General features: G+C 36.9%; 11 protein-coding genes and 1 long non-coding RNA gene across 17 annotated transcripts; 6 read left to right on the forward strand and 6 right to left on the reverse strand.

Annotated features, from left to right (window-relative positions):
- The first annotated feature begins 12,807 nt into the window (after positions 1 to 12,807).
- LOC138327407 (protein sll1483-like) lies at positions 12,808 to 16,020 on the forward strand. Its single transcript, XM_069273473.1, has 2 exons — positions 12,808 to 13,092; positions 15,779 to 16,020. Exons 1-2 carry the CDS (start codon positions 12,939 to 12,941, stop codon positions 16,003 to 16,005), a joined length of 381 nt encoding a protein of 126 aa, XP_069129574.1. The 5' UTR covers positions 12,808 to 12,938; the 3' UTR covers positions 16,006 to 16,020.
- Positions 16,021 to 31,442: 15,422 nt separating this feature from the next.
- Positions 31,443 to 57,331, forward strand: LOC138327408 (protocadherin-9-like). 4 transcript variants are annotated; one of them, XM_069273474.1, is made up of 7 exons: positions 31,443 to 31,613; positions 43,926 to 44,039; positions 47,750 to 50,506; positions 51,756 to 51,845; positions 53,126 to 53,246; positions 53,460 to 54,306; positions 56,126 to 57,331. In XM_069273474.1, exons 3-6 carry the CDS (start codon positions 47,828 to 47,830, stop codon positions 53,768 to 53,770), a joined length of 3,201 nt encoding a protein of 1,066 aa, XP_069129575.1. In that variant the 5' UTR covers positions 31,443 to 31,613; positions 43,926 to 44,039; positions 47,750 to 47,827; the 3' UTR covers positions 53,771 to 54,306; positions 56,126 to 57,331. The 4 variants fall into 4 exon arrangements, with proteins under 4 accessions (XP_069129575.1, XP_069129577.1, XP_069129576.1 ...); XM_069273476.1 differs by lacking the exon at positions 31,443 to 31,613 and adding an exon at positions 36,715 to 36,813; XM_069273475.1 differs by lacking the exon at positions 31,443 to 31,613 and adding an exon at positions 40,434 to 40,608.
- A 4,078-nt stretch (positions 57,332 to 61,409) lies between these two features.
- Positions 61,410 to 67,960, forward strand: LOC138327409 (paramyosin-like). Its single transcript, XM_069273478.1, has 9 exons — positions 61,410 to 61,560; positions 63,196 to 63,494; positions 63,836 to 63,946; positions 64,345 to 64,439; positions 64,671 to 64,794; positions 65,474 to 65,559; positions 65,766 to 66,043; positions 66,396 to 66,679; positions 67,325 to 67,960. The coding sequence occupies exons 2-9, from the start codon at positions 63,212 to 63,214 to the stop codon at positions 67,507 to 67,509; spliced, it is 1,446 nt and encodes a 481-aa protein (XP_069129579.1). The 5' UTR covers positions 61,410 to 61,560; positions 63,196 to 63,211; the 3' UTR covers positions 67,510 to 67,960.
- Positions 67,961 to 75,167: 7,207 nt separating this feature from the next.
- On the reverse strand, positions 75,168 to 76,736 carry LOC138327414 (uncharacterized). The gene is made up of 2 exons (XR_011209044.1): positions 76,638 to 76,736; positions 75,168 to 75,709 (listed from the first exon to the last, which is right to left on the reverse strand). It is a non-coding gene; the product is annotated as an uncharacterized lncRNA (long non-coding RNA).
- LOC138327411 (Na(+)/citrate cotransporter-like) lies at positions 76,330 to 113,238 on the forward strand. The gene is made up of 14 exons (XM_069273480.1): positions 76,330 to 76,520; positions 77,412 to 77,561; positions 77,977 to 78,092; positions 97,096 to 97,247; positions 105,016 to 105,115; positions 106,719 to 106,895; positions 107,258 to 107,377; positions 108,153 to 108,239; positions 108,586 to 108,690; positions 109,110 to 109,189; positions 109,623 to 109,735; positions 110,760 to 110,921; positions 111,760 to 111,897; positions 112,541 to 113,238. The coding sequence occupies exons 1-14, from the start codon at positions 76,422 to 76,424 to the stop codon at positions 112,724 to 112,726; spliced, it is 1,785 nt and encodes a 594-aa protein (XP_069129581.1). The 5' UTR covers positions 76,330 to 76,421; the 3' UTR covers positions 112,727 to 113,238.
- Positions 113,239 to 115,111: 1,873 nt separating this feature from the next.
- On the forward strand, positions 115,112 to 126,929 carry LOC138327410 (uncharacterized). Its single transcript, XM_069273479.1, has 5 exons — positions 115,112 to 115,256; positions 118,408 to 119,653; positions 119,931 to 120,527; positions 121,010 to 121,765; positions 122,037 to 126,929. Exons 2-5 carry the CDS (start codon positions 118,411 to 118,413, stop codon positions 122,816 to 122,818), a joined length of 3,378 nt encoding a protein of 1,125 aa, XP_069129580.1. The 5' UTR covers positions 115,112 to 115,256; positions 118,408 to 118,410; the 3' UTR covers positions 122,819 to 126,929.
- Positions 126,930 to 128,312: 1,383 nt separating this feature from the next.
- LOC138327413 (uncharacterized) lies at positions 128,313 to 131,270 on the reverse strand. The gene is made up of 3 exons (XM_069273483.1): positions 130,733 to 131,270; positions 129,845 to 130,034; positions 128,313 to 128,507 (listed from the first exon to the last, which is right to left on the reverse strand). The coding sequence occupies exons 1-3, from the start codon at positions 130,785 to 130,787 to the stop codon at positions 128,426 to 128,428; spliced, it is 327 nt and encodes a 108-aa protein (XP_069129584.1). The 5' UTR covers positions 130,788 to 131,270; the 3' UTR covers positions 128,313 to 128,425.
- A 1,587-nt stretch (positions 131,271 to 132,857) lies between these two features.
- Positions 132,858 to 155,479, reverse strand: LOC138327412 (uncharacterized). The gene is made up of 4 exons (XM_069273482.1): positions 155,241 to 155,479; positions 147,718 to 147,913; positions 137,727 to 137,851; positions 132,858 to 135,547 (listed from the first exon to the last, which is right to left on the reverse strand). Exons 1-4 carry the CDS (start codon positions 155,290 to 155,292, stop codon positions 135,450 to 135,452), a joined length of 471 nt encoding a protein of 156 aa, XP_069129583.1. The 5' UTR covers positions 155,293 to 155,479; the 3' UTR covers positions 132,858 to 135,449.
- Positions 155,480 to 156,276: 797 nt separating this feature from the next.
- Positions 156,277 to 170,852, reverse strand: LOC138327415 (uncharacterized). The gene is made up of 5 exons (XM_069273484.1): positions 170,755 to 170,852; positions 170,625 to 170,724; positions 162,249 to 162,444; positions 161,488 to 161,606; positions 156,277 to 159,199 (listed from the first exon to the last, which is right to left on the reverse strand). The coding sequence occupies exons 2-5, from the start codon at positions 170,677 to 170,679 to the stop codon at positions 159,132 to 159,134; spliced, it is 438 nt and encodes a 145-aa protein (XP_069129585.1). The 5' UTR covers positions 170,680 to 170,724; positions 170,755 to 170,852; the 3' UTR covers positions 156,277 to 159,131.
- Positions 170,853 to 175,938: 5,086 nt separating this feature from the next.
- LOC138327416 (uncharacterized) lies at positions 175,939 to 183,161 on the reverse strand. Its single transcript, XM_069273485.1, has 2 exons — positions 182,923 to 183,161; positions 175,939 to 176,821 (listed from the first exon to the last, which is right to left on the reverse strand). Exon 2 carries the CDS (start codon positions 176,818 to 176,820, stop codon positions 176,113 to 176,115), a length of 708 nt encoding a protein of 235 aa, XP_069129586.1. The 5' UTR covers position 176,821; positions 182,923 to 183,161; the 3' UTR covers positions 175,939 to 176,112.
- Positions 183,162 to 195,705: 12,544 nt separating this feature from the next.
- On the forward strand, positions 195,706 to 238,254 carry LOC138327417 (glutamyl-tRNA(Gln) amidotransferase subunit B, mitochondrial-like). 3 transcript variants are annotated; one of them, XM_069273487.1, is made up of 13 exons: positions 195,706 to 195,863; positions 198,550 to 198,694; positions 202,597 to 202,710; positions 203,846 to 204,050; positions 208,668 to 208,790; positions 209,184 to 209,297; positions 212,990 to 213,053; positions 214,203 to 214,223; positions 230,107 to 230,341; positions 233,637 to 233,770; positions 236,482 to 236,560; positions 237,025 to 237,171; positions 237,916 to 238,254. In XM_069273487.1, exons 1-13 carry the CDS (start codon positions 195,763 to 195,765, stop codon positions 238,045 to 238,047), a joined length of 1,614 nt encoding a protein of 537 aa, XP_069129588.1. In that variant the 5' UTR covers positions 195,706 to 195,762; the 3' UTR covers positions 238,048 to 238,254. The 3 variants fall into 3 exon arrangements, with proteins under 3 accessions (XP_069129588.1, XP_069129589.1, XP_069129587.1); XM_069273488.1 differs by lacking the exon at positions 214,203 to 214,223 and adding an exon at positions 220,932 to 220,952; XM_069273486.1 differs by lacking the exon at positions 214,203 to 214,223 and having other exon boundaries at positions 212,990 to 213,074.
- Positions 238,255 to 271,904: 33,650 nt separating this feature from the next.
- Positions 271,905 to 272,788, reverse strand: LOC138326831 (G-protein coupled receptor moody-like). Its single transcript, XM_069272832.1, has one exon. The coding sequence runs from the start codon at positions 272,786 to 272,788 to the stop codon at positions 272,156 to 272,158; it is 633 nt and encodes a 210-aa protein (XP_069128933.1). The 3' UTR covers positions 271,905 to 272,155.
- Between the last annotated feature and the right edge of the window lie 1,593 nt (positions 272,789 to 274,381).

Genomic DNA, 274,381 nt, shown 5'->3' on the forward strand with positions numbered 1-274,381 from the left:
TAATTTTACATATAGCAATACAGGCGATTTGAACAGCAACATACACAGACACATATGTGAAAATGTGATCATGTGAACACATTGTTAGTTATACACGACCACTAGTCACTATCGTTTAAACGTGGTAGTGCTCGTTGCGCAGATTGCACAGCTCGTGTAAGACGGCTTAACGGCCTTCACTGCAAGTAACAGGACCTGTTAAAGTATTGTTCAGCCTTCATCGTACTACAATGATATAGGATCAATCAAAGCGTCGTACACCATGTGTGATCAAGAGAACCAGAAGTGATCGTCACGTGTACGATATGGAGTGTTTATCAAGAGGTAATAAACATCTGCAAAAAACCCTAGAATTCATAATAACATGCGTCAATCCTTTCAATATATTGCATATATTGATATATTAATAAAGAACAAGTATATGACTAAAAACAAATTATCATAGTGTCACTATATACTAGCTTTTTTATTATTATAGGGATATGACGCATATACATACTGACAAATCATATACACATTACTTTAAAATTATCCGTGATATTGAGATCCAAATTGCATAAAGGTATTGCTTTCTAATCTTATAAAAAAGGCATTTCCTTATTTAGAAAAAATAAAAACGAAACAGTAGATTGTAATATACAGAATTAGCCTTTTTCAGTAATTTGAAAACTTTTTTTATTATATTTTTAGGGATACCTTGTGATAGGTAAAGCATACTCATGACCTAGTTCGATATCAACACTTTATTTTATTTAAATATCTCAAACAAAAGTATGAAACCCAAATTTAATCACCCTTAACTAACTATATTACATGCATGTTAATTACAAAAAAATGAATAAACATTTACAATATAATACCAAACTTTGTTCATTCATATAGTACCATTGAACAAAAACTTTTCATTTTTAGGCTTAATAACAATAATGTTTGCAATGGAAACAAAAACAGCAAAATAAACAAACACAAAACACTGGTAATCTGTAAATATGTATCACACACTGTATTACACATGTGTACTGTTTCTTTTAAAGCGTGGTAGGCGCGCGCGTTGCCTCAGACCGTCAAGCGCTAACGTCATGCCTCACAAAAACGGTCCACCGCCACGAAACACAAAAACAAGTATTGTCAACCTTGCGTGTCGAAACATGTGTTCAATATCTACAGTCCGTGTACTGTTAGGAAATATGTTAATTTGTTCGAGCTACAGTCCGTGTGCTATCATAGAATATGCTAATTGTTTCGAGCTAGATTCCGTGTGCTGCTGTCAGCGAGCGTGTTAATTGGTTCGAGCTGCATTCCCGTCGTAGTGCTGTCAGGGAATGTCGTGTAATGTGGATATCGAGCTACAGCTCCGGGGCTATCAGGGAATATGTTAATTGGTTCGAGCTACAGTTCGTGTTCTGTCGGGGAATATGTTAATTGGTTCGAGCTACAGTCCGTGTTCTGTCAGGGAATATGTTAATTGGTTGGATCTATAGTCCAAGTGCTGTCAGGGAATGTGATAATTGGTTAGAGCTATAGTGTGTTAATTGGTTCGAGCTGCAGTCCGTGTGCTGTCAGGAAATGTGTTAATTGGTTCGAGCTACAGTCCGTGTGCTGTTAGGGAATATGTTTATTAGAATATGCTACCTCTTTCGAGCTACAGTCCGTGTGTTGTCAGGGAATGTGTTAATTGGTTCGAGCTAAGGTTCGTGAGCTGTCAGGAAATATGTTTATTGGTTCGAGTAACAGTCCGTGTACAGTCAGGGAATATGTTAATTGGTTCGAGCTACAGTCCGTTTGCTGTCAGGGAATGTGTTAATTGGTTCGAGCTGCAGTCCGTGTGCTGTCAGGGAATATGTTAATTGGTTCGAGCTTCAGTCCGTGTGCTGTCAGGGAATATGGTAATTGGTTCGAGCTACAGTCCGTGTGCTATCGTAGACCGTGTGCTGCCAGGAAATGTGTTAATTGGTTCGAGCTACAGTCCGTGTGCTGTTCGGAAATGTGTTGACTGGTTCGAGCTGAAGTCAGTGTGTTGTCAGGGAATATGTTAATTTGTTCGAGCTCCATTCCGTGTGCTGTCAGGGAATGTGTTAATTGGTTCGAGCTACAGTCCGTGTATTGTCAGGAAATATGTTAATTTTTTCGCGCTATGGTCAGTGTGCTGTCAGGGTATATGCTAATTGTTTCGAGCTAGATTCCGTGTGCTGTCAGCGAGCGTGTTAATTGGTTCGAGCTGCATTCCGTGTGCTGTCAGAGAATATGTTAATTGGTACGAGCTACCGTCCGTTTATTGTCAAGGAATATGTTAATTGGTTCGCGATACAGTCCGTGTGCTATCATAGAATATGCTAATTGGTTCGAGATGGCCCGTGTGCTGTCAGGGAATGTGTTAATTGGTACGAGTAAAAGTCCGTGTACAGTCAGGGAATGTGTTAATTGGTTCGAGCTACAGTCCGTTTGCTGTCAGGGAATGTGTTAATTGGTTCGAGCTGCAGTCCGTGTGCTGTCAGGGAATATGTTAATTGGTTCGAGCTTCAGTCCGTGTGCTGTCAGGGAATATGGTAATTGGTTCGAGCTACAGTCCGTGTGCTATCATAGACCGTGTGCTACCAGGTGGTTGCTGCCAGGAAATGTGTTAATTGGTTCGAGCTACAGTGTCCGTGTGCTATCATAGAATATGCTAATTGGTTCGAGATGGCCCGTGTGCTGTCAGAGAATGTGTTAATGGTACGAGCTGCAGTCCGTGTGCTGTCAGGGAATATGTTAATTTCGAGATTCGTGCTGTCAGGGAATCCTTCCGTGTGCTGTCAGGGAATGTGTTAATTGGTTCGAGCTACAGTCCGTGTGCTGTCATAGAATATGTTAATTGGTTCGAGCTATCCCGTGTGCTGTCAGAGAATGTGTTAATTGGTTAGAGATACCGTCCGTTGCTATCAAGAGATACAGTCCGTGTGCTGTCATAGAATATTGGTTCGAGGAATTGTGTTCGTTAATTGGCCCGTGTGCAGTCAGAATATGTTAATTGGTTCGAGCTACAGTCCGTTTGCTCAGGGAATGTGTTTAATTCGTACGAGCTGCAGTCCGTGTGCTGTCAGGGAATGTGTTAATTGGTTCGAGCTACAGTCCGTTTGCTGTCAGTCATATGGAATCCGTGTGTTAATTGGTTCGAGCTACAGTCAGTGTGCTGTCAGGGAATATGTGTAATTGGGTTCGAGATACCGTCCGTGTGCTATCATAGAATATGCTACCTCTTTCGAGCTGCAGTCCGTGTGTTGTCAGAGAATGTGTTAATTGGTTCAGATCTAAGGTTCGAGCTGATTCCGTGGCGTGTGCTGTCAGGGAATGTGTTAATGTGTTAATTGGTTACGAGCTACAGTCCGTTTATTGTCAAGGAATTCGAGTAAGTCAGTCCGTGTACATTCAGGGAATGTGTTAAATGGTTAAGCTTGGTGCTGTCAGAGCTTGGTTCAGCTATAGTCCGTTGTGCTGTCAGCGAGCGTGTGCTAATTGGTTCGAGCTGCAGTCCGTGTGCTGTCAGGGAATGTGTTAATTGGTTCGAGCTAAGGTTCGAGCTGTCAGGAGTCTGTTTAATGTGCAGTGTCAGGGATATGTTAATTGGTTCGAGCTACAGTCCGTGTGTCTAATCGTAGACCGTGTGCTGTCAGGAAATGTGTTAATTGGTTCGAGCTACAGTCCCGTGTGCTGTCCGGAAAATGTGTTGACTGGTTCGAGCTGCAGTCATGTGTTGTTAGGGAATATGTTAATTGGTTCGAGCTTCAGTCTGTGTGCTGTCAGGGAATATGGTTAATTGGTTCGAGCTACAGTCCGTGTGTTTAATTGCTGCTTCGAGCTACAGTCCGACCGTGTGCTGTCAGGGAATGTGTTAATTGGTTTAATTGAGCTACAGTCCGTGTATTGTCAGGAAATATGTTAATTTGATCGAGCTACAGTCAGTGTGCTGTCAGGGTATATGTTAATTGGTTCGAGCTGCAGTCCATGTGCTGTCAGGGAATGTGTTAATTGGTTCGAGCTGCAGTCCGTGTGCTGTCAGGGAATATGTTAATTGGTTCGAGCTACAGTCCGTGTGCTATCATAGAATATGCTAATTGTTTCGAGCTAGATTCCGTGTGCTGTCAGCGAGCGTGTTAATTGGTTCGAGCTGCATTCCGTGTGCTGTCAGGGAATGTGTTAATTGGTACGAGCTACAGTCCGTTTATTGTCAAGGAATATGTTAATTGGTTCGAGATACAGTCCGTGTGCTATCATAGAATATGTTAATTGGTTCGAGATGGCCCGTGTGCTGTCAGGGAATGTGTTAAATGGTACGAGCTGCAGTCCGTGTGCTGTCAGGGAATGTGTTAATTGGTTCGAGCTACAGATCCAGTGAGCTGTCAGGGAATATGTTAATTAGGTTTTCGAGACTGCTCAGTCCATGTGCTGTCAGGGAATGTGATAATTGGTTCGAGCTACAGTCAGTGTATTGTCAGGAACAATGTAGTTAATTTGTCGAGCATACAGTACTCGCTGATGTTGTCAGGGTATATTCGTTAAATTAGGCTTAATGTGTTGCTATATCACCCCAGTCCTTGTGATTGTTCAGAGAAATAGTGATATAATTGCGATCGAGCTACCTGTCCAGGTGTGTTGTCATGGTAGATGTTTTATTGGTTCGAGCTGCCAGGTTCGAGTGCTGTCATGGGAATGTGTTATTTGGTTCCGAGCCTGCATAGTCCGTGTGCTGTCATGGAATTGTTCAATTAGAGTTCGAGCTGTATTCCGATCGTGCTCTATCATCGAATACGCTAATTGTTTCGATTGGCTCGACTGAGCGTGCATTCCGTGTGCTGTCAGCGAGCGTGTTAGATCTCGTTCAGGATGCTTTTGTTAGTGCTGTATAGGGAATGTAGTTAATTGTTGATTCGACGGCCGACACTCACGTGCGGCTATCATGGAGAACTATGCTAATTGTTTCGAGCTAGACTGTCCTTGATGCTAAGTCAGCTGAGTCGCGATGCTTTATTTGTTACGGAGCTGCTATCTTCCGTTTTGTGCTGTCCAGGGAATGTGACATTATTGGTACTGTGGCTACTAGTTCGTTTATTGCGCAAGGAACATGTTTAAGAGAGGTATCGCGATTGATTACAGTCCATGATTTGTGCTCGTAGTCATGAGAATATCATTAATTGCGTGTCGAGGTAAAGCCCGGTGTGCTGTGCAGCCCGGAATGTGTTAATGTGGTACGAGCTGAGCACGTCCGCGTTGAATGTTCAGAGACTCCGTGTGCTGTCACGGAGAATAGTGTTAATTGGTCGCGAGCGACAGTATGTCTAGCTGTCAGAGTAGTGTAGTTTTAATTGGTTCTGAGCTACAGTACGTGTGCTAGAGTCAGGGATGACCTGTGTTAATTGGTTCGAGCTTGCAGTCCGTGTGACTTGTCAATGAATGTACGTGAATTGGTTCGAGCTACAGTCCGTGTCCTGTCGGGGGAATCTGCCTCGGAAAAAAGTGCTTATGAAGTAGAGAAAGAAATAAGATCAAAAATTTAGTCGCCATTTACATCACATGCAATGGGGTGACAGTCAGGTACAATTGCATGCATGATACACCCTGACTTCGAATGGGTAATTATGTTGTGGAACAAAAACCCTTTCAATGACTAGAGCTCCGCTAATGATGCTCATGACGACACTCATAGTAATTATTCTTTAGGGACCGTGTCACAGGTCGAACGAATAGATGGAATATTAATTGAATTTTTATTAAGAGAGATATTTCAGCCTAGGAATCCCTTATTAAAACAGGACGTGGATTACTTAGTTGAGCAACAACGAGCTAACAGGTTCAGTATGTGGCCAGTTTCGAGAGGTGTCATTGTCTATACAATCAGGTCTAGGGTATTGTCGAAGTGGTGTTCCCAGATCTCGCTGACCAGACTTAGATCTAGGGCCTGTCGAAATTGTGATTGTGTATCCCCAATCAGATCTAGGGCCAGTCGAAGTGGTGTTGTCTCCCAAATCCGATCTAGGGCCGTTTGAACTAGAAATGTCTCCCCAATCCGATCTAGGGCCTGTCGAAGTGGTGTTGTCTCACCAATCAGATCTACGGTCCTGTCGAAGTGGTGGCGTTGTTTCCCCAAAATCAGATCTAGGGCCTGTCGAAAAATGGTCTGTTGTTCTCCCCAATCAGATACTAGGGCCTGTAGATAGTGGTGTTGTCTCCACAGACATCAGATCTAGGGCCTGTAGAAGTGGTGTTGTCACACCCAATCAGAATCTAGGGCCTGTCGAAGTGAGTGGTGCTCCCCAATCAGATCTTTGTCGAAGTTCTCCCCAATCAGATCTAGGGCCTGTCGAAATGGTGTTGTCTCCCCCAATCATATCTAGGGGCCTGTAGAAATAGGTGTTGTCTCTTCCCAATCAGATCTAGGGCCTGCCCCCCCCCTCCCCCCCAGAAGTGGTGTTGTCTCACCTAATCAAGATCTAGGGTCCTGTCGAATGTGGTGTTTTGTCTCACCTCAAGCAGTATCTATGGCCCTGTCGAAGTGTGTCCTGTTTTCTCCCCAAATCAGATCTAGGGCCTGTAGAAGTGGTGTTTGTCTCCCAGACAATCAGACCTAGGGCCTGTCCGAAGTGGTGTGTTGTCTCACCAATCAGAATCTAGGTCTGTCGAAGAGGGCCCGTTGTCTCCCCAATCAGATTCTAGGGCCTGCTCGAAGTGGTGTTGTCTCCCCAATCAGATCTAGGGCCTGTAGAAGATGGTGGGGTGTGTCATCCATAATCAGGATCTAGGGCCTGTCGAAGTGGTGTATGTCTCACCAATCAGATCAAAAGTGAGGGCCTGTTGAAGTAATGTTGTCCTCCCCCAATCATATCTAGGCACTGTCGAAGTAGTTGCGTTGTTGTCTGACCCAAATCAGATCCTAGTAGGCCTGAGTCGAAGTGGTGTTGTCTCCCCCAATCAGATCTAGGTGAATGCCTTGTCGAAGTGTGGTGTTGTCTCACACAATCAAGATCCTAGGGCCTGTCGAAATGGTGTGTTGTCCTTCACCAATCAGACCGATGGGTCTGTCAAAGTGGTGTTGTCCTCCAACCAATCAGATCTAGGGCCTCTGTTCGAAGTGGTGTTGTCTCCCCAATCAGACGTTCTAGGGCCAGTCTGTTTCGAATTGGTGTTGTCTCTCCCAATCAGATCTAGGGCCTGTCGACGCCGGTGGGGTTGAGTCGCTCACCAATCAGATCTAGGGAGGGCCTGGTCGAAGTGTGGTCCCGGTTGTCCTCCCCAATCAGATCCTTAGGGCCTGTCGAAATGGTGTATGTCTCCCCAATCAGATCCTAGGGCCTGTAGAAGTGGGTGTTGTCATCACCAATCAGATCTAGAGTTCACCCAGTCGAAGTGGGTGTTGTCTCACCAAGATACAAATCCTAGGGCCTTGGTCGCGACGTGGTGTTGATCTGGTCTCCTCAAGTCAGATCTAGGGCCTGTCGAAGTAGTGTTGTCTCCCCAATCGTGCGATTAGCTAGGGCCTAGTAGAAGTGGGCGCTAGTCTCCCCAATTCAGATCAAGGGCCAGTCGAAGTGGTGTCATGTCCCACTCACGTCCGCAAATCTAAAGGGGCTGTCGATAGTAGTGTCTGTCTCCCCTGTATCAGATCTAGGGCCTGTACGAAGGAGTGTTGGTCTCACCAATCAGATCATAAGTTGCCATGTGAGAAGTGGTGGTTCGTCTCCCCAATCTCAGATCTTGGGTCTAAGCCTGTCGAAGTGGTTTTGATTCTCCCGCAATCAAGAGTCTTAGGGGCCAGTCCGAAGTGGGTGTTGTCTCCCCAATCAGATCTACTGGCCATTGTCGAAGTGCGTGGTTGTCCTCCCCAATCAGATGTATGGGCTGTCGCAAATGGTGTTGTCTCCCCAATCAGTCGACCTGTAGAAGTGGCTGGGGTCTCCTGTACCCCAATCGTGTCCTAGGGTACTGTAGAAGTCCGTTCGTCTCAATCCGATGTAGGGCCTGTCGAAACTGGTGATGTCCACCCCTCAATCAGATTTAGGGCCTGTCGAAGTGGTGTTGTCTCCCCAATCTGTGATCTAGAGCCTGTCACGAAGTGGTGTTGTCTCCTCAGTCAAGATCTAGTCCTGTTCAACATGTAGTGTTTGTCTACGCCTAATTCATATCTAGGGCCTGTCAAAATGGTGTTGTCTGCTCAATCAGATCTAGGGCCTGTACGAAGTGTGTCGTTGTCACCTCAGTCCCTGGGATATCGATCTTTAGGGGCCGATCAGTCTAAAGCCTCTGTTCGGTGTAGTGTTCCTCACCCAATCAGTATCTAGGGCGCATCGAAGTGAGAGTGGTTGTCCTCCACCATCAGAGTCATAGGGGCCTGTCGAATGTGGATAATTGTCCTCCCCAATCAGGTCCTAGGGCCTGCTCGAAATGGTGTTGTTCCCCAATCAGTCTAGGGCCTGTAGAAGTGGTGTTGTCTCACCAATCAGTCCTAGGAAGTGGCATGTAGACCTGTTACCCCAATCAGAACTAGATCTTGTCGAAAGTTGGTGGATTGTACACCCCAATCCAGGTCCTAGCCTCTGTCGAAGTTGGTGTTGTTCTCTACCAAATCAGATGTAGGGCCTGACGTAGAAGTGGTAGTTGTCACCTCCAATCAGGGATTTAGGGCCTGGCGAATGTGGTGTTGTGTCACACCCCAATCAGATCTAGAGCCTGTCGAAGTAAGTGTTTGTTCTCAACGCGAATCAGTCCTGGGGAGCCCAGTCGAAGGCTGTTGTCTCCCAAATCAGATCAGAAGGGCCTGTGGAAGTGGTGTTGTTCTTCCAATACAGAATTCTAGGGACTGTCGAAGTGGTGTTGTCTTCCCAATCAGATCTAGGGCCTGGTGAGAAGTGGTGTTGTCTCCCCAATCAGCTCTAGGGACCTGTCGAAATGATGTTGTCATACCAATCAGTCCCCTAGAGCCAGCACGCGAAATGATGTAGTCACCCCAATCATGTCACAGAGGGCCTGTAAGAATGTGGGTGTTTGACTCCCCCAATCAGTCGCAAGATCTTGTAGATGTGGTGTGTAAGTCCTCCCCAATCAAATACTAGATCTTGTCGAGAAGTGGTGTTTTCACACCAATCACGATGTAGTGGCCTGACGAAGTGGTGTTTTACACCCCAATCAGATTGTTAGGTCCTGTCGGCGAAGTTGGTGGTTGGTCACCGAGTCCAGATCAGAAATATGGAGCCGGTCGAAGAAGTGATGTTGTCTCCACCATTCATCTCAAAGGCCAGTCGAAGTGCTGTAAGGCTCCCCCCTTCAGTCTCTAGGGCCCTATGGAAGTGGTGGGGTGTTCCATTGACTCTAGGGCCATTTCCGAAGTGGCCTGTATGTCTCCGGCCAATCAGATTCGTAGGATGCCTGTTTGAAAGTCGTGTGGATGACTTGCCAAAATAGTTATCTAGGTGGCCTGATCGAAGGTAGAGTTGTCACCACAAGTCAGGATCTAGAGAGCCAGTTGAAGTTATGTTTTCTCCTCCCCAATCAGATCTAGGGCCTGTCGAAGGTAGTGAATGATCTCCCCAAACATGAACTAAGCCGAGTGGTCGAGAGTTAAGTGTTTTGTCTCACCAATCAGGAGAGAACAATGGAGGCCCTGTCGAAGTGGTGTTGTCTCCCCCAATCAGATCTAGGGCCTGTCGAAGTGGTGTGTTGTCTCCCCAATCAGATCTAGGGCCTGTCGAAGTGGTGTTGTCTCCCCAATCAGATCTAGGGCCTGTCGAAGTGGTGTTGTCTCACCAATCAGATCTAGGGCCTGTCGAAGTAGTGTTGTCTCCCCAATCAGATCTAGGGCCTGTCGAAGTGGTGTTGTCTCCCCAATCAGATCTAGGGCCTGTCGAAGTGGTGTTGTCTCCCCAATCAGATCTAGGGCCTGTCGAAGTGGTGTTGTCTCCCCAATCAGATCTAGGGCCTGTCGAAGTGGTGTTGTCTCCCCAATCAGATCTAGGGCCTGTCGAAGTGGTGTTGTCTCCCAATCAGAATTATCTAGGGCCTGTCGAAGTGGGTGTGCTGTCTCACAAATCAGATCTAGGGCCTGTCGAAGTGGTGTTGTCTCCCCAATCAGATCTAGGGCCTGTCGAAGTGGTGTTGTTGTCTGTCGAAGTGGGTGTTGTCTCACCAATCAGATCTAGGGCCTGTCGAAGTGGTGTTGTCTCCCCAATCAGATCTAGGGCCTGTCGAAGTGGTGTTGTCTCCCCAATCAGATCTAGGGCCTGTCGAAGTGGTGTTGTCTCCCCAATCAGATCTAGGGCCTGTCGAAGTGGTGTTGTCTCCCCAATCAGATCTAGGGCCTGTCGAAGTGGTGTTGTCTCCCCAATCAGTCCTAGGGCCTGTCTGTTGTCTCCCCAAATCAGATCTAGGGCCTGTGAAGTGGTGTTGTCTCCCCAATCAGATCTAGGGCCTGTCGAAGTGGTGTTGTCTCCCCAATCAGATCTAGGGCCTGTCGAAGTGGTGTTGTCTCCCCCAATCAGATCTAGGGCCTGTCGAAAGTGGTGTGTTGTCTCTAGGGCCAAAGTCTCCCCCAGATCTAGGCCTGTCGAAGTGGTGTTGTCTCCCCAATCAGATCAGGGGCCTGTCTGGTGTTGTCTCCCCAATCAGGGGCCTGTCGAAGTGGTGTTGTCTCCCCAATCAGATCTAGGGCCTGTCGAAGTGGTGTTGTGAGTCAGATCTAGGGCCTGTCGAAGTGGTGTTGTCTCCCCAATCAGATCTAGGGCCTGTCGAAGTGGTGTTGTCTCCCCAATCAGATCTAGGGCCTGTCGAAGTGGTGTTGTCTCCCCAATCAGATCTAGGGCCTGTCGAAGTGGTGTTGTCTCCCCAATCAGATCCTAGGGCCTGTCCTAGGGCCTCCTGTGGTGGTGTTGTCTCCCCAATCAGATCTAGGGCCTGTCGAAGTGGTGTTGTCTCCCCAATCAGATCCTAGGGCCTGTCGAAGTGGTGTTGTCTCCCAATCAGTCTAGGGCCTGTCGAAGTGGTGTTGTCTCCCCAATCAGATCCTAGGGACCTGTCGAAGTGGTGTTGTCTCCCCAATCAGATCTAGGGCCTGTCGAAGTGGTGTTGTCTCCCCAATCAGATCTAGGGCCTGTCGAAGTGGTGTTGTCTCCCCAATCAGATCTAGGGCCTGTCGAAGTGGTGTTGTCTCCCCAATCAGATCTAGGGCCTGTCGAAGTGGTGTTGTCTCCCCAATCAGATCTAGGGCCTGTCGAAGTGGTGTTGTCTCCCCAATCAGATCTAGGGCCTGTCGAAGTGGTGTTGTCTCCCCAATCAGATCTAGGGCCTGTCGAAGTGGTGTTGTCTCCCCAATCAGTCCTAGGGCCTGTCGAAGTGGTGTTGTCTCCCCAATCAGATCTAGGGCCTGTCGAAGTGGTGTTGTCTCCCCAATCAGATCTAGGTGTCGAAGTGGTGTTGTCCTCTAGTCGAAGTGGTGTTGTCTCCCCCAATCAGATCCTAGGGCCTGTCGAAGTGGTGTTTTCTCCCCAATCAGATCTAGGGCCTGACGAAGTGGTGTTGTCTCCCCAATCAGATCTAGGGCCTGTCGAAGTGGTGTTGTCTCACCAATCAGATCAGTCGAAGTGGTGTTGTCTCCCCATTCAGTCCTAGGGCCTGTCGAAGTGGTGTTGTTCTCTCCAATCAGATCTAGGGCCTGTCGAAGTGGTGTTGTCTCCCCAAATCAGATCTAGGGCCTGTCGAAGTGGTGTTGTCTCCCCAATCAGATCTAGGGCCTTCGAAGTGGTGTTGTCTCTCCTAGGGCCTGTCGACAAAATCAGATCTAGGGCCTGTTGAAGTGATGTTTGTCTCCCCCAATCAGATCTGGGGCCCCAATCAGTCGAAGTGTCGTTGTCTCCCAAGATCTAGGGCCTCTCCCCAATCAGATCTAGGGCCAGTCGAAGTAGTGTTGTCTCCCCAATCAGTCCTGGGGCCTGTCGAAGTGGTGTTGTCTCCACAATCAGATCCAGGGCCAGTCGAAGTGGTGTTATCTCCCCAATCAGATCTAGGGCCTGTCGAGGTGGTGTTGTCTCCCCAATCAGTCCTAGAGCCTGTCGAAGTGGTTTTGTCTCCCCAATCAGCTCGTATAGTTTGTCGTCTTTTTCCAGTATGAGTAATCTAGTGTGATAAACGGGTGTCTTCAGTGACATTACAGATGCGATAGAACAATAATCATTTCTGAAACGTGACCTCTGATCTGAAGTGTGCACCACTTTAGTTAATAGAACATGAAATAAGAAGATTGTTGCATGCGTAGTCATTCAGGGCGAACCTTACCGTTCTTGCCTGCACCGATTCATAATTGTTATGTTATACTTTGGATCCAAAACTGACACAGTGTAAAGTAAATGATTGCAAATTCTTTTGTAAAAAGTAAAACCCTAATATTTCGTCTGTCTACATTTCCCTATAGAATTCTTCAACTGGCCCGAAACTAATTTCTTTTAGGCCCATTACTATTTTGTAATAATTCACTAACAAACTGTGTAGCTTAACTTATTGTGACAGTGTTACATGAATGACAATAAAGTTTATTGTAATGGATGACATACACTTTTTTATGTCAAGGACATTATGACATAATCTTGATAACATTTGTCGGAAATTAAAAAATGAAAAAAAGATTATACAATTATGTAAACAGACTATATCTATAACTTGGCGATAAAAGGATAAACAGTCAATAGATACAAGAATTTGGAAGTAAATTCCTATATTTGGTACGTATACACTTCCTCAGAGTTTATCAGACTGCCAGCCGTATATAAGCACACTAAACTAAACTGATCGAATATTTCATAATAACGACACCTGGGTTTTCTCACCAATCGGCCATTAAGGTGTACAACGTTGACTGTAACAGACGTCAAAGCCCTTTTGTAGCACCAGACCTTGTACGGAAGCAGTCCCTCAGTGGTATCAACATGAAGGTCCTACTCTTAGTCCTGTCCCAACTGGCCATTGGACTCTGTGCTGAAAACAGGACTTTGTTCCAGTATATACAGGGTAACAGCGAATTTAGTATCTTAGAGGGACTTCTGAACCAAGCCCAACTCAGTGGAGCACTGGACAGCCCTGGTAAGATATTTATATGTCATGTGTATGATTTTACAGAACAGCATGTCCAAAAAGGATCTACAGTATATAAAAACTAGGATGGTCTTCTGAACCTTGTAATGTCTGTCGTTCCCTTTATCCATCTGACATCAGTCATACTAACATTTAACACACGTACATATTGGGAAAATGTATCACATTTTAGAGATGATATTCACCAAAAATAAAAGGGTGAAATGGCGTAAAGGAGTTTTATCACTTTGGGCCTTTTTCCGGACACTTAGTGATAAGCAAAATATTTTGTATGCTACTTTAGGGTCAGTTGTATACTTTATGCTATTCAGAACATCCGATTTTTTCTGGTAATTTCAGAGGTCAAAGAAAGAAAAAAACATGATGTTGTTAAATAAATATAATGGAAACAATGTATGCAGTTTTTGCTAGAAAATCCGTGCTTTGTAAATTTCAGTTCTGAAAACAGTCAAGAGTGACCTTGTTAAGTATTTATTCTATTTAACATTAAAACTAAATTTGATATGACTGGCAACTTTCATTTTATAACGATTTTCTAGATTGAGACTGCGTGTGGATCTTGAATTGATATTATTACGTCGTCCTAGGGTCAAATGGGTTGGGTGACGGGGAGTATCGGTTGTAATCTTAAGCTTAGCACCTTGTGGTTTTGCCATGTTTAAAGCAGGTGCTTAAGTTAATTGAGTTTGTGTAATGAGAGTAACACCTACAGATAGGTGTACCTGTTGCATCATTGCGTAAAGGGCGACTTCATTTGTGATTTTAATCTCGCGGCTTGGACTTTCATTTTTTCAATCCTTTGTTCATTTAATATAGATTGATTAGCACTAAATTTGGCATGATCTGCTCAAGGGAATAACATTTTTAGGGTCACATGGGTTTGGTGACGGGGAAATTTAGGTCATATTTAAAAACGGCAATGCCATCGTCTGTCAACTAATTATTTTCTGAATTTTCCTTGTTAAATACAGTTTATTTAAGATTTGTTTTGCGTAAAAATCTCAAACAACACCTACACTGCATGTAGAATGTTAAAAGTGTGCCTGCTTTCTTAATACACGATCGAAACAGGCGTCTCGAATACAGTAGCTGCAACAGGATTTAACAACACCATTGACATTATAATGTGTTATTAGGTCAGTGTGATCTTTTTAATCGATTGTTTATCTGCTTTGCGAGCTGAAATTCACAAAAATGAATCATACTGGTCAATTTATGATTTGTAGCCAAAAACTGCAAAAATGTCATTCCTTCACTAATACATTACTTTTAATTATGTGGAACTTAAAACGTCAATTCTTACCCTCTGACCTCTGAAATTACATTGAACCCAGAAACAATTGTTCTGAAAAGTATACAATATACCGCTGACCCTAAGGTATCTCCATCCAAAATATCTTGCTGCTCACCGAGTGGCCGTAAAAAGACCCAAAGTGATACCCTTCTTTTAACGTGCAATTTCATAAAATTCAAACATATTGTTAACATATGTCTAAAAGATAGTAAAAAACATAAAAACAAACTTCATGGATTGTTATAAATTGTTCATCAAATAAGTTCAGTGAAATTTGTGTTAACAAACTCCGAAAACTGGTATGGTCGAATTGACGCAGTGCTCAACTGTGCATATTGTAACATCCATATTGTGTCAAATATCTATCGATACGAAAATAGTAAGAACAACAATATATTAAACGTGCCTGTGTGTTAACGTCTTATCTTATAGGTCACGTCTATGTTACGAAATCTGGCATAGTTGAACGTCTTGACCCTTGACCGAAAGATATGCCATTTCGTGTAGCTATGACCATTTCCCAATACCGGCGATAAAGGCTCTTCCCCAATTATCCATCGACAAGACGTTATATGTCGAAATAAAAAAATCAAAACAAAATTAACATTATATAGAACCATAGATAGAAACAACAACACTAAATAGCGCAGGCATCATTCCATGTATTTTTCCATCGATACCTAAATATCCAACATAGTTAAAACACTAATATGCTGTAAGAAGTTGACAATCACTTGTTCCAAGTTATATTTGATTGTTGACTAGATAGGTGAATACTTGTATCATTATTAGGTTCTTTATGAAAGAACTTAAATTAATTCATTTATTTTGCCATGGTAATGTTGCAATTTATGTTTTCTTACACAATTTGAAAAGAACGTTATCAAAAGTTTCTGAATATACATGGGTGGTTTATCAAACATATTGACGCAAGAGGGTGACAATCATTTTACAACAAGCTGTTGAATAAGCTCAGTGAACTCCATTAATTATTCTTTGGAATAAAGGGACTAAATGAATCCTATGTTTAAATCATAAGGGGGTTAAATGCTTATGAATGTAGTGCATTCTTAGCAAAGCCATGTTTGTTATTTTCACTCACGCTTTCGTGTGTAATATTTGTCGGTGTCACTGTTTCTGAAATAATTCAATAGTTTATCATTCATATGATTTCGGAAACGTTGCCATAATGCTGAAGGAAGAAAAGCTTTTGACATTTTGCTCGAAAGGGTAATTCTCTTCTTCATCTCCACTAACAATACATTTCTTTGGGTATGTCTACAAGTATACAACTATATGTATATCCCAATTGTTTTATTCAATTAATAGAAGAATACATAAAGATGATAATTGTTGTACTACATCCCTGACCATGTGTAGGTACACTCACCATATTTGCCCCGACCAATGATGCCTTCAACAAACTTACTCCGGGCCTTCTCAGTAACTTACAAGGGGTGGACACCACAGCTCTTACCAACCTTCTCCTATACCACGTCACCAACGGCATCCTGATCGCCCCTCTTCTTACTAATGGAATGAGCGTTACCGCCCTCAATAATAGAACATTCACCATCAACAAATATCCCAATGGGGTTTGTTTCTAATGTTCATTTTTCCTAATAATTAAAACATCAATATGCTTTTGACTACAAAATTGAAAGTTCTAAACAATAATTATCTACATTTATCCTCCAATTTGTTAAGCGGTTTTGATGCACAGAGATCTGAGAATTAATTACAGTATTGTGAACCCACCAGAGTGCCCTAAGACCATTTTCAGAGGTATAGATTTAATAACGATAAGAATCATACTCTACATAGTACTATATACGAGAAGGGTGGAAAGCTTCTAGGCTCAAAATTTCTAACCCTCCTACTTTTGGCGGCTATAAACACATTTCTAGCAAATCTTCATAAAAACGGTTACTTCGGTTGGAAAGAGCGATAATTGTCCTTTCAAAATTATCCTACACATCTATACAAAGAGACTTTTTATAGCCAGCACGAAGGCCTCGCTTATGCATAATAAATCGGCAAAATACACTATATATTACTAATAATAGGCGACTGTTAAACATTTGTGCAAATAGGGCTTCAATCTTCTTAGTAAAGGCACTTTGTATAGATGTGTAGGATGATTTTAAGGATGTATGAGGTTTCAGACCCTTTGAAGTCTCGTTTCGACATAGATAAAAGAAGTTATGAGATTTTCAAATACAATTGATATATATCTGTAGCAAGTTGCCAGTTGCAAAATTTGTCAGAAAACTACATTTCTATTCTTAGTAGATTTTATCATACAGGGATTTTAAGAAATGGCCCATTTGGCGGCCATTTTGAAAATGTGTCTTTTTTTTTCCCTTTCAGTGGAGTGTTATGGTTATGGTATGGCTAGAGGGATGATTATGTAATAAGGTCGTAAGTTTTGTCATATCCTCTCATCCAAGCGAGTAAAACTGAACACTAATTCCCTTCCCCCCGTTGCCCGCTACAGGAACCAAAGTTTTACCATTTCTTACTTAAATTGTTTTTTCTTAAATCATCAATGTACCAGGATTTTTTGCTGTATCGAGCGAATTTTTGCGGTTAATCATTACTAGGTTCGTAGTAATTTAAAACTTGAGCATTAATGTTTGAAATGAAACATTTTGTCACTTTATTTTAACATTTAATGGTTATTTGAGCACTTTTGGGTTTTTTTTACTCTAAAATATTGAAAAATAACAAATATTTAAATGAGGCAAAAAAAGTAAGAAAACAGACCCCCTACTTCTCTGCCTGATTTAGAAAAAAACAACTTTTCCTATTGATATGCAAAATATTGAAAAAAAAGTTTAATACCACAACTTTTTCTATAAAAGGGTTAAATTTGGCAGAAATGACCGAAAATGGTGTATATTGTATCTCAAAACTAAGGGGTAGGGGTAGCATATGCTGTTTTTATAAGACAAAATATGAGTCTTATAGATCGGTCAACAAGATGGCCGCCAGGTAGCCATCTTGGATTTTGATAGTTAAAGTTTGTTACCGCTATTTCTCAGAAAGCACTGAAGGGATCTTTCTCAAATTTCATATGTAGGTTCCCCTAGGACCCCAGTTGTGCATATTGCATTTTGGGACTGATGCGATCGGTCAACAAGATGGGCCGACCGGTGGCCATCTTGGATTTTGATAGATAAAGTTTGTTACGCTATTTCTCAGAAAGCACTGAAGGGATCTTTCTCAAATTTCATATGTAGGTTCCCCTAGGACCCTAGTTGTGCATATTGCATTTTGGGACTGATCGGTCAACAAGATGGCTGACCAGCCGCCATCTTGGATTTTGATAGTTAAAGTTTGTTACGGCTAATTCTCAGAAAGTACTGAAGGGATCTTTCTCAAATTTCATATAGGTAGGTTCCCCTAGGACCCTTGTAGTGCATATTGCATTTTGGGACTGATCGGTCAACAAGATGGCCGGCCAGGTAGCCATCTTGGATTTTGATAGTTAAAGTTTGTTACCGCTATTTCTCAGAAAGCACTGAAGGGATCTTTCTCATATTTCATATGTAGGTTCCCCTAGGACCTCAGTTGTGCATATTGCATTTTGGGACTGATCGGTCAACAAGATGGCCGACCGGTGGCCATCTTGGATTTTGATAGATAAAGTTTGTTACCGCTATTTCTCAGAAAGTATTGAAGGGATTGTTCTCAAATTTCATATGTAGGTTCCTCTATGACCCTAGTTCTGCATATTACATTTTGGGACTGATCGGTCAACAAGATGGCCGACCAGCAGCCATCTTGGATTTTGATAGTTTAAGTTTGTTACTGCTATTTCTCAGAAAGTATTGAAGGGATTGTTCTCAAATTTCATATGTAGGTTCCCCTAGGACCCTAGTTCTGCCTATTGCATTTTGCGACCACCATCTTGGATTTTGATAGTTTAAAGTTTTGAAAAGCAGAAAAAAGAAGTGTAAGTTTGAAAAGCAGAGAAAAGATCCCTCTTTCATTTGTCAGACATAGATCAATCTTTGGTGGGCGCCAAGATCCCTCTGGGATCTCTTGTTACATTGTACAGTGTACCTTTTGGGTCTCTTATGATGATACACTGACTGTATGTGCAGTCAGTCGGACTTACAGGAGAAATTCTCGATATTTGTTTTAGTCAGAAAACTATTATACAATGTAATTGTAACAATTATAAATACTTGACATATTAAATGTGGTAATAAAATTAACCGCTGTGTAACAAAAATGTTATTTTGAATGCCAAAACAGATAACAGATTTAACATTATATGCAATACATGCACATGTTTGTAATTCAGATGCTGAAGTTAATATAATGTTAAAAATCTAATTCTACCTGTATTGATGTTATCATTATGAGTACTTCTTTAGAATTTTGCAAAGAATCTTATATTTTAAAGTCCAAAGTTAAGCCCCCTCCATCGCGCACCGTTTTTGACATTATCTATATGTTGTTGGATTGACAGATCCTCCATAGATGTTTACAGAGGCAGATGTTCTCAGTGCAAGATGATAATCTCAAGTGTTTCAAAAATTAAAAAAATTTTAATATTGGAAAAACTTTGAATTCCTCCGGCTGTACATATTGTATGTTTGCCTCCCACCTGTGTATCTGTGGTATTGTTACAGTGTAATCTCTAACATTCCTATACATCTGCTTACACTCGCCTTCCATAGTCAAGGTTCATTTTTCGGCCAAATAAGTCCTCACGCAGAACATATTGACTGGAAAAATAAGGCGATATTAATTCTGGGGTTTGAAAACAGATTGGATGCAGATTGACATCTACAAAGCTAGAACCTAGCTACATGACGGGCTAGGCTTGCTGCATAATATAGCGGTCTTGTACATTCTGACAGACCCTCAGAGCTTAAGGACTGAAATGTTTACTCAACACAGAACTTGTGTTTATCTTTGGGATTCCGTTTCCATTGGTACCTGTACTAGGGCAGCTGAAGAAGCCGGGTCGATGTTTATTCATCCTTTGACTTTAAGGTGTATTGTCTTGATGTCTTGATCCCGTTTCAGAACCACCAGCATTTTGCACAGATCTTTTATTTTCTAATGTTTACACAAGGTTTAAATCTGGATACAGGAATTTGTTTTCTGTCAGATCCATAAAAAGATGATTAAATGACGATTTTCCGCCCACTGACTGGCTCCCTTAACCTCCAGACGCCATCAAATGATCGTTGGACATATTGTTTACCTTTTTTATTTCACACAGTGCTTGACCATTCAGGTGTGTTTGTATATCGGCTCAATTTAGATATCATGTGGTCAGTCTGATAGATAAAAGATAATGAAAAAGGAATGACTCTCTAAAGGTCATCAGTAGTGAGAGTCAAGATGACCAGTACTGACCATTAGAACATGTGGTCAATCGACTCTGGGCAAGCGTTTCACATTCCTGTAATTACCATATTGCTCTTTGATGGACATTGTAGTCCAATTGATTTTTATTTCATGAGCCTGCGTGGCTGGATACTGGTCTTTATCCAAGACTGCTGTATCGACTGCGGCTATACAGGAAACAAATCTAATGTAAACGAGGAAGTGTTCTGATGACCACTAATTATAACAAGAAGATCTTAATTGATGTTTGTTTGACTGTAAGCAATATCCCATATTATTCTATTTTCATAATTGAGTGCAAGTCTTTGTGGAAAAAATGAATATTCTTATAAACTCAGATGTATTTTGGTTTTGATTATTTTTACATGCAAAACATGGGAAGCTTTGATTGCAATAGGTAGAGTACTTGTCTTTCTTTGAATGACTGAAAAATATGAAATCTTGAAACATTTGGTATTGTTACAAATATCAATATCATCTGTTTAGTATAAAAATATTCACTGGTCACAATTTTTTTTTCATTTCCTAAAACTTAAAAAAATAAGAATGCAAGAATCACAGTCATACGGAGTGAGTATGCAAATTTTTATAAGATTCAACAGATTGAAATTCTTTTGACTAGTTACATTGGGAAATTGAATGCAGTTGTAGGTTTCGCTTTGAATGCAGGATGATTCACTACGTGTTACATAAAAACATCTGAAGTTGATTAAAGGTATTAAATTCCATTATGTATAAGGATAACCTAAGGAATGTGTTCTGGACATTGCAATATACAAGGTATACGAAATGACCTTGAACTTCCTGGTGACCTTGAAACTTAGAAGGGAAAGTTGATAATGTTTTAGGAGATATTAAATTTAAATTGCTGCTATAAGAAATAAAAAAGAAATGAAGGAATGTAATGTATTATACTGCATCTTCACGTCTGATTTGTGTAGAGTTTTTGTAGGCCAACCTGACAGATTTAGTCCCCCATATATAAAAGGTTTGTGCCTATAGAGGACCAAGGTTACAGTCCTCGGTGATCGCCTTAGATCGTAATCCTTTATTGTCCTGATTTATATCTCCGCTGATGGATGGCAGGTTATATACGGACGATAGATAGAGAAAGGAGAGGAAGTCAAAAAAATAAAAATTGTTATAGACAGGTGCAGAGGAGCCTGTATAATCAGATTTAGGTCACTTTTCTAACCACATCCAAATTGTTCTGGAAAATGTGCAACATTAAAGGAATAAAACGCATACTTTTGGAGATTCTTAGATGGTGTTGTAGATTCTGTCTTCAAGCTTTCAATCAGCATTAATTTTGTTACTTAGAGATTATTGTTTTCAATCATGCTTGTTTTGTAATGATTTGTTTATCTACCTATACTTATGTAACAGAAAAGAATAACATATAATGGCCGTTGCAGTCTGGGGTTCGAACATACGGAAACTAAGGGCCAGATTCTCTAGCTCTGGTCAGCCTGCTACTGCTGGTAGACAATTCTGCAATAGTAACAATAAATATGATTTAAAGTCAGGAAAATCATTCTTTTTTAATGGAGTTATTGGTATTACAGGTGTTAATTTAACAGGTGTTATGTTTTACCTTGACAATCAGTACTGATCACCTATAGGCTTATTGACATCTAATTTATCTCCACATATCAAAGGTTAATGACTGTGGACAGGTGAATATAAATCACAGGCTCCTTACCTGTGGGTACAGCCCTAATTTGTCTCAACATTAACATATACTGCATGGGAATAATTACAGGTAACACATCAAACATGTGTCGATGTAAATATTAACGAACTTGACGTAAAGTTTCAGGTAACAGATTGAATGTATTTACATACATAGGATTCTTGAATTTATTACGAATCATTCCGTTTTAATTACGCCAAATTCACACCATGTAGCTAGCTCATACATCACTTGCTAACTAGGAAACACTATCCTATCTTTATGATATGTATTATTCATGGCCAGATCTGTAATTAGCTACTTTGGAATTCACTTCCTATAGGACAACAGTATAATTATAGGCGTCCTGTAAGACCTACTCAACACCATACTTTTTTATTGCCACACCTCTTATCTTCTCTGACTATTAAATATCAGGGTAGAAGTGCATGTTAACTACTCCAAGGGGAGGTATTGTCCGGGTAAGGTTAAAACTATACACAATGATTTTATTTAAACTTTCATAATCTGTTTGATAGTTTTTGACTTCAGGAAAAGCTTTATTTAACAATTAAAGGATTTTTAGATTGCATTTATTGGAGATAAATAGAATAGCGCCCGTTTGTCAATGTAATTTTTCCCCGCGAACTAACATGGTGTCAGTAAACAGGGCTCCCATTGATGTATATATAGATATTACTTCACCAAGTCTTTAGCTGCATTTATTGACTCATTATGTAGATCATGATTATCATTAGAGTTATACAAGTCTCTGTGGCAAAATGTAAATATTTTTTTTGTTAATACAGTTCTATAACAATAAATCCAAGTCTTGATAATGTGGAAGTTAGAGAACACCTAAGGAAAACCAGCCTGATTCAGCATCGACACACCAGGGACTCAATCCCTGGTAATCTAATGGTAAAAGATACTTCATTTATTTATTTATTTATAGACTAATACATTACCAGCTGGGTCATGACTGCATCAGTTTGACAATCCTTAATTAATCCAGTAATATACTGATGAAGCTGTGTCACATGACTACATGAGTTTGACAATCCTAAATTAATCCTGTAATTACTGATGAAGCTGTGTCACATGACTGTATCAGTTTGACAATCCTAAATTAACCCAGTAATTACTGATGAAGCTGTGTCACATGACTGCATCAATTTGACAATCCTAAATTAACCCAGTAATTACTGATGAAGCTGTGTCACATGACTACATCAGTTTGACAATCCTAAATTGAATCCAATAATTACTGATGAAGCTGTGTCACATGACTGCATCAATTTGACAATCCTAAATTAACCCAGTAATTACTGATGAAGCTGTGTCACATGACTGCATCAATTTGACAATCCTAAATTAACCCAGTAATTACTGATGAAGCTGTGTCACATGACTGCATCAATTTGACAATCCTAAATTAACCCAGTAATTACTGATGAAGCTGTGTCACATGACTGTATCAGTTTGACAATCCTAAATGAATCCAATAATTACTGATGAAGCTATGTCACATGACTGCATCAGTTTGACAATCCTAAATTAACCCAGTAATTACTGATGAAGCTGTGTCACAATACTACATCAGTTTGACCATCCTAAATGAATCCAGTAATTACTGATGAAGCTGTGTCACATGACTTCATCAGTTTGAAAATCCTAAATAAATCCAGTAATTACTGATGAAGCTGTGTCACATGACTACATCAGTTTGACAATCCTAAATTAATCCAATAATTACTGATGAAGCAGTGTCACATGACTGTATCAGTTTGACAATCCTAAATTAATCCAGTAATTACTGATGAAGCTGTGTCACATGACTGTATCAGTTTGACAATCCTAAATTAATCCAGTAATTACTGATGAAGCTGTGTCACATGACTGTATCAGTTTGACAATCCTAAATTAAATTACTGATGAAGCTGTGTCACATGACTGTATCAGTTTGACAATCCTAAATTAATCCCAGTAATTACTTATGAAGCTGTGTCACATGACTGTATCAGTTTGACAATCCTAAATTAATCCTGTAATTACTGATGAAGCTGTGTCACATGACTGTATCAGTTTGACAATCCTAAATTAATCCAGTAATTACTGATGAAGCTGTGTCACATGACTGTATCAGTTTGACAATCCTAAATTAATCCTGTAATTACTTATGAAGCTGTGTCACATGACTGTATCAGTTTGACAATCCTAAATTAATCCAGTAATTACTGATGAAGCTGTATCACATGACTACATCAGTTTGACAATCCTAAATTAATCCTGTAATTACTGATGAAGCTGTGTCACATGACTGTTTCAGTTTGACAATCCGAAATTAATCCTGTAATTACTGATGAAGCTGTGTCACATGACTGTATCAGTTTGACAATCCTAAATTAATCCAGTAATTACTGATGAAGCTGTGTCACATGACTGTATCAGTTTGACAATCCTAAATTAATCCAGTAATTACTGATGAAGCTGTGTCACATGACTGTATCAGTTTGACAATCCTAAATTAATCCAGTAATTACTGATGAAGCAGTGTCACATGACTACATCAGTTTGACAATCCTAAATTAATCCAGTAATTACTGATGAAGCTGTGTCACATGACTGTATCAGTTTGACAATCCTAGATTAATCCAGTAATTACTGATGAAGCTGTGTCACATGACTGTATCAGTTTGACAATTCTAGATTAATCCAGTAATTACTGATGAAGCTGTGTCACATGACTGTATCAGTTTGACAATCCGAAATTAATCCAGTAATTACTGATGAAGCTGTGTCACATGACTGTATCAGTTTGACAATCCTAAATTAATCCAGTAATTACTGATGAGAACTTGTATCAGGTCAGCATCAAGATGCAACACATTACCAAAACATAGAAATAATAGGGGAAAAAAACCCAATATATACACATATTCTAAATCTTTTCCCCAACAGCCTAATTGGGCTTTCACAGGTAACATATTGCATTATTGCTTGTATGACAGTTGACAAAATCTGGATATGGGTTCTGTGGATGGAAAAAAATTACCTCCTCAGCCTGGTTGATTTTAAAGAATACTATGTATCATTCCTCTGTTCCCTTGTATAATTGTATCATCCTCAAGTTGACCTAATTTCATATCTTGGATTTTTTTTGTAATATACTAGATTTGTAACATAATAACAAATATTTTATAATGCCATATTGTCTTAATTACTACATATTTGATCGTTTAGGTTCGTTCCAAGCCAAATTTTATTAGAACCTACTAATTACAGCTTGAGATGAGGTGACAGGAATAAGAATTGGTAACGATGTGTATCTATTTGTAGAGATAATTATATCTATAATCACAATAAACTTCTCATTACTGTTACAAACACACGATTTATCTGCTTTCCCTCTGAAATAAACACATAAAAGCTACATAACATTAGGCCCAGTAACATTTATTGTCCAGTGACAGTCACAAGAATAACATACAATAATAAACTTTGATATAAGGATGGCTGAATCACAGAGTGACAAGACACTTTGTAAAATTTGATAAATCCATGATGTTCCAACTGACGAAGGGTCAGCGATGCGGCCATGATTTGTCCGCTGACGACTGACACTGTCATTTGACATCCCTGGGGTCAGCAGACGGCCTGACCCCCTCCGAGTTGATACAAGTCCCTGTCCTTGTGAGTGGATCCCCCGGGCAAGGGAAGTCGTAACAACTTCAACAGTTGTTTTATTTCTGCAGCAGTAAACATTGAGTCAGAGGATATCATCATCTGTATCATCACATACACCTGTAGGCTTTAACTCGTCTGACACGTCCGCTAATTAATTATCTCGTTACCTTTGTCAGGTGTACTCAGGTAAAACACATTCATTGTACCACCTTGGTTAGTAGTGTTACAGCCCTCTAAATTAGCGAGACGCTCCCTCATCTTCAGACTGTTATCTTTATGCTGTCTAGAAGATCCACGGTTCTGAGAGAAGATTGAGATATATCAGACTGTATGTAAATGTCATCTGGAGGAGTTGTATCAACATTTGGGATTATTACAAAGTTTTTGAAGTTTTCTGAAATATCCTTGATAAAAAACAGGAAGATAATTATGTAAGTAATACTAGATTAATTTGAGTACGCCATGTATAAACATATCATTGTTAGTAATATACCAGCCTCATCACCTATCCGTTATTTCATTATATGTATATATGTATTTGAATGATGATCGAGCTACACGTATGTATGTGATAATCATAATTTTATTCCATGCAATATTTGTGTTATATCTAAGTCTTTTTTACTTATTTATAGTACTTTAATTTCAACTTTTTAACAATAAAGAAACAATATTGTTTGTGTGAAATGATGTATATTGCAACAGTTAACTGACATTTAAAAGATTACTGCTATAAACCATTCTGGCATGTAAAAAAAAAAACAAAAAGTGAAAATATTGACAAATCTTAACACACTAAGATGTTACAGGAATAACCATCAATATATATATATATAAAATCTTCTGTAATCTGTTGTATTCTTTATTGATCAATGAGACTACAACATACCTGGTATTTCATGATGACATTTTAATTAAATCAATTGAAATTTTTCAGCAATTTATGTAGGTCCAGAACACTAATTTTCAAATTTTAATGAGTCCCAGTACAAAAAATTTAGAGGGTTCTCAAAATTTTCATCAGTCCCATTGGAAATTCATGAGTTCAGGACTCATCTAATCGAGTCCCGTAAATTACTGCATTTTCAAGACAGTCCAATCTAAAAATAGATATGAAGATGTACTGAATTGATAATTTATCTAATCTTCCATTTTTTTCATTTTAAACTTCATCTGCAGTTTTACAAATCAATTTTATCCTGTGTGAGTTTACCTTCATTCTGACCTGTACCAGAGAGAGTTGAGGACATATGGACATGATCTTAATTGTCAGTCCATTTGGTTTCCGTGTGAGTGAGTCGGATGTGTGTCCGACCCAATCCTATCACCGGATTATGATTTGTAGACCCATCTGTATCATACACCCTCGTGATTTTCAGCACTAAGTCACAGCCTAATACAATCACTAATTTAACGCTTCACGGTTTTTTGACATTTTTCTTACAATGCCTTTCATGTAATTTGTAGTTTTTCTACTCGAAATGAACTTTTTTCAAGTGGCCTTTACTTCAAATCAACAAAAATTTCACATACATGTTGATTTTCTCTGACAAAACTCTGTTCTAGGTGACTTGGTGATGAAGTATATATAGTTATTGACTGGGCTTGTTTATGATGTATACGTTTGTGTATACCCGGTTTTAGTACAGGTATACGCCGGTAAAGTGGATCACCGTATGGAATGGCATGTACATGAACAAATAATATGGAAATTAGCAGGAAATGTATGCTCCTCATTGTACAAAAACATAATCCCTGAAAGAAAAGATTTTTCAATGGGCACCCTGATTAATGGTAAAATTGAAAGCGATAAATTCAAATTACAAGAATATGAAAAGAATCTTTGGACATTGGACATCATAATGCAGCTATATTGTCACAATTTTATGAATAATTTATCATATTTGGAATAATCTCACCACAAGCCCGCACTCAACATCTGAAATGATACAGAAGGAAAAGAAATCGCCACCATGTCATTGTTTACACAGTCGCTATGACGACCCAGTAGCTTTTGTGTCTCTCTTGATTAAAATGGCCGACCCTATTCATTAAGCAGTGTGTGTCGGAAACAAAGAAATAGACGAACCGGATTATTATTTAGATTAAAAATGATCGAGGTCAATATCAAGTGTTGACATGGGTGATGAACTGGCATGAAAATTCAGAAAACTCCTATAGGAGCCATTTTACTGGATTGGACGTGACAAATGTATCAGGGGGTGACTGTAAGATGTTGGTGATACGAGTGGAGATAGAGTATTAATTGTGGTGAATGTGGTAAAATGTTGTCATCTCATGGTTTACGACGGGGTATTTATTATAGGGGATATGGTAAAGTGACTAGAGTCTCATCGTTAGGTTGTCAGAAAGGGAGATAATTTGATATTGTGGTTATTTTATTAGGCTGGTATGATGTTTTATAGTATCTCATGCTGTTTGCATATATATATGATCATTTCAATATCAAATTGAGCATCAGAAGTTTTCTTTATATCAGTGGTAAAATAAGTGTGAATAGAAGAAAAAAATCTTTAATTATATATATGTATGAGATGCTGCTGAATTCACTGTTACTAGTAGCCTGTACTACAATGTATCAGTTGAGATCATAGAGTTGTTTGTTTTCTAATTCTGTTATACATTTGGTAACAAGGAATATAGGAAAATACAATGATTACATCAGGAGGATATAAGGGACCCTTGACAACCTCCTGGCACAACTCCTGCTGGTTGTTCTCCCTTATATGTAAGTAAGGGAGCGATGCTCACCCATTGGAGAAGAGATATCCAGGATTTTATTTGTAAAGCCATTATTAGTTCAACTTTGTTTGTGTAAACATTTTAAAAAGCTACTAATTTATAACATTCACTACCAATTTAAGCAAAGAAAAACCCTAATTTACTAAATTGATTTCAATCAGAATTGTTGCCTTTCATGTCGGTGAACTAAGATAAATCGCTGAAGCATGGAGGGGTGACAATCCTACCTGTCGCCCTAGCCTCTTCGTCCAGTTTGGTTTATGCTGGTAGCCGGTAGTTAGGGCGGGTCTAATGTTTCTTTTTTTCTGACGCTGACATGTTTATATTCCTCTGATAAAATTTTAGTGGCGAGTTAGCACTGTGGTGTTATTCATGTTTTTGCTGTATTATTTGTCTCATTTTACACAGAATCAATTTTAACCAAATTATAAAAAAACAGCCAAGGTTAGCTCCCTATGGAGTCTGGTCTTAGAGCGAGCGGTAGGGTAGATGTTCGAGGATTTAACTTCAAAATATAGCCAACTCGTAACAATACAGGCCCATATTAGTACCTGGCCTGCTGGTGGTTTAGCTTTCTCCTAAATTATGATGGAGTTTCCAGATAAGAAACACTCTCTCTCAGCGTTTGATGAACCTTGGACAGAAATCGGGGTGTCACAATACCAACATTTGCACGCTAATTTCACGATTTAAAATCTTAATTAAGTGAAAAATCTGATAACGTCAATCTCCGTCCCAACACACACAGGTTGCGACCACGACTCTCGGATAGTTTGTATGGCGGACACAGCGTGTTACCTGGTGGTGAGGTTAAGTCTACTGTCAGAGGTATCAAGTTTGACTGTGATGACAACTCGACCAGGATACTTGACGTCTGCTCGGGATCATTGTACAACCAAACTTCTTTAATCGGGTTCAGATATTTCAGACGCTTTTGTTTGAGAACAAAAATTGTCAAAATATATTTGTATACTAATCATTTGTATCTTAACCGGGAGTGACTGTGTGATGAGTGGCGGGTTCTGATTATCGTATATATACAAAGATTTGTGGTCATTACAATATTATATTACAAAGGACTCACCACTTATACCTTAGACTAGCAATGTAAACACGTACCGATTCCTCCCGACTCAAGTGGACTCGTGAAGAAAAAGATTCTTAAATTTCCTTATTTTCTGATTAACAAAAAACTGTATCATTCTTTTGTTGTCCCCTTTCTACTTCTGAAATTGTTTCTATCAAATTTTAATTCATACACAGATTCATTTTCTGAGGATTTCTTTGGGTCTTTTGTTAGTTGTGACATTTCCTTCGTCTCTGTCAGTTTTCGGTGGTCTATTGAATGGGTGCCCTGCCACTTTGCTGACTGTTTGTGGTACCAGTGTCGGACCCTGCGGCAGCGTTGCTATTACCACTCAGTACACAACCCCGCCCATTCGTATACTTGCCTCTTCTTCTGTCGAGTTTTGAATTTCAGAATGGTGTCTTTTTACTCTCTCTCTTTGGACTTCAAATATTTTGGTGTCAATTATCCGCATCTTATTTGCCACAATGACTCACTGTTGTACAAAAGATTATTTTCTTTTATCGGCATTTGATTAAAATTGCTTAAATAGTGTCCTCTCTTTCATGGTATTTGTTAATTTGAGTTCTGGTGTCGAGACAGTTAAATGTTTGGTTTATGTACAGTGTTCAGTACAGGTTTCTCGGGTAGCTTGACATGCAGTAAAATATTAGTAAGGTAAGAATATGTACTGTCTGTTTCAGATGTCAGACAAAGCTATTGTTAAGATAGATAACATACCAGTCTCTAGACTTCTGTAGACAAAGAATTTCTGATGAATATTGTCAATATGCACACTCAGGTATTTGATTAGTCTAAGAGATGTTCTGAGTATTTAATTTTGTTTAAAGAGATGTTTTGAGAATTTAATTTTGTTAAGGATTAAATTCAAACAAAGACTTAAATCAAAATTGATTTTATTGCAAGAGAGTTTTGCAAGTATATAGGATCTCAGCAATGTCATAATGACAAAAATGATCAATTTTTTTTTTATGAAACAACATTGGACAAAATTATGAGCAATAATTTTCTTTTCAAGTTAAATCAAATTTTGTATAATCAGTTTTGATATTAACATCAAAAGTGAAGAATTTGCACTTTATTTTAAAATGTTTCTTTTTCACATGAAATATGCAATTAACGATCAGTGGTATTCAAACAGATGTTGTAGAAATTTTGATTCAAAACAATTTTTGGAAATTTTTTGAAAAGGAATTTGGTGACTATTGATTGACAACTGTGTGATAGTGATGACGAAGACGTTCCCTGCTAGGTAATGGTCGGTCCAGACACGGTAAAACGGACGATACCCACTGTTAAATGGGTGACTTGTCCCCATGTCACGGAGGTTGACACACTGTCGCCACTGGACCACGACATACTATAGCTCTAGCTTTACGGCTTTCTCCCCAGGATACAGCTAATTACGGTGAGGACAAAGTTTTTTCTTAAATCAGACAGGCTTAAGTAGTCAAAAACCTTTCAATACGGAGTTGATCTTGGTTTTGAAAAAGGAAATACCAGGACTGTTATGTTAACTGGCTCTAACTAGTAGGCCTTCTGGCAAATACACACAAACCATTCACATGAGGATGTTAAATGGCCAATTGGTGGTCACTAACAACAGTCAAAGCTTCATTATAGGTGTGGAGCCAAGTCTATAATGGCAGGTATATCAACCCTAATACTGTCTTAATACACATGACAAAGCATTCCTCAGAAAACACACTAACTGGTCTGTTAACAAAATGTTTGAAATGTTTTCATTTGAACAAATGAGGAGTCATTAAAATGAAAGTCATGCTAAATACATGCAAAGTGAAGATGGATGTGAATGAAAAGGAGATAAAAGGGGTTAACGGAAAATTGTTTGTTAAAAAAGGGTCGATGAGGATAGGTGGTGTGAACGTGGTAGGCTGAACAAAAGTTGATGGATCGGAGTTGATTATCCTGTATAGGGCAGATGAAGAGTTACAGGAAATGTACAAATAAAGAAAGTGTCTGTGAGGGCATGATGTATCAAGTCTTCATTGTTAGAAACAAAAAAGGAAAAAATAAAAACATTAACAGGATCAGAACTTATTTAGGTAACAGATTAGAGGAAGTGATGAATTTTTTACCAGTTGATACATACGCCATGGAGTCTGATGTTAGTTGTTACAGTTCCAACCTAAGGGTGTTTTGACGGCACTATTCATGTATTTTCTGAGTCAATATTCCTGTGATAGGTGAGAGATCATTGTGACCGTGGGTGCTCGGCTGGGAAGGGTATTGTCATAGCCCTTTGTGGGGTAGAGATGTAACTCTACTGTCCCTGATTTGGGGGTAATTGGGTAGAAGAATTGTAGCCCGAGGCTGTCAAATCCTCGCGCGGGTGGTGCACCCATCATCACACACCATACAATCAACCCCTATAGTAAGGACTGTTGTGATTGGCCAGGCTGGTGAACTTCAGCTCCGATATCCAGCCCGCCGATTGACGATTCACTGAGCATATCTGTAGCATGACGTATATTTCGCATGGTAGTGATAACTGGTGCACGTCTTTTGGAAAATATCGGTGCTTGTTACTATATAACTGTCTGTGTGTAAACTTTAATGGAGCTGTCTTATTAACATTTTCACTCCTCTATGGGATTTGGCTGAACAGAATTCTGGTGAGTTTTATACTCTTACATTTCTAATAAGTCTGTTATCAGTCGTGATGATGGAGTCGGAACATAGAACAATACCTGTACCAGACAGTAATGTATTAGACTATTACAGGTAATGTTAGTTACTCCGTCAAGGTGTATTTGTTATAACCATAAAAAGTACTAAATATATAATACACACATCCTACTATAAATATTACAATGACTGTAATATATCCCATTTGATATGATAGCAATGAATGGATCGAGGTTAAGTTATTTCAAAGGAAAAGATAATTAATTTAAGGAATTTTATTTTTGTAAAAGTTTTATACACAGTAACTTTCATACATTTCATCTTTAATAGGTTTCCATAGAAAAAGACTTTGTTGGCAATGATTAGGAATCAATCAACATCATATAAAATGTTATTAATATACAAGTTCATGTATTATTTATGAACATATGTAAAGCTATAATTACATCAATCTTCTTTTATGTAAATCATATTTTTTTGTGAGGACAAATTTATTGAATTATAAGAAGAAAGTACTGCATTAAATTAAACCAGTATATTTTATCAATATTTATAAAAAAAAAGGTTTTACCTTGTTATTATTATTTGTAAATAGTTAGATTACATGATGATAAGCAAAATATATAATGACTTCAAATTGCATTTACAACAGAGAAAGTAGAAAAAAATGTATTGAGATAAATTTTTAAAAAAAGTCTTTAATGTCGAAAGTTGTTTATGAGCGTGAAAGAGAGCTTTAGAGACTATAATTTTATTTTAATATTTTACTGATATTCTTTGATACTTTTGAAAATTAAAGTTATCTGATTTTTAGAAATTGGATAAACAGTTTTCTTGAAAAATTGCTACATTATTAGATTGATGACTTCTAATGAAATTGAATATTAATGTCATAAATAAAATATTACGTTCAAAGAGAGATAAAATTTCAGTCACTTTCAAGTAATTTTATAACAGTGTATTAATTCCATCATATGTCACAGGTGCTTCAGGTGCTGAAAAAAAATGTTGTTTAAATCTTCTCGTTTTAAATATTTTACAGTAGCTGTGTAGAAAAGGAAAATAAATTTATTAATAAAGTTGTATTTAAATTTGATTAAAAATATATATTTATAGATAATCATAAAAAGTTGTTTCTAAATAATGATCTTATTTCAAAAGTCAAACATTTGTGATACTGAAACTGTAGTTTATCTATTTAGAGAATCACTCAAAGTGTGTGACACTTGTAGCTATTTATTTCATTATCGGACAATCCCCTAAAATTGTTACTTCAGGATTAAAGTATAAGTTAGATCATATAACTCAATCAAAGAGTTCTTTCACGAGTTTGTAAAACTTTAAGTGAATGGTACATTATATATAAAATGTAATAGAACTCTCCTCTCTGTGTCAACACAAAAAAGTAGCTTTGTAAGAAGACGGAGTCTTGGTTGTTGCCGGAGGTGAACGATACTTGTATGACTAAATTAAGGTTTGTTTTTTATCATCCTTGATCTGTGTGTGAATCTAAGGTCCTCGTATCTTTTTACCTGATCAGGTTTACAGGACAACAATGATTCCAGGTGTATAAATCTCGTCAACAGGTAGCTGGTTACCTTTCCACTGGAATTATTTTGTTGCTCACACAAATCGTTGCGTGCTGACCCCGCATTAAATGTAAAGTTTTGGTCAAGTTCTGGTCACTCAAGTATGAGAATTAATTGGTATCAATTTCAATAGAAGTCTGAAATCCTTAATCAGACTCAATTGACTTTAGAGTTTTAAACGCACCGAAATGACACATAAGGTTTCCAGATGCTCAGATAAGGCCACAAGATTAGGACTTTAATGATTTTTATACTTTTATACAAATTTAGGTTGACTTGTCATCTTTTTCTTTAAAGTATATCAGGTTTTGAAGTGTCTTTTATATATGGTGACCCTGAAGTATTGTGTCAAACCTTTAAAGGAATCTACAAGGAAACTGATAAGAGTCTGTCACAATCATGGATTAGTCCCGCCATTCTCAAAAAACAAACGAAACATAAAAATCACAATATAGAAAAGTAACTGACATAATTATTTCCAGTGTTATTTTAAATGTCAAACTTTTGGAAAATAATTTTCATATGTAATTGAAAAAATTAAAATTAAAAAAACTTGACATGAAGCCATTCCGACAGTCCAACATTTAAAAACAAACATTCAGCAGATGACTCTTCTGATTGGAGGAACCAACCCGTCGTGTGGTCTTACTTTTCCATTAAATATATGAAAAGAAAGTGAATAGTCACGCAGTACACTATAAAGTTTTAATGAACATGCTACTGATAATTATCACTATCTGAAGTAGATCTGTCTATTCAATGATAAATTTTGACATGTTGACAAGCTTTCCACCAATTAGGAATAATGTCTTGCTCCAGTGAGCGACACTCTCGATTTTCCTTATCCCATTCTTCCACTCAGTACTAACAAAGCTGAACCCTTCTCACATAAAAACACAATAAATTGAAGCAATGTAAAAATTCGCCCTAATGCTTTAATAATGAGCGCCTGAAATGTTTACAGCTATAAATGGATTCGTATGGAACTGATTCTATTCAGCACGCTGTCAGCCATTTTTCGCCAGTCATAAATTTGATATGATATGACAGGTAGAGATGCATTACGATATTAGTACTTAACGTGCTCATGAGCACGAGTTTCCAATCGACCTTCCAAAGTCTCCTCCCCCATTGATGGAGGTACCTTTTACAGTGTATCGAGTCGGAGTGTCACCAAGTTCGTACATTTTTTACCTGTAGGAAAGTGCTGACAGACAGAGCGCCATTCAGGGTTTTGTGTTTTGTGTGATATGATCAAGTATGGGGCTGATACAGAAATATCTTGACAGATTTATCAATATCTATTGAAATCAGGTAGAATATGATCTACATGTAAGGCTGACCCATCCTGAACCCTAATATTGACATGTAGAATCGACACTAGGTGGGTTAGATACGTTGGGGTGTCTGGTCAAGTAATTCTTGACTGGAATGCATCTTTGTTTGTCTTTAAGCTTTATCTTAACTGACTCACTGAGATGTTATTTGTTACTTTAAATAAAATATAATTTACTATTTTATGAAAAATTAATTATAATGATTATGACATTATTCAGCTTCCAAAAGAAAGCAAATAATTAGTTGATAAAAGTTTCAAAATTGCTTTTGTACAATTTTTAACCATTTTTCCTGTAATAAGCATAAGGTATTTTTTCAAATAAAATTGATAATTTTATTCAAGAAAGAAACCACATGTATGTATTACATATGATAAGTACACATTGACAAAAGTAGTTTAATAAATATGGTTTTTAAAGATGCTCCACCACCGACAAATAGTATTTTTTCACTATCAAAAACAGGAGCAGACGATTTAGTATTTTTCTTCAGTTACAAAAATTACAATTTTACACCATTACCACCATTGAAAAGTTTGAGCTTCTAATTCTACATCAAGTTAAAAATATGAAAAATAATTAATTGCATCCCGAAAAAATTCTGACGCACTATATCCTATATGGAATGAAGTACTTATTGCGCATGCACCAAAGGCAAAATGAAAATATATATATTATTTTTGTGTTAATTAGACATACATACACACGATTGAACACCAATTATTGTTCAAATAATGAATATCATTCATGCTCTGTCGGCGATGGAGCATCTTTAAACAAATTTTAATTTATGTGTGTGAATATTGAGTTATTCACTTATAATATATGTTCATTATCTTTAATGAGGTTATTGCCGAATTTAAAGATACATGTGCATATATGGTATTAATAAGAATATATATTTTTCAATTATAACATAATTTAGAAATTTTTATTATTTTGATATCTGATGATTTTCAATCATGAGCTTAAAAGACAACAATTTAAAATGAAAAAAATGAACAACAAAATGTAATAATGTTATGATGATATTTCCTGCTGGATTAAAGGGACAATTCAGTCTAAGATAACACTAAAAAATTTGTATATATATCAGATAAAACAAGTTCTAATGGAAATTAGATCAGTCAGTTTCGTGGAATTTGTCAATGTTTTACGTTATATGTTTCATAAGAAATGTAGAACAATACATTTATGCTATATTTTGCTTATTGGTTATGTAAAAGAATTTGCCTGAGTGAATTGTCTCTTTAAATCAAGTTAAATAAATCAGGATTAAATCTTTTTCATTCAGTTTGGTTCAGTAATATCTAGCTACAGATTTACTGTTAGACTATAAAGTTGTTAGATGAGATCATAAAGATTAGGCTATTTAATAAGTAAACAAGTTTATGGTGCTAGAGAGGTACACAATAGATAGTAAACCTGTCTATTGTGTGGCTGGATTAATTGTTATCCAGGTAAAAAACATACAGGTATAACAATCACAGGCAATAAAAGTGTAAAACAGATCTTCTGATGGTATTGATTACAAATATTGAAAAAGAAAATAAGTTTACAACTGGGGCCCTACACAAAAAGGATTCTAATTCCACTTAATCCTTGTCCGGACAAATTGGATTATGTAGGATTAGGGACATCAAAAACATCAAAGTGAGACTTATATTTCCTAGGGACATTTTCACTCCTACGGTCAAGTAGCTGACCAGTTCGGACATGGTGGCAGCACTGAACAGAACTGTTCCTAGATCTTAGAGATAGTTGTAGATAGATAACTGACCAAAGCTACATAGACAAACTAATTCTTCTATTGTCTGTTTTAACACACATTGTATAAGTAAGCTGGACAATAGTTTTGACCAGTGATGACCAAACTACAGGTAATTCTATCGGTCAATTGACTTTGATATGGGTCTCTAGCATTGTGGTGCTAAGACCGTTTTCTCCAGGGCATGTTAGGGATGACTATATAGATAAAGGGATGACTACACAACTGACCATTCAGTCTTTACTTAGGTAACTAAGTCTCACAGGAAATCAAAAGTGAAATTGACCAGTAATTAATTAATGACCAGGTGTGCGTACCTGTCTGGCTGTTTATATATAAAATAGACTGACCACCAGTTTTATGAGTTAACGGTCTGGTACTTTAATGTGTTGGGACCTATTCCTGGGGAGTTTACTGCAGTCTATCAGCGGATGTACTCCAGTGTTCATTGAATTCTCATATCTTTGGATTATAAATCATATCTGCTATTAAGGTGAGTTTTACAATCCATGCATTTCAAATTACCATATGTAAGATTTTTTTTGATATTCTAAATATTTTAACTTTTTTGTTTAAAATAAATAAAAAATGAAATGCTTAAATAGATCAGTAACAGGTTGGGTTTTTTTTTAAAGAAGTTAAGGGAATTATATTTGTAGTATAAATTAGAAGTAATTACTGCCAAATTGAAGACATATTAATTAGCTATGAATCAATCAGTTTTTTTAGGAAAAAAGTTAAGGTAATTAATACAAATTAGAAGAGTTATTACTGCCAAATTGAAGACATTTTAATTAGTTATGCAACTAAAAAAATAATTAGGTTAAAAAATTTAAAAAGATCAGTTGATTAGAATATAAATGAATGGCATCAGTTCCTCACCTGAGATATATGACATGTAAGAGTGACATTACGGTGTATTTTTGATATTCTGTTCTATTATTTTCTTTTTATATTGTAAATCATAGTGAGTTTCTAGTCCAGGATATATTCTTCACATTTTTGATATGGAGGAAATGCATGAATCGTAGGATGAAAATCTCAATAGCACTTAATACCTGAGATAATTAGCTGGTGTAATCTTTAATTATATTGTCAGTTATAAGTCTGATTTATAGGTATGTAATGACAATAGTCTGAAAAAATAACAAATTAAACACATATAACAGGTCTATATGTGTCTACATGGCCCGGGGATGGGGGTACCGCTATGTTTATTTTGTAGGTAACTCTACATTAGTATAGGATAACAACAAACCTATCTTAAGTATATAGTAATTTGTATGTAACAAGGGTTGTGTGAGGTAAATGGGTGGTAGGTAATGTGGGCCGGGGAACATTTATTTCTGGGTTATAGGAGCCTCTAGATTAATGTTCGTAGTGGGTTAGCTGTAACACCTTCAGCCAGTATTTTGTCATTAATGGGCAATAATGGTCAGGTATGATTTATGTGTTACTGGTCAGTTCCTTTGACCAATGTCCAGTCAGGGTACCATTAGGCCAGCAGGACACTGGACATCACTTACACTGCTTCACTGACCCCATTATGCTTGACCACTAGCCCTGTAATTGTATGACGTCACATACCAAACATAGTGTACTAATGTCCAATTTGTTCTGAAAATATCCTAATACAAGTTATGTGGTTTCATTGGACTGAATTCAGACATCTTAACAGCATTGCTAGGTTTCATTTCGCTTCACCTCCAATCATTGGATATCTTGACGATCATTGGAATATCTTGATGATTACTTTACAACACCTTAACTAAACCACATCTTTTCATTTTTGTGGTAGAGACTCGCAAGGACGAAGGACACATTTTATGTTTTTGTGGTATAGATTTATAACTGTAGAAATGACACAACTGATCAACGTGTTTGTGATATTGGATTTATATAACAAGTTGGATGGAAGGTAATTTTTTTTTTAATATCTTTTTCGCAATTAAAATTTGAATATATACTTTTTCTAAAATGATTATGACATAAATTAATGTATTTTGCAGCTGACAGAATGCCATAGACATAAATTTATCAGTATCAACAATTCGGTAATTTTGCGACTGAGATCTTCCCGTTTATAAAACTGCCATTAAATTCTGCCGAAGTTACTAAAAAGTAGTAAACACATGTCCTTCATCTCAATGTACAATTATCATTTACGATATAACTGTAGAGTCATTTTATTCAAAAAGCAATGAAAAACACCATTTATATGACAAATCTAAATCATGCTCTTTATCATCAAAATAGAAATCACATTATCATTTAAAACCTATTTATTATATGTTAATCTATGAGGCGTATGTTATGTGCCATATATCGTAATGTGGCATTACGGTTTTATTTTGGTACGAGTTGGTAAAATATATCTCTTGGCTTTTATATTCACTACACCATCAAAGGACACTATACCTTTATAGACTGACCCAAGATCTTTTTTATATGGGAAATGAATTTTGAATTGCAATAGTATATTAAAATTATTTTAAATGTTTGGGGTATATTCACTTCTTGCTTATTGATGTGAAATATCAGGTATATAAAGTGAGAGGTACGTCACCTGTAACTAAGCATGAACCGTATGTTTCTCAGGAGTTTAATATTAGTGTGACATTGTACACTGGTACTAAGAACAGCAGAGTTTTGTGTGATGTAGATGGACCAGTAGATATAATATATTAGTTACAGCTACACCTATGTAACAAAAATCTCATTTTGTAATATCAGCAGAAAGCCAGTTTTGACAAAGCTAGAAACAGTTGCATGTTGATGGTATTTAGTTTAGATATGTGTGGCGATAAGTCCACTCATCTTACACCTACAAATGGGACATGTCAGGCTTTTCTTCAGGAAAACTTGGGAAAGTGAAACATGTTATTAACATTTGAGCTGGACAAAATCTGATTTATAAAGTATCAATCTCATAAGTTTTATAGAATTTAGACAACGCCTTATTCTTATGTTACATAATTATTTTATGAAATAAAGTTTTCTTAGATTCATAAAAAAAAATTCGACAAAGGTATATTCTTCTGTTGATAGAAATGATGAAGTGTGTTTTGTAAAGCTGAAGTCAAAGTTCAGTAAATATTTTACAAGCTGACAAACAGCCCTCATACTGTTGCTGAATTACTCTTTATCCACTTGATATTGCCTCATGTTTTTTATTCACCTGACCCCGCCTCCTAAATTGATACAAAAATGGACCTCACTTTTCTGTTTTTAACCTTTTGGGGTAATTTTAGTATAGAATATAAATCTTATAAAAACAAATTGTGATGTTTGAGTTGATAAGACTATAGGATTACTCCAGAGTTTATTGTTGGTCCCTGAATAGACACAATGGGGGCTGTTTCAGATTAAACTTTCCATCTCTCCCTGGTGACAATGGCTCCAATATACTATCAGAATTTCACTTTACAATTTAATGGCTAGATAATGATAATTTACAGGTTTATAAAAACACCTCACACATTATTTAGGGTATCTTGTCACCTGTTCCCTGTGTGTGGAAAAAAACATAGATAGATTAAAACAAGTTGACATGCAAGGTTAAAATTAGATTTTTGGCATCTTTGTTGAACACAAAAAAATGTGTCAACTTTATTCATACCTAAGGAATTTCTGTTATTTTTTATTTCTGTGTAAGTGATTGAAGTAATTAAGAATATATTTCGCTGTCGATTAAGATTAACAGATAAAAGTGTAACATATTTTATAAAAAAACATGTCAATCGAGGGTAATTGTTTTAGACATGCGTTACCTGTCGGTGGTCGATTGCTGTGGACATGCGACTAGAACATTTAATGCAGAGATTTCTATGATTTTAACCGTCTCTTTCACACGATTTACAATTGAAACAAATTAGTTATTGTAATGGTCGTACTTAGGTTTCGTAAAGTCAGATGGGTTTTTAAATGATTCACTCATGTAGAGCAACAGATCAGAGGTGTATGTTAAAGTCGCGCTACCATGCTTGTAAACTTATCTCACCAAAACTTAATGTTCTCTCACCCGTGTCAACCCCAAACCCACAAAATACTGGACCTTTTCATTTCCTCTACATGCGAACCAAGGTTTAAAACATGGCCTATAAGGGAGTTGTTGATCAGTCGGGAGTATACAACTGGGGGATGTGCAGTGTCTATATACAATATATAAAATCAGTGATGGACCTATATTGATTATAATTTGGATGTTATTTTGGTATATAACATAACCATAACAGCCTCCGAAATGTTTCAACACATACAATATATCCTAGATGACACTTTGGAAATTGTAAGTTTAATTGTTTTATTTCTTTCTTCTAAAGCTTAGTTAATTATATGATAATATATATGTAATTAGCTTCTTCATCAGTAAATAAATTTGAACTAATTAAATAGATAATTGTATGTAATATTTTAATGGTATTGCTATATATATATATATATTAAATTGCAATACTTGTCTGTGATCTCATTTCACAGGATAATTTTTGTTTTCTAAATTTTACAACGTATCATTTTTCCGTCACTCCCTTACAAAATTAGTTTGCGTGAGTATAGTTATCCAGTTTTAGCCCCTTGTATATATGTTTAGAGTATTTCTAGACATGTTACTTGTCAAGGCTGGAGACCTTTGCAGTCACCACTTATCATATTGGTGACCCTTGAAATTTCTTTTACCAATTATAAAAAGACTTAAACATGACCTTTATATACAAAACAATGTCATTTATAAAAGTATAAGTGGCATTGATATCGCACCATGAAATAACATCCTTTAATTTTTCATTTGCTAGCCACTTGAGCAATTTTAGATATTTGATTTAGTGTATCTTTTATAAGGACAAGTGGACAAATTCTTGGATCAATATTGACGTTATTGAATACTGAATCGTCTACAAGTCTTTGTCGGTTAGATGCTTGAGATCTAGGAATGGAAGTGTGTGGTTAATCTGTGTGTACAGGAAGGTCAGTGCCACCCAGATGTGTGGAGTAGATATCTCTAAAAATTCCTTTTATCTCATTTTTTTTTTTTTTTTTACTTTCTATGAAAAGCTTAAAATTCTTGATAGAAATATCTGCATTTATCCTAAAATTATCAATACAAAAGGTGAATGTAAAAATTTCAATCCATTCATTCAATATTTAAAGGCAATTACTGGTAGATGTAAATTATTCAATATTTGAAAGGAATTAATGCCTTCAAAATTTAAAGGTATTCACCATAACTGAAATCTGCTACATTTAAATCTCCAGTAGCTGAAAGAGTTTTCAAGGATTTTGAAATTGTCTGTCATGCTTTCTACAATCTTGATAACTTTAAAGGCTATATACACTTAAACTCAACCCTGATGTTCATGAAATGTGATAAGGAGAAATGATAGGATTTCCTACAAAGATCAAAAACATGACAGGAAATTGATATGGTTCATTTTTTTGAAGTTCCTAAATCATTGACCTATTGCAGCCTTCAGTGAAGAGAAAACAAGTTTAATGACATATTGAGACAATGAAGAGACAAGATTATATATATTTTTTGAAGAGAGTAAACATCTATCATTTGCTATTTTAAAAATAAAATACAGTAAGTAATATAACTAGAAAGTAATATCAAGAGGGGAAGATCCGTATGGTATTACAGACATGAAAAGGACAACAAACAAATGGAGTTTAATACAAGTACATTTAATTTTGATCAAATATGTCCTTACATAAAAGAATTCTGATTTTTTTAGCTTCCTAAATGGTGTCACAGTTGGATTACCTCCCCTTGATTTCTGTATCTTTTTGTCACTCACTTTTCACTGTTGCGTTTCTAACTAAACACCTGAGTGTTAGTTTACCTTGTGTCAACATTTCTACCTCTAATGCTGAGCTCTTTAACAAACATGGCTCATTTTATCTGATGGCCAACTTCCTTCTGTTATACAATCAGTGTTAAGACTGACCATAGCTTGACCACATGGGACCAGTGTTAAGGGGGTGGTCTATTGTCCATCATCCTGTGGGCCGGGGTTAGAAGCTGGTGGACTATTGTTACAATGCCAGCTGAAGATGTTGGCTCTACAATCTGGCACCTGTCAGTTTTGTACCTGTACAAATTTAAACAAGATTTTAACTGTAAACATTAAATCCTCTGATATTGTTACAACTTTTGTCAGTCAGATTGACTGAAGTATCTGCTTACAGTCCTTATGTAATACCAATAAATCTTGAGGTTTCTTTGAAAAATCTACGGCAACTTTTATAAATCTTCAGCAAAATTGATCAAATCCTTGAGTATCTGAAAATTATCGCTGGTCATTACAAATGGCATCTTATGAGTATGTGAAATTTAATGGTGTTTTATACATTAACCAGTTTATTAATGTGACAGTAATTGGATATGAATATTAATTAGTGTATAATCACTGCCCTGTATTGTTTGTTGTTAGCTTTACTCACACTGTGTTTACTCTATACATTGTAACAGTAATTAGATTGTCTCCCCAACAATATACCCCGTACCATTGTTTTGTTGGTGGTCATCCTGATACACTACACACAAATAACATACTAGACTTTAATAAGCCTTATACAAATGTATTCTTTAATCATGTATACATCTGAAATGTTGTTCCTGATCTTCTGCTTCAGAAATTAATACTATAAGCATACAAATGTGATATATATTTGATTACAAGTGGTTTGTTAATACCAATATCAAAAGGTATCAATATTATGACAAATCATCACCAGGTTTATTAATTAAATCCAGGTAGCATTAATTATCGTTAGTTTAACATTATCCAGTCTTGTGTCTGTCCCATGATGTAACCTACATCTGATAAACATTTCAACATTGAACTGCAGTTCAGTCATTGATGACCTTGATCTTTTTGTTGTAAAAATGTTCCATTAATGTTACAAATACTTTCTCAATTATTTCTCTTAATGATAATCCAATTACACCCTCTATGATATGATAACCCTGTTATAGTTCACACATTGTAATTTAATAAGGATGTTTACCATTTCTAATTAACTTCCCTAGACATTATAAAAACACTGACCCTAATTAGATCACCCCCGGGGGTGGTAAGTCATCCTTACATCTGTTTGAATGGAGGTGTAGGGGAAACTTGTCCAGATTTGTTAGGGCAGCTCTGATTGGCTGAGCCACGTTGCTAATTGGTCAACAATTGGTCCAAATTTGTAGGTGCTAAACTGGAGTGTTGGGCTGAACACCTCTGGGCCATTACAGGTAGAAATAGATTATCATTGGAGAACCATTTGTCTGCCTTTGGGGGGAATATAATTAAATTATAACCTGACTTTTTTCTCACATTACAACAAATACAAGTCCTTATAAATGGAGTTTGCTTGGCAAACATGTTGAGTTTGAAGGTGAGGGCCTAAGTATACAGACATAGTATTAGTGGGCTTTTCTTCACTTTTGTGTTGTGTTAGACCCCACTTAGATAATATTTGTACTAGAAATGTGACAGAAGCAACAGTTTTAAGTAAGTGTCCAGCTTGTGTATACTTACCACCAGCAGGCCATACTTATACCAACATTTACCCAGAATCAATGGACTGTGAACACTGTTTGTTTTTCCTATTTTACAGACTCTAACACTGTAGATTGGAGTGATTCCTCAGTGAGTTGTAAACCTCAGACCAGGAAACATTTAACAGAGGCGTGGAATTGTGGATTTTAACTTCTCCTTTCATTAATGAACAGTAAGTAGCTGATACGTAGTATTTAGGTGTATTAGTGGGAGTCTGTGAAATATTACCTCACTTAAAGTACAGAAAAAGGCAATGTTACCCAATTAACATCAGGTTATATATGTTAATGGCAATTTTGATTGATACAGTTATTTAACTTGGATAGGAAGTATATTTAATGTTCTTTTTTTATGTCAAATAAGCTCTTGTGAAAATTATATAATCATAATTACATCATAGAATTTATTTGAAAATAAATGATTACACTAGAAGCTTTTAAAAAAAAAAAGAAATGAAAGAAATTTTCATTTAATTTCATTTTTATTTATTCATTTTTTCTAATTTTAAGTCCTCTTTAATTTGGTATCTATCTATCTATCTATCTATCTATCTATCTATCTATCTATCTATCTATGCATTGTTTTGGTATCTATCTAATCTATCTATCTATCTATCTATCTATCTATCTCTTGCCTTGCATTGTTTTGGTATACACTAACCTCCCCCTGTTGTTTTAGTATACATTGTTTTTACTACACTACACACCGGTCACCGTGTCCTCTCCACGGCTATAATCCTGAAGTTGACATTTCTAACATCCCACAACATACCAAACACCTTGTAACTGACGGGCGATTTGATAAATAATTAGAGTTGTTTACATCACTAGTCCTTACTCTCGCTCTACTGGACCATTATCAGAGTGGGACCTACCCAGGGTGACGGGTTGTCACGGTTACTACACCGTTGTAGTCCTATCATTCTCGTTTTATCTACGTCCGAACATTAAACCTCCTTCAAATTTCCTTGTTTTCATTTTTCAAAGGAATAGGAGAGTGATAAGAATGAATGGTCATCAGAAAAGCCTACATGACCTCTACGGTCATCGGAAAAGCTTGTGTGACCTCCGGGGTCATTTCCAGGATTTCACAGATTACGTATTGTTTCAATAACTTTGATAGTGTACCGTAGACAGATTACAGTGGGTCTACACAAATATTTAGTCTGTGGTATAATGTCTTAAGGAGAATTTGTATACAAAATCTCCACTGAGCCTTACTGTCCATCCCAAATTTAATTAAATATTAATTTAAAATGTCTCTAACTTTCCATCCTAATAACATGTACAATCATGCATCTGTTTTAAAAATAAAATAACGGACTGTATTTGTTGATAATCTATTTCATCTTAATTAACATTATATGCAAATAAGAAACTTTAAATCACTAAAAATAAAGTATAGATATAGCAGTAAATTAAGTTAGGGATGAGAGATTTTGACTGGATCGTATCACGCTTATTTTATTTTTCATGTTTTAACGTACTCCATGCTTGAGTTACACTAAAAACACTTTTGATCTAATCATTTTTATTTAAGTTTACCTTTAATATAAAGCCCTTTCGATCTGATTCCAATATACACGTAATTAAAGTTAATGTGCATTATTGTTTACTATTTTTAGCGTTTTTGTCATTTCTGAAATATTTGTCATGAAATGAAATTGAACATGGTAAAAAGTTTTCTGTAAACGAATCTGCATTAATTTCATTTAATAATTACATGTAATACATTTTTGTATAAATAAGACTTTCTCACTACAATATACAGTATGTTGAAAAAGTGTATGAAATTTTCAATTGATACAATGTACCCTGGTACTAATGTCCAAACCTTAGTCTATTTAACAATTTGATGCATTAACGTAAAAATAAGTCTATCGGGAAAAAAAGTATACTTTATGAAATTTTAAAATTTTCCAGTCTTGAGTCCATTTGAAATTTCCAGACTTTATCCTACATAATTAAAATGTCCAGGTTTTAGTCAGTGTGAAATGTTGGCATTCTGATAAAACTGCTGACTGTACTAGAAACAATATGCAGCCTACCTGATTATGTTTTTATTGTATATAAAATGTTTAGGTTTATAGACAGAAGGAGATATTAGTGTCACTCTATATAAGACATTTGGCCAGTTCCTGTTCTCACCTGACAGGTAGACTTCCAGGTGGTCATTGTCTGATTTATTAATTAGCGGCTGTAATACTGACAAGGTGGCCATCGTTCATGTCCCATTAATGGTGTAGAGGTGACAAATTACTGTCTTTGTTTCTGGCCCTAACACTCTCTATAAAATGGCTGAGCACGGCGGACAGATGGACATTACATGATCAGGACAAAGTGTATATCTAATATACATACAGCAAACTATATGTAAATGTATGCAGCCACTCTTTTGATCGAATGGTCAGTTATTTAGGTACACACTTAGGCCAATGGTCAGAGATGAAGTATTTACATTATGAGGAACCCATGGTCACGGCTCGCTGTTGAAGCAGCCATCGAAACGTTTATGATATGGAATTTTATTGATTTATTAACTAGTAGGTGTTTGATTAAACATTTCCGTAATCAAGAGTGGGTCATTTAGATGCTAGATGGCAGGGATTTACACCTGCTAACGAGTACACCTGAGTCTCCAATGGCATTGTTACCTGTTGTGTACCTACCTAAGTAAGGGTCATTAACATCGATACATTGAACACACAAGTTTGTGGTCTGTACATACACTACTTCCACTACTCGTATTTTGGAACACTCGTACTCTTCATTTTATCATCAAGTTTTCTTTGTTTCTTTTAGCGTAACTCTATCTTTAGCTGAGGGCTTGACACATTTTTGTCGGCATATTGAGGAATTAGGGAAGTCAATCCCAGTTTTCATCCCCTAATCCCTAACTAGCAATATTGCAATAGGTTTATTGAAAGTAGGATCTCATTAAGAACACAATGTAAAGTCAGAATCCAGGGTCTCTAGGCTCCACGGGTAGTGGACGGTGGCCGTAGTGGCCGTGGGTGGACGGGACAAGATAGCCTCACACCTGATGGGGTCCACTTAGTCATTATACTGCCAAATGTGTGCTACCTTACACAGGTAAATCTTACCCCGTCCAGGTGAGCTGTCAGTCAGTGAAGGAGATGGGCACAGGTAGGCTGTTAGTGCAGGTAGGAAACAAGTGGAGGAAAGGCATGTTAACGAAAGTGTTAGTATCGTGTATATAATGGGGGTTGATTTATTATATTTAACACTATTTTTATATACAAATAAGATTTTTTTTAAATTAATTGTTAAAATAAAAGAAATTTTTATTTCATTTCATATCATTTTGTTGGTTTTTAAGATTAAAATTTTAGTGACATATATACTACATGTACATTCATAGTCCACACCAAGGTCTAAATAATTAATCTAACATGGAGAAGAAATAACATGTTCTACATTTACTTTTATTGTACTACTGGGGTTTATATAATGCCAATACAGTTCATCAGTTTAGCTTAATTGATTTCTGTGTCAGCATCGTGATGGATTTTTGGTTTTATTTGTTATTAAGACAAGTTTCCCAGCCTAGCTAGCACTTTCACTTTTAATGCAGGATTATGTTTCCATTTCTATGCAACTCTTCATGAATAGGAGGTAGAAAAATCTATACCACCACAATTCCTTAATGTGTGCAGATTGAGCCCTTTAATCCCCATTTGCTCTTCGCTGTATTAACACAAGTATCCAGCGAGATTCTCCACGATCAACATATCATACTTCCCCCTCCTCTGGGTACAGGTGTGACAGCTAATCAGCTTTAGGTGTTAAGTAGTACCAAACACACTTGATGATAGATATTAATACATATTAAAACTAAACTATGTTTATTTTTTATTTTCAGGCAAAATATGAGGAGATGATATTCAGAAAAACTTGACTGAAATAATTAAAGTTTTTGGATATAGTGAACAGCAACAAGATGAAGCCTGTTTTAGTATTTCTTTCGCTGACGGGATTATTTTGTGGGACTCAAGCTGTGATAAGGTTCACAATTGCCGAGGAACTGCCAACGTCAACTTTAGTGGGAAACATTGCAGACAAAAGTGGATTGAAGACTAATTACACGACGGAGGAGTTTAACAGCATTCGTTATAAGTTTTTGGATCAAAGTATCATGCAGACACGGTTTACGATAAATGACGTATCAGGGAACTTGTCTACGTCGGTGGTACTGGACAGGGAGTCTATCTGTGGGTACAAGGAAGTGTGTATCCTGGCTTTCGACGTTGCGGCCTACTCCAACATGATCACCCTGTTTGAGATCTTATCTGTGGAAGTGGAACTAACGGATGAGAATGACAATATCCCCACATTCCCGGAGAGTAACGTTACCTTCCATATGTTGGAATCATCTGTAATCGGCTCTACCATTTCGTTAGATTATGCAACCGACCTCGATTCAACTCGTCTCAACTCCATCAAATCGTATGAAATTGTACCAGCAGATTTCGGTGTGTTTGGTCTAAACGTGACAACAAAGCCCGATGGAGGATTTCAGTTACGACTTGTGTTATTACAGTATCTAGACAGAGAAACCACTAATCACTACCAGTTTTATGTAATCGCAAAAGATGGAGGAGTTAAACAAAACATCGGGACAATGACAGTAAACATCGAAGTGACAGACTACAACGACCACTCCCCGGAGTTTGTACAGCCGCTCTACAATGTTACTGTGGCTGAGGGTGTGGCTATACATACATCTATTCTGAAACTGTCGGCTACAGACGAGGACATCGGAGACAATGCCAGGATTAGCTACGGATTTAGCGCTCGACAATCTGATCTAGATATCATCACCAGTTTGTTTGAAATAGAACCTGACACAGGAGTTTTGAAAGTCATTGGAGATTTGGTATACGAGACTGGGAAAGTTCACAAGTTTTACGTAGAAGCTAGTGATCATGGTGAGCAGCCTCGCGTTACCCAGACAACCGTCTACATTACGATATTAGACATAGGTAACAACCCTCCTACTGTGAGTATCAACTTCCTGTCCTCAGGAAATGCTGGTTTGGTCAATGTGTCTGAGTCCGCAAATCTGAAAACGGTTATAGCACATGTAAATGTGATAGATACAGATTCAGGGTCTAATGGTAGGGTAGACTGTACCATTTCTGGTCATGACTTTGAACTTTCAACTGTAGGGGACAAAGGTTATATAGTGCGAGTGAACCGTACTCTGGATCGGGAGACGAGAGAAGTACAGAACATCTCTATCGTGTGTCGGGATCACGGATCTCCAGTTCTCAGCTCCTCACTTAACTTCCTGGTCAGGATCCTAGATGAGAATGATAACGCGCCTGTATTTAATCAGGACACATACTTTGCATTCGTTGAGGAAAACAGTAAAATTGGTGCCATGATAAAACAAGTTGGTGCCACGGACATTGACGTGGGACGGAATGCTGTCGTGTATTACTACCTCACGGATGATGCTCAGGGACGGTTCGCCATCAACTCTAACTCTGGTGTGATCACAACCTACACACAATTTGACCGTGAGCAGAGGAATCACTACGAGTTTACAGTACTGGCCGTGGATAGTGGTAACCCTCCAATGACTGGCTCAGCCACTGTCGTCCTCACAGTAACTGACATCAATGATAACTACCCAACATTTGATGGAGCCTCATTCCAGTTTTTCGTACAGGAGAATCTAGCTGTAGATGCTTATGTTGGGACACTTAGTGCTAATGATGATGATGAAGGGGTCAATCAAGAGGTCATTTTCTCCATTTCTCCTTCATACGCCAATCAGGTTCCATTTTATGTCATGCCAGATGGAGCAATAAAAACAAACATTCGTCTTGACCGTGAGACGGAATCTTTCTACTCATTTGAAGTTGAAGTCACAGACAAAGGTTCACCTCCTCTGAGTACAGCTACCAATGTTGTCATACATGTCACTGACGACAATGACCAGGCTCCTGTCATCCAATTCCCAAACAAGGGCAATAACTCTGTGTCAGTTTCCTTCCTGGTCCCTGTCGGTACTACCATCACCAAAGTATTAGCTTATGACCTGGATGAGGAAGGTCCGAACAGCAGACTGACCTATTCTATTAGATCAGGGAATCACCGTGACATTTTCGCCATTGGTCAGACCTCTGGTAACATCTACCTAAAGAGAGCATACTCCCTGGAGAGTGATGAGACATTTTTACTGGAAATTTCAGTAAAAGATAATGCACCGCATCCCAAGGAAACAGTCCACCAACTAGAAATAATACTCAAATACTCTAACGAATCCACTAGTTCTCTTGTAACAACGACTGGAAATACAAATGTGATCATCTCTATCGTCGTAATCGCATTCACATTTGTTATATCAGCCGCCATCATCACTACTATCTGCATCTTACGACGCCATGATAAAAAACTAGAAATGAAACATTCGGAGAAAATGTTTGACAAACCTGAAGTTACAGCAGACAATAAAACAAAAACATGTGATTTAACTTACAACGTGAAGGATGTGCTGGACACGCCAAAGAAAAAGAAAAAGGAAGTGAGTTTTTCTCTGGATGAGGCGTATGGTAGTATGCAGCACGACTACACTGGTACAACAGAATTAAACATTGCTGACCCACTAGAGGTGAGTACAAGTAAAGAAGGTAGTATCACCTAAATATTTCATAATGGAATTAGCCATAACATAAAAAAAAGATGATTAAAATCTTAAAATACAGTTTGAACAAAAAATATCAATAAAGAAAAAAAATATGAAAAAAACAATCAAACAAAAGCTAACTTAGTCTAGTAAAATAAGGTAGAAAAAATGGAAAATATTGATAATGAGGTGAAAATGGTATAAAGCTGTTATATTAATAATCCGAAATAAAAGGCCAAAATAAATTCAAAGTAAAATCCAAAATCATCTCTATGGATTATATTATCAGCCACTATTGGGCCTTCTTCAGTCCAAAATACCAAGTATTCAACCGATGTGGAACTTTTTATAAACCAATTAGTGTCATGAGCAAAATATTGATTTTTCTCCGAAGTACAATAATTGGTAGATTTTCAGAGGAAAAAAAAGTGATTTTCTATGTTATCTGTAATTTCTGTAGATACCCGACTTGTCTTTGTGATATTTGATCTGACCCTTACATCACCCAGTAGCCCACTCTATCTAGTGTTGTTATTAGATTATAGACAAACACTTTCTGTAACAAAGATAGAGAGCCCTATTTATCTAGACAATGAGTCGGGTTAAATGTTGATGTTGCATCATAAACAGAATCTGTGTCCATCTCTTTAGTAAATTTACTCAGCAAATATGATAGTCTTTGACGGTACCGCATGTATCAGTCACTACAAAGGCGACTTTTGTTTACATGATCACCCGCACGTTTATACAAGATAAGGGAAATAATCCGGCCCTCAATAGGAGTGAACACACCGGGAGTCGAGATAAGTGTGTGGTGACTATTGTTACTATATCACATATTATCATAACCGAATAATCCATACACCAATCAATTCCTAGGTAAATCTCAACTGTAAGTCGATGGAATATTTCTGGGATGTGTCAGAATGTCAAGTTAGGCAGAAATATGATAAATAATGGAAATAAATCTATAAACGACACTTTAAAACATTTTCAAATGATTTATTTGAATAAGATAACATAGAAAGCTCTTGTTATATTAGAATTTTCTGAATATACATTTAAAAAACTTTTTTTTTTCTTTTTTTTACAACCAAATCATTATTCATAAAATTTCATTTGAAAAGCCTATGAAAATGACATATCAAATAAAAAAAAATCTCATACTACTTTCTGATCTATTTTATTGCAAGAAAATAGAAGTATATTGCACTTGTTCTTTCTTATTTTTCAGGATGGTATGTACCCGAACCAGTCTAATAAACAGATACAAAATCTACACCTACACAAGCTCCACCTACAAGCTCATGATAAACACGACCAGGTGAGTATTTAAAAAATCAATATAATCTCAAAATGTTGAAAAAAAATTCATCTAAATTATTTAAAGTATTTATCTAATTGCAAATAAAATTCAGCCCTACAGCCAAAATCTTGCTGCTAACAACTTATTTATTATCGATTATTAAATCAGCAAAAATCAGAAAAAAAAGTTTCTTCACACAAAAATGAATATATTCAATGAGTTTTTCCCTTGTAAATTAATTTTTATGCTATTGGTTTCACGATATTTAATCGTGTTTGAATACCTATGATGATAACGTCCTTGAGTTGGTGACTGGGTAGGTTACGATCTGACAGCTAACATCAGTGTCAGTCGCGATGTAGCGTAATGTCGTCCGTAATTTCTATTGGTATTCTGACATTTCAAAACATGGTCGAAACCTTGTTTTATTTCTTGGTAATTGACATAAATGGCTTCTAAGCTCGTGTAATTACCACCACTGTGAAATTGATTTTTGAATACTGCTTTGAATTTGAAAATAAATTTAAAATGTCCGAAGATAATTGTGACACAGAAATAACAGAGGCCATGTTGGTGTGTCAGCGAGAGGTACAGGATATTCATTCATGGTCGGCGGTCAGGTAGTCACTGGCCCACATTAGTGTTGTTACTACGACACATAAAGGACTGATTTATAATGTTCTAGGCCGCATTCCTTTTATTATTTTTGGAGAATTAATGGAGGTAAAATTGACTTGTAAGTCCCATTCATACACAACCATGTTTGTCCAAGCCTGGTGGGTGGGTTTAAAGGCTACTGTTGATGAAAATAAAAAAGGAACAACATTCCTGCAGAGAGATTTATCACAGTTTTAGAATTCAGCCACTGTTTGGTTTAATTACGTTTTTTAATCGTGAAGTATCGTCCTGTCCAGGTAATGTGTTATGTATGACTACAGGTGTGAACTAGGCCGTGACTTCAGCAGCTGGCTCACACAACGCTCAGATAAAAACTGTATCATGCCGAGACTACATCAATATTCTGTATATCGCGTTTCCTGATCTAGTGACCACTGGTCAGCTGACATAGCAGGGGGTCTCGTACCAGTGGAATTAAATCTGTCATAGGCGTTCCTTCTAATTTAGTTCAAACAAAATATATAATGCTCGTAAAATAAAAGATGTGTAAATTTTGATTGAAAAATTGAAGACTGCTGAAAATTTTGAAAGGAAAATAAATCAGTGTATGAGATTCCAATAAAATGTAAATTGTAGCTGGGTTCCGGGTGATATTTAATATTTTGTTGTTTTCTTTTCAGAAAAACATTATGGCGCAGCCTTTGTTTGACAACTTGAGTGATACATCTGGTGAAACAGCGAACTCAGATAGTGGTCGGGGAGGAAGTGATGTTGATCTATCATGTCAAATGAGCATGCAAGGTACTGCTTAAATAAATATGTTATCTTGTTACTCAAGTTTGTCTTGTAGATTTTCATTGGTAGTTTACCGATAACTAAGTATTATTTCAATAAATTTACCATTTGATTTTGAATCAATGATCATTCTGATAAATATCTATGAAGTTGATCTATTGTGACAGTAGTTGTTTTAAACTGATTTTAAAGATAACACATTTTTCTTGAATGTTTCAGATGAACTAAAAACCTTCACATTCAACTATTTCAACAAGAAACCAAAGTCATCTACACCATCAACTTTATCGAATGTATCACAGCCATCAGTTCACAACAAGAACAGATCTCATCGAGGCAGTGACAGCTCCGGCCATTATGGACAGAAACATTATAATGGCTCGGTGGACGTTTTCCATACGGGGTCAGATTTCCCAAAAGATAAAACAGACTCTAGAGTTAAGAATTCTGTGGAAAACTTCACCAAAGACAATCCAAAGAAAAGTAGTCACAGATCCAAATCTGAGAAATGGTTCCCTTCGTATGTATGAAATGTGTTTTGTGATTATATAACTACAGACAGATGGAAGTCCCTTCTTACTAAATACTGATCTCAACGGATGACCTCACATTACCAGATTCCTGGATGTTGATGTAGGGTGAGAAAGTGCTCTGTTACTCCCCAAGTGTGTAGAGACTGAGGGATACAACTTGAGATTTACCTGTGAACATTAATCAAAAAACAATATGTGATATAGACTATACAAGTATGTATATGTTTTGCCTGCCAAACGTCCTTTTTCACTTGACACACATTGTATTCATTTCCTGACAGTAGTTAGCAAATCTGTGGATCTGAGCGTTCTACAACACTAACAGTGATGGATCAGAAATAGTAGCCAACATCATATGCCCATCCTTGGAATGGAGATACAAGTCCCCTCCTGCCAAACGAAGACTTGCCTTCCACAAAACTACAGCAGGATGTACCAGAAGGTTTAAAACCTTCACAGATGACCAGCCTCGACTGCATCCTTAAGGGGATGGAATCTCCTTATGTATAAAAGTGATTCAGATTATCTACAATGTAAGTTTCTCTGTTATTGTAGCATAATGATTATAAAGTCTGTGTAAAAAGAACACTTCTTTTTATACCACTAGTCAGTTACATTAGAATAACATTAAATTAATACAGATGAATATTACACTTTTTCATTGATTTATTAGATTGTTAGCAAAGTATCTTACCAAGATCTGATATGGTATCAATTTTACACTATAATTAGAAATTTTTATAAAGAGGGGAAACAACTCTTACACAAATTTGGCTCGGTTTGTAAGATTGTAGCATACAACCTTAACTTTTACATTTTATTAATATTGATATTTTTTTCATAACCTGAACTAGGACTTAAAGATGCTCCACCGCCGACAGAGCATAAATGATATTCATCATTTGAACAATAATTGGTGTTTAATTGTGCAAATATATGTCTATTTAACACAAAAAATCATATAAAATGACTGATTTCGCCTTTGGTGCATGCGCAATCAGTACTTCATTCTATATAGGATATAGTGCCGTGGAATTTTTTCGGGATGCAATTAATTATTTTTTCATATTTTTAACTTGAAGTCAAATTAAAAGCTCAAACTTTTCAGTGGTGGTAACGGTGTAAAGTAAGTAACTTTTGTAACTTAAGAAAAATACTAAATCGTCTGCTCCTGTTTTTGATAGTGAAAAAATACCATTTGTCAGCGGTGGAGCATCTTTAAATACCTGGAGTTAGATATAGATGATTTTTTTTTCTAAATTTTTCATAAGTTTTAAAAACAATTGCATATATGGAGAACTATCACAGTTCAGTCTCACTCTTGGTTCCACTCCTTATGAAATTAGCATCTATAGTCTAAAGGTATTCAAGGGGAAAACGCAAACTGGTGTGAAATCTTGATATGTCTGTTAAAGTATGACAGATGTTGTCATATACTATTGTAACCATTGTATTCCGTAACAATATCTAGTGGCTACAATCTCACGTTGTCAGACTTACTCAATGCCGCGTTATTTACTGACGGTAAACAATCTCCAAAATCACCAAACGAAATATTTTCCGCAGCATTCACAAGGTAATTTGTCAGTGAAAAGATCTTGTTCAAATCTTTACTTGACTTTTTCAATAAGTACAAATGGCAGGGAAAGGAAGTTGGCCCTGGAATGTGTGTTAAAATGGCTGGACTTTGTTGACTCCTCAAACGGTTATTTAAACATTCATTTTAGGAGGAATTTGTTGACTCGTGATCGTTGGTTGGTTATTTAAATATCTATTTTATATGTTTGGTCTTTAATGTACCTACCAGATGTTGGGGATACAGAGCGTTTAGAAACTTTTCCGTTGTTAACTGTTTAAATACACGTTGATCAACATTTTAGCCTGGTCCAATACACACAGCCCTGGTGGCTACCATCCGGTGTGTGGCTTCAATGCTATGTCTATTTACCGAAGCCCGTGTGTCAAGAAAAATATTGTGCTAGCTTATCAATAAGTTACAATTTGAACAATTTTCACCAAAAGTACAATTAACTTGTCATACAACAGAATTAATGGTTACTTTGCTTCGCTCTGTCAATAAATGAAATAGATAATTACCGCTATCAAAGATTCCCAAGTGTTATTTCGTTACAACATTGAATTGGAAATATAACGGACATAAAACATGGCTGGTTTCCCACAACCTATGTATGTACAGCACATCATACCTTTATAATATTGTAATCAAAATGTATCTCATTTATTAATCTATACATATCTGCATTTATCAAATAAATTATCATAATTAATACAAAATAATTGTATAGGTTTCTTGATTAAATTTTTATAGGGATATTTTTTCATATGTTTCAGGATTGAGAAGGAAGAATGATCCAGAATTCTCCTTGGACATGAGACTACTAGTACTTGGTGCATTGACTCAAATCTAGTGTGAATCAACTGGACGGTTACATGTTGAGCTAAAGGACAGTTATTGGGAACTGGTACTTGACAATGAAAGGAGGAACTGGCAGATAGAATTATACATATGACTTGAATGATTCCGATAAGGAATGAGAGAGTTTTCAGTTAGAACTCTGTCACTCTGGTATATGATAAGAACTCTGTCACTCTGGTATATGATACCTATGATATAACACTTTGTAATGGTGCTAAATACTGTATTGAATGTCCCCTTACACTTACATACACAGGGCTATCAGCAGCTCAATTCTGGTTTATTAATAAGGAAACAATAGGTACTATACAATGCAACCTCTTTGCATTTTCAAGATTAAAAGAGGGAAAAGAAATAAAGATATTTGTTTAAAAAAGGAGTTCTGGAGAGAACTTACATAGGCCTTTTTAGCTGCTTTTTTATTGTTTTTTAATTTTATTGAAATTATATATTGATTTTTGATGCTAATTTTCAAGGTTATTAAAATAAATTTTGTTGGAATTGAAATGAAGTAAACCAGACATGATATGCCCTGATGATATTAATATTATTGTTTATGTGATGTTCTGTTTACAAATCAATTAGTACAATATTACCTAATTGTCAACATTACAAGACTACTACTATTTCACTTTCTAATTCTTTGTATAAAACATTTCAAATGTACATCCGTGGCAACTATTTTGTGTCTTTTAAATGAAAATCAAACTAGATATTCTAGCATTATGTATATATACATGTACACTGTATTCCAAATTAAACTATGCATACTCCACAGTTGGATATTTCACATAAATTTCTTTTTACTCTTTCCTTTCATTCTTTTTCATACTGAGCTAAATGAGATATTATTAGGACCGTGTTACAATTAGAATTGTCATTTCTTTAAAATAATTTTGTTATATGATTTTCCCACAAAAATCTTTTTAATTGTGATTTCATTGTTGGTGTTGAATGTACATTTTTTGTATTTATTTAATGATAAAACGAGAATTGGTACCAGCTGAAAGTTGGTGCTGTTTTATACATAGATCACTGTGTATGGTTGTTATGTGAAATTGATGTTGTTGTTATAACAAGCATGTTCGTTTCATGTTGACAGTAATAAAACTGGAAATCTACATCAGTATTGAGTTGTTTGTTATACCAAGATGTGTGTTTTACTCTGGTTCATTCTGAATAAGGTTTTTTCATAAACCTTCAGAGATTAAAATGAAAGTAGAATTTAGAAAAAAAACACAATTTGTGAAATATGCTTTCAGAGAAATTCAATAGAAAACAAAAGTTAAATTGAAGCAAAAGTTGATATTTGTTAATTCCATAACATTTATTCTAAACTTTATTTCGACATTTAAAAAAATAGTAATTCAGGTTAAAATAGTTTCATTTGAAAGCATGAAATAATTAAAGATGCTCCACCGCCGACGGAGCATCAATGGCATTCATCATTAGAACAATAATTGATGCTTAATCTTGTATATATATGTCTAATTAACACAAAAACTAATATCAGATAATTTATTTTGCCTTTAGTGCATGCGCAATCAGTACTTCATTTCATATAGGATATAGTGCCACAGATTTTTTTCAGGATGCAATTAATTATTTTTTATATTTTCAACTTGAAGTTAAATTAGATGCTCAAACTTTTCAATGGTGATAATGGTGTAAAGGAGGTAACTTTTGTAACTGAAGAAAAATACTAAATCGTCTGCTTCTGTTTTTGATAGTGAAAAAATACCTTTTGTCAGCTGTGGAGCATCTTTAAAGATCAAAAAACACATAAAGATTTAATACAATGCTATAATTTCTGAATTACCTTGATCAATTGCAATTAAATCAACATTAAAAATGCTCCACCGCTGACATGGTATTTCTACTCTATCAAAAACAGGAGCAGACGAATTAGTATTTTTCTTCAGTTACAAAAGTTTCTTACTTTACACCATAACTACCATTTAAAAGTTTGAGCTTCTTATTTTATGAAAGATAAAACTATTAAAAAATAATTAATTACATCCCCAACAAAATCTGTGGCACTAAGCCCTATATGGAATTAAGTACTGAATGTGCATGCAACAAAAGCAAAATAAATTATTTTATTTGCTTTTGTGTTAAGTACACACGTATAAACACGATTATACAACAGTTATTGTTCAAATGAAGTATCGTTTATGCTCTGTCAGCGGTGAAGCATTTTTTACAAGTTTAATTTCATTGCACAGTCAATTATTTCTTTTGATAAACACATCATCAGATAGGTGACATTCTTTTATTTCTTAATGAATCTATCAATAATTCAATATTTGATATTTTCAAAATTAGATTTAAAATCGTATGAAAATTGGAGTAAGTTTCAAATCTTGGCTTTAGAACTGAGAATACAGCTGTTGATGTTCATTCTTTTGTGTCATTTGGTATTAAAAAAAGTTCGGTTAATGAGCTTGTTCAAAGAAAATTAACTTATATATTCTTGGCCAAGAAGCCTGATACTGATGCTGAGAGACACACACTACTGATGTTGGGAGACACACACTACTGATGTTGGGAGACACACACTACTGATGTTGGGAGACACACACTACTGATGTTGGGAGACACACACTACTGATGTTGGGAGACACACACTACTGATGTTGGGAGACACACACTACTGATGTTGGGAGACACACACTACTGATGTTGGGAGACACACACAGAGACACACACTACTGATGTTGGGAGACACACACTACTGATGCTGAGAGACACACACTACTGATGTTGGGAGACACACACTACTGATGTTGGGAGACACACACTACTGATGTTGGGAGACACACACTACTGATGTTGGGAGACACACGCCAAATACAGCTGTGACAATCATGTCCTGTAACATGTTGTAATCACATCTACATGTCAACAAATACTGCCCTACATGTGCACGTGTTGGTTATTCCGGACAAAGCGATTTTTTTAATTGTGTTGCATGGATTGATACTGATATTTCATTAAAAGCTATTTACTATACATCCTTATGAACCATTGTTGAACAGTGTGCATAATTTCTAAACGATTTATTTGTTAATTAAATTTTAATTGAATGGACATCTTTTATAAAAATTTGAATGGAAATGGGAAGTGATTTACAATATTTTAATTGTGTATATGATTCAGAACTGTTTTGTGAACTAAAGGAAGATAAGAAATTGTGGATCAAATATGAAATTTTGAATGATATACGAATAAGTTTGTCGAGAGGGATACCATATTTTCGCAATTTTGATAATAACGTGATGCTTGAGTACATTGTAATTTATACTTGTAATGTTAAAATGATATACAACTTTTTATTATAATAAACTTCTCAATTGAATTTCGAGGTTATAATTAGCAAGCATCGACTACATATATATACATGTATATTGATTCGTGACTTACTGGTAATTTCTGGTCCGATTACATTTACTTGTAAAAGACATTGATTTGATACATCGAATAGTTTTGTTTGAGATGTCGGCGATGGAATTTTATCAATATCGTTTTCACCTTAACTTTGGTTGTTAGCGTTATCATCAACTATGTAGCCTTATAGGCAGCGCCATACAAGAATCTCGACTGATCATGGTTTGGAAAATCTCGAGAAATCTACCAAAAAATATATTAAGGAGATAGTAATCATCAAAAGCAATAAATGAAAATAAATAATTTATTTACCGTTATCGTCAGCCCCGAGCAAACATAATATTAGTCGACTGATCATTAGTGACATGGCCTTGAATGGCGAATTTGGGAATTTATCTTTGGAAAAAAGAAAATCGCTTTATCAAGTTATTCTCGCGAGGGTACAGGACAGAGGGTAAAAGTGTCATGGCTTATCTGGTATAGTCGGGGGATCAATGGCTGGCCGATTTGACGAGGAAATTATGGAAATTGTGTATCAAGTATTGACCGAGGAAAATGGAGCGAAACATAACGACCATCTAAACACCCTAAAACTCCGATCAAAGTTTAATATGAAATTGATTTATAACCGCACGCTGGTTTAACAAAGGTATAAGGCTTTTCGGCAAGGTGAAGGTAATTGTTGGTCTCAAAAACATATATCTGTGTCTCGTTGACTGCAGGGGACATAGGATGTATGATTATGACATATTACAGTCTTTGTGGCATGAACAATTTGTTCGTGTTTACATATATTGTCCATTGCACCGTAATAGAAAATTTCATGTAATAATCAGAAATATGTAGGCCTATTTATCTGACAGATTTGGCAGATCTTAGCTAGCACGTTAATGGTAACGCTAATTCTTGAAGAGCAAAATACCGTAACTTTAGAATTAACTGATTTAGTATATCGCATCATAAATTCACCATGAAGCATTAAGTATTCTACATCACTAGATGTTCATGTGTTTAGAAAACTGAAAGGAAAATATGAACAAATAGACAACTTCAATGAGAACACGTACGCATTCGGAGGAAAAAAATGGAATAAATAATCAGTTGCGTCATAAAGAAAAGGTTTTGACCAGAACTATAATCGGGGAGAAGATAAACTGCGCTGACTAGCAACTTTAGAGCGCAAACACGTTTTTAAAAATACAGGTATACATAATATTGCCAAGTAAAAATTGAGTCAAACTGATTCCGACCGACGTACATATATATTATCCATATATATGTGTTACAAAAATTGAGAATGTAAATAAGAGAACTTGGAAATTTAGAATAATGTACGGATGCTCTAACGATTGAACTACCTACTTTTCTCAAAGTCTTCGCTTGTCCAAATCCCTACATATGCAAACTTGATAAACATTTATGCAATACGCTTTATAGATTATAACATGGAAAATGTACTGTAAATACATTATTTTGTAGATAGCTAGAAATATTTACGATTAATAGCTATTATGCAGCGAAATTAACTAAAAGTAGACCGAGAAAAACCTAAATTTTACTTCGATAGTAATTATTTTTATTAGTTTTCATACTAAATCCGACTCTCTGATTGGCAGATTATTTTCCTTCATTTACCATAAAAATAAAATTTGCAAACTGATATTTAAAAGTTGAAGTTAAAAAATAGTAACATCAATGCTTAATTTGTAAATAAATCTTTAGAAATTGTTCGTCGAAAGCTTTTGTAATATCTGATCGTTTTTGAGCGCCAAACACAGGAATGCTGTTAATACGTCACATATTTATGACGTCATAATGCACAACGTCAAGTTGAACGAATTCAAGATTCATTTGCATGTTCTGATCAAAATGTAAAGATTTTGTTTATTTTGGGAGGTATTCTGGCTGACCTGTGAAGACGCATCCTAAGCCAAGCGAGCTAACTCTTACTAGTCGCCAAGGCGTAAGTTTTCAATGCAAATCACTCATCACATTGTAATTCTGTATTCTGCATGAATTTGGCGGGCAAATATGTTCAACAGTATTTTGGCGGGCACTCGCGTAAGGTAAACAGATTGTTTTTGGTTGTCTGAAAGTATTTTGTTTCTTGGGATAATTCTAATGTAAACGTCAATTTTAGTCTGTATTTCTGTATAGCAAATCTCACTCTGGTTCCATGTCATGCTGAACGAGTTATCCCACGTTATGTGAAAGACTGTATGTACCTTCTTCTTTAGTTAATCGCCATCCGTCAATATTGTGACGATTATAGGCGATTCGGCACAGTGGTATGGGAAGGGGGTTATATACAGTACATTATATACCATATCAGAAAAGTGGAAATAACGTGAATGTTCTCCATTGGATCCATTGCTTTTTCATATTTTTTATATTTGTTATTTTGAAGTTTGCTATCTGATAGCAAAGATATTACTGTCAGTTAACATAAATGTTCTGTGGTTTATTTTGATAGTATCCTGCATATTATCGTCAATATTGGTTGCAAAGATACCATCTTGGTGAAAAGATGAAAACCAAAATTACGTTAAAAAAGATTTTAGTGTATAAAATGCAGTTTGAACACAGACAAAAATATTTTTTTTATACCAAAAGAAAATTAAGAATGTTTTTACCAGGTAAGATTTCTTTGTTATTGAATGTCAAACCCCAATGTATTAAAAATTACAAAAATGTGAAAAAGCACTGGATTCAATGGGAAATAACGTTGTTTTCATACTTTTGGTCGATAAGGTACTGTACCAACATCCATAATCATATCTTACTTAGAAATGACTCCACAGGAAAGAATTACAAAGACCAAAGAACAAAATGTAATATTTCATAAGAGTATAGACAATATTAGCAAGTTTCATGTTGATGGTACACACGTACCATACAAAACGTGTTACCAGTTGTATTGCAAAATCTACTTGAACCTTTGCGATATTGAAAGCTCTTCCCCATACACTGCCCAAGATAACGAACACCATTTCCAAATACTACATTTGTATGTCTAGCAAACTTGGATTGAAGGTCACACAATTATATATCTAGTTCGAATGATTCTCATGTTATATCCGCCCAGTACAACTGTAACAGGAGAGGAGAAAATGTAGCGGCCAGACCGGGATTCGAACCCGGGACCCTCAGAATACTAGCCGAGTGCTCTACCGACTGAGCTACCTGGTCACCGATGATCGACCCAGTCCAATCCCGCTACACTCCTCCCTCCTTTCTCGAAGTCTTCGCCCTCGAAGACACACGAGACCCTTCCAAACACCACCACCGTGGGTTATGTAGTTGGGCGCCAATTTTGTAACAGGAGAGGAGAAAATGTAGCGGCCAGACAGGGATTCGAACCCGGGACCCTCAGATGTACTAGCCGAGTGCTCTACCGACTGAGCTACCTGGTCACTGATGATCGACCCAGTCCAATCCCGCTACACAACTGTCTTTGCGATTGAACAACGGAACAAGGTTTGTATGGTCGTGGGTTCGAATCCCGGTCTTTTGTATATGTTCTATCACAGAACGTAAAATGTGTATGGTAACATTCAATCGCCGACCTCAAAAGATATTCCCAATTTTTGCCTTGTAGCATACCTCTAGTTGTCATGGCGTCCCAAGAGATCGAGGACGATTTGGATGCTCCTAGCGAGGTCATTATGGACCTCCGTGGTAAAATCGAAAACCTACGGGAGGTTAACCTAGACCTAAACGCTAACTTAGAAAAACGCCGAACTGGTCTGAAGGAAGCCGGTAACAAGATCCAACAGATGTCCAGGAACATGCAGCAATTCCATACAACCTTGGCAGCCATTGACAAACAGATGGAGGACAACAGAAGTCGCTTGCGTGACCTTGACCGCATGCACAAGGAGCTACAGCAGGAAAAGAGTAAATGATTTTAAAACATACTGACAATTTGATACAGGAAATGGTAGTAACGTTAAAGAAATGTATTTTTTCGCATTGAACAGCAAATCATCATAATGCAATTTATATGGTATTCATTTACATGTAACATGTTTCCGGCAGAAACGTAATACTTGGTACATGTACATGTAACAACTCACAATCATTTCTTTTAAAATGATATGGTGAAGAATGTCCGTCTTGGTTTAAATGCAATAAAAGTTTTCCAGTCCTCCCTTTTTAAGCACACCCAATGATGTTATCTGAGATAGCGTGTGTGGGTATACATGTAATTATCTAAGTAATTTCCATTTCTCCTTCAGGTGACATCAACACAGAGTTGCGATTTCTGTCGTCAGAGGATGCTTGGGCAGAACTCAACTCTGGTCAACAGTATGATGAGGAGGATTTGGAACAGGAGAAACGTTTTACTGGTAACAATTAGGGTCAAGGTCATTATGTTTAACCATCGTCCGAATTGCATGAACAAATCAGGTTACGGGTTCAATGTGATTATTCTAGATCACGGTGTCATACCTGTTATACAGGATTATGTTATCAAGGTCAAAGTCACCAATCTAGACCACGAGGACAAGGTTGTTTTGTTTCAGAGCATGGAACCGTATTGATTCTTCTCACAAAGATGATGCTGGGTTCTCTGTGAATCCATCAGGCCCGCTAACGAGACATAACCTCATCCATGAAGGCAAAGTTGACTACGGAATTTGTGGACAGTGTAATTACTATCTTGTTTACTCACAAAAATGATCAAATAAATATAACCATACACGTTTTGTCACAAGAATGATAAGTAACATTTTTTGTTCGTCAGATTGGGCACGGAGTGACCTTTCCTCTAAGCTGAATGACCTTGACCTTGCGAAGAAACGATACGCGGACAAGGTGGCAGAGAATAAAAAGGAGTGGGTTAGTATTAACCTGGTTCATTTCGTGTTTATTATACTGGCAATCCGAGATATTGCAAAAGCAAATAACCAAACACGTCTTTAATTGAATTATTTATGCATTTCGTTTGTTGTATGGTGGTAAGATTTTTTCGATATCTTTTAAATAAATACAATTTACAAGAAGGTCACAGATCTGGCCAAATCATTTGATTTGTTATTGAAGTTTATACCAGTTTATAATATTGACTAGGAAATGTACAAGGAGGATGTATGGAAAAGTCAAATGGAGGCCAAGACCTACCTTGACGATATCAACGAGGTCAATGAACAGGTAGTCTCACGCTTCAAAAGTCTACTGAAATACGGCGGCCAAGGTATGAGAAAATGTTACCAGTAAACAGAGGGACTAAACTGTCTGGAGACCTATAGTAAAGATTGGTTTATTGTTATCTAATAAAGAAAGAGAATATCAATGAACTAAGGATTATATAATTACATTTTTTGTATGTCATCAACACTCAACATTAACATTTTCCAATGACCAACGACTTCTTCACGTAGTTTGATTCTAAAGCCATGATAAAGTAAAGGTATTGTATAGATCTGTTGTAATGATTTTGTGTCTATACAAGTATAATTCAGATCTGTTGTAATGATTCTGTGTCTATACAGGTATTGTATAGATGTAGATCTGTTGTAATGATTCTGTGTCTATACAGGTATTATTCAGATCTGTTGTAATGATTCTGTGTCTATACAGGTGTTTTATAGATCTGTTGTAATGATTCTGTGTCTATACAGGTATTGTATAGATCTGTTGTAATGATTCTGTGTCTATACAGGTATTGTATAGATCTGTTGTAATGATTTTGTGTCTATACAGGTATTGTATAGATGTAGATGTCTTGTAATGATTTTGTGTCTATACAGGTATTATTCAGATCTGTTGTAATGATTTTGTGTCTATACAGGTGTTTTATAGATCTGTTGTAATGATTTTGTGTCTATACAGGTATTGTATAGATCTGTTGTAATGATTTTGTGTCTATACAGGTTTAGAGGAGACAGACAGAGAGAGTATCAACGACACTATCAGGTCCATTGGGATCGAGTCGGCGATCCGCGCAGAATCCGATAAGGTTTGTACCGATCATTTGTTCTTGGAAAGTTGCAGACTTCTTTACTCAATTACTCTGTACAATTAACATTCTTCTAACAGAATGCATCTTTGTAGACAACTGCCAATAGGATATTTGATTCCGTGACTATGCAATGCCTGATCTCTAAAGAAAGGTACTCGTACTCAAAGGAGGTCTTTTGTAGATATAATGATTCCTTATTTCAGTGTATGGAAACTCAGATGGTCAGCTGGGACATCGAAGAGGAAATCGGACAACTGTTGAGGCACAGAGAACAAATGTGGGAACAGAACTCAGCCCTGATGGAGGATATTTGTGCCTTGCAGTCTCGGAATCAAAGGGAGACAATCATACCTCTAAAGCGTTCAGACAAACACACAGACCTGCCTAACAGGGACCTAGCTCACCAAAGACGTCCGAGCAGTGCCGAGGAGAGTGAGGAGAACGTACCGGAACATGTCGGAGGGGGCATTTCACTCCACAAGTATGTTGGTCTTCTGAAGAGTCATCATTTAACATCAATGATAGGGGGTTGTTCATATAATTTGTCTATAAATCCGTAGATTTAAATGATTATCTTAGCAAGAAAATATTTGCATCACAGAAATTACGACTGCTTTTGTCTGACAGGGATTGGTTAGTAAATAACACAGGGAAGAAATGTAAGGCCAATATGAAAGGGGGATCGCCGGAATCAGTGGTCGCTAATGAGAGGTTTGTCTGAATTCGAATCCTCACCATAGTTTTACGCGTGATTGCTGCGTATCCAATTGGACCTTGCACCAAACACATGAATCTGGTCTTCAAATTAGTTTAGTGGAATCTTTGTATTCAAGGTGCACAAAACTTACCGACCTCTCCCGCCTGTATAAGGAGCCGGAGATAATTCAGCCGAACAGTGACGAGGTTTCGACAGTCCAGGATACACCAGTGGACGCTGGAAGTGGCCAGCTGGAGCTTGGTTCGGCTTCTGGAGGTCATGACCTTCCCTCCTGTGACCCTCCCCCACAGAAGGATTCAGAGAGTGATGAAAACGAACCGGAACCAGAAGTTGAGGAGAGAGCAGAACAGTCACAGCCGTCACTTAGGTCCCGGCATCCTCAACATTTGGAAAATACACGTAGGTCTTCGTATTGGTGTTAGGATAACAATATCATGCTCTACACTGTAATACAACGTATTTAACTCGAATACTGCCAGTCTTTGCTGAATGCCTTTGTACGGGGTCTGCAACACTTTCCTCCTTTCTTATATTCTTTGTCTCCGCGTTGTTAATTTCGTCCTACGATGCGGTATACTAGTTCACGTATCCTATATTTATACTAGGTAGGGTGACCACGTGTCTGGATCCTTACTCTACCTTCTTGCGTTTGAACCAAGACGTACTTCCGTGGTTTCAGTTTCTGGATGGCGTAAAGGCATGACCAATATCCATCGTTTCGGTTGTGTTCGGCTATCTCGCTGCTTAAAAGTTCACAAGATAAGATTTTTTATAAGATGTCTTTAAGCTCCTTTGCACTTTTCTAATGCCGCGAGTAAAACAAAAAGTGTACGTTTGATATGCGGGTGTAACTGACGTGGTCAAAAATTGACGCGATTGGTTACATGTATGCGTATTCTTTGCCTCGCCAGCAGAGCAAACCTGTGTATAGTTAGATAACGGAAGCGTTCGAAATTGAGTAGTGATAATTTTATCAGTCGTTCTCAACGTAATTTTGTTCTATGTTTAATTTTAATTTGTTTTGCCCTCTTGTTCATAACACAGTAATGTCGGACCTCATGGTGTCAAAGATTCGAGGACGGGCACAAGGGTCAAATCCACAGACTGGTCACAAAGACGCGGAGACGGTGGGCGGACACAACCTTCACGGCCTACAGGCGACAGCACGTCGGCCATCCGCCTTCGCCTTTACTCCTGTGCAGAAGAACAGCCGTCAGAAACGGAATTAACGCGCGTCATCGTAAACTTACAATAAAATATAGATTGGTATCTGTTTTTGTGCACACTGTCACATACTATATACTAGTACTTGAAGTACCAACGTGTTTTATATTGCATTAGCGTAATTAGTATAACAAATAAAACAGCAGGATCAAACGGGCCTGTATAGTTCACCTGAAACAGATGCTTCACTTCGTTATCATTTGTGTGGTCTCATCCTGATCCACCCTCCGTCAGTACTGACGGAGTGTAACGAAGGGAGGTAAATTTGATAGACCGGAATGGTGCTGTCTCGAAGGTCTTCCATTTCACCAGAACCTTTCTGATGTTTAAACCCTTGTGTGCATGTCAATATATTTTGTAACTAAGTGTTGGGGAATCCGTGTTGGTGTTTCGACATGTAAGTTTAACGTAAAGCACAACAGTAGAATGTCACCTACGAGGATAAACTGTATACATTGTATAATTTGTTGTGCAAAGTTTTCTTTTTTTTGTGAGCAAAAAAAAAACGCCTTTTCACTATATAAATAGCATGCAATGTTTTATGTAAATATATAGGTAATAAATATTCAAATGCTTGACTACCATGTAATTAACATTTATGGTGATCACAAAGGGATTGCTCTACCTGTCAAATTAAAGGAAGGTCTTTTCTTTGCTCTCTTATTTCCTATCTCTTCCTTTGAAACATTTTGTTAACATGGGAACTGCATTTAAGTATAAGTTACATTTCCAACTCAAGATGGCTTCCTTTCAGCCATTTTGTTTACCAATTATTCTCTCTCAATGGAATACAAATGTATACAACAACAAACATCAAATTAAGAATACAAATGACAACTACTAGTAGTCAACCATTACTTTTGTTTTATTCCAAAATGGAATGATTATATAAATAAGCACCAAGGAAACACTACATTTGTACATGGAAAGTTTGAGAAAGATCTCTTTTTGAAAGTACAGTAACAGTAATGGTTTTAAGTAGTCCATGGAGGGATGGATGATGGGGTAGCTAACATCTAATGAAGAGTGCTATAAATTAAACAAGTTTGATTCAATATATCAGAAATTTATTATACATCTGGGAAAAAAACATGGTACACTTATAAGTCAACCTGTGATTAAATTTCACAATGAGCTAAAAAAGAAAATTTGTAAAAGTATCTGATGGACGGAATAGATTTATTATTACAAAGAAGAAAAGTAAGTAATTTATTTATAGTCTCGTCTATCAAAGTTACTTCCCTTTGTATCATGCTGTCAGCACTGTCACAGTGAAATGAACAGAAGTAAGTGTAATAAATCTGAATATAACACCTGACTTGTACCAAAATAAATTCTCAACAGGTAAACATTTACTCCACATCTTGAAAGAAATATCCTGTTAATCAGCTATTAACAAAAAATATTGATTTAAATTTAACAAAGAATGAAAGCTATAACCATGCAGCTATTTAATAACTTCTTTTAACAAGGGGAGATAACTTGAAATAGGATCAATGATTTATGTGTTCCTTTTCTAAAAGTCTCAAATGATATTTGGCTCATTACCTATGAAATATTGTCTGATCCAAATATCATTTACAGTTCAATGATGAATTTCTAACGTTGATAGAGCAATATTTGAACAATAATTGGTGTTTAATTGTGTCTATATATATATGTGTCTAATGAACAAAACAAAAATATATATAATAATTCAGTTTGCTTTGGGTGCATGCACAATCAGTACTTCACTCCATATAGGACAAATATATAAAGTGCCACAGAACTTTTTCGGGATGTAATTAATTTATATTTATTTTAAAGTAAAATTAGAAGCTCAAACTTTTCAAAAAGGTGATATTGGTTTTTAATAAGTAACTTTTGTAACTGAAGAAAAAAATTATTCACTGCTCATGCTAGAGGCGGTTGAAAATCTTTAACATAAGTGGGGCTTATTTTTGGTGTTTTTTTGTCCTCAAGTCTTATTTTCTGATTTTCAGATTTGGTGATACCACATAAATCTGCAGTCAAACTCATTATTTTATAAGATTTTCATTTGACAATCTTGATACATTAATAATTTCTTATACTACAGGTCTATATTGCAGTTATCCATCATAACTTAATCATTCACTTTGACAAAATATACATGGCATCATTTGACTTTTAAATGTGTCAAGGTCATATATTTGGACAAGTTACAATAAGCTCCTTATTAAGATGGCCACAATCAGACTAGAGCTAACAGCAAGTGTATTTAACAGATTCATCTAACATGCTTGGATTCAAAGACATTGCCAATACAGTGTACATAATATAAATATATATCTGAAGCCTGGCATTTGCTCCGAGGTAAAAGATAAGAAGTTCTTTGTATTATTGCAATTTAAGGGAAATTTAATGGAACTGATTATAATAAGTAAATTAATTTAGTGACCTTGAGGGAAGCCTGATTATCCTTTAACAGATGTTGGTCTTTGAGCCGATAGGTGATAATGAATTTGCTGTTTGTAGAGTTTCAACATTACACACATAATATCATCCATTTGAACAAGCCTGATTATCCTTTAACAGATGTTGGTCTTTGAGCCGATAGGTGATAATGAATATGCTGTTTGTAGAGTTTCGACATTACATATATTCCAGGTGACTTATATGAACAAATAAAGGTCACAGTCATGTCATTTACTGTACAGTAACACCTTCTTCTCAACATACAGACTCCAAAATCTTATCTATACTAGGTCTCAATAATTATTTCAATAACCCCCCCCCATTTACTGAATTTTGTTAACTCTCCAATCAAGATCTCTTAATTTCTCTTCATTTTACTCTGTCAATATATTCTGTCTTTACAAATTACATATGTATTCTGTCTTTACAAATTACATATGTATTCTGTCTTTACAAATTACATATGTATTCTGTCTTTACAAATTACATATATATTCTGTCTTTACAAATTACATATGTATTCTGTCTTTACAAATTACATATGTATTCTGTCTTTACAAATTACATATGTATTCTGTCTTTACAAATTACATATGTATTCTGTCTTTACAAATTACATATGTACCTCCCTCTCAGAGAAGGTATTGATATGATGTCATTACTTTATGAGCAAAACTTGCATTGTTTTTTCTCAATATGATATTAGCTTATTATCAAAGGATTTCCAAATAAAAATCTAGCCACAAGCTAAGGGCAGATAACTCAGTCTCTTTGATATGCAAAAACAGAATTCAATAATTATATAAGGTCATTAAATTTAAGTTGTATAAACAACGTTGCTGTACTGAACTGAGGAGAAATTTGTTTACCTTCAGAGTAGTGGATAGTTGGAACAATTTACCAGAAATAGTCGTGAACGCTGAAACCACAAAAGACTTCGAAATCCTCTTAGATAACCACTTAAAGGACAACATTTATAATAATTATTGATATATGTATATATATGAGCTAACAAATACCTGTACCATTGACATAATTGTAATATATATTTTGATGTTTTATGATATGGATATAGGGGCTTCTAACCTACGTCCATTAACTTCAATTAAATTCAATTAAATTAAATTAAGCTCAGTCAACTACGATTGCTGAGAATGAATGAATAACAAATAGCTGACTTGAGTGCTAAGAATGAATGGAAAACAAATATGTACCACACATATTTAAGAAAACTTTTCTTGCCCTTTGGGCTGGCATAAGAAATTATAAAACCAATAAGCATAATACAAAACACAAAAACATCAACCATACTAAAAAGAGCACCTTGGAAGTTAGGCACGGGTTTCTACATTTAAACACGTAAAAAAAAGGACACTTTAAATATATTTTTACACTTTAAAATAACATGAGTATTCTGTAAGGAGTGGCATTTTACAAATACTTTTAAGGACCAATATACATATGTATCCATAGAACAATATAAGAATTATGTATATAATAATAGGCATCAAAGGGTGATTCTGGATAATATGTTATAGATTTTTTTAGATTATGTTTATCAACTAAAAATTATGCAACAGTAGTCATAGTTACATTTGACTAATAGTGCAATATAATATAGATAATGAACTGAGTATATATATATATATAAACACAGAGCCTAATTTTTATTAAAAAAAAAGTTACATGTTAACTACTCTTACTAACTGGATAATATCTGAACGTACATACATGTATTTATATATCAAAGTTCTGCAGTCTTGTTGCAGTATCACTGTTTATCACACCAATTACATTTCAGATTAAGCAATCTCAACTACAATGGTTGCAGGTAGCTCATTTAAATACATGCACTTTAACATTAATTATCTTACATGAATATTACCAGTGGTTTTGAAGTAAAATTCTATAATTCACAAGTTTCCATAACCTGGTCTGGATAGGTTCTGCATAAAAAGTAGAAAAAAAATAAAATAAAAATGATGCAAATGAAAAATAGACTTGACAAAATTAGAGTGGAATAAGGTTAGTAATTACATCGTATAAGGCCACTGATTGTTGGATTTACGACCCCGTCTTTGACTCTCAATTATCATTTTATGTTTTTTCCGATAATGCCTGGTTAGATCTTTCTGAAGCCCAAATAAAGCTGGACATTTTAAACACTGAAATCTTTTAAAATGCACACGGTGGACATGGTCATCTACTTTCTTTTTTGTGTCTGCTTTGTAGTCACATGACGAACAAAGAAACATTGGGATGACATTGACCGACGTCATAACAGATGGAGGGACGCTGGCTCCATCACCTTGCCATCTATCTGCAGGAGCAGAGTCGGTGTGAGGCACTAGGAGAGGTGGTGAGGCACATTGGATATCTGATGAACAAACTTGATGTGGCTGGATTGTTATCGTTCTGGAGTTTGAACCTGCAGTCTTTGCTGCATCAAGGAGCCCACTAGATTGAATGATACTATTATCTGGTGACTTTCTGCTGGGACCTCTTTCACTAGTTTTAGTTACCTCACACTGCTCTTGTTTTATGGTGGCTGTTTCACTACTGTTAGTTGATATTTTGTATACTTGACTATCACTGCTGCATGATTCCATAGTTGGCTCATCAGAATTTTCATAATCAAAAGGTTCCACTTTGATAACCCTAGATATCTGATCACCACCACTATTCATTTCAGCACTTTTTTCTGTAGTACGATTTTCCTGATTATCTGTTGATAGTTCACTGATACTCTGTCCTCCAGTAACTATGGACGCCTGGTTCACTATGGTGTAGAATGGCAGTGACTGGTTTTTTAGTTCCCTCTGTGGTTTTTTGTAGACTCTACATGACCTTAGGGACTTGTAATGGTGTTGTAGTTCTTTCTGAAGTCCAAATCCTTTGTTACAACTTCTACATTTCCATGGTTTCAAATGCACACGCACCTTATGATGATGAAGGCTGCGACTACACTGTGCGACATAGTTACACTCTGAACATGTGAGTGGTTCCCCTTGAAACTGATTTGTAGTCTTATCTAACTTTGTATCTGATACATAGCTATCATCTACATATATACCATTTACAACACTTTTCTCGGATGTTGTGTGTGTTAAATCATTATTATGAATTCCAGGGGAATGCCAAGGAGATGAATTGTTCTCACAAATATTGTTAATATTGTCTCGGACATCCTTGTTACCTTCAGAATCACTCTCTACTTCAGTTAATGTAATAACATGTACATCTCTGTAACACATTTCCTGGGAGTCATCCGCGTCCCCATGATGTTGTTCTTCAGAATGAACATGTCTATCTTCACGATGGATTTCCTCCTCATTGTTGTCTTTATCACTGTTGTCTGATGATGGAGTCGACTGTGTCCCATGTTCTCCTCTTTGAAGGAACATGGACTTTGTGTATTGCACATTTGGCTTTTTAAAGTTTTCTGATGCCTGTGAAACACCACCTGTGTCAAACTCATTTACAACGTTGTGGTAGAGAACTAGGCCTGACAATAGATCATGAACCGTTTTCATCGTCTGCCAGTTTCCTGCCAGTCTTGGTTGACGCCCTTGGACGAATACAGCGCCGGTCATGTCACATACCTTTTGTATCACATTCACTGTGGAGAAGGGAAACGAGCGTGAGCAGAGCTCTTGGAACTCGGGCGTTATATCCGCGTATATGTGAGTAAAAATTGCAGCCATTGTTTTTCATTAAGTGTGGTACAGTTAAAGTCAAAACTTACATACTTGATATTGCAAGAAACTTGTAATGCACTCGGTTTAATACTTCAAAACACGACGATGAGGGATGCTGACAGCATTGACGATCTGACAGCTCTACTAGAAAAGATTTCCAATCAAGGGAGAAAACTCTTGATAGCCTGGTTCGGGCACGTTTCCTTTATATACATGTACACAAAAAAAAAAAAGGAAAAAATGATAATAAAAAATTAAGTAATTGTTTTAATATTAATTTCTATTATTTATCTTTAATAAGGACATATGAAAATCAAAAGATAATTATAATATTTACTACAGTATGCTTACATGTAAAACTTCAGGAAGTTATTGGCCAACATCACAAACCAGTTATCAAATCGAACGAATACTCCTGTATAATTATTTGTAAATCGAATAACAAAATATTTGCCTTCAAATGGATTTTTTTTACATACATGTAAATAGTTTCTTCTTCTTCTTCTTATGATGATGATGATGATAACTGGTCATCATTTTAATTATGGACAACTTTACCTCGATATTCTAGAGGTTACTATCACTGACGTTGTATCTACCCCTGGATTACAAATATGTACATATATGTCATATTAAAACTAAAGACTGAAGGGATTTTGTAATAAACAGGCATGCTTCAGGCAGGGTAATTTTAGAAAATATGTAATACAACATTGTCATTGATATGTGATATATAGTATTAAAGGCCCGCTACCTTTCCGAAACGGTTTTTGATTTTTAAAATGGAAATGTAAAACGAGATTAATAATTTTGTCGAGTGGCAAAAGTTATTAACTTAACGTTAATACTACACTTATTATCACTTCCTAAACAATTTAATTAAAATAAATAAAATGTTAATTTTCATAACGCGGGTCGTCTTATGTTTTCCCCGTCGTCCTAAATACCGCGCGGTAGTTGACTATCACTGCGGCAGACGGTAAAACAGCGAAATATTTTTATCATATATTACGCAGGAAATTTTGCATATGTTTGGTGTTGTAACCTCATCTTAGGCCATCGGTATATATTTTCTGAGGTAATTAATGTTTTTAAGAAATCTTTATATTTTGCTCCGGAAAGGTAGTGGGCCTTTAAAAATCAAAAGAAAAGTAATCACTGTGATGAGAAAATGAGAATAAAACACAGTATCAGGTATGCAATGTATGTATGTATGTACATGTATGTATGTATGTATGTATATATGTGTGTATGTAAGGGTGAGTGTATGTGAGGGTGTATGTACTTATGAATGTATGTATGGATTACTTCTGTCTGTATGTATGTATATATACAGTGTTTATTGCATGTTTGCTTGCATGTAAACGTATAATTGATAAGTGTGTACTGTATGCATTTGTTAAAAGTGTATATTGTATATTGTGTCGGTGTATATGTTGAAGAAGAATAGAAAAAAAATCAGTTTAAAAAAAGAAAATTTGCTGTTAGCTGGTGGTTAAGTGATTCTCTGCTGCTCAGAGTGAAAAAAAAAAAAAAAAAAAAAAAAAAAAAACTGAAGGCTATGTGTTCGAAAAAATATGTACAGGTAGATTGGTCTTTTGGTGTTCATTAAAAGAATAGAATATCAGTACACTGTGATTGACTGTTGCTTTTAAGTTGGGCGTCGTTCTCCCTTTAATCTTCAGAGGAAGTTTCTGATGACCCTTGATTGATCACGTTTGTTCTCCTGAATTGCCGCTCTTCATTTTTGTTATGCTTTAGACCAAGAGTAGATATAACGACAGTGATAGTAACCCTTAGAATAATGAGGATGTGGAAAACTTAATAGAAACTTAATCCATCGCGTGGACTAACAATATATGACATTACATATTACTTTTAGAGTTTTTAAACACGTTGGTCAGAAACGTCTTTTGACAAATATTCACTACAGTAATTTCTACAAGATCCACTGGACATGATTCCTCCACATCTGGGATACAGTAGTACGAAAGGTGCTGACTCGCTACAGCCATGGATCATCCACCCATACAGATATTTCAGGAGCCAATCTTCGATAATACACGATAATCTATGACAGACAAAATACAAGATAAACAAAGGTAAGATAATCACAACAATATCGATTTGACTTGTATAAGTATATTGGTGAATCTGGATTTTTTATGGGATTTTTTTTATCTCATTGAAGAGAAATGAATTTCAAAATTTTGTATACTCGGGATTTTGTGTTGCTAGCTGTTGAGGTAAGTATAGTCACCTGTATTTACATAAAATGTAGTTATTCTTAGACTTACAGACATAAAATGATGTCGTCTTCAGACTAAACAGTATAGTAGGTCAGGTTCGGTTCAAGTACTCGTATCTCGTGTATTGTTTTTGAAATGGGTGAAATATGTTGTTACAAAAATGTATAAAAACTAACAATTAACAACTCACAATTCTGTTTCGGTTTTTTTTTCTCCATATAAATAAACAAATACAAAAAATTATCAAACGTTAACTGTTTGTTATGACAATTTAGTTAAAACACTTGCTATACAAACATAGTATTGCCATGTCTATCCGATTGTTCCCTTTAGTGCTTCCATACATATGTATCTACAAGCTTAAGGTGTTAGGTAACACGTGAAAATGCTATATATTCATTATAGGATACGTGACATAGCATACTATCTTTTCGTGTGTAGATTGACGTTTCAATATGTGTATATTGTCCACATCTATATATATAACTTTAGATTATTTTTCGCAAGTTTTTACATCTGTTTTCGCGGTACACGATGTGGTTGGCAGGATTTGTACGTGATAACAAACCTTTGTTTCTGTTTTTGATCCCACCCGTATTACTACTGCCGCTGGTGATTATAGGAAACTCACAGGTAAGTCACCTCTACGGTTACTATATATAGAAAATATATGCTAACCTTTACCGTATATAGAATGTATTGGTAAGTCAACCATAAAAATAAAAAATAAATTAATAATAAAAATCTTACCTAAGCCAACCGTAACCGTATTGAAATTTGACAGTCATGATGATCCATATATGTAATGGAGCCTGATCAGGTAGTCAATCATCCACAGGAAGCAGGTTCCCTTTGTTTCTGTTTTTGATCCCACCCGTATTACTACTGCCGCTGGTGATTATAGGAAACTCACAGGTAAGTCACTTCTACGGTTACTATATATAGAAAATATATGCTAACCTTTACCGTATATAGAATGTATTGGTAAGTCAACCATAAAAATAAAAAATAAATTAATAATAAAAATCTTACCTAAGCCAACCGTAACCGTATTGAAATTTGACAGTCATGATGATCCATATATGTAATGGAGCCTGATCAGGTAGTCAACCATCCACAGGAAGCAGGTTCATATTCAAGCTTTGCACTTAATTCTTTTGATCCATTCCATTTTTTGTCATTCGATGCATGTGGTTAATATTTTTCGTGATCTCCATTCCATTTAGCGATTAAAACGTCCAACGTATTTAGTGATTCGTACGACAGAAGTTCTTTTCTGTCACTCAAAATTCACTGAAAATTGTAACTTAACACAGTGTTTATCTATTCTATATAAAATTATGTTTGCTCGATCTCGTCAATGAAGTTAAAACGCGCATTACCGAGGAACACCTAGTTCCTGCACTTTTCCGGATTCAAGGCATGAATCTAGGTCTTTTGGTATGTGCTTTTTATTTGCTCAATTTATTTGATGTTGTTTACGTTTGTAAGATTTTCTGTCAACTTTACATTATACATTTCCAGCAATCCAACTGTGCATACGGTTTGATACTAATGGCATTTTACTGGACTACAGAGGCACTTCCGGTGTCGATTACTGCTTTACTTCCGGTCGCTTTGTTTCCGATCATGGGTGTGGGCAAAGTCGCGCCAATTGCTTCAAAATACTTCAATGTAAGTGGATTCTCAATAACTGTAAAACAATCTTTTTAAAAACACTTTAAAATGTTTAGTGTTCAGATTCCATGGCAATTTAGTTTAAACGGCGACAGCTAAAATTTCGTGTTAAATATGAGTTCCTGTAATACTCTGGATAGACAAAAGTCTTTAAATTATAACAGCCATGCACAAAATATACCATAATATAACATCAAGTAGTCATGCTAGACTAGCAGAGTCTACACTGTACGCACGTCTTATCATGTGCCAGAGGAAAATGTTACAATGGTCTTGATAACAAACCTTATGGATTTTGGTCATTAACTAGTAGAGCAGTGTAGTGTCGTCCTGTCTATTTAAAGTTTTGGTCGATTTAAAGTTGTTGATGTTTTCCTTTGTAACGTGTGGAATTTTATATGGTATGCTGTAGCCTACCATCTTTAATCTGATCGGAGCATTAACGGTTGCCATAGCGATAGAAAGATGGGGTGTCCATAAGAGATTTGCGCTACGTTTCCTCTTGGTGTTTGGGACGACACCTTCGTGGTAAGGTAATCTACGTAAAGGTTTGCACACATTCCTATAGAGTAGGCCGACACTACACAGTCCTATAGAGTAGGCCGACACTACACAGTCCTAGAGAGTAGGCTGGCACAACACAATCCTATAGAGTAGGACGGCACTACACAGTCCTATAGAGTAGGCCGACACTACACAGTTCTAGAGAGTAGACCGCACTACACAATCCTATAGAGTAGGCCGACACCACACAGTCCTATAGAGTAGGCCGGCACTACACAGTCCTAGAGAGTAGGCTGGCACAACACAATCCTATAGAGTAGGACGGCACTACACAGTCCTATAGAGTAGGCCGGCACTACACAGTCCTAGAGAGTAGACCGCACTACACAATCCTATAGAGTAGGCCGACACCACACAGTCCTATAGAGTAGGCCGGCACTACACAATCCTATAGAGTAGGCCGTCACCACACAGTCCTAGAGAGTAGGCTGGCACAACACAGTCCTATAGAGTAGGCCGACACTACACATTCCTATAGAGTAGGCCGACACTACACAGTCCTACAGAGTAGGCTGGCATAACACAGTCCTATAGAGAGTAGAGGCCTACAGCTAGAGGCCTACACTACACAATTCTATAGAGTAGGCCGGCACTACACAGTCCTATAGAGTAGGCCGACACTACACAGTCCTATAGAGTAGGCCGGCACAACACAGTCCTATAAAGTAGGACGACACTACACAGTCCTATTGAGTAGGCCGTCACCACACAGTCCTAGAGAGTAGGCTGGCACAACACAGTCCTATAGAGTAGGCCGACACTACACAGTCCTATAGAGTAGGCCGTCACCACACAGTCCTAAAGAGTAGGCCGGCACAACACAGTCCTATAGAGTACATGTAGGCCGACACTACACATTCCTATAGAGTAGGCCCACACTACACAGTCCTATACAGTAGGCCCACACTACACAGTCCTATACAGTAGGCCGACACAACACAGACCTATAGAGTAGGCCGACACTACACATTCCTATAGAGTAGGCCGACACTACACAGTCCTATAGAGTAGCTAGAGGCCCACACTACACAGTTCTATAGAGTAGGCCGACACTACACAGTCCTAGAGAGTAGGCCGGCAATACACAGTCCTATAGAGTAGGCCGGCACTACACAGTCCTATAGAGTAGGCCGTCATCACACAGTCCTAGAGAGTAGGTCGGCACTACACAGTCCTATAGAGTAGGCCGACACTACACAGTCCTATATAGTAGGCCGACACTACACAGTCCTATAGAGTAGGCCCACACTACACAGATTTATAGAGTAGTCCGTCACCACACAGTCCTATAGAGTAGGCCGGCACTACACAGTCCTATAGAGTAGGCCGGCACTACACAGTCCTATAGAGTAGGCCGACACTACACAGTCCTATAGAGTAGGCTGGCACAACACAGTCCTATAGAGTAGCTAGAGGCCCACACTACACAGTTCTATAGAGTAGACCGGTGTAACGTTGAAAATGGACCTCCGTTAATAATTGATCTCGGGTCAGTTTTCAACGTTGATAACGGACCCCGAATGCCGTTGAAAATTGAACATGCCGTTGAAAATTGACAGTGTCTAGGGTCAATTCTCAACTGCAGGTCTGTTGAAAAATGATTGTTGAAAAATGACCTTGGCAAACTATCAACGGATGGTCTGTTGAAATATGACCCTAGTACATTCACATATATAACTGTTGCACCAACATAATTCTCGAATTCTATTATCGCCATTCCTAATATAAGCCCCACTTCTGTGCTGGTATTTAAATTACGTATTCACCTCGATTTGAATTGAATTTTGGTATTGTTATCTTCGTAACAAATACCTCATTTAAATATTTTAGGTGCTTGTATGTTTATTATGGAGAAAACGGCACTACAAAACTTTCATTTTTTCTATAGTCATTTTGTTCGTCCGTGTAGATAATGTTAATTTAATTGTTCTCAGACTGAGGAATTGCTATATAACACTGAGGTTACGTAGTAAATAAAAAGAAATTGTTGTTATCAACTGCATGCAAAGTTTGTACTATGTGGTGTTCACTTCCGAGTACCAGTGGATAGTGTTACAAAACTATAATTATGGGATATTATTAATTTGTTTCTTAATGATTTTTTATGATTAAATTTTCGACGATTTTACGTTTGTCAGATATTCAGTAATTGTTAATATATATTTATTCCCTGCAATACAAGAATGCATGTATTATATATCTGCGTATGGATCAGTTATGTTGTGTTCTGCGTATGGTTGTGTTGTGTTGTGATATTGTGTTGTTATGTTGTGTGGTGTTGTGTGATGTGTTGTTATTTGTGGCTGTGTCATGTTATTGTGTTGTGTGTCATTGGTGTGTTGTTGTGTGCTGTTTGGCTGTGTGTTGTGTTGTTGTTCCCACAGGGACCTGGCACGAAAATTTTTAACCAATAGTATACATATTTATATTATAGTATCTTATATATTATAGTACTATAATGTATATATGTATACTATTGGTTAGAAATTTTCGTGACAAGTCCCTGTGGTTGTTCCGTGTTTGTACAATATTTTGATTAGAGTTATTCCCCTTGATTTCCGGAAGTATATAATGATTCTTTAATTAATTAATGACTAATAAATGGGTAGGGCTGGAGTGTTGATGATAGTTTCTAAATTTACAGTTACATGTAGGAAAGATATATTAGCAAATGGAAAGTTGATTAAAGTTGAAATATATTAAGTATTTAATTATTGAAATTCTGTATACCAGGAATAATTTACTGATTCTAAGTTAAGTAGCTCAGAATGATTGTCAATGGGGAGCACGATGTTAGAGGCGAATCTCTGCCTCGGCAAGGTTCTGTCGTGATAATGTGTACTTTGTACACGAGGAACTGACTGTCATAGTGAAGCAGCCTCTTTACTTAGACCTGTGGTATTGAAGATACAGGGTGCTCAAGGTGATTCAGTTGTTGTATTTACCAGGTGTAAATGAATCGGATCATGGTTGTTAACATGTGATTATGAGTCAAGTAGACTAGCCATTTATTTGTATATATTGTTGGCAGTATTTAGTTTGTTGTGTTTAACAGTGCCTGGGTCCAAGATAGAACTTGGTAACGGACCGTACTACAGTTGTAGTTGCAGTACAGAGTAGCAACAGGCATAGTCGGTCACGCGACCGTTACAATGTTGTTACGTGATGTTTTTGTGATGTAATGTTAGGTGGTGTTGTATTGTTGTTGTGTTGTGTGTTGTGGTGTGGTTGTGTCGTGTGTTGTTGTGTGATGTTTTATTGTGATTTTGTGTTGTGTTATGTTGTGTGATGTTGTCGTGTGTTGTGTTATGTTTTACTGTGTTGTTTTGAGGTGGTGTTATATTGTTGCTGCGTGGTTGTGTGTTGTGGTTATGTTGTGTTATGTGTTGTTGTTATGTTGTGTTGTGTTGTGAGGTGTGTTGTGTTTTTGTAGTGTTGTGTGTTGTTGTTGGGTGGTGTTGTGTTGTTGTTGCGTGTTTGTGTGATGTGTATTTGTGTTATGTTGTGTGATGTGCTGTTGTGTGATGTGCTGTTGTGTAATGTTGTGTTGTGTGATGTTGTGTTGTGTAGTGTTGTTGATTGTTGTTGTGTTGTTGTTGTATTGTTGTTGCGTGGTTGTGTGTTGTGGTGTGGTTGTGATGTGTGTTGTTGTGTTGTGTGATGTTGTGTCGTGTTGTTGTGTAATGTTGTCTTGTGATGTGTGTAGTGTGATGTTGTGTTTAGTGTGATACGTTGTTGTGTTGTGTGATGTTATGTTGTGTGGTGTTGTGTTGTGTGGTGTTGTGTTATTTTGTTGTGTTTTGCTGTGTGGTTTGATGTGGTGTTGTGTGGCGTTGTGTTGTGTAGTGTTGTTGGTGTGTTGCTGTGCTGTGTGGTTTCGTGGTGTTGTGGTGTTGTGTTGTGTTGTTGTGTAAAAACGAGTTCTTATGGGATCACTTTTCAACTGGGTCTATTTTCAACGGGTCGGTCTAAAAAGTGCGCTGAAAATTCAGTTTTGAACGGTTTTCGGGGTCATTTTTCAAGGTCAGTTTTCAACGGGGGTCCATTTTCAACGTTACACCGACACTACAAAGTACCTACTCATATGGCGTTTTGATATTCAAATATTTCATAAATATTTCCCATTAGCACAGCAGACACATCGAAGTGTCAACATCTTTCCAGAATGCATTCGCCACATTCAACATGGTTTGTAACCAATAATACATTGCTTTAGAAATATACGTGATACTAAAGCATAAAACAGGTTGATTTCTGTACTGATGTGTTTCCAAACACACCATTTATTATACCAAACCCAGTTTATACGTCTGTGTTAGCTCATTTTATTTAAGTTTGTATATCTGATTTTTATATGTTAATACTTGGTTTTATGTTGTACATCTTACCTAACTACATTTAGGTTAATACTGGGTTTTATGTTGCCCATTCTGACCTTTCTAGGTTAATACTGGGTTTTATGTTGTCCACCTGACATTTCTAGGTTAATACTGGGTTTTATGTTGTCCACCTGACCTTTCTAGGTTAATACTGGGTTTTATGTTGTCCACCTGACATTTCTAGGTTAATACTGGGTTTTATGTTGTCCACCTGACATTTCTAGGTTAATACTGGGTTTTATGTTGTCCACCTGACATTTCTAGGTTAATACTGGGTTTTATGTTGTCCACCTGACATTTCTAGGTTAATACTGGGTTTTATGTTGTCCACCTGACATTTCTAGGTTAATACTGGGTTTTATGTTGTCCACCTGACATTTCTAGGTTAATACTGGGTTTTATGTTGTCCATGTTGTCCATCTCTGTAATTTCTAGGTTAATACTGGGTTTTATGTTGTCCATCTGACCTTTCTAGGTTAATACTGGGTTTTATGTTGTCCACCTGACATTTCTAGGTTAATACTGGGTTTTATGTTGTCCATCTCTGTAATTTCTAGGTTAATACTGGGTTTTATGTTGTCCACCTGACATTTCTAGGTTAATACTGGGTTTCATTTTGTCCATGTTGTCCAATCTGACCTTTCTAGGTTAATACTGGGTTTTATGTTGTCCACCTGACATTTCTAGGTTAATACTGGGTTTTATGTTGTCCACCTGACATTTCTAGGTTAATACTGGGTTTTATGTTGTCCACCTGTAATTTCTAGGTTAATACTGGGTTTTATTTTGTCCATCTCTGTAATTTCAATGTTAATACTAGGTTTTATGTTGTCCACCTGACATTTCTAGGTTAATACTGGGTTTTATGTTGTCCATTTCTAGTATACTGGGTTTTAATTTCTGAATGTTAATACTGGGTTTTATGTTGTCCACCTGACATTTCTAGGTTAATACTGGGTTTTATGTTGTCCACCTGACATTTCTAGGTTAATACTGGGTTTTATGTTGTCCACCTGACATTTCTAGGTTAATACTGGGTTTTATGTTGTCCACCTGACATTTCTAGGTTAATACTGGGTTTTATGTTGTCCATCTCTGTAATTTCTAGGTTTATACTGGGTTTTATGTTGTCCACCTGACATTTCTAGGTTAATACTGGGTTTTATGTTGTCCACCTGACATTTCTAGGTTAATACTGGGTTTTATGTTGTCCATCTCTGTAATTTCTAGGTTAATACTGGGTTTTATGTTGTCCACCTGACATTTCTAGGTTAATACTGGGTTTTATGTTGTCCACCTGACATTTCTAGGTTAATACTGGGTTTTATGTTGTCCATCTCTGTAATTTCTAGGTTAATACTGGGTTTTATGTTGTCCACCTGACATTTCTAGGTTAATACTGGGTTTTATGTTGTCCACCTGACATTTCTAGGTTAATACTGGGTTTTATGTTGTCCATCTGACATTTCTAGGTTAATACTGGGTTTTATGTTGTCCACCTGACATTTCTAGGTTAATACTGGGTTTTATGTTGTCCATCTCTGTAATTTCTAGGTTAATACTGGGTTTTATGTTGTCCACCTGACATTTCTAGGTTAATACTGGGTTTTATGTTGTCCACCTGACATTTCTAGGTTAATACTGGGTTTTATGTTGTCCACCTGACATTTCTAGGTTAATACTGGGTTTTATGTTGTCCACCTGACATTTCTAGGTTAATACTGGGTTTTATGTTGTCCACCTGACATTTCTAGGTTAATACTGGGTTTTATGTTGTCCACCTGACATTTCTAGGTAATACTGGGTTTTAGTTGTCCACTGAATTTCTAGGTTAATACTGGGTTTTATGTTGTCCACCTGACATTTCTAGGTTAATACTGGGTTTTATGTTGTCCATATCTGACCTTTCTAGGTTAATACTGGGTTTTATGTTGTCCACCTGACATTTCTAGGTTAATACTGGGTTTTATGTTGTCCACCTGACATTTCTAGTTAATACTGGGTTTTATGTTGTCCACTCTGTAATTTCTAGGTTAATACTGGGTTTTATGTTGTCCACCTGACATTTCTAGGTTAATACTGGGTTTTATGTTGTCCACCTGACATTTCTAGGTTAATACTGGGTTTTATGTTGTCCACCTGACATTTCTAGGTTAATACTGGGTTTTATGTTGTCCACCTGACATTTCTAGGTTAATACTGGGTTTTATGTTGTCCACCTGACATTTCTAGGTTAATATCTGGTTAATACTGGGTTTTATGTTGTCCACCTGACATTTCTAGGTTAATACTGGGTTTTATGTTGTCCACCTGACATTTCTAGGTTAATACTGGGTTTTATGTTGTCCATCTCTGTAATTTCTAGGTTAATACTGGGTTTTATGTTGTCCTCCTGTAATTTCTAGGTTAATACTGGGTTTTATGTTGTCCATCTCTGTAATTTCTAGGTTAATACTGGGTTTTATGTTGTCCACCTGACATTTCTAGTTATAATTTTCTAGGTTAATACTGGGTTTTATGTTGTCCACCTGTCTTTTTCTAGGTTTAATACTGGGTTTTATGTTGTCCACCTGACATTTCTAGGTTAATATGGGTTTTATGTTGTCCACCTGACATTTCTAGGTTAATACTGGGTTTTATGTTGTCCATCTCTGTACATTTCTAGGTTAATACTGGGTTTTATGTTGTCCACCTGACATTTCTAGGTTAATACTGGGTTTTATGTTGTCCACCTGACATTTCTAGGTTAATACTGGGTTTTATGTTGTCCATCTCTGACATTTCTAGGTTAATACTGGGTTTTATGTTGTCCATCTCTGTAATTTCTAGGTTAATACTGGGTTTTATGTTGTCCACCTGACATTTCTAGGTTAATACTGGGTTTTATGTTGTCCACCTGACATTTCTAGGTTAATACTGGGTTTTATGTTGTCCACCTGACATTTCTAGGTTAATACTGGGTTTTATGTTGTCCACCTGACATTTCTAGGTTAATACTGGGTTTTATGTTGTCCATCTCTGTAATTTCTAGGTTAATACTGGGTTTTATGTTGTCCACCTGACATTTCTAGGTTAATACTGGGTTTTATGTTGTCCACCTGACATTTCTAGGTTAATACTGGGTTTTATGTTGTCCATCTCTGACATTTCTAGGTTAATACTGGGTTTTATGTTGTCCATCTCTGACATTTCTAGGTTAATACTGGGTTTTATGTTGTCCACCTGACATTTCTAGGTTAATACTGGGTTTTATGTTGTCCACCTGACATTTCTAGGTTAATACTGGGTTTTATGTTGTCCACCTGACATTTCTAGGTTAATACTGGGTTTTATGTTGTCCACCTGTCCAATCTGACATTTCTAGGTTAATACTGGGTTTTATGTTGTCCATCTCTGTAATTTCTAGGTTAATACTGGGTTTTATGTTGTCCATCTCTGTAATTTCTAGGTTAATACTGGGTTTTATGTTGTCCATCTCTGTAATTTCTAGGTTAATACTGGGTTTTATGTTGTCCACCTGACATTTCTAGGTTAATACTGGGTTTTATGTTGTCCACCTGACATTTCTAGGTTAATACTGGGTTTTATGTTGTCCACCTGACATTTCTAGGTTAATACTGGGTTTTATGTTGTCCATCTGACATTTCTAGGTTAATACTGGGTTTTATGTTGTCCACCTGACATTTCTAGGTTAATACTGGGTTTTATGTTGTCCATCTCTGTAATTTCTAGGTTAATACTGGGTTTTATGTTGTCCATCTCTGTAATTTCTAGGTTAATACTGGGTTTTATGTTGTCCACCTGACATTTCTAGGTTAATACTGGGTTTTATGTTGTCCACCTGACATTTCTAGGTTAATACTGGGTTTTATGTTGTCCAATCTGTCATTTCTAGGTTAATACTGGGTTTCATTTTGTCCATGTTGTCCAATCTGACCTTTCTAGGTTAATACTGGGTTTTATGTTGTCCACCTGACATTTCTAGGTTAATACTGGGTTTTATGTTGTCCACCTGACATTTCTAGGTTAATACTGGGTTTTATGTTGTCCACCTGACATTTCTAGGTTAATACTGGGTTTTATGTTGTCCACCTGACATTTCTAGGTTAATACTGGGGTTTATGTTGTCCACCTGACATTTCTAGGTTAATACTGGGTTTTATGTTGTCCATCTCTTACATTTCTAGGTTTGACATTTCTAGGTTAATACTGGGTTTTATGTTGTCCACCTGACATTTCTAGGTTAATACTGGGTTTTATGTTGTCCACCTGACATTTCTAGGTTAATACTGGGTTTTATGTTGTCCACCTGACATTTCTAGGTTAATACTGGGTTTTATGTTGTCCACCTGACATTTCTAGGTTAATACTGGGTTTTATGTTGTCCACCTGACATTTCTAGGTTAATACTGGGTTTTATGTTGTCCATCTCTGTAATTTCTAGGTTAATACCACCTGACATTTCTAGGTTAATACTGGGTTTTATGTTGTCCACCTGACATTTCTAGGTTAATACTGGGTTTTATGTTGTCCACCTGACATTTCTAGGTTAATACTGGGTTTTATGTTGTCCACTCTGACTTTCTAGGTTTAATACTGGGTTTTATGTTGTCCACCTGACATTTCTAGGTTAATACTGGGTTTTATGTTGTCCACCTGACATTTCTAGGTTAATACTGGGTTTTATGTTGTCCACCTGACATTTCTAGGTTAATACTGGGTTTTATGTTGTCCACTCTGTAATTTCTAGGTTAATACTGGGTTTTATGTTGTCCACCTGTCATTTCTAGGTTAATACTGGGTTTTATGTTGTCCACCTGACATTTCTAGGTTAATACTGGGTTTTATGTTGTCCATCTCTGTAATTTCTAGGTTAATACTGGGTTTTATGTTGTCCACTCTGAATTTCTAGGTTAATACTGGGTTTTATGTTGTCCACCTGACATTTCTAGGTTAATACTGGGTTTTATGTTGTCCACCTGACATTTCTAGGTTAATACTGGGTTTTATGTTGTCCATCTCTGTAATTTCTAGGTTAATACTGGGTTTTATGTTGTCCATCTCTGACATTTCTAGGTTAATACTGGGTTTTATGTTGTCCACCTGACATTTCTAGGTTAATACTGGGTTTTATGTTGTCCATCTCTGTAATTTCTAGGTTAATACTGGGTTTTATGTTGTCCACCTGACATTTCTAGGTTAATACTGGGTTTTATGTTGTCCACCTGACATTTCTAGGTTAATACTGGGTTTTATGTTGTCCACCTGACATTTCTAGGTTAATACTGGGTTTTATGTTGTCCACCTGACATTTCTAGGTTAATACTGGGTTTTATGTTGTCCATCTCTGTAATTTCTAGGTTAATACTGGGTTTTATGTTGTCCATCTCTGACATTTCTAGGTTAATACTGGGTTTTATGTTGTCCACCTGACATTTCTAGGTTAATACTGGGTTTTATGTTGTCCACCTGACATTTCTAGGTTAATACTGGGTTTTATGTTGTCCATCTCTGTAATTTCTAGGTTAATACTGGGTTTTATGTTGTCCATCTCTGTAATTTCTAGGTTAATACTGGGTTTTATGTTGTCCATTCTGTAATTTCTAGGTTAATACTGGGTTTTATGTTGTCCACCTGACATTTCTAGGTTAATACTGGGTTTTATGTTGTCCACCTGACATTTCTAGGTTAATACTGGGTTTTATGTTGTCCACCTGACATTTCTAGGTTAATACTGGGTTTTATGTTGTCCATCTGACATTTCTAGGTTAATACTGGGTTTTATGTTGTCCACCTGACATTTCTAGGTTAATACTGGGTTTTATGTTGTCCACCTGACATTTCTAGGTTAATACTGGGTTTTATGTTGTCCACCTGACATTTCTAGGTTAATACTGGGTTTTATGTTGTCCATCTCTGTAATTTCTAGGTTAATACTGGGTTTTATGTTGTCCACCTGACATTTCTAGGTTAATACTGGGTTTTATGTTGTCCACCTGACATTTCTAGGTTAATACTGGGTTTTATGTTGTCCACCTGACATTTCTAGGTTAATACTGGGTTTTATGTTGTCCACCTGTCATTTCTAGGTTAATACTGGGTTTTATGTTGTCCATCTCTGTCCATTTCTAGGTTAATACTGGGTTTTATGTTGTCCACCTGACATTTCTAGGTTAATACTGGGTTTTATGTTGTCCACCTGACATTTCTAGGTTAATACTGGGTTTTTTATGTTGTCCACTCTGAATTTCTAGGTTAATACTGGGTTTTATGTTGTCCACTCTGACATTTCTAGGTTAATACTGGGTTTTATGTTGTCCACCTGACATTTCTAGGTTAATACTGGGTTTTATGTTGTCCACCTGACATTTCTAGGTTAATACTGGGTTTTATGTTGTCCACCTGACATTTCTAGGTTAATACTGGGTTTTATGTTGTCCACCTGACATTTCTAGGTTAATACTGGGTTTTATGTTGTCCACCTGTCATTTCTAGGTTAATACTGGGTTTTATGTTGTCCATCTCTGACATTTCTAGGTTAATACTGGGTTTTATGTTGTCCATCTCTGTAATTTCTAGGTTAATACTGGGTTTTATGTTGTCCATCTCTGTAATTTCTAGGTTAATACTGGGTTTTATGTTGTCCACCTGACCTTTCTAGGTTAATACTGGGTTTTATGTTGTCCATCTGACATTTCTAGGTTAATACTGGGTTTTATGTTGTCCATCTCTGTAATTTCTAGGTTAATACTGGGTTTTATGTTGTCCATCTCTGTAATTTCTAGGTTAATACTGGGTTTTATGTTGTCCATCTCTGACATTTCTAGGTTAATACTGGGTTTTATGTTGTCACCTGACATTTCTAGGTTAATACTGGGTTTTATGTTGTCCATCTCTGAATTTCTAGGTTAATACTGGGTTTTATGTTGTCCTTCTGAATTTCTAGGTTAATACTGGGTTTTATGTTGTCCACCTGACATTTCTAGGTTAATACTGGGTTTTATGTTGTCCACCTGACATTTCTAGGTTAATACTGGGTTTTATGTTGTCCACCTGACATTTCTAGGTTAATACTGGGTTTTATGTTGTCCACCTGACATTTCTAGGTTAATACTGGGTTTTATGTTGTCCATCTCTGACATTTCTAGGTTAATACTGGGTTTTATGTTGTCCATATTGTCCAATCTGACATTTCTAGGTTAATACTGGGTTTTATGTTGTCCACCTGACATTTCTAGGTTAATACTGGGTTTTATGTTGTCCACTCTGACATTTCTAGGTTAATACTGGGTTTTATGTTGTCCACCTGTCATTTCTAGGTTAATACTGGGTTTTATGTTGTCCACCTGTCATTTCTAGGTTAATACTGGGTTTCATTTTGTCCATGTTGTCCATTCTGACCTTTCTAGGTTAATACTGGGTTTTATGTTGTCCACCTGACATTTCTAGGTTAATACTGGGTTTTATGTTGTCCACCTGACATTTCTAGGTTAATACTGGGTTTTTATGTTGTCCACCTGACATTTTCTAGGTTAATACTGGGTTTTATGTTGTCCACCTGACATTTCTAGGTTAATACTGGTTTTATGTTGTCCACCTGACATTTCTAGGTTAATACTGGGTTTTATGTTGTCCACCTGACATTTCTAGGTTAATACTGGGTTTTATGTTGTCCACCTGACATTTCTAGGTTAATACTGGGTTTTATGTTGTCCATTCTGACATTTCTAGGTTAATACTGGGTTTTATGTTGTCCACCTGACATTTCTAGGTTAATACTGGGTTTTATGTTGTCCACTCTGACATTTCTAGGTTAATACTGGGTTTTTATGTTGTCCACCTGTCCATTTCTAGGTTAATTTCTAGGTTAATACTGGGTTTTATGTTGTCCATTCTGACCTTTCTAGGTTAATACTGGGTTTTATGTTGTCCACCTGTAATTTCTAGGTTAATACTGGGTTTTATGTTGTCCACCTGACATTTCTAGGTTAATACTGGGTTTTATGTTGTCCACCTGACATTTCTAGGTTAATACTGGGTTTTATGTTGTCCACCTGACATTTCTAGGTTAATACTGGGTTTTATGTTGTCCATCTGACATTTCTAGGTTAATACTGGGTTTTATGTTGTCCACCTGACATTTCTAGGTTAATACTGGGTTTTATGTTGTCCATCTCTGACATTTCTAGGTTAATACTGGGTTTTATGTTGTCCACCTGACATTTCTAGGTTAATACTGGGTTTTATGTTGTCCATCTCTGTAATTTCTAGGTTAATACTGGGTTTTATGTTGTCCACCTGACATTTCTAGGTTAATACTGGGTTTTATGTTGTCCACCTGACATTTCTAGGTTAATACTGGGTTTTATGTTGTCCATCTGACATTTCTAGGTTAATACTGGGTTTTATGTTGTCCACCTGACATTTCTAGGTTAATACTGGGTTTTATGTTGTCCATCTCTGTAATTTCTAGGTTAATACTGGGTTTTATGTTGTCCACCTGACATTTCTAGGTTAATACTGGGTTTTATGTTGTCCATCTCTGTAATTTCTAGGTTAATACTGGGTTTTATGTTGTCCATCTCTGTAATTTCTAGGTTAATACTGGGTTTTATGTTGTCCACCTGACATTTCTAGGTTAATACTGGGTTTTATGTTGTCCACCTGACATTTCTAGGTTAATACTGGGTTTTATGTTGTCCACCTGACATTTCTAGGTTAATACTGGGTTTTATGTTGTCCACCTGACATTTCTAGGTTAATACTGGGTTTTATGTTGTCCACCTGACATTTCTAGGTTAATACTGGTTTTATGTTGTCCATTCTGACCTTTCTAGGTTAATACTGGGTTTTATGTTGTCCACCTGACATTTCTAGGTTAATACTGGGTTTTATGTTGTCCACCTGACATTTCTAGGTTAATACTGGGTTTTATGTTGTCCACCTGACATTTCTAGGTTAATACTGGGTTTTATGTTGTCCACCTGACATTTCTAGGTTAATACTGGGTTTTATGTTGTCCACCTGACATTTCTAGGTTAATACTGGGTTTTATGTTGTCCATCTCTGAATTTCTAGGTTAATACTGGGTTTTATGTTGTCCACCTGACATTTCTAGGTTAATACTGGGTTTTATGTTGTCCACCTGACATTTCTAGGTTAATACTGGGTTTTATGTTGTCCACTGACATTTCTAGGTTAATACTGGGTTTTATGTTGTCCATCTCTGTAATTTCTAGGTTAATACTGGGTTTTATGTTGTCCATCTCTGTAATTTCTAGGTTAATACTGGGTTTTATGTTGTCCATCTCTGACATTTCTAGGTTAATACTGGGTTTTATGTTGTCCATCTCTGTAATTTCTAGGTTAATACTGGGTTTTATGTTGTCCACCTGACATTTCTAGGTTAATACTGGGTTTTATGTTGTCCACCTGACATTTCTAGGTTAATACTGGGTTTTATGTTGTCCACCTGACATTTCTAGGTTAATACTGGGTTTTATGTTGTCCACCTGACATTTCTAGGTTAATACTGGGTTTCATTTTGTCCATGTTGTCCAATCTGACCTTTCTAGGTTAATACTGGGTTTTATGTTGTCCACCTGACATTTCTAGGTTAATACTGGGTTTTATGTTGTCCATCTGTAATTTCTAGGTTAATACTGGGTTTTATGTTGTCCACCTGACATTTCTAGGTTAATACTGGGTTTTATGTTGTCCACCTGACATTTCTAGGTTAATACTGGGTTTTATGTTGTCCACCTGACATTTCTAGGTTAATACTGGGTTTTATGTTGTCCACCTGACCATTTCTAGGTTAATACTGGGTTTTATGTTGTCCACCTGACATTTCTAGGTTAATACTGGGTTTTATGTTGTCCACCTGACATTTCTAGGTTAATACTGGGTTTTATGTTGTCCATCTCTGTAATTTTCTAGGTTAATACTGGGTTTTATGTTGTCCATCTCTGACATTTCTAGGTTAATACTGGGTTTTATGTTGTCCACCTGACATTTCTAGGTTAATACTGGGTTTTATGTTGTCCCCTCTGTAATTTCTAGGTTAATACTGGGTTTTATGTTGTCCACCTGACATTTCTAGGTTAATACTGGGTTTTATGTTGTCCATCTCTGTACATTTCTAGGTTAATACTGGGTTTTATGTTGTCCATCTCTGTACATTTCTAGGTTAATACTGGGTTTTATGTTGTCCCTCTGTAATTTCTAGGTTAATACTGGGTTTTATGTTGTCCACCTGACATTTCTAGGTTAATACTGGGTTTTATGTTGTCCATCTCTGTAATTTCTAGGTTAATACTGGGTTTTATGTTGTCCACCTGACATTTCTAGGTTAATACTGGGTTTTATGTTGTCCACCTGACATTTCTAGGTTAATACTGGGTTTTATGTTGTCCATCTCTGTAATTTCTAGGTTAATACTGGGTTTTTGTCCATGTTGTCCAATCTGACATTTCTAGGTTAATACTGGGTTTTATGTTGTCCACCTGACATTTCTAGGTTAATACTGGGTTTTATGTTGTCCACCTGACATTTCTAGGTTAATACTGGGTTTTATGTTGTCCATCTCTGTAATTTCTAGGTTAATACTGGGTTTTATGTTGTCCACCTGACATTTCTAGGTTAATACTGGGTTTTATGTTGTCCATCTCTGTAATTTCTAGGTTAATACTGGGTTTTATGTTGTCCACCTGACATTTCTAGGTTAATACTGGGTTTTATGTTGTCCACCTGACATTTCTAGGTTAATACTGGGTTTTATGTTGTCCACCTGACATTTCTAGGTTAATACTGGGTTTTATGTTGTCCATCTCTGTAATTTCTAGGTTAATACTGGGTTTTATGTTGTCCATCTCTGTAATTTCTAGGTTAATACTGGGTTTTATGTTGTCCATCTCTGTAATTTCTAGGTTAATACTGGGTTTTATGTTGTCCACCTGACATTTCTAGGTTAATACTGGGTTTTATGTTGTCCATCTCTGTAATTTCTAGGTTAATACTGGGTTTTATGTTGTCCACCTGACATTTCTAGGTTAATACTGGGTTTTATGTTGTCCACCTGACATTTCTAGGTTAATACTGGGTTTTATGTTGTCCATCTCTGTAATTTCTAGGTTAATACTGGGTTTTATGTTGTCCACCTGACATTTCTAGGTTAATACTGGGTTTTATGTTGTCCACTGACATTTCTAGGTTAATACTGGGTTTTATGTTGTCCACCTGACATTTCTAGGTTAATACTGGGTTTTATGTTGTCCATCTCTGTAATTTCTAGGTTAATACTGGGTTTTATGTTGTCCTCCTGACATTTCTAGGTTAATACTGGGTTTTATGTTGTCCATCTCTGAATTTCTAGGTTAATACTGGGTTTTATGTTGTCCATTCTGACATTTCTAGGTTAATACTGGGTTTTATGTTGTCCACCTGACATTTCTAGGTTAATACTGGGTTTTATGTTGTCCACCTGACATTTCTAGGTTAATACTGGGTTTTATGTTGTCCATCTGACATTTCTAGGTTAATACTGGGTTTTATGTTGTCCATCTGACATTTCTAGGTTAATACTGGGTTTTATGTTGTCCACCTGACATTTCTAGGTTAATACTGGGTTTTATGTTGTCCACCTGACATTTCTAGGTTAATACTGGGTTTTATGTTGTCCATTCTGACATTTCTAGGTTAATACTGGGTTTTATGTTGTCCACCTGACATTTCTAGGTTAATACTGGGTTTTATGTTGTCCACCTGACATTTCTAGGTTAATACTGGGTTTTATGTTGTCCATCTCTGTAATTTCTAGGTTAATACTGGGTTTTATGTTGTCCATCTCTGTAATTTCTAGGTTAATACTGGGTTTTATGTTGTCCACCTGACATTTCTAGGTTAATACTGGGTTTTATGTTGTCCACCTGACATTTCTAGGTTAATACTGGGTTTTATGTTGTCCACCTGACATTTCTAGGTTAATACTGGGTTTTATGTTGTCCACACTCTGTAATTTTCTAGGTTAATACTGGGTTTTATGTTGTCCACTCTGACATTTCTAGGTTAATACTGGGTTTTATGTTGTCCACCTGTCATTTCTAGGTTAATACTGGGTTTTATGTTGTCCACCTGTCATTTCTAGGTTAATACTGGGTTTTATGTTGTCCACCTGACATTTCTAGGTTAATACTGGGTTTTATGTTGTCCATCTCTGACATTTCTAGGTTAATACTGGGTTTTATGTTGTCCACCTGACATTTCTAGGTTAATACTGGGTTTTATGTTGTCCACCTGACATTTCTAGGTTAATACTGGGTTTTATGTTGTCCATCTCTGTAATTTCTAGGTTAATACTGGGTTTTATGTTGTCCATCTCTGTAATTTCTAGGTTAATACTGGGTTTTATGTTGTCCACCTGACATTTCTAGGTTAATACTGGGTTTTATGTTGTCCACCTGACATTTCTAGGTTAATACTGGGTTTTATGTTGTCCATCTCTGTAATTTCTAGGTTAATACTGGGTTTTATGTTGTCCACCTGACATTTCTAGGTTAATACTGGGTTTTATGTTGTCCATCTCTGTAATTTCTAGGTTAATACTGGGTTTTATGTTGTCCACCTGACATTTCTAGGTTAATACTGGGTTTTATGTTGTCCACCTGACATTTCTAGGTTAATACTGGGTTTTATGTTGTCCACCTGACATTTCTAGGTTAATACTGGTTTTATGTTGTCCACCTGTCATTTCTAGGTTAATACTGGGTTTTATGTTGTCCACCTGACATTTCTAGGTTAATACTGGGTTTTATGTTGTCCACCTGACATTTCTAGGTTTAATACTGGGTTTTATGTTGTCCACCTGACATTTCTAGGTTAATACTGGGTTTTATGTTGTCCACCTGACATTTCTAGGTTAATACTGGGTTTTATGTTGTCCACCTGACATTTCTAGGTTAATACTGGGTTTTATGTTGTCCATCTGACATTTCTAGGTTAATACTGGGTTTTATGTTGTCCACCTGACATTTCTAGGTTAATACTGGGTTTTATGTTGTCCATCTCTGTAATTTCTAGGTTAATACTGGGTTTTATGTTGTCCACCTGACATTTCTAGGTTAATACTGGGTTTTATGTTGTCCACCTGACATTTCTAGGTTAATACTGGGTTTTATGTTGTCCATCTCTGTAATTTCTAGGTTAATACTGGGTTTTTTATGTTGTCCATCTCTGACATTTCTAGGTTAATACTGGGTTTTATGTTGTCCACCTGACATTTCTAGGTTAATACTGGGTTTTATGTTGTCCACCTGACATTTCTAGGTTAATACTGGGTTTTATGTTGTCCACCTGACATTTCTAGGTTAATACTGGGTTTTATGTTGTCCATCTCTGTAATTTCTAGGTTAATACTGGGTTTTATGTTGTCCATCTCTGTAATTTCTAGGTTAATACTGGGTTTTATGTTGTCCATCTCTGTAATTTCTAGGTTAATACTGGGTTTTATGTTGTCCACCTGACATTTCTAGGTTAATACTGGGTTTTATGTTGTCCATCTCTGTAATTTCTAGGTTAATACTGGGTTTTATGTTGTCCATCTCTGTACATTTTATGTTAATACTGGGTTTTATGTTGTCCATCTCTGTAATTTCTAGGTTAATACTGGGTTTTATGTTGTCCACCTGACATTTCTAGGTTAATACTGGGTTTTATGTTGTCCCTCTCTGTACATTTCTAGGTTAATACTGGGTTTTATGTTGTCCACCTGAATTTCTAGGTTAATACTGGGTTTTATGTTGTCCATTCTGACATTTCTAGGTTAATACTGGGGTTTTACCTGATTTGTCCATTTCTATTTCTAGGTTAATACTGGGTTTTATGTTGTCCATCTCTGTAATTTCTAGGTTAATACTGGGTTTTATGTTGTCCATCTCTGAATTTCTAGGTTAATACTGGGTTTTATGTTGTCCACCTGACATTTCTAGGTTAATACTGGGTTTTATGTTGTCCACTCTGACATTTCTAGGTTAATACTGGGTTTTATGTTGTCCACCTGACATTTCTAGGTTAATACTGGGTTTTATGTTGTCCACCTGACATTTCTAGGTTAATACTGGGTTTTATGTTGTCCACCTGACATTTCTAGGTTAATACTGGGTTTTATGTTGTCCACCTGACATTTCTAGGTTAATACTGGGTTTTATGTTGTCCATCTCTGTAATTTCTAGGTTAATACTGGGTTTTATGTTGTCCACCTGACATTTCTAGGTTAATACTGGGTTTTATGTTGTCCACCTGACATTTCTAGGTTAATACTGGGTTTTATGTTGTCCATCTCTGTAATTTCTAGGTTAATACTGGGTTTTATGTTGTCCACCTGACATTTCTAGGTTAATACTGGGTTTTATGTTGTCCACCTGACATTTCTAGGTTAATACTGGGTTTTATGTTGTCCATCTGACCTTGCTAGGTTAATACTGGGTTTATGTTGTCCATCTGACCTTGCTAGGTTAATACTGGGTTTATGTTGTCCATCTGACCTTGCTAGGTTAATACTGGGTTTTATGTTGTCCACCTGTCCTTTCTAGGCTAATACTGGGGTTTATGTTGTCCACGTTCACACTGTCTATGTGGCTACTGAACATCCCCACCACCGCCATGATGGTCCCGATAGCCCAGGCTGTCCTCACAAAGCTGCTGGCCCCAGAGTTCTCACAACAAACCGCCGACAAACTCTCAGGTAAGTCAGAAACGGTCTGAAAATAATTTTGATATGTCTGTCTTGCATACGCTGTAATGCTTTCTTTCCTAATTTATGATTTAATTTATGTAATTTGCGATTTATTTTTTATACGAGACAGACGGTACATGTGCTTAAAGACAAGGGACCAAGGTGATTAGACTTATCCCTGTTTAGAAACCGCCATTTGCATGACAAGATAAAAAGTACTCGATGCTTATGAATCTGGTCAAACAAGTGCTCCTTGTTTATGCTACAAATGTACATGTTTTGCATACTCTAGTAAACATTGGTATGGTTATTTGGCGAAAGAAATATGTACTGAACCCTATGGGCGTGCTAAGCTGAAATATACATTTTTGGCATAGTTTGCCACATTTTACAAACAACACAGTAATCCACCAGTCAACAGTAATACTTAAAGTAAGGCCCGATACATATAAACTTTTATATCAACAAAGTTATCTTCAGGTACATTTTCAAATTAGATCTTTACCTTTGCGAATTTGTTGACAAACCGAGCCAAGGAAATCATCGGTCTATGGTGGCCCGTTAGTAAACATCGCACTCTAGCCCTACCAACTTAGGTCGACAATGCGATATCGCGACAACGCGACGGCGACAGATCGATATTATCTCCGTCGAGTCGTCGAGCGTCGCCGTCGATTTGTCGAGAGCCGCTGTCGAGTTGTCGACCATCACGTAAAGTGCGGACATGCGTAAGGACATGCGTATTGAACACAAGCGTCTAACTGATCTAATGGTTTGTCTCGGTTATGGAAAATAATCCAGACCCTACCTCACAGGGACAAGCGCATTACCGAAGGCCAAACGTGATACGGTGTCAAAGGAGACGTTAGGAAGAAAAGGGTTAGTTAGAAGAACATAAATGATTAGATCCTTAATTTGGTCACCATTTATAATATGAACGGATCACTGCTGATATCGTGTGACATGATATCATACATGTGTATTGAGTGGATCACTGTCTAAGATGGAGTGTGGCAAATTATTAAACCGTGCCATATTTATAATAAAATTTCAACAGTATAAATGTAAGATTGATGGTTGGTTTATGTTTTATAATGTGGTCATTAACTCCTACACTACGCGTCTCAGTGGCGGCCAGATCACACAACTACTGAAGACTCCGTGAACATTCCACAGAACAATATCACCTCTAAGTCACAAAGGGATTCCATCAATAGACTGATATCTTAAATCAGCGTCTATCGAATTGTTTAGACGCGAATGACCTGTTAGCTGAGGAACAGGCAGGATTTTGGAAAACAGATGTGGACTTGAACATCAGTATATTTTGTACTCAATTTTAAATACCAGGAAAATTCCTTAGGAAACAACTCACTTTTGTATGTTTTTTTGACATAAAAATTCATTCGATAGTGTAAGACGTGGTTTTCTATGTGTTAAAATGGAACACGTTATTATCCATGGCAACAAATTAAACGCCGTCTTCATAAAATCTTGGTATCGAAATATTCATTCAAGTTTAAGCAACATTAGAAAAATGACAGGTGTATACGGGCCAACACAGCAGGGACAAGAGCAAAGCAAAATTTGACACAAAAAAGGAATTGTACAACACACAAAAACGACCGCTTTTGTGGTTGCTGACAACGTTTTTGTGTGAAACTACTGTCAAAACTATGGTGCGTTAGTGTATATTGACAAGGCGTGGGCCATCGTAGATATGGGATGGAATTCTAGTGAAGTTAATAAAATAACAGAAGTCTGTAGACTGTACTTACGTATCAAAAACTGTGATAATGGCAGCAGGTTAATGCAGGCTATCCATAAATGGTCATTTAATACATGTAATAGAAAGTCGTGGGTTTTGAATTTGAAAGATGAGAAAAAAATATTTTATCCTCAAACGCACCAACACAAAAATGTACATAAAATATCAGAAATGTTCTTTGTATGAGAGATGATGACAAATGGCAACTGTCGTTATGGAATGACACCAAACATACTTGTACGTATGAATCTGTTACAAGAGTTTCCGGTTTACCGAGAACGTTATCCATTTTTTAATTGTGACATAGGTATATTAGACATTGCTTCTTTTATTAATATGTATTGAATCCTCTCCAATGTCCGATCTGTAGGTCACCATTACATTGACCAGGACAATATCACATGCACTAAATTGTTTATGTTCTTATAATCATTTCATCCTGTTTAAAGTCTTCCAAAAAATGAAAAGCAAAGATCACACAACAACACAAGACTCATATCACTCCCATACATGGACTGTTAACATTTTTTGATATTGATCTTCAAATCAATATTCTAAGGAGTGCAATTAAAGTTCAGTTTCTTCTTCAACTCTGCCATTCAACATGAACAGTTTCGTCTATTGCATATTCATGAGTCTTAGATAATGAAATATGACTTCCATAATGACTCTCTCTTGATGAAGATAATGTCACTGATGTGGCACTTCACAGAAGAAATGGAAAATTTAATACAAACAGAATGGGGCTATAACTGCTATTTCAATTCCTTTAAATCAAATGCTAGGGGTACAGCTATATTGATAAATAATAATTTTGATGTAAAGGTAATTAAGGAGAAAAAGGATTTAACAGGTAATTTTTTAGCTTTAGATTTAGAAATTGAAGGGAAAAAAACCACTTTAATTACTTTGTATGGTCCAAATTCAGACACACCTTCATTTTATGATAAAATAGAAGAAACTGTTTCTGAATTTAATAATGAGTATTGTCTGATTTGTGGTGATTTTAACCTGGTGCTCGACCCTGGCATAGATTATGACAAAAACTATAAACATGTGAATAACCCAAAGGCTCGTGACAAGATCATAGAAATTATAGATAATTTTGATTTAGTTGATGTCTTTAGAGATCAACATCCAGATACTGTAAGATATACATGGCGGAAATGTAGACCCATAAAACAAGCCAGATTAGATTTCTTTTTAGTTTCAACAAATTTACTTCCAAGTGTTTGTAATTCAGGCATAGAGTCGGGTTATAGATCTGATCATTCCTTCCCAACTATTACATTGAAATTTAATGAATTTAAAAAAGGTAGAGGTCTGTGGAAATTTAATAACTCTTTGTTACACGACCAAAATTTTCTTGATACCATAAATAAAACTATTAAAGAAATAAAAACTCAATACTGTCTTCCTGTATACAATCTAGATATGACCGATACTATTCCGGATTCAGAGTTACGATTAGTAATAGATGATCAATTATTTTTGGAAACCCTATTATTGGAAATGAGAGGAAAAACAATCTCTTACTCATCATTTATTAAAAAGCAAAGTAGGTTAAGGGAAAAAGATCTCATGAACGAAATTCAGCATTTAGAAAATCAGACTGATATAGATGTAGAAAAGTTGAGTCAGAAAAAAAAAAATTTAGAGGACATTCGAATACATAAGATTAAAGGGAGTATAATAAGGGCAAAGGCTTTATGGATTGATGAAGGTGAAAAGCCAACACATTATTTTTGCAATTTAGAAAATAGGAACTTCACGTCAAAAACAATTCCAAAATTACAACGGGATAATGGAGAAATAATCACAAAACAAGGGGATATTTTAAATGAGGTCAAATCTTTTTATGAACAGCTATATGGGATAGAAAGTGATATCAGGGACATTAACTTAAATGAGTTTCTAGAAAACTATGAAGTCCCTAAATTAAACCGAGAAGAGGCAAATAGTTTAGAAGGTTTGTTAACTTTAAAAGAAGCTGCTAAAACACTTAAAAACATGAAAAATAATAAGAGCCCTGGGTCAGATGGATTTACTTCAGAATTTTTTAAATGTTTTTGGAAGCAACTAGGAAATTTTATTGTACGGTCTATTAATTTTGGTTTTTTAAATGGTCAATTATCAGTTACCCAACGTCAGGGCATAATTACTTGCATACCTAAGGCAAATAAATCAAAATATTTCATAAAAAAATTGGAGACCAATCTCTCTTTTGAATATTGTTTATAAAATTGCCTCTGGTTCAATAGCTTGTAGACTTAAATCAATTTTAGATAAATTAATAAACTCGGATCAGACAGGTTTTCAATCAGGACGCTACCTAGGGGAAAATACTCGCCTTGTATACGATATTATGCATTATACTGAGGAAAATAATATACCAGGAATGTTGTTACTAATTGATTTTGAAAAAGCGTTTGACTCGGTCTCTTGGAAGTTTATTGATGAAGTGTTTAACTATTTTAACTTTGGTAATGATTTTAGGAAATGGGTCAAGATATTGCATGCTAACACCAATTCTGCTATAAATCAGGGGGGGAAATTTGTCACCTTTTTTTGATATAAGACGTGGTTGTCGTCAAGGTGACCCAATTGCCCCATATATATTTATTCTTTGTGTAGAGATATTGGCTATACGTCTTAGAAATAATAGTAATATAAATGGTATAAATGTTAATAACTACCCCCTTCTGAATTCACAATATGCTGATGACACGTCATTAATATTAGATGGAACAGAGAAATCACTGAAGGGTGCGGTTGATGAACTGAATATTTTTGCAAAGGTTTCTGGTTTAAAAGTTAATAAGGGTAAAACTCAAGTAGTTTGGATAGGTAGCAAGAAATATAGTAGTGATGTCTTTCTACCAGATCTGAATTTTAAGTGGGGAGTGGATAAGTTTACACTACTCGGAATTGATTTTCATGTAGATTTGCATAAAATTCCTAAAATGAATTTCGATAAAAAGTTAATTAAACTTAAAGCTATAATTAACAGTTGGAGTAAAAGAAAGCTTACTCCAATAGGGAAAGTCAGTATAATCAAATCATTATTGATATCACAGTTGAATCATCTATTTATTTCTTTACCAAATCCTGAGGATAAATTTATTAAAGAGCTAAACTCCATTCTTTTTTCTTTTTTATGGAATGGCAAAACTGACAAAGTGAAGAGAAATATAATTATTCAGAACTATATAGATGGTGGCCTTAAAATGTTCCATTTGGTATCATTTATCGAATCTTTAAAAATTGGATGGGTAAGAAGGATTTTCAGTTCAGAAGGGAAATGGCTATGCATTTTAAAAACTTGGTTAAATCCTCATATTTTGGCAAACTGTGGTTGTGAATACATAAAACAAATTCAAGCTCACAATAGTAATGTTTTTTGGAATGACGTTTTTAATGCATGGTACAAACTCAGGTTAAAGGAAGAACCGTACAAGAATAACAATTGTTCTTTGCTGAAAGCACCTTTGTGGTATAATAAGAATATAGTTGTTGGTAAAAAAAAAACTGTGTTTTTTCGAAACTGGTTTAATAATGGTATTACGATAATAAATGATTTAATTAAGGATAAAAAAAACTTGCTCCTTTTACTCTTTCGGAGAATTTTGTGAGTTACATGGTAATGTTACAAACTATCTTCAGTTTCATGGAATATTAAGAAGTATTAAAAATTACCTTAAAAATCATCATATTCCAAACAGTGTTTTACCATACCCAATTATACCTACAGATCTTGAAATTATTTTGAAAAGGAAGAAAGGTTCTCAAGACTTTTATAAAGTGCTTATTACATCTATACAGAAAAACACCAGTATATCTGCTCAGAGTAAGTGGGGAACTATTTTTGACTTCAATAATGATACATGGAAAAAGATATATTCTCTTCCATTCAAGGTAACTCTCAATACTAAATTCCAATGGTTTCAATTTCGGAATAAACCATCATATTTTATCAACTAACTCTTTTATTTACAAGATTGGTCTCACAAAAATAACCCACATTGTACTTTTTTGCATTATAGAAAGGGAGACAATTATCCATATTTTATGGGAATGTAATGAGGTTCAAAATTTTCTGACAAGCTTTGAAGATTTACTAGAAGTTCTTTTTATTCCCTTTGCCGTAAATAAACAAGCAATGATATTTGGGCTATTTGAACCTACAGGGCTGTATAACAGAATTGACAATGAAATTATTCTTCTTATTAAACACTACATATATAGAACCAGATGCTTACATGGTTCATTAAATGTTATGGTTTTGGTTAATTTGATTCAAGATTACTATAAAGTACAGAGACACATTGCTTACAGTAAAGGGGAGTATTTTCACGCAAAATTTGTTAACGAATGGAAAAAGTGGATAAAACTTGTTGAACTTGACTAAATTAACTCGGTCATGCTATACACATATTTAAAATTACATGTACATACATCATTAATATCAGTTAAGCTTTTCTACTTGCATAATTATATAAGTAATGAGCCATAATATCTGAAAGTCTGACCTCTCTCCTCTCTTCCTTCTTTCTCTCTCTCTCTCTCCCTCTCTCTCTCTCTCTCTCTCTTCCCCCTGTCTCTCTCTCATTGTGTGTGTCTTTTATATGTGTGTGTTTTGTACATGTGTGTGTGTGTGTGTGGGTGTGTGTCAAGTATGTCCACTTGCCAGTATTTTGTAAGTAAATCTCGATGTGTCAGAGACTTAGTTTTTTTTTTTAGTTTTTTTTTATCACATTTAAAAGTGTAATGATTAGGGCATGCTAATAATGAAAATATATATTGAAGTCATGTTGAAATGTAATGTTATGGTAGTATGCTTGTAGGGTGATAGATGATAAGGATGAATAATGTAATTGTGTTGATGATAAGTACAGAAATGATACAGTGATTTTATGATGAAGGATGATGTGTTTGTTGACCAGGATGATAATCCTATTGATATCATATTGAATGATGATGTAAGTGTATATGATGATTATAAATATTATAAGGTTGATGACTCATGATGATAATATTATATTCATGTCATGTTGAATGAGGATGTGAGTGGGTTGATTGTGTATGATTATCTTGGACGAGTTAATAATATATTGGTAGATGTATGCTTAATTAATGACGATGTGAGTATGATTGATGATCATTGATGAGCCTGTGGGATGTGAATGTGATGGTCAATTTTTGAGGATGTTTATAATACATAAAGATGGCAATATATTGAAATTATGCTGAATATGATGTGAGGAGGTGTGTATGATGTGAGTGAGATAACCATGTATCTGTATATGAAAAATCTTCGAAAATAAAATAAATATAAAAAAAAAAAAATGTTACTGATGTGGTGATGCCATCCGCCGTGTAGTGTAGATATAAACACTATCCTGTCATTATCCTGGAGTTATTGATCAACACCAATATTCCTGGACGCACTTTCCTTGCATGAAGAGTTCTGGTCGCTCCTGTAACATGGTGTCTCGCATCCAAGGCAACAGTAATCCTATAATCCACTCTTTTTCTGACTCAGGTAACGTCACCTCATGCTTCTTTATTTTGTTGTATAACACTTCGGCTCCACCACTGAATTCGAGCACGACTCGAGGTGCCATGCCGCTTCTTGTTGATGTGGTGGTCATGCAATCCATCTTAACATATGTAGATGATTTACATTATGTACTGATTAACGTTATCCATACATCTCTAACATAAGATTTCGCGCATGGGCCGCTCTCTATTAAAGATAGTTTCGCTAGATCAGTTGGACGCATATGTTCAATACGCACGTTCTCACTTCATACAACGCTCGACAATGCGACAACTCGACGGCACTCGACAACTCGACGGCACTCAACAACTCGACGCCGACTCTCGACATCTCGACGATGATCATTTCACTCTGTCGCCGTCGAATTGTCGCTTAGTTGACAAGGCGAGATAACGATATTACTACATGTATATGGCAGCAAAGAGCCACCCTATCTCTACATGTTTTAGGTACCACTGCTGAGATTACACCCATGGATGGTGCCGTTGAAGTTATCGATATGTTACGTGTAGAGATCAACCAGGAAAGGGTGACTGACAGTACCACCACGTAGGTATCTCTATAGTTTAGTTAAGACGATGGCTGACAGTACCGCCACGTAGGTATCTCTATAGTTTAGTTAAGACGATGGCTGACAGTACCACCACGTAGGTATCTCTATAGTTTAGTTAAGACGATGGCTGACGGCACCGCCACGTAGGTATCTCTATAGTTTAGTTAAGACGATGGCTGATAGTACCACCACGTAGGTATCTCTATAGTTTAGTTAAGACGATGGCTGACAGTACCACCACGTAGGTATCTCTATAGTTTAGTTAAGACGATGGCTGACAGTACCACCACGTAGGTATCTCTATAGTTTAGTTAAGACGATGGCTGACAGTACCACCACGTAGGTATCTCTATAGTTTAGTTAAGACGATGGCTGACAGTACCACCACGTAGGTATCTCTATAGTTTAGTTAAGACGATGGCTGACAGTCACCACATAGGTATCTCTATAGTTTAGTTAAGACGATGGCTGACAGTACCACCACGTGTGTATCTCTATAGTTTAGTTAAGACGATGGCTGACAGTACCACCACGTGTGTATCTCTATAGTTTAGTTAAGACGATGGCTGACAGTACCACCACGTGTGTATCTCTATAGTTTAGTTAAGACGATGGCTGACAGTACCACCACGTAGGTATTTCCATAGTTTAGTTAAGACGATGGCTGACAGCACCGCCACGTAGGTATCTCTATAGTTTATTTAAGACGATGGCTGACAGTACCACCACGTAGGTATCTCTATAGTTTAGTTAAGACGATGGCTGACAGTACCGCCACGTAGGTATCTCTATAGTTTAGTTAAGACGATGGCTGACAGTACCGCCACGTAGGTATCTCTATAGTTTAGTTAAGACGATGGCTGACAGTACCGCCACGTAGGTATCTCTATAGTTTAGTTAAGACGATGGCTGACAGTACCACCACGTGTGTATCTCTATAGTTTAGTTAAGACGATGGCTGACAGTACCGCCACGTAGGTATTTCTATAGTTTAGTCATTGGTATTCCTAATGACACATCAAACACGAACTAGGGATCGCTATTCCTCTCCTTTCTGTTTTGTTTTTCGTTCATTCTAGATCTGTTGTCCACTTTATTGTCACCACGTTAGCCATTTAACTTCTGGTTTGCAGTAAACGACCAAGCCATATTTACCTCTTAGAGAAGTATAACTAGTATTAGTGTGTTAAATTCTTATATGGAGATCTTTGTTAGATATCTTTACAGGCCAGAAGATCGCTATATTTACACGTATTTGTGATACGTAGATAGTTTGTCTACATACAATTTAAGATAGATTTTACAAATGCTAACCTTTGTTGGTCTGCTGAAGGAGGTAGACCATATGTGTCTCAGTCGTTAACGTGCTGAAAGTGTGATGTTTTGTTCTGCAAATGTTATGTTCTTCTCTTCTAATTATTTATCAAACATCAAGTCATTTCCCCAAATATTCCAAAATAGTAGAGCAGAAGAGGAAATCAATGTATTCCTAAATAACGATGCTATTGGAAAGACTTACCAAAACATTAAGAATATTGTTGTACATGAAGGCATTTTGGTGGATTATGAAGGATGTAGAGTATCATTCCGTTGATATAGAGTTGTGAGGCCGACGTCTGCTGAAGCTGAAGAGTTTAATTACGAGGCCCTGGACCCGGAATCTCAGCGGATCTGTAAAGCTACCATGTTAGGTGTGTGTTACGCCGCTAACTGTGGTGGGATCGCTGTTCTCACAGGGACAGCCCCTAATCTCGTCATGAAGGCTCATGCTGATATGTAAGTTCTATAGAAATCAACAAGTGTTACAATGATATTGTATAATCCCTGTATCTTAGTGGAGACATAACTTGTTCACTTTCGAACTGAAAACCTAATCTCAGGGCACAGTTAAATTGCTCCTGTGAGTTTTATTAGTAATAATAAATTAAAAAAATTAAAAATGGAATGTATCAATAATAACTAAAACACCGACCAAGTAGTTGTTACTTCACATTGCTATTCAGCGTTATATACGAGAAGCAACAAAGATGGTATACAAATCTACTTGTTTCTATATATTTATAAGGTTTATTTTGCCTTATCTAACAAATGGATGGCCAGTTAAGGATAACGTTTGCTTCTTGTTTAATTTGACCTAGGATATCGGATGGCCAGTCGGGGATAACGTTTGCCTCTTGGTTTATCTTCTCCTTTCCCGTGGCGTTGATCAGTGTCCTTCTGGCCTGGCTGTGTCTGCAAGTCGTCTTCCTGGGACCACGGTAAGTGACGTCACCAGCGTCTTGTTGTCAATTATTTCAGCGTCCAGTGCCATTGTTAAATATGCTCCACCGCCGATGAATGGTATTTTTTTCTCAATCAAAAACAGGAGCAGGTATTTTTCTTCAGTTACAAAAGTTTCTTACATAGCACCATAACCGCCATTGAAAAACTCTAATTATACTTCAAGAGGAAAATATTAAAGATAATTAATTGCATCCCGAAAGAAAATCCGTTGTGCTATGTCCTATGGAATGATGTACTGATCTTCGTGCACCAAAAGCAAAATAAATAATGTTATAATAGTTTTTGTGTCAATTTCATAACAACATCAATTATTGATCAAATCGATGAGTATCGTTTATGTTCTGTCTGCGGTGGAGTCTGGATGTAGATGACTTATTTAGTTCTCTCTGTAAGCCGTGAGTGTCTTTAATCATTGTACTGATTTCTATCATCAGATCCCTTTTTCGACCAAGTGTTTAGTTCTCTCTGTAAGCCGTGAGTGTCTTTAATCATTGTACTGATTTCTATCATCAGATCCCTTTATCGACCAAGTGTTTAGTTCTCTCTGTAAGCCGTGAGTGTCTTTAATCATTGTACTGATTTCTATCATCAGATCCCTTTATCGACCAAGTGTTTAGTTCTCTCTGTAAGCCGTGAGTGACTTTAATCATTGTACTGATTTCTATCATCAGATCCCTTTATCGACCAAGTGTTTAGTTCTCTCTGGAAGCCGTGAGAGACTTTAATCATTGCACTGATTTCTATCATCAGATCCATTTTTCGACCAAGTGCCGCAGTTAATAGCAAGAAGGCGAAACAGTGTCTACGAGAACAATACCAACAACTCGGTAAACTAAGGTACTGTTTCTAACAAATCACACGCTAACTGAAAACTTGAATGAATAGTTGATCCAAGTGTCAAGGCGATGCCGATATCATTTGATCAATTTGCCGTCCTGTTTGATATTGCTTAAAAATTCTGTGCCATCAAATGTTTTAGTTTAATTGGAGCTACATTGTATGTTAAGACGCATATGATCGCATATTATGCCACAATAACAGATTTATGATATAGGCGTTATTTTCATCAGAAAGTATGAATGTTTTATGTTATTTGCTTTTGTAAAACACACGGCAGATAAACTACATTGGTGTCTTCTGTCAAGTGGTACATTGAGGAGGTGTTATTTTGATTTAAATTTAGCTTTGCGGAGAAAGCTGTGCTGGCACACCTGGTCGCTCTGGTCTTAGCCTGGTTTACAATAGACCCAGGGTTTGTCCCAGGATGGGGATCACTTTTCCGTAAAGGGTAAGGCTGCTTTGTTGCTTGTGTTTAACATCCTGTTGACAGCGTATGCCATTTAAGGACGTTGTCCTCTGTAGGCAGTACTTGAATGTGTGAATTTCTGCATGTTTTTGTAGGCTGTAGTATAATCGTATTGTGCCTCTCCTCGGTAGTAACAACTCTTGACATTTTATAATGATATCTGACTGAGTCATGTCGTTAGATAGCGCACTCCACCGATTCACATTAAACCAACAACGGACTAACCAGTCTAAAGCCTTTCTCACAACAGCAACCGCACAACTCAAGGACAAAAGTGAGGCGGTGTCAAGAGAGACGTTAGGAATTACACATTTCATGTCAAAATAAGATTTAAAAATACATAATCATGTAATTGTTTTAAAATTCTTAATTAGGTCAGGCCTTATATTGTCTGATACTAGGTATATGGGCGGTGCAGTCCCCTCCATATTAATTGCCAGTCTCCTGTTTGTATTTCCGAGTTCGAGGAGAAGAAACAGAGGTAAGTATTCCGTCATTGTGAATATGATATCAATTATCATTGGGTGAAGGGTATTGGTTGTTAATTTGTTTACAAAATATACGCCGTTTTCGTTGTCGTTACATTCACGAACACCGCCATGTTACCATGGAAACCTCTCCAATAAGACACATACAATACTGTAAACGCGAATATTTCTGTGACTGCTTCATTTCACAAAAAGTTAATTGTTGACGTCATGTTTTTTCGTTGAACGTCATTCTCAACCGAAGCTGCAACAAGTTTAAGATTGCGTAGAGTGATTTAATGAAATACCGGGCCGATGACATTTTGGTTGTTATTGGAAGACACGGAAAGAAGAAGCGCTAAAAATACGGAAAACATTCATGGGAAGTACAACTGTTGATTGATAAGGCATGGAACAACTGTGTTATGTTTTAATTTTTATTGACAGACATTGACCCATCACGCAGAACCCTACTAGACTGGGACACTTTGAATCGGAAGTTCCCCTGGGGAGTAACGCTCCTCATGGGTGGCGGGTTCGCCCTCGCGCATACCTGTAAGGTGCGATATTATCTGAAGTTTGAGGTTTTAAAAATAAATTGAGTTATTATCATGCCATATTTGGTAGATCAGACGTCCATTTACATCCAAGAAGGCAGTTATAATGTTCGCGTTGTTAAAAGACAAAGATAAACAATGTATACGACAAAATTTTCAATTTGAAATTCTTTTGTTTTTATTATGTAAGAACCTTCTACCTACACTAGCGAAGGGAATTCGGTACGATACTCTCCCCGAAACCCTTAGCAGATCTCACGTCAAAACTGAAGTCCCTGATTTGCGCCCACTTCCATTTAAATAATAAGCAAACGATGAAAAATTCGTATCATTGTTCTATGAATTGGGAAAATAGTAGCGCTTTGAAAATCATGTATCCGACAGATTTGAAATACCGAGTAATAACAAGTTTTTGAGTTGTTTGTTTACTACTTAGGACATCGTTTTGTTTTGTTTTTTTCTTTCATGCTTCAATGCCAATTTTGGCACGAGATCGGTGTTTATCTTTGCATAATATGTTCAGCTTTGTGAAGCAGAAACCACGTACGTACTTGTATGCATGTATTTAACTTTCCTATCTGTTTGGAGTGCAACATATCCAAGAACTTCAATTAGCTGGTCTAAAATATTTGAAAATTGATGAAATATACATGTAGTAGATAAAATTTCGCTGTTGTTGACAGACATGATATGCCTCATTAAGGTCACTGCCAACACTTCGGTTGAGTTTTGTTGACATAAAAAACGCGTTTTCATTAAACGTCTGAAACCTGCCGCCGCATCTAATCAGAATTTGAAAGCAGAAGAGTCAGGTTTGACGTGAGATCTGTCAAGGGTTTTAAGGATAGTGTCGTACTGAATATCCTTGGCTAGCAACATTGAGAACCTGCATGGTTTTTTTTGTAATTGGGAGCGGGTTGACCGCTGACTATTCTTAGTCCTAATTGTTCTGTCCTTCGTGTGACTTTTAATATATTTATATGTATAACCTGAGTTCACCAACAAATCGACAAAATCTGACTTTCAGGAATCCGGCCTGTCGCTGTGGCTGGCCAATCAGATGACCGGTTTGGTTGGAGTCCCTAACTGGGCGCTAGTATCTATAGTCTGTCTGATGGTCTCCCTTTGTACAGAAGTGGCTGGCAATACCGCCATCTGTAGCATCTTCATGCCTATTTTGTCTGACCTGGTAACTTTTAATAACTTATTTTCGGATGAACGATGAGAGAAAATGTCCTTATATCAGGTTAACATATTATGTTTGTTTCAGTCTTTCAATTTCTATAAATGTCATTACTGTTACTTAACCATACAATCTGATTTAGATTCTATTGACTTAACAATATCTAGAGTTGAAATTGTACGCTTATAAGAACATTTTCCATCTGTACCTGCTTTATTTGTCATTGCACTATTATATCATTTGAAATTTGGAATAGCAAAAACGTATAAGTTCAGTCAGAAATCAAGAGTTGGTGGAAAGGAAATATAGGCATCTATCAACATATATTTCCAAACACCCGTTCTCCAGAGCAAGCAAATATACAATTTACAAATTCGGCCTCATAGCATCCGCTATGTAAAATCTATCTTAAACTTCTTGATTTAAAAAATTATATGAAATCGACCTTGAAGCAAAATCAAGTTTTACACAGCTGTTTTTGTCTTGTTTTATTAAGCCATACGATAAAGAGCAAAGATATTTCTCTTTCTTTTGTTGGACACTGTTTGGACATTATCTGTGTCCTTTTCAGAAATCAATATATTCTACAACTCTTAGACCCATATAATATATAAACAGTCTCTGTTTCAACAATACATATCCTTCTAACAAATCTATATACAGCCTAACGCCAAAAGACAAATCGTATAGTCAAAAACGAAGACAGTGTCTGTGACTTACTATCAACCTCCCTACACTTTATAGGAATAAACCCATACACATATGGTTCATACTGACAGATTGGAGTTTGAAAACAAAAGAGTTATGCACCAGTAATGTTAACTACCTACTATATTATATACAGGGTAATGCTGTAGGAACCAACCCCGTGTTCTTCATGCTGCCCGCCGCCATCACCACTTCGTTTGCGTTCATGTTACCTGTTGCTACTCCGCCCAACACCATCGCCTTCTCCTATGGTTACCTCCGGATCATAGATATGGTATGTATGTAATTACAATGTACTAACGAAAATAAGTAAATAGTGATCATGAAAAAAAAAGAAATTAAAACTATATTACCTTTAAAAAGCAGTCAATCGAAAACAGTTAGCAAAGATTATATTTGGGCTTATGATCGCCATTTTGCCCATATCAAAGGACTGCATGAGACCCGGAGACATTATGTGAATTTCTGTTTTTGAAAAATTCAATCTAATGATACTCGATTAAGTGTACTACAGATGAATGTTGTTTTTTCAAACAATTTACAGCGAACTCCTCTCCGTGTAACTTGCATTCATTGCTTGACGTCTATGAAAAACAATGTACGTCTGTATTTTGTCTATGACTTCATCAACCTAAAAATATTGAGAATAGTGTTTATAGTTAAGCTTTAGGGAACTCATTCGGGTACTAGTTATGCATAAATTTCTGTGATTTCACTTAATTTTACAATAAATGAAAGGAGTTGTGGTGCGTTAATATCTTATCCAAATAACCAAAAGAAATAAGTGTAACATATGAAATTATATTAAAAAAGATGTTCAACAAAACGGAAATACCTGAAAACATGAATCGCAGAAGATATCCCGGGTATGTCTTTGACATATGAACTAAACTGGCATGTACTGTTTATCCCCACAGGTTAAGGTCGGCTGGTTGATTAATCTGTTGTGCGTGACAGTTGTTTCCATAGCAGTCAATACATTGGGAATGGCTTACTTCCACTTCGATGTTCTTCCAGAATGGGCAAAATTGGCGGAAATAACGTCGCAAAACTTGACCTCTACCATCTATAGTATAGTTAACAGAACAACACCGGCTTTTTAGGACAACGAACATTTTAACATCCTGTAAATTTACTATGCTGATCAACTGTAGTGAAATGGTGTCCACATATCACTTGGTCTGGTCGTATTTGATATAGACTATAATTTAAGCCTCCGCGTACGTATTAAACCGTATGAATGTACAAATGCGAGGCAGTGCGCCATTAAATCCCACAGCGAATGGACACTTTATTATATGAATTGACGGAATTGTAATAAACTGTGTTACTTTAAGGTGATTTTAATCCTGATCTTTTGCCTGATGCCATCAAACAGAGATTTTTTGATAATTCACAGGTTATTATTTTGATGTCTGTTGTGGCTTTTGTATGTACACTGCCAATAAATGATACATTATGTATTGCCCCAAACAGACCACTAAACGGATAGGTATATTCTAGACCATCACAGGGACGTCCCACATCATTTATATAATGCTGAAAAATAACAAATGTTATAATGGGACCACTGACCTCCTAAACATTATAAGATAGAATACATGTAGTTGTTTTCTTCTTTTGACTGCAAGAAAAAGTTTGTAATACTATTTTAGGTCATCTGACCCGAAGGGTCAGGATGACCTATAGCCATCATGCTTCGTCCGTCGGCGTGCGCCGTGCGCCGTCCGCCGTCCGTAAACTTTTCACATTTCAATCTTCTTCTCAAGTTTGACCAATGGGATTGAGCTGAAACTTACCTGAAATGATCCTAAGATGGTCCCGAAAAAGTGTTCTTATTTTTCGGGTCGATCCGAAATCCAAAATGGCCGCCACAGCCGCCATCTTGAAAACACATTTTGAACTTCTTCTCAAGTTCTACCGGTGCGATTTGGCTGAAACTTGCATGAAATGATCCTGACATGGTCCCGACAAAGTGTTGTTATTTTTCGGGTCGATCCGAAATCCAAAATGGCCGCCACAGCCGCCATATTGAAAATACATTTTGAAATTCTTCTCAAGTTCTACCGGTGTGATTTGGCTGAAACTTGCATGAAATGATCCTGAAATGGTCCCGACAAAGTGTTCTTATTTTTCGGGTCGATTCGAAATCCAAGATGGCCGCCACAGCCGCCATCTTGAAAACACATTTTGAACTTCTTCTCAAGTTCTACCGGTGTGATTTGGCTGAAACTTGCATGAAATGATCCTGAAATGGTCCCGACAAAGTGTTCTTATTTTTCGGGTCGATCCGAAATCCAAGATGGCCGCCACAGCCGCCGTCTTGAAAACACAATTTGAACTTCTTCTCAAGTTCTACCGGTGCGATTTGGCTGAAACTTGCATGAAATGATCCTGACATGGTCCCGACAAAGTGTTGTTATTTTTCGGGTCGATCCGAAATCCAAAATGGCCGCCACAGCCGCCATATTGAAAATACATTTTGAAATTCCTCTCAAGTTCTACCGGTGTGATTTGGCTGAAACTTGCATGAAATGATCCTGATATGGTCCCGACAAAGTGTTGTTATTTTTCGGGTCGATCCGAAATCCAAGATGGCCGCCACAGCCGCCACCTTGAAAACACATTTTGAACTTTTTCTCAAATTCTACTGGTGCGATTTGGCTGAAACTTGCCTGAAATGATCCTGACATGGTCCCGACAAAGTGTTGATATTTTTCGGGTCGATCCGAAATCCAAGATGGCCGACACAGCCGCCATCTTGAAAATACATTTTGAACTTCTTCTCAAGTTCTACCGGTGCGATTTGGCTGAAACTTGCATGAAATGATCCTGACATGGTCCTGACAAAGTGTTGTTACATCTCTGGTTTATCCCAAATCGAAGATGGCTACCATTACATGATATCTAATTAATTTCCTATATGATTATTGCCAAGGTAATCAGATGACCGTTAAGGCCCTTGGGCCTCTTGTTGTATGAAGCGTTGGATACGTTGATAGAAAACAAATCGCTAGAGCTAGGGGATTGTAACATATATACTGCTATTCTGAATGAATAGATGAAGTTGACTGTGTGTAATTAGCCTATTTGACTGTGTGTAATAAGACTATTTTTTTAGGAATTCAAAACAATGGCTATGTTATTTCTGCAAACAGTCATACTCATCAATTAGTCAGTATGAAAGATAATTAGCTTTAGACTGACATGCTTGTGTGAAAAAAGCTATCTTTGATTCACAACAGTTAAAATATCAGACACACCACCAACTGTTTAATTTCTTTTTCAGTGATAATATGGCATCCTGTTTCCAAAATCTATAAGCAGGACTTTTGCTTTTAAAGAATCGATACACTTGGTTAATATACAATAGTTTTAAATATAATGTTAAAAAGTTTAAAATACCCGGGGTATAAATAATTATCCCTTCAATGAATATGTCAAAAATGAAAATGCAACATTTGTGTTGTGCTACGATTGAATGACACATCTCGTATAATGGGAGATAACTCTCACAATATTAATGTGAATAACAAAAAATACGGAAGTAAACAGTTGTACGTCCTTGATGTTTCACGGAGACGGCCGTATGTTTAGGACAGGAGAGGAAATAGGACAAGCTGTAATACGGTGGTAAGTGTGACGCCGTTCACGTCTTATAACAGTTACGGACATTTGTATAAAGCTTAGGGACATAATGGCTGTACAATCTGCTCTACTGTACATAGGTATAGGCGTCATTTGTTAATGATAATAATACAACATTTGTGGATGAACTCATACCTTATTAATACCGTTTTAGGCATTCATTGTCACACACACACTGTTTTACTGGTGATCGATGTCATGTAATCATTTCAATCATGGCTATTTATTTGGTCGTCCTACGTTTGACCTCATTTTTAAAATCTTCAATTCGGTTGATGGGAATACAGTAGGCCGACAAAAAGATAAAAACATTACTTCAGGGGCTCACAGTTTTAAGATGAACATCATATTACTTATTGGACGGGCAAATATGCAATATTCCTTGTCACACTAACTTGACATCGGACAAGAACTATTCTACTTTCGTTTTACCTATATATAGTATACGTAATAAAACAAAACTAAAGAGAACGGAAATTCCAATTAATGTCTGTGGGAACACATTCTGTATGGTTGCCAGGGGTTACCACCACTATCGCCATATCTAACGAGATATAACAAGAGTGATAGTAACCCCTGGAGAACCGAGAATGGTGGGAAATTTACTCTTTGATAGTAGCATACTGTCACGGACAAAGAATACGATGCATTTTTTTGTTATGACCGACGAGACAAGTAAACTTGTAATCACTTCAATGTTTCTCTTTTATCTACTTATCTACTTATAATTAAGACTGCTCGATAAAACGAAAATAAAAATATGATACAAATTATTAAGCAGAGTTTGTAGTCATGTCATAGATGAAAATACTGCATTATAAATATGAACATGATTTGATCAAGCTCTGTTTTGTAGTTTAAGGGACAAAAATAGTTTTATTAAAGATGCTCCACCGCCGACAAATGATATTTTTTTTCACTATCAAAAACAGGAGAAGACGATTTAGTATTTTTCTTCAGTTACAAAAGTTACTTACTTTACACCATTACCAACATTGAAAAGTTTGAGCTTCTAATTTTACTTCAAGTTAAAAATATGAAAAATAATTAATTGCATCCCGAAAAAATTCCGTTGCACTATATCCTATATGGAATGAAGTACTGATTGCGCATGCACCAACGGCAAAATAAAGCATTTTATATTATTTTTTGTGTTAATTAGACATATATATATATATATATATATACAATAATACACCAATTATTGTTCAAATAATGAATATCATATATGCTCTGTCGGCGGTGGAGCATCTTTAAGCAAACTCAACAAATATTTTATTTTCTACTAATTGTTCAGGATTTGTGTTATATAATCAATATGAAACCGTAATCTCAAGAGATAGACTTCATGCATATAAACTATGTTAACTGGTTTTCTATCATTTGTTTACACACAACACACATAATCGGATTATCTAGCTAGGCTGAAGCGTGTCATCGTCGATCTTTTGTTTACTAATCAGTGTAATACAATCATACACTATTGAAGCACACACGTTGTTTTATACAATTAACGTCACAGCCTTCCTTGTCAGCACACCAAACGATATGCACAAGGATTTCGTGTTGGACAATATATACGCAAACAGACACATAAATACAAGTCCGATTATTCGGTAACGGAATTTTATAACCACTTAACAGACTTCCGACCGAGTAATCGGTTAACCGTTGACAGCCTTGAAAAATACACACGTATCGCATGTCTTAGAAAAATGTACAAGATACAAGACATTTTCTCTAGTGTTGTATACTCTGTCTTTTCATATTACAGTTTTAGCAGCAGATAACTCTGCAATATATATGCTAATACAGAATATGTAAGAAGTTAAGATTAGCGCTGTAGGGCTATTTCATGACAAATAGTTGTAAAATTAACAGAAAACCTAGCCAGTTAGAATTCTAGCTCGATTTAAACATATGTGATTGAGTAGAAATAAAAAAAGTAATCCAATCCAGGCGTTAAGTGATTGGGATTCCCTTTCATAGCATGCTCTGTAAGCACACCACTGTAAGATATAGATTTGTTTTAAATCGCATACGCATAAACCACACATAAGAAAAATATATTACAGGTTAGAAAACAGAAATTCTAAATTGGATAAAATTAATAGAGATTACATTGTTAGGCCCTAGTATCTAAGAATACAAGTTTTATTTTGGTGCTCAACACGAAAAGCCGAGATGACGAGGCTTTGCCGAGTCATGATGACGAGGCTTTGCCGAGTCATCTCGGCTTTCCGTGTCGAGCACCAAAATAAAACTTGTATTGTAAGATACTAACCATGTATTCTGTTTATCCTGCAACCATTTTGACATTCGACACGAAAGTAAATTGCCAGTCATTTACTTGGTTTCGCTCGTCTTTGACGCGAAGGAAAAGATTCATTCATTAAACCGAATGAGAGTGTGTTACTCCTTTTTACTTCCGTGGGAAATATATAAGCGCACATGCAAACAGTACCAGTGATTCCATTCAGTGCGTAATATCACTGAAATAATATAAAAATACTCAAAAGACATCAAAGAATTACTTTACAATACATACCTTTGATATTAACCAAGAAAAAGACGACACCGCCATACGAGATTTTCGATATCGTAAAAATGAAGTCATTCCGTTGAATGTGACGTCACTTTTTAGCGGGACTGAATGACGTTTCATTCATTGTAAGGTTAAAGATCGGGGTCAAGTTAGAAAATGTTCCGTCAGATGTGGAACAAGTTCACGTGATCGTATTGCCGAATAAAGCACAAGTTTATCCGGCAGTAGCTATCCGTCAATATGTGCGGCAGTTGCAGGATAAAATGAGATATATAGAAACAATATAACGAGAAGCGAAAGACCTAAAATATAGTCGAAAATATGTTACAATGTAAACTACATTATGTAGATATGTATATATTTGTAAAAACGGAGTATTAGCAAAATTTTGATAGACTTTACAACATGAGATCAGTCTTCGTGTTGGTCATATCAACACTAAATATAGCACCTTGATAACTTAACTTTTGATTTCCCCGATGACAGTAGAATAAAAAAAACTTGAATATATAACATTATCATGACAACTGTTTTAAACAATTTGAAAGATTTTCAGAACAAGATGAAATGAGTAATTATTTGCCTTTCCAGATAATGGATTTGGGTTCAGCGCTGTTTCAGAAGTTGGAGGAGAAAGGCCTTGACGCACAGGACGTTGATGATGGAGAGGATGACTTCTACAAAATCATGTCTGTTGTATTGTTTGAGGATGCAAAGCAATATTCCAGATGCAGGGAAAGAATTTGTGACTTTCAAAGGGAACCTGAAAACATGCATTATTTCCAACTTTTTCTACCGAGACCCAACTCTGATACAAACACCAAGACAATGGAACAAGCCTTTCTAGATGACTTGGGTAAAAGTAGATTGAGTGGTACATCACCTACTGCCCGTGAAATATATGCTGCATGTGAACTGATCGGCAGACCCATAGAGGCCTTGGTGTGTGACTTCGGTGATGCCGAATCTGATCCACCGAGGCTCGAATGGAGGTTGTTTATCCCGGTCCTTAGTAGGGTAACGTCACAAATAACACGGAACTTCAGTCTGTTGATTGTGATTAACAAGACCAAGATAATATTTCACTCATTCAAAACCAAACCGGAGGAACGTGAACGATCACCAACTAATGATTTTGCTAATCAAAATACAGGAACCGTTTACAGACGGGATTCAGACACGATTAGCCTGCAAAGTTTAGAAGGATCCCAGAGTCCACCGTCAACTATTCCTAGGCGTTGTTTCGGCAGAAAGTTTGCTAACGAACTATTCATGTCTCCTATTCCCGTGGAAGATGGGATCCGCTGTGATGCCAGTGTATGGAAGCCAGGTACGGATGATAACACGTTTTATCGTTGTCTTAGCCGTGAAATGTATGGCGTACCTGACCAATGGAAACGTGTGAAATACCTTATATGTGCATTGGAAGAAGAAGAAGACAGCGTGAATGTCTTCGCAACGTTTATAACAGACAAAGATTCTGGCCAAGAGAACGCCATTAAGGACCATATTTCTAAAGTCAAAAGTGAAGGGAGCAAACCGACGAAAGCCGAGATATACGCTGCTGCTAGTCTTTTACATGCTTATGTGTATATCCAAAGCTTTATAAATGGCGCAAACACCTGGGAAATATATCCACCAATCAGAAACATGCTCCAGAACGTAGAACCAATGGATTCCTTTGTTGCGCTGAGGTGTGAAAATCTGACGGAGACCTACTCCATCGACCGGACCTTTGACACAGGTGGTCATAATCTGAGGGAGAAAGCACCGAGGGCTGCTGGTAACCTGTCTACGATTAGAGAACAGATAGCCTGCATATCACGTAATATGTTGGGTACGTATTATAGAAATATGGGAATAGTAATTCATCTCTATTTCAGGTGAGACAAATGTTGTTAGTTGTTTGCAAACAACTATTATATTAAACTCTTTTTAAGTAAACAATTAGTATGTTACTTAGATACTGTTTTTGTTTTCATTCCATTTTACATGCATAATTAATGTAATTATAATCAGTTGATTTGCATTAAATATCAGACAGTTCCTGTTATAGTAGTGAATGAGTGTGTTGCTATAAGTTTATACTGACTTATATTCCTAACGTATTACAGCCAGGAATGAGCCATGTTGCGAGGAACACAAACACTTTTCACATTACGATGATTCAGATTGGGAGCGACCCGCTACGACAAGAAAGAATCCATTCTCAGATCCTCCGTGGAACACACGGCAGATATTAAAACTTCTCCGATCAGAAGGTCGGGAACTGGAGAAGATAGAAACCTACGGCTCCTCTTTGTTCAGATGCATCAGCAAAGAGATCTTTGGCACAGAGGAGGAATATGAACGTGTCAAATCAAAGATTTCTGACACCTTAGGATCCAGTAACCAGGAAGATGGGTTTCCATCTCTTTTAAGTATGAGTGAAGAGGAACAGGGGAGGATTATCCAGGCACTAGCGAATTGGTTACGTGTTTCTATATACGTCTTCACGAAGACGGGTGGAACTAGCAACGTTAGATACCAATGGCGCTCTTACCATCCGACACGATCTGAACAAGCGATCGATTCTATCCACACTCTTGGTTGCCGATATTACATCACACTGTTCTATGACGTACGAGGCAGGAAATTCGACAGAGTTATCCCAATCAGTGGCTGTAATTGTCAAATCATGTCGCCAACCCCTCTCTTCGCCGAGACATACGGTAAGTATTTATGTTACCGCACATATATATTCATTGTAGGACAACACTATTCTTCTATTTAGGATGATTATTTTTCTGTACATGTTGACATACAACTTATTACGTGTTCATGTAAAATATTTTGTTTTAGACAAGATTCAGGATGAACAATATTTTTAATGTGGGGCGAAAGATATATGTTTTATATTAGCAAGAAATAATTTTAATGTAGGATGAGACGAAAAAGATGTTTTATGTAGGGTGTTTTTTTTCTTTTAAGTGGTCACATAAAACTAATTACGTGCTCTCGTCTTGCATAAAACTCATTTTTCCCTTTGCATAAAAACATTCCTTGCCTTGCATACAAAATCATCTTACATAAAAAATTGTTATACATTTAAAAACAACATTTCATGACACCTCTGTGCGGCCGAATTTTCACATTAGTTTTTTCATTTTTTTTCCGTCCATATTCTACTTTTAAGACCACCATTATGTTGTAGGCGACATTCAACATCCCGGTATAGTAAACATTGCCAAAGGTGATCGCCATACGACCATGAAGCGACGACTTCCGTTACAGTTTAAGGATGAAGAATTTATATGTGAGGTCAGGAGGCCTTTGATTGCACGTCAGTTCTCAGAAAGCTACAGTGTGCTGCACGAGCGTCAAGACATGGCCAGTCGTTTTATCGACTCCGTGTTCCAGGATTCCAATGCCTTTTATAGATGCCTCAGCAAGGAGCTGTTTGGAACCCAGGACAAATACGAATTGATCCGTAAATGTCTATTAGATGTCATAGAGGAAACCCGACCGGAACTGGAATATGACTTGAAGGTGTTGGCTTCGTCTTTGGGAACATCAGTTATGACAGTGGATGATTTGAAACAAAGAGTCCTGGACATGCAGAATGTAGAAAGAGAAGAAATTTATCTCGCCAGTGTTGCATTTGCAACTTCAATATTTGTTTTAGGACAGGATGGTGCGCAGAATATAAACAATTTTACATGGAAGCACTTTTCCTGGGTTGCAATGAAGAAAACTGCCGAGAAGCTTAACTGTGACAGCCGTAGCGAAGCGACATGCCCGTCAGGCGGCAGATATTATGTTTCTCTATTCCAGAATTTGGCAGGACATTATGATCGAGTTGTCCCCAAATATGAGTTGTGTAACTGTGCATTGGGACTCCCCGATATTGTAGAAAGAGGCTCTCTCGATCTCGGTCAAATCAGAGTCGAGATGTCCAACATGAGCATTGGTAAGCATGAATTTTCTTTAGTCGTTATGTACTGCTTACAAACATATCCTGTCATCATGAAAGTCTCACTAACTTGCTTATTTACAATATTTTGGCTTCACACTTGATTTATTACGATGTATTCTTTATAAGTGGTTTTACTCTCATCGAGATATCTTTCATCATGTATCGAATTCTTTTATAATTATCTTGGTTTGAGCGATTTTCAATTTTAAATATGATACTTTGTCATATATCTAATTTTCACGTGCTACTCAACTTTTACCTACAGAGGCGAGGAGTGTGTTGGTAACCAGAAACGTAGATAAGTGTCTAACGAAGCTCAGGATATCACTGAACACGTGGCTACAGGTGAGTGAGGAAACAGAACTTTTATGTCACCAGATCGTTGCCGAGCTGGAAAATCGACGGCACGGGGTTAATATTGCCACCATAGTGGGCGGGTCGACAGGACTAGTAGGGGCGGGGCTAGCTGTTGCTGGGGTGATAGCCGCGCCATTCACAGGAGGACTGTCACTTGGACTGACAATAGCAGGAGCTGCAGTTGGGGGAGTAGGAGGAGCTACCATGGCGGGGTCAAAAATAACGGAAGTTGTCCTGGGAAGTAGGGCGACTGACGTGCTTAAGGTCAAACAGACTTTACTTAAAACTAAATCAGAAAATCTTCAGTCTATAATAGCCGAGTTCACAGAGAGCGTGAGAACAATGGAGATTGACTTAAAAGAACTTCTACGTGACGATAACCTACAGGCAGTAGATTCCGCCATCTTCTCCACAATAAGTACGCTTGTCCGAGCCCTCCACCATCTTTACATCATCCCAATGACCGTTCTGAGAGTATCGTTCCAGGGTGTAGCCGTGATCTCCGCTATCCTCATTCCCCTAGCGGTCCTGGTAGACGTCGGCTCTATCGCACACGCGGGCTGGAACCTTTCCAAAAAGTCGAGGACATCAGTATCGGAGGACCTACGTCGTATCGCCGTCCTTCTGAGGTCCTGTAGGCTACAACTGGACACATGGGCATATGGAAACGAGGACAGAGACGATCGTTGAGGAAGGTGTGTTTGGTAGTTTGAAGTCGAGTCCTACCGAGAAGTTTTATAAAGTAGAGGGTGATAAATAGGCTGTATCATCCTACTTAAAGCTGACAATGCAAGCTAAAAAATACATTTGAGAATAAAAAAAAAAATATTTTTTTTTTCAAAATTCGGTTCTGAGACAACCCCTTGCGTTTCTAAGGACGGGCAGTCGCCATTTTGTTTTAACTCTGCTTGGATACAACACCGGGTACCGACCCCTATATAAAGCGCGTGAACCACACACACGTGCAATCAGTCGAACGCTTGCTGTTCAAGGTGTAACATTACTAACACATGACCGGCTCTAGGTCTTCTGCACTATATACCCAAGACGTAATGATAATAAAATGGTTAGTACTTTCAATGTTTTCTCAAATAAAGTTTCTAAGAACCATATAAAGATATATACAGTTAAATTAAAAGTAATGAATGAATTCATACTTTCTTTCCACGTGCGAGATCCATTTTGATTATAACGTAAACAAACCCGGAAATTCTAATAGGAGATAACACTGTCAAACTAAATATAAATACTGCACTCACCTGACAAGGTTTCATTGAAGTAATAATGTCAGCTACATCCCAAAATATGTCAAATACGAGCTAATAAAACACTTCAACATATTAGATATTACACGCACATGTACACGTGTGTGCCTTTGGTAGTTTACATATGGAAGCGTCACTTGTTCGGGACAGGTGGTCACGTGCAAGTGGCCAGTCGAGTACACCGGGTACGATAGCATACGTGGAGATATGTGGACGGATTATTATCAGGATTTTTATTCACTTGTGTGGAAAGTTAAATTTGTGAAACATCTAAATGACAGCTTAGAAGAGTTGACATGTTTGCTTGCTAAAACCAGCCCTACACACATTTACAGGTAAGGGGTTTTGTTTATGTATTAGTAGGTGATACACAGTGGACAAGGTGTATATGTACATGACTGAGCGCACGTGTGTCGATTCACGCGCTTTATATAGGGGTCGGCAGGCGTCTCGTATCCAAGCAGAGTTCAAACAAAATGGCGTCTACCCGTCCTTAGAAACGCAATGGGCTGTCTCAGAAACAAATTGTGAAAAAAGGAAATTTCTTTATTTTTTTTAATCTCAAATGTACAATTTTTAACTTGCATTGTCAGCTTTAAGTACTTTAAAGTTACACTATGAATCATTAAAAGACAGTGAAATGGCCTTAAATGATATATACGTAGATACAAATGTATATTATTTTCATACTTTAAATTAAGTATAAACTTTTTATCTAAGTATTCTTCACAAATGAAACAAAAACATTTATTTTCTCGAGAAGATAAGATTAAATCTACTATTCTGTTGTTGAAGTGACGAGTAAGAACCAAATTTTCGTTTGGTTCCTATATTATTATTACTATGACATCTTAGTATAAACTAACCAATCGTTCGTTTTAACACATTAGAATTAAAGGTGTAAGTACCCAGTTATCATTCCAATCTGTCTTATACTGTTTGTCTAATAGACACTTATGACAATATACGCCTATTCAATGATGAGATTTATAATTCAACGCCGATTCAATGATGTAATTTTTAGGTCACCTGACCATAGGTCATGGTGACCTATTGCGAAAGTCTTTTGTCCGTCGTCGTGCGTCGTGCGTCGTCCGTCGTTCGACGTCCGTTAACATTTCCTTGTGAACGCGATAACTTGAGTAAATATCAATCGAGCTTAATGAAACTGTGTATGTAGACTAACATTGGAAAGATCTCAGACGAGTTCGAAAATCAGCATGATTTGACAGTAATTTACGAAGTTATTGCCCTTTGCACTAATAATTCCTATTGGACCTTGTGAACGCGATAACTTGCCTAAATATAAACCGAGCTTAGTGAAACTTTTTATGTAGACTAACATTGATTGATCTTGGACAAGTTCGAAAATCAACCTGATTCGATTGTAACTTACGGAGTTATTGCCCTTTACAATAATACTTGAATCTTGTGAACATGATAACTTGAGTATATTTGCACCGAGGTTGATGAAACTTTCTATGTAGAATAACATTGGGAAAATCTCAAATAAGTTAAACAAGATAAGCCTGATTCTACTCTAACTTTTTTACGGAGTTATAGCCCTTTGCAATAATAATAATTGAACCTTGTGAACACAGTAAGTAAGTAAATATGCACCAAGCTTAATGAAACTTTGTATGTAGACCTATTGGATGTATGTTCCTATTTCATGAACAAAAGACAACAGTAAATTACATAACTAATTTGAATCAAATATCAGGTGACCGTTAAGGCCCATGGGCCTCTTGTTATTCTAAGTATAACTGTCTTGCATAATTCGTTATATTTAAAAACTTATTATATTTTGCAACTTTTCTAGTTATTTATAATCAAAATCTCTCTATTTGTACTTATTTTATTTATTGTTTTTATTTGTAATACAGCTTTCTTTTTAGAAGCAAATGAATACATAGTGTAAGTCATATCATATTTAAAATCCCCTGTAATATTCCTCAATACTCGAAGAAATTAAAGTCAATAATGATATAACTATATAAATCGAATTTAAACTGAACTTGAACTGTTATGATACACCAAAGCCGTTTGAATAAAAAGGAAGGGGATTAAGATAAACGTTTAAGTAAATTACAATCCCTGTTTTCTATCATTTATGTAATTGTTGATTGATGGGGCTTGATGTCCTTGTTTCGGTTGTAACCGAGCTTAAGATATTTATCTATTTAATAATAATGGCAATAATATCTATTATTTGAATTCATTACGGAACTCTCATTCTATATGACAATAATACAGAGTTAATTGCCCTGGCAGTTATGTATTAATTGTTACCTGACGTTTTTGAAAGCAACGTCATATTTTTCAGTGAAAATAAAGTAATATTTGCTCTCAAAATAATGACGTTACAATTAATACCTACCAGCCAGGTATAGTGTAGATAACTCTGTAATATGCAAAGACAGAATATTTCTATCTTGGTTGTTAGGGACTGACAATGTCAGACTCAGGTCATCAGTATATATGTTACATAGTATATACTTTTATTATCATATATCAACTACCTTACATTATATCCATTGTTGTATTTATTTGTTATATGTTATCGTTAATTTTAAACATTTTATTGCTGATTGTCGTTAATTAATCTGTGCAGCAACATTATTTTTTAACAGTGTTTATCAAGTTTCTTTTTAAGGTTTCGATGTTGAATTAATTTATGTTAAACTTGTAAAAATGTTTACTACATTGTTGTATCCCCTGTTCTACATTCTTATTGAATGGTTCTATTGATTAATAATTGTTAAGTCGTGTCATAAATATCGTAGAAAACATAATTTCACTATTATTACCTTACAGGTAAAAGATGTGTGCTTTATATACCTGCAAATCTATGCTTGTAATAGAAAATAAGCAAAATGACAGTATAATTGTCACAGTGATATAAATACTGATATAAATACTGTCTGTATCTTTTATGATATTTTAAATCGTCATTTTGAAAAAAAAAGTTTTGAAGCTTGCTGTTCATGTTTTCAATTTCTTTAGCTGTTGTTTAGTTTTGCATTGTTTTTCTTTTCCATTAAAAGCTCAATATGCATTGTAGTTGTCCATCTCGTTATTCAGATGATAGTGGTCCATCTCGTTATTCAGATGATAGTGGTCCATCTCGTTATTCAGATGATAGTGGTCCATCTCGTTATTCAGATGATAGTGGTCCATCTCGTTATTCAGATGATAGTGGTCCATCTCGTTATTCAGATGATAGTGGTCCATCTCGTTATTCAGATGATAGTGGTCCATCTCGTTATTCAGATGATAGTGGTCCATCTCGTTATTCAGATTATAGTGGTCCATCTCGTAATTCACATTGTATATCGTTGGTCAAAACTTTTTCCACACGTGATCGTCTATTGGAAAAGTTTATCACAACTTTATGAACAAATATATGTGTAATAACCCCTATGTGTATCGGGGATGACTCCTTTTCATGGTGATGGCATAATCTAGTTTAAAGTTTTTGTTAAAATATTTTATTTAGTTTGCCAAAAATCTTTATTAAAAATAGTTTTACTGTTTGTTGAAATAGTGTTTTTGTCTGTTTTTATTAACTGCATTCGTTCCTTCAAAAATAAGTAGAACTGCTATATAAAAAAACCCTCATCGACACGGATAAAATTGTCATGAAAAAAGAATCAATCTTTATCATTTTACATTTTCGTTCAAGTATTTCCTACATTGTTTTCTCTGGTTTTCCTGATTCAGTGCTTCTAGATCGTCCTATAGATACCGTAAACGTCACTCATTCCTATTTCTTGTTTATGTAACAACAGTCTTATCTTTTACTCTAGCGAGAATATTTGAAATGGTTTACTACACCCTTATGTTGTGAAGGGACGAAGAGGTTTTCAAGAGCTGTCAGAACAATTGTCGTGTATGCAGTGGTCTCGACCAACGAACACAACATAACCACATGTATATCAGGTTGTAAACTGGTTCCTTCTTTAAGCAAATATTTTATGCAGTATGATTTGGAATAGAAACTGTGTTACTACAGAAATGGATTACTGACACAATTGTTGGTTATCTGATTATTTTGTCGTTGCTTTCGTATGATCATATTCCGTAGGTTAACTGATCATTTTGTCTTTGCTATCTTATGATCAAATTCTGTTGGTTATCTGATTATTTTGTCTTTGCTATCTTCTGATCATATTCTGTTGATTATCTGATTATTTTGTCTTTACTATCTTATGATCATATTCTGTTTGTTATCTGATTATTTTGTCGTTGCTTTCGTATGATCATATTCTGTAGGTTAACTGATCATTTTGTCTTTGCTATCTTATGATCAAATTCTGTTGGTTATCTGATTATTTTGTCTTGCTCTCTTATGATCATATTCTGTTGGATATCTGATTATTTTGTCTTTGCTATCTTCTGATCATATTCTTTTAGGTATCTGAGTTTTTGTTTTTGGTATCTGATGATTTTGTCTGCTATCTTCTGATCATATACTGTTGATTATCTTATTGTTTTGTCTTTGCCATCTTTTGATCATGTTCGGTTTGCTATCTGATTACTTTGTCTATACTATCTTATGATCATATTCTGTTGGTTATCTGATTATTTTGTCTTTGCTATCTTATGCCCATATCCTGATTGATATCTTATACTGTAAACAACTTTCTTTCGTGAATTTCACAATCCAAATAAATTGGAAGTTTGTTTTCGCGAATTGAAATCGTCTATATCCTCTCACAATTAAATTCTTGCGATTTTTAATCAACGAAAATTAATCTTCGCGAAAAGGTTTTGAAATGGAATTCACGAAATTTAGTAGCCGCAAAAGAAAAGTGGTTTTCAATACTAGACAACGGTGTAATCATTCGTTAAAATATTGTTTGTATTTTAAGTATTCCAAATGATATTCTTTTGAAAATAAAGACCACAAAATGATATAGAAAACAAACATTTATATTATCTTTGAAACATTGCTGTGGACATACTAAATGACATAAACATAAACTGGTCTGGTTATTATCTATCTCCTGGCGTTTTCTTGTCCTTACGGCTAACAGCACATACAACAACAGCACACGCCACAGCCAATCAGCAGCCCGATAATCACCAGGGCCACAATGATTGGTACCCATCTGTACAAAGTGAAAGTGAGGCCATGACTAAATACATAACGGGGACTACACATGTCACTGGCAATATTTATTAATTAAAATAGGTGTAGGAACAGAGCCTCTGCCCTCCCTCCCAAATAGTTCCCGAATTTGACGCCTGTTTAAATAGTTTCCGAATTCGATGCCTGTTCGACTAGTTCCCGAATTCGACGCCTGTTTGAATAGTTCCCGAATTCGACGCCTGTTTTAATAGTTCCCGAATTCGACGCCTGTTTGAATAGTTCCCGGATTTCACGCATTTTTGAATAGTTCCTGAATTTGACGTCTGTTTGAATAGTTTCTTAATTTGACGCCTGCTTGAATAGTTTCCTAATTTGACGCCTGTTCGAATAGTTTCCGAATTTGACGCCTTTTCGAATAGTTCCAGAAATAGACACATGTTTGGATAGGTAATTTTTATCAGTGTTCTGTAGCTTCCTTTTAATATAACCACATCATTACTCGGCACTGTTATTATTTTGGATTACATCCGATGTATTTTCACAATTTCCGGTCAGGTCAGTCTTTTTATTAGCATTGTATGCATTAATTGATAACCACGGTTGTAGTGTGACATGAAGGGTTATTCACTAGAAGGTGTAATATTCAGGCTTTGCTCGAGAGAAATATTCCATCTGAAGATAAATAAACCTTTATTTCACAGCAAATGGGGACATCAATTTTTTCCGAAAATATTGGGTAATTCGTTATTTCTTTGGTTAATATTTTTGTGATAAGAAAAAGTGCCGTTCTACGCTTTGTCCGACATCGTACAGTCAGAAGAGGAGATAACCCTGAAAGATGGGCGATCACAATAGGGGCACGTGCCAAATGGAGATACTATATTTATTTCCCTCGAGGGAATCTTTTCCCCATCATGTGATATGTTTCAACTAATCACAGACACTGTTATAAACATTAGGTATAATAATAAGCTTTACAGTTATTTTACTAATACATTTTTATATTCAGTAGAGACTGTTTACGCTCAAAAAGCTCGTAACTTCAGAAACTATGAATGCTTCTATGATCAAAATTACATATGACATTCTTACCTAGAATATCTGACAATGGCGTTTATCGGGAATGGCGTTTCAGTGGCTGGCGTTCCACACAAAAAAAGTCGAGATGACTCTTCGAAAAAATTCAAGATCTTTACACTTATCCTCGACTACATTTTCAAACCATTGAAATACGCCTGTAAATAGTTGATTTGAAATAAAGATGAATAAAGTGAGAATGGTAAAATAAGAAAACTACTAAAAAATAAGGCATTCAATCACATAAAAATACTATGTGAGTGAAATTGTTTAACTTACATGTGTCGTGTGAACCAGTTAGCACAGAAAGTAGATCTGTCCCGATCCGGCGCGCGGAAGAACCAGTTGTTACAACAGCTATAAACGTTACCATGGAAACAACAGTAGTTGTCACACCAACGCTCATTCATCACATTTCCCATGATTCCATAACGAGTCCGACAACATTCGCCACTCTCTGTAACTTTCACTGACAAAGAAAGTAAATAGGAGTAGCATCAGGTAATAATGATTGGTGTTTATTTACACCAAGGTTAGATATATATCGAAAAAAAACTTCAGTTGATAGTTCATTAGAAATTGATAAAATTCGAACAAGTTGCGTACTTTAGGTTAAATGTTAAGCTTTTTGAGTGTTAATGACTTAATTGAAGATATTTAACTAAATTATCACATATGGTCACATTCTAATACTGTTTGTAGGTATATTACTATACACTTTAATAGATATGTAGATATAATGTTCTTACGCGTCAATAGAATATGTTATAACCCTAACATTGCTGGTCAAAACGTATCTACAAAATACACGAAACGGGGGATCTAAGTAAAACGTGTAGATCTCCCAGTAACATACTATCCTTTTTTATCTTTTGATCATTCGATAATCACAACGTTTGTCTAATAGCACTTCAAAATCTTGTTTTTCTTCATTTCTACATAGAATGCCATATTAGGCGTGGAATCTATATAGCTAGAGTATCAATTAATTTTGTCAAGAATATGTTCTTTTGAAATAATCTGTATAGTATTACATATCATACTCACAAAACACCTGGGGGATTGATATGTATTTCTTGCTAGGGAGAGAGTGCCCCTTCTTGAATACGAAGTCAGGATTACCACTTCTTCACCATTGTTTGAACCCTAGTTAAGCCCTAGACTCACCTAAAACACACAGGATGATCAGACACCAGACAACAGAAAACTTTCCTCCGACCATGTTTAACGTCCATGTATCCTCAATACTGTTGTGTTGTGGTCAGTCACTCTGGGTGTGGAGCATGGAGGGTCAGAGGTCACATTTACACTCATTTCTCATCTCACCAACTCCGTTTGATGTGTTGCCCTGACGACCTCCTGCGGGGTGGTAACGCATGTGTATGTAGCCAGGTAAGGGGCATGTTACCAGAGGGTGCAATGTGATTACATGTGACAAGTCTATTATACACCTACACCTATCGTACATATCATGCTGGTGGATCTTAATACCGCCGATTAATACAGACACCACGTAGACGTAAACAGAATGTATATGTTGTTCATACCTAAGACGTTACACACCTCCAGGTCCCAGTGAAGTCCCATGAAATAAAGGCACAAAATGCATGTATCATTTAATGATGACACATCCCTGACAAATAATAAATACTACATGTAACTTTTACAACAATGATAGGAATGCCAATAGCTACATAATTTACACATTTCCAATTCTTGAAACGCTTCTTATTTACTTTTGTTGTTTTCTAAAAGATGGAAAAAAACGGAATACATTTTGTTGATAATACAAAGACTCACATGGACCCCACCATCCTAGTCATTCCTGATTATTTTTTTTCTACTTTCAAGGTGCTAATATATTTTATGTTTCCATCTTATATTATGATAATAAGATAAGATTCCGAATGTGGATGACGGCGTCACTTATTCGCGGTTTTATACGGGGGTAGTTACTGTCGATATTTGCATCCCCTTTTAAGCTTGTTTCTTTAATACATGTGCAGGGGCGTAGGAAGCGGGGTGCAGGGGGGCAACTGCCCCCCCCCGTTCCCCAGGACGGGGGGGGGGCAAACATGTCTTTTTGCCCCCCATTTTCGCCGACTGAAATGTTCTAAAAATGCATATTTGAAAGAAAAATGTGTTATCCTGCACATTTTTCGTTCTTCATTCTAAAAAAATTTTCCGCTGCGCGGCGCATTTCCTAAAACGTTCAACCACATAATGTTCAAACTTTTAATAGCAGAAATTCAATACACATGAACTACACTGAAAATGTCCATTAAGGGATTCTACGTACTACATTTGTATTTCAAAAAATGTCTCTTAAAAGATTATACTTTGCTTATATGTCTTAGCAAGACAATTAATTCATTATCATTTTGAGTTCAGATCGAGCAGGGTTGCACAATGATATAACGACACAATTATCACAATTATCATTTCTAAATGCATGTTACTTTAAATCGAAAAATTACCATGGTAAGAACGCTTTAAAATTATTAAAATACATCGTAAAACTCATCTCAGCCATTCTAAATCGTAATTTTTTTTCTCGGGGGAGACCCCCGGACCCCCCAAACACCAAAATCTCGCGCCTTCGGGCGCTCATAAATTCATCCAAATGCATCGTAAAACTCATCTTAGCCATTCTAAATCGTAATATTTTTTCCCGGGGGAGACCCCCGAACCCCCCAAACACCAAAATCTCGCGCTCGCAAAATTATCAAAATACATTGTAAAACTCACCTCAGCCATTCTAAATCGTAATATTTTTCCCGGGGTCGACCCCCAGACCCCAAAATCTCGCGCCTTCGGCGCTCACACGCTAATTTGGCCAATTTGCGTATTCGTTAATTTCCTTTTAGCGACCCCACTGTCAATAAATGTGTACAAGGATTATATTTAATGATATATAAAAAAAAGTATATAAAAAGTATATATGGTTGTGTGTTGAATTAATCTCCTCCTGTAGGTGCGGCGGGGGGGAGGGGGTTACAAAATATTGAGGACCTTTGCCCCCCCATTACGTTTCATCTTCCTACGCCACTGATGTGTATAAACTAACCAAGCCTATTATAGGCGATGACCGACATCAAAATCGTGATCATTATATTGTTCAAAAGGCCACTTCTTTTTATGATCGAATCATAGATATTTATTGATAGAAGTACTAAATATTAACAGCTTAAAATGATTAATCGATTTCGGCAATAGTCTGCTAAAACCTCGTTATAAAAGAAGTTGTCCACCCTAGTCCAGACTAGGAAATGACTTTCAACAAATAACAAAATTTAATATGTGTACAAAGTGTGATTTATTAATATTTAATCAAACAAAATCAAAAAGTAATGATATTCAAGAAGAAAAAGAAAGTTCCGATCATAAGCAAAATCCCATCGCATAATAAAACTAAAATGAACTTAAGACAAATGCAATTAGTAGACTGGCACGAGTATGTATGATTGTTAAGTAACTAACTTAATCGTCATTTTCAAATAAGTAATTCAATTCAATAATCAGTTAAATGTTGCTTTTAAATATCAGCAGAATGTGTGTTCTTTGATTGAGATTATATTACAATAATCAATTCCATGATTGTTTTACGCAAGTATTGCAGGAATCTGAATACATACGCTTTGTAACATTATGCATTGTATAAGATAGCTTTTCTTGAGATTCTAGTGCAGAGATTAACTTTTAATATTGAGCGATTCTTTTTTCTAAAATATACAAAATATGTTATATTACGTGGGTTCAATTTTCGTGGTTATGTTTTCGTTAGTATTTTATTAGTTGGTTATCTAACACGGCATAGCTAATATAGTGAATAGAATGATTTCTTTAAGGTAATATTTTCTTATATTTAAAGTTAATATTGTTGATTTTAAACTGTTCGTTGTCGATTGCAACCAAAAGATACAAATACAAAGTGTGACATAATATAACCAAATATGAATAACATAGACAGTGAGCCTTGTATATAATGTTACATAAATGAATCATACAGTTTTATACAACACATAAAACAACCAAGCATACATATACGATGATAAATGCATTAATCGAAGCGAAATTAGTCGGTAATTTATTAAGGGATCTATACTGTTTGTGTCCATAATACCTTACAAACATCAAAATTATACTACATGTTGTACATTGATACTCTTAGTATGTGAGTAATTTTCGACAAACATGTCCGGTATCATTGTCAGTCAATCGTACTATCATAGGATCTGTCTCCATTTGTCCTCTTTTTACAAATGTTGAGATACTTTTCTTTGTTTTCTGACACATGGGAAAATGGAGGGAGTACGCAGCCTATGATATCACACGGGTGCATAGCTCGAACAATTGCAGCCTTATATTAAGTGTTTTGAATTCTTTGTTATTATTTGAGATTTTTTCTGGGAACAATTTAATTTTACGTTCTTACTAAACATAAAAAGGAAATATTGATACATTTGATCGATCTTCCAAAGCACGAACTTATGTTTTATTTTCTTTGTTGTTACCTTAATTTTAGTGATTTTGATTTTGCACTAATTGTGTGCTGTATGTTACTTATTTAACATATATATTTTGTTGTGGCGTACCATCTATCATCATATTTTAAGAAAAGAATCAATATAGGCTGTAACTGTTATCTAATCCTTTTGGCCATCACATCTGGCAAGTGTTGAAATGAAAAATGAAGCATTGCGATTTCCTTTGTTTAAATTCAAGTTTTCCCTAAAATTTGTTTGTGTTGAAATATGTACGGTACAGTATTTTTAGTAAACATTGATACGGATATTTCCTATGGATGAGGTACATACAGTATAAAACCTTTATAATAGAGATTGCATTTAGAACTTTTTAACATAATTACATGTTTCGAGAAAATATGTTTGCTCCAATAATACATATGCTTGTTTCTATAATACCTAAAATAATTGTCCAAACCATAAATTTCTTATTATTATTACATCTCACAATATTATCAATAAAACATGTATGTAAAATGCATAATAATCATTTATTGTCAATGCACACAAATATATATACATATAAACATGTACGTTTAATACAAAAATTTCATAACCATCATACAGTGATTTCGCGAAGTAATTTTTTAATATTGAAAAAAGTGATTTCAGTAAAACCTGATTCGAAAAATAGTAAGAATGGAGTGCCACGAGATTCCTTTGTTTAAATTTTAAACCTGTGATAACATCTATTGTAAAGGAAAACATGTAGGTCATCTAACAAACAAAACAAAATTCCGTATCAAGGGACACCAAGTAAGGTAACTATGATAGACCAGAGTAACAAATAACATATCATATCAAACTACGATAATCATGGAATACCTCACACGTTTTACATCAACATCATTGGGAAAACAAAATAATTACGAAATCCTACTCATAAGAAATTTGATTAAAATAAAACTTACACAAGAAAAATAAGGATTTATTGATCCCGAAACTTGATAAAACGATATGATGTTATTCCTAATCTACATATCTAAAAGGAAACTAATAATAGTTTGCGTTGTTTAATACACCATTGTATATCAAACACATCATACGACTAATTTTTCAACAGGTGTAAAACCTGAATATCTTTGATCTATCAAAATACGTTATATCAAAATACGTAATACTTACTGTTCTTCAATGTGATCAAGGGTAGTCATGCTTGACATTTACCTTTATTTTCATCCAATTTTCACAAATCTTCAATCAGTATATCAGAAAGAATTACATAATCTTACACCAAAATGATAATGTCTGTCTATTAAACTAGTACAAACTAGATTATTATTATTATTAGGTTTTAGATGTTTAATGCGTGCCTTTTGTGGTGGAGCACGCGAGATTTCACCTCACTGACCAGGGCTTTACTGGTCGTAGCCCGAGTTGAATGGATTGGCGTGACTGCTGGACTGGTCATTTGGAAGCGGCACTGGTTGTTGTTGTTGGGTGACAACCAGCAAACCTGTTAATAAACAATAAAACACAGATAATAAAATAATAAAAATCAACAGTATGATTGGTTTCCTTTGACGCATGCAAATGTAAAAAATGAGGAATCGAAATACAACAATAATAAGGTAGATCAATGATATAAACCTAATATCAAACCATCATTTTGTCTATGGATGAATTTTCACAAAAAACAATGGAATGGAATTTCCTTCATTTCAACCAGTCCCACATTTGAACATTTCAATAAATAATGATATTCGTCCCAAATAAAGTTATTAAACTGATAAGCAGTTTATTAAACTTGCTATGTTGCCTTTCCACACTAAGCCATCTTCAAGTTTATATGATAATTTTATATTTGAGCATATTAATTGACAAAACACAAGTTTTTTTCAGAATGGAGAGTAAGGTAAGGTTTTAGTTCTAACTCTTAATTCAAATGTACCGTAAAAATATCTCCTTAAACATTTTCGATTTCTGAGATTCGGTTTTGCAAAAATTGGTCAACAAGTTCGCCAGGTTAGTACAATATATTAACATGTGGATTTGTCGGACTATATATATGACCAATCAATATTTTTGACAAATGAATGAGATATCTACAGCAGAGTATCATTTCCACAATAACTGATGAAACCGTCTTCCTTGAAAAATTCCTCGCTAGTACATAAAGTAAAGCAAATACAACGCAGTAGAAACAGAAGAAAGAAATAAAATGAATTTCCAAAATAAAAATATATAAACTATTACAATGACTTTGATATCAATTATTTCAAGAATATTTAACTGATATAAATTATTTCAAGAATATTTAACTGATAAAATTCCTACACAATATAAATGATTTAAAAAAAAAGAAAACAGAAGTATTTTATCTCTTCTATCCTCTTGTGTTGCACATACACTTATTTAGGTAAATCCGTGCACACACGAGGGCAACCTTATTAGTTATATTGCCTATTTTTTTAACCTCAGATCTGTTTTCACCAATCATTTAAAAACAATATTTTATTATGCACAGAAAGAACCTCTGATTAGTTTACTTTATAACTCTTGGGTCTATAAGCCGTAGATACATGTAGTATTATCATTAACAGAGATTATAAGCCGTAGATACATGTAGTATTATCATTAACAGAGATTATAAGCCGTAGATACATGTAGTATTATCATTAGCAGAGATTATAAGCCGTAGATACATGTAGTATTATCATTAACAGAGATTATGTAATTTAGATAGAGGAGTCACCAGCTGTGTGCATAGATTGTGTGTATACACTGACAATGGTAGTCAGAGAGTACTGACCTAGATGGAGACGTGTATCACAGTATGTGTATTCAACCTATCAGGAGGCAGTCTTCCCATGACTGCTTTACATGTAATGCAGTAATTGAAAGACAACTTTCTGATTTTATTCTAGGAATATTATTTAATGATTGTGAAATTTATGAATGGAAGTTTATGAATGAAATGGTTCAAGAGGTTACCACTAAATGTCATGGTAGGGCAAGTCATACGCATAAATTGATAGTTATAACAATAGCGCTACGCGTTGTATCAGAAGTGGAAGTTTCTGCTCTTTGGACGAGTGGTTCGCCAGTTGTCAGTATAATGTGACCGGATGGGATGTGTTGCTTGGTGACTTGTTTGTGGCATGTTTCATTCACAAAAATATAGCACTATATATAGGAAAAGAGTTCCACCATACAAGAAGACACAACACGAATATAGAAGTCTCCCACAACACACCCTAGCACTTCATACACTCAACACACCGAACACATGGGGAGCCATCCTGGCTGTTAATTTAATCAAACAAACAAACAACTCATTACAGAAAACAAACTTTTATGAAAAAACATGTATTTCATTATAAAACCATTGCCATGGCCCACCATAAATTTTAACACGTTAAGTTTCTAGCTGAATTAAACCCCACACAATGTTTCCCAGCCGAACGGATGTGAGTGGGGAAAGATCATTTATTTGACCAACCGAACTCATGTATATCAGTGGCCTTTAGTATATATAGATATTCATTCATTTAAATCACATCATTTCAATAATAAAGAGACTTACACATATATTTGAATTATCAACAATCTGCTCAAAATATAATATTAAAACTTATTTATATCATATTATCAAATATTAACAGTGTCTAATTTATATTAATTTCATAGCCTACCTTGAGGTGGTGCTACAACGGTCCCAGAACTTCTATTACGGCATGCGCAGCAGGCACAGCAGCAACACACACAGCAAGTGATGAGGCTTGCAACAATACCCAGTACAACTAATAACGGGACGTACCTACAACACAACAAACTATCCTACTATAGCCAGTACAACCAATAACGGGACGTACCTACAACACAACAAGGACATAGTCATTCAGATCCCCTGCCAACGGAGATATCAAAGCTGAAGTAAGTTTGATTAAGGAGACTTATGTGTATGGAAAAAAAACAGGAAAAAGGAAGTTGAGCTAAAGAAAGATGGAGTATCATTCAAGTAGAGCGGGGCTGCAATTGTTGAATCAGGTATACAGCCTTGACATTTATATTAGACTATATACACAAAGATGGGTGGAGTTTTGCAAAGTAACATTTACCATTTACCATAATATTTTCAACAATGTTTCCATGGTAACGGAAAAAGTGCAAAAAATGAAAACCTAAAAATAGCAAAAGGTACTACTAGACCATAAAAAGAATGTGTCTATGAAGTTTCGTGGAAATATCTCTGCCGGTTTTAAAGTTATGCTCCAGAAATGAACCTGCTACAAAAATATAATATTTTCAGCAATGTTTCTATGGTTACAGAAAAAAGCACAAAAAGTGAAAACCTAAAAATAGAAAAAGGCACTACTAGACCATAAGAACAATGTGTCTATGAAGTTTCGTGGAAATATCTCTTCTGGTTTTAGAGTTGTGCTCCGGAAACGATTCTTCCACAAAAATCTGCCATTTTCAGCAATGTTTCCATGGTTACAGAAAAAAAGTATAAAAAGTGAAAACCTTAAAATAGCAAAAGGCACTACTAGACCATAAGACCAATGTGTCTATGAAGTTTCGTGGAAATATCTCTACTGGTTTTAGAGTTACGCTCAGGAAACCATACGTACGTACGGACGGACGGACGGAACCCATTTGTATATCCCCCGCCAACTTCGTTGGGCGGGGAATAACAAACTATTCTACTATAGCCAGGACAACAAATAACGGGACGTACCTACAACACAACAAACTATCCTACTATAGTCAGAACAACCAATAACGGGACGTACCTACAACACAACAAACTATCCTACTATAGCCAGTACAACCAATAACGGAGGACGTACCTACAACACAACAAACTATCCTACTATAGCCAGAACAACCAATAACGGGACATACTACAACACAACAAACTATCCTACTATAGCAGAACAACCAATAACGGGACGTACCTACAACACAACAAACTATCCTACTATAGTCAGAACAACCAATAACGGGACGTACCTACAACACAACAAACTATCCTACTATAGCAGAACAACCAATAACGGGACGTACCTACAACACAACAAACTATCCTACTATAGACAGAACAACCAATAACGGGACGACTACCACAACACAACAAACTATCCTACTATAGTCAGAACAACCAATAACGGGACGTACCTACAACACAACAAACTATCCTACTATAGTCAGAACAACCAATAACGGGACGTACCTACAACACAACAAACTATCCTACTATAGCCAGAACAACCAATAACGGGACGTACCTACAACACAACAAACTATCCTACTATAGTAAAACAACCAATAATGGGACATACCTACAACACAACAAACTACCCTACTATAGCCAGAACAACCAATAACGGGACGTACCTACAACACAACAAACTATCCCTACTATAGTCAGAACAACCAATAACGGGACGTACCTACAACACAACAAACTATCCTACTATAGCCAGAACAACCAATAACGGGACGTACCTACAACACAACAAACTATCCTACTATAGCCAGAACAACCAATAACGGAGACGTACCTACAACACAACAAACTATCCTACTATAGCCAGAACAACCAATAACGGGACGTACCTACAACACAACAAACTATCCTACTATAGTCAGAACAACCAATAACGGGACGTACCTACAACACAACAAACTATCCTACTATAGTCAGAACAACCAATAACGGGACGTACCTACAACACAACAAACTATCCTACTATAGCCAGAACAACCAATAACGGGACGTACCTACAACACAACAAACTATCCTACTACTATAGTCAGAACAACCAATAACGGGACGTACCTACAACACAACAAACTATCCTACTATAGCAAGAACAACCAATAACGGGACGTACCTACAACACAACAAACTATCCTACTATAGCAGAACAACCAATAACGGGACGTACCTACAACACAACAAACTATCCTACTATAGTCAGAACAACCAATAACGGGACGTACCTACAACACAACAAACTATCCTACTATAGTCAGAACAACCAATAACGGGACGTACTACTAAAACAAACAAACTACCTACTATAGTCAGAACAACCAATAACGGACGTACCTACAACACAACAAACTATCCTACTATAGTCAGAACAACCAATAACGGGACGTACCTACAACACAACAAACTATCCTACTATAGTCAGAACAACCAATAACGGGACATACCTATACAACACAACAAACTATCCTACTATAGTCAGAACAACCAATAACGGGACGTACCTACAACACAACAAACTATCCTACTATAGACAGAACAACCAATAACGGGACGTACCTACAACACAACAAACTATCCTACTATAGACAGAACAACCAATAACGGGACGTACCTACAACACAACAAACTATCCTACTATAGTCAGAACAACCAATAACGGGACATACCTACAACACAACAAACTATCCTACTATAGTCAGAACAACCAATAACGGGACGTACCTACAACACAACAAACTATCCTACTATAGTCATAACGCATACCTACAACACAATAACAGGACAAACGACGTACCTACAACACAACAAACTATCCTACTATAGACAGAACAACCAATAACGGGACATACCTACAACACAACAAACTATCCTACTATAGTCAGAACAACCAATAACGGGACGTACCTACAACACAACAAACTATCCTACTATAGTCAGAACAACCAATAACGGGACGTACCTACAACACAACAAACTATCCTACTACTATAGTCAGAACAACCAATAACGGGACGTACCTACAACACAACAAACTATCCTACTATAGACAGAACAACCAATAACGGGACGTACCTACAACACAACAAACTATCCTACTATAGTCAGAACAACCAATAACGGGACGTACCTACAACACAACAAACTATCCTACTATAGTCAGAACAACCAATAACGGGACGTACCTACAACACAACAAACTATCCTACTATAGTCAGAACAACCAATAACGGGACGTACCTACAACACAACAAACTATCCTACTATAGCCAGAACAACCAATAACAGGACGTACCTACAACACAACAAACTATCCTACTATAGACAGAACAACCAATAACGGGACGTACCTACAACACAACAAACTATCCTACTATAGTAGCCAGAACAACCAATAACGGGACGTACCTACAACACAACAAACTATCCTACTATAGACAGAACAACCAATAACGGGACGTACCTACAACACAACAAACTATCCTACTATAGTCAAAACAACCAATAACGGGACGTACCTACAACACAACAAACTATCCTACTATAGTCAGAACAACCAATAACGGGACGTACCTACAACACAACAAACTATCCTACTATAGTCAGAACAACCAATAACGGGACGTACCTACAACACAACAAACTATCCTACTATAGACAGAACAACCAATAACGGGACGTACCTACAACACAACAAACTATCCTACTATAGACAGAACAACCAATAACGGGACGTACCTACAACACAACAAACTATCCTACTATAGTCAGAACAACCAATAACGGGACGTACCTACAACACAACAAACTATCCTACTATAGTCAGAACAACCAATAACGGGACGTACCTACAACACAACAAACTATCCTACTATAGTCAGAACAACCAATAACGGGACGTACCTACAACACAACAAACTATCCTACTATAGTCAGAACAACCAATAACGGGACGTACCTACAACACAACAAACTATCCTACTATAGTCAGAACAACCAATAACGGGACGTACCTACAACACAACAAACTATCCTACTATAGTCATAACAACCAATAACGGGACGTACCTACAACACAACAAACTATCCTACTATAGACAGAACAACCAATAACGGGACATACCTACAACACAACAAACTATCCTACTATAGTCAGAACAACCAATAACGGGACGTACCTACAACACAACAAACTATCCTACTATAGTCAGAACAACCAATAACGGGACGTACCTACAACACAACAAACTATCCTACTATAGTCAGAACAACCAATAACGGGACGTACCTACAACACAACAAACTATCCTACTATAGTCAGAACAACCAATAACGGGACGTACCTACAACACAACAAACTATCCTACTATAGTCATAACAACCAATAACGGGACGTACCTACAACACAACAAACTATCCTACTATAGTCAGAACAACCAATAACGGGACGTACCTACAACACAACAAACTAACCTACTATAGTCATAACAACCAATAACGGGACGTACCTACAACACAACAAACTATCCTACTATAGTCAGAACAACCAATAACGGGACGTACCTACAACACAACAAACTATCCTACTATAGTCAGAACAACCAATAACGGGACGTACCTACAACACAACAAACTATCCTACTATAGTCATAACAACCAATAACGGGACGTACCTACAACACAACAAACTATCCTACTATAGTCATAACAACCAATAACGGGACGTACCTACAACACAACAAACTATCCTACTATAGTCAGAACAACCAATAACGGGACGTACCTACAACACAACAAACTATCCTACTATAGCCAGAACAACCAATAACGGGACGTACCTACAACACAACAAACTATCCTACTATAGTCAGAACAACCAATAACGGGACGTACCTACAACACAACAAACTATCCTACTATAGTCAGAACAACCAATAACGGGACGTACCTACAACACAACAAACTATCCTACTATAGTCAGAACAACCAATAACGGGACATACCTACAACACAACAAACTATCCTACTATAGTCAGAACAACCAATAACGGGACGTACCTACAACACAACAAACTATCCTACTATAGTCAGAACAACCAATAACGGGACGTACCTACAACACAACAAACTATCCTACTATAGTCAGAACAACCAATAACGGGACGTACCTACAACACAACAAACTATCCTACTATAGTCAGAACAACCAATAACGGGACGTACCTACAACACAACAAACTATCCTACTATAGACAGAACAACCAATAACGGGACGTACCTACAACACAACAAACTATCCTACTATAGTCAGAACAACCAATAACGGGACGTACTACAACACAACAAACTATCCTACTATAGTCAGAACAACCAATAACGGGACGTACCTACAACACAACAAACTATCCTACTATAGTCAGAACAACCAATAACGGGACGTACCTACAACACAACAAACTATCCTACTATAGTCAGAACAACCAATAACGGGACGTACCTACAACACAACAAACTATCCTACTATAGTAACAAACAACCAATAACGGGACGTACCTACAACACAACAAACTATCCTACTATAGTCAGAACAACCAATAACGGGACGTACCTACAACACAACAAACTATCCTACTATAGTCAGAACAACCAATAACGGGACGTACCTACAACACAACAAACTATCCTACTATAGTCAGAACAACCAATAACGGGACGTACCTACAACACAACAAACTATCCTACTATAGTCAGAACAACCAATAACGGGACGTACCTACAACACAACAAACTATCCTACTATAGTCAGAACAACCAATAACGGGACGTACCTACAACACAACAAACTATCCTACTATAGTCAGAACAACCAATAACGGGACGTACCTACAACACAACAAACTATCCTACTATAGTCAGAACAACCAATAACGGGACGTACCTACAACACAACAAACTATCCTACTATAGTCAGAACAACCAATAACGGGACGTACCTACAACACAACAAACTATCCTACTATAGTCAAACAACCAATAACGGGACGTACCTACAACACAACAAACTATCCTACTATAGTCAGAACAACCAATAACGGACGTACCTACAACACAACAAACTACCCTACTATAGACCAGAACAACCAATAACGGGACGTACCTACAACACAACAAACTATCCTACTATAGTCAGAACAACCAATAACGGGACGTACCTACAACACAACAAACTATCCTACTATAGTCCAGAACAACCAATAACGGGACGTACCTACAACACAACAAACTATCCTACTATAGTCAGAACAACCAATAACGGGACGTACCTACAACACAACAAACTATCCTACTATAGACAGTACAACCAATAACGGGACGTACCTACAACACAACAAACTATCCTACTATAGTCAGAACAACCAATAACAGGACGTACCTACAACACAACAAACTATCCTACTATAGTCAGAACAACCAATAACGGGACGTACCTACAACACAACAAACTATCCTACTATAGTCCAGAACAACCAATAACGGACGTACCTACAACACAACAAACTATCCTACTATAGTCAGAACAACCAATAACGGGACGTACCTACAACACAACAAACTATCCTACTATAGTCAGAACAACCAATAACGGGACGTACCTACAACACAACAAACTATCCTACTATAGTCAGAACAACCAATAACGGGACGTACCTACAACACAACAAACTATCCTACTATAGTCAGAACAACCAATAACGGGACGTACCTACAACACAAACAAACTATCCTACTATAGACAGAACAACCAATAACGGACGTACCTACAACACAACAAACTATCCTACTATAGTCAGAACAACCAATAACGGGACGTACCTACAACACAACAAACTATCCTACTATAGTCAGAACAACCAATAACGGGACGTACCTACAACACAACAAACTATCCTACTATAGCCAGTACAACAAATAACGGGACGTACCTACAACACAACAAACTATCCTACTATAGTCAGAACAACCAATAACGGGACGTACCTACAACACAACAAACTATCCTACTATAGCCAGAACAACCAATAACGGGACGTACCTACAACACAACAAACTATCCTACTATAGTCAGAACAACCAATAACGGGGACATACCTACAACACAACAAACTATCCTACTATAGTCAGAACAACCAATAACGGGACGTACCTACAACACAACAAACTATCCTACTATAGACAGAACAACCAATAACGGGACGTACCTACAACACAACAAACTATCCTACTATAGTCAGAACAACCAATAACAGGACGTACCTACAACACAACAAACTATCCTACTATAGTCAGAACAACCAATAACGGGACGTACCTACAACACAACAAACTATCCTACTATAGCCAGAACAACCAATAACGGGACGTACCTACAACACAACAAACTATCCTACTATAGTCAGAACAACCAATAACGGGACGTACCTACAACACAACAAACTATCCTACTATAGTCAGAACAACCAATAACGGGACGTACCTACAACACAACAAACTATCCTACTATAGTCAGAACAACCAATAACGGGACATACCTACAACACAACAAACTATCCTACTATAGCCAGAACAACCAATAACGGGACGTACCTACAACACAACAAACTACCCTACTATAGTCAGAACAACCAATAACGGACGTACCTACAACACAACAAACTATCCTACAATAGTCAGAACAACCAATAACTACCTACAACACAACAAACTATCCTACTATAGCCAAACAACCAATAACGGGACTACCTACAACACAACAAACTACCCTACTATAGCCAGAACAACCAATAACGGGACGTACCTACAACACAACAAACTATCCTACTATAGTCAGAACAACCAATAACGGGACGTACCTACAACACAACAAACTATCCTACTATAGTCAGAACAACCAATAACGGACGTACCTACAACACAACAAACTATCCTACTATAGTCAGAACAACCAATAACGGGACGTACCTACAACACAACAAACTACCCTACTATAGCCAGAACAACCAATAACGGGACGTACCTACAACACAACAAACTATCCTACTATAGTCAGAACAACCAATAACGGGACGTACCTACAACACAACAAACTATCCTACTATAGTCAGAACAACCAATAACGGGACGTACCTACAACACAACAAACTATCCTACTATAGTCAGAACAACCAATAACGGGACGTACCTACAACACAACAAACTATCCTACTATAGTCAGAACAACCAATAACGGGACGTACCTACAACACAACAAACTATCCTACTATAGAACAGAACAACCAATAACGGGACGTACCTACAACACAACAAACTATCCTACTAACAGAACAACCAATAACGGGACGTACCTACAACACAACAAACTATCCTACTATAGTCAGAACAACCAATAACGGGACGTACCTACAACACAACAAACTATCCTACTATAGCCAGAACAACCAATAACGGGACGTACCTACAACACAACAAACTATCCTACTATAGTCAGAACAACCAATAACGGACGTAACCTACAACACAACAAACTATCCTACTATAGTCAGAACAACCAATAACAGGACGTACCTACAACACAACAAACTATCCTACTATAGTCCCAGAACAACCAATAACGGGACGTACCTACAACACAACAAACTATCCTACTATAGTCAGAACAACCAATAACGGGACTTACCTACAACACAACAAACTATCCTAACTATAACAGAACACCAATAACCGGGACATATACAACAGAACTACAACACAACAAACTATCCTATAGTCAGAACAACCAATAACGGACGTACCTACAACACAACACACTATCTACAATAGCCAGAACAACCATAACGGGACGTACCTACAACACAACAAACTATCCTACTATAGCAGAACAACCAATAACGGGTACTACCTACAACACAACAAACTATTCTACAATAGCCAGAAAAACCAATAACGGGACGTACCTACAACACTAACCACAACAAAATCTATAGCCAGAACACAATAAGGACATACCTACACACACAACACTACTATCCTCCAATAGCCAGAACAACCAATAACGGGACGTACCTACAACACAACAAACTATCCTACTATAGCCAGAACAACCAATATAACGGACGTACGACCTACAACCAACAAACTATTCCTACTATAGACAGTACAACCAATAACGGGACGTACCTACAACACAACAAACTATCCTACTATAGACAGAAAAACCAATAACGGGACGTACCTACAACACAACAAACTATCCTACTATAGACAGTACAACCAATAACGGGACATAGCTACAACACAACAAACTATTATACAATAGTCAGAACAACCAAGGGCAAATGTACCGAACATGCATGTCTTTGACATAACATACATGCAGCTTCAGGTCAATGTAATGGTAATGCACCGCAATATAGCTTGTATTTTAAAAAGAAACGAAAGTGGAAATTGAGAGTAAACTGATATTAAATTGTACAAATACATTTAGTAAGGCAATGGAAATCTTGTATGTTTTCATACTGTAATGAAGTATAAAATAGCACTTTGTTCGCGTGTTACCCGTCTTTATGCTCGCGTTACACTGACCCGAATTAGATACAGGAAATGAAAAAGTTCCATATTCGTATGTCCATCGGATGTCGATATCCGGACAATGTGACGCGTTCTGCAAGTTAACGTTCAAGTTCTTTATTACGGTCAGCCATTTGGCTTACAATCATAATAAACATAAAACATGTATTTCGTGTGAGAAACACAATCAAGCACAAACTCTCTAAACTCACATTTACTTATCACCTTGTATTTAGTGTAAAGGATATTGGTATTGTACACATTAACTTTTTGTCTCTCACCAGTGATCTGCAAACCAGGCGGCACAGAAGTCCATCCTCATATCCGCGGGTGCCCTCATAATGATGTTATTACAGCAGTCGTACTTGATCAAATTGAAGCAGCAGTAGTTGTCACACCATTTCTGGTCGTTAGAAACTTCATTGCCGATAATGTTATAGTGTGCTCGGCAGCACTCGCCTCCCTCGCCGAGCCTCACTGTAATAAAGACATTGGTTAGTGAATAATGCTTAACGTTCTACCAACAGCTAGCGTCTTATTTGAAGGCCCTGTTGACTCTACGTTTACCGAATGTGTAGGGACATTGTGGTATGGTCTGCATAAGTATCACTTACTGGAAATCTAAAGAAATATTTCCGGAAGTATGCTCGGCCAGCGAATGCTGAAAAGAAGGCGGTCTTAGGAAGGCGTTTTATATGAAGAAAAAGATTAATAGAAAAGATACGATCTCAGCCCATTGTGCGCTTAAGTAAAAGGGGGAGAGGGCACAAAAATGGGTAAAAGCTCAAAAGGTGTGGTCATTTTATATTTTATTTTTACAAAACATTGTAAACAGTAGATACAAAAAGAGTGTTATTTTGAAAAGAAATAGTTTGATGTATCAAATGATAATAATTTTGATGTGTAAGTGTAGAACAAGTAACACCATAGTCATTGTGGAAACTGGTATATGAAATAAAATAAATAATTAGACTATAATTTCTCCTTATTGCGATACTAATACTAGTGGTGATTGATTACATTATTTATCAAAGTGCCTTTTTTCATTTGACAGAATATTATATAGGTACAAAAAATGTACGACGAGGTACTATCATACGAATGTTGTAAATAATTAAGTATGTCTCTCTATATACTGTTATTTGTAAACAGAAATAGACGCACGAGTATAAAGACTCATATAATAACGAGAAGTAGTATCCAAAAAGATAGATACACATACAAGATATCCAAAATACAGGGTACCATATAATAACTCCAGAAATCCAATATAGACGCATACGAGATACAGGGCCTATATATAGAATATAGCTAAGTTATCCAAAATAGACATACAAGATACAGGGCCATATATAATAACTAAATATCCAAACTAGACATACAAGATACAGGGCCATATAATAACTAAATATCCAAAATAGACGTACGAGATACAGGGCCATATATAATAACTAAATATCCAAAATAGACATAGAAGATACAGGGCCATATAAATAACAAAAGTACACTTAGAAGATAAATATATAATAACCAAGTATCCAAAATGGACAAACGAGATACAGGGCCATATAATAACCAAATATCCAAAATAGACATACGAGATACAGGGCCATATAATAACCAAGTATCCAAAATAGACGTACGATACAGGGCCATATAATAACCAAGTATCCAAAATAGACATACGAGATACAGGCCATATAAATAACCAAGTATCCAAAATAGACAAACGAGATACAGGGCCATATAATAACCAAATATCCAAAATAGACATACGAGATACCAGGGCCATATAATAACTAAGTATCCAAAATAGACAAACGAGATACATGGCCCATATAATACCAAATATCCAAAATAGACAAACGAGATACATGGCCATATAATAACCAAGTATCCAAAAGACAACCGAGATACATGGGCCATATAATAACCAAGTATCCAAAATAGACAGTACGAAGATACATAGGGCCATATAAAACCAAGTATCCCAAAATAGACGTATAAGATACCAGGCCATAAATAACAATATCCAAAATAGACATACAGATATATCAGGGCCATTCGATACATAATAATAACCAATATTCCAAAATAGACATACGAAGATACAGGGTTTTCCATATAATAACTAAGATATCCAAAATAGACATTAACGAAAATACATGTGCCGTATATATCTATTATATCCAAAATATACAATTACGAGATACAGGGCCATATAATAATAACAAAAAATTATTCCAAAATAGACAATACGAGATAAAAGTTCAAAGCCAGAATAAGAACCGGGTATCCCCATATACAGCGAATACCATACAGATACAACCATATAATAACCAAATAATCCAAAATAGATTTAATAACGAGATACAGGGCCATATAAATAACTAAGTATCCAAAATAGACATATACAGGGCCCATATAATAAACTAAGTATCCAAAATAGACGTACGAGATACAGGGCCATATAATAACCAAGTATCCAAAATAGACATACGAGATACAAGGCCCATATAATAACTAAGTATCCAAAATAGACATACAAGATACAGGGCCATATAATAACCAAGTATCCAAAATAGACATACGAGATACAAGGCCCATATAATAACCAAGTATCCAAAATAGACGTACGAGATACAAGGCCCATATAATAACTAAGTATCCAAAATAGACATACGAGATACAGGGCCATATAATAACCAAGTATCCAAAATAGACATACGAGATACAGGGCCATATAATAACTAAGTAATCCAAAATAAACATACGAGATACAGGGCCATATATAATAACCAAGTAACCAAAATAGACATACGACATAACAGGCCATAAAATAACAACATTTAATATAACACCGACCTGATCCAAAATGGACATACGAGATACAGGGTCATATAATAACTAAATATCCAAAATAGACATACGAAGATACAGGGCCATATAATAATCAAGTATCCAAAATAGACTTACGACATACAGAGCAATATAATATTCTAAGTATCCAAAATAGACATACAAGATACAGGGCCATATAATAACCAAGTATCCAAAATAGACATACGAGATACAGTGCCATTTATAATAACAACCAAGATCCAAAATAGACAATACGAGATACATGGCCATATAAAATAACTTTAAGTATCCAAAATAGACAAATACAGAGATACATGCCCATATAATAACTAAGTAATCCAAAATAGACATACGACATATAAAGGCCATATAATAACCAATATCCAAAATAGACGTACGACAGATACAGGGCCATATAATAACCAACTATCCAAAATAGACAAACGAGATACAGGGCCATATAATAATAACCAGGTATCCAAAATAGACATACAAGATACAGGGCCATATAATAACCAAGTATCCAAAATAGACGTACGACATACAGGGCCATATAATAATTTAATATCCAAAAATAGACATACGAGATACATGGCCATATAATAACCAAGTATCCAAAATAGACAAACGAGATACAGGGCCATATAATAACTAAGTATCCAAAATAGACATACGAGATACAAGGACCATATAATAACTAAATATTGCAAAATAGACATACGACATACAGGGTTATATAATAACTAAATATGCAAAATAGACATACGAGATACATGGCCATATAATAACCATTAGTATCCAAAATAGACAAACGAGATACATGGCCATATAATAACTAAGTATCCAAAATAGACATACGAAGATAAAGGCCATATAATATAACCAAGTAATCCAAAATAGACCACACGAGATACAGGCCCATCATACTAACTAAGTATCCAAAATAGACATACGAAGATACAAGCCATATAATAACCAAGTATCCGAAATAAGACATACGAGATACAGGGCCATATAATAAACAAGTATCCAAAATAGACATACGACATACAGGGACATATAATAACCAAATATCCAAAATAAACAATACGAGATACAAGGCCCATATAACAACTAAGTATCCAAAATAGACATAAACGAGATACAGGGCCATATAATAACCATTAGTATCCAAAATAGACATACGAGATACAGGGCCATATAATAACTAAATATCCAAAATAGACATACAAGATACAGGGCCATATAATAACCAAGTATCCAAAATAGACATACGAGATACAGGCCATTAATATAACCAGTATCCAAAATAGACGAACGAGATACAGGTCCATATAATAAACCCAAGTATCCAAAATAGACGAGATACGAGATAGAAAGGGCCATATAATAACTAAATATCCAAAATAGACGTACGAGATACAGGGCCATGTAATAACTAAGTATCCAAAATAGACATACGAGATACAAGGCCCATGTAATAACTAAGTATCCAAAATAGACGTACGAGATACAGGGCCATATAATAACCAAGTATCCAAAATAGACATACGAGATACAGGCCATATAATAACTAATATCCAAAATAGACATACGAGATACATGGCCATATAATAACTAAATATATCCAAAATAGACATACGAGATACAGGGCCATATAATAACTAAATATCCAAAATAGACATACGAGATACAGGGCCATATAATAACTAAATATTCCAAAATAGACATACAAGATACAGGGCCATATAATAACTAAATATCCAAAATAGACATACAAGATACAGGGCCATATAATAACCAAGTATCCAAAATAGACATACGAGATACAAGGCCCATATAATAACTAAGTATCCAAAATAGACGTACGAGATACAAGGCCCATATAATAACTAAGTATCCAAAATAGACATACGAGATACAGGGCCATATAATAACTAAGTATCCAAAATAGACATACGAGATACAGAGGCCATATAATAACTAAATATCCAAAATAGACATACGAGATACAGGCCATATAATAACTATTATTCCAAAATAGACATACGAGATACAGGGCCATATAATAACTAAATATCCAAAATAGACATACGAGATACAGGCCATATAATAACTAATATATCCAAAATAGACATACGAGATACAGGGCCATATAATAACTAAATATCCAAAATAGACATACGAGATACAGGCCCATATAATAACTAAGTATCCAAAATAGACATACGAGATACAAGGGCCATATAATAACCAATATCCAAAATAGACATACAAGATACAGGCCATATAATAACTAAGTATCCAAAATAGACATACGAGATACAAGGCCCATATAATAACTAAGTATCCAAAATAGACATACGAGATACAAGGCCCATATAATAACTAAATATTCCAAAATAGACATACGAGATACAGGGCCATATAATAACTAAATATCCAAAATAGACATACGAGATACAGGGCCATATAATAACTAAATATCCAAAATAGACATACAAGATACAGGGCCATATAATAACTAAATATCCAAAATAGACGTACGAGATACAGGCCCATATAATAACTAAATATCCAAAATAGACATACAAGATACAGGGCCATATAATAACTAAATATCCAAAATAGACATACGAGATACAGGGCCATATAATAACTAAGTATCCAAAATAGACATACGAGATACAGGGCCCATATATAAATAACTAAATATCCAAAATAGACGTACGAGATACAAGGCCCATATAATAACTAAGTATCCAAAATAGACATACGAGATACAAGGCCCATATAATAACTAAGTATCCAAAATAGACATACGAGATACAAGGCCCATATAATAACTAAGTATCCAAAATAGACATACAAGATACAGGCCCATATAATAAACTAATATCCAAAATAGACATACGAGATACAGGGCCATATAATAACTAAATATCCAAAATAGACATACGAGATACAGGGCCATATAATAACTAAATATTCCAAAATAGACATACAAGATACAAGGCCCATATAATAACTAAATATCCAAAATAGACATACGAGATACAGGCCATATAATAACTAAATATCCAAAATAGACATACGAGATACAGGGCCATATAATAACTAAATATCCAAAATAGACATACGAGATACAGGGCCATATAAATAACTAAATATCCAAAATAGACATACAAGATACAGGGCCATATAATAACTAAATATCCAAAATAGACGTACGAGATACAGGGCCATATAATAACTAAATATCCAAAATAGACATACGAGATACAGGGCCATATAATAACTAAGTATCCAAAATAGACATACGAGATACAAGGGCCATATAATAACTAAGTATCCAAAATAGACATACGAGATACAGGGCCATATAATAACTAAATATCCAAAATAGACATACGAGATACAGGGCCATATAATAACTAAATATTCCAAAATAGACATACGAGATACAGGGCCATATAATAACTAAATATCCAAAATAGACATACGAGATACAGGGCCATATAATAACTAAATATTCCAAAATAGACATACAAGATACAGGGCCCATATAATAACTAAGTATTCCAAAATAGACATACGAGATACAGGGCCATATAATAACTAAATATCCAAAATAGACATACGAGATACAGGGCCATATAATAACTAAATATTCCAAAATAGACATACAAGATACAGGGCCATATAATAACTAAATATTCCAAAATAGACATACGAGATACAGGGCCATATAATAACTAAATATCCAAAATAGACATACGAGATACAGGGCCATATAATAACTAAATATTCCAAAATAGACATACAAGATACAGGGCCATATAATAACTAAATATCCAAAATAGACATACGAGATACAGGGCCATATAATAACTAAATATCCAAAATAGACATACGAGATACAGGGCCATATAATAACTAAGTATCCAAAATAGACGTACAAAGATACAAGGCCCATGTAATAACTAAGTATCCAAAATAGACATACGAGATCAAGGCCCATGGTTCCAAATGATAAAGTACAGCCATTAATAACTAAGTATCCAAAATAGACATACGAATACAAGGCCCAAATATTCCATACCAAATAACATCCAAAATACACAAGATACAGGCCATATAATAACTAATATCCAAAATAGACATACGAGATACAGGGCCATATAATAACCAAGTATCCAAAATAGACATACAAGATACAGGGCCATATAATAACTAAATATTCCAAAATAGACATACAAGATACAGGGCCATATAATAACTTAATATCCAAAATAGACATACGAGATACAGGGCAAATATTTTCGTTTCCATGGTTACCTTACTTGAAATATGTGATGCATAAAATATTGATTTAATAAAAAGTTACTTTCACAATGAATCATATTTATATGACCACAACCTCGATACTTCATTACATCTCATGTGCTAGATCTAGTCGTGTCTGACTCTGTAAAACGTATACGTGCAAGTCGTGTCTGACTCTGTAAAACGTATACGTGCAAGTCGTGTCTGATTCTGTAAACAGTCTATTTTTAATGTTTTCATCGACATGGTTTGGTTAGGTTTACAGCCTATAACTGGACGATCTGTTTACATAGCGGCTAATGGCACACATGGGATAGTCTATGTATTTTCCCATTTTCTAACAAGCATTTCAGTCGCCAGTCTTGTGACTTTATTTGTGGTTTTACTACGGCAGTGTCCGAACTTTCCCTATGTTTACCCTATATACATGTATTTAGGTACATGTATCTGGGATTTATAACACAGGCTAATAAATACATGCTAACGTTTCTGGAAAGCAGGTTTAAATGCCCACCGTTCTAAAATAAATGGATATAATCTCCGCGATGATGATTTGTCAATCAAAATCTATATATTCTACACACAATATTCATAAACGTTTAATTGTGTGACTTACCTAGACACACCAATAGCACAATGATGACGCCGATCTTTGTAGTGCCCTCCATCTTAGGTTCGTTGTCACACTGAGTCACAGTTGAATCGCCTTCCAATAAAACGACAAGGCGGCTGTTCTCACTGTATTCGGCTTAGTGAGAAATATCACTGGGGAGTGGTCTTAGGTGTGCTACTATGTATACAGAGCTAATAGTTTAGAAGCTTCAACCTTGGAATGGTCAGCCCCCTGTTCACTTTTCCTCGAAACCAGCAAAAACGAAAGTGAAACTGAAAATATCGTTTCTTCTAGGAAGTCTAGGGTAGGTTATTATATTTTCACGAAACCAGAAGCAGACGCCTGTGGTTCTACGAAAGCCACGACTACAAATCATCATGAATAGGTGAAAATTGCTAATATATTTAACCAAGGATTTATAAGTGATACGTCCTTGGTTAAACCCTCGGAAACCCGGTGTCTAAACTCCACCAAGCTCGACTGTAGGCCGATCAACGTAGGTAACCGACGAGGCACAGTAAAGCCATATAGGTTTGGGACTTATAAATATTATTTCGATAGATAAAATAATGGCATCTGTCATGAAAAAAGTATTTTGTAAGTATTGGATTTATAAGTGTACCTGGCCCCGTATGGTGTATTTCTTAACATTCCTTATCGCGAGAACAGGCTAGGGTGTGTTTTCTGTTTCGCCTAAATATGGTGTTCTATCGAACACGTATCAATCGATGGTCACTTTGGGACACTTCCGGGATCCCAAAGAAGCTTTCGTCTTGCATAGGAAGAATGGGTTAACAAGGGTTTGTGTGGTAGCCAATCACCGTCGCTTCCGGTTTTTTTTTAAACCTCGTGTAGCTGAGAGATAAACAAAACGCTACCATGTATATACAACGTGAATATATACATTGTATTTATATAAATAAAATAAAATAAAAAAGTCTAATAATATAGGCAGGTTTAGCGGACCAAGTCAGACAATATCATAAACGTCCTCTTATTACCAGCCGAGGTAGAGGAAAAGTAAAAGCAAAATTCGAGATTGGTACAAAAAGCAATTTATTTGATAGGCCTACATCTGTATTTCAAACAATTCAATGTGGTACAGAGAAAGAGACATTCAATATACACGTGTAAAATCTTTGATCCTGTTTGTAAGATATTCTTTTAGTGTACTTCCTTAGTGGAGTAGAAATCATAGATATTAAAATCAAAATAAAATGATATTGCATGCCAACATTGCTTATTTTAGGTGCACAACATTTATTATATATTTTATTGCTTTCCTTGCTATTAAAACATCAAATGTTTAGATGCTAACGTCATCGTAATGATTCCAAATGGTTCTGAGAGATTCTAGCCCTAGAATTAATTACTTTAAAACACAATTAACAAACATAGCCAATGTAAAAAAAACATGTTTTGGAACACGATTGTGCACCATATGGAAGGCACATATTGTTTTCATTGGAATAGTATTTCATTAAAATTTTTGTGATATAAAAAGTTTCCGTTCGCATGAACAACTTACATTTTGTCAAGGACCTAAATTTAAATGTAATACGAAACCATATGAGATTCAAATCTACATAAAACAATATAAAAGATGATATCGGATGTGCGCATTTATGTTAAACACATGATCTCTTCTCCTGACCAACTCCAATCATCACACACAGCTAAATAACTTTGAAAAGTTCTGCAACGCGTATTTACACTCAGCCAACGTTACGCAATATCATTTATTGAATAAGTGATAATATCACATCAACTACATGAAAAATATATGCTTTAAAGTAATTCTTTTGTTTCACCTTTTTCGTTATATGGATATTTGTAACGCTAGCATAATTTTACTACATTGTCATCGAACTCTACTTTACCGAATCACTCACAGCCTGACCAAAACATGAATCGACAGAAATTTGACTTGAAGCCCAGTGATCGTTATCCATTCATTTATAATGCCAGGTGAATGTGCAAAACGACCTAGAATATCAAGTACAATCTCACACTGCCTTACCGATGTATGTTACATGTACGTTTATCAAATATAAAACTCCGGTTTCCGTGTGTATATATATGTACAAAATGCACATATGTCACGAATTGGTAAAAGGCACATATCAGTTCATAGCTCACAAAGATAACACATACTGCATTATATAACTATTCTATAGAATGGGCTCTACGTAGTTTGTGTCTTTTAAGGCCCCCAAATCAGTCTTATTTTAGTCCAATTCTGGAGACAAACAATGAAATACACAAATGATAACAATGAGATTACAATGTAGAAACAAGTGTCTAAGTCACTTATGTTAAGTAATGATCTTAATATTTTACAATTACGTTCTTGATGTATCATTATGTACCTGTTATTTAGAGATCAAATTATTGAATTTCAAATATCGAGTACAACTCTCATACAATTGGTTGCAGCAGTGTTAAACATTGTAAGCACACATAAACAATGCAAATGTGAAAAAAATACTTATTTTTCATTTAAAAACCATAGTCAGCACATTCCTGAGCAAACTTTATATTTCCCATAACGATGTATCTTCAGTGTTTACATATTTTCATTAAATACACTGTGTCTAAGAGAAAACTATACAAAATAAGCGACAATGATTAAATTCTTATTTCGCCTACTAGTTAAAAAGCAGTCTCTGTTTATTATGTACATGTATGGTTGCCATGACGACTAAATAAAATGGAAATCTTTTACTATATGTGAATCAGACATGTACTATGTAATCGACATAAAACAACATAACTTCTTATTACTTAAGCTAAATAAAGATGGATTTATGGGGTCAAAAATGGGTAAAACCATACATAGTCCTTTCTTCCGTTGGTTCAAATTGTGACAAGAGAATTTTGCATTCACATCACGTCATGGTTTACATATAAAACGTATGTTTACAATATTGCATATGGATGATTTCGTTGTCATTACATTTCATCTCAGAAAACAACAAATATTTCAACACAAAACACATTTGATGGTATAGAGTAACCATACACTTACATGCAGAATATCCATATTCATTTAGATATAGGCAAGATATATTGTGTAAATGCAAGTGATATACTACCATAGGTCATGGCAAAATATATTCCACATGTAATGTCATTGTAATACCTATATAAGCTATCAGAAAATGCAATTCTGTTACCGTAATATCAAACCCTAATTATCATTAGATATAAAACTATTTGTTAACCACCGATAAAAGAAAGACACTTTTGGTGCACACTAAGCATACGATAAAACTGATTAAAACTCTCAATACATAAGTACTTGATTAACATACACTTTAAAACATTATATGCAATTAAAAAAAGAATTGTGAAATAAAAATGAAACTGTAATACATCAAAATATATACATGCATATACATCTGATTAAAAGTGATGAAACCGCATCAGAATTCTATACATTTGAAGACACCAAACTAAATTGCTGCCAAATAATCAGAAACATAATTACTTTATTAATTACTCATTACAGGCAACTGATATTTCAACGAATGGGACGAGGGCTTCATTGTCCGACCGGTTAAATTCTTCAAAACCAAAACATTGTTAAAATGACCAGCGTTTGTACATAAAAATGGGGTAAGGTATCTGTAGTATTGGAATGTATACGACCATTACATATATCGATATGTAAATTACGTCTTTAATTTCACGATGTTCATGCCTTGGAAATTATCCTCAATAAAACCATAAGTAATATTAATTATCAGAATGACTGTATCACGAAATAATAAACAGAATCGTTATCGCTTTTACTTTCTCCTTAGGTTTAGGCGATGAACATATCCAAAGAGAGATCCTACAAAACAGGACTGTCCGGTTCTTTATTGGTCCTGAGTTGTGTTGAATGGCTAATTAGGTATACACTGTACCAGCCTGAGCATGTTGGGACTGCACTGGTTGTTGAGAGATTACCATCATACCTATGAACATACAGAACAACACACAATAGTTACATATAAAAGTGAATTTAGTTTTGTGGAGTCAAATACAAATGTAGTATCTCTTCTCCCTTACAAAGCATGGGATGTTTCAAGCGAAATTTGACCAGAATGGACATCAGCTGCACCTTGATATCGGATAAGTTGACTCTGTTAAAAGATTTCAACCAAAATTGCTGCTAAATGTTTTAACAAAATATTAATAGTTTATATTAGAGGAATAGCATTTGACCATGACCTTTCACCCGGTGGTCTTGATCTCTTTTCAATAAGCTCATTCATTTCAGATCTTATTTGATTTAAAATGTCATTAAATTCATTCTCACCTTAAATTATGACACAACGAATTTGTTAAATAATTGATGAGATTTGTCGCTTTATTCCATGCAACGTTTGCGAGCTTTATTTTCAGAAAGTATAACTGAAGCAAATTATTGCACAATTGAATATCATACACTGCACTTTCTATGAAGCGGTGACATCCTAAACTATAAAATAAACAGCTCTTAGTTATAAAATGGTATGTAGAGACCAACCAGCTGAATTTTTATAAGTCAAAGTTTGCATATACCCCACACTAGATTGAAAAGAATTAGGTCCTTCAGCTCACACTCCCATCAAGGTAGTCAATTCATGATAAACATTTTGAAACTCAATTACTATCTGGATTTCCAAAATCATATCGTTTTTAAATTGGGATAACTACTTGTCAAAAATATTTGAAATTCATAATTATAGCCAGCCAACCAGTGGTCCGTATAAAATTCAACCCGGTGTTCAGTATATTGTCTTCTATACTATGCGATGCGGCTATTTCAAAGGTGCATTGTTCAATTAGTTGGTTGTTCCCTATGCACCACACTTACTTAGAGGAAGTAATTTGGTCATTTAGATGGTTGTTCCCAAGGTACCACACTTACTTTGAGGAGGTATATTGTTCATTTAGTTGGTTGTTCCCTTTGTACCACACTTACTTTGAGGAGGTATATTGGTCATTTAGTTGGTTGTTCCCTACGTACCACACTTACTTTGAGGAGGTATATTGTTCATTTAGTTAGTTGTTTCCTACGTACCACACTTACTTTGAGGAGGTATATTGGTCATTTAGTTGGTTGTTCCCTTTGTACCACACTTACTTTGAGGAGGTATATTGTTCATTTAGTTGGTTGTTCCCTATGTACCACACTTACTTTGAGGAGGTATATTGTTCATTTAGTTAGTTGTTTCCTACGTACCACACTTACTTTGAGGAGGTATATTGGTCATTTAGTTGGTTGTTCCCTATGTACCACACTTACTTTGAGGAGGTATATTGGTCATTTAGTTGGTTGTTCCCTATGCACCACACTTACTTTGAGGAGGTATATTGGTAATTTAGTTGTTTGTTCCCTATGTACCACACTTACTTTGAGGAGGTATATTGGTCATTTAGTTGGTTGTTCCCTATGTACCACACTTACTTTGAGGAGGTATATTGGTCATTTAGTTGGTTGTTCCCTATGTACCACACTTACTTTGAGGAGGTATATTGGTCATTTAGTTGGTTGTTCCCTATGTACCACACTTACTTTGAGGAGGTATATTGGTCATTTAGTTGGTTGTTCCCTATGCACCACACTTACTTTGAGGAGGTATATTGGTAATTTAGTTGTTTGTTCCCTATGTACCACACTTACTTTGAGGAGGTATATTGGTCATTTAGTTGGTTGTTCCCTATGTACCACACTTACTTTGAGGAGGTATATTGGTCATTTAGTTGGTTGTTCCCTATGCACCACACTTACTTTGAGGAGGTATATTGGTAATTTAGTTGTTTGTTCCCTATGTACCACACTTACTTTGAGGAGGTATATTGGTCATTTAGTTGGTTGTTCCCTACGTACCACACTTACTTTGAGGAGGAATATTGGTCATTTAGTTGGTTGTTCCCTAGGTACTACACTTACTTTGAGGAGGTATATCGGTCATTTAGTTGGTTGTTCCCTAGGTACTACACTTACTTTGAGGAGGTATATTGGTCATTTAGTTGGTTGTTCCCTATGTACCACACTTACTTTGAGGAGGTATATTGGTCATTTAGTTGGTTGTTTCCTAGGTACCACACTTACTTTGAGGAGGTATATTGGTCATTTAGATGGTTGTTTCCTAGGTACCACACTTACTTTGAGGAGGTGTATTGGTCATTTAGTTGGTTGTTCCCTATGTACCACACTTACTTTGAGGAGGTGTATTGTTCATTTAGTTGGTTGTTCCCTATGTACCACACTTACTTTGAGGCGGTGGTGACATCACGGTTCCACTTGTGTTACGGCAGCAGGCACAGCAACAACAAACACAGCAAGTGATGATTCCTCCCACTATGGCCAGGGCCACCAACAAGGGAACGTACCTGTTACAACATGTACAACAAGTAGGTAACTCTTTTGACACAGGTTTTCGCTAACAGTCAATGACAGAATAAGAAAACAAAAGCTTGTTGCACCCACTAGGGACAAGACAGACGATTATAAGTGACTGAGTGAAGTATCAATTATTTGGTGGATTACGTAACCGAAAGCCGACAAACTGAAGCTGACTGGGTATTTTAGAATTCCATCCACAGGTATAAACATTTACATAAAGAGTTTTCATCACATACTATGCCCGATATCCAGCGACTTCGAACATCTACAATTCAATATATTTGAACGTTACTTGTACAAATTTACATGGCTAATTTTTATTGGTTGACAACCAATGGTGACATCACCAGGTCAGGATTCGAAGACAACCGTATAAAATGACAGCTTCCGTTGGATTTTTGCAACACATTTTGACGTTAAAATTCTTATGAATGTATGCTCGCAAACATAAAAGCTTCATATGAAAGAACACTTATTTAAGATCATATATGTAACGGTTTTTTCACCAACATCCAATCTTGTCCATTTAAGCAACAGAACATGTTTTTAGAGAACGTCATTTTAACTACTGTTCTCTAATGACTGTTATGACCACATGTTACAAGTGTATACAAGTGTACGTCTCTCACCAGTGAGCTTCAAACCATGCCATACAGAAGTTCATCCTCATGTCCGCGGGTGCCCTCGTAAGGAGGTTATCACAACAGTCGTACTGGAGCAGGTTGAAGCAGCAGTAGTTGTCACACCATTTCTGGCCAGTAGAATATTCATTTGAAAGAATGTCATAGCTGGCTCGACAGCACTCGCCTCCCTCCCCGAGTCTCACTGTAACCAAGATGTTAAGATAGCTTTTTATCCCAAACTTGACAGGGTTATCCCGCGGTTGCTAGGGAAAAGATTAATAGGATCTCTCCCTACCTTGAGAGTTGGACAGAAAAATCACGACTGTCTAACCCGAGGCTTGCCGAGGCTTAGACTGTCATGAATCTCCTCCAAGGGTAGATATTTCTCCGTCCTACAAAAAACCCACAAGAATAAATAAATCAACTTAAATATTTCTATGTAACTTTGTCAAAAACTTTGTTAAACTTGTTGCACTGTGACAAACAAGAATCTAAATCATTCAAAATATTCAGTCATAGAAATATAAACTGATATTGTATGAAAACTAATTAAAATAAGTCTTTTTACGAGTAAAAATCAACAAAATGCATGTAAGTAGATGGAATTCCGATGCGATGATCATTAGGTCAAAGTTCACCACGCGCGTGAAGCACGAGCTCGAGTCTGAATGTGTTATTGAATGCCCAATTCGACTGCACAGGCTAATTTTTATTTGCATATGAAGTTTTAAAGCGTCCGGTTTATCATGCGAATATGTTCTACGGGTGCAGGCTGTCTTGTCCTGGGTAAGACAGAGAAATCTTTCCTTCAACGGAAGTGCAGATATCTCTGTCCGATTGGGTAGAAAACTCTGTCTATTACCGGGGTAGGGAAAACAAAGCTCACACGCGTTAGACAATGACGTCATAGATATATGAGGCGACCATTTTTACGCACAGCGACATTCATATCAACTGAATTTTCTCGTTAAAATATTGGAGAAAAAGAATCAAACATGGGCCTGTTAGGTGTTAGGTCGCTTAAACATTTGATATTTGAACATGGACATGTCACTTGATGATTTAGCTCCCCATTTAAAGCGTATGTCGGCCTATAAGATAGCCGGAATATGGGAATCATATATTGCTGGTTTTGAATAAAGCGCCTTTAATCACTGTCGTGTTCAGTACCTTAGTGTTTTGTCGGAATTCCGAATCGTATCACGTGACTGACGTCGATACAACCTGCATCTCGACAATCTCTCCCAGGGTTCATTGCAGTCCCCACATTCAAAATGAAATTGTCGGGACCGCAATACATCCTGGGGAGATTGACATCACGGAGTAATTTCCGTAAATCTTCGTGTTATATTTCCGAAGATTACCGGATATTTCTCCGAGGGGATCCGATTGGTGGTCAAGCCAGGTAACAAGCGTTAGCGCACATGTGTTTGTTTACGTTTTCCTTCTTACACTGTATGAGCAAATCATGCTGGTATATGTCCACAGAGTGTGTACATTTGTATTTGAAACATCTAATTCACACATTGCCGTAAAATAATATTGCAATATGCGAGCATTATTTTTTATTTTCTTTGTAGATGCAGTCTACTGAGGTCGAGCATGTTTTATTTATGAAAAATTGTTGACATTTTGTCTTGTTTTCACAACTCTCGTGTAATTTCGAGATTGTCGCGACGATGTTCGGAAGAGTTCGGAATGATTCGGCATTTTTCGAGCCTATTTTTCACGTGTACATGTAAACAGATGTTTTTACTTTTATAATTAAAGATACTTCCAGTTCTCCAACTTTATAAAAAGTGGAAAATTAGAAAGTTTAAATCTCAAACATGTGGAGAAAATGTGGATAACACTTAAACAGTTTTCATTGTGACAAAAAGAACGAAAGTTATAGACAATACAACTTTAAGTAAGATAATGCGGTCTATAAATGCCAATCAAGCATTGTATAAAATGCAAAGAAATTATTTGGAATATTTGGAAAATATAGTCTTTACCCTACATCTGTTTGGTAATTGAAAGCCAAATCAGGGCTAATTGGCTACAATATTCTTTTTCTCTCTCGAATCATCCATAATCTTAATTACATGCAACATATAGAGCAGCTCATGACAGAAACAGAATAATAACCAATTTACATGTATATATAGTTTTCTGTGTCTATACCAAATAGTTGTTTTCTTGACCAAATTTCATCCTAGTTTCTTAAAACGATTGTGTTCTGCACCTCATCCAATCCCCAATCGGAACTCATCGTTTTTAACCGGTCTGAGGTGTCCCTAATGTAGTGTTAATGATTTCACGCACTTATGAATATTTATGAGAACCACAGAAATGTAGCTATGCAGGCAAACCCTGCAGTTTCCACCCGGGACTGAGGATGGGCTATCAATAATGCAACTTATTGTATTTACAAAGACGACACGATGCATGACGACTAACAAAAGGCCGTCTGAACGTATGTCTTTACAATACTGTGGATTTTAGAGTTCACTACATTAGTTTGTTACAATTCGCTCTCTTCCGATATAGTATATATTGAGTGTAAAATCATGCTTGCTTAATATCGGCTATTTTGTCCTAAAATTACTTCAGATCTGCATAGCGCACCCCACAGTAAACTGACTTATACAATAGTGCAGTGGCCCTACAATCGGCGTGATCGACGGTGTAATATTACACAGGATAGACAGACAACTATACAATTATATGATCAGCTTCAGTACATAAACACAATACATGCACTGTGCTAAACTTTATAATTAAGACCCTGGCCAAGTAAATCCAGGGGACGTATGGTTATAGAGACTTTAAAAGCAAACTGACACCTCTTAATATATAAACACATGTTTTTAACTTCTGTAGGAAGCGATGAGGCACAAAAGCAGTGCCGGAAAAGGAAGGATCCACAGAAAATATATCATTTATTTTCACAGGACGGTTACATTAAAAAAGTAACACAAAAGAGCCATTGATAAACTAATATTCCAAATTAAACGCTAGAATGGAAGATTTCATAAAAAAAATACCTAAACGTGATGGATATTGAAGTTATATGCTTAAGTACAGAATTAGTTTTTAAGTATGGAAACAACAGTTTGCGTTTTCTTTACAGTGGTAGGATCCCTGTGTTCCTTCATTACATAATTATTGAATGCAAATAAACTTAATCTTAAAAAGTTGTATTTCTTTTAATATACCATCACAAACTCCCATAAAACATACAACGTTTGAATATGAATGCTTTTCCGAGCTATTTTAAACGTGTACACGTTAAAAAGATTTTTTTTACTTTCATAATTAAAAATACTTCAGTGCTGCAACTTTATAAGTGGTAAAAGTAGAAAGTTTATACCTCGGGCAGACGGAGAAAAATGTGTATAACACTTAAAGAGACAATTCACTCAGATTGATTCTTTTACATAACCAAGAAGCAAACTATGGCATAATTATATTGTTCTACATTTCTTATGAAACATATAACACAAAATATTGACAAATTCCACGTCAATGTTTAGTATTTTAATTGATACCGTTGTAATTACAAATCGTTGATCAATACGATTAAGCAGGTACAATATAGACGCTGTACCCATACCCGAGCCAAAGTCACGCACGTTAAACAAATGAACTACATAACCACTAAGGAGGTGATGAAATGATTTTGAGGCAAGATAATTCACTTAGGAAGGTAAACACACCACTGTCAGAGCGATCTGAGCAGTTCTAGACAAAAGTTGCACTACTCTACGAGCAAGGGACAGGATTCGGCTTACAAGATGTTCGACCACAATGTGTAATGGCGGATAGCGAGCGAGTTTAACATTTCACCACCATGGGCTTTTCTGGCATATCACAGTAAAACCGACTGATCTAATTTCAATTAGAACAGGGGTTTTCCCCGATATTTGTACAAATTTTAATGTTCTCTTAGACTGAATTGTCCCTTTAAAGGTGATAAAAACAGAACGGACATGGAAAATGAGATAATACGCTAGAAACATTTGTAATGCCTATCTAAACATATACCAGTTTGATATTTACTTATATTTTGTCTCTAAATAGTAAAATTAATGAAAGCAATCTTCACATCTTTTCGACGACATATTTTTTTCTATGACTTACCTCCCTTGAGTTCCGATGAGTTGTGACGTCATCTGAGACAATCAACTACCGGAAGCCGGTGTGCCGATCGCGGAACTGTCAACATGCATGTGCATTTTAGCCACATGTCTTAGTACTTACGGAAATACACACTTAGAAAAATATGTTATATTTCGACTTATTGGGTATTGGGTAGCGTGATTTATCCCCTACATAATGACACATTATTGACGTCCTAACCTATGAAATGACGTCACTACATGTAAATAATGATGTCATTAATGTCGCGGGTACATATGTCATGTGGCTTATGGTGTGCCAGGGGTTAAACCACGAATGAATAAGTAGTTCTTTCCTATTCAGTCCACCCTGGAGTAATACGACTGTGCATGTATGTAATTTATAGTTTACACATAAAATTAACCGAGGAGTTTTGATATACATAGAATCTACTGGTAATTTTATGAGCGAAATAAGATCGTAGCGAAAATGGACAATTATTGGGGCCCACCTCTTTAGACCTACGTTTTAATAGAAAATCATCTGTTACAAACATACGGAGACATGAAAAATACATGCAGATTAAAAGAAAAAAATCAATAATTTATAAGTTGTGTCCTTTTGCCCCCCATTTTCCTCGACTGAAATGTTCTCAAAATGCGCATTAAAAATAAAAGAGGTCCTTCTGCACATTTTTCATACTTCATTTTAGGGATTTTCATATTTATTTTGGGTTACACAACAATGTGCCGGTGGTGTGAAACAGGTATGTTCAGATCTAGTCCGCTAAACCTGCTCATATCATTAGGCTTTTTTAATTATTTTTTTTTGCCTAATATATAGGGGGAAAAAAGCCTAATAATATAGGCAGGTTTAGCGGACTAGTTCAGATCGAGCAGGGTTGCATAATGATATGACGACATTCACAGTTATCATTATTTAATTGCAGGAATTTAAATTCGAAAAATTACCATGTTAAGAACGCTCTAAAGTCATCAAAATACATCGTAAAACTCATCTCAGCAATCATAAATACATTTAGTAATATTTTTCCTTCTTGGGGGAGACCTTAGGACCCCCAAAAAAACAAAATATCTCGCCTTAAGCCCTCGCAAAATCATCAAAATACATCGTGAAACTCATATCTCAGTCATTCTAAATTGTAATATCTTTATCTGGGTCTCCCCCGAACCCCCAAAACACCACAATGCTCGCAAATTTGGCCAATTTTAGTACTCATTAATTTCCTGTTATATTCTACATAGTACACTTGCGTATATATATGTAGAATGCGAATTTTACCGATTTTTTTTTTATTTAGACCCCTAGATCGTCTCATAATGGTCAATAGGCTATCTAGTGTGCTGTGGTCTGTGCGTATACTTTTAAAATTTACTAAGGTCGACAGGTTTCTTATTTCCAAAACTCCGCACGGTTAGAAAATATAATGAAGCGGTCTTGTAAATGATTTGTGTTTTATAAGAAATATATGTTGTTTCATGGTCCTGTGTTAGTTGAACTATTACATGTGTATCTTGTCCACGAGTACATGTCATCCATATTAGGTCATTGTATCTAGTTTCTGTGTTTTGTGTCCCGTCTTTTTTATCGGCCGTGCGTGTATTGTTACTACTGTACATGTTATTCTATTTCGTACACATCCGTAAAACTCATTATAGAACTTTAAGAAAATAAATAAGTCTAGCCCTTTCTGTGCGGTGTTCTGAAAGATTAAGCTTCAAATAGGAAATATAGAGGTGTGCAGTACGTACATAAGGCGGGATAGGGGCACGTTTATCGCGGTATGATAGGGTTTTGGATAGGGTATGAGGGATGGCGGTTTTTTTTTATAAACATGTAGCATGTAGTCTCATTGTAATTTGGGTCCATTTTCTTGTAAAGTTATATTTCTTCTTGTTGGTTTAACTTTAAAGTCTATGTTTTGAGTTTTAAGTTACAGACAAAAGTCAAGCGCAACCCCCTTGAACCTGAGTCAGTGGCACACACGTACACGGTGTCAAATGGCTTTTAAAGATGCTCCACCGCCGACAGAGCATAAATGATATTCACCATTTGAACAATAATTGGTGTTTAATCGTGTATATATATGTCTAATTAACACAAACAATAATATAGAATAATTTATTTCGCCTTTGGTGCATGCGCAATCAGTACTTCATTCCATATAGGATATAGTAACACGGATTTTTTTCGGGATGCAATTAATTATATTTCATGTTTTTAACTTGAAGTAAAATTAGAAGCTCACAAACTGTTCAATGGTGGTAATGGTGTAAAGTAAGTAACTTTTGTAACTGAAGAAAAATACTAAATCGTCTGCTCCTGTTTTTGATAGTTAAAATTTACCATTTGTCAGCGGCGGAGCATCTTTAACATACTGAACATAACAATTTTATAGCCCAGAATATGACGATAAGAATGAGTAAGCTATCGTTTTTATTATATCATTGTATGTTATAGATTATATATTATATACGGATTCATTTCCACTATTCAATATAGCAACTACACGTAGCGCGACTGTTTTAAATATCTATAATCGCCAATACCGCAACACTGCCCCATTGAGTTTCCCGGCTCTTGTCACAGCTGTTGGTCTCAGATGACGTCACGAATCTATAGACTGGTTCCCTTCCCTTAGTTCTCTACTCTCCGCCAGGCTGCGCTCCGCTCACTAGTGAAGCGTACGCAAGGGAGGTAACTGAGGCGGGAACCAGTCTAACGAATCTACGGCCATCTGGTGATATCAGGGGCGATAAGCGATGCGATCGTTCTAGACAAGGGTCGTTGTGGACTTCGTTTCAAGCACATTTTATGGAAATTACGTCAAATACAACCTGTATTTTTTGTTGGAAATCATAAAGTGCACCACAATAAACAAATATCAACACAAAAATAGCATATTTAAAATCTGTTTTTATCACCTTTAAAGAGTTTTCACTATGACAAAAAGAGCTAAAGTGATAGACCATACAACTTTAATCTTTTTAATCTTTTTTTTTGTCTTCCCTATGCCCCCACCCCTGGACATCTAAACAGTTGTTTTAGAGTTAATAATGGCATGAACATGTATTTCTGAGCGTCGGATTATGTGTCTGCATGGAGTGTCTCTCCATTATACTTGGGATGGAACGACTGATTTGCCAGTTGTCGATATAACTTGACAGTGTAATCTGTGTTTGTTATGTCTGTGGGATACCTAAAGATATTAAATAAAACGCCATATACTGCACAGCTACAAACACTTACCACATAAACAACATGGATAAACCAAACTACAGTGCTGTAAGTGATTGTACAATACCACCAATACCAAAAAAGGTGCGTGACAGGAATCAGATAAGGCGTTAAACTGGGATACGCCCAGGAAACATTGAAATCCATCAGACCAGTACATTGTCATAGGAATATGTCGTGTAATACATTGTGAGTGGATTAGAAAATTAGAAAATACAATATCCAACCTTAAAGTTGTAAAAATTGTAGATCCATGTTCTCTGGAAGATGAACCCCTTTGCTTCGTCGATGAAGGTCAATCAAAACTACGTGGTGACAACGTTAACGGATAATTTCAGTCGTAAACATATGATAAAAGCGAAATGAAAGAGGATTTTTAACATTGAAACGTTCGGAAGCGAAATAGGACAATAAAAAATGATTAAAAGATTGATTTCTTCAGATATCTTATGACATTAGTTTGTATTTGTTATTGAAGTATTGTCTAAATCAAAGGTTATTTATGTAAAAAAAATACATTTTCTGTAGCTGCTGTTGTTGACGACTATGTAACGTGATGTGCATTTCCGCTATTGTAGTTAGGTACGTATCTGTTCGACAGAACATTATATGTCTCCTGAAAATGATCAATTCTACCTTTGTTTAATAATCTTACATATGCTTAGTTTCTAAAATAAAGAAAACAGTGATTAATTCTAAGAGACATATGATTGGGTCTAGCGTACAATGTATTTGTAACCTCTCACGGGTATTTAAAAGCCTGCTAAACGACTTTAAAAGTCTTTACTTCCTACCGCTGATCGATAAATTCATACGTGTACGAGAAAAAAGGTGGGCGTTACAATGATGTACAAAATTAGCATTTCTGTACAGCACTTTAACATATATGTAGTTATGTGCCGAAAGGATGGGGCGAAATCACGCATTATTTCTTTATCTTTAAGAAAAAAAACTACATAACAATGAACAATTAAAACAAAAAACAAAACAAAAACAGAAAATACATCATCTTTGACTTACCTAGACATACCAATAACACCATGGCAACGACATGGGTCTTTGTAGCGGTGTCCATGTCGTGTTTTCAAGTTACACTGTATTTTACAACTAGTCGTGTTGCATCCTCGGTAACCCAGGCAATAGATAATATAAGTGTAGCGTAGTGTAGTGTGATCACCCGTGGGTCTCCGACGATGGTCGTATTGATCAACCTGCACAAACTACCGTGAAATCCCCTCCCATTAAAGGGCATAGACGACTGTTTCGTAAAGTTTAAATAGAAATAAAAACGCGAGGCAGGCGAAGGAGCTTATACAAACAGTAATTTTAAATAAGTATGTATTATGTACGTGTAGTGTATGATTTTAAACGCCTAGCGTATTTGAACCTGAGGGGTGTATTGCAGTTTGCTGTTACGCACGTGTTTGAAAATGAAATACAATTATATAGTTATACCACAGAAATGTAGCTATGCAGGCAAACCCTGCAGTTTCCACCCGGGACTGAGGATGGGCTATCAATAATGCAACTTATCGTATTTACAAAGACGACACGATGCATGACGACTAACAAAAGGCCGTCTGAACGTATGTCTTTACAATACTGTGGATTTTAGAGTTCACTACATTAGTTTGTTACAATTCGCTCTCTTCCGATATAGTATATATTGAGTGTAAAATCATACTTGCACTACATTATTTTAGGTAAAATAAAAAAAATGCTAAGTCAAAACTACTAATGTGACAAAATTTGAGTATACCGTGTAGAACGTACTTGATTCACAATATGTAAGTGGCAATCTACATGCACAATGTCCACTTACATATTGTGAATCAAGTACATTCTGATGTGTTATTACATTATTTCGCATAACAATTGTTCCATTTTTCGACATTTTAGATTCAGCCTAGCAATGGTTAGCTTCCAATTAATATTTTCTGAAATCACAGAAAACGAAAGTGAAATAACAAACAAATCCTTCCTTCCATGAATTTGCACACGTTGCGAGGACCTGTTGTGAAGGAAGCCATCCATAACCTGATAAGAGCGCAGCTCTTCGCGACCCGAAGTGATAATTTTGGTAAAATTAAATTTTGTAAGACTGTAAATATATGCAGGCCTCTGGGGCCTTTTCCGGACATGGCGGTTAGAGTTACTCCCCTTGTCATGCTCTCTAAGTAGTAGAACAGTTTTACAGCCATGTGCACGCTGTTACAACGCATAGCTCCATGCAGTATGGGAGTACGCTTGGTGGGCCATTAAATATCTTTTTAAAGATGTTTACCAAAGAAGTATCACCAACATGAACTTTTTGACATGGAATTGAGACCACGGGAAAAAATACGTGTATCCAGAGTTTTAGGAAGCCCAAAGTCAGCGTTTGATTCTGACAAAACCGGAACAAATTTTTTTGAAATGGCGGCGGCCGTGGTACACGAGGCCCTTCAGGACTCAGATACATCCGAAGAGGAACACCTCGATTTGACATGGTGCAACGCGGAAAAGGGGTCCGAGCAAGATGTAACCCCCAAAATACGAACTTTGCCTCGGCCAGTTTCCAAATCCCTCGGACGAGGAAAACACGTGGTGCATGACTCTCAACCGGCTAGGCCTAGCGCAATTACGCGGGAAACCGACATATTGGAAAGACAACTGGCAGATCTGCAAGCAGAGGAGAAAAAATTAAAACTAATGTCGGACATTGAACAAACAAAACAAAGGATTGCCGATATGCAGACCAAATTGGTTACAAAAGACCAGACGTCGGACAGAGTCTCCCAACAACTTGAACAAGGTAGGCCAAGTGTTGATACCCTGGACCAGATAAACGTTGACAAAAATGGTCACTTCACTAACGCTGAATCTTTTAAAACACTATGTGATAGGTTAGGTGTGTCAGGTATCAACGAAACGCCCCAAAACTGTCAGTCAATAAAAGCATACAAAGTCAAAGATTTTGTTTGGGAAGAACCCTCGATTCGCGAGGAGGGCATTACCATAACGGACAACGGCATAAAATTCAATCGGAAATCACGTCCCGAAGTCCACCAATTGTCCGTAGAACAGTGGGGATATGGTAGCCTGGGAATTTTATTACACATGATCAACAAGGGTGAAATAAAGACCCCAGAGGTTGTACAATACATCAAACACACCCAAAATACATTGCGTCTATTCAGTCGTTATGCCAGGGGTAGTGTCACCTTGTATGACAAGGAATATCGCGAGGCACAGTACAAGGATGGCTTCTCTTGGGGTTCTCCACGTCGTGACATTCAGGACTTCCAGTTAATCCTAAAACCTAATGCAGGTACATTACATCTATACCAAGACAGTCCAAATGGACGTTTTCCAGCTTCAAAACGCCAGAAAGGTCCATTCTTACCCAACGGCAAAGAAATTTGTCGACGATTCAACATTGAGAATTGTGATCGTGTTTCAACGAACTGCAAATTAGCTCATAATTGTTCTCTGTGCTTTTCGCGAGACCATCCGGCCACTAAACACCCAGTCAACGCGGAGTCAAAAAAGTAAATATTCAGAGTCCAGCGCCTAGATTACATGACAATTTAGGTCCTCTGAATTATAGTAGCTGGAATGACTTACTCGATCAGCATGATTTTGATAGGGACTACATATTAAGTGGTGTAAAAAATGGATTCGATTTATTCGACAATGAGCTAGACATGAACAATATTATTGATGTTGAAAATGACAATTATTCATCATGTGTTAAATACCATGACTTGGTTGAAAAACAAGTTCACACTGAGATTATCCATGGTAACTATGTTGTTTGTAGTGAAAAACCGCGAATTATCAGTGCTTTGGGCGCGATTCCAAAATCGGATAACAAAATACGTCTGATTCATGATGCGAGCAGGCCATCAGGCCTTTCTCTAAATGATCATATCACGACAGACTGTTCCTGTTCATATATGGACCTCCGTGAAGTAGATAAACACATAACTCGGGGTTGCTACCTAGCCAAAGTTGACCTTAGTGCTGCGTACAGGTCTGTACCTATTCATCCGTCAAACTATTCAGCCACAGGATTAAAATGGACATTTACAGGTGACTCATCTCCGACCTACCTTTACGATTCTCGGCTCCCTTTTGGGGTTGCTAAGAGCCCGCAGATTTTTCAACGACTCAGTAGTGCGGTATGTCGGATTTTAAAGGCTAAATATGGTATTACTGTTATTGCGTACTTGGACGATTTCCTAATCTTTGGGAAGACTTTCTCGGCGTGTTCAAAAGCCCTCTATAGACTGATCACCATTTTACGCAGATTAGGTTTTTCCATAAACTACTCCAAAGTAGCGGGTCCAAATACTAGGATTTGTTTTCTTGGTATCATCATCGACAGCATCCAAATGACATTTGAATTACCGCCAAACAAACTTGCAGAGTTCTCAACTTTTTTATTGGCGTATCAAAGAAAGCGCCGTGCTAGTAAAGCCCAACTCGAAACACTGTGTGGGAAGCTTAATTGGGCTGCTCAAGTAATCTGTGGTGGTCGCACATTTTTAAGACGTATCATCAACATGAAAGATTCCATCAAACACCGTCACCACAAAGTGCTGCTATCCTCCGAGTTTTATCAGGACATATTCTGGTGGTCTACCTTCATTAGCCAGTTCAATGGTACATGCAAAATTCTAGACACAAAACCTGTAACTTCATTACAAACTGATGCCTGTGATCATGGTGCGGGAGGTTATTTTTGTGGAGACTATTACTATACTAATTGGAATCTTGATTTACCACCACTTAAATCAGAACACATTAATGTGAAGGAGCTAGTCGCTATTTACCTAGCAATTTGTCGCTGGTGTTCTCAATTAAAAGACAAAAAAGTACTTATCTACACAGACAATAGGTCCGCAGCAGCATGGATTAATAAAGGATCTTGTCGAAGCCACACAGGCATGTTTCTACTGCGAATTCTCTTCTGGTTTTGTGCCTTTTACAATTTCACTTTGAAGTGTGTGTACTTCCCCGGTGTATATAATGTGATTGCAGACACATGTTCTAGGTTACATGAGCCACAAAAACTGACACACCTGTACAATTTAATACCATCTCTCCAATTTGAACCATTCACAGTAGAGGAACTCACTCACCATATGTCTTTGTCGTTTGTGAATTACAGGTGGTTCAACAGCAGAGTCCCTCCAGGGAGTGGCCGAAGACCTGAAAAGAAGGGCGTGGGCTAATTCTACGGCGGCGACTTATACTACACATCTGAGGTGCTATGTGGAATTCTGTGCGCAGTTTCGTCTAACACCTGTTCCAGCTGTGTCTGTGACGTTTCTAAATGGGTTCGTCACTTATAGTGAATGATCTTGGTTAGTGACTAGTCTACAGAAGCAAATATATACAGATATGACTACTATTTGGTAGCGTAAAACATTGCATAAATTCCGAGCGATTAACAATATCATATATAAGTATATATACAGTGGTCTGCCTGACCATCGACACCTGGTCTTAAAGATTGGGTATACAACAAACAATCTATATTCACCGACTATATCCTATAGTCGTCAACCACCCCGTGGTCACTGACCGTGTCACTGACTACTGTGTAGTCGTTAACCACCCTGTGGTTACTGGCCTAGTCGCCGACTATCGCTAGCCGATGACTCTCGACAACAGTGTTGTCGCTGACTACCTTGTAGTCGCTGACTACCTATGTAGTCGCTAACCACCTTGTGGTTATATGCCTATAGTCACTGTCCTGTGACTCCCGACAACTACGTTGTCGCCGACTACCTTGTAGTCGCTAACCACCTTGTGGTTATATAGTATAGTCACTGTCCTGTGACTCCCGACAACTACGTTGTCGCCGACTACCTTGTAGTCGCTGACTACCTATGTAGTCGCTAACCACGCTGTGGTTGTTACTACCGACTATACTATGTATGCGTAGTCATTGACCTATCACAGGTCACGAGCCGCTGCCAAACACTCTATCAAGGGGAATACTGTTATAGCATATACCTGATATTCTCCGATCTTCTCAGCTTGAGTGTTGATTTCAGACTGACATTCGTCTGCGAGCGCGGGCTTTTATACCCTCGGATTTTGTCAATCCGGGTCTCGCAAACGCTTTACTCGCTAGCGTAAACTTGACTAGCCAAGCGTGTAATACACCGAGACAACAAACAGGAAACCCGGACGCACACATGTTGTAAACAAATATGCGGCGATGCCTGATCGGTATGTGTTAATTATTATTCATTACACTACACACACGCATTCGAGGTTGAAGCTTCCACGCTTCTTAATCATCAAAACTGAATTACAAGAATCATAGAAAACACACAAGTAATGAACCATCAATAACTTTTAATATAAAGTAAAATGAATGTTTTTCTCCCCTATATGAGTCTATTCACGGCTATCACCAAATGCCTTGAAGTAGAAGAATGTCTCATCTACGGTAGTTTGCTTTACACGTTTATCAGCCTCATGATAGCGATAAGTTGTAGTGACAGTTCTCTTAGTGGTGTTTTAAAGCCGTGTCCGTCTGGACACCTACACTGACAAAACGACGGGTCACTGTTTGAGTGTGTCGTTTGATAGGTTGTTCAAGAGTTACAGGTTTGGGGATAACATTGCGTAGATCTGTTGCGCGTAACTTCTTGCTCGTTGCAACGTTTTGCTCCATGGCCGCTCTTTTCTGGTTAAAAGGCAACGTAGGTTTAGTGGACTTCCGAATGACTCTTCCAAGCAACGAATCATCATTAGGTTCCTGATCATTGCATGTTCCTTCTGCCGAGGTAGATGCTCCTTCCTCAGGTTGGAACACATGATCACTAGATTCCATTTCTGATTCCTCTGACAGTAATGGCCCCGGATCCTGTGTTTGCCAGTCTTCTGGTGATGAGACATCATGATCGCTATCCGAGTCACTATCATTACTGCTGCTGATGCTTAAGGCTACGTCGCCTTTCCCGTCAGGCTGGCTGGACACTTGTCCTACTTCAGGCTGACTATTCTTGTCTTCTGATTTCTGGTGCCTTTTCTCATGGCGGGTTAGGTATATTTGCTTTGACGTTGTAAAATTGCAGTGGCTGCAGGAGAAGGGATTCTTTTCCGCATTTTTCAAACCACAAAGCACCAGGTGCTCCTTAAGCTCATCAGTTCCAGCTGTCCGGAATTTACACATTGGGCAGGCCTTCATTGGAGTTGTTTTAGTGTTTACCATCCTGAAAGTACAGAACACTTTGATTAGAGGGAATATATATCAGTAATATCACATATTACTTTTGGCAATAATTTATTCATATTATTCTGGAAATTGTATAACATTTTAGAACAGAATATAATCAGAGTGTTTGGCAGGTGCTTTCCTATGCCTACGACCTTGTCGTGGTACTGTCTTTGTACCCTTCAGACATTCATCCTCACACTTCAACTCTGTCTCACATTCAGGTATAAGGGTAGAGGAACTCTCCTCAAATGAACTGTTCACATTCTCTCCAATTAGGTCTTGCTTGCTCTCGAAGCAACTCTCATTCACCTGTGTCTGCTGCTCTTTTACTTTTGCAAAATCTTCAGCCTTTTCATTTCGTAACCGCTGGGTTTTCTTTGGTTTCATGCGGTCCACATGAATGACTTGCATCTTTCCCTTGCGTCCACAACGTACGCGATAAGTCACGTCAGTGAGTTTGGCTATCACTCGGAATGGACCTTTCCAGCGGCAAGCAAGCTTCGGGCTTTGCCCTGGCTTGACATTAGGGAAAAAGACAAAGACATCATCACCAGCTTTAAACTGTTGCCATGAAAGTTTCTGGTCATGTAGCTTTTTCTGTCGCAACATCTGGCCTTTGACATTTCCTCGGACCAACTGATGTGCATCTTCCATCTTCTCCTGTAGTTCCCAGGCCCACGTGTTCTGTGGCAAGGCTTTCAAGTTCCGTGGCATGGAGTATTGTAGATCAAGTGGAGTAGATGTCTCTCTTCCAAGCATCATAAAATTTGGTGAATGGGAGGTAGTCTCATGTTCGGTTGACCGATATGCCATCATGACATAAGGTAAGTGTCTATCCCAGTCAGTGTGTCGTTCATTCACAAAGGCCCTTAACATTGTGACCAATGTCTTATTGAATCTCTCGACCATACCGTCCGACTGAGGGTGGTAGGGAGTGGTACGGGTCTTTTCAATCTGCAATATGTGACACATTTCCTGAAATAAAGCACTCTCGAACTGAGATCCCTGATCTGAATGGATTATGCTTGGGACTCCGAATCGACAAACAACTTCTTCCACTAGTATGCGTGCTACGGTCTCAGCGCTCATATCTCGCATAGGGAAACTCTCTGTCCACTTCGTGTAATAGTCTGAGATGACCAAGATGTGCCTGTTGCCATCATCAGTCTCAGGTAGCTCGCACAGAATGTCCATGGCTATACGCTCCATGGGATAGCCAGACTCTGTCACCTGCATAGGTGCTTTCTTCGTCTGTGTCATGTTCTTGCTTTTAGCGCACAGTGTGCAACCTGTGACATATCGTTTGACATCATCTTGCATTCCAGGCCAGTAAAACTGTTGGCGGATCTTTGCAAGGGTCTTCCTTATTCCTAGATGAGCAGCTGTTCTGTTGTCATGGGCATGGTTAAGAACTGTGCGACGCTCATCTCTAGGTATGATAACTTGAACCATATTTTTCTCTGTCTTCCTTACCAACAGGTTATCTTGCATGGACAGTGTTTCGAACTGTGACCACAAAGATTTTACTGTTTTGTTTCTGTCACCTATGGACTTGTAACCAGGCTTTTCCTCCTGCCTGACCCAGCCGATAACCAACCCTAGGTCGTCATCATCCTTTTGTTTTTCGCTCAAGGTCTTCTCCTGTATCCCTTTGTTCTCCGACTTACAGGGATCTTGACTTTTTATTACGTTGGCTGCACATGACGATGTTATGTTGTCAGCCTTCTGTTCCCAGTCCGGGTCATAGTTACACTGGCGACATGGAATCCTGCTCAAGCCATCTGCATTTTGATGTTGCTTGCCTGGTCGATGGACGATGTGCATATCATAAGAGCTTAAGACTTGCAACCATCTGGCCATTTGCCCCTCTGGGTCTTTGAAATTCAGCAACCACCTAAGTGAACTATGGTCTGTTCTGACAGTGAATTTTCTGCCATACAGGTAATGCCTGAAGTATTTTGTGAAGTTAACAACTGCCAGTAACTCCTTGCGAGTAACACAGTACTTCCTCTCCGCCTTGGTCAATGTACGACCTGCAAATGCTATTGGCCTCTCCACACCATCTACTATCTGTGATAGTGCAGCCCCGATTGCTTCATGACTCGCATCTGTGTCGAGTATGAACTCCTTACTAAAATCGGGATGAGCTAAAGTCTTTGTGCTAGTTAGCTCTTTCTTCAGAGTGTCAAATGCTGTTTGACACTGGGGTGTCCAGTCAAATTTCCGCCCCTTCTCTGTCAGTTTGTGTAGACTTTTTGCAATTGCAGAAAAGTCCCTGACAAATTTTCTGTAGTAACTACAGAATCCTAAGAATGATCGCAACTGCTTAACGTTGACAGGCACCGGCCACTCTGCCACTTTCTTCACTTTATCAGGGTCAGTGGAGATACCTTCCTCCGAGATCTTGTGGCCTAGGAAAATTACTTCCTTAGCAAACAGACAACATTTGCGTGCTTTAAGCTTTAACCCCGCTTCTTGGAGTCGATTGAATACTTGTCTGAGATTCTCGACCATTTCTTCAAATGTCTTTCCGGTCACAATAACGTCGTCCAGGTATATCAAGCAAGTCTGCCACTGTAAACCTGCTAACACTGTCTCCATCAGTCTCTCGAATGTTGCAGGAGCTGATGCTAGACCAAATGGCATGACCGTAAATTCGTATAGCCCTGTCCTTGTTGCAAAAGCAGTTTTCTGCCGATCTTCAGGTGCCAACTCAACTTGCCAATATCCAGAGTTAAGGTCCAATGTTGAGAACCATGAGCAACCTGACATCTGATCAAGAGCCTCATCGATTCTTGGAAGTGGATACGCATCAGGGATGCTGACAGCATTCAGCTGTCTATAGTCCACACAAAATCGTAAGCTTCCGTCCTTCTTTTTCACTAGGACAATGCCAGAGCTCCAGGGACTGGATGACTTCTGAATAATTCCCCGATCAAGCATGTCTTTGACCTGCCTATCAACCTCAGGACCGAGGTTACCCGGAACTCTTCTGACTGGCTGTTTTATTGGTCTGACGCCCCCTGTATTAATCTTATGTTGGGTTACACCCGTTCTACCCAGATCGTCGTCAGTAACAGCAAAAAGTGCCTGGTTTGCAATCAGCAACTCGAATGCAGCATTGTACTGCTCTTCTGTAAGATTGGGCTTGGACTCATCCAATAATGATTGAATGTCAGCCCTCAGTCCGACTGTCTTCTTAGGCGTTGGGTTGTCGACATCTCCCATTACCTTATCGACAGTGCTGACTTGTGCAATCGTCGTCCCAGGGTAAAACTGTTGACTTTCGTTACACAGATTCATCAATCTTACAGGCACAGTGGTATCATACTGTACAAGTGCCCTGGCGACTAATGCCTTTTCCGTTTTAAGGAAAGTATCGGGCTTCTCAACTAGAAGCAGATTACTGACGGTTTCGCCCTCTGGTAGGCATACCTTTCCCTGAACCACAACCTCGGTGTTGGCGGGGAGTGTCACTTTCTCTACCAAGGAAAGTCGGTAACAACCCATACTGCCCTTATAGGTTGTCGGTATTTCAACACCGTCAAGAGTGAGAACACCTCTTGTGAAATCAAGGGAACCATTTCGGGCCTGCATAGCGTCAAGTCCTAGAATACCATCGGTATTTATCTTGGCAACAATGCCTTCAACACAAATATTCTTTGTGCTGTTAAGTTTCATAACAAAACTGCCCTTGCCTTTGACCTTTATTTTTTCACCACTGGCTGTTAATACCTCTTGGCGAACTTGACTCAGTCGGGGTTTCGCTGAATCCGGAACTTGATCAAAGACGCGCTCTGATATAATGGTGACTGTCGCCCCCGTATCAACCAAAAGATTTACTTTTGTTCCGTGCAGTTCGGCAGCTATATACATGCCTGCCTCTTGCACTGCAGTTGAGGACCCTATACCAGCTCTCGGCTTCTTCCGTCGCTGTCGACGGCGAGTGTTTACTTGCTGGGCACCAGCCTGTTTCTGATCTTTATTGACATCTTTCTTTTTGTTAGGTTTAGGACAGTTTCTCTTGAAGTGTCCCTCCTCACCACAATTAAAACAGCTTCTGTTTTTGACTGTATTGGTTTTTGTGTTTGGCTTGCTCTTAGTTTTTATCTTTCCAACATCTTTCTCTAATGACTCTAACTTCTTCTGCATATCTTGCAACAGCTTAAGCATCTCTGACTGTTCAGATGGTTCAGCAGTAGTGTTACGGAGATATGACTGGCCTTCTGTTGACTTCTTCTCGCAGCGGTTGTAGGCTTCTAACTCTACTGACAACTGTATAGCCTCAGTCAAATTCTTAGGCCTAGCCTGCTTGATGCGTATGCGCATCTCTGAGTCTGCGAGGGCCTCTATGAACTGCTGCTTGGCCAATGTTTCCTTAACATCACTCGACACAGTACGGTATGTTAAGTTTACAAGCCGCCTGATGGCTTGCCCCAACTCTGGTAGAGTTTCGTTAGCCTTTTGGCGTCTCTCCATTAACTGGACCCTATACAACTCCGTCTGGTTAGGGGGAGCAAACCTTTCTTCTAAGGCTTTGACCAGTGCCCCATAATCCTCCTGCTCAGCAATATCGAGGTCACCTAATATGCCCTGAGCTTGGCCTCGTAGCGACACCGCTAGGTGGAGACCTTTCTCACTAGTGGACCAGCGATTTATTCTCGAGCAAGCCTCGAAATGTGACCTAAAGTCAACCCATGGAGTTGTGCCATCGTACGTTGATGCTTTCACATTAACAGTTTTCTTTCTTTGTTTCCTGGTCGTGTCGCTGACTTCGCCATGCTCATCATCTGATTCATCAACATCATGACCAGTAGTTCTGTATGATTGTTTCTTGCGTGTCGTGACATGGTCAAACTCGTGACTACCTGATATGGGCCCTTTGGTTTGTTCTGATGTCGCCGGTTTTGTTCTTGCCAACAGATTGTAACTGTCAGTTTTCATTTGCAACATCTGTTCTCTGAGATCGCTGATCTCTTTCTCAACCTTTTGGATACTTTCATTTTGTAACCCCAAACTCGTATCAAGGTTCAGTTTCACCACTTTTGGGCGAGTATCCTTCTCCCTAGTCCCCAACCCAGAGTCAGTAGCTGAACTTTTGCCATATGGTATATTGGGTATATAGGGTTGTGAGAATGGGGTAGAGAAATCAAAATTCCGCTGACCGGTATTGTCAAAATCAAGGCCATGGTCAGACTCATCACCCAAAAGATCACGGATATTGGCTTCCGCCATGATGATTGAGAACAACAAACAACCACACCGTTTTGTGATTTTATTACAAAAACAATTTACAGTACTGTAATATCAATAAGAATTTCAAAGTGTAGACTGATACAATTATATTACAAAAACGTTGTCAAATAACCAAGATCCACACCGCTGCCACCAAAAACTGTGACGTTTCTAAATGGGTTCGTCACTTATAGTGAATGATCTTGGTTAGTGACTAGTCTACAGAAGCAAATATATACAGATATGACTACTATTTGGTAGCGTAAAACATTGCATAAATTCCGAGCGATTAACAATATCATATGTAAGTATATATACAGTGGTCTGCCTGACCATCGACACCTGGTCTTAAAGATTGGGTATACAACAAACAATCTATATTCACCGACTATATCCTATAGTCGTCAACCACCCCGTGGTCACTGACCGTGTCACTGACTACTGTGTAGTCGTTAACCACCCTGTGGTTACTGGCCTAGTCGCCGACTATCGCTAGCCGATGACTCTCGACAACAGTGTTGTCGCTGACTACCTTGTAGTCGCTGACTACCTATGTAGTCGCTAACCACCTTGTGGTTATATGCCTATAGTCACTGTCCTGTGACTCCCGACAACTACGTTGTCGCCGACTACCTTGTAGTCGCTAACCACCTTGTGGTTATATAGTATAGTCACTGTCCTGTGACTCCCGACAACTACGTTGTCGCCGACTACCTTGTAGTCGCTGACTACCTATGTAGTCGCTAACCACGCTGTGGTTGTTACTACCGACTATACTATGTATGCGTAGTCATTGACCTATCACAGGTCACGAGCCGCTGCCAAACACTCTATCAAGGGGAATACTGTTATAGCATATACCTGATATTCTCCGATCTTCTCAGCTTGAGTGTTGATTTCAGACTGACATTCGTCTGCGAGCGCGGGCTTTTATACCCTCGGATTTTGTCAATCCGGGTCTCGCAAACGCTTTACTCGCTAGCGTAAACTTGACTAGCCAAGCGTGTAATACACCGAGACAACAAACAGGAAACCCGGACGCACACATGTTGTAAACAAATATGCGGCGATGCCTGATCGGTATGTGTTAATTATTATTCATTACACGTTTTAACAACCTCAAGATGTGTATATCGCCTATCTGGTATCGGTAAAGCACTTTCGATTTAGTACAGTTAGACAATACCTCAACATAATCACTCACCTTCACAAGTGTTCAAATTTACCTGATCCCCTAAAGGGAGACTACCACCTGCAGACGGAGTTATCCGGAGTTAAACGTGTGTTGGGTGTCGCGCAAAAGCCTGTTGATGTTATTACACCTCAAATTCTACAAGCAATACATTCAACTCTAACTATGGACAACCTACAAGACATATCCTTTTGGTGTGCATGCTTAGTAGCCTTTTTTGGCCTACTACGGCCAGGTAATGTGGTAGTTCGCCAAGCCTTCAACAAGGATAGAGATCTACGGAGAGTGGATGTTTTAGCCTGTGAATGGGGGTTCATCATTTTTCTCCGTTGGACAAAGACAATTCAATATAGGGAGAAGGTAGTGGAAGTGTACCTCCCCAAATTAGAAAAATCTAGTGTATTGTGTCCAGCAAGTGCTATTTTAGTATTATTACAGCTATCCAAGTCTGCAGACCCTTTGGGCCCTTTGTTTCTTCAGAACGATGGGTCGGCCCTGTGTTATAGAACTTTTCTCAGTTTGCTTCATGGCTGCTTGACAAAGGCCGGCATTCCATCCTCGAATATCAAAGGACATTCTTTCCGTAGAGGTGGAGCCACGTGGCTCAACAAACTAGGTGTTCCTGTGGACGTTATCAAGCATATTGGTCTTTGGTCCAGTGAAGCTGTCTATAGATATATAGAACATGACAATGATGTAAAATTGCGTACTATGCAAGAATTTACAAAATCAGTTGCGTTGAATTGATGTTTTGTGCACAAGCTAACCACGCCTGGCTGTCTCCATATTTTTCCATTTGTACATATACCATAACTATTATTTTTTTCCCATAACCAATTACTTCACTAATCAACCAATTTTCACTGGGCTTGGGGTTAAAGTTTTTTAGACATTTCAACTTTTCAATTTTTCTCTATATGTACAATTAATTTATTTTATTTTTACTGTCAATGGATATTGACTTGTAATAATTTTATGTGTAAATGTTTATTAAATTTGCCCAGTCTTTATGTTGGTTGGTTGCTGTTGTCATTTAGATAGCTTTACACTTAACATTTATATCGTACAAAGTGATAATTTTGGTAAAATTAAATTTTGTAAGACTGTAAATATATGCAGGCCTCTGGGGCCTTTTCCGGACATGGCGGTTAGAGTTACTCCCATGGCCAAAAGGTTTTGTCATAAAATTTATACATAGATACATAGATACATAGATTTATTCTGACAACATACATGTTAACATGTACAGGATTTTTTATAATCCTATAATAGTCAGCTCTTAGAAATTCACGGATTTATTTTTTCAGTGTATAAATACTTTAGTGGCTGATTTTTCCAATGTGAATCGAGTTCATATTCAAATTGCTTAACTGTCCTAGACTGAACAACATTTGATGGGAGACTGTTCCAAGTATTCACGACTCTGGGTAAACGAGTGTTTTCTCACGCACAGCCTTGAATGCTCTTTGTACACTTTCAAATCATGTCCGCGGGTACTTGATCCCTGGTTGATTGAAAACAAATCTGCGACTTCTTTATCGTATTTTCCAGAAAGTATTTTGTACATTTCAATCATATCCCCACGTGACCGCCTGTATGCTAACGTTGGAAGTTGGAGTTTACGCAAACGTTCTGTATATGGCAAAGTTGAGAGACCTGGCACTTGCTTTGTTGCTCGACGTTGAACGTTTTCTATTGTTGTTACATGCTTTTCCAAATACGGACACCAGGCTTGAACAGCATATTCAATATGAGGCCTAACTAATGCCGTGTATAAAAGTTTAAAACTGCTCTGGTCCATGTATTCCATTGTCCTCCGCAACACTCCCATGATTGAATTTGCTTTGTTGACCTTTTCACATATATGTTTGTCAAAGGTAAGTTTATCATCTATGGTGACACCAATATCCTTCTCCGAGTCAACAAATTTTAAAAATTGGGCATTTTCCTTCAGTCTGTATCCATATTTAGTTGTATTTGAATATCCCAATCGCATCATTTTACATTTGTCTGGGTGGAAGCAGAGTTTCCAAATATCTGACCATTGGCTTAATGAATATATATCATGTTGTAATATTTTGCAATCCTCTTCATTTTTTATTGATCTAAAAGCTTTCGTATCATCCGCATACAGATAGGTGTCTGTCCCGGTACTTGTTACATCGGGCATATCATTTATATAGAGAACAAAGAGAAGTGGTCCCAACACAGATCCTTGTGGTATCCCGCTTAAAACTGGATTCCACTCCGACGTTTTGCCATTCACTACAACTCTTTGTTTTCTTCCAAACAGAAAGGCTTGGATCCAGATTGAAAACTGACCACCGATGCCATATTTTGCGAGTTTATGTACTAGTCGGCCATGAGGTACTTTGTCGAAAGCCTTCAAGTCACAGTATATAATATCCACGCATGCTCCTTTATCCAAAATATCTGTCCATTTATCCATGACATTGATAAGTTGAAGAACCGTGGATCTACTGTCTATAAAACCAAACTGAGCGTTACTAAATAGCTTATTTCTTTTCATGTGACTCATTATTTTATCCCTTATTATTGATTCTAATAATTTACAAACAACACTGGTCAGGCTTACTGGTCTGTAGTTTGAAGCCTCCTTCCGATCTCCTTTCTTAAATATTGCCGTTATATTAGCGCATTTCCAGTCCGCAGGTAATTTCCCAGTGTCGATTGATGTTTGAAATATTAATGTTAGAGGATGGCATATAATATCGCGTGTCTCTTTAAGAACTCTAGGATGGATCATATCCGGTCCAGGTGATTTTGAAATTTTCAACTTCATTAGCTTCTTCTGCACGACTTCTGGTGAAATATTTAATTGAGTGATCGGTTCCACATCAATCTTTTCAATATCAGGTAGTGATTTATCTTTATCTTGGGTAAACACTGTCTGGAAAAAATTAGCTAGTACATTTGCTTTTTCATCATCTGTTGTAGTGATATCCTCTTTGTTATTATTTTTGTACAGATTTGAAATATTGGATTTAGTTGTTGTCTTAGATTTCGCGTATCTCCAGAACTTTTTAGGATTGTCCTTTACTTGTTGTGCTATTTGTTTCTCCACGTAATTTTACCGCCTTCCTTGTGAGTGACCTTACTTGATTCCTTACTTTACAATATTCTGCGTAGACTTCTTGATCCCGAGTGGACATATATCTGTTCCATAATCTTGCCTTATTTTTGATTTTAGACAATGTCTTTTTATCTAGACAACTTTTGTGGTTACTTAATTTGCGCGATGGTTTTATTTGTTGTACTGGAACTGTGTCCCTGATTGAGTTTTCAAGTATCTCTTTAAATTTTGACCACAGCTGTTCCACATCATCTTTACAATCCAAAAAACTATTTTTAAGTTTTCGGGACAGTTCTTGAAAATTTGCCTTTTCATATACATATCGCGTTTTCATATTATTTTCCATTTCCACACTGAAATTACAACGTATTCCGATGACTGAGTGATCACTTTTCCCTAAAGGAGGATCGAGTTGAATCTGTTCTATACAATCTTCCTTATCGGTTAGAATCAAATCTATAACGCTAGGGTTATCCGTTCCACGTCCACGGGTGGGCTGCCGTATATGCTGATACATGTAACAGTCGCGTACGGTTTCAACGAATTTGAATTGTTTTGAAGCTTCACCACACTTAGTATTACAGACTGACCAATCAATGCCTGGTAAGTTCAAGTCTCCAAATAGTATTTTGCAGCTGTACTTCATTTCTGTTGTTTTTAACAGTAAAGCACACATGTTTTTGAAATTTTCTTCAGTCGCATTTGGACTTCTGTACAAGGAACCAACTAGTACTTTATCCTTGGCGTTGATATCCACTTCACACAAAATATGTTCATCAAATTCAATGCTGGTGATCTGGGAATATCTAAGACTATTTTTTATATATATGACCATTCCTCTTCCGAGCGATTTATTTGTCACATTTAGTGATATCATTCCATATCCCTCTATATTATATTCAGAAAGTTCAATTTCTCTTTTACAATTCTTTGGTTTAACTTCAGAAATAGCTATTATATCTGGGTTTTCTCGAATTATCAATTTTCTTAACTCCTGTAATTTATGTTGGGTCAAAGTATCTGCATTTGTAAAAAGAATGTTGAGATGATTGTGTATATCTGTGTACAGCGAGTCTAATCTTTCCGCACTTTATCCCACGGTGGGCCGCGAACTACGTATTTCCATTCCCCCGACTTTTCACTACGCGATTTTGCCTCCGTGACTTTTTCCTTTAATAACTTTCTTTCTTCCTGTGTCATGTCATGAGTGACACTGATATTTTTAATACTTTCGTCAGTTACCTCGGCGAGATTTTTTAAGTTGCTCATGAACAAATTCTTTGCTTGATAATCCTTAAAAATTACTTTAACTGGCCTCGTATTTCCTATTCCGCTGTCCTTTTGTTCTCTTTTGCCAAGTCTCGTGATTTTTCTCACGTTATCTTTCGTAGTTCTCATGATATCACAGAGGCGATTCACAAATGATTCATCCTCATGTTTCCTTGTTTCCGCATTCTCCGATTCTACCTCTTTGATGTTGAATATAATTATATTATTCTCTCGTGACTTTCTCTCGTTGATTTCAGTCAAGACCTCCTTAGGCTTGCTGACAACTTGGCTGTACGTCCTCGGCTCTTCTTTCCTTGCTTTATCTCTCTCGTCTAAAAGTTGCTTCACCCGACTTTCATCGCATTTTGTCGCCATCTTTACCTCGAGATCGGCTATTCTATCTTCATAGACGGACATGAACTCTTTACATCTCATTTCTATCTCCATATCAGCATTCACTATTCTTTCCACAGTCTCTCTGCAGTCCGAACAGAACCACATAGAGTCCGAGTTCTTTAACATATCGTATTCTGCCTTCTTTTTATGAAGGCATTTTATGCAATGTTCGAGCTTACATCTTCTGCATTTCAGTAGCCTCGCTTCTGATAGTTGGAAGTCGACCATGCAAGTATTGCACTTCAATGTACTTTCTGCATCTTCATCGCTATTTGATGGAGTGACATACTGATGGGCTTTCGTCTTGGATCCACTCCTGGAAGCTGATTTCTTTGCTGTAACTAAGGCCGCTCCGCCATTGTCTTTGGCACTTCCGGTTGGCATGATTCACTAAAATTGCTGATATGTTCCCTTATGGGTCGAAAATCGGCCTAAAAAGGGCACATTGATATCAAATATGTCGTTATGCTACCATCCAGTTTGAAGTTGCTGAGCAGGTAGAGGAATATATACTTAATTATGAGGTTTCCGTTGCCCCACAAGAAAAAGTCCGACTTGCCAGTTCAATTGTGACGTCACAATTCCCTACAGCCATTTACAGCCATGTGCACGCTGTTACAACGCAAAGCTCCATGCAGTATGGGAGTACGCTTGGTGGGCCATTAAATATCTTTTTAACCCACCCTCCCATCCCCTTTTGCTTTGCCCACTAGGGTAATATTATTCGCATTGCTTCCTATCTCCATAGTAGTAATACTATAGATAGTTTTCTACATAAAATGTAGGGGGTTAAAGTTTTTTTAGACATTTCAACTTTTCAATTTTTCTCTATATGTACAATTAATTTATTTTATTTTTACTGTCAATGGATATTGACTTGTAATAATTTTATGTGTAAATGTTTATTCTTTATGTTGGTTGGTTGCTGTTGTCATTTAGATAGTTTTACACTTAACATTTATATCGTACAAAATAATGAAATTGTGAAAAAAATCCGGGAAACGACGTCATGCGATAACCCTAAAAACACCATATATTTTAGAACACAGAAAACAATTGCTGAATGGGATATTTTTATAAATACAGTCAGTATATGGACTGCTGACAAGTAAACAAAGTATAATAAGAGCGCAGCTCTCTGCGCGGCCGAAGTCCGCGTAGAACAAAGCTCTACTAACCATAACACGTGTGTGAGCATTCAGATTCCAATAATTCCAGTACCCCTTGGACTTTGAAATTGTGTCCCGCGGGAAAAGTCTCGTGCCTCCATGTAGGCAGCCATGTTTTAATTCTCGTTATCAGCACGACGAGATTTGAAATTTCTGTACTAGACTAAATATGTTATCAGTATACGCTTTAAAATTACTGTAAGTAGTTTTAATTTACACATATACAAGAACAACGCAATAAATGTACTTGTACAATATATACTGTATATGTTCTCAAGCGCACGGCACCGTCAGCAGTGACGTCACAAAACCTGACGCCAAAGATGACGGCACAGATCCGCGCGTATTTTTGATAGCATGGTATGTTGCCAAGTTTTCTCTGCATATGATAAAAACAAGATTGAAGTATATTGAACTATTCCATTTGGATTATTTTGAATTCTTTTTAACTATCGATAGTATGTGCATGTCAGTGAAATATTTTATTGTTAATCTCGTAGAAAAATATAGACAATATAAAATTATGATGTTATAATCTTTTACATGTACCCAATTTGGAACGCTACCCAAAATGAAACACTTTTAAAATATGTGATACAGAATTTTCTTTTTTTTTATATATATTTTTTTTTATTTTTCAAGACATTTTATAGTACATAACATAAAACAAACATTTACACATTCACTCCGACATACCATATACATGCATACATAGATACATATACAGGCTTACTTACAAAGCATACATGCACAGGTACATATCTAGTGTTGAAGTTATATACATATATGACATACATACATTCATACATACATACATACATACATACATACATACACACCCTAACATGTGAACACATACTTACACACCCTTGTATACCTTCACACACTCTTAACTCATACATAAAGGAAGGAAAATCATCATTTTTATTATCAACTATACATCAAACACTTAAATTTGGAGAGGGGGTGAGAAAAAGAGGGAAAAAAGAGAAAGAGAGAGAGAGAGAGAGATTCCACAACTGCTATGAGATGAAGAAGAAAAAAAAACAAAAAAAACAACAAAAAACATTTTTTCTAAAAAGGCAGAGTCAAAAAAAAATTAAAGTTTTGGTTTCACACATGCATGTTAAATTTTTATAGCTACATTTCAATAAAATGTTTCCATTTTCTCCAATTATTGTCAAATTTCCTTTTTATGTTTTCATTTTTATAATATGTGGTAAATTTCACAGTATTGAAATGATCTTTAATAATATTGATGAGGGCATCAAGACTTAAGGATTTATGTAGACATCTACTTTTATATATATAGTGTTTGATTAAGATTATAATCTCGTTATCAACAATGTTAGCTACAGGAGACAATATTCCAAAAAGAAATGATTCCTTATTTAAAACAACAGGAATAAATAAAATGTCACACAGATTTTCAAATTGCTGTAATAGCTTTTGTACTTCACAACATTCCCATATACAGTGAATAATAGTTTCTCTTTCCTTATTACAGAGTGAACATATATATAATGGGCTAGGATACAACTTTGTTTTGTAAAGAAAAGTATTCGTTACTAAAATATGGTGTATAATTCTAACCTGAAACCATTGTAGTTTGGAACTTTTTGTGACAGAAAAGGGTGTTTTAAGTATTTTTTGCCATTTTTCATTATCAAATTCAAAATCAAAATATTCATTCCATTTCTTGATACCATTTGGAGTGGGAGGGGGTGCAATTAAGCATTTGTAGAAATCTTTAGACCCCTTTTTATTCTTAAAAAATATTTCTAATAGATGTGGCAAGAAAGGTTGGGCTAGCCTTTTCATTTGAAAATTATACTTTTGAAGAAAGCGTTTCACTGCAGTTACTACACCATGATACTGAAGGAAATTTGTATTAATCCTGAAATTTTGAAGAAATTCATCAAATGAATAAAAAGTCACATCATCAGTGTTTTTAACAAGGTCGTTGACTGTAAAAAATTGCTGCCTTAAACCAATTTGGATAAAAACATAATTATTTCCAACTTGAATATCATTATTATACCATAGCGGTGTTTTCAAGATAGAATCCTGTGTAACATTTCTCAGAAACATAGAGGTATTCATTCTGACCCAGGCTTTAAAAACATCTTTCCAAAACTTATTTTTGCATGAGGAGGCAGAGACACAAATGAATTCTTTACCACAATTTTGTAATTTATTTAAGTCTATAGTAGTATTCAGAAGCAAGTTCCATTTACTAGAAGACTGAAATATTCTTCTTACCCAGCCTAATTTTAGTGAATCAATAAAAGAATGTACATCAATCATTTTTAACCCACCTTCTGTGTAATTTTGAATAATAACACTTTTTTTTTTATTTTATGTGGTTTGTTATTCCACAGGAAATCATATAATAGAGAGTTTAATTTGTTAATAAATTTCTCAGGAGGATTAGGCAAAGTAATGAACAGGTAGTTAAGCTGTGAAATTAATAAAGATTTTATTATGTTAATTCTACCAAGTGGTGTCAAATTTCTCCTACTCCATACATTTAAAAGTGATTTTAGTTTCACAATCTTTTTATCAAAATTCATCTTGGGGATTTCATTTAAATCTACACTAAATTCTATTCCTAGAAAGCTAAATTTATCCTTTCCCCAAATCAGATTCAGTTCTGGCAAGAAGGTTTCTTGACTATATTTGCAACTACCTATCCAAATAACTTGTGTCTTACTCGTATTAATAGAAAGCCCTGAAATTCTGGCAAAGTGGTTCAATTCAATAATAGATTCCCTTAAAGATCTTTCTGAACCGTCTAATATTAAACCGGTATCATCAGCATATTGTACATTTAAAATATTTACATTTTGAAGTTCCATCCCTTTGATATTTTTATTATTTCTTATTCTAACAGCTAAAATTTCAACACACAGAACATTTGAAGAGGTATGGGGCGATCGGATCCCCTTGACGACAACCACGATGAATGCTGAGTGGGGAAGAAATATTACCACCCTGATTTAAGACAGAAAACACATTTTTATGCAGAGTTTTGACCCAGTTTCTAATATCTATTCCAAAATTAAAATATTCTAACACTTTATCAATAAAACTCCATGACACAGAATCAAATGCTTTCTCGAAATCAATCATAAGTAACATACCTGGAATGTTTAGATCTTCTGCATACTGCATGACATCATATACTGTACGAATATTTTCCCCAATGTAGCGCCCTGACAAAAAACCTGTTTGATCTTCATTAATAAGTTTTCCTAGAACCGATTTTATTCTTTGTGAAATTATACCAGAAGCAATTTTATATGTGATGTTTAAAAGAGAAATGGGTCTTAAATTTTTGAGGAAGTGACGTGGTTTATCTCCCTTGGGGATACAGGTAATTACACCTTGTCTCTGAGTAATAGATAGCTGGCCAATTGAAAAACTGTGATTAATTGAGCGAACAACAAATTCCCCTATATAACTCCAAAATACTTTAAAAAATTCTGCTGTAAAACCATCTGCACCTGGACTCTTATTGTTTTTCATATTTTTCAAAACAAAACCTGCTTCTTTACCTTCAAGATTGTTTGATTCATTCTCGCTCAACTTAGGGACATCATAATCTTCAAGAAATAAATCTAAATTAAAGTTATCAACATCTCTGTTTCTGTACAATTCCTCATAAAATAAACGAACTTCATTCAGTATCTCCTCCTGATTAGTAATGACCTTGTCTTCTTTCTGTATTTTAGGAATGATTTTTTTCTACACACTCCTCAACTGTTTCCCTTTCGTTGTTATCGGCCAAATCAACAATACGTATAGAGTTTTTTCTTCTCTGTTGCTCCAAATCATTTAGTTTGTTTTCGAAATTGGAATTGGCTGTCTGCGACTCACTAAGATTGTTTGATAGTTGATGTACTTTCTTTTTTAGCATGTCATTCTCTCTCTCCAGCTCAAATACTCTTCCTTCTAATTGTTCTACTATCACTCGATTCTCCTCCCTGATGTCTCCTCTAAGTTTCTCTAATTTTCTGTCCATGATCAGTGGCGTAGGAAGATGAAACGTCATGGGGGGGCAAAGGTCCTCAATATTTTGTAAAAAAAAAACAAAAACCGCCACACCTACAGGAGGAGATTAATTCAACTCCCAACCATATAATATATGCTTTATGTACATTTTTCATATATCACTAAATTTAATCCTTGTACACATTTATAGACAGTGGGGTCGCTAAAAGGAAATTAACGAATACGCAAATTGGCCGAATTAGCGTGTGAGCGTCGAAGGCGCGAGATTTTGGTGTTTTATTAGGGATCTGAGGGTGACCCCCAGGATGAGTTTTATGTATTTTGATGATTTTGCGATCGCCCGACAGCGCAAGATTTTGGTGTTTGGGGGTCCGGGGGTCTCCCCCGGGAAAAAAATTACGATTTAGAATGGCTGAGATGAGTTTTACGATGCATTTTGATGAATTTGCGAGCGCCCAAAGGCGTGAGAATTTGGTGTTAGGGGGGTCCGGGGGTCTCCCCCGGGAAAAAAATTACGATTTAGAATGGCTTAGATGATTTTTACGATGCATTTTGATGAATTTGCGAGCGCCCAAAGGCGTGAGAATTTGGTGTTAGGGGGGTCCGGGGGTCTCCCCCGGGAAAAAAAATTACGATTTAGAATGGCTGAGATGAGTTTTACGATAAAGTTTAATGAGTATAAAGCGTTCTTAACATGGTAATTTTTCGATTTAAAGCTACCTGCATTTAGAAATGATAATTGTGTCGTCATAACATTATGCAACCCTACTCGATCTGAATATACCGGCTTCACACCATCGGCACATTGTTGTGTAACATAAAAAAATGAATTAATTGTCTCGCTAAGACATATAAACAAATTGATCTTTTAAGAGACATTTTTTAAATAGCACATAGAATCCCTTGATGGACATTTTTAGTCAAGTTTGTGTGTATTGAATTTTCACTATTTAAGGTTTGATATTATGTGCTTGCACGTTTTAGGAAATGCGTCGCGCAGCGGAAAACTTTCTAGAATGAAGTACGAAAAATGTGTAGGAGGACCCTTTTTTCTTTCAAATAAGCATTTTTAGAAAATTTCAGTCGGCGAAAATGGGGGGGGGGGGGGGCAAAAAGACATGTTTGCCCCCCCCCCCCGTCTTGGGGAACGGGGGGGGGGGGCAGTTGTCCCCCCTGCCCCCCCCCCCCCCCCCCCCCCGCTTCCTACGCCCCTGATGATAGAATCCATATCCGTCTTAGTAATAAGAGCGGATATCATTTCAAAAAGCGTATCAATACGATCCTTCTCCGATGAGTCAGAGAGAACATCAGGTGATTTGGATTTTGCCTTTCCTCCGACACTTGCCCTTGGATGTGGCATGATTATATATAAACTATATCGTACACAAATTCAAATAACGCAGGGCACACCTGTACATAAAGAGCGTCCACACACCTAGCGCGTGAGTAGTAGTCACGTTCTGTGGTCAGTCCATTGTCCTTATTGTGGCTTCTAATATAACATTTTCAACACGACTTTTTTTCAAAACCTCTGCTAGAAAGTCATAAAATAATCCTTCAGAAAGTCGCATGCCAAAAATTCACTTAGAGTTTCTCCGATAAAGATGGTAAAAATCGAGAAATCCTTGGAGCCAAAACAACATGACTGACCAGGTCCGGGTGACCTTGACCCGTGATACAGAATTTTCAGTTTACAATCTAAACTAACAATAACAGTCCTGAACAAAAAAATAATGTGCTGACTAATATCTGTGATAATTTTAATATGTCATTTTTTTTCCAGTTGCTTAATGAAATTTTGAAAAACTCCGGGAAACGACGTCGTGCGACAACCCTAAAAACATATGTGACTTGAATAAACTAAAAAATGTTTGAACTTTCTTTAATGAATTCAAACATTTTTTATCATGCCTGGGCATTTATTAATCAAACTTTATTTAGGAGGTGTTCCATTTTGGGCACTCAAACCTGCTGAAACACAGGGCTGGACCGGGCATGCTTCCAAGCTCTGTATTTATAAATAGATGCACTGCTGACAAGTAAACAAATTATGATATTAATAATAAAAGCATCTTTTTGTGGAATGTTAAGAAAAAAATCTGGATTCAACCACAAGTAAGAAAATTTTTACGATTATCTTCAAAAAGTGTTCCAATTTGGGTAGCGTAACGTTAGCTGCGCTCTTCTGAGGCTTTGCCTTAAATTCATATAAATGAAATTAAAACTGAAGGCATCTATTTGTATAATGTTAAAAGAAAATGTGGATTCAGCACAAGTTTTAACAATTATCTTCAAAAATGTTCCAATTTGGGTAGCGTCACGTTACATACATGTACAATGTACATTCATGTTCGTTGTTTACATGCAACAATTATTATCATAGTAAATAGAGATGTATTTCATTAGGCCTAGCTAATGTACGTACATGTACATTTTTTGTACAGTAACTAAATATAAACAGGTGCAAACATCTAGCATACCTGTTGTACATTGTACATTGTAGGGAGGCCTTACATATAAAGTGAAAGTAGACGTTTTGTCTGATAGAGTGACCTCCCTTTACAAAGATGGCTGCGCCCATAAGAGCGTTGCCTCCAAGGATATGCCGGTTCTGCAAATCCCACCAAGCATCATCAATACGCTGTCTGTCATCTAAAACAAAGAAGTCGTAAGTTAATGACGTTTTTAGATTAAATATTGATAGTTTGATTAGTGGAACTGTGTTATCAGTAAGTAAGAGCTCTTGTTTTAAACAGACTCTCGTAAACCATGTAAACAATCTTTCTTTCCCCGCACTGGAATGCTTTTTTTCCAGATCTTGCATCATCAACATTTCTAGACTTTTTGATACACACCTGTCTGTCTCTATTAAATACAGTCAAACCTGTCTGAAGGGGATACAGAAAAACGGTCACCAACGGGACACACGCATCAAGGCACATATTTCCAGCGTAGCCCTTGAAGCCCACACACACACCTTTTTATCTATATACTTAAAAACAACAACAAATTTCATCCCTTCACACCCTTGCACCCCTAAAGATCACCGTGACATAATCGGCATATTTTGACAGCGTCATGTAAATTGAAGAAGAAGAATAGCCCAAGATACTAAGGCCCTGACACCAGACTTAGACATTATGACAGATAGATGTCTGGTTTACGGCTAACACATCAACAACATAACTTCAAATGCTAACAAGACACTAGGATTCTTGAAAAGAAATCTACAGACAAGCTCACAACATATAAAAGAACATGTTTACAAATCCATAGTCAGACCCAAACTGGAGTACTGTGCCTCCGTATGGGACCTTCACCAGACAAATCAAATCATGCAAATTGAAAAAACACAATGCAGAGCAGCACGCTACACAACAAGCAGATACCACAACACAAGTTCAGTACAAGACATGATGGAAAACCTCAACTGGACCTCACTAGAAACATGCAGAACAAGAACACGTTTAATACTATTTTATAAAATCATACACCATCATGTGGCAATAGACTATAGTCAAATTCTTCATCTGACAGACTACAGGACCATGCCGACCATTAAAACAATTCACATATAGACATAAAGCTGCCACCAAGGACATATTCAAACATTCATTTTTTCCACACACAATTAAATAATGGAAAATCCTACTGGTTGCTACAGTACAAACTTTTTTTGTGTAACATTTGTGTGATATACAAGTGTAATTATTAAGTTATTACCTTTAAATTAAATTTTCTTATTTCTGCTAAACTGTGATAGCTGTTTCCAACTAAATATCATGTATCTATAGCATGCTTATTATAGTTAAATTGTTGCCTGTCTATATATATTTTTACCTGTTTGTACTGTGATATTTTTACATATGTTTGTCGCAAGAATAGCACTACAGTGCTAATGTTATTATGTTCCCCATGTATGCGACTCTAAATAAAACTTCTTGACTCTTGACTCTTGAAGCACTACACTAGAGGTCTTCAAGTCCTCATATCCTAAAAACAGAACTTGAATACCTAAAACTCCCTAAAATTCTATCATATTTTTATCTTATAACTATACACTAAAAAAAAAAATAAAAAAAAAATAACCTACACCTTCACAATCACTGTAAATAACTTTTTTTTTCACAATCACGCCTCTACCAATCCGCACAATGCACAATATAATCATTGACATCGATGGAATTGTGTAAGGAGATAGACAGGTTTCCTTTATAGACAGGTTAGGGCTTTTGTGCCAACCATCGAGCTAGTAAATTAAACAGAATTATATTTATGCAAAACAGACCTGCTATTGCGTATTTGTATATTTATTACCATGCATTTTTTCAGAACTAATTGTGTCAATATCTTTCGCTGATTTGTGTTCATTTTATTTTTTGATGTTTGGAATGGGCTTTCAAATCACAATTGCAGGTACTCATGTACACATAGTAACTTTCAGTAGCATTTTTACCAAGTAATTGGACTGTATTTTATTGATAAAAACATCGGGAATACCCGGGTTACATTGGGTGATAATCCGACTGACTCTAATCCTAAAGAAATAAAATGTAAATATTTATAGTCCTAATTTGAAATAGGTTAAGTACAGGCCATATCTTAGTAATATAACGATGCTTAATATTGACAATGAATAACAGAACACATTAAATAAATTGCCAGGTTTTATTTTACCTACTGTATCGTCCAAATAGTAGTTTCAAAATCACACTTTACGAATGATCTTATCCTGCACATGGCGTTCGTGAACAAACACAATTTCAGTCTTTTGATAGGTATAAAGGGTCGTTAAAACTTCCATCCTCAAGTCCGCAACCATATTTGTACCTGAAATATTATGACCGCTAGGTTATAAACCATACAGCCCTGTATAAACAAGTCATAGCTTAGGCTTCAATAATGGCTGCCATTTGATTACGAAGGGAGTTAATTACCGGAAGTACATTATATGTAGGTCAAAAGGACGCTACTACACACACACACACTGTACTCGGTACTCGAAAAGTCGATTTCAGCGACCGGTCATTAGACAACTTTGACGGTACTAAAATGACCGGTCGTTAGTCACATTAGACCGGTAAAAACGTACAGGGAGTCTAAAAACCGGTTGTTATAGACAGGTAGTCATTATATACAGCTGGTCGTTAGAGCAGGTTTGACTGTACATATTATATATTTTAGATGATTTTAATTACTGAGACAATATTGATTTGTGGTTGTGACAAGAAGATGTTAAAATAACATTAATCCTTTATCCTTATCTACATGTTTTTGTAATTCATTTGTCATTGTTAAACGACTAAGGGTGTAAAATAAATCTTTGGTTATAGTTTAATTTTCCCTTATTTCAGAGAATGGAAAGGTGTTGTCGGATTAGAAATACATGCTCAAATTACAGCAGATAGCAAACTTTTCTCAGGAGCTTGTACTAAATATGGCGGGAGTACAAACAACCAAGTGTCTCTGTTTGATGCTGCCTTCCCAGGAACACTCCCTGTAAGTTTATGTGTAAAGAATACATCCCAGGAACACTCCCTGTAAGTTTACATGCAAAGAATACATTCCAGGGACACTCACTGTAAGTTTATGTATAAATCATACATCACAGGAACACTCCTGTAAGTTTATGTATAAATAATACATCCCAGGGACACTCCCTGTAAGTTTACATGCAAAGAATACATTCCAGGGACACTCACTGTAAGTTTATGTATAAATCATACATCACAGGAACACTCCCTGTAAGTTTATGTATAAATAATACATCCCAGGGACACTCCCTGTAAGTTTACATGCAAAGAATACATTCCAGGGACACTCACTGTAGTTAGTAAAAGAAAATACACAGGACCTCCCTGTAAGTTTATGTATAAATAATACATCCCAGGGACACTCCCTGTAAGTTTATGTATAAATAATACATCCCAGGGACACTCCCTGTAAGTTTATGTATAAATAATACATCCCAGGGACACTCCCTGTAAGTTTATGTATAAATAATACATCACAGGACACTCCCTGTAAGTTTATGTATAAATAATACATCCCAGGGACACTCCCTGTAAGTTTATGTATAAATAATACATCCCAGGAACACTCCCTGTAAGTTTATGTATAAATAATACATCCCAGGAACACTCCCTGTAAGTTTATGTATAAATAATACATCCCAGGAACACTCCCTGTAAGTTTATGTATAAATCATACATCACAGGAACACTCCCTGTAAGTTTATGTATAAATAATACATCCCAGGGACACTCCCTGTAAGTTTATGTATAAATAATACATCCCAGGGACACTCCCTGTAAGTTTATGTATAAATCATACATCACAGGAACACTCCCTGTAAGTTTATGTATAAATAATACATCCCAGGGACACTCCCTGTAAGTTTATGTATAAATAATACATCCCAGGGACACTCCCTGTAAGTTTATGTATAAAGAATACATCACAGGTACACTCCCTGTAAGTTTATGTATAAATAATACATCCCAGGGACACTCCCTGTAAGTTTATGTATAAAGAATACATCCCAGGGACACTCCCTGTAAGTTTATGTATAAATAATACATCCCAGGGACACTCCCTGTAAGTTTATGTGTAAATAATACATCCCAGGAACACTCCCTGTAAGTTTATGTATAAATCATACATCACAGGAACACTCCCTGTAAGTTTATGTATAAATAATACATCCAGGACACTCCCTGTAAGTTTATGTTAAATAATACATCCCAGGACACTCCCTGTAAGTTTATGATAAATCATACAATCCCAAGTAACACTCCCTGTAAGTTTATGTATAAAAATACATCCCAGACACTCCCTGTAAGTTATGTATAAAAATACATCACAGGGACACTCCTGTAAGTTTATGTGTATAAAGAATACATCCCAGGAACACTCCCTGTAAAGTTTATCAGGTGTAAATAATACATCATGGGGACACTCCCTGTAAGTTTATGTGTAAAGAATACACATCCCAGGAACACTCCCTGTAAGTTTAGTTAAATAATCTACATCCAGATATGGAACACTCCCTGTAAGTTTATGTATAAATCATACATCCCAGGGACACTCACTGTAAGTTTATTATAAATCATACATCACAGGAACACTCCCTGTAAGTTTATGTATAAATAATACATCCCAGGGACACTCCCTGTAAGTTTACATGCAAAGAATACATTCCAGGGACACTCACTGTAAGTTTATGTATAAAGAATACATCACAGGAACACTCCCTGTAAGTTTATGTATAAATAATATAAATAATACATCCCAGGGACACTCCCTGTAAGTTTACATGCAAAGAATACATTCCAGGGACACTCACTGTAAGTTTATGTATAAAGAATACATCACAGGAACACTCCCTGTAAGTTTATGTATAAATAATACATCCCAGGGACACTCCCTGTAAGTTTATGTATAAAGAATACATCCCAGGGACACTCCCTGTAAGTTTATGTATAAATAATACATCATGGGGACACTCCCTGTAAGTTTATGTATAGATAATACATCCCAGGGACACTCCCTGTAAGTTTATGTATAAATCATACATCACAGGAACACTCCCTGTAAGTTTATGTATAAATAATACATCCCAGGGACACTCCCTGTAAGTTTATGTATAAATAATACATCCCAGGGACACTCCCTGTAAGTTTATGTATAAATAATACATCACAGGAACACTCCCTGTAAGTTTATGTATAAATAATACATCACAGGGACACTCCCTGTAAGTTTATGTATAAATAATACATCACAGGGACACTCCCTGTAAGTTTATGTATAGATAATACATCCCAGGGACACTCCCTGTAAGTTTATGTATTAATCATACATCACAGGAACACTCCCTGTAAGTTAATGTATAAATAATACATCACAGGGACACTCCCTGTAAGTTTATGTATAAATCATACATTCCAGGGACACTCACTGTAAGTTTATGTATAAAAAATACATCCCAGGAACACTCCCTGTAAGTTTATGTATAAATCATACATCACAGGAACACTCCCTGTAAGTTTATGTATAAAAAATACATCATGGGGACACCTCCTGTAAGTTTATGTGTAAAGAATACATCCCAGGAACACTCCCTGTAAGTTTATGTATAAATCATACATCACAGGGACACTCCCTGTAAGTTTATGTATAAATCATACATCCCAGGGACACTCCCTGTAAGTTTATGTATAAAGAATACATCCCAGGAACACTCCCTGTAAGTTTATGTATAGATAATACATCATGGGGACACTCCCTGTAAGTTTATGTGTAAAGAATACATCACAGGAACACTCCCTGTAAGTTTATGTATAAAGAATACATCCCAGGGACACTCCCTGTAAGTTTATGTATAAATAATACATCCCAGGGACACTCCCTGTAAGTTTATGTATAAATCATACATCCCAGGAACACTCCCTGTAAGTTTATGTATAAATAATACATCCCAGGAACACTCCCTGTAAGTTTATGTATAAATAATACATCATGGGGACACTCCCTGTAAGTTTATGTGTAAAGAATACATCCCAGGGACACTCCCTGTAAGTTTATGTATAAAGAATACATCCCAGGGACACTCCCTGTAAGTTTATGTATAAATAATACATCATGGGGACACTCCCTGTAAGTTTATGTATAAATAATACATCATGGGGACACTCCCTGTAAGTTTATGTATAAAGAATACATCCCAGGGACACTCCCTGTAAGTTTATGTATAAATAATACATCCCAGGAACACTCCCTGTAAGTTTATGTATAAAGAATACATCCCAGGGACACTCCCTGTAAGTTTATGTATAAATAATACATCCCAGGAACACTCCCTGTAAGTTTATGTATAAATAATACATCCCAGGAACACTCCCTGTAAGTTTAAGTGTAAATAATACATCATGGGGACACCTCCTGTAAGTTTATGTGTAAAGAATACATCCCAGGGACACTCCCTGTAAGTTTATATATAGATCATACATCCCAGGAACACTCCCTGTAAGTTAATGTGTAAAGAATACATAATGATACATGTAGTTTTGCTTAAAATTTTGTATGTAACATTTTTTAAAATGTATTAATCATTCAATGCTAGCACTATAAGTGCTTATTAATTATAAAAACTACCTACAAGTTATAGGAGTATATTTGTAAAATGTACAATGTTTGTGCTATTTTAAAATAAGGCTGATTAGTTTCTTTAAATATGCTGTTATATTTAAAACCATTTTTTTTTTAAATGCACTAACAAGATTTAAGGGAACAAAACATGATCTTTCAAAAGCAGTTGTTTTTACTTCATTTTTGGTGTCTATTTGTAATATGACCGTTAATGAAGTATGGATGACCAGTATTTCTTTTTTTTTGTGTAGGCAATCAACAGGAGATGTGTTGAAGCTGGGGTTCAAACTGCTCTTGCCCTTGACTGTAACGTAAACAAAGTATCAAAGTTTGACCGTAAACATTATTTCTATGCAGATCTGCCAGTGAGTATGAATCTTTGTATGTCTATTTTCCAATTGACTGTCTGTTTCTTTATCAGGATACCTTTTCAAAATATATGATTCCAAAATAAAGACTTCTCAGATTTTACAAATAAGTTCACACCAAATTATACAGCTATATATTTACAAGTTAGGAATATGCACTTTCTAAATTATAAAAGAATCTATTTTTAGCCCACCATCTGATTCCGTCCGTTAACATTTCTTGTTACCGCTATTTCACAGAAAGGGCTGAAGGGATCTTTCTCAAATTTCATATGTAGGTTCCTCTAGGGCCCTAGTTGTGCATATTGCATTTTGGGACAGATCGGTCAACAAGATGGCTGCCAGGCAGCCATCTTGGATTTTGATAGTTAAAGTTTGTTACAGCTATTTCTCAGAAAGTATTGAAGGGATCTCTTTCAAATTGTATATGTAGGTTCTCCTAGGGCCCTAGTTGTGCATATTGCATTTTGGGACGGATCGGTCAACATGATGGCCCCCAGGCGTCATCTTGTATCTTGATAGTTAAAGTTTGTTATCGCTATTTCCCAGAAATAACTGAAAGGGTCTCTCTCAAATTTCATATGAAGGTTCCCCTAGGGCCCTAGTTGTGCATATTGCATTTTGGGACTGATTGGTCAACAAGATGGCCGCCAGGCAGCCATCTTGGATTTTGATAGTTAAAGTTTGTTACCGCTATTTCTCAGAAATAACTGAAGCGATCTCTCTCAAATTATATATGTATGTTCCCCTAGGACCTTAATTGTGCATATTGCATTTTAGGACCGATCAGTCAACAAGATGGCCGACAGGTAGCCATCTTGGATTTTGATAGTTGAAGTTTGTTACTGCTATTTCTAAAAAAGTAATGAAGTGATCTGTTTCATATTTCATATATGTTGTATGTTTGAAAAAGTTTGAAAAGCAGAGAAAAGATCCCTCTTTCCATTATCAGACGTAGATCATACTTTGGTGGGCGCCGAGATCCCTCTTGGATCTCTTGTTAACAGCTATTTGATATAAAAGTTTTGATGCTCATTTTATGTTCCTATGTCTTTTTTTGCTTTATGAAATTTACAAAAAGTTAGATGATACAGAGATAGTGATGAAAAGTTTCATGTTTCTTAATCGTAAGGCTGGCTACCAGATAACACAACTGAGACAGCCTCTAGCCAATGGGGGGTCACTGAGGTGTCCAGTTCTAACAGAAGACGTCTCACCAAAGCGTCCTTTAAACCACATCACAGTCGGTCTGGAACAGATTCAGTTAGAGCAGGACAGTGGCAAAAGTATACATAATGAAGCTGATCAACAGAGTCTTATAGATCTCAACCGAGCAGGTAAGGGGGCTGATCAACAGAGTCTTATAGAACTCAACCGAGCAGGTAAGGGGGCTGATCAACAGAGTCTTATAGATCTCAACCGAGCAGGTAAGGGGGCTGATCAACAGAGTCTTATAGATCTCAACCGAGCAGGTAAGTAGGCTGATCGACAGAGTCTTATAGGCCTCAACCGAGCAGGTAAGGGGGCCGATGAACAGAGTCTTATAGAAGTCAACCGAGCAGGTTAGGGGCCGATCAACAGAGTCTTATAGAACTCAACGGAGCAGGTTAGGGGCCGATGAACAGTCTTATAGATTTCAACCGAGTGGGTAAGGGGGCCGATGAACAGTCTTATAGATCTCAACCGAGCAGGTAAGGGGGCTGATGACAGGAAACAGTATACAGTTGTTGACAGGGGTTGAGGGCAACAGATGATTTGTTGAACCCGAAGACAAACTGTTGCCCGAGGCCGAAGGCCAAGGGCAACAGTTTGTGTGAGGGTCCAACAAATCATCTGTTGCCCGAAAACCCAGTCGATAACTGTTTTGTTATACCCATTGACTCAAAAAATGCATTGACGTCACGAATTGTAGGTGTGTCGTCACTCCGGTCCAACAGCACATTTTAACAGTCGATTTTAACAGTTTTTTGGACCGCTCGACGGAACAGTTCATATATTGGCATTTTTGGCAATAGAGTTTATATAGGAACTATTTCATAGGGGTATAACAAAGTCTTTTAGATGTCAACCGAGCAGGTAAGTAGGCAGATCAACAAAGTCTTATAGATCTCAACCTAACAGGTAAGTAGGCAGATCAACAGAGTCTTATAGATCTCAATCGAACAGGTAAGGAGGCTGATCAACAGAGTCTTATAGATCTCAACTGAGCAGGTAAGGGGGCTGATCAACAGTCTTATAGAAGTCAACCGAGCAGGTAAGGGGGCAGACGAACAGTCTTATAGAACTCAACCGAGCAGGAAAGTAGTCAGATCAACAGAGTCTTATAGATCTCAAATGTACAGGTTAGGGGTCCGATCAACAGAGTCTCATAGATCTCAAATGTACAGGTTAGGTGTCTGATCAACAGTCTTATAGATCTCAGCCGAGCAGGTAAGGGGGCAGACGAACAGTCTTATAGAACTCAAACGAGCAGGTAAGGGGCCGACTAACAGAGTCTTATAGAACTCAAATATACAGGTAAGTAGGCTGATCAACATAGTCTTATAGATCTCAACCGTGCAGGAAAGTAAACAGATCAACAGAACCTTATAGATCTCAAATGTACAGGTAAGTAGGCCGATCAACAGAGTCTTATAGATCTCAACCGTGCAGGAAAGTAAACAGATCAACAGAATCTTATAGATCTCAAATGTACAGGTAAGTAGGCTGATCAACAGAGTCTTATAGATCTCAACCGTGCAGGAAAGTAAACAGATTAACAGAATCTTATAGATCTCAAATGTACAGGTTAAGGGGACGATTAACAGAGTCTTATAGATCTCAAATGTACAGGTAAGTAGGCTGATCAACAGAATCTTATAAATCTCAAATATACAGGTTAGTAGGCCGATCAACAGAGTCTTGTAGATCTCAAATGAACAGCTAAGGGGGCCGATTAACAGAGTATTATATATCTCAAATGTACAGGTAGGTAGGCCTATCAACAGAGTCTTACAGATCTCAAATGAACAGCTAAGGGGGCCGATTAACAGAGTCTTATAGATCTCAAATATACAGGTTAGTAGGCTGATCAGCAGAGTCTTATAGATCTCAAATGTACAGGTTAGTAGGCTGATCAACAGAGTCTTATAGATCCAAATGTACAGGTAAGTAGGCTGATTAACAGAGTCTTATAGATCTCAAATCTACAGTTAGGGGCCGATCAACAGAGTCTTATAGATCTCAAATGTACAGGTAAGTAGGCTGATCAACAGAGCCTTATAGATCTCAAATGAACAGCTAAGGGTGCCGATTAACAGAGTCTTATAGATCTCAAATGTACAGTTAGGGGCCGATCAACAGAGTCTTATAGATCTCAAATGTACAGGTAAGTAGGCTGATCAACAGAGTCTTATAGATCTCAAATGTACAGTTAGGGGCGATCAACAGAGTCTTATAGATCTCAAATGTACAGGTAAGTAGGCGGATTAACAGAGTCTTATAGATCTCAAATGTACAGTTAGGGGCCGATCAACAGAGTCTTATAGATCTCAAATGTACAGGTAAGTAGGCTGATCAACAGAGTCTTATAGATCTCAAATGAACAGCTAAGGGGGCCAATTAACAGAGTCTTATAGATCTCAAATGTACAGGTTAGTAGGCCGATCAACAGAGTCTTATATATCTCAAATGTATAGGTTAGTAGGCTGATCAACAGTCTTATAGATCTCAAATGTACAGGTAAGTAGGCTGATCAACAGAGTCTTATAGATCTCAAATGAACAGCTAAGGGTGCCGATTAACAGAGTCTTATAGATCTCAAATGTACAGGTTAGTAGGCCTATCAACAGAGTCTTATATATCTCAGATGTACAGGTTAGTAGGCTGATCAACAGAGACTTATAGATCTCAAATGTACAGTTAGGGGCCGATCAACAGAGTCTTATAGATCTCAAATGTACAGGTAAGTAGGCTGATCAACAGAGTCTTATAGATCCAAATGTACAGGTAAGTAGGCGAGTAGAGCTATAGGATTCAACAACAGAGTCAGTCTTATAGATCTCAAATGTACAGTTAGGGGCCGATCAACAGAGACTTATAGATCTCAAATGTACAGTTAGGGGGCCGATCCACAGAGTCTTATAGATCTCAAATGTACAGGTAAGTAGGCTGATCAACAGAACTTATAGATCTCAAATGTACAGTTAGGGGCGATCAACATAGTCTTATAGATCTCAAATGTACAGGTAAGTAGGCTGATCAACAGAGTCTTATAGATCTCAAATGTACAGGTAAGTAGGCTGATAACAGAGTCTTATAGATCTCTAAATGTACAGGTAAGTAGGCTGATAAACAGAGTCTTATAGATCTCAAATGAACAGCTAAGGGGGCCAATTAACAGAGTCTTATAGATCTCAAATGTACAGGTTAGTAGGCCTATCAACAGAGTCTTATATATCTCAAATGTATAGGTTAGTAGGCTGATCAACAGTCTTATAGATCTCAAATGTACAGGTAAGTAGGCTGATCAACAGAGTCTTATAGATCTCAAATGAACAGCTAAGGGTGCCGATTAACAGAGTCTTATAGATCTCAAATGTACAGGTTAGTAGGCCTATCAACAGAGTCTTATATATCTCAAATGTACAGGTTAGTAGGCTGATCAACAGAGACTTATAGATCTCAAATGTACAGTTAGGGGCCGATCAACAGAGTCTTATAGATCTCAAATGTACAGGTTAGTAGGCCGATCAACAGAGTCTTATAGATCTCAAATGTACAGGTAAGTAGGCTGATCAACAGAGACTTATAGATCTCAAATGTACAGTTAGGGGCTGATCAACAGAGTCTTATAGATCTCAAATGTACAGGTAAGTAGGCTGATCAACAGAGTCTTATAGATCTCAAATGTACAGTTAGGGGCCGATCAACAGAGTCTTATACATCTCAAATGTACAGGTAAGTAGGCTGATCAACAGAGTCTTATAGATCTCAAATGTACAGGTAAGGGGCCTATCAACAGAGTCTTATAGATCTCAACCGAGCAGGAAAGTAGACAGATCAACAGAGTCTTATAGATCTCAAATGTACAGGTTAGGGGGACGATTAACAGAGTCTTATAGATCTCAACTGTGCAGGTAAGTATAGGCTGATCAACAGAGACTTATACATGTAGATCTCAAATATACAGGTTAGTAGGCTGATCAACAGTCTTGTAGATATCAACCTAGGAAGTTTTAGTTTAAGAGTATAGTGTGCTTCTGCTAAAAAGATAATAATTCTTGTTTTACATTGAAGTTCTACATGCATAAGTACAATATGTATTTGTTAGATTTTTCAATAGCTTATGCTATATTAATATAACAGTTATGTGACATATGACTGAACATTGTACACTGAATATACTCCATAATTATTAAACATTTTAGTTGTGTGTGACAGACCGATGTACAATGTACTTTAGTTATTCCTATGTAAATTTGTGTGACAGACTGATGTACAATGTACTTTAGTTATTCCTATGTAAATTTGTTGTGACAGACCGATGTACAATGTACTTTAGTTTATTCCTATGTAAATTTGTGTGACTGACTGATGTACAATGTACTTTAGTTATTCCTATGTAAATTTGTGTGACTGACTGATGTACAATGTACTTTAGTTATTAAACATGTAAATTTGTGTGACAGACCGATGTACAATGTACTTTAGTTATTCCTATGTAAATTTGTGTGACAGACTGATGTACAATGTACTTTAGTTATTCCTATGTAAATTTGTGTGACAGACTGATGTACAATGTACTTTAGTTATTCCCATGTAAATTTGTGTGACAGACTGATGTACAATGTACTTTAGTTATTCCTATGTAAATTTGTGTGACAGACCGATGTACAATGTACACTCTATGTTTTACGTCTGTAAACATGTAGTTGTCAGTGTGTCAGTGCTCCTGCATGTATCCTGTTTTACAGGTGTAGGACTGATGGAGATAATTACCTCCCCTGATATGAGTTCTGGTATTGAAGCTGTGTCTTTTCTACATGAACTGATTGGAGTTCTGACCACTATATCAACATGTAACTGTAAAATGGAAGGTAAGTTTAATGTATAATGTGAGTAAAGTTCAACTGTGGTAATTATATATAACTTTCAACTGAAAAACTATTTAAGGGTCAAATGGTTAGGATCATCAATGTAGATTATTATACCTCAAAAATACATCTAGGCTGTCAGTAAAGTCAAGTGGTAACCATTTAGAAACTTTTTGCAGAATATTCCATAAGATTGCAACATCTTTAAATTGATTTCACTTCAACATCAAACAAAAGTTAGAGGATATTTTGAGCTATGTGGTGGTGAATAGTTAAGTACAAAATGTAGATAATGTAAGCAGTGACGCTATGTGTTTTGTGTTGGATATACAGGGTATAAATATTATATCAAGAAGATGTGAGCAATGGTTTGATTTGGTGTTGTATACAATACAGAGGGATCCTTTCGAGTCGATGCCAACATCTCAGTTCATCGGCCAGAAGAACCTCTGGGAACACGAGTAGAAGTCAAAAACCTCAATAGTATCAAAAGTGTGAAGAACGCCATTGGTAAGTATACTGGTCAAATATTAACAGTAACAACATAAGATTCATCTCATTTTCTGGGTTCTGTTTGATTTCATTACACAATCTGTGATTAGATTAATAAAATCTGTTACCAGTAAGTGATCGAGATCAGGTTATCTCAGTCGAGGGCTAAGATTTTGTAACATAATCCCAACCGAGGCGTTAGCCGAGGTTGAGATGTTACAAAATCTTAGCCTGACACTGAGATAACCAATCTCGGTCACTTACAGGTAGTAGACTTTTTTTCTCGCACCTCAAAGATGTAATAAAACCCATCTATATACGTTTTCCAAGTGTAAAATTATCCCGTCGTGGGCCTCCTAGTTCAAAGCCGATTGATCATTTCATCTGCACTTCGAATTTAGTCATTCCGTGTAAAACTATAGTTCGGTTATCTCAAAGAAAAACGATGATCAGTTGGTAACTACTGTTTTTTATAATTAAAAACAACAACCAAACAATGCATGATAAATGAATAAATGTACATATTTCTAATAATATTAATTTTCTGAAGCATGTGACGTCACCGATTCGAGAGTATGACGTCACATGAGCGGACTGTTACATGAATGGCGTAAAATTCCGCCAAAAATCGCGTAAAGGTACCAGAGAGATCGGACGAGATAGAAAAATCTAGCACTGGGTATCATGTGAGATTTCCCTGTCCGAGGTGCGAGAATAATAGAATCTCTCACCACTGTGTTTAGTAGACAGGGATATCTTAACCTGAGGGTAACATTTTTAAAGTTTATAGCACGAGGCTTACCAAGTTTTATCCCGAGGGTTGAGATATCCCTGTCTACTAAACACAGGGTTGAAGGTTCAAATAATATTAAGTAAAATATACTGTATTATGTGGTGTTTTATGTATTTTATTAATATTATCAGCCTTCAGTTTTCTCTTCGAAATTATTCAACAGGAGTATCGGGGAGAGGGGAGAAGAGGAAATACATGTACATTGAGTATCGGGGGAGATTTATCAACCCTCCAAAGGGGCTACTCAATATCCCGAGTTTGATAATCACCGGTTAAATCACCGTTTTTCAGGTGGATATGGTGATTTATCAACCCTCCAAAGCGATATAACCCTCGGCCTTCAGCCTCAGGTACTTACTTCCTCGAGTTGATAAATCACTGGTTTTCAGGTGGATATGGTGATTTATCAACCCTCCAAAGGCGATATAACCCTCGGCCTTCAGCCTCAGGTACTTACTTCCACGAGTTGATAAATCACCGTATAAATTAAACCTAAAAGCAGGTCGGTATTTTTATAGTGTTTATACTAATAATTATAATACACAGTGGTTAAAATGTGTTAAAAGTATTTTTGAAGAATGTAATCTTGTTCATATTTTCGAGAGCAGGGAATTCACTAGTTCACATTGTTTGAAAAAAATAATTTTCCATGCCCTCAACAGTAATTTTATATGTAGACAGTAGTTGGAAAAATAGTTCCGAAAGATACCAATTATAGAATTTATAAGCATGATTTGATTTTTGAAAACTATTTGATTGGTCTTCCTCTACATCTGGCGAAGACCTATTGTAAATGTGGCAGATGGATTAATATACCCAGAGAACAACGATTTTGTAGCATGTGTAAATTAAAAGAAATTGGATGAGTTCCATGATTTATTTAACTGTACTGATGATCAATTAGTATCCAATAGAAAGAAATTTATGTCTAGATACTATTACATGTATGAAAGACCAAATACTTTTAAAGATACTCTCTCCAATTATGTAGTCAACAATGAACTTATTTCACTTACAAAATTTAAAGTTATTATCCAAGAAAAACTTATTGTGTTTGATGACAGACTGTCAATGATAGATTGTTGTGTGTTTGATTATAGGCTCTCAATGATAATTTATTGTATTTGTTGAGAGACTCTCAATGATAACTTGTTGTGTTTGTTGATAGACTCTCAATGAAATTTATTGTATTTGTTGAGAGACTCTAAATGATAACTTGTTGTGTTTGTTGATAGACTCTCAATGACAACTTGTTTTGTTTGTTGAGAGACTCTCAATGATAATTTGTTGTGTTTTGTTGATAGAATCTCAATGATAACTTGTTGTGTTTGATGATAGACTCTCAATGATAACTTGTTGTGTTTGTTGATAGAATCTCAATGATAATTTGTTGTTTGTTGATAGAATCTCAATGACAACTTGTTGTGTTTGTTGAGAGACTCTCAATGATAATTTATTGTATTTGTTGAATGTTGATAGACTCAAAATGACAATTTATTGTATTTGTTGATAGACTCTAAATGATAACTTGTTGTGTTTGTTGAAAGACTCTCAATGACAATTTATTGTATTTGTTGAGAGACTCTAAATGATAACTTGTTGTGTTTGTTGATAGACTCTCAATGACAACTTGTTGTGTTTGTTGAGAGACTCTCAATGATAATTTATTGTATTTGTTGAATGTTGATAGACTCTCAATGATAATTTGTTGTGTTTGTTGATAGACTCTCAATGATAATTTGTTGTGTTTGTTGATAGACTCTCAATGATAATTTGTTGTGTTTGTTGATAGACTCTCAATGACAACTTGTTGTGTTTGTTGATAGACTCTCAATGATAATTTGTTGTGTTTGTTGATAGACTCTCAATGATAATTTGTTGTGTTTGTTGATAGACTCTCAATGACAACTTGTTGTGTTTGTTGATAGACTCTCAATGATAATTTGTTGTGTTTGTTGATAGACTCTCAATGATAATTTGTTGTGTTTGTTGATAGACTCTCAATGACAACTTGTTGTGTTTGTTGATAGACTCTCAATGATAATTTGTTGTGTTTGTTGATAGACTCTCAATGATAATTTGTTGTGTTTGTTGATAGACTCTCAATGACAACTTGTTGTGTTTTGTTGATAGACTCTCAATGATAATTTGTTGTGTTTGTTGATAGACTCTCAATGATAATTTGTTGTGTTTGTTGATAGACTCTCAATGATAATTTGTTGTGTTTGTTGATAGACTCTCAATGATAATTTGTTGTATTTGTTGATAGACTCTCAATGATCATTTGTTGTGTTTGTTGATAGACTCTCAATGATAACTTGTTGTGTTTGATGATAGACTCTCAATGATAACTTGTTGTGTTTGATGATAGACTCTCAATGATAACTTGTTGTGTTTGTTGATAGACTCTCAATGATAACTTGTTGTGTTTGATGATAGACTCTCAATGATAACTTGTTGTATTTGATGATAGACTCTCAATGATAACTTGTTGTGTTTGTTGATATACTCTCAATGATTACTTGTAGTGTTTGATGATAGAATTGCAATGATAATTTATTGTATTTGTTGAGAGACTCTCAATGATAACTTGTTGTGTTTGATGATAGACTCTCAATGATAACTTGTTGTGTTTGTTGATAGACTCTCAATGATAACTTGTTGTGTTTGATGATAGACTCTCAATGATAACTTGTTGTGTTTGATGATAGACTCTCAATGATAACTTTTAGTGTTTGATGATAGACTCTCAATAATGAATTGTTGTTTTTGTTGATAGACTCTCAATGATAACTTGTTGTTTTTGTTGATAGACTCTCAATGATAACTTGTTGTTTTTGTTGATAGACTCTCAATGATAACTTGTTGTTTTTGATGATAGTCATTCAGTGATATTTTGTTATGTGTTTGTTGGTAGACTATGAGATAAAGAGACAGACAAAATTGTTACAACAGGATAAGAAGATTATAAATGACACACGGTCATTCGATACAGTATCTGGGTAAGTAGAATGTAAACAAGGTTATTTGATACAGTATCTGGGTAAGTAGAATGTAAACAAGGTCATTCGATACAGTATCTGGGTAAGTAGAATGTAAACAAGGTCATTTGATACAGTATCTGGGTAAGTAGAATGTTAACAAGGTCATTCGATACAGTATCTGGGTAAGTAGAATGTTAACAAGGTCATTTGATACAGTATCTGGGTAAGTAGAATGTTAACAAGGTCATTCGATACAGTATCTGGGTAAGTAGAATGTAAACAAGGTCATTCGATACAGTATCTGGGTAAGTAGAATGTAAACAAGGTCATTCGATACAGTATCTGGGTATAAGTAGAATGTGAACAAGGTCATTCGATACAGTATCTGGGTATAAGTAGAATGTTAACAAGGTCATTTGATACAGTATCTGGGTAAGTAGAATGTAAACAAGGTCATTCGATACAGTATCTGGGTAAGTAGAATGTTAACAAGGTCATTCGATACAGTATCTGGGTAAGTAGAATGTTAAACAAGGTCATTCGATACAGTATGGGTAAGTAGAATGTAACAAGGTCTTATACAGTATCTGGGTAAGTAGAATGTGAACAAGGTCATTCGATACAGTATCTGGGTAAGTAGAATGTGAACAAGGTCATTCGATACAGTATCTGGGTAAGTAGAATGTAAACAAGGTCATTCGATACAGTATCTGGGTAAGTAGAATGTAAACAAGGTCATTCGATACAGTATCTGGGTAAGTAGAATGTAAACAAGGTCATTCGATACAGTATCTGGGTAAGTAGAATGTAAACAAGGTCATTCGATACAGTATCTGGGTAAGTAGAATGTAAACAAGGTCATTCGATACAGTATCTGGGTAAGTAGAATGTAAACAAGGTCATTCGATACAGTATCAGGGTAAGTAGAATGTGAACAAGGTCATTCGATACAGTATCTGGGTAAGTAGAATGTTAACAAGGTCATTCGATACAGTATCTGGGTAAGTAGAATGTGAACAAGGTCATTCGATACAGTATCTGGGTAAGTAGAATGTTAACAAGGTCATTTGATACAGTATCTGGGGGTAAGTAGAATGTTAACAAGGTCATTTGATACAGTATCTGGGTAAGTAGAATGTTAACAAGGTCATTTGATACAGTATCTGGGTAAGTAGAATGTTAACAAGGTCATTCGATACAGTATCTGGGTAAGTAGAATGTTAACAAGGTCATTCGATACAGTATCTAGGTAAGTAGAATGTTAACAAGGTCATTCGATACAGTATCTAGGTAAGTAGAATGTTAACAAGGTCATTCGATACAGTATCTGGGTAAGTAGAATGTTAACAAGGTCATTCGATACAGTATCTGGGTAAGTAGAATGTAAACAAGGTCATTCGATACAGTATCTGGGTAAGTAGAATGTAAACAAGGTCATTCGATACAGTATCTGGGTAGTAGAATGTTAACAAGGTCATTCGATACAGTATCAGGGTAAGTAGAATGTTAACAAGGTCATTCGATACAGTATCTGGGTAAGTAGAATGTGTAAACAAGGTCATTCGATACAGTATCTGGGTAAGTAGAATGTTAACAAGGTCATTCGATACAGTATCTGGGTAAGTAGAATGTTAACAAGGTCATTCGATACAGTATCTGGGTAAGTAGAATGTTAACAAGGTCATTCGATACAGTATCAGGGTAAGTAGAATGTTAACAAGGTCATTCGATACAGTATCTGGGTAAGTAGAATGTAAACAAGGTCATTCGATACAGTATCTGGGTAAGTAGAATGTAAACAAGGTCATTCGATACAGTATCTGGGTAAGTAGAATGTGAACAAGGTCATTCGATACAGTATCTGGGTAAGTAGAATGTGAACAAGGTCATTCGATACAGTATCTGGGTAAGTAGAATGTAAACAAGGTCCATTCGATACAGTATCTGGGTAAGTAGAATGTGAACAAGGTCATTTCGATACAGTATCTGGGATAAGTAGAATGTAAACAAGGTCATTCGATACAGTATCTGGGTAAGTAGAATGTAAACAAGGTCATTCGATACAGTATCTGGGTAAGTAGAATGTTAACAAGGTCATTCGATACAGTATCTGGGTAAGTAGAATGTAAACAAGGTCATTCGATACAGTATCTGGGTAAGTAGAATGTAAACAAGGTCATTCGATACAGTATCTGGGTAAGTAGAATGTAAACAAGGTCATTCGATACAGTATCTGGGTAAGTAGAATGTTAACAAGGTCATTCGATACAGTATCAGGGTAAGTAGAATGTTGTAAACAAGGTCATTCGATACAGTATCTGGGTAAGTAGAATGTGAACAAGGTCATTCGATACAGTATCTGGGTAAGTAGAATGTGAACAAGGTCATTCGATACAGTATCTGGGTAAGTAGAATGTGAACAAGGTCATTCGATACAGTATCTGGGTAAGTAGAATGTAAACAAGGTCATTCGATACAGTATCTGGGTAAGTAGAATGTAAACAAGGTCATTCGATACAGTATCTGGGTAAGTAGAATGTAACAAGGTCATTCGATACAGTATCTGGGTAAAGTAGAATGTGAACAAGGTCATTCGATACAGTATCTGAGTAAGTAGAATGTAAACAAGGTCATTCGATACAGTATCTGGGTAAGTAGAATGTTAAAACAAGGTCATTCGATACAGTATCTGAGTAAGTAGAATGTAAACAAGGTCATTTCGATACAGTATCTGGGTAAGTAGAATGTGAACAAGGTCATTCGATACAGTATCTGGGTAAGTAGAATGTAAACAAGGTCATTCGATACAGTATACAGTATCTGGGTAAGTAGAATGTAAACAAGGTCATTCGATACAGTATCTGAGTAAGTAGAATGTAAACAAGGTCATTCGATACAGTATCTGAGTAAGTAAGTAAATGTAACAAATTCGTACAGTAAACAATGTTAACAAGGTCATTCGATACAGTATCTGGGTAAGAGAATGTGAACAAGGTCATTCGATACAGTATCTGGGTAAGTAGAATGTTAACAAGGTCATTTCGATACAGTATCTGGGTAAGTAGAATGTTAACAAGGTCATTCGATACAGTATCTGGGTAAGTAGAATGTGAACAAGGTCATTCGATACAGTATCTGGGTAAGTAGAATGTTAAACAAGGTCATTCGATACAGTATCTGGGTAAGTAGAATGTTAACAAGGTCATTCGATACAGTATCTGGGTAAGTAGAATGTTAACAAGGTCATTCGATACAGTATCTGAGGTAAGTAGAATGTTAACAAGGTCATTCGATACAGTATCTGGGTAAGTAGAATGTTAAGTAGTAATGTAGAATGTAAACAAGGTCATTCGATACAGTATCTGGGTAAGTAGAATGTGAACAAGGTCATTCGATACAGTATCTGGGTAAGTAGAATGTAAACAAGGTCATTCGATACAGTATCTGGGTAAGTAGAATGTGAACAAGGTCATTCGATACAGTATCTGGGTAAGTAGAATGTGAACAAGGTCATTCGATACAGTATCTGGGTAAGTAGAATGTAAACAAGGTCATTCGATACAGTATCTGGGTAAGTAGAATGTGAACAAGGTCATTCGATACAGTATCTGGGTAAGTAGAATGTAAACAAGGTCATTCGATACAGTTATCTGGGTAAGTAGAATGTAAACAAGGTCATTCGATACAGTATCTGGGTAAGTAGAATGTGAAACAAGGTCATTCGATACAGTATCTGGGTAAGTAGAATGTTAACAAGGTCATTCGATACAGTATCTGGGTAAGTAGAATGTAAACAAGGTCATTCGATACAGTATCTAGGGTAAGTAGAATGTAAACAAGGTCATTTCGATACAGTATCTGGGTAAGTAGAATGTAACAAGGTCATTCGATACAGTATCTGGGTAAGTTAGAATGTAAACAAGGTCATTCGATACAGTATCTGGGTAAGTAGAATGTTAAACAAGGTCATTCGATACAGTATCTGGGTAAGTAGAATGTGAACAAGGTCATTCGATACAGTATCTGGGTAAAGTAGAATGTGAACAAGGTCATTCGATACAGTATCTGGGTAAGTAGAATGTAAACAAGGTCATTCGATACAGTAGATCTATGGTAAAGTAGAATGTTAACAAGTCATCGATACAGTATCATCTGGGTGAATTAGAATGTTAAAACAAGGTCACATTCGATACAGTATCTGGGTAAGTAGAATGTTAACAAGGTCATTCGATACAGTATCAGGGTAAGTATAAGAATGTGAACCACATTTGATACAGTATTCAGGGTAAGTACAAGTAAGTTCATTCGATACAGTATCAGGTAAGTAGAAATGAACAAGGTCATTCGATACAGTATCTAGGTAAGTAGAATGTAACAAGGTACAGTATTCGATACAGTATCATTCAAGTAGTAATGTAAACAAGGACAATCGATACAGTATCAGGGTAAGTAGAAATGTCAGGGTTAAACAAGGTCATTCGTCGATACAGTATCTGGGTAAGTAGAATGGTTAACAAGTCCAAGTACAGTATCCTAGGTAAAGTAGAAAGTGAAACAAGGTTCATTCAATACAGTATCAGTAGGTAAGTAGAATGTTAAAAAGGTCATTCGATACAGTATCCGGGTAAGTAGAATGTTAACAAGGTCATTCGATACAGTAATCAGGGTAAGTAGAATGTTAACAAGGTCATTCGATACTCAGGTATCTGGGTAAGTAGAATGTGAACAAGGTCTTTCCCGATACAGAATCTGGGTTAAGTAGAATGTGAACAAGGTCATTCGATACCGTATCAAGGTAAGTAGAATGTTAAAACAAGGTCATTCGATACAGTATCTGGGTAAGTAGAAATGTGGAACAAGGTCATTCGAACAGTAACTGGGAAATAGTCATTTAACGAATGTCGTATTCGATACAGTATCTAGGGTTAAGTAGAATGTAGAACATAGGTCATTCGATACAGTCAACATCTGGGTAAGTAGAAATGTTGAACAAGGTCATTCGATACATGTATCTGGGTAAGTAGAGATATAAACAAGGTCATTCGATAACAGTAACTGCGGTAAGTAGAATGTGAACAAGGTCATTCGATTACAGTAATCTGGGTAAGTAGAATGTAAACAAGGTCATTCGATACAGTATCTGAGGTAAGTAGAATGTGAACAAGGTCATTCGATACAGTATCTATGGTAAGTAGAAATGTGTAAACAAGGTCAGTTCGATACAGTATCTGGGTAAGTAGAATGTGAAACAAGGTCATTCGATACAGTATCTGGGTAAGTAGAATGTAAACAAGGTCATATCGATACAGTATCTGGTGGTAAGTAGAATGTGAACAAGGTCCATTCGATACAGTATCTGGGTAATTAGAATGTAAACAAGGTCATTCGATACAGTATCTGGGTAAGTAGAATGTTAACAAGGTCATTCGATACAGTATCTGGGTAAGTAGAATGTTAACAAGGTCATTCGATACAGTATCTGGGTAAGTAGAATGTGAACAAGGTCATTCGATACAGTATCTGGGTAAGTAGAATGTTAACAAGGTCATTCGATACAGTATCTGGGTAAGTAGAATGTTAACAAGGTCATTCGATACAGTATCTGGGTAAGTAGAATGTTAACAAGGTCATTCGATACAGTATCTGGGTAAGTAGAATGTTAACAAGGTCATTCGATACAGTCCATCTGGGTAAGTAAGTAGAAATTCGAGAATGTTAACAAGGTCATTCGATACAGTATCAGGGTAAGTAGAATGTTAACAAGGTCATTCGATACAGTATCTGGGTAAGTAGAATGTAAACAAGGTCATTCGATACAGTATCTGGGTAAGTAGAATGTTAACAAGGTCATTCGATACAGTATCTGGGTAAGATAGAATGTTAAAAACAAGGTCATTCGATACAGTAATCTGGGTAAGTAGAATGTTAACAAGGTCATTCGATACAGTATCTGAGTGAAAGTATAATGTAAACAAGGTCATTCGATACAGTATCTCTGGGTAAGTAGAAATGTTAACAAGGTCATTCGAATGATACAGTATCTTGGGTAAGTAGAATGTGTAACAAGGTCATTCGATACAGTATCTAGGTAAGTAGAATGTTAACAAGGTCATTCGATACAGTATCAGGGTAAGTAGAATGTAAAACAAGGTCATTCGATACAGTATCAGAGTAAGAAGAATGTGAACAAGGTCATTACGATACAGTATCTTGAGTAAGTAGAATGTGAACAAGGTCATTCGATACAGTATCAGTAGGTAAGTAGAATGAGAACAAGGTCATTCGATACAGTATCAGGGGTAAGTAGAATGTTAACAAGGTCATTCGATACAGTATCAGGGTAAGTAGAATGTGAACAAGGTCATTCGATACAGTATCTGGGTAAGTAGAATGTGAACAAGGTCATTTGATACAGTATCAGGGTAAGTAGAATGGTGAACAAGGTCATTCTGGATACAGTAAATCTGGGTAAGTAGAATGTGAACAAGGTCATTCGATACAGTATCTGGGTAAGTAGAATGTGAACAAGGTTCATTTCGATACAGTATCTGGGTAAGTAGAATGTGAACAAGGTCATTCGATACAGTATCTGGGTAGTATGTAAATGTAAACAAGGTCATTCGATACAGTATCTAGTAAGTAGAATGTAAGAACAAGGTCATTCGATACAGTAATCTGGGTAAAGTAGCAGAATGTTAACAAGGTCATTCGATACAGTTAATCTGGGGTAAGTAGAATGTGAACTAAGGTCATTCGATACAGTATCTGGGAAAGTAAGTAGAATGTCGAAACAAGGTCATTCGATACAGTATCAGGGTAAGTAGAATGTAAACAAGGTCATACGGGGTTACGAGTATCATTCGAATATAAACAAGGTCATTCGATCAGTATCATGGGGTAAGTAGAATATAAACCAAAGTCATTCAATACAGTATCTAGGGGTAAGTAGAAATGTTAACAAGGTCCATTCGATACAGCGTATCAAGGGGTAAGTATATCTGGCGAATGTGACCAAGGTCATGGCATTCGATACAGTACTGGGTAAGTAGAATGTAAAAAACAAGGTCAATCGCATACAGTATCCTGGTAAGTAAAAATGTGAACAAGGTCATTCCGATACAGTATCTGGTTAAGTATATAATGTGAACAATGTCGTTCGATACAGTATCTGGGAAAGAAGAATGTTAAACAAGGTCATCGATACAGTATCAGGGTAAGTAGAATGTGAACAAGGTCATTCAATACAGTATCTGGGTAAGTAGAATGTGAACACGGTCATTCGATACAAAATCGGGTAAGTAGAATGTTAACAAGGTCATTCGATACAGTATCTGGGTAAGTAGAATGTGATCACAAGTATAATTGATAGAACAGTATCTTGGTAAGTAGAATGTAAACAAGGTACATTTGATACAGTACTGGGTAAGTAGAAATGTATAACAAGGTCATTCGATACAGTATCTGGGTAAGAGAATGTAAACAAGGTCATTCGTATACAGTATCTGGGTAAGTAGAATGTGAACAAGGTCATTCGATACAGTATCAGGTAAGTAGAATGTTAAAATGTGAACAAGGTCATTCGATACAGTATCAGGGTAAGTATACCTGAATGTAAACAAGGTCATTCGATACAGTATCTGGGTAAGTCAGTGTGAACAGTAAACAAGGGTCAGATCGATACAGTAGTCTGGGTAAGTAGAATGGTAAACAAGGTCATTCGATACCATATCAGGGTAATAAAATGGTACAAGGTCTTTTGGAGACAGTAACTGGGTAGAATGTTAAACAAGGTCATTCGATACAAGTATCTGGGTAATATAGAATGTGAAACAAGGTCATTCGATACAGTATCTGGGTAAGTAGAATGTAAACAAGGTCATTTGATACAGTATCTGGGTAAGTAGAATGTAAACAAGGTCATTCGATACAGTATCTGGGTAAGTAGAATGTGAACAAGGTCATTCGATACAGTATCTGGGTAAGTAGAATGTGAACAAGGTCATTCGATACAGTATCTGGGTAAGTAGAATGTGAACAAGGTCATTCGATACAGTATCAGGTAAGTAGAATGTAACAAGGTCATTCGTATACAGTATCTGGGTAAGTAAATGTTGAACAAGGTCATTCAAATACAGTATCAGGGTAAGTAAGAATGTAACAAGGTCATTTCGATACTAGTATCAGGGTAAGTAGAATGTGAATCAAGTCATATACCGAGATAAGTATCTGGGATAGAGATGTAAACAAGGTTCATTCGAATACAGTATCTGGGTAAGTAGAATGTGAAACAAGGGTCATTCGATACAGTATCTGGGTAAGTAGAATGTGAACAAGGTCATTCGATACAGTATCTGGGTAAGTAGAATGTGAACAAGGTCATTCGATACAGTATCTGGGTAAGTAGAATGTGAACAAGGTCATTCGATACAGTATCAGGGTAAGTAGAATGTGAACAAGGTCATTCGATACAGTATCAGGGTAAGTAGAATGTGAACAAGGTCATTCGATACAGTATCTGGGTAAGTAGAATGTAAACAAAGGTCATTCGATACAGTATCTGGGTAAGTAGAATGTGAACAAGGTCATTCGATACAGTATCCACACAAGTATCGGGTAAGTAGTAAGGTAAGTGAATATAAACAAGGTCATTCGATACAGTATCTAGGGTAAGTAGAATGTTCAGAACAAGGTCATTCGATACAGTATCTGGGTTAAGTGTAAGGTCATGTAGGAAAGAATATAAAACAAGGTCATTCGATACAGTATCTGGGTAAGTAGAATGTTTAAACAAGGTCATTCGATACAGTATCTGGGTAAGTAGAATGTATGAACAAGGTCATTTGATACAGTATCAGGGTAAGTAGAATGTAAACAAGGTCATTCGATACAGTATCTGGGTAAGTAGAATGTGAACAAGGTCATTCGATACAGTATCTGGGTAAGTAGAATGTGAACAAGGTCATTCGATACAGTATCTAGGGTAAGTAGAATGTGAACAAGGTCATTCGATTACAGTATCTGGGTAAGTAGAATGTTAACAAGGTCATTCGATACAGTATCTGGGTAAGTAGAATGTAAACAAGGTCATTCGATACAGTATCAGGGTAAGTAGAATGTAAACAAGGTCATTCGATACAGTATCCTGGGTAAGTAGAATGTAAACAAGGTCATTCGATACAGTATCTGGGTAAGTAGAATGTAAACAAGGTCATTCGATACAGTATCTGGGTAAGTAGAATGTGAAACAAGGTCATTCGATACAGTATCTGGGTAAGTAGAATGTGAACAAGGTCATTCGATACAGTATCTGGGTAAGTAGAATGTTAACAAGGTCATTCGATACAGTATCTGGGTAAGTAGAATGTGGAACAAGTCATTCGATACAGTATCAGGTAATAGAATGTAAACAAGGTCATCGATACAGTATCAGGGTAAGTAGAATGTTAACAAGGTCATTCGATACAGTATCTGGGTAAGTAGATAATGTGAACAAGGTCATTCGATACAGTATCTGGGTAAGTAGAATGTTAAACAAAGTTCATTCGATACAGTATCAGGGTAAAGTAGAATGTTAACAAGGTCATTTCGATACAGTATCTGGGTAAGTAGAATGTAAAACAAGGTCATTCGATACAGTATCTGGGTAAGTAGAATGTTAACAAGGTCATTCGATACAGTATCTGGTAAGTAGATGTAAACAAGGTCAATTCGATACAGTATCTGGGTAAGTAGAATGTAAACAAGGTCATTCGATACAGTATCTGGGTAAGTAGAATGTAAACAAGGTCATTCGATACAGTATCTGGGTAAGTAGAATGTAAAACAAGGTCATTCGATACAGTATCTGGGTAAGTAGAATGTGAACAAGGTCATTCGATACAGTATCTGGGTAAGTAGAATGTTAAACAAGGTCATTCGATACAGTATCTGGGTAAGTAGAATGTTGAACAAGGTCATTCGATACAGTATCTGGGTAAGTAGAATGTGAACAAGGTCATTCGATACAGTATCTGGGTAAGTAGAATGTTAACAAGGTCATTCGATACAGTATCTGGGTAAGTAGAATGTGAAAAGGTCATTCGATACATATCTGATAAGTAATGTAACAAGGTCATTCGATACAGTTATCTGGGTAAGTAGAATGTGAACAAGGTCATTTCGATACAGTATCTGGGTAAGTAGAATGTGAAACAAGGTCATTCGATACAGTATCTGGTAAGTAGAATGTAAACAAGGTCATTCGATACAGTATCTGGGTAAGTAGAATGTAAACAAGGTCATTCGATACAGTATCAGGGTAAGTAGAATGTGAACAAGGTCATTCGATACAGTATCTGGGTAAGTAGAATGTTGAACAAGGTCATTCACGATACAGTATCAGGGTAAGTAGAATGTTAAACAAGGTCATTCGATACAGTATCTGGGTAAGTAGAATGTAAACAAGGTCATTCGATACAGTATCAGGGTAAGTAGAATGTGAACAAGTTCATTCATCAGTATCAGGTAAGTAAATGTGAACAAGGTCATTCGATACAGTATCTGGGTAAGTAGAATGTAAACAAGGTCATTCGATACAGTATCTGGGTAAGTAGAATGTGAACAAGGTCATTCGTATACAGTATCAGGGTAATGAGAATGTTAACAAGGTCATTCGATACAGTATCAGGTAAGTAGAATGTTAACAAGGTCATTCGATACAGTATCTGGGTAAGTAGAATGTTAACAAGGTCATTCGATACAGTATCTGGGTAAGTAGAATGTAACAAGGTCATTCGATACAGTATCAGGGTAAGTAGAATGTAAACAAGGTCATTCGATACAGTATCAGGGTAAGTAGAATGTGAACAAGGTCATTCGATACAGTATGTAAGTAGAATGTGACTAACAAGGTCATTCGATACAGTATCTGGGTAAGTAGAATGTGAACAAGGTCATTCGATACAGTATCTAGGTAAGTAGAATGTAAACAAGGTCATTCGATACAGTATCTGGGTAAGTAGAATGTGAACAAGGTCATTCGATACAGTATCTGGGTAAGTAGAATGTTGAACAAGGTCATTCGATACAGTATCTGGGTAAGTAGAATGTGAACAAGGTCATTCGATACAGTATCTGGGTAAGTAGAATGTTAACAAGGTCATTCGATACAGTATCCGGGGTAAGTAGAATGTAAACAATGGTCATTTGATACAGTATCTGGGTAAGTAGAATGTGAACAAGGTCATTCGATACAGTATCTGGGTAAGTAGAATGTAAACAAGGTCATTCGATACAGTATCTGGGTAAGTAGAATGTTAACAAGGTCATTCGATACAGTATCTGGGTAAGTAGAATGTGAACAAGGTCATTCGATACAGTATCTGGGTAAGTAGAATGTGAACAAGGTCATTCGATACAGTATCTGGGTAAGTAGAATGTAAACAGGTCATTCGATACAGTATCAGGGTAAGTAGAATGTAACAAGGTCATTCGATACAGTATCTGGGTAAGTAGAATGTTAACAAGTCATTCGATACAGTATCTGGTAAGTAGAATGTTAACAAGGTCATTCGATACAGTATCTGGGTAAGTAGAATGTTAACAAGGTCATTCGATACAGTATCCTGGGTAAGTAGAAATGTTAACAAGGTCATTCGATACAGTATCAGGGTAAGTAGAATTGTGAACAAGGTCATTCGATACAGTATCTGAGGTAAGTAGAATGTTAAACAAGGTCATTCGATACAGTATCTGGGTAAGATAGAATGATGTTAACAAGGTCATTCGATACAGTATCTGGGTAAGTAGAAATGTTAACAAGGTCATTCGATACAGTATCAGGGTAAGTAGAATGTGAACAAGGTCATTCGATACAGTATCTAGGGTAAGTAGAATGTGAACAAGGTCATTCGAGTACAGTACGTAAATGTTAACAAGGTCAATAAGTATCCTGAGTAAGTAGTGAACAAGGTCATTCGATACAGTATCTGGGTAAGTAGAATGTGAACAAGGTCATTCGATACAGTATCTGGGTAAGTAGAATGTGAACAAGGTCATTCGATACAGTATCTGGGTAAGTAGAATGTTAACAAGGTCATTCGATACAGTAATCTGGGTAAGTAGAATGTTGAACAAGGTCATTCGATACAGTATCAGGGTAAGTAGAATGTGAACAAGGTCATTCGATACAGTATCAGGTAAGTAGAATGTAACAAGGTCATTTCGATTACAGTAATTTGGGTAAGTAGAATGTGAACAAGGTCATTCGATACAGTATCTGGGTAAGTAGAATGTAAACAAGGTCATTCGATACAGTATCAGGGTAAGTAGAATGTGAACAAGGTCATTCGATACAGTATCCGGGTAAGTAGAATGTTAACAAGGTCATTCGATACAGTATCAGGGTAAGTAGAATGTTAACAAGGTCATTCGATACAGTATCAGGGTAAGTAGAATGTGAACAAGGTCATTCGATACAGTATCTGGGTAAGTAGAATGTGAAACAAGGTCATTCGATACAGTATCTGGTAAGTAGAATGTGAACAAGGTCATTCGATACAGTATCTGGGTAAGTAGAATGTAAAACAAGGTCATTCGATACAGTATCAGGGTAAGTAGAATGTTGAACAAGGTCATTCGATACAGTTCTCTGGTAAGTAGAATGTGAACAAGGTCATTCGATACAGTACTATATCAGGGTAAGTAGAATGTTAAACAAGGTCATTCGATACAGTATCAGTAAGAAAAAAACAAGGTCATTCGGTAAGTAGTTAGAATGTAAACAAGGTCATTCGATACAGTATCTGGGTAAGTAGAATGTGAACAAGGTCATTCGATACAGTATCTGGGTAAGTAGAATGTGAACAAGGTCATTCGATACAGTATCTGGGTAAGTAGAATGTTTAAACAAGGTCATTCGATACAGTATCTGGGTAAGTAGAATGTAAACAAGGTCATTCGATACAGTATCAGGGTAAGTAGAATGTAACAAGTGTCATTCGATACAGTATCTGGGTAAGTAGAATGTGAACAAGGTCATTCGATACAGTATCTGGGTAAGTAGAATGTAACAAGGTCATTCGATACAGTATCTGGGTAAGTAGAATGTAAACAAGGTCATTCGATACAGTATCTGGGTAAGTAGAATGTTAACAAGGTCATTCGATACAGTATCTGGGTAAGTAGAATGTTGAACAAGGTCATTCGATACAGTATCTGGGTAAAAGAAAGTGAACAAGGACAATCGATACAGTGAACTAGGTAAGTAGAATGGAACAAGGTCATTCGATACAGTATCTGGGTAAGTAGAATGTTGAACAAGGTCATTCGATACAGTATCTGGGTAAGTAGAATGTAAACAAGGTCATTCGATACAGTATCTGGGTATAAGTAGAATGTTAACAAGGTCATTCGATACAGTATCTGGGTAAGTAGAATGTTAACAAGGTCATTCGATACAGTATCTGGGTAAGTAGAATGTTAACAAGGTCATTCGATACAGTATCTGGGTAAGTAGAATGTTAAACAAGGTCATTCGATACAGTATCAGAGGTAAGTAGAATGTTAACAAGGTCATTCGATACAGTATATAGGGTAAGTAGAATGTTAACAAGGTCATTCGATACAGTATCTGGGTAAGTAGAATGTTAACAAGGTCATTCGATACAGTATAGGGTAAGTAGAATGTAACAAGGTCATTTCGATACAGTATCCGGGTATGTAGAATGTAAACATAGGTCATTCGATACAGTATCAGGGTAAGTAGATTGTTAACAAGGTCATTCGATACAGTATCAGGGTAAGTAGAATGTTAACAAGGTCATTCGATACAGTATCTGGGTAAGTAGAATGTTAACAAGGTCATTCGATACAGTATCTGGGTAAGTAGAATGTAACAAGGTCATTCGATCAGTATCTGGGTATTGAGAATACAAGGTCAGATACAGTATCTGGGTAAGTAGAATGTTAACAAGGTCATTCGATACAGTATCTGAGTAAGTAGAATGTAAACAAGGGTCGATTCGAGTACAGCTATCTAGGTAAAGTAGAAATGGGTCATTCGATACAGTATCTAGGTATAAGTAAATGTAAAACAAAGGTCATTCGATACAGTATCTAGGTAAGTAGAATGTTAACAAGGTCATTCGATACAGTATCTGGGTAAGTAGAATGTGAACAAGGTCATTCGATACAGTATCTGGGTAAGTAGAATGTGAACAAGGTCATTCGATACAGTATCTGGGTAAGTAGAATGTGAACAAGGTCATTCGATACAGTATCTGGGTAAGTAGAATGTGAACAAGGTCATTCGATACAGTATCTGGGTAAGTAGAATGTGAACAAGGTCATTCGATACAGTATCAGGGTAAGTAGAATGTTAACAAGGTCATTCGATACAGTATCTGGGTAAGTAGAATGTGAACAAGGTCATTCGATACAGTATCTGGGTAAGTAGAATGTGAACAAGGTCATTCGATACAGTATCTGGGTAAGTAGAATGTAAACAAGGTCATTCGATACAGTATCAGGGTAAGTAGAATGTGAACAAGGTCATTCGATACAGTATCTGGGTAAGTAGAATGTGAACAAGGTCATTCGATACAGTATCTGGGTAAGTAGAATGTTAACAAGGTCATTCGTATACAGTATCTAGGTAAGTAGAATGTTAACAAGGTCATTCGATACAGTATCTGGGTAAGTAGAATGTGAACAAGGTCATTCGATACAGTATCTGGGTAAGTAGAATGTTAACAAGGTCATTCGATACAGTATCAGGGTAAGTAGAATGTTAACAAGGTCATTCGATACAGTATCAGGGTAAGTAGAATGTTAACAAGGTCATTCGATACAGTATCTGGGTAAGTAGAATGTGAACAAGGTCATTCGATACAGTATCTGGGTAAGTAGAATGTTAACAAGGTCATTCGATACAGTATCTGGTAAGTAGAATGTAAACAAGGTCATTCGATACAGTATCTGGGTAAGTAGAATGTAAACAAGGTCATTCGATACAGTATCTGGGTAAGTAGAATGTGAACAAGGTCATTCGATACAGTATCTGGGTAAGTAGAATGTAAACAAGGTCATTCGATACAGTATCTGGGTAAGTAGAATGTTAACAAGGTCATTCGATACAGTATCTGGGTAAGTAGAATGTTAACAAGGTCATTCGATACAGTATCTGGGTAAGTAGAATGTTAACAAGGTCATTCGATACAGTATCTGGGTAAGTAGAATGTAAACAAGGTCATTCGATACAGTATCTGGGTAAGTAGAATGTTAACAAGGTCATTCGATACAGTATCTGGGTAAGTAGAATGTAAACAAGGTCATTCGATACAGTATCTGGGTAAGTAGAATGTTAACAAGGTCATTCGATACAGTATCAGGGTAAGTAGAATGTAAACAAGGTCATTCGATACAGTATCTAGGTAAGTAGAATGTAAACAAGGTCATTTGATACAGTATAGGGTAAGTAGAATGTAAACAAGGTCATTCGATACAGTATCTGGGTAAGTAATGTAAACAAGGTCATTCGATACAGTATCTGGTAAGTAGAATGTAAACAAGTCATTCGATACAGATCAGGTAGTAGAATGTAAACAAGGTCATTCGATACAGTATCTGGTAAGTAGAATTAACAAGTCATTCGTAAGTAGAATGTAAACAAGGTCATTCGATACAGTATCTGGGTAAGTAGAATGTAAACAAGGTCATTCGATACAGTATCTGGTATAAGTAGAATGTTAAGGTCAAGGTCTTTTGATACAGTATCTGGGTAAGTAGAATGTAAACAAGGTCATTCGATACAGTATCTGGGTAAGTAGAATGTAAACAAGGTCATTTGATACAGTATCTGGGTAAGTAGAATGTAACAAGGTCATTCAATACAGTATCTGGGTATAAGTAGAATGTGAACGAGGTCATTCGATACAGTATCTGGGTATAAGTAGAATGTTAACAAGGTCATTTGATACAGATATCTGGGTAAGTAGAATGTAAACAAGGTCATTCGATACAGTATCTAGGTAAGTAGAATGTAAACAAGGTCATTTGATACAGTATCAGGGTAAGTAGAATGTAAACAAGGTCATTCAATACAGTATCTGGGTATAAGTAGAATGTGAACGAGGTCATTCGATACAGTATCTGGGTAAGTAGAATGTTTCAGTTGTTTTTTTCTTCATTAGCTCACCTTGTCCGACGGAATAATGCAATGGTAGCATCCTTATAGGGTGAGGATTCAAAATTGTACAAATGATAGGACTTAACCCACCCCCCCCGGGGGGGGGCTGAGGGGCGGGGTAAAAAGGGATTAATTTGGCAATATCCATTTAAACGACTTCTTCTCTGCAACTAAGCATGGGAGAGCACTCATCATGCAATGGTAGCATCCTTATAGGGTGGGGATTCAAAATTTTACAAATGATGAGACTTACTCCCTGGGGCCTTAGACGCGGGGCCAAAAAGGTCAATTAGGCTACTATTTTCATATAAATTACTTCCTCTCTGAACCTTTGTATTGGATAGCATATTTGTATGGTATCTATAGCATCATTATATGGTTGTGTTTTAAAATTAAACAAATTTTGGAGTCAATTTTACTAATTTTTCTAATTGTAAGAGTCTTTGTGATAATTACAAAAAACAAAACCCAAAAAACAGGTGAGCGATACAGGCCCTTTGGGCCTCTTGTATTAATTATAAACATGTTGGTAGAAGTTAGAAGAAAGTGGTAATTAAAAGAAACATTTAATACTGTCAAATAAAAGTATTGTTGCATCACCTAGTATAGACTACTAATAATGTGCTGGTGAGTCATTTGTAACTTACACCCAATTATCAGTTTTGATTACTGGTATGCCATAAAGTAATTATTTTTAATATATGTTCAATTTTACTCAAAATATGGAATCTTGTCTTCATGTTCCATTGGCTACTTGCCAAGGATTGCTAAAAATTAGATAAATGAAACAAAAATATTAGAAAAAATTAGAAATACAGACTATAGAAAAATGTTGTATACAAGTTTGTGTAGATGTAAGCATATATATGTTATTACAATATTAAGGTTCACACTACCAATGAGGGACAAAGAAATAGAACAGGATTACAGATTTATGCCTGAACCTAACCTGCCACCATTACATGTGTATGATAACGCCACTGTCCCTGAGGGGCTCCACTCGTCACAGATTGTTAATATAGACGATATTCAACAGCTGTTACCTCCCCTTCCTGCTCAACTGAAAGAAGATCTAGTGAAGAATTATGGTTTACCAGAGTTATATGCACACAGAATCGTGGTAAGGACAAGTTGTTTGGTAGTTACTCTTTAATTGGAACCACGTTCAATTATATCATCATTCATTCACTGATAAATGTATCTCACAATTACATGACAGTAAAATCAGACTAGCTGTCATTTATTTTTATAGTTACCATCGTGGTACTTAATTGTAACAGGATGCTTTGTGATCCTTTTTTAACATGATCGTCCACATAAAGATCCCAGTACTGTTATACTCTTAGATTAATAGAAGATCTAGATTCATCTAATTATCAAGGAATTTCAAAGAATTTTTCATTCTAATGAAACTGAAACTGAAAATACTACAAGCCTAGCGAAAGGTGTTTGACATTTCACTAGCCTGTGTTCAAAGTTCTCCCATGTTACAAGCATAAGCTGCCACACATGGAATATATTGTGGTTGTTATTTCACTACACAAATTTACAATAGTCTTCTGAATGTTGATTTCACAGTCATGAGCCATAAACAGAGACCATGGTTATCACATTAAAGATTAATTTGAATATGATTTACATATATATATATATTTCTTTCATACCTACACGTGTAATACTGGCTGGTCCAGGGCAATACACTCATGTCGCCTGAGGCTGTATTGCATGGCTACCCATGCAATAAAGCCTCATGACGTCACGGCGTCAACAAAGTATCAATTTCCTCGGTAAAATTTTAACATTTTTTTTTCACAAATATGATTGGTTTTACTATAAAAGATGCAAACAACGGAATTTGTGTTGAAAATATCAAGTAATTATTCATGTATGGAAAATTGACTTCCAGTCTTGGATTTCTTCGATTTTATTTCAAAATGGCGGGATATTATAGTTGTAAAATTGCAATAAAACATCGAGGTATGAAAGAAAAATACTCTTTCATGAGTGGATATGAAGGATAGGGATATTCTACCCTCGGAATCACAAAATGTTGCAAAACCCTCGGCAAGCCTCGGGTTTTACTACATTTTGTGACCCTCGGGTAGAATATCCCTATCCTTCATATCCACATATGAAAGAGTCTTATATTCTTCTCCATTTAATGTTATATATGCCGTAACTGGGCGAAAATTTGTACATGTTCATTTTTCTTCATTAATCTATTGAAAGTGAGAATCATTCAAACAGCTTATAAATGTTACAGCACAGATATTATATATACACTGCCCTCCAAAAGTTCTGTTACACATGCATTTTTTATAGATAATATTAAAAAAAAAACAAAATAATTTCAATATCCTTTTAGGTACCATGTGAATATTTATTGTCCAGATACTTTAACAATTTTTCATGATAATGCAATGGCGCTGAGTTCATGTATTGTAATGAAATTGGAATATTTGTTAAGAAATAAAAAAAAAATCTTGTAATTCTGTTAATATATATTATATCCTCCATGTGCTCTAAGTACTGTCTCTAAACGGTCAGGCCTACTTCTGATCAATGTTCTACGTCTTCTAGCAGGTATCTCATCCCATGCTAGCTGCAAAGCAGCTTCCAGTTCCCTAATGTTCCAACACTTGTGTTTGCGGACTTCATACCCAGAACTCTCCACAGGTTTTCAATTGGGTTCAGGTCAGGGGATTGTGGGGCCATTCCAAAGACTGGATATTGTTTTCATCATTCTATTCAGTTAATATTCAGGCTCTGTGGCATTGGGCACCATCATCCTGTAAGAAAAAGTTATTGCCGTAGCCTAGCAGATGTGCTGATGGTACTGCACTGTTCTCTAAAATGTCAATTTACTTTATTCCGTTGAGATTTCCTTTCAAAGGAGTTCGATATCCAGTCCCTCGGAAAGACATAGCACCCCAAACAGTCATACCACCCCACCAAACTTAACTGTAGGCACTACACACTCGTGATGTAATTGTTCATTCACTCTTCTTCTCACGTACATTCTGCCATCTGTTTGGAAGAGAGTGAGTATTGACTCATCAGTCCATAGAACTGTTGATCAGTCCACCCAGGTCCAATTTGCGTGATTCTGCGGAAATGCCAACCTCTTCTGACGATTGATAACTGTTAAGAGTGGTTTGTTGATAGCAACACAATACTGCAACCCTGCATTATGTAACCTTCTCCTTCTGTTGTATTGGATGCCACAACACCAGTTTGGTTCCATTCAGTTTAAAGTTCAGGAACGGTCTCCTAACGATTTCTTAGACTGGCCCGGACTAGCAATCTGTCATCCCGATCCGTAGAAATGCGTGGCCAGCCAGAATGTTCCTAATCTTCGTAGTTATCCGTATCTTGGAATATTTAATAGCCCTGTACACGTTATGTCTATAACAAAAGAGAAATGGTAAAACTTTAAACCTTCATACCAACTTATGAATTGCAAAAACTTCAAAAGTTTCGAGGAAAACAACTATCACTTACCTGCTAGTTCCAAGTATCCTTGCAGTTTGTGCCACCAGAACACCATTACGATGGTAAAAAACACACTGAAAACGGTCTTCTCTAGATAATCGCTGCATTTTGTTACATGGAATTTTTCATAATTAAATTATATTTAATGAATAACAAAAATGATGACACATGGTGAGCCGTGATTAATTTTGTAATTTAAAATTAAATTTGTATGGAAATACAGTCTATATGTGAGTTTGTTTTACTATTTTTAGCCATTTGATAGGTCTGTATTAAATATGAAATAATTGAATTATTAACAAAAACCTGTTCTAGGGCTTAATTAGGAACATTATTTGTGTTAAAATACCAAAGCAACAGTATCTCCCTTTACATCATTTAAAACAAATGACAAAAAAAATTCTATCCCAAAAATAATTTTATACATAATTAAGAGAGTTGTAACAGAACTTTTGGAGGGCAGTATATATATATATATATACATATACTGTAAAATTGTTGTTGTTATGCATTATGTATGTTTAAAAGCAAATCACTTTACAATTACTAATAACACTGTAAAAATGTGAAATGAAATTGTAGGCCACAGTTTGACTTCATGGTCAGACTGTGTGTGAGATATGTGCTGATTTCACTTCACTATAATTTTTGGCAGTACTGCCAAAAATCATTTTCAGATCTTATTTGTACTTGTTCAATCAAAACCTATTCATTGCAAGTAAATGATATAATTATCAAAATGTAAGTAAGTTTTAGTGGTGAATATATATATACACACATTAAAAGCTCTTCTTGATCCACGAGTATGAAATATATGACACATATAACTTTAAGCTCTTTTACTAAATCTTAAGATTATTTACTCTCAAGTGGAAAGAACATTGGAGATATATTGATGACCATTATAACTACTCTGTACATAGGTTAAACCTGGTATGAGGAACTTTTACCTACGAGTCGTCAGTACAGGAGATGTAGACCCACAGTATGCTGCTATCCGTATGATGGGGGAACTCTTAGGTATAATGAATAGACAGAACCTGGAGTTCAAGGATATGTAAGTATTCATAAATTGTTGTTTATCTTTCAATAATTAAGTTTTATTTGTTTTCATACTTAAGCTTCATACTACTATAAAGAAAAAAATCCGAGAATGGTGCGGAAACCCGACGTTATCATAACGTCACAATAGAGACGTCAACGTTGCATATTGATTAAGAAAAAAATAATCCATTGGAAAATCAATGGAATCGTACGTTTAAACGTGTTTTATGTTATCAAGTAGTCTGAATAATTTATTATAACCATTGGACCAGGTGTAACTATTTTTAAACTTCAGTGCGTTTTGAAATAGATTTCATACGCGGGTTCACACAGTTTGATGAAGTTAAAAAAATAGTGATATCATTGCTGAATTAAAAGTTAAGTACTGTACCTCATTTCATATATTGTTTATCACACAATCTGTCTGATATCCCGAGAATTTGCCCAGGTAATATTTTTGCAATATTTAATTTATCTTTGTTATCATGTTAAGTGGTCTTTTTGATTGGCTAATTTTTTTCATACTTCTATGAGATAAACAAAACGAGAATGACGCAAAAACTTGATGTTATCATGACGACACAATTAATTCAATAGAGACATTAATGTAGGATATTGACTTTAAAATGAATTTTTATCGGGTTATGAACAAAATTGTATATTCTCACAAAAGTTTGCAAACAATTTGTTTTCATAACCCTCAAAATTAAAAAAAAAGTTATACTGTTACCATTACATCTCAACTCAAAAACTAATCTATTCTATTGTATTACATTGTTTTGTATATTCTAGCTTGTATTACTCTCTTTACTAGTTTACTTATATATTCTGTTTCATTATTAGCTCACCTGGTCTGGTGAAGTAAAATTTGATTCACAGAACAAAGTTGAGTACACTAGGATTGTGCAATGCTCTCTATTAATGGAGTTATTACTAAATTGGTGCAGCAGGGGTATTAGTCGTCCACTCTGGCGATAGTTCTAGTTTCATTTTATCCTAAGTAGTTTACTCTATCTTTTATATTGAGTATCAATGTTCAATGAAAGATTTCAGTGCTAAGAGTGTGCGTTATCTGAATGAATTGGTTTTATATTCCTTTAAAATTCTGTTTTTTTTTACAGTTAAATGTGCTGTAATTTTCATTCAAACCAAAAATATCTGTATAGTATTTATATTTAGCACCAAAAGTTACCCACATTTTGAGAATTTCCATAACTACTACGAATAGGTTTTAATTTTACAGAGATAAATAAGTGTTCAAAAATAAATCTCGGCAGTACATGTATTACCAAAATAATGATGTTTATGCATAAGTGAGACTCGATCAGTACACATGGTTTAAAAATAGAAAAACCAATCAATGGTTTTAATCATAGTTATATTATTATCAGTTATATTTCCTCCACATTTTAAATTACATAGAACATCACTTGTTTTATTAAAACTTGTGGTTTTCAACAGATATCGGGAAAAATAGGTATTAATTTTCTAATAATCATGGCTTTAAGGATGTATACCTCTGAAAATGCTAAATTTCTTGTATGAAATTTTTTTTCTCAGATAGATTTTGTGGAATTAGGAGTTCATAACATAGAAGAAAATGTAAGAAAAAAAACATATGTTCAAGTGCTCGTTTTTGAGCTATTTTCACTCAAATATAACTAATTTACAAAATATTGGCCTCTGTGGGAATTTTGTAGTTTTAATCATATACACGAGATATTTAAGCCATAATTTCATAATGAAATATTTGATATGCATGGATGTTTGTTTTATTTTCCAGTGGTAATCTAATAGAATATAGCAGTTATGATTAATAAGACTCGAGAGTATTTTTTCTCAGAATAACGACATATGCTACCCCTTAATTTTTAGCTACAAAATGCACTATTTTCGGCCATTTTCCCCAAATTAAGCCTTTATAGAAGACGTTCTGGTATTAAACTTTTGAAAATATTTTGCATATCAATAGGGAAAAGGTTGCTCTTTCTAAATTAGGCAGAAAAATGGGGGGTCCGTGTGCTCATTTTTTTGCCCATTTAAATATTTGTTATTTTAGAGAGATTAAAAAAATGAAAAGGCTAAAATTACCATTAAACGTGAAAATAAATTGAAAAAAGTGTATAGAGTCATACATCAATGCTGAATTGTTTAATTACTGCGAACCTAGTAAAGATTTGCAGCAAAAATTAGCTAGATACAGCTAAAAATACTGGCGCAGTGATGATTTAAGTAAAAACAATTTAAGTAAAAAATGGTAAACTTTGGCTCCACTGAAAGCGGAAAAAGACACATTTTCAAAATGTCCGCCAAATGGTTCGTTTCTAAAAATCACCTTATAAGAAATTAAAGAAAAGAAATGTTATTTTTTCCACAAAATTAGCAACTGACAACTTGCTACATATATTGATAGGTTTTATTTGAAAACCTCATAACTTCGAATTCTTTGATCTATGTTTAAACGAGACTTCATCGGGACTGAAACCTCAGAGGAATACATTCTGTATACTGGGAATAGTTTTAATGTCGTTTTGGAAAACGCTGTTGTTCTGAAGCCAACAAATACGTGATGAAATATAAAATATAAATAAATTAATGTAAAATATTGTATTAAACATAGTTTAAGATCATTTTCATCCTAGTTTATTTCTAACATGCATCCCTACAAATCATGATTGTTTAAACATATCTAACACTACTGATTGGATTTATGTTGAATGACAGACAACTGCGACCGGAGGTGTTTAGTGAAGCATGCGACTTACACAGACAATCATTTATGTCTATGAAAGAATTCATATGGGTAAGTACAAAACTAGGTAAATGTGTACTGTATAAAATATATTCCAGGGTGCTAAATAAAAAAAAGAAACATGCCCTCTTTCAGAATTCATATTAGTTGGAAAGCAGTAGCTGAGATCCAGAGGTCCTATTGAAACTTCAGGAAACCACAACCAGTCATCCCCAAGTTTTCTTTAAAAGTCGTGTATTGTAACCAAATTCTTCAATTTTCACACCCATGGACACCCCCTCCTCCTAGAATTGGGAACCTCTAGACAGATCTCTGGATCCGCAACTAGAGTGAAAATGTAGGAATGACAATATTGACCTTTCAATCATTTTGCTGTTTTATTTGAATCAGAAATTAAGAAACAAACTACATAATTTCTAATTTCCAACTTGTTTGGTATGTTTAAATGTAAGAGACTAGTTAGAACAGGGATATACGACAATGCATATAAAAGAAGATTGTGGTTGATATTCTAGGTGATTCAAGAGCTGTTAAATGACCCTCCATTAGAAACTCGTCTGAATAAAGTGCGACAAAATAAAGCTGCAGGAATTAAAGATACAGTGAATCTAGAGAGGACATGTCAAGAGGTGCTGGAGGAGTTCGAACAGTCATCATTTCCGGTACTTTTCTCTTGTTCCTTCCTTAATAACGTATATATCTATTTATACGACTAAATATCACAAACTTACCCTAACCAGCTATAGATATACGTATAGCTGAATAATTTTGCGATATTACGGTCGTATAAATTGATAAAATATCAATCATAATCTTTTTATTCAGATCGTGAGAATTTAATTTCCATAAAGTAAATTTCTCATTTTAAATAAAAAGCTTCGAAATGTTTTCCATGGAAAAAACACGGCTATATGGTTTTAAAGGTAGCAATTGCAAGACGTATGCTTACATGTAGTACGATTTACTGTCAAATTTCTCACATTCTTGTGATTGTGACGTAACAAAAATCACGTCAAAATATGACGTCACAATCACTAGAAAGTTGGACTAATCATTTATTCTATTATAGTATTGACATTATTTTGGTAATCCGATATGATGTTTCAACATTGAAATAGAGTCAGGCCCTAGGAACCTTCAGCTTTTAATAATTGATAAAAACATTTTAATTCAAACAGATATTTTCAAATCGATGAATATAAGTTATATAACCTTTTTTAACTATCATGCTTATTACACAATCCAAATAAGTGCTCAAAAGTTCATAGTGAGTAACGAGGTGATGTGTAGCTTTAATTTCCAATTAATTACATATACATACATGTATGTAATAGTAACAACCAGCTACTGAGGTAAAAGCCACTGTTGATGTATTAAATTATACGTTGAATTTTTGTTCATTTCAGAAAAAGGAAAAGCTAAAAAGAAAGAGGGAAAAACTTTTAGATTATCTGGCTAAAGCAGCAAAATTAAAATCTCCAGATATTGGTTTTCGGAGAGCAAGAGGAATTCTCGAGGAGCTTCTGAAGGATAAATAGTTAAAGATATGTAACATAAGAAAAACCATCAGACTTTCCATGTACATGTAGTCATATGATCAATGGCCATGTAGAATCACTTTTATAATCTAAGATTGAAAATGTCATACGTTTTATATAACATTAAAGGACATTATGAAATTTTGTGAATTCGGAAAGCGTGATGAATATACCAAGTAGTGCCAAATAAAGTAGAAGGATATATTTGATGTTTCTCAGTGTATATTATTGAAACTATACTATACGCTAACAGGGACGGGGGGAATTATTGATATAGTGTCAACAGATTAAATGGGGTCTAGAGAGACTTCAGTATATATATGACTAACCTGTCGTATGGAGTCTGTGGTGTGGATACTAGGAGTGGTTTACTATCACTGTCTTCCTCCTTATTATTATCATCATTATTTCTCTTTTAAATTCGTTTGGTATTTTTTGGAAGAGTTTTGGTTGGAACTTCCTTCCTGCCTGCAATATACAAAACTTAATTGAGTTATAGTGTTCTATGATCCAGCCTAGCACTCATGATCAATATTGTTGGATCACCAGCAGACGATCTCCATTCCAAATCAAACATCGACAGAAGCATTTATTCAGTGATATTCATTACCTAACAGGAAGAAATGCAGAAACTTTCTCACAGGAACGAATCACACAATTTTGATTACCAAACTCTATTTTCACTTCCGTTTCCAATGCACGTGATCTTCATTCAAATAACGATAGAGTAAATCGTAAGTGTGAGTGAGTCGTAAAATTTTTGTGATTTTAAAGAACTATAAAATTTTAATTTAAACCCCAATTAATTGTCCTCGCATAGTTTACTGATACAAAACGTTTCTGACCAATTGAAAATATACATTGTGAATTGTGAGCTTTATTTGGATTATTAGGCTCTACATACCCTTTACAGCTAGGTTTATATATAAGTACGGCGTGCCCAGTATGTAATGTGTTGTGTATGCGAATGTTGTTGGGACATTGTCGTTCAAAAGTGTTGTACCGTCGTGGAAAAGTGGAAACTTGTCGTTCAATCGTGGTGTACCGTCGAGGAATAGTGGGAACTTGTCGTTCAATCGATTTGTAGCGTCGTGGAATAGTGGAAACTTGTCGATCAATCGTGTTGTACCATCGAGGAATTGTGAAAATCTTGTCGTTCAATCGTGTTGTACCGTCGTGGATTAGTGGGAACTTCTCGTTCAATCGATTTGTACCGTCGTGTAATAGTGGAATCTTGTAGTTCAATCGTGTTGTACCATCGAGGAATAGTGGAATCTTGTCGTTCAATCGTGTTGTACCGTCGAGGAATAGAGGAATCTTGTCGTTCAAAAGTGTTGTACCGTCGTGGAATAGTGGAATCTTGTCGTTCAAAAGTGTTGTACCATCGAGGATTAGTGGAATCTTGTCGTTCAATCGTGTTGTACCGTCGTGGAATAGTGGAAATTATTGTAAAGTGATATTTCACTGACGCATGCATGCCTGAACCTCCACCTGATAATGTGCCAACCAATCGTCCCACTCCCTGTATGCTGAGCGCGAAGGAGTAACATAAAAAGCACCTTTATAGACTATTATGGTGTGTCGTGGCTAGGGGAGATAACCAAAAACATTTCTCACTTGGAGGAAGCAAGCTCAACACAAGGCTGGGGGAGAAAACATGTCAAATTAAGTCGTCTTTTACAATCATTACAACCTTGCTTACGCCATATCTGCAGGGCAGAATATGCAATAAATATTCAAAGTAAAAGTATGTAAACTATTTGTACATGTAGTAATCAGACTGCAATTCTTATCTACTTGCTTATTTGTGATCAAACCGGATGTCTGCTTTGTTGTTTGTAAGAACTTCTTGGTGACATATTGATACGCTTGGTGACATATTGATACGGGAGGAACAATAGTGGGTACCTTTGATGTAGCAGTACCTAGCTGGTCTTTTATGATAGTCAGTGGGGGATTCACTAGTTTATGTCATATGCTTTGCTCAGTACCGTTGGTAGACTTGACACCCATTACAGATCCAACACAATCATATTATGGTGGTGCATGGTTTGATGCGCCGTGAACCATCTGATACAATATTGAAAAAAAAAAAACCATTTTGAAATGATTCAACATGTGGGTGCAATAAATCTCATACCTGGCTAATTAAACCTTTTTTCCTGTATTCGAACCTCCTGCTATCAATTATTTGTAGATATTATCACGAACACATTATTTGAAAAATAAGGAATCATTGTCATGCTCCGCTTTTATGATATATAATGTAGTACTAATTTGTCATTAGCACATTGGTTATGTTCTTCCCTATTTTACTAGATATAGATATATTTTCCCCTTTTCAAGTTCTGTTACATGTTCAACACAATTTGAAATGAAGTGTTTTTATATTTCACCTCTAGAGAGTGAATGGTATACCGATCATAGCATGTTAACCAATATTTATTGGTAGTTGATGGGTGTCTCTCCGCGATTCACAACGAATATGCAGGCTATGAAACCTACTATTATATGTCTTTGATAGATATATATCTTTACATCAATATAACTGTAGCCTACGGGAAGTTACTCACTAAGTTCCAAATATAGAACTTCGACCAATGGCGGTCTGAAGATGCAAGCCAGACGCATTTTGTGCTTGACATTGTAAAGTAAATTCCAGAAAACACGACAAAACAGCGTAATAATTTAAGGTCTCTGTCAATTAGTCCGGGCCGTAACCACTAATCACCTGAGCCCAAGTCTGTTTCTCATGACGTGTCTATCCGTCGTGACCCCATGGGAAAGGTCAAAAGGTAGCCATTATCTCAGTATTCTTCATTTGTGTAAAATGACTATATATATAATGAAAAATGTTAATAGAATAATTTCCACTTGTATGTTTGAAACACTAATTTACTGAATTTCTGAAGCTCAATTTATCTGTGTAAACACTCGTATACATCTACAAACTATTTTGTAATATTATTTTGATAGAATGTCCACTTTAATGTGGTGTACAAGGCACTCGTATACATCTACAAACTATTTTGTAATATCATTTTGATAGAATGTCCACTTTAATGTGGTGTACAAGGCACTCGTATACATCTACAAACTATTTTGTAATATTATTTTGATAGAATGTCCACTTTAATGTTGTGTACAAGGTAATGAGTTTTCATGTACAGCTAACATTATTGCCTATCCGAAGATTGATAGAGGCTACTAAGTACTTGTTGTTATCCTCGGGTCATCATTCCCTTGCGAAAGTTATAGCACGGTTTTTGTATATAAAGTAACCATGATGTGAGTTAATTTATTGAACTCTGAATTTGGTTCATAGCCGAGTATGAACTAAAACAAGCATGTCCTTATTTCATGTTTTTTATGTAACTGCTCTGCATTCGAGCTGGCGTGAAACCCGTTCTGATCGAATTGATAGATTTTCGTTATGCTTCTGTTGTACACCTGCAGTAATGTAGCCCCAAAGACTTAAAGACAGATAATGGTGTCGTCTTTAGACCGACAATTGGTGCCTATTACTGCTAATGAAGCAAAGAAATGATTGTGCAAACCATTATTAAAACGTTTGCATGCATTTCATCGTACTTGTTTTATATCACCTACCTACTAGGCAATAGAACTTAACTGCATAAAATTTAAAATTCACAAAGAGAATGTATTTTTTCCACATATAAATTTGAAGGTCCTTTCGAAGAAAAATTATACGGATGGTCGTTATGTTAGTAAAAGTATAAAAAAAAGTTATACCCAAGTGATTTTCTTAAGCAGTGCTCCACAAGGACCCATATAGGCATCATTTCGTACCCGGCCGAAAGGTATAGTAAGCCGGGTACGTATATCCGTTCTACTGTTGTACCTGATCTCGTTAATAGAGGACCATACGCTTTACTGCAGAAGAGATAATTACCTTTGTATTCCTACTGCATCTTGTTGAATAACAAGTGTGATATAGGCCGTGTTCCCGTTACGTCTGTCCGTTTATTTCCCCGGGATTTGACAGTTTGTGAAGATAAAGAATGATTTATGATATTGCTCGAACCATCACGGTCTTGATTGGTCTAGTGTCATCGGTATGTTGAAACAGACCCACTGTTCATATACTTCACGTAATTGAAAAAACCTAGGGACGTACCGGAAATCGTAGGGGGATTGTAATCAATGAACCCCACTACGGGCTATCCGGAATTTCATAAAAAAGGCTTTTGATTGCTTAGGATATATGATGCGTTGTGTTTATTTAGCATTTGATGGGATTTATCAAGGGGTTTGATGATCCTCTCGGTGCCGAAATGTCAGAGAAGGGTTTAATATGTCAAATGAATTAATAACGCTCTGACTTTTCAGTACGACCGCCATTTCTCACCTTGCTTTGAGAGGCGATAACAAGTTATTGGTGTTATGGGAACTCTTGAACTACTAGTCTCTGGATGTTATGATGGAATTCAAATACTCATGTCGAGGATAAGGATCGGGAATATCTACCAGACTGTATATGGATTACCTTACAGCACGTGCGCACTCCCAGGACATACTTTAAGGAGTTTTATCGGTGCCTCATGTTCATGCCAATATCCTGTAAATGATTTGTGTATCCTTGTAGTTTCATTATATACCCATCCCAGTCACGCAATTATACTGCCTACGAGTGTCTATTTCATATTGGAATTAGTAGTGCTAAGGCTAATAGACACAGTGAAGAATAGAATCAAAGAGAAACCAAACAGATGAAGAATACGTGTTATAAAACGATACATTTGCCATCATAGGAGTGATTATCTAGCGATCGGGTTCTGTGATTACCAGTATAACGCTTTATACTTTGGGATTTGAATTCTTCTAGAAATTGGATTCTGTCAGACACTGTATGATCCGTTCAGACACTGTATGATCCGGGTAGTTTTCTGTCAGACACTGTATGGTCCGGGAAGTCTCCTGTCAGACACTGTATTATGGTCTGGGTAGTCTCCTGTCAGATACTGTATGATCCGGGTTTTCTTCTATCAGATACTGTATGACCGGGTTGTCTTCTGTCAGATACTGTATAATCCAGGCAGTCTTCTATCAGATACTGTATGATCCGGGTTGTTTTCTGTCAGACACTGTATGACCCGGGTAGTCTTCTGTCTGACACTGTTTGATCCGGGTTGTTTTCTGTCAGACACTGTATGACCCGGGTAGTCTTCTGTCTGACACTGTATGACCCGGGTAGTCTTCTGTCTGACACTGTATGACCAGGTTGTCTTCTGTCAGACACTGTATAATCCGGGTAGTCTCCTGTCAGACACTGTATGGTTCGGGTAGTCTCCTGTCAGACACTGTATGGTCCGGGTAGTCTCCTGTCAGACACTGTATGGTCCGGGTTGTCTTCTGTCAGACACTGTATGATCCGGGTAGTCTCCTGTCAGACACTGTATGGTCCGGGTAGTCTCCTGTCAGACACTGTATGGTCCGGGTAGTCTCCTGTCAGACACAGTATGGTCCGGGTAGACACTGTATGATCCGGGTAGTCTCCTGTCAAACACTGTATGGTCCGGGTAGTCTCCAGTCAGACACTGAATGGTCCGGGTTGTCTTCTGTCAGACACTGTATGGTCCGGGTAGTCTCCTGTCAGACACTGTATGATCCGGGTAGTCTCATGTCAGACACTGTATGGTCAGGGTAGTCTCCTGTCAGACACTGTATGGTCCGGGTAGTCTTCTGTCAGACACTGTATGATCCGGGTAGTCTCCTGTCAGATACTGTATGGTCCGGGTAGTCTCCTGTCAGACACTGTATGGTCCGGGTTGTCTTCTGTCAGACACTGTATGGTCCGGGTAGTCTCCTGTCAGACACTGTATGGTCCGGGTAGACACTGCATGATCCGGGTAGTCTCCTGTCAGACACTGTATGGTCCGGGTAGTCTCAAGTCAGACACTGAATGGTCCGGGTTGTCTTCTGTCAGACACTGTATGGTCCGGGTAGTCTCCTGTCAGACACTGTATGATCCGGGTAGTCTCCTGTCAGACACTGTATGGTCCGGGTAGTCTCCTGTCAGACACTGTATGGTCCGGGTAGTCTCCAGTCCGACACTGTATGGTCCGGGTTGTCTTCTGTCAGACACTGTATGGTCCGGGTAGACACTGTATGGTCCGGATAGTCTCCTGTAAGACATTGTATTGTCCGGGTAGTCTCCTGTCATACACTGTATGACATCGGCTTCGATACGATTAGTCGTGTGTTTAACGCACTTAAGGATGTTTTATTCCATTTCTCTTGTCAGTTGTACGATAAATTCAATTTGCGATAGTCTTCTATTCCATTTCGATAATTCCCTGTTCATCCGTGATAATGTCTGGTTTCTGCACATTGTGTAATGACAGACCATTCCTACGCTATATGATCCCAACACAGACATTTTCACTTAAGCCTAACCCGGCGGTGACAATTATATAACTAAACTTAACAGGGTCGTAATTGATATATGTCAAATGCACTTCCAATAGAAGCTTTTAGTTAACCCATGTCTCCATCACAAGTTTTTGTGAACGGCATGCTCATATCTCTTGCTATGAATTTTAAACTATACCGTTAAATCCACAGGAACACAGCCTGACGGCGGAGTGTCGTACGGGAGTACAACATTCTCAAATGTCCGCCGGATCTTTATTGGTGGTTAAGATATTTCCTGGATTTTCTATGGACTCCAACTGTGACAAGGGATTGTATGATAAAGACAAATTTCCCTAGAAATCAAATTAACTTGCACTTTTCTGATCCGAAAGAGCCATTCGAACTTAGAAGTATCTGCTATTTTGTGGATGATTACGATAGGACTTTAAATTAAGAGATCGATGTTCCCATTCAAAGTTAGTTCCACTTGTTGAAAGGCTTCATTTGCACTATAGGCATTCAACAACTATCTATAGTGTAAACCACCTTCATGTTAATGTTCACTGGGTAGACATTAAGAATAGTTTCAACGACAGCATAAGCAGAGTTGTCTGAATCTTCATGAACCTTTAGTCGTTACAAGAATGTTCTACCTGGCGTTGTTATCGCTGATATGCGTTGTGTCCATTGCTCAAGCCCAAGGCCATTTTTATAAGTATGACCAACATCCACTACCTAGACAGATGGAAATATTCGTCCAAGACAACAAACTTATGGAAAGTCGAATATCTTCAAATGTTACACTCCAAGTGATAAATGAACCAGAGGGTGATTCCTTTGATACCATGGAGCAAAGTTCCTTTTCAGAGAACCTTTGGTACACCTCGGGAGTTAACACATCACTAACATATACTGATCTAGATGGAGCTATATCTGATGGTAATGTGATATATATAGGTGGACTCCTGGACATGGAGGGGGACAGGGTACTTCGTTACGGACTTTCCGAACTTACAGCAGCACAAGTGGCCGTCAGACATATCAACAAAGGGTATCTACTGAACGGGTACACGCTACACCTGCTACACAACGACTCCAAGGTAGGCCATTTAAATGTTTTATTTTATGTTAACTATCTTTTCAATGGCTCATGTTATTGGAATATGATGCAGTATCTAATAGATTACAAAAAATGGAACAGAAAAATGTTTCAATGATGATTTGAGATGCCTTTGTATTCATCCAATATGTGCTTGATTTATTTGTTTGTCCATGATGATGAACATTATAGAGCAGACCACTTCTCGGTTAATTACAAGTGGCGATAGTCAATAGTTATATAAATCCATCTGAGGATCATGGTTTTATATTTTCGTTGATTTATCTTTCGGAAGAGGGTATCGCATCACCTATTTTAGCAGAACAAAGGACACAAACTATTGTATAACACAGGACCCATTTTCCGTGTTTAGATGTCTAATAACGATGAAAGAAAACACATTTCCAATTATTAATACGGATTCATTAAAGTGAGAATTTACTACTTGATAGACAATTTAATTAGATGTATCTGTTTACTTGATGAAACTACATAATCAAGGATACAGTTGTCAGAAAAAATGTCACTGTGCCAGTAATAAGGTTTTAAAAGCGTATGATGTTGGAAATAGAATATTGACCTTGACCTAGTTGCAGTTGTCACGTGCAGATGAGATAGAGTATGATCTCGGTATTTATAGATTTAATTTGATACCGTATAAATGACTCTCATGAATGAAACATTAACACTGCGAGGTGAAAAAGTTCAATTAACTATTTCTAATCATTAGTGTCCGGGGAACAGCGATGTAATTTGTCAGCTTGGATCATTTACATGGGGATTAACATGTAATTCTTATTTGCATTAAGGATTCAGGTGAATTTCTCTGGGGTCTTATATGTAAACTAACGTAATAACACTGGGATAGGTACCGATATAGTTGTAAGTGAGGACCAAACACAACATTGTTTGATTAGTATGATCTTAAACCATTTACAAAGTTCCAAATTATACATAAATATTTCATCTTGAAAATAATGGGTGAAAACGCAGTTCTAATTGGTATTAAAATCGTATTATTATGTCTCAAATGTTCATAAATTATCACGTAAATGTTCTTTAATAAATGTGACGTGTAGAGACTTAAATGTTTTCATGGCTGCTATTGAACAACGCTAATGAAAACAGCGAAATGTATTTAATACAGAAAAAACCGTGAATATTTGAGCCAACGAAAAGTTTAAAACCTCTAGAGAAAGTATCAACTTATATGCCATGTCATACAGTGTTTATTTGTGAGTTATAAACAGATGCATTATCATGGCTTCTAAAGACAATTAGTTGTGATGTAGGATTTATCATACATTATCATGACTTCAAAGACTTGATGTAAATACATTATCATGGCTTCTAAGACAATTAGTTGTGATGTAGGTTTTATCATACATTATCATGGCTTCTAAAGACAATTAGTTGTGATGTAGGTTTTATCATACATTATCATGGCTTCTAAAGACAATTAGTTGTGATGTAGGTTTTATCATACACTATCATGGCTTCTAAAGACAATTAGTTGTGATGTAGGTTTTATCATACACTATCATGGCTTCTAAAGACAATTAGTTGTGATGTAGGTTTTATCATACACTATCATGGCTTCTAAAGACAATTAGTTGTGATGTAGGTTTTATCATACACTATCATGGCTTCTAAAGACAATTAGTTGTGATGTAGGTTTTATCATACACTATCATGGCTTCTAAAGACAATTAGTTGTGATGTAGGTTTTATCATACACTTATCATGGCTTCTAAAGACAATTAGTTGTGATGTAGGTTTTATCATACATTATCATGGCTTCTAAAGACAATTAGTTGTGATGTAGGTTTTATCATACATTATCATGGCTTCTAAAGACAATTAGTTGTGATGTAGGTTTGATCATACATTATCATGGCTTCTAAAGACAATTAGTTGTGATGTAGGTTTTATCATACATTATCATGGCTTCTAAAGACAATTAGTTGTGATGTAGGTTTTATCATACATTATCATGGCCTTCTAAAGACAATTAGTTGTGATGTAGGTTTTATCATACATTATCATGGCTTCTAAAGACAATTAGTTGTGATGTAGGTTTTATCATACATTATCATGGCTTCTAAAGACAATTAGTTGTGATGTAGGTTTTATCATACATTATCATGGCTTCTAAAGACAATTAGTTGTGATGTAGGTTTTATCATACATTATCATGGCTTCTAAAGACAATTAGTTGTGATGTAGGTTTTATCATACATTATCATGGCTTCTAAAGACAATTAGTTGTGATGTAGGTTTTATCATACATTATCATGGCTTCTAAAGACAATTAGTTGTGATGTAGGTTTTATCATACACTATCATGGCTTCTAAAGACAATTAGTTGTGATGTAGGTTTTATCATACATTATCATGGCTTCTAAAGACAATTAGTTGTGATGTAGGTTTTATCATACATTATCATGGCTTCTAAAGACAATTAGTTGTGATGTAGGTTTTATCATACATTATCATGGCTTCTAAAGACAATTAGTTGTGATGTAGGTTTTATCATACATTATCATGGCTTCTAAAGACAATTAGTTGTGATGTAGGTTTTATCATATACATTATCATGGCTTCTAAAGACAATTAGTTGTGATGTAGGTTTTATCATACATTATCATGGCTTCTAAAGACAATTAGTTGTGATGTAGGTTTTATCATACATTATCATGGCTTCTAAAGACAATTAGTTGTGATGTAGGTTTTATCATACATTTATCATGGCTCCTAAAGACAATTAGTTGTGATGTAGGTTTTATCATACATTATCATGGCTTCTAAAGACAATTAGTTGTGATGTAGGTTTTATCATACATTATCATGGCTTCTAAAGACAATTAGTTGTGATGTAGGTTTTATCATACATTTATATGGCTTCTAAAGACAATTAGTTGTGATGTAGGTTTGATCATACATTATCATGGCTCCTAAAGACAATTAGTTGTGATGTAGGTTTTATCATACATTATCATGGCTTCTAAAGACAATTAGTTGTGATGTAGGTTTTATCATACATTATCATGGCTTCTAAAGACAATTAGTTGTGATGTAGGTTTTATCATACATTATCATGGCTTCTAAAGACAATTAGTTGTGATGTAGGTTTTATCATACATTATCATGGCTTCTAAAGACAATTAGTTGTGATGTAGGTTTATCATCATGGCTTAAATAGTAGTTTATCATACATTATCATGGCTTCTAAAGACAATTAGTTGTGATGTAGGTTTTATCATACATTATCATGGCTTCTAAAGACAATTAGTTGTGATGTAGGTTTTATCATACATTATCATGGCTTCTAAAGACAATTAGTTGTGATGTAGGTTTTATCATACATTATCATGGCTTCTAAAGACAATTAGTTGTGATGTAGGTTTTATCATACATTATCATGGCTTCTAAAGACAATTAGTTGTGATGTAGGTTTTATCATACATTATCATGGCTTCTAAAGACAATTAGTTGTGATGTAGGTTTTATCATACATTATCATGGCTTCTAAAGACAATTAGTTGTGATGTAGGTTTTATCATACATTATCATGGCTTCTAAAGACAATTAGTTGTGATGTAGGTTTTATCATACATTATCATGGCTTCTAAAGACAATTAGTTGTGATGTAGGTTTTATCATACATTATCATGGCTTCTAAAGACAATTAGTTGTGATGTAGGTTTTATCATACATTATCATGGCTTCTAAAGACAATTAGTTGTGATGTAGGTTTTATCATACATTATCATGGCTCCTAAAGACAATTAGTTGTGATGTAGGTTTTATCATACATTATCATGGCTTCTAAAGACAATTATGTTGTGATGTAGGTTTTATCATACACTATCATGGCTTCTAAAGACAATTAGTTGTGATGTAGGTTTTATCATACATTATCATGGCTTCTAAAGACAATTAGTTGTGATGTAGGTTTTATCATACACTATCATGGCTTCTAAAGACAATTAGTTGTGATGTAGGTTTTATCATACATTATCATGGCTTCTAAAGACAATTAGTTGTGATGTAGGTTTTATCATACACTATCATGGCTTCTAAAGACAATTAGTTGTGATGTAGGTTTTATCATACATTATCATGGCTTCTAAAGACAATTAGTTGTGATGTAGGTTTTATCATACACTATCATGGCTTCTAAAGACAATTAGTTGTGATGTAGGTTTTATCATACATTATCATGGCTTCTAAAGACAATTAGTTGTGATGTAGGTTTTATCATACACTATCATGGCTTCTAAAGACAATTAGTTGTGATGTAGGTTTTATCATACATTATCATGGCTTCTAAAGACAATTAGTTGTGATGTAGGTTTTATCATACATTATCATGGCTCCTAAAGACAATTAGTTGTGATGTAGGTTTTATCATACATTATCATGGCTCCTAAAGACAATTAGTTGTGATGTAGGTTTTATCATACATTATCATGGCTTCTAAAGACAATTAGTTGTGATGTAGGTTTTATCATACACTATCATGGCTCCTAAAGACAATTAGTTGTGATGTAGGTTTTATCATACACTATCATGGCTCCTAAAGACAATTAGTTGTGATGTAGGTTTTATCATACACTATCATGGCTTCTAAAGACAATTAGTTGTGATGTAGGTTTTGATCATACATTATCATGGCTTCTAAAGACAATTAGTTGTGATGTAGGTTTTATCATACACTATCATGGCTCCTAAAGACAATTAGTTGTGATGTAGGTTTTATCATACACTATCATGGCTTCTAAAGACAATTAGTTGTGATGTAGGTTTGATCATACATCATCATGGCTTCTAAAGACAATTAGTTGTGATGTAGGTTTTATCATACTATCATGGCTCCTAAAGACAATTAGTTGTGATGTAGGTTTTATCATACACTATCATGGCTCCTAAAGACAATTAGTTGTGATGTAGGTTTTATCATACACTATCATGGCTTCTAAAGACAATTAGTTGTGATGTAGGTTTTATCATACACTATCATGGCTCCTAAAGACAATTAGTTGTGATGTAGGTTTTATCATACACTATCATGGCTCCTAAAGACAATTAGTTGTGATGTAGGTTTTATCATACACTATCATGGCTCCTAAAGACAATTAGTTGTGATGTAGGTTTTATCATACATTATCATGGCTTCTAAAGACAATTAGTTGTGATGTAGGTTTTATCATACACTATCATGGCTCCTAAAGACAATTAGTTGTGATGTAGGTTTTATCATACACTATCATGGCTTCTAAAGACAATTAGTTGTGATGTAGGTTTTATCATACACTATCATGGCTTCTAAAGACAATTAGTTGTGATGTAGGTTTTATCATACATTATCATGGCTTCTAAAGACAATTAGTTGTGATGTAGGTTTTATCATACATTATCATGGCTCCTAAAGACAATTAGTTGTGATGTAGGTTTTATCATACATTATCATGGCTTCTAAAGACAATTAGTTGTGATGTAGGTTTGATCATACATTATCATGGCTTCTAAAGACAATTAGTTGTGATGTAGGTTTTATCATACATTATCATGGCTTCTAAAGACAATTAGTTGTGATGTAGGTTTTATCATATATTATCATGGCTCCTAAAGACAATTAGTTGTGATGTAGGTTTTATCATACATTATCATGGCTTCTAAAGACAATTAGTTGTGATGTAGGTTTTATCATACATTATCATGGCTTCTAAAGACAATTAGTTGTGATGTAGGTTTTATCATACATTATCATGGCTTCTAAAGACAATTAGTTGTGATGTAGGTTTTATCATACATTATCATGGCTTCTAAAGACAATTAGTTGTGATGTAGGTTTTATCATACATTATCATGGCTTCTAAAGACAATTAGTTGTGATGTAGGTTTTATCATACATTATCATGGCTTCTAAAGACAATTAGTTGTGATGTAGGTTTTATCATACATTATCATGGCTTCTAAAGACAATTAGTTGCGATGTATGTTTTATCATACACTATCATGGCTTCTAAAGACAATTAGTTGTGATGTAGGTTTTATCATACATTATCATGGCTCCTAAAGACAATTAGTTGTGATGTAGGTTTTATGGTCGTATAACTCGTCCTTTTTTATGGTGGGTGTCCAAACCATTTTCTCAATCATTTGAGAGTTGAAGTTTCCTTCAGATATGGTAAACAAATGTTCCTTTCTGAATTACATTCTTCAAGGATCATATAAAAGATTATAATTACGGGTGTCTACATTGGGTCCACAATGTAGGACACTAAACTATGGAGACAATAGCTATAGGTTCTCTGTGGAAATGTGACACTCGGAACTTCCAAGTGAGTAACATCCTGACCTCGTTTTCATTTGTGACTGAAAAGGGAAAAAAGGTATAAGTGATGAAATGATTGAAATGAGTCAATAGTTTTCATTTAGAACGCGCCTTTTAGGGAAAGGTGTCAGTATTTTTTGTGTTCGATAATGGCATAACTTTGTTCCGTAACTTTTATTGATATACATCTCAGTGGCGGTCTTGTAAGATCACGACAAAGCCTCGCAAGATCCCGCTTTTGGCGTTCGCTGGCCGAAGGATTTATTTGAGGAATAGATTTTTATTTTGTTGAGTTTACGAGGGTATAATGATAATGGAGCACGTGTAAATTATGTAATCCCGGCGAAGAAGCCGGGATTACATAATTTACACATGCTCCATTATCATTATACCCTCATAACCGCAACAAAATTAAAATCTATTCCTTAAATATTTACAGTTTGCACTGACGTGGACTCAATAACCATGCTTTCTAGTATTATCATTATCAGTGTATAATGATAGTACAATACGTGCGGCGATTCTATTGTTATGGGAATAGTCGCTGGCGTAGTAACGTGGGGCCATGACCCTACTTTCGGTGGGAACATATGAATGACTCGATTCCAATCAGCTGTTCAATCGAATTCGTTGACGATGACGGGAGAGAAAAAAATATGGGTATTTCAATAAAAATTATGCAACTGTTGCGAGAATAGAAAATAATCGTTTACGTGGAAAACTGTAAATATAAGGAATATATTTTTATGTTATAATGATAATGGAACACGTGTAAATTATGTAATCCCGGCTTCTTCGATAATACTGTACTAGATAGCATGGTTATTGAGTTCATGTCAATGCGAACTCTAAATATTGCATTTTCATGATTGTATTTTATATTGTTGATTTTATATCATGAGATCGTGTTTGTTTTATGTGTGTGAAGAGGCGGACGGCCTTGAAAATTCGATATACGGTTAGGATTACTTTCTTGTCCTATGTAATCATACATTAACGGATACAAAAAGACATCTCTAGGTCCCTCAATGTTTTGCACCATGTTAGATAATGAAGTTTTAAAGCAATTTTAACAACTGTTTGATTATATATAGATGTTTTACGATAAGAAAAGACTTTGGTTTAGCTGCATCTTACTTGATACTAGCTCTTCAATCACAATGACAATTCAATGTTCGACTGCAGATCTTGAGTCTGTTTCATCTCACTTTCATAACATAGTGTTAAATTAAATAACGATATAAAAAATCACACAAGTTTACCCTAAGTTTTCCTAAAAAGATGAGAGACATTTTTGTATAACGGTACACACGCACTACCAGGGAGATCACCGACTCGGTCACCATGCTTGACTGTGTTACTAATGAGATTTTGAGCCGTCATGTTCTTTATTCCTATTTTATGGGTATCGTCTGGTACCATGAATCTGTACCAGTGTCATACTGCTTCTGTTAATTAAAATCGACCAGATTTGCTCAGTATGACATGGACTTCCGGTTTTGGACATATTCACCAGAACGTTTGTTAGGAGCACAACGACCTAGCTGTGATCTCGCGAGTTATACGGACATCATTATAGAACAGAGTCTCCGCATATTTGGTTAACCATTTGATAAAAAACACGCAAAAAGGAATTCGGAGAGCCTCCTTGAACATTAATTGTAGTTTCATTTGCATTTATCGGTAATATTTTACGCCAGTGTTTTATCGATTTCAGCTTAGAACATCTTCTGATTTGTTTTAGTAACGAGCTCGCAAGGACTAGTTGCACACCATGGGACAGGATTTAACAGAAAAAATCTCATTTTCAAGTTTTCGAACACGAGCAATTAACAAACAATTTCATGACAAGAATTATAATTACATATGTTGAAGAATGTCATTAAAGCATTAATATAGTGTCCCAAATACATCTAAAGACATACTAATTAATTCCTGTGAATAGGTCACAGATACACTTTATATTACACTATCATTAATAAGTAATCATTTCATTTATTTAGCATTTAATGGCACTGCAGTTGGCAATTATAAGAGGATGAATGCCAACTGGACAAAGGCAAGTTTCACCGAATGCAGTTCTACGCTTATATATACATGTGGTAACAATTTTATAAAATATCGAGAGAATCAATATTGACAATGACGGAACAGCCATTTCAACAGCCAGGGTACAACCATTGTGACGTCTGTAGATAACATCAGCCAATGACAGTTCATGCACTGATGAACAACGTCAACTGCGTTTGACCACGTTATATTGTGGGATTGCAGTGAAAATGTAAATATTCTAAGCTAGCGCGCTTGATTAATTTTTGATGTCCAGTTGTCATTCATACTCCCATAATTGTTAGTTGAATGTAGTTCAATGCTTATACATACATTCGAAAAAGAATGTAATAAAATAAGGAGAAATTTGCTTCTATATCTTCCGTGATCGCTGGAACAGCAATTTGGACGTCACAATGATACTGATGTAAACATAATAACAGTTGATGTGCCACAACTGAATTTGATAAGCTTTAAGGTATAGTTGCAGTGGAAATGTAACTACTAAACGACAAAGAAGGATTTTAATATTTTGCATAGGAGTGATAACAATTCATTTGGAACGTAAAAAGATCATATAAACTTCTTGACCTTGAATTGCATTGTTTGACAGGTAATGACGTAGGTCGCACCAGCTTCATTGATAAACATCAGGGGTCCCAGAGCGGATGCAGACTTATCATGACGGGCCAATTTGTCTGAACATTTATACGATCTCGCAATACAATTATCAAATAGACAATCTTCTCCGAGATATGTTACTATCTGACTTGTGCAGGGATTCTATTGGATATCTCAGACAACAGTTGATAAACAGCCGTCTCTAGACATATGGTGATGTATTCTACTGGACGAGAGTATTTATTGGTTCAGTGGAGTAAAAGCAATATGATTTAATGTTGTCTATACATCGATATACCATGGCCACCTGTCATTGATGTTTAAGTTGGCGGTGATATCTGAGTGATACATTATTTATTTTTGTACGTTAATATTTTAAACAATAGATGATTAGAATTGATATGCTAACGAAATCATTAAAGAGACATCAAGGAGGATAAATCAAAATAATTTAATACTATCAATGCAGCACAACAGAGTGATTGTTGGAGAAGAAAGGAGAAAATGAGACCAGACGACAATCGTTCGTGCTTGATGCACACGCTCTGTGCTTCAGGCGAAATCTCCAATCGTCGCTTCCTTCATGTTTCGCAACTCCCAATCCACAAATGATTTCCAAAAGCCAACGATGAAAATAACTTAGATATAACAATTTTAAGATACCTCGGAGTTTCATTTACTTAATTGTAATTGTATGTAACACTTATGTTTTGTTATTGTAAAAAGTAAACATCTTAGTATATAAAGAATTTATAACAATAGTTTGAGATACGATTGAATGAAATACTCACCACCCATCCATGGTCGACTGTAGGATGACAATAGGCCCACAGATGGGGTTCGCTTGTGTTAGAAAAGGTACAACGGTATTTGCTATTGACACATCGACGTCTTCAGATAGAAACGTATAATATGTCTATGTCACTGAGATACACAACAACTGGCGGGAGTTCTTCCTGGATCGTCGTCTGCTGTCATTTATCAAGTATCAGATATCGGATGTCTAATGAGGTCGAAAACTCAATATGAAAATTAATTTCGTTTTTTTTTTATCTTAGGCAGTGTATTGTTTTTCCTTACTAGTAAATGTATTAAAAACGCTCAGCGAAAACGATAACTCAAAGAAAACATTTTCATCTGTCTATCTTAATTTTGAAAATGAAATGAAAAATTTAGGTTGATTAAGTGTTAATGTGAGTAGATTTCTTATGTGATGGAGATAAAGCACAAAAATCTCAGTATACTCTAAATAAACAGCAACTAAAACGGAGTTGAGAATTAATAACTTAAAAATATGTCATCGGTCTAAAGCGAAGTTATATAATAATGAGAATACTAACTTCATCAATGTTCTATCCATAATGTTTGTTACCGGGAACGTCCCTTGCCCATGGCTTACAAGTATATGGGGAGATAAGAAGACGGATCATTTGTCCATTGTCTTGGCTTCAGATCAAGGCAACATAATTATTACTTCATTTGCGTCAGGGTAACGTTCTGCTAATTAAGTTAAGGATAGTAGCTGTCCACTACAACAAATGCCACCTCGTACTCATTAAGCCCTAACCAGAACAAGGTCATCTGGAGGTCATGTCCAATGTAAGATGTTTGACTGTGTTTTACGACAGAGCATTGACTGGATCGATCAGATCGGAAGACGTTCCTAGACGAGACATCTTTGTTCAGCTTTGGACAGAATATACTTCCGAGGCCATACTCTGTGGTTACAAGAACATACATTACTTTGAAACAAAATGGTAGTTGTCGGTATTTAAATTTTTAATCAAGTAATAAGGTTTCTTTGCAATGTTGATGGGTTGAGAATGCTACGCAAGGGCGACACTTTGATATAACTATGCCGGCGTCGTCGGCGTCGTCGGCGTCCGGGAAAAAGTTTTCGTGCGATAACTTTAGAATGTATTGTCCGATTTCTACGGTGGCTGGGAGCGGACATGAAATAAATAAAATTATTGCGTGGGAACGAAATATTATTGCGTGGGAACGAAATATTATTGCGTGGGAACGAAATATTATTGCGTTCGAACGAAATATTATTGCGTGGGAACGAAATATTATTGCGTGGGAACGAAATACTATTGCGTTCGAACGAAATAATTATTGCGTGCGAACGAAATAATTATTGCGTGCGAACGAAATAATTACTGCGTTCAAACGAAATCACTATTGAACTCATTATCATACATGGATGATATGACAGTAATCATATGCCACCGTAGTAATATGATATGGCCTACAACTTATGAAACGGCACCTTATCTAAAAAAAGATGTTTTCCTTATTTTTAACGATTTAAAGTCTTAGTCTTGTATTATACTTTATATATCTAATGAAATACACGTACCTATGATGGCGTACAGGGGAAACTATACATGTCTATAATTGTATCTATCTTGTACGTACAGCATATATATATATATATATAGTATCTTGTACATATGAACAACTTAGTGTATAAACTTGTACGTACAAGATACTACGTTGTGCTTGCAAATGTACTATATCATAATTTGTACGTACAAGATACTGCAATAATTTGTAAGATATGAAGTTGTACGTACAAAATAATAATTTGTAGGTACAAAATACTAGGTTGTACGTACATGATACAACGATGTACGTACAAACGTACAAGATAAGTGTTTGTGCATACGTACATGTACGTACATATGTACACGATACTGTAACAATAGATACTAAAAAGATACTAAGTTAAACGTACAAGATAATAATCTGTATGGACATGATAAATAAAACTATATATTGGTCCTAACACGTTGCCGTAAATAAAAGCATTATATGTGCTTTTATATTACTGTGTATATGACTTTAATACATTATGCTTCAATGTTTCCATTTGAATGTGTGCAATTGTGTTACAACGAAAGTTGTTTTGTATCAATACTTAGTCAACTATTTTAAAAAGTAAAACAATGAATTTACATGACTTTCTCTACAATTTTAATGCAAATCATTAAAGGCAAATACTGAAATAGAATACAAATCCAAATAATACATGCAATAAATTTTAAATTAATGGTTTCGAAGTAAAACATACTTTATAAAATATACCTTATTAAGAAGGTTTACACAAAACCACATTAAATGACCAATTACAAAGAATATTGATATGAAATTGCAGACTGCCACATTTGAAATAGCCAAAGGTAAACCGTTGATATTTCGTTCCCACGCAATAATTATTTCGTTCCCACGAAATAATTATTTCGTTCGAACGCAATAATATTACGTTCGAACGCAATAATATTTCGTTCGAACGCAATAATATTTCGTTCGAACGCAATAGTATTTCGTTCCCACGCAATAATATTTCGTTCGAACGCAATAATATTTCGTTCCCACGCAATAATATTTCGTTCGAACGCAATAATATTTCGTTCGCACGCGTTCGCCACGCAAAATATTCGTTCCACGTTCGTTCACGCAATAATATTTCGTTCCACGCAATAATATTTCGTTCGAACGCAATAATATTTTGTTCGCACGCAATAATATTTCGTTCGCACGCAATAATATTTCGTTCGAACGCAATAATATTTCGTTCGAACGCAATAGTATTTCGTTCGCACGCAATAATTTTATTTATTTCATGTCCGCTCCCAGCCACCGTAGATTTCAGCCAAATTTTATTTATTATTTTTTATCAATTATATCTCGGAATGAATTAGATAATGGTCATAATCCGTCGATATTTACAAGAGTTACAGGTCTTAAAAATCGTCAAAACAAATAAATCCATGGTTTCCGCTCGATAACCTTAGTATTATTGTCCGATTTTAACATTTGGTATATAGCTTTATATTAATGAAAATCCGTTAATATTTGCAAGAGTTACATGATAACTTCACCTAATTATTAACAATATTTTCAACTGTAAATAACTATTTTGCTAGGCAGGCGACACATCCACTTCCGTGGATTCTTATTAACTCTGAATAGTTCGCCCTAATGGCATTGATCAATGGATCATGTTCATGTGTACGCTTACCACTAACACATACGAGTTTCAACAATTTTATCTGGTGTCAAAGCTATTTTAGGGGCGATATCAGTTGTAATAATCGTAAAGTCGAGCCAACAAAACTAAATAAAGCTGACTTTACATATACATAGTAACTGTTTCCAAATTAAGCTTTCTTTTTACACTCATATAAATTAGTTTTTTCTGTCGATTAAAAGTAAAGAAAATACTTCTTTTATGCTATCTTAATGATGTGAAAAAAACATGTCTCGTGCTGGTCTATCATAATTTACATCCGATGACCTCAGTATCCTGAAGGCATATTCCGATGATGGACAGACGCGTCTTTTTCTCCCGAAGTGACAATATCTCCAAGTACAAAAACGTCACCAGTGTATCGAGCGTACATTGTTGATTCATATTTTCTGCGTTAAACTACTGCGGTAGGTATACAGGATCCCGATCCCTGGACGCCACATCTAGATCGTACATGGAGATAGGGGGTAGTGGTCTGTAGTACAATTGTATGACATAACAGTGTGTGGTTTTTATGGCAGTCGACTGGGAGCAGGGTTGTAGGCTTGGTTTTACAAGTCTTTAAAACTGTCATAGTCCTTTTCTAAATGCTGGTTGCTGCGTGATCTTGAAACTGTTCCTTCGTTGAAGTAAAATGAATTGAACATATTATTTTTAATATTTTAAAAATGTGTATTGTGTTGCTGATTAAGAGTTTATAAATCATATTACTTGAAATGAAATCGTAATTTTTTTTTAATTTTTAATTTTTAGCCAATCAATACAGACAATAATTGATAAATCCTAAACAAATATGTGCAATCACGAGATTGGATTGAATTATTCATTAGAGAATGATTTCGTTATTCGATTTCAATTGCCCACTAGACAACGACTTGTATGCCTATGGGCAAAACATCTTCATTACGTTTTTAAAGTTGGAAACTATGTCACTAAGGTTTGCATCCGGTTTTACCGGAAGTGGATTACGCCATCTGTCAGAGACGATCTGAAATGGGACACCGCTAGGAGGCGCTTCGGCAGCATAATGCTGGTGTTTAACTAAATCACTGTCACATACCCTCTGATGGGATTAATGATTTGCAGTTGTCAAGAAGTCAGCGATATTGCGGAATACATAAAAGTCGAGTAACGTTTAACGGATGAATGGTGCAATTTGCAGTTTCATCAAACCCTTGTCTTCCATCTCTGACAATCCAAGCTGTTCATTTTGAAATGTTGCCACTTGTAATTATTATCTGAAATATCGATACAGTTTTTATCGACGGTTTTTGAAATATTTGTGTGAGTTTGCTCACAATCAAAATCTTTGCGGCCTTGAAAGAGTTATACTCTACTCGATGATATCATATATGAATGAAATTACGTCTGAACACACAACTTTTTAACCTTAAATAACACTCACTTGTAATTGTTATGCAGAATTAATTTTTGGACAGGTCTGCTTTTTTAACCCCTCTAGGAGATTTTTTTCTTGAACACAGTTTAAAACTGAGCATCACTGTCGTGATAGCGGAACTGAGACTATTTCGACGTTGGTATAACAATAAACTTTTGAGCAATCTTACCTTGTACCGCGGCTATCAATTTCTGCTGCTACAGTATTGAGTTTTTCCATTTTAGACGCACATTCGGATACCCTCTAAACCATTAAACCATGAACCCTTTTTGTTGATTTTTATGCAAATGTGAAGCCTGCAGATTGTCTCTAGATTGAATTCACAAATTTTAAGACACAGATTTCGTACACAAAAAACCCATACATTATTTGTTTTACTTTTATAAACAGTTTAACATTTGCGATGCTTGAAATCATAGGAAAGTAATTTGATGCATGAATAATATGAATGTATAAACACCACGAATCTTTGTTTCTTAGTTAATGTGTTTCTCTAATGTTACCTGATGGAATCAGGGGTATTGGCTTAGCCAAAAATAAACTGTAGCGGTAAGGTGCTTAAAATCATTTCCAGCCAATCTTTGTGCGGACAGAAATGTTTTTCTGGTAAATATGTCATCCAAAAGGACATTTGTAACTACCTTAGAACTAGGCTTAACAGTTACTATTGACAGGTATGTTTCCGGAAATGGTTTCTCTACACATAAATCCTCATATAACTCTCGCCCTTTACGGTGTATCACATGAAAACATTGCTTGGTGGAAGTTTATACGTTTGTATACGGGCACTTCACATCATCGTGGCTTTCTAGCCGGAAGGTCAACGGTTTTATCAACTGGTGACATCGATCTTAATCACAGTGACCTATTTCTGACGTCACATCACCAAGTTAACTGTGTAAGTACAGACGTACTGGTGAGAAGGGTCCAAATCATGTTCAGTATATGGTAAATTCCCTGCAACAGTTGTTGTCAGAACATTATATGCTCAGTAATGACTGTAAGCCCGGTTTAAGCGTTTTGTGCTAAAGTGAAAATCCAGTATGCAACAAAATCAGAAATGTGTTGTTGTGACTCTATGTAGGTGTCAATCAAATTCTAGTCGCCATCCGGCTCCGACCTTTCTGTTGCCATTGCTGGTATGCTACGACGAGATGTATTTGAAATATTAAAATGTAAATGATGTATATGTATTGCCGTCGTGCACTGTTATTGGACATAAGATGCATTGCATATACATCTCGCTATATAGTAATTTGTTCATTAGAATGATTACGTAATGTGTCAATTCCTGTATCGTCAAGAGTCCATTTGAAGCAAATAAAATAATGATTTCAAATATAGGATACTAAGTATTTATTAGAATAATAGTAACATTTAGCATGTTGAAAATAAAGGACTCCATCTTAATTAATTAGTGTTTATTGATATTGACATCGATAGGTATTATGCATGTATTTATGGACGAAAGTTTATGTTAGGTATTAGTGGCATAGGAAGAATGAAACGTAATGGGGTTGGGGGAGGCAAAAGGTCCTGAATATTTTGTAACAAGACCCCCGCCCACAGGAGCAGATTAATTCAACATCCATATTTACTTTTTTCACATATCATTAAACATAATCCTTGTACACATTTATAAACAGTGGCGTCGCTAACAGGATATTAATGAATACCCGAAATTGGTAAAATTGGCGTGCGTGCGCCGAATGCGCGAGACTTTGGTGTTTAGGGGTTCCGGGAGTCTGCCCAGGAAAAAAATACGATTTAGAATGGCTGAGAAGACTTTATGATTTATTTTGATGTATTGCAACCGCCGAAGGCGCGAGATTTTGGTGTTTGGTGGGGGTTTTGGGTTTTTTTTGGGGGGGAGGGGGGGTCGTCTTCTGGGAAAAATTACGATTTAGAATGGCTGAGATGAGTTTTACGATGTAATTTGATGATTTTAAAGCATTCTGACCATGGTAATTTTTCGATTTAAAATTACCAGCATTTAGAAATGATAACTGTGAATTTCGTCTTCACAGAAGATTATTATGCAACCCTGCTCTATCTGAACATACCGGCTTCACAGTATAACCATGTGACAGGTTGGCAGTGGTGTTACCTGATACAGGTTGGAAGTAGTGTTACATGGGACAGGTTAACTGCAGTGTTACCTGGGACAGGTTTGGCAGTAGTAGTGGTACCTGGGACAGGTTAGTAGCAGTGTTACCTAGGGCAGGTTATTAGCAGTGTTACCTGGGGCAGGTTAGCAGCAGTGTTACCTGGGACAGGTTAGCAGCAGTGTTACCAGGGACAGGTTAGCAGCAGTGTTACCTGGGACAGGTTAGCTGCAGTGTTACGTGGGACAGGTTAGCAGCAGTGTTACCTGGGACAGGTTAGCAGCAGTGTTACCTGGACAGGAGCAGGTTAGGACAGGCAGCAGCAGTGTTACCTGGGACAGGTTAGCAGCAGTGTTACCAGGGACAGGTTAGCAGCAGTGTTACGTGGGACAGGTTAGCAGCAGTGTTACGTGGGACAGGTTAGCAGTAGTGTTACCGGGGACAGGTTGGCAGTAATGTTACCTGGACAGGTTGGCAGTAGTGGTACTTGGGACAGGTTAGTTGCAGTGTTAACTGGGACAAGGTTAGCAGCAGTGTTACCAGGGACAGGTTAACTGCAGTGTTACCTGGGACAGGTTAGCAGCAGTGTTACCTGGGACAGGTTAGCAGCAGTGTTACCTGGGACAGGTTAGCAGCAGTGTTACCTGGGACAGGTTAGCAGCAGTGTTACCTGGGACAGGTTAGCAGCAGTGTTACCTGGGACAGGTTAGCAGCAGTGTTACGTGGGACAGGTTAGCTGCAGTGTTACGTGGGACAGGTTAGCAGTAGTAATACCTGGGACAGGTTGGCAGTAGTGGTACTTGGGAAAGGTTAGTAGCAGTGTTAACTGGGACAGGTTAGCAGCAGTGTTACCTGGGACAGGTTAGCAGCAGTGTTACCTTGGATAGGTTAGCAGCAGTGTTACCTGGGACAGGTTAGCTAAACTGTTACCTGGGACAGGTGAGCAGTAGTGTTACATGGGGCAGGTTATCAACAGTGTTACCTGGGACAGGTTAGCTGCAGCGTTACCTGGGACAGGTTAGCAGCAGTATTACCTGGGGAGGGAGGGGGGCTAAGCAGCTAGCAGCAACGTTACCTCGGACAGGTAAGCAGCAGTGTTACCTTGGATAGGTTAGCAGCAGTGTTACCTGGGACATGTGAGCAGCAGTGTTACCTGGTTAGCACAGGTTAGCAGCAGTGTTACCTGGGCAGGTAGTTATCGAGGGACAGTTAGACAGCAGCAGTATTACCTGGGGAGGGAGGGGGGCTAGCAGCAACGTTACCTCGGACAGGTAAGCAGCAGTGTTACCTTGGATAGGTTAGCAGCAGTGTTACCTGGGACATGTGAGCAGCAGTGTTACCGTAGTGTTACCTGGGGCAGATTAGCAACAGTGTTACCTGGGACAGGTTAGTAGCAGTGTTACCTGGGGCAGGTTTGCAGTAGTGTTACCTGGGGCAGATTAGCAGCAGTGTTACCTGGAACAGGTTAGCTGCAGTGTTACCTGGAACATGTTAGTAGCAGTGTAACCTGGGAAAAGGGGAGGGCTAGCAGCAACGTTACCTCAGACAGGTTAGCAGCAGTGTTACCTTCGATAGGTTAGCAGCAGTTTACCTGGGACAGGTGAGCAGCAGTGCTACCTGGGACAGGTTATCAGCAGTGATACCTGGGACAGGTTAATAGCAGTGTTACCTGGGGCAGGTTAGCAGCAGTGTTACGTGGGACAGGTTAGCAGCAGTGTGACCAGGAACAGGTTGGCAGTATTGGTACCTTTGACAGGTTATTTGTGACAGGTGAACAGTAGTGTTACCTGGGGCAGGTTAGCAGCAGTGTTATCTGGGACAGGTTAGCTGCAGTGTTACCTGGGACAGGTTAGCAGCAGTGTTACCTGGGACAGGTAAGTAGCCGTGTTACCTGGAGCAGGTTAGCAGTAGTGTTACCTAGGGCAGGTTAGCAGCAGTGTTACCTGGAACAGGTTAGCTGCAGTGTTACCTGGGACAGGTTAGAAGCAGTGTTACCTGGGGCGGGGGGTGGAGGGCAGGCCAGCAGCAATGTTACCTGGGACAGGTTAGCAGCAGTGTTATCTTGGATTGGCTAGTAGCAATGTTACCTGGGACAGGTTAGCTGTAGTGTTACCTGGGACAGGTTAGTAGCAGTGTTAACTGGGACAGGTTAGCTGTAGTGTTACCTGGGATAGGTTAGTAGCAGTGTTACCTGGGACAGGTTAGTAGCAGTGTTACCTGGGGAGGGGGGCAGGCTAGAAGTAACGTTATCTGGGACAGGTTAGCTGCAGTGTTATCTTGGATAGGTTAGCAGCAGTGTTAACTGAGACAGGTTAGCAGCAGTGTTTACTGGGACAGGTGAGCAGCAGTGTTACATGAGGAAGGTTAGCAGCAACGTTATCTGGGACAGGTTAGTAGCAGTGTTACCAGGGACAGGTTGGCATTAGTGTTACATGAGGAAGGTTAGCAGCAACGTTATCTGGGACAGGTTAGTAGCAGTGTTACCAGGGACAGGTTGGCAGTAGTGTTACCTGGGACAGGTTGGCAGAAGTATTACCTGGTACAGGTTAGTAGCAGTGTTACCTGGGACAGGTTAGCAGCAGTGTTACCTGGGACAGGTTAGCAGCAGTGTTACCTGGGACAGGTGAGCAGTAGTGTTACCTGGGGCAGGTTAGCAGCAGTAATACCTGGGACAGGTTAGTAGCAGTGTTACCTGGGGACAGGTTAGCAGCAGTGGTACGTAGGACAGGTTAGTAGCAGTGTTACCTGGGGAGGGGGGGCAGGCTAGCAGCATCGTTACCTGGGACAGGTTAGCAGCAGTGTTATCTTGGATAGGTTAGAGGCAGTGTTAACTGGGACAGGTTAGCTGCAGTGTTACCTGAGACAGGTGAGCAGTAGTGTTACCTGGGACAGGTTAGGAGCAGCAGTGTTACCTGGGACAGGTTAGCAGCAGTGTTACCTGGGACAGGTGAGCAGTAGTGTTACCTGGGGCAGGTTAGCAGCAGTTATACCTGGGACAGGTTAGTAGCAGTGTTACCTGGGGACAGGTTAGCAGCAGTGGTACGTAGGACAGGTTAGTAGCAGTGTTACCTGGGGAGGGGGGGAGGCAGGCTAGCAGCAACGTTACCTGGGACAGGTTAGCAGCAGTGTTATCTTGGATAGGTTAGCAGCAGTGTTAACTGGGACAGGTTAGCTGCAGTGTTACCTGAGACAGGTGAGCAGTAGTGTTACCTTGGGCAGGTTAGCAGCAACGTTACATGGGACAGGTTAACTGCAGTGTTACCTGGGACAGGTTAGCAGCAGTGTTGCCTGGGACAGGTTAGTAGCAGTGTTACCTGGGACAGGTTAGCAGCAGTGTTACCTTGGGTAGGTTGCAGCAGTGTTACCTGGGACAGGTTAGTAGCAGTGTTACCTAGGACAGGTGAGCAGTAGTGTTACCTGGGTAGGTTGGCAGTAGTGTTACCTAGGACAGGTTGGCAGTAGTGGTACCTTGGACAGGTTAGTAGCAGTATAACCTGGTACGTGTTAGCAGTAGTGTTACCTGGGACAGGTGAGCAGTAGTGTTACCTGGGACAGGTGAGCAGTAGTGTAACCTGGGACAGGTTGGCAGTAGTGGTACTTGGGACAGGTTAGTAGCAGTGTTACCTGGGGCAGGTTAGCAGTAGTGTTTACCTGGGACAGGTTAGTAGCAGTGTTATCTGGGACAGGTTAGCAGCAGTGTTACCTGGGACAGGTTTGCACTAGTGATACATGGGACAGGTTAGTAGCAGTGTTACCTGAGACAGGTTAGCAGCAGTGTTACCTGGGACAGGTTAGCAGCAGTGTTACCTTGGGTAGGTTGGCAGCAGTGTTACCTGGGACAGGTTAGTAGCAGTGTTACCTAGGACAGGTGAGCAGTAGTGTTACCTTGGGTAGGTTGGCAGTAGTGTTACCTAGGACAGGTTGGAAGTAGTGGTACCTTGGACAGGTTAGTAGCAGTATAACCTGGTACGCAGTATAACCTGGTACATGTTAGCAGTAGTGTTACCTGGGACAGGTGAGCAGAAGTGTTACCTGGGACAGGTGAGCAGTAGTGTAACCTTGGACAGGTGAGCAGTAGTGTTACCTGGGACAGGTTGGCAGTAGTGTTACCCGGGGCAGGTTGGTGGCAGTAGTTTTACCTGGGACAGGTTAACAGCAGTGTTACTTTGGGTAGGTTTGCAGCAGTGTTACCTGGGACAGGTGAGTAGTAGTGTTACCTGGGACAGGTTGGCAGTAGTGTTACCCGGGGCAGGTTAGCAGCAGTATAACCTGGTACATGTTAGCAGCAGTGTTACCTGGGACAGGTGAGCAGTAGTGTTACCTGGGACAGGTTGGCAGTAGTGGTACGTGGGACATGTTAGTAGCAGTGTTACCTGAGACAGGTTGGCAGTAGTGTTATCTAAGACATGTTGGCAGCAGTGTTACCTGGGACAGGTTAGCAGTAGTGGTACCTGGGACAGGTTAGTAGCAGTGTTACCTGGGGCAGGTTAGCAGTGGTGTTACCTGGGACAGGTTAGTAGCAGTGTTACCTGAGACAGGTTGGCAGTAGTGTTACCTGGGACAGGTTGGCAGTAGTGGTACTTGGGAGACAGGTTAGTAGCAGTGTTACCTGGGCAGGTTAGCAGTAGTGTTACCTGGGACAGGTTAGTAGCAGTGTTACCTGAGACAGGTTGGCAGTAGTGTTACCTGGGACAGGTTGGCAGTAGTGGTACATGGGACAGGTTAGTAGCAGTGTTACCTGAGACAGTTTGGCAGTAGTGTTACCTGGGACAGGTTGGCAGTACTGGTACCTGGGACAGTTAGTAGCAGTATTACCTGGGGCAGGTTAGCAGTGGTGGTACCTGGGACAGGTTAGTAGCAGTGTTATCTGAGACAGGTTGGCAGTAGTGTTACCTGGGACAGGTTGGCAGTAGTGGTACCTGGGACAGGTCAGTAGCAGTGTCACCCGAGACAGGTTAGCAGTGGTGTTAACTGGGACAGGTTGGCAGTTATTGGCACCTGAGACAGGTTAGTAGCATTGTTACATTGGGACAGGTGAGCAGTAGTGTTACCTGGGGCAGGTTAGCAGCAGTAATACCTGGGACAGGTTAGTAGCAGTGTTACCTTGGGACAGGTTAGCAGCAGTGGTACGTAAGACAGGTTAGTAGCAGTGTTACTTTGGGAGGGGGGCAGTAGCAGCAACGTTACCTGGACAGGTTAGCAGCAGTGTTTTTTGGATAGGTTAGAGCAGTGTTACTGGGACAGGTTAGCAGCAGTGTTACCTGGACAGGTTAGCAGCAGTGTTACCTGGGACAGGTTAGCAGCAGTGTTACCTGGGACAGGTTAGCAGCAGTGTTACCTGGGACAGGTGAGCAGTGTTACCTGGGACAGGTTAGCAGCAGTGTTACCTGGGACAGGTTAGCAGCAGTGTTACCTGGGACAGGTTAGCAGCAGTGTTACCTGGGACAGGTTAGCAGCAGTGTTACCTGGGACAGGTTGGCAGCAGTGGGTAACATGGGACAGGTTAGCAACGTTACCTGGACAGGTTAGCAGCAGTGTTACCTGGGACAGGTTAGGCAGCAGTGTTACTGGGACAGGTTAGCAGCAGTGTTACCTGGGACAGGTTAGCAGCAGTGTTTACCTTGGACAGGTTAGCAGCAGTGTTACCTGGGACAGGTTGGCACTGCAGTGTTACCTGGGACAGGTTAGCAGCAGTGTTACCTTGGGACAGGTTAGCAGCAAGTGTTACCTGGGACAGGTTAGCAGCAGTGTTACCTGGGACAGGTTAGCAGCAGTGTTACCTGGGACAGGTTAGTAGCAGTGTTACCTAGGACAGGTAGCAGTAGTGTTACCTGGGACAGGTTGGCAGTGTTACCTGGGACAGGTTGGCACTAGTGTTACCTGGGACAGGTTAGTAGCAGTGTTACCTGGGACAGGTTAGCAGCAGTGTTACCTGGGGCAGGTTAGCAGCAGTGTTACCTGGGTAGGTTAGCAGCAGTGTTACCTGGGACAGGTTAGTAGCAGTGTTACCTAGGACAGGTGAGCAGTAGTGTTACCTTGGGTAGGTTGGCAGTAGTGTTACCTAGGACAGGTTGGCAGTAGTGGTTACCTTGGACAGGTTAGTAAGCAGTATACCTGGTACATGTTAGCAGTAGTGTTACCTGGGACAGGTGAGCAGTAGTGTTACCTGGGACAGGTTAGCAGCATTAGTGTAACCTTGGGACAGGTGAGCAGTAGTGTTACCTGGGACAGGTTGGCAGTAGTGTTACCTGGGACAGGTTGGCAGTAGTGTACCTGGGACAGGTTAGCAGCAGTGTTACCTGGGACAGGTGAGCAGTAGTGTTACCAGGGACAGGTTGGCAGCAGTAATACCTGGGACAGGTTAGCTGCAGTGTTACCTGAGACAGGTAGAGCAGTAGTGTTACCTGGGACAGGTTAGCAGCAGTGTTACCTGGGACAGGTTAGCAGCAGTGTTACCTGGGACAGGTTGAGCAGTAGTGTTACCTGGGCAGGTTAGCAGCAGTAATACCTGGGACAGGTTAGTAGCAGTGTTACCTGGGGACAGGTTAGCAGCAGTGGTACGTAGGACAGGTTAAGTAGCAGTGTTACCTGGGGAGGGGGGGCAGGCTAGCAGCAACGTTACCTGGGACAGGTTAGCAGCAGTGGTATCATGGGATAGGTTAGCAGCAGTGTTAACTGGGACAGTTTAGCTGCAGTGTTACCTGAGACAGGTGAGCAGTAGTGTTACCTTGGGCAGGTTAGCAGCAACGTTACATGGGACAGGTTAACTGCAGTGTTACCTGGGGGACAGGTTAGTGCAGTGTCATGTTTTGCCTGGGACAGGTTAGTAGCAGTGTTACCTGGGACAGGTAGTAGCAGTGTTTACCTAGGACAGGTTAGCAGCAGTGTTAACTGGGACAGGTTTGGCACTAGTGATACAATGGGACAGGTTAGTAGCAGTATTACACTGAGACAGGTTAGCAGCAGTGTTACTTGGGGCAGGTTAGCAGCAGTGTTACCTTGGGTAGGTTGGCAGCAGTGTTTACCTGGGACAGGTTAGTAGCAGTGTTACCTAGGACAGGTGAGTAGTAGTGTTACCTTGGGTAGGTTGGCAGTAGTGTTACCTAGGACAGGTTGGCAGTAGTGGTACCTTGGACAGGTTAGTAGCAGTATAACCTGGTACATGTTAGCAGTAGTGTTACCTGGGACAGGTGAGCAGTAGTGTTACCTGGGACAGGTTAGCAGTAGTGTAACCTTGGACAGGTGAGCAGTAGTGTTACCTGGGACAGGTTGGCAGTAGTGTTTACCTGGGACAGGTTGGCAGTAGTGTTACCCGCGGCAGGTTGGCAGTAGTGTTTACCTGGGACAGGTTAGCAGCAGTGTTACTTTGGGTAGGTTTGCAGCAGTGTTACCTTGGACAGGTGAGCAGTAGTGTTACCTGGGACAGGTTGGCAGTAGAGTTACCCGGGCAGGTTAGCAGCAGTATATAACCTGGTACATGTTAGCAGCAGTGTTACTTGGGACAGGTGAGCAGTAAGTGTTACCTGGGACAGGTTGGCAGTAGTGGTACGTGGGACAGGTTAGTAGCAGTGTTACCTGGGACAGGTTAGCAGTAGTGTTATCTAAGACATGTTGGCAGCAGTGTTACCTGGGACAGGATTCACTGGCAGTATGGCCATTAGTGTTACCTGGGACAGGTTTTGGCAGTAGTGGTACATGGGACAGGTTTAGTAGCAGTGTTACCTGAGACAGTTTGGCAGTAGTGTTACCTGGGACAGGATGGCATTACTGGTACCTTGGGACAGGTTAGTAGCAGTGTTACCTGGGGCAGGTTAGCAGTGGTGTTACCTGGGACAGGTTAGTAGCAGTGTTATCTGAGACAGGTTGGCAGTAGTGTTACCTAGGACAGGTTGGCAGTAGTGGTACCTGGGACAGGTCAGTAGCAGTGTTCACCCGAGACAGGTTAGCAGTGGTGTTACCTGGGACAGGTTTTGGCAGTATTGGCACCTGTAGAGACAGGTTAGTACATTTTTACATTGGGCAGGTTAGCAGTAGTCTTACCTGGGACAGTTAGTAGCAGTGTTACCGTGAGACAGGTTTGGCAGTAACTGTTACCTGGGACAGGTTGGCAGTATTGGTACCTGGTACAGGATAGTAGCAGTGTTACCTGGGACAGGTTAGGCAGTAGTGGTACCTGGGACAGGTTAGTAGCAGTGTTACCTGGGGCAGGTTAGCAGTGGTGTTACCTGGGACAGGTTTGGCTGTATTGGTACCTGGTTACAGGTTAGGTAGCAGTGTTTACCTGGGACAGGTTAGTAAGCAGTGTTACCTGAGACAGGGGGCAGTAGTGTTACCTGGGACAGGTTGGCAGTGTGGTACCTGGGACAGGTTAGTTAACATTGTGTTTACATGTGGCAGGTTAGCAGTAGTGTTACCTGGGACAGGTTAGTAGCAGTGTTACCTGAGACAACAGTTGGCAGTAATGTTACTGGGACAGGTTGGCAGTAGTGGTACAGGTTGGGACAGTTTTTAGTAGCAGTGTTATCTGAGACAGGTTGGCAGTAGTGTTACCTGGGACAGTTTTGGCAGTAGTGGTACCAGGGACAGGTTAGTAGCAGTGTTTACCTGGGCAGGTTTAGCATTGTAACCAATGGGACAGTTTAGTAGTGTTACCTTGTACTAACAAAAAGCGAAAGTGAGCACAATCAATGTTTTAAAAACGGTTTTCTTAATAACTATAATATATTTTATTTTTACTTGTCGACGTCCCCTCCTGTCCCGAAATGGTTTGCTTGATATTATTCATGGTGTGTTCTCATAAGTAATAACGTATTATATTGTTGGTATCAGGATATATAGATAACGCAAGTGGCAAATTGCGGGTGTCCCCTTCAGCGACCGTCTAGTACTTCATCCGGTAAGAAGTCATCCTCTAGTTAGTAAGGGTACCTAAGGCTGCCCTAATTATGGGTATGATGACAGGATTCTGAATAGGCGGATCGGAGGGCGATTTAGGGAGGCATCTAAAACTTTAATTTGTTTCTATTATTTGTCAAAAAACCATTTTTAACGTATCAACTAAGGAACTGGAAAAGTTTTTGTAAAAATGAATTCGCGCATGACTACGTGCAGGTGTGTAAAGTTCACGGTTGGTCAATTGCCAAACATATAGGCACTACCGTAGCGTCAAAGGCCAGTGATGTGCGAGTTCTAACAAGACTGAAGCGGTTGTCGGGCTGGGGATGTTATTCATTTAGATAACGATCATTGGACATGTTACATGGTCATCGTTAGGTCCATGTGTAAAAATAATGGCTGGGAGTGAGATTTAGGAGGCTCTCATGAGAGGAGGAGAGGAGGGATTTAATGTGAGAAATAATGCTAAAAAGTAATATAGAGGCAAGTTTAACTAGGTTTAACAGCAGTTTCAATAAGAAAACAAGTAAAATATAAACCAATAAAACAATCTATGTATGTATTTATTTCTACTGTAGGGGAGGTGGTTGGGAGAGTGTGAGGTTGGTAAGCTTTTTACATCATGTTTTGAAGTGATATGAAATGTTTCAAGCGCGAGATATTCTCGACGAGTGAGTGCTTTTTGTTACATCTCTGAAATTATGCAAATCCGGCACTTTTTGGGGACTATTTGTCCTATTACCAATGAGACAGCGCGAGTGAGAGAGATCCTCAACATATTCGTGAGAAAATATCCTACGAGTGAGGCATTATATAGATTCTGTTATTTGGTATATCCTAATGTCTACAATCATAACTATCTTCTTGCAGATATTTCAATCTGACAGTTAAAAATGTGTTTTGTCAATTCCACCACATCGGTGACATATATAATACGTGTATATACATTTGTATTTATACGTCTCTATCACTTATACATACATGTCTATACGCCTCTATCAGCAGTATAAGATAGCGCCATAGATATCGAAAATTTGACCAAAACCATTCTGGTGTATAGGCACATTTATGAAAGCCTTTAAAAGTATACAAAAATATAAAGTAAATGATGTGTAATTTATCAAAAAAGTAACACTTAAACTTTATTTTTATGAATAAAGTGGTCAAACGATCTATAAGACATGATGATCTATGTAAAACGTGGAGAAGCATTCACAAATGGGCTCATAGTTTTAATGGTGTCAATGAGATCTCTCAAACTCTCAAACAAACAAATCAAGAAAGATGAGGCCTCCTGACGGAATCCTCTGTCGAGACAGCCGTAGATGATAGGGTTAACGATAGAGTTGACGTAAACTAGGGTATACAGGAATCGGTACCATGCGAATTCCGTGTGATCTAGTTCTATCCAAAGGTGCTCGCTCAGAGACTCGTGGATCAACATTATTGCCTGTGAAAGGTAACATATAACAAATACGAAAGTTATCAGCATAAATGTCAATGTCATCCGTGTTTCGGATCCTAATTTAGCAAATATATTTGGTTTGGAATTTACAGGAGCACACAATGAATTCGACGACGATTGAGTCTCTGCGGTATCGGTAGAGGTGCATGTTGACCTTGAACACGATCCCATGTTTGAATCACTTTTGGCTGTTCGATTGGCGGAGATAGACGATAATTCGTTAACGAGCGTTAAATCTATTGCTATCGGCCCTTTAATGTATTTACGACGAAATTTCCTTTGTTTGAATACGACTTTTCCCACGAGAACATACAGCGTCGTCACCAGGCATCGTATTGATATTACATTTATCATCATAATGAATTACCTAGATATAATATTACAAGTTTTATCCTTTGTCTGAACCAAGTTCTTTGACAGGAGTAGATCATAGGGAAACCCTTATAACATTCATATTTTTATATTATAAACCCACTTTTTTCTCCAATGTTAAGATTAATTTAAATGCATATGCTTTAATATACTCCCTCAGCATTGCTCTTTCTCTGGATATTCCTGAATAGAACCAGTACTCAGTGTTAACACTATGGACTTTATAGTACTGCCCGGCCACTAGGAATGGCTTGTGTGGGAGTGATATTGAAGGATCCAAATTCAAATTAAATTCAAATCAATATCAACTGATTTAAATCAAGGAACTGTATATATTGAACTGATATGAATCCATTATACATTTTAACATATATATATACTTAACATGCTTTTTTTATGCTTTTCAATGCTGTTTTATACCTGCTGTTTTATCATAGTATAACTTACAAGTGTATGCTAAGTATATATTTAATTTCAATATTGCCTAGAAAATTACATATATTCTTAATTATATGATTTTGAGATGTACATGTATGTACATAATAATGTATCCACAGGGAGAGGGCTTATATAGGCATAGCCTGCTGCCCAATCTATTTAATCGAATGATTTTATACAATATTTTAAAATGAAATGAAATGAATAAGGATATATTTTGTAAGTTATCAATAAGCATATGAAAATTTGGCATGTATATATGATTATATAACCCCAACATAGAAAATTCAAAAACAAAAATACGTGGTGTTTGTGCGCGGTTAACCGGCGCAATGAAAACTGGTGACTTGAAACAAATGGGAACTAAGAAAACATATACAAGAGAAAGTATACATCTTTGAAACTTTTCTGGGTATAAGTATAAAAAATGATAGTTAGTGAAGATGGGATCATGGCCATGCAACACCAATTTAAATCTTGTATATTTAACGAGTCAATAAACCAAAAATGACCATAATTTGATAAAAATTAACAATTTATAAGAAAAAAACGTGTACAAAATGTAATTGCTTAGAGTACAACCAGATGAAATCTTGTAGTCGCTTTCATGTTAAAAAACTTTTAATAATACCCTGTAACAATTTCCTTCTGAAATAGGAATATTCAATTCTTTTTTTTTCTTTAGCTTTTCACTCACCAGAAAACTGTGTGGTTAAATACACTTTAACGTGCAACAAAACTACATTATAATAAATTAATATGTACCTGTTATAACGCATTAGATAATAGAAAACAGTCACATTTGGCATGTGTTGGTCAAACAATCACTGCCGCTGTTAGCTTATGTACGTTTAACATACCGTAATGTTTTTGTTACTGCTTACCATGATGTAAAGGCTAGAGAACCACCCGTAACGGCGAATATACTTCAATGTAACGACAGTTTATTTAATGATCGCGTGATTTATTTGGAAATAAAAGGCGGGGTATTAGCAAAATTGTAACTTTGTCCTTCTGAGTGCTCCAATATAATGTCAGTGTGCGTTCACCGAAGTCAATAGCTGGTTCTCTGCTTATACCTCTAACACAACGCAAGGAAATGGAGTTATCATGTATATGCCTGGCATCATGTTTTCTCTG

This window comes from Argopecten irradians, chromosome 7 (genome assembly GCF_041381155.1).
Source record: "Argopecten irradians isolate NY chromosome 7, Ai_NY, whole genome shotgun sequence".
NCBI lineage: Eukaryota > Metazoa > Mollusca > Bivalvia > Pectinida > Pectinidae > Argopecten > Argopecten irradians.

Bases quoted from the DNA above. Each gene is read 5' to 3' on its own strand.
- LOC138327407 (XM_069273473.1), top strand. From the start codon at position 12,939: ATGAAGGTCCTACTCTTAGTCCTGTCCCAACTGGCCATTGGACTCTGT. The intron at 13,093-15,778 runs GTAAGATATTTA...GACCATGTGTAG, and splicing joins TGGAGCACTGGACAGCCCTG to GTACACTCACCATATTTGCC.
- LOC138327408 (XM_069273474.1), top strand. From the start codon at position 47,828: ATGAAGCCTGTTTTAGTATTTCTTTCGCTGACGGGATTATTTTGTGGG. The intron at 51,846-53,125 runs GTGAGTATTTAA...TTTTCTTTTCAG, and splicing joins CTCATGATAAACACGACCAG to AAAAACATTATGGCGCAGCC. The intron at 53,247-53,459 runs GTACTGCTTAAA...TGAATGTTTCAG, and splicing joins ATGTCAAATGAGCATGCAAG to ATGAACTAAAAACCTTCACA.
- LOC138327409 (XM_069273478.1), top strand. From the start codon at position 63,212: ATGGCGTCCCAAGAGATCGAGGACGATTTGGATGCTCCTAGCGAGGTC. The intron at 63,495-63,835 runs GTAAATGATTTT...TTTCTCCTTCAG, and splicing joins GGAGCTACAGCAGGAAAAGA to GTGACATCAACACAGAGTTG. The intron at 63,947-64,344 runs GTAACAATTAGG...TTTGTTCGTCAG, and splicing joins ACAGGAGAAACGTTTTACTG to ATTGGGCACGGAGTGACCTT.
- LOC138327411 (XM_069273480.1), top strand. From the start codon at position 76,422: ATGTGGTTGGCAGGATTTGTACGTGATAACAAACCTTTGTTTCTGTTT. The intron at 105,116-106,718 runs GTAGGTATCTCT...CCGTTGATATAG, and splicing joins GTGACTGACAGTACCACCAC to AGTTGTGAGGCCGACGTCTG. The intron at 107,378-108,152 runs GTAAGTGACGTC...TTCTATCATCAG, and splicing joins GTCGTCTTCCTGGGACCACG to ATCCATTTTTCGACCAAGTG.
- LOC138327410 (XM_069273479.1), top strand. From the start codon at position 118,411: ATGGATTTGGGTTCAGCGCTGTTTCAGAAGTTGGAGGAGAAAGGCCTT. The intron at 119,654-119,930 runs GTACGTATTATA...AACGTATTACAG, and splicing joins CATATCACGTAATATGTTGG to CCAGGAATGAGCCATGTTGC. The intron at 121,766-122,036 runs GTAAGCATGAAT...TTTTACCTACAG, and splicing joins GATGTCCAACATGAGCATTG to AGGCGAGGAGTGTGTTGGTA.
- LOC138327413 (XM_069273483.1), bottom strand. From the start codon at position 130,787: ATGGTCGGAGGAAAGTTTTCTGTTGTCTGGTGTCTGATCATCCTGTGT. The intron at 130,035-130,732 runs GTGAGTCTAGGG...TTTCTTTGTCAG, and splicing joins GATCATCCTGTGTGTTTTAG to TGAAAGTTACAGAGAGTGGC. The intron at 128,508-129,844 runs GTAAGTTAAACA...CACTTTGTACAG, and splicing joins AACTGGTTCACACGACACAT to ATGGGTACCAATCATTGTGG.
- LOC138327412 (XM_069273482.1), bottom strand. From the start codon at position 155,292: ATGGAGGGCACTACAAAGATCGGCGTCATCATTGTGCTATTGGTGTGT. The intron at 147,914-155,240 runs GTAAGTCACACA...TCTTTATTACAG, and splicing joins TGTGCTATTGGTGTGTCTAG to TGAGGCTCGGCGAGGGAGGC. The intron at 137,852-147,717 runs GTGAGAGACAAA...GTTGTGTTGTAG, and splicing joins GCCTGGTTTGCAGATCACTG to GTACGTCCCGTTATTAGTTG.
- LOC138327415 (XM_069273484.1), bottom strand. From the start codon at position 170,679: ATGGACACCGCTACAAAGACCCATGTCGTTGCCATGGTGTTATTGGTA. The intron at 162,445-170,624 runs GTAAGTCAAAGA...TCTTGGTTACAG, and splicing joins GGTGTTATTGGTATGTCTAG to TGAGACTCGGGGAGGGAGGC. The intron at 159,200-161,487 runs GTAAGTGTGGTA...GTATGTTCATAG, and splicing joins GATGTCACCACCGCCTCAAA to GTATGATGGTAATCTCTCAA.
- LOC138327416 (XM_069273485.1), bottom strand. From the start codon at position 176,820: ATGGTAAACACTAAAACAACTCCAATGAAGGCCTGCCCAATGTGTAAA.
- LOC138327417 (XM_069273486.1), top strand. From the start codon at position 195,763: ATGGCTGCGCCCATAAGAGCGTTGCCTCCAAGGATATGCCGGTTCTGC. The intron at 198,695-202,596 runs GTAAGTTTATGT...TTTTTTGTGTAG, and splicing joins CCTTCCCAGGAACACTCCCT to GCAATCAACAGGAGATGTGT. The intron at 202,711-203,845 runs GTGAGTATGAAT...CTTAATCGTAAG, and splicing joins ATTTCTATGCAGATCTGCCA to GCTGGCTACCAGATAACACA.
- LOC138326831 (XM_069272832.1), bottom strand. From the start codon at position 272,788: ATGATGATAAATGTAATATCAATACGATGCCTGGTGACGACGCTGTAT.